Source organism: Clavelina lepadiformis, chromosome 5 (genome assembly GCF_947623445.1).
Source record: "Clavelina lepadiformis chromosome 5, kaClaLepa1.1, whole genome shotgun sequence".
In the NCBI taxonomy this organism is placed as follows: domain Eukaryota; kingdom Metazoa; phylum Chordata; class Ascidiacea; order Aplousobranchia; family Clavelinidae; genus Clavelina; species Clavelina lepadiformis.
In genome coordinates, this window is record NC_135244.1 from 15,959,323 (window position 1) to 16,199,395 (window position 240,073).

The window sequence follows — 240,073 nt, forward strand, 5'->3', positions numbered from 1 at the left end:
ACACTAAAATGAGGAAACCTTTTTTGATTTTTTGGAGGGTATCTTTACTTAATTTACCTGTTAAATTATTATCTGAATGTCTTTTTGCATGCTGTTAGAACACTCTAACCTTTGTCGGCCGGAAGGGTTTAGAATTATAACAGAAATAGTTTACAAGAAAAGATTTTTCTTATAGATGCTCTACACTTTCTCAATAATAAGATTAACGAATTACACAAGCAATACTACCGCTCATAAAATTTCTACGGGGTTGCAATCACCATATCTGGCTAAGACAACTCATCTGTTGGTTTAGTTTATTCACTTGACTAACTCTGCTCACTGAAAGAAGTACGAGCATGTGGAGCGTGAAAGTGATGAGAGTTAAAGACAATGGGTGATGCATATAGCTAAAGCTTACATAAGGAGACATGGACAAATAAAACAATGTTTATGTTAAGAAGCAGGCATTTCCAAAAGAACACTTCTTATCACAATAGATGCTGGAAAGCAACCTGGGAACATACTAAAAGGAGTGTTCGCACGAAGTTATTCAGAGCAAGTTTTGAAATATAAATCCACAATTTAAGTCTTTAACAAAAAACAAATTCATAAACTTCAATCAACAACCGAAAAACACTTTTGCAAGAAAGGATAAACTGGTATTAGAAAATACCACCCAGACCGCTGCAAAACACATATACATTGTGCAACATAAAGTTAAACAAAATTCTGACTAAATGGCGTTTTGCAACAACATCTCATGGTAAAGGAAATGTTGAAGGTTTGAGTGCAACCTGTAAGAGACGAATACGAGAAAAATTCAAGCTCACCAAATAAATCTTTCTAGGTCAAACATCAACATAGAATGAATTTCTATAACCTAATATCAACACGGCTCATTTAATGATCAGAAAACAAAATTAGGGACTCGTGGGGGGCGCTAAATACGAACGAACGGTGTAAAGAAAATGGTTCCCGATGCAAACTGGATAGACTGTAGAAAAAATTTTAATAAGGCTTACACATTGTTTCAAGAAAAAAAACATATCTTTAAAATTACAAAACTATGCTCAGTATGCAGATAAAACATGATGTCAGAGATGTGTTGTAGTGCTCAGGAATGATAATTAATTAATCAACAGTGGTCATCAACAAATTTGAGAAACATTCCTAAAATGGTGTTATATGAAAATATAAATTATTAGAGAATAGTAAATATCTCCTCTAAGTGTGAAAAAAAACAAACCTTAATCCAATACATTCGAAAACACACACTACAGTCAGAAAACAAAAGATTTTTGTGACACATCCCGCATGAAATTAGTATTAATCCACAATTATACTATGTGTGCTACTACAGCTATATAACTAAGTACACTACTGCATGTGACAACTGTACTATATGCAGTAGATTGAAAATTGTAATATTTTATAGACTACCCGGCATGTCCTCATACGAATGCGTGATATGAATTCGGATTAGGGATGAAACAACATCTGTTCAATCCATAGGCGCCGAAGTTTACAAAATGTAGGGCGGAAAAGTTAATGGGTTCATATGTTTGGGAATTCCCCGTGTCAAGGATTGTTGTAAAAACACAAAATAAGATAAAATGTACTTCTAATCAACGTTATTTGCGACAACAGCCATGCTACAAGTTTTTGCTTTTTATAAAAATTCTAGACTTGCTGGTTATGCTAACCTAACACTTATAGCTCAATTGTATTTATCGTCCGTGATTTTCTGCACCTGTTCTAGTTTTGCTCTCCCCATTCTCTTTAAACTCTTCGCATGCGTCGTCCCAAGGTTATTTTTGGTCATTATGTTTGTCTGTACAGACGTAACACCAGAGATGGGAAAACACTTCCAACAAAAGCATATCAGTCGAATCCGGTTAATTGCATAGTCAATTTGCCAAGCCTTTTTATGCGATTAAACGAATTATGCGTTTATGCAATAGTGCAAATTCCACTTATTTTCTTACTTGACGTGCGACGCTGGTCACGTGTAAAGACGTCAACACGTAAAACACTAACGTTTATTGTGTATAGCGATCATTCATTCATTCAAGCACGCAAAAGATGAAAACATGCTTTCTTGCATTTGTGTTTTTAAGCGCACAAATGTGGCCATGTCCGCCCCTTCAAACTGTAGTCGTTGGCGAATTGTATGAAGTACATGCAGAACTTCTTTATTTTTTGGTGTTGTCACAACGATTGCGTCAGCAGAGCTTTCTTTATTGTTGTCGTCTTTTTCAACTTGTTTGTTTCGTAAAACTTCTTCACATATTACGACATCATCTTAACGCAACGCTTAAATGAAACTAAAACAGTGCGAATGTTAATGTGAGCGTATTGACAGCCACGTGTTAATGCTTAAATTGAGCATTGTTGGTTTCATTGTTTCGTAACAAAGCGCAGTACAAGTCACAAAGCTTACGCATTGCGTGTGCGCTCCCAGTGCGCGTTGTTTTCAATTTTATCTTTTAAAAACTTTTGAATAATTAATCGAATAAATTATCTTCATTTTTATTCAATTAAGCGGATTATGCAATAAACCGTTATGCGATAAACCAAAGTATTGTCTTTACAAATGATAGACTACGCCTACGGTTTGGGACTTGTGCCCTTTATGCGATAAAACGAATTATGTGATTATCCAGAATGCAATTAACCGGATTTGACTGTATAACCTTTTGAACATAAAATCGCTATTATTTGTTAGAAAAATCCAGGGCGGAAAAATCCACCCTGTCCACCCAAGTTCGGCGCCCGTGGTTCAATCCCTCGAAACATCACTGTACGTATTGAACTGAAGCTACAGTAAACAAATATAAAATTTCTAAGAATGATTTCACAAAAGCTCGACATTTGCAAACGTGTTGATTCCAGGTCTAATTAATGGAGGAGACACAAACTGTTTCTCTACCACCAAGAAGCTCTTCCATCATTTTACCGGCGACTAGACAATAATTCACCTCCAGCAGACCAGGGGTTAGCAGTGGCCTTGAATAAGTTGCCGAATGTTGCAGTCACGGAAGCCTTATCTAGCTTTGCTAATTATTTGTACGATGAAATTGCATCGGTTTCTGACTTGGTGGAGGACGCAATATCTGTTGCAACTTATGACCTTTTGCCGACATTAGCTCCGTCGATAAGTTCGCTACATGTCTTCCCATCGGTTGCTGAGCATCCGGTGGAGGTTAAGGGTTGAAAGCCTGCAGATTTCGGCCCTTTTATCCCAAACGTCAATCTAAGATTGGCAAAGAGTTTCGACGGTCTTTCTCGGCAATCTGTGTTGGGAGAGTTCGCTCATTCCTCGTCACGTTCTAAATCCCTTTCGGATATTGCCTATATGAGTGGCGTTTGTTTGCAACCACTGCAAGCAAGCACCGCTGTATACGTTGACGTTTGGGAGGAAGAACGTACCGAGTCAATGAGTGGTGTGGACACTCCCAACGCACGTCATCAAGAGAGTGACTCGACGCTCTTGGATATTGCTGGCGGATCCACCAATTCACCACTGACCGAGGTGACTGGCTACACCCAGGTGAAGGACCTGATCCGTCTTCCAGTGACCAGTCTTAAACCGGCCTCGCCCAATCATGGGACAAATGAATTAAGCCTATTTATCTGTTGCGGCTTCTGACCTTTTGCCGACAGTAGTTCTGTCGATCAGTTCGCTACATGTCTCACTGTAGGTTGCTGGCATCTGGTGGAGGTGAAGTGCCCAGTGCCTGCATTATGTGGCCCTTTCATCCAAAACGCAAATCTATTGACAAAGAAGATCGATATTTTACTCTGCACTCTGGGTTGGAAGAGTTTGCTCGTTCTTCGGCACGTTCTAAATCCCTTTTCGATATTGCATATATGAGTTGAACTTATTCACTATATAACTCTGAATACAAGCAACACCATGTATGTTTTATATGGATATACCATGTTGACATTGTCAACACACATTGTCACGAGAGTGACACGACAATCTTGGATGTTGCTGGAAGATCAACAAATTCGTTGCTGTACAAGGTGACTGGCTGCGCCCATGTAAAAAACCCAATCATTGGATAATTGAAACCAGCATCACGCGTGTGGGGACATCTCCATGCTCACGGGCAAGGCGTCAATAAATATGGAAATTAATGATCCAAGGAAAAGAAAAACAAAATCCTCTTTATTTCATCGTTTGAAGATGAAACTTCGTAAAACTAGAACCAAAGTTGATCCGATGATGGATGTGAAAAGCAACTATTCATTATAGTGCAGAACTTCGTGCATGGTTGCTAGAGCTGGGCAACTGCTTTGTTTAAAAGAGTGTCTATCCAACAATTCAATGAAAACATAAGCGGTGCTTTTTTCGTTCTTCTATAACAAAGAAACTTGCTCATTTTACTAAGTCAAATATATTTTCACTTCTGTGCATTTCCGAAAATCAATCGCATTCAGATATTGCAAAGTTTCGTCGTAGAACTTGTATCTAACTGTAGCTTAATAAATGATATAAAATTTCAAGGAATCCAAGACTGAAAAGTTTTGTTTCAGTTACACCTGCCACAAAGAGGAATAGAGTATTAAGAACCTTCTAGAACTGCAATGACCCCTATAATAATAACTGCAACATAAATTTTTATCAGCTAGCAAAATATTGAGAATTATCAGCACTAGTAAAATGGCTAAATTATAAAATTAAGACTTTTTTATCTAACTACAGTACTCTTATTTATTTTGTACGTTTGCAGCATTGTTTGTGCAAAAAAAAGCATTAAGCGAATACACCTTACAAAAGAGTGCACTTATGTTTTCACTCTTAATTTGAAAAAAAATTGTAATGCCATTTGATATCGTACACTTACCTACTCCACGACTAGGTCTGGCCCAAGGAGTTTTTTTACATTTAAATATGAATGCGTTGCATATACTTTCAGACTAGTAGTCATACATAGAAATGAGTTGCTACAGATAACCTAGCTAGCAATGCCTTCATTTTACATTTTCACATAACGTCACGTTTTCTTCCTGTCATAACATCAGTGATGTCTTGAATATATGAAGTATAGCTTACGGTTTGTAAAGGCAGGGTTTTTTATAGAAGTTTTTACAGAGCAATGTAGTCTCTTGACAGAAACAAACAATAAGTTTTACAATAGAAATATTTTGACATATAAATACATTTATTGGCTACCTGACAAAGGTTAGACTGGGACAGTGGTCGGCAAACCGTGAGCCTTCAAGTAAAATATATTGGGCGGCATGTTATATCCAGTAATCAACTTACTGGGCTAAGTAATAGTTTCAGTGTTTTCTCTTAAAACAAAAAACCTCCCATTCACGTAGCTTTAACTCTCACGTCATATTGAGAAAGCAAGCCTATAAAAATTTATACCACTTATCATTTACTACCACTTATATTAATTGTGACTTGGACAGTTGTTGAATAGTTCACAGTGAGTGTACAAAAGATATCTAAGATACATTTCATTCAGTGAGCAGATATATACAGATGTTCAAACTTTATATTATCAGTAACGATAATTTCCAATAAATTGTGAAAACTGAATCTAAATTTAATATTTCACAATTAAGACGTTAAATTTAGGTTAGTCAGAACTGAATGCTATAGTCAGCTAGTGAAATTCCAACCCGCATTCGCTTAAACCAATGCACGTTTTAGTTTCAGGGCCACAATACATTTAAACATAAGTGAGGCAAGTGTATTTTCATTTGTTAACTGTCTGTTAATTGCTGGTTGTCTTTCCAAAACCTGTGGAAAACACTTGGTTAGGTTAAAAGTTAATTGAAAATATATCCTAAAAGCTTCAACAAATAATGTCTGCTGAAAAAAAAAGAAAGGCACATTACAGTAATTAGTTAGACCCAAGCTAGTAATATTTATTGCATTAGATTAAGTATTATAAATTTAGCATATGATGTTGGGCTTTCTCAACCACTGGACAAAGGTTTCTCAACCAGGGGAACAAGCAGAGGTCATATTAGTAAGCTACTGTAGTAGTAGGGGGAAGGCGAGGCAAAGTGGGTCACTTCAAGTTTCTCATTTTTTGGGTTCGTTGTGGAAAATTAGCAACGTGAAGGCTACTGCACACGCACAAGTGGAGTAAGAAGCATTTTGAAATCAACAATCTACATTTTTTATTGATGAGCAGGGGGCTACAAACTATGAAATGGTGACAACAACTAGCTTAAACTGATGCAAATATACAGTACAACTTCCATACAACGGATGCGTATATAACGGTTAACCGTATACTATAGGCCTATATCGAATAAAAATTTTAGTCCACATGGTTTCCTATTCTTTTTAGTGGATTTCAACTTGCTTATAACGGATACATTCTCTAGTAGTCTAGTCCCTTTGAGAAAAAACAATACCAAATAGCTCGGATTTAATCATACATTCATCAAATGCAACGAAAGTGATTGTTGACAGTACAATTGCTCTTATCACAGAAGCAAACGTGCCTTATTCTGACCCACTTGATTAAGCAGTATGCCAAGAATTTTATTTTCTCAGAGAAACAGTACACAGAAAAAATAGAGTACAGTAGGCTAGGCTATGTTGTTTCTGAGATGAAAATGTCTTGTAATTAACGCTGGAGTGTGAGATGCAATACATAGGCTAGTCTAGCTGGTTACGCAATCAGTAATTAAATTCGGTATCCGGCGGCTGGGGAATTTTCAACATCAAATAACATGACAAATGACTTCAAATAGCTACAACAGAATTTTCACAAAATCCGATTTTATTTAGAACTTGCTACAACTCTCAAATCTAGACTCTCACCTCTCAGGATTTCATGACTAACTTACAACGAAAATATAAATTTCAAACAACATCCAATCACATACTGTTTAAACGACAAACTAATGGAGAACAAATAAAATCGATAAAAATTTCAAAAGTTTGAAGGGGTTCAAAATATTGGACACTACAAGAGCAATGAGATTGCTGTGAGCTCTTTTCAGGTGTTCAGCATTTACAAACGAGTCACAATTGAGACACAAACAACGAGTTACCTACAAATGCTAAGTGACCATGGGTATGGTTTCTGTTGTTAAATATAGGTTCCTTAGGGCAGGAGAATGGTTATACAAAAAGTTGAATTTGGTTAATTAGGGTTTAATTAAAGTTGTTCGGTATGGAGTATATTCAGTGAGTAGAACAGCGTAAACATCATTGACTAGCAGCAAAGGAACGGCTACCTTCTTGCTTGGCGCAGGCAACAACTTAGATCAAAAGTATGGAATTTACGGAGTTGTAGAAATTGTGGCACCTGCAGAATCAAAATGTGCACACTCTACTGTTTTCATTTTACACCGTTATATAGTAAAAAAATAAGGCAAACATGTTGCTGAATGCCTAGTTGGTACACAATTCGTGTTCTTGCTCTCACAATTTCAGTAACAAACTGTCATAATTAATATAATATCGTAGAATCAACAAGGAATGTATGATGTTTGTATATCCACAATTTAATATTCTTTATATATCTCATCTTTTTTACCTTGACGAAAAATTGTACGTAAAAGCACAAATGTTGACGTACACTGCAACCTCAATTCTTTGTTTGTTTATTTTAAATTAGCATTCAAAAAACCAACTTCACCCGGTTTGTTCATTATAAATTAGTAAAATAACAGCAACGTGAAGCAAATTTGACACTATATGATGACGACTCTGCTCATTGTTGTCAGCTTAAAAACAAAGCGTTTATATCGAATCCGCCATAACATGGTTCTGACGTGCTTAGTCTTGCATTTTGTATTGTTTATTTTGCGCCATTATCTTTGCGGAGCAGAAATCATGCGTATAATTAGTGTTAAGCAGTCGTTTTTTATTCCCTACATAAAATTATAGTCTTACTGCAGTCCAAAACCTGAAAAAATTTTAACCTACCACGATTTTTAAGAGACTTCTGTATGCTGGTGATTCCACTTCGATGGCAGCAATTGTCTTAAAAACCTTATAAGATTTTTCCCTCTACACAATGTTTTCAAAGCTGATCGTCCCAATATCATAATCACATTATTTAAATGTTTTGTGTAGACTTGTTTTGAAACTTAACCAAAAGAGCACGTTTCTGCTTAAAATCATAAAAAGAAATTAATAATAATTATTTTGTAAATCGTAATGTGAGTCTACGTGAATGTACTACAGTTAGAATACAATTGCTTTACGACATGTGTCTTGACCTAGTCTAGTCACTACATAAAGTATTACGCAATTTCTATGAAGCACGTATCTGAAATCGAAGCTCAGATTTCATTCAAAAAACTCAGCTTCATAAGGAGGCGCAAGAAATAACAAACTTTCTATAAGTTATGAAGAAACGCGTTTTTACAACCAAGCTGCAAAGTCAATTGCTGTCGGTTGTCAAATGTTTGGTTTCCATAAAGCAATAGGCTACATCCCTCCCATTGATGAAAGTTATATGACTATATGCAAATAAATTGTTGTTCTGTGGAATATTTTTTGATTTTGCAATAGGGTGGGGCGCGAGTATTTTGGCATCGTCAAATGGAGGCGCGTCTCTAAACGTTTAAGAACCTCTGTTAAAGCTCTCAGGACTTTGCTACTTTTCCCCGATCATTGATGTTGTGAGTGGATTTCTCGTCTTACCGTCCCATGACAGCTTACTTTTCGCTCCCTACAGTCAAGGATCACTAGTGAACGGTATGAACAACAACAGAAAAACTAACCAGTACATTTGTATAACAATTTTGACATCTCAAAACGTTTGATGAAAAATTTCATTTTTAACTCATAATTGTTTTTCTATTTAATAACAAACAAATACGATGACTATGGTCTGTCGTCACAAAGCAAAGTTCAGTGTGAAACTAGCAAGAAAAAAAGATGTTATACTCTGGTTATTCCTACTGTCTGTTGGAAGTCAAAAGGAAAACTCTGTGGAATTTCATTTCGTCCACTAAGGTAAGGCATATATAATAATATTTTAAGGTTATAATGCGTTTGTTCTGATCAATATAGGTGGTATTATCAAATAATTTAATGCATACCTAGTAAGGATACAAACAAGACATGGAAAAGTTGGTAGTCCTACCGTCCCAGTAGCTATGCATAGCATGGTAGGGTAGTAACTTGCCGTTACACTGTATTATAATAATGGTAACCGTTACAATGCTGTATTCTGATGATAACCATAGCTGTTACAATCCATGTTAAATTCTAGTTTACTTACTTTCCTTTGCGAATTTTCATTATCAGTATAACCTTAATTGCTAGTCATGTACGCCTAAACCTTGATCTCGTTCATTGGAAAAATTCTTGTCATTAGGGTTTATTTGCGTTGTCTATTGAGTCACACTTGCATCAATAAACGCGAAATAAAACGAAACTTTATGTCGTATGTTGCACATACCAACCAAGATCCGTGATTAACTTCATATGATAATGATTATATCATACCATTGTTGTTATAGTATGGTATTATTATTACTTTAGCAGTTACTGGTATAACATTTACTGCATAACCTGTGGCTTACAAACTAGTTACCGGTCAACGTGTTGATTTCGATTTCAGATTACATTTTCGATAACGGTTTGAAGTTTTATTTGCTGTTACTATTGATAGTCAGGTAAGCATATTCCGTCTTACAGGTGATTATCGTCTTACCGGTGTAGCCTACACTTTTAATAAATTCCGTCCTTGCAATACCTTCACAACAATCAACAAAATACAAACCGTTTTCCATCTCAGGTTTAATTATGGTGACTTGTGGAAGCAAATCTGCTATTTTACCTGTTTCATTGCCAACTGAATCGAAGCCATTTGTTCGGAGGAACGGTTGGCATGCGCCTCGACACCATTATCAGGTAACAGTACTCTGACTTTTCAGATTTTGTTACAAATTTACGGCTAATTTTGCACGGGAAATTTTTTTATAAAAAGCTATACAAAGCGCGTTTAATAAAACTTCTGTTGTACTTGTGTGTGAATTGTAAATTACTGCAAGTACATGTGGCCAAACTTACATAGTAAACTTTTGACGGTAACTACTCGGTAAGTTTTTGGAGGCTCGAAACCCAACGTTTTACATAAAACTGAGTGCGCTCGAGTAGAGTAAGTTAAGCATAACTTGAAATAAAACTGATAGTTTAGCGTACCATTGAATATGAATTTTGTAAGACCGAGATTTTGAAAACCTTGGTACCGGTAACTGGTTTGTTTACAGGTCATCGCCTGGTTTATCATAATCCTTTTCGCTGGAATATTTTTTGGTATCGAAGTGCCAGCTATGCCTAGTGTCTGGCAACTGCTAGCGTACGCTGTAAGTATAGATATAGTAACCAAACATTTCTGGTAGTTATATAAACAAAACCACAAAGTTTAGTTTAATCGATTTCACCCGCAGATTATTTCACCGCTGTACCTGGCCTTGGTCACAATAATAATCATTGCCACCACAAGTGATCCGGCAGATGACCATGTTATTGGACACATATATCAGCCCTTAAGAATATTTAGGAAATTCGACCGCTCTGCAAGACCACATGTAATCGTGGATCATATTTGCTGGCTGTGCGAAGTGCCCGTGTAAGTGAAACGTTATTGTCTTAGATTGATTTCCATAATTTATACAATTTGTACAACCTTTCTCAACGATCGTGCAACAATTTCCTAACAAGATCAACAATTTTTAGTGGAAACAAAAGCAAGCATTGCGGCTCTTGTAACAAGTGTGTTGAAAACTTTGATCACCACTGCCGATGGTTGAATAACTGTGTTGGAGGAAAAAACTATCGGTGAAGTTAATTATGACTAATTTCGGATACTTACGATGCTTTTCTCGTAATATTCGACTGTTTTGCGCCAGTGCTAACACCTTTGTGTTTTTTTTAGTTACTTCATCGGTGTAGTCGTTTGTGCGCTATGCGGCCTTAGTGCGATGGGCGTTTTCTCAAGTTTTGTGTTTGTGAACGCCATCAACTTCGAACACCTGAATCCTAGTAGGTGTTAAAACAGTTTCATTTTCATTCATGCAACGCATGCAATATGGATAGTGCATCGGCACATTCACCCACGAATGGGGGAAATGTTTTCCAAAATTTTCCCTTTTCTGTAGATGTTTGGTGGAAAAACTCATCAGTCCCATGGTTGGTGTTTGAAGTAGTTTTAGGAATAAAGCTGGTCCTCATGTTGGTCGGCCTGCTCCTATGGGGACACTTGCTATGTAGTCACATACATCTGTGTAAGTGTTTTAAATGAGGTATTTTATTACGTGTAGTAGATGTGACAGTCGCGAACTAAATGATACATTTAGTAGCTACAATTGCAACCAAACAGTACCTCACATCTGAAATAGGCTTTTTTAAAGTTATGCTGTACGTAGTAGATTGCAAGTTGTGTTATATTTTAGACTACATCGGCATGTCCTCATACGAGTACATGATTTGGAAGCGGACGAGGGATGAAACCACATCTGTTCAATCCCTCGAAACATCGGGTACATATTGAATTGAAACAATACAAATATAAAATGTCTGAGCGTAATTTTACATAAAATTTACAATTTGCAAATGTGTTGATTTCAGGTCCAGATGTCCAGCTGGTGGAGGAGACACAAACTGCTTCTCCACCTCCCAGAAGCCCTTCCATCGCTTCTGGGCGACTGGACACTAGTTCACCTCCGGCAGACCAGGGTGTAGCAGTGGCCTTGAATCAGTTGTCGAATGTGGCAATTACGGAGGCATTGTCTAGCTTTGCTAATTATTTATACGATGAAAATGCCTCCGTTTCTGACTTGGTGGAGGACGCAATATTTGTTGCGGCTTCTGACCTTTTGCCGACAGTAGCTCCGTCGATAAGTTCGCTACATGTCTCGCCATCGGTTGCTGAGCATCCGGTGGAGGTAAAGGGTTCAGATCCTGCATATTTCGGCCCTTTCATTCCAAACGTCAATCTAAGATTGGCAAAGAGTTTCGACGATCTTTCTCGGCAATCTGTGTTGGGAGAGTTCGCTCATTCCTCGTCGCGTTCTAAATCCCTTTCGGATATTGCCTATATGAGTGGCGTTTGTTTGCAACCACTGCAAGCAAGCACCGCTGTATACGTTGACGTTTGGGAGGAAGAACGGACCGAGGTAATGAGTGGTGTGGACACTCCTAACGCACGTCGTCAAGAGAGTGACTCGACGCTTTCGGATATTGCTGGCGGATCCACCAATTCGCCAATGACCGAGGTGACTGGCTACACCCAGGTGAAGGACCTGATCCGTCTTCCAGTCACCAGTCTTAAACCGGCCTCGCCCAACCATGGGACAAATGAATTAAGCCAGCACATACATGGGGATGGTCCCAAATATGTTTCCATTAATATGGAAGACATAGAAACTAAGAAAAGAAAAACGAAATCTATATTTGATCGTTTAAGGATGACACTTCTTAAAAAAAGAGGCAAAGTTCATCCGATCGCGGACGTGTGAAGCAAGTCTATCGCCAAACTTAGTTTATGATTACACTCTACGTTGTTTCATCGTCTTTTGTGATTAAACTTTTTATGCTGAAAAATCATGTGCTGTTTTAAACTATAGCCTATGTAGCTTATAACTAGATGGGCACTGGGAGTAAATCTGATTCCCTTTGAAATGATGAAAGTAAGCGGCTTTTACTACAATTAGTGACTCAGCATATTCGTTAATACCTGCTGTACTATTTGTCCTTGAATACTGCTCATCATCTTTAGGTCTTGCAAGCGGACAATTGTGTTGCATCGGTTCCCAATTGTCAAGCTGGATTAGCATTTGCTTGATATATTTATAAACTTTTTCTTTAAAACAATAAAAAAATTCCTTGACATCACATCAGTTGGTAAATGTTTTGGATGGGTTGCCAAACCCAAACAAGGTCACCCTTTTTATCCCATCATTGCCTGTGTAAGACTGCTTACGTAGGTTACTATTTTTTATGTTTGTCATTATAGTTGACAACACCCAACTATACATGTTGCCGCTAACATACCGGAAAAATTTGTCTGTTCAAATCTTTTTTTTCCAATTTTTTTTTAACCTAACTTTATTGTTATAATATAGTAACATAACCTAATCTTAAAATTTCTTACAGTCTAAATTCCAATTAAAGCCTAATAAAATCAACTTTTTGTAAACCAATTCCCCTTCTGCCTATATTTCACTATGGGCTGCGTGACCTATACTAAATATAGTATACTTTCGGTGAAAAAGCCACTAACAAGCAAAAACGTGATCTAGCTTGCATTTCTCAAATGTTACTTAATCCATAATGGCTAAACTCAAGCTCCAAATTATGATTATGCCTATATCAGGTAAGTACAATAGCATTTCTTGACGTATGACTCTCACACATATTATAGTTACGGTATATACCGTACATAAAGTAGGATTGGTAGAGTTTTCTACTCAATACTCTGAATACTGCAGTGTCTATTGTAAAATACTGCTATTATAAGTTCGCACTTGTCACCTAAGTTCGTATAAACTGATCCGATTCATTGTGCAAACTTAACCGGGATGTTATTTCAGAACAGTTTTCAAAAAGGCGAAACTAGGAGTAGGTCTTCTTTCGAATGATGAAAAAAGCTTTACCAAGCTTGCCGGCCTAAATCGGTTTGAAGTAATTCGAGGACTCTTTCGTCATTCATTCTTTCGCAGTGTGAATAGTAAAGAGATCTATCTATATTCTATTAACCTATATGTATACTGCACTGTACAGTTTTTTTGGTTTCATTTGCGTCGGAACTAAAAGTTAACTGATTGATTACGATAAGTTAAATATAAACACAGTTTTATAGACAAATACATGTTAATTTTTTATTGTTCAATTTGACTTTTGTCTTAAATAATATTTGACTGTTGTTCAAAATTGCCGAAGTTGTAATGAAATTTCTTTATAAAAACAGCTATAGGCTATGCGGTAATACATTTATCACACTTTTTACAGAATCAAATCAATAAAACACATTCGTATATAAACTATATATACAGTAGCTACATCCATAAGTTTTTTCAAGTATACATGAGCCTATCTGCAAAACAAATACACTATAAATTTTATAAGCTTAGCCAAAAATTATTAAAATTGGGGCAAAATTAACGCAATAAAAAATTTTAACAGAGCTTTTATCGGTCAAAGTATATATTTTCGCTTCTATTACTTCACGGTATTAATTTCTCTGAGAAAAGCATTTAGTTAATTACAACGTTCAGCCGAAGGAAGGCAAAATTAAGCAAGACTTGCATGCTAAATGTTTTACGAAAATCTTGCAGGTTATGAATTGCACGTTTAAAACAGGCAAATTAGAAGACAGAAGGTGGTCGATTTTGTAAATCATTAATAGTGTATGTGAGTACATTTGTATAACGGGAATACCCACTTCCTTTTAGCTTCATCTTCTCTTGCTTAAAACATCCCTTTCCTTTCAGGACGTGCCGTTATATTATGAAACTACAGAGATTCTGCAAACATTGCGCAATAACTAGCAAACGTGTCGCAACCTAATAATTTCCGACGATTTTTTAGTAGACTTCACAGATAACATGCAAGTGTACATATAGTTATAGTAAAGTTAATTATTCCAAGCGGTGTGACCATTAATCACGTCACCGATTTTAGCGTACGATCTCCATGCATGCTCATCAGTACAATATGATATCCAAGTAAAGTAATCTCTGATGTCATCATCCGGAAACGCTTCCAATATTAATTCAACGCATTGATACAAGTTGGATACTTCACCATCGACAATGGCAAGAAGACCATACACACATGTCAACGTTTGTTCTGGTTTTAATGGACTAGTTTCTATTGTAAAATGGATTTTCTTTATCTGGTGAGTTTCGTTGATATTTTCCAGTGTTTTTAAAAGTGCAACGTTTTTTTCATCGAAGCTTTTCGCGCGAAGGGTAAAAGCCATTTGACCGCCGCATACTGTAGGAAACGGCTTGTCGCATCTCACTTGTTTCATAACATCTTCCACTCCAGTAAAGTTTCCTTTTATGGCAGCTCTGGCTTCGACCCAAATCGATTTTTGAGTTTCTCCATCTACCAACTTTTCAACAAATCCTTTAATTAAGTTGCTGTGCGAAGGATATACAGAAATCTTCCAAACAATTCCCTCCATTGAACTTTTGTTAAGTGAATAGAGGAATATATTTCCATTTTCAAGTAACTTTTTTTTACTCAGTAGAACAGCTGTGAAAAAATGTACTCTATCGATATTTTCCTGAGACATTTCTTACGGCAGGTCTTTTGAAAAAAACTTTGCTTGCTCTTCAAAAAACAGTTTAGTCTTTGCTTGCTACAGGTAAATAATCACTGCAATACGCGTTTGAGAGTAATGGACCGAAAAGATATGCAAGGCTCCTAAACATACATACGCGATCACAAGGAAATCTAAAAGCGGGGAAATCCCGAAAGGTGTCGCAAGCAGTTGCTGTCTGAACATGATCAAAGCTGTCCAATGCTGCCCTTGACAAGTTGCGTCATGTGCTTGTCAGCAGTTCTCTTTGGAATTGTTGTATTCAACTGAACTAATTTTTAAAAGTATGCTGGCCTACGCAGACAAAATTTCACGTTCGAAGTTTTTTTTGCCGTTACTGATAAAACTTACTGAAATGTCGTAACATAGTAACCTAAACCAAACCTAAATCTACCTTCTACGAATCTAACTTAACTATCTATGTTTAACTACGATTTAGCCCTACAGCTATGATTAAAATCAACATAATGCATAACCTTTCTTTTAACCTTACCGCCTATTCTTAATAATGGGCCATTTTACCTACTTAAGGTGAAATGTCACTTTCTTAAAATTAATGTTAAAGCGACATCCTGGGATCAATTTTGAAAACACAGTTGATGTACATATTATATATGTTGAGATATTAAATGGCATTACATTTCTTCATAATTAAATACAAAAAACGGTGATTGAAATGCCCTTACTCTTAGTCCTTTATAATATGTCTTAGTCTCAGTTGCGCTATGTGGGTCAACAATAGTGGATTCGACGTAAAGTGAACACATACACATTCACTGCAGTAATTTTCTTGTCTTTGCGGTTGACTTCTGTAATGACAAAATGGTCTTATGCCCCAAGCGTTACCGCTATTGCGGCCAACCGATTGCAGAGTACGATCTCCAAATGTCCTCGTCAGCACAATATGATATCCAAGTAAAGCAATCTTCGATGCCATCATACCGAAAGGCTTCCAACGGCAATTTAACGTATTGGTACGAGTTGGACACTTCATCACTGCCAATGGTAAGAAGACCGTACACACACTTTGGAGTAGGTTCTTCGGTTCGGTTTCTATCATAAAGTTGACTCCGTTTATCTTGTGTTCTCTTTAATGTTTTTCAGTGTTTTCAAAGATGCTGCGTTTCTTTGATCGAGGCCTTTCACCAATAAGATAAATGCCATTTGGCTGCCCCATACTGAAGAAAATAAATTGTCCTCACTAGACTCTTTGCTTAAGATATTTTTCACTACATTAAACTTTCCGTTTATGAAGTCTTTGGCATTGAACAACGTTGATTTTTCAGGTGTCCCATCTACCAACTTTTCAATAAATCCTTCAATGAAGTTGCTGTTCGTGGGATATACAGAAATATTCCAAAGAATTCCATGCATTGAACACTTGTTAAGTAAAACAAAAAAAGTTATTTCCAGACCTCAGTGACTTTCTTTCCATAGGTAAAACAGTTGTGAAAACGTGTACTTTCTCAAATGCAGTTTCTTGAAAACATGCCATTTTCTACCCCTTGAGAGGTAGCCTACACATTAATGATGTCAAAACAATAAACGTCCAATTACAAACCTCAAGTGGTATTTTTTGTCTCGGGAAAAATCATACAAGTGCTCACAATCCACCGAAGTACAATAACCAACAGTATCAAGCCAGATACAATAAATTTAATTAATCGATCAAGAATGTGGTGGTCGTTAGTGCGTTACACGTAGTTCATTACCTTTCTATAGTATATGTCTTATATAGTTTACGTTGTTTTTATTGCAAACCATTTCAAAACAAAACTTTTATAAATGACCAAAAGCACATAGCCTACGCCTACAAGGAAGTGAATTCATTGATCATTTGGTATATTTAGCAATGATTCAACGCAACAAAATAAATCAAAATACTAAAATTCTATGAAATTTACTGGGACAAGCGAAATTTTTGATTTTAATAGATAGGCTTTAATAATATGACTTATGGTGATAATATAATTACTAAGTAAATGATATGATGTCTTTCAACTTAAACTTCGTCCATGTCGCAGCGTATAGAACATTTCTAGTTAACTTTATAACGTCATTAGCTATCTGTAGATAGGCTATAGCCTACCAATAAAGCCAAGTAAATTAGAAATTCATTCACAACATAAAATAGGTAAAGGGTGTTAGGAAATAGGAAGAACGCAAAATTTACCATGTGTTTTTGGTTTGCAGAAAAGGATATTTAGGCCTACACTTTTAACCGTATATATGCGGTAGTGTACTCGTATAAGGCAATATACAACGACATTTATTCACAAGTAGGCCTATACGAAGATGCAGAAGCATGAAATCGTTTTGGTTAAAATCCTAAATTAACATGTCAAGTACTCGAGACGCAGTGCGATGTAATTGTTCCAGGTTTGCACGATGATTCGAAAATATCTAGCCACGACCGGAGACGGGAAGTAGTTTGTCACGTGACTACTATGATCAGGATTGCCTTGAAAGACCTGGCAAAAATGGAAAGTACAACAGGTCAGAAAACCAAATAACCAAATTATATTTGATGTCGCCACATATGAAATTAATCACAAAACTCTCTTAGCAGAAAAACAACAAACAACATAGCAAATGCCATAGGCCTATAGATTATATACCAAATCACTTCCATTTTGAGTCTGGATCACTTGAAACTGAAAGTGGTCTGTGTTATTGCCATAAGCCACTTTGTAGCTTGTCACCCAATAAGCTAGGTCAGGTCTTCCGGGAGTTGCAGGTCTTCCTTGGGTCACAACCCCAGTGATCAAAGTCGGTCGTCTTAAATCAACTTGTACCCAATGGGCTGGACTCGCTGTTCTAGAAACGTAATTGCACCAATTACCATCACCTGCGGTCGTGTAGTTTACCAACAACCCTTTTATGTGATTGAACGTGTATTCTCTCTATTGCCACTGTCATGCTCTTAGGTAAGCGGCCAGCAAGAGCACTCGGCTACCTTGGTTCCCAAGCTCCAACATGTGAATTGGGGCAGTTTAAGCATCCTTGTATGGCGTTGTCCAGTCGCGCTAATTTTACGTGATAAGCTGCAGAGTATATGGAGGAGGCTGTCATGTCACTGTCTTGTACTTTTCCGCTTTTCAGTCCAACCGAACAGTATTCAACTTCAAAAATAATTTGGCTGCGATTAAAGAACATGAACTGCAATGTTACTTTATCATAGTCTATACGTCAAATTTCATATTTTAGCGTCGCCAATACCGAACCGATACCTTTGTCGAAATTGCTGAAGAATGTTCTGAATTTTGAAGACACGCCACTCACACTTACTGCAACAGATAATAATAGATAAAAGGAATTAACCAAATGTTGTCCTGTTTCATCTATTTCATCACCAGCATATTATGGTGTTATTCATAGTTGCTGTAGTAAAGTTTAGTCTACAACTCTCACTAACCGTAGCTGGCAACCTAACGCTTTACCTCTGAGATCGTCAATCTCCTGCTGTAATTTCGCCAGTTTGTTTTCAGGACAAGCGCAATGACCAAGCTCCCCTTTAGCACCTTTTGGTCCAGGAGGGCCTCTTTTACCTTGAGAGGTATCCATTGATACAGAGGGATGCGTTGTCGACGAAGGGACAAACAAATTTCATCATCTTGCGATCTTGCAGGGTAACTCGCAAACCACACCACAGTAACAAGTGCAGCGCAAAACCTGACCATTATTTCAAGCAACTTTTTGGTTTATCTTAGCGCTGAGAAAAACAGTAGGCTATATTATAATATTCCTGCCATTTGATAAATGTTTAGTAGTCTACAATTTCAAATAAAGTCTCAGTTGCTTTGCTGCTTAAACCCACGTGTAGGATTCAAAGTTGTGAGTCGGGCTTGGCTTTTCGGGTCGGGTTCGGATTTAAGTTTGTGAAAAATTCGGGCCCGAATTCTTGCTTATCCTCTCGCAGAAAGCGTTAAAAAGGATGACAGTCGAAGGATATGACATCAAAAGACGACTTTGTTTTATTCAGTAAATCTAACTTTCGGGCTTCACATAAATTTTCGGGTTCAGAATAAAATATAATCCCATTACTATTGGTCTGCTAGGATTGTAATCGGTCATAAATAGAGTTGGAAAGAATAACCAAGTTTTGAAGCAAATCGAAGTAATTTTACCTAGAGTCCTAAGATCACATTTCAAAGCATTATCACAAAACAAAATGTTCAATGCATAATGCAATGATAGATATGCTGTTTGTAAATTTCTAGCTACTTCGAGAAACTTCATCAAAGAATCTTATCCAAACATAAATACAGTGAGGCAAATTTACGCAGCGATGCTACTGGTCAACACTAAAATGAGGAAACCTTTTTTGATTTTTTTGAGGGTATCTTTACTTAATTTACCTGTTAAATTATTATCTGAATGTATTTTTGCATGCTGTTAGAACACTCTAACCTTTGTCGGCCGGAAGGGTTTAGAATTATAACAGAAATAGTTTACAAGAAAAGGTTTTTCTTATAGATGCTCTACACTTTCTCAATAATAAGATTAACGAATTACACAAGCAATACTACCGCTTATAAAATTTCTACGGGGTTGCAATCACCATATCTGGCTAAGACAACTCATCTGTTGGTTTAGTTTATTCACTTGACTAACTCTGCTCACTGAAAGAAGTACGAGCATGTGGAGCGTGAAAGTGATGAGAGTTAAAGACAATGGGTGATGCATATAGCTAAAGCTTACATAAGGAGACATGGACAAATAAAACAATGTTTATGTTAAGAAGCAGGCATTTCCAAAAGAACACTTCTTATCACAATAGATGCTGGAAAGCAACCTGGGAACATACTAAAAGGAGTGTTCGCACGAAGTTATTCAGAGCAAGTTTTGAAATATAAATCCACAATTTAAGTCTTTAACAAAAAACAAATTCATAAACTTCAATCAACAACCGAAAAACACTTTTGCAAGAAAGGATAAACTGGTATTAGAAAATACCACCCAGACCGCTGCAAAACACATATACATTGTGCAACATAAAGTTAAACAAAATTCTGACTAAATGGCGTTTTGCAACAACATCTCATGGTAAAGGAAATGTTGAAGGTTTGAGTGCAACCTGTAAGAGACGAATACGAGAAAAATTCAAGCTCACCAAATAAATCTTTCTAGGTCAAACATCAACATAGAATGAATTTCTATAACCTAATATCAACACGGCTCATTTAATGATCAGAAAACAAAATTAGGGACTCGTGGGGGGCGCTAAATACGAACGAACGGTGTAAAGAAAATGGTTCCCGATGCAAACTGGATAGACTGTAGAAAAAATTTTAATAAGGCTTACACATTGTTTCAAGAAAAAAAACATATCTTTAAAATTACAAAACTATGCTCAGTATGCAGATAAAACATGATGTCAGAGATGTGTTGTAGTGCACAGGAATGATAACACTGGCCAACAAAAAAAACATTTTTTTTGAGTGCCAAGGATATTTTGATGGTTTCTGGGTAATTTTGGGCTGCTGAGTCCGAAAATAACATTCGTTTCTTTGAATTGGCTCTATTTTTTGAGATATCGATGTTTTTTATTTTTGACAAGAGAAAAATCGTTAACTTTAGTATCTGCCAATTGTGAACACAAGCATCAGTAAAATGCATATTGGAAATGTCTCTTAGGCAGTATGCATTACTTATTTTGGACCAGATACTCCACTATGTCTATTTGTGATTGTAGCATCCTATTACTTCAGAAACAAGGCATTGAAAACCCTCAATTTTCGGCATCATTCTGATAAGCTACAGTTTCTTTGTATTGTTCACCGCATGTACAGTGTAGAGTACTCCCTTCAGTTATCACATCATATCAATATCTCATTTTATAGCTATATTGTTGTAGACTAAAGATGTTGTAATTAGAGTTTAAAAGTTCTGTAGCCAGAGAAAGAAATACCACGAGTCAAGTTCAAGCTATTGCTCACATAACTAAGTTTGGAAAACGTGGAGGTTTTTTGTAATTCAAGTGAGAATTGAGTTCATTAGTGGAAGTTTGACAATATGCTTAGGCCTTGTCACTGGGAGGATGCATTTTCCTGTGACTGAATTGACAACCTGTCACATTTTCGTTCAGTATATATATGCTCTGCAAGTGAGAGCAGTGGAAGTGTGTTCGAAAGCAGTCCATTCATTCCAGAGCCATTCAAGCAGGAGGAGCTGAGCGATCTTATCAGGGATCTCAACTTATCCAAAGAAGCAGCAGAAATTTTGGCATCCTGACTCAAAGACAAAAACTGCCTTGGAAACGGAGCTTCAATAACATTCTACTGTACAAGAGAGAAAGAATTACTTCCGTATTTTAGCCAACAAGATGAACTTGTTTACTGCAAAGACATCGAAGGGCTTCTGCTGAAAATGGGAGTGCCACAATATAGACCTCAAGAGTGGCGCTTATTCATAGACAGTTCGAAAAGGAGTTTGAAATGTGTATTGCTACATAATGGTAACAGATATGCATCTCTCCCAATTGGCCACTCAACAAAACTAAAAGAAGACTACAACAACATTAAAACGGTATTACAGAAACTGGATTATGACTCTCACCAATGGTTAATCTGTGTAGACTTGAAGATGGTAAATTTTTTGCTTGGCCAGCAAAGCGGCTATACAAAATACCCATGTTTTATCTGCTTGTGGGATAGCCGAGCGCGCACTGATCACTGGGTGAAGAAAGGGTGGCCACTTAGAGATTCCATGAGAGTAGGTGAAGGTAACATCATAAATGAACCTTTAGTTGCTAGTGAGAAGATCATCATTCCACCGCTGCACATAAGACTTGGTTTGATGAAGCAATTTGTGAAAGCCTTGCCTGCTACTGGGGATTGCTTCAACTATATTTGCAGAACATTTCCTGCTTTGACCATCGAAAAGCTTAAAGCAGGCATTTTTGATGGCCCTCAGATCCGCAAACTCATAAAGGATGTGTGTTTTGTGCAGTCCATGACAGACACAGAGTCTGCTGCTTGGCAATCGTTTGTTTTAGTCACACAGAACTTTCTTGGTAACCGAAAAGCTGAAAATTACCAAGAATTGGTGGAAGATATGCTTTCCAAGTTGAAAGATTTGGGTGTGAAGATGAGTATCAAGGTTCACTATCTCTTCAGCCACTTAGATCGTTTTCCTGCAAACCTTGGTGATCTAAGTGAAGAGCAGGGAGAAAGGTTCCACCAGGACATTAAGGTCATGGAAGAGAGGTATCAGGGCAGGTGGGATGCCCATGATGGCCGACTACTGTTGAAGTCTCCAACGTGACTGCTTGGCTGCATCACATTCCAGAAAGTCGTACAAAAGAAAATTTACAAGCATCGACTAATTTTTTTGTATTACAGTACCGATATATGATTGATTACCGTGCTTTGACAGCTTACTAAATGTACTTTGAGCGTTTCTAAAAGTAGTGTTTTTGCTTTGACGTCGCCTGTTTTGCGTTACAAAAATCTGTTTTTTACTGCTAACATCGCCTAAGTTTTATAATTTTTGCTTGATTTTCACATGAAACATGATTCGCGTAAAGAAGGCTCTCTGTGTTAACGATTGCGTCTTTAACAATATCGCATCAGAAATAGAAGAATACTGTATGCACATGATCGAAAAGACAGATGTAGACTCATCAAAGTTGTAGTATAAAGAGAATTTTACCTATGTCAAAATTTGCGTATTTTTAGCACTTTTTGAAACAAAAATATGGAATATCTCAAAAACTAGAGCCAATTCGGAAAAACTAATGCCATTTTTGGATTCAGCGACATAAAAATACCCTAAAACCGTTGAAACTTTCTTGGCACCAAAATGTGTGTTGACCAGTGTAATTAATTAATCAACAGTGTTCATCAACAAATTTGAGAAACATTCCTAAAATGGTGTTATATGAAAATATAAATTATTAGAGAATAGTAAATATCTCCTCTAAGTGTGAAAAAAAACAAACCTTAATCCAATACATTCGAAAACACACACTACAGTCAGAAAACAAAAGATTTTTGTGACACATCCCGCATGAAATTAGTATTAATCCACAATTATACTATGTGTGCTACTACAGCTATATAACTAAGTACACTACTGCATGTGACAACTGTACTATATGCAGTAGATTGAAAATTGTAATATTTTATAGACTACCCGGCATGTCCTCATACGAATGCGTGATATGAATTCGGATTAGGAATGAAACAACATCTGTTCAATCCATAGGCGCCGAAGTTTACAAAATGTAGGGCGGAAAAGTTAATGGGTTCATATGTTTGGGAATTCCCCGTGTCAAGGATTGTTGTAAAAACACAAAATAAGATAAAATGTACTTCTAATCAACGTTATTTGCGACAACAGCCATGCTACAAGTTTTTGCTTTTTATAAAAATTCTAGACTTGTTGGTTATGCTAACCTAACACTTATAGCTCAATTGTATTTATCGTCCGTGATTTTCTGCACCTCTTCTAGTTTTGCTCTCCCTATTCTCTTTAAACTCTTCACATGCGTCGTCCCAAGGTTATTTTTGGTCATTATGTTTGTCTGTATAGACGTAACACCAGAGATGGGAAAACACTTCCAACAAAAGCATATCAGTCGAATCCGGTTAATTGCATAGTCAATTTGCCAAGCCTTTTTATGCGATTAAACGAATTATGCGTTTATGCAATAGTGCAAATTCCACTTATTTTCTTACTTGACGTGCGACGCTGGTCACGTGTAAAGACGTCAACACGTAAAACACTAACGTTTATTGTGTATAGCGATCATTCATTCATTCAAGCACGCAAAAGATGAAAACAAGCTTTCTTGCATTTGTGTTTTTAAGCGCACAAATGTGGCCATGTCCGCCCCTTCAAACTGTAGTCGTTGGCGAATTGTATGAAGTACATGCAGAACTTCTTTATTTTTTGGTGTTGTCACAACGATTGCGTCAGCAGAGCTTTCTTTATTGTTGTCGTCTTTTTCAACTTGTTTGTTTCGTAAAACTTCTTCACATATTACGACATCATCTTAACGCAACGCTTAAATGAAACTAAAACAGTGCGAATGTTAATGTGAGCGTATTGACAGCCACGTGTTAATGCTTAAATTGAGCATTGTTTCGTAACAAAGCGCAGTACAAGTCACAAAGCTTACGCATTGCGTGTGCGCTCCCAGTGCGCGTTGTTTTCAATTTTATCTTTTAAAAACTTTTGAATAATTAATCGAATGAATTATCTTCATTTTTATTCAATTAAGCGGATTATGCAATAAACCGTTATGCGATAAACCGAAGTATTGTCTTTACAAATGATAGACTACGCCTACGGTTTGGGACTTGTGCCCTTTATGCGATAAAACGAATTATGTGATTATCCAGAATGCAATTAACCGGATTTGACTGTATAACCTTTTGAACATAAAATCGCTATTATTTGTTAGAAAAATCCAGGGCGGAAAAATCCACCCTGTCCACCCAAGTTCGGCGCCCGTGGTTCAATCCCTCGAAACATCACTGTACGTATTGAACTGAAGCTACAGTAAACAAATATAAAATTTCTAAGAATGATTTCACAAAAGCTCGACCATTTGCAAACGTGTTGATTCCAGGTCTAATTAATGGAGGAGACACAAACTGTTTCTCTACCACCAAGAAGCTCTTCCATCATTTTACCGGCGACTAGACAATAATTCACCTCCAGCAGACCAGGGGTTAGCAGTGGCCTTGAATAAGTTGCCGAATGTTGCAGTCACGGAAGCCTTATCTAGCTTTGCTAATTATTTGAACGATGAAATTGCATCGGTTTCTGACTTGGTGGAGGACGCAATATCTGTTGCAACTTATGACCTTTTGCCGACATTAGCTCCGTCGATAAGTTCGCTACATGTCTTCCCATCGGTTGCTGAGCATCCGGTGGAGGTTAAGGGTTAAAAGCCTGCAGATTTCGGCCCTTTTATCCCAAACGTCAATCTAAGATTGGCAAAGAGTTTCGACGGTCTTTCTCGGCAATCTGTGTTGGGAGAGTTCGCTCATTCCTCGTCACGTTCTAAATCCCTTTCGGATATTGCCTATATGAGTGGCGTTTGTTTGCAACCACTGCAAGCAAGCACCGCTGTATACGTTGACGTTTGGGAGGAAGAACAGACCGAGTCAATGAGTGGTGTGGACACTCCCAACGCACGTCATCAAGAGAGTGACTCGACGCTCTTGGATATTGCTGGCGGATCCACCAATTCACCACTGACCGAGGTGACTGGCTACACCCAGGTGAAGGACCTGATCCGTCTTCCAGTGACCAGTCTTAAACCGGCCTCGCCCAATCATGGGACAAATGAATTAAGCCTATTTATCTGTTGCGGCTTCTGACCTTTTGCCGACAGTAGTTCTGTCGATCAGTTCGCTACATGTCTCACTGTAGGTTGCTGGCATCTGGTGGAGGTGAAGTGCCCAGTGCCTGCATTATGTGGCCCTTTCATCCAAAACGTAAATCTATTGACAAAGAAGATCGATATTTTACTCTGCACTCTGGGTTGGAAGAGTTTGCTCGTTCTTCGGCACGTTCTAAATCCCTTTTCGATATTGCATATATGAGTTGAACTTATTCACTATATAACTCTGAATACAAGCAACACCATGTATATTTTATATGGATATACCATGTTGACATTGTCAACACACATTGTCACGAGAGTGACACGACAATCTTGGATGTTGCTGGAAGATCAACAAATTCGTTGCTGTACGAGGTGACTGGCTGCGCCCATGTAAAAAACCCAATCATTGGATAATTGAAACCAGCATCACGCGTGTGGGGACATCTCCATGCTCACGTGCAAGGCGTCAATAAATATGGAAATTAATGACCCAAGGAAAAGAAAAACAAAATCCTCTTTATTTCATCGTTTGAAGATGAAACTTCGTAAAACTAGAACCAAAGTTGATCCGATGATGGATGTAAAAAGCAACTATTCATTATAGTGCAGAACTTCGTGCATGGTTGCTAGAGCTGGGCAACTGCTTTGTTTAAAAGAGTGCCTATCCAACAAATCAATGAAAACATAAGCGGTGCTTTTTTCGTTCTTCTGTAACAAAGAAGCTTGCTCATTTTACTAAGTCAAATATATTTTCACTTCTGAGCATTTCCGAAAATCAATCGCATTCAGATATTGCAAAGTTTCGTCGTAGAACTTGTATCTAACTGTAGCTTAATAAATGATATAAAATTTCAAGGAATCCAAGACTGAAAAGTTTTGTTTCAGTTACACCTGCCACAAAGAGGAATAGAGTATTAAGAACCTTCTAGAACAGTAATGACCCCTATAATAATAACTGCAACATAAATTTTTATCAGCTAGCAAAATATTGATAATTATCAGCACTAGTAAAATGGCTAAATTACAAAATTAAGATTTTTTATCTAACTACTCTTATTTATTTTGTACGTTTGCAGCATTGTTTGTGCAAAAAAAAGCATTAAGCGAATACACCTTACAAAAGAGTGCACTTATGTTTTCACTCTTAATTTGAAAAAAATTTGTACTTGACAATCCTCTCTACCAAAAGAAAAATTGTAATGCCATTTGATATCGTACACTTACCTACTCCACGACTAGGTCTGGCCCAACGAGTTTTTTTACATTTAAATATGAATGCGTTGCATATACTTTCAGACTAGTAGTCATACATACAAATGAGTTGCTACAGATAACCTAGCTAGCAATGCCTTCATTTTACATTTTCACATAACGTCACGTTTTCTTCATGTCATAACATCAGTGATGTCTTGAATATATGAAGTATAGCTTACGGTTTGTAAAGGCAGGGTTTTTTATAGAAGTTTTTACAGAGCAATGTAGTCTCTTGACAGAAACAAACAACAACTTTTACAATAGAAATTTTTGACATATAATTACATTTATTGGCTACCTGACAAAGGTTAGACTGGGACAGTGGTCGGCAAATCGTGAGCCTTCAAGTAAAATATATTGGGCGGCATGTTATATCCAGTAATCAACTTACTGGGCTAAGTAATAGTTTCAGTGTTTTCTCTTAAAACAAAAAACCTCCCATTCACGTAGCTTTAACTCTCACGTCATATTGAGAATGCAACCCTATAAAAATTTATACCACTTATCATTTACTACCACTTATATTAATTGTGACTTGGACAGTTGTTGAATAGTTCACAGTGAGTGTACAAAAGATATCTAAGTGACATTTCATTCAGTGGGCAGATATATAGATGTTCAAACTTTATATTATCAGTAACGATAATTTCCAATAAATTGTGAAAACTGAATCTAAATTTAATATTTCACAATTAAGACGTTTAATTTAGGTTAGTCAGAACTATAGTCAGCTAGTGAAATTCCAACCCGCATTCGCTCAAACCAATGCACGTTTTAGTTTCAGGGCCACAATACATTTAAACATAAGTGAGGTGAGTGTATTTTCATTTGTTAACTGTCTGTTAATTGCTGGTTGTCTTTCCAAAACCTGTGGAAAACACTTGGTTAGGTTAAAAGTTAATTGAAATTATATCCTAAAAGCTTCAACAAATAATGTCTTCTGAAAAAAAAAGGCACATTACAGTAATTAGTTAGGCCCAAGCTAGTAATATTTATTGCATTAGATTAAGTATTATAAATTTAGCATATGATGTTGGGCTTTCTCAACCACTGGACAAAGGTTTCTCAACCAGGGGAACAAGCAGAGGTCATATTAGTAAGCTACTGTAGTAGTAGGGGGAAGGCGAGGCAAAGTGGGTCACTTGAAGTTTCTCATGTTTTTGTGTTCGTTGTGGAAAATTAGCAACGTGAAGGCTACTGCACACGCACAAGTGGAGTAAGAAGCATTTTGAAATCAACAATCTACATTTTTTATTGATGAGCAGGGGGCTACAAACTATGAAATGGTGACAACAACTAGCTTAAACTGATGCAAATATACAGTAGAACTTCCATACAACGGATGCGTATATAACGGTTAACCGTATACTATAGGCTATAGGCCTATATCGAATAAAAATTTTAGTCCAGATGGTTTCCTATTCTTTTTAGTGCATTTCAACTTGCTTATAACGGATACATTCTCTAGTCCCTTTGAGAAAAAACAATACCAAATAGCTCGGATTTAATCATACATTCATCAAATGCAACGAAAGTGATTGTTGACAGTACAATTGCTCTTATCACAGAAGCAAACGTGCCTTATTCTGACCCACTTGATTAAGCAGTATGCCAAAAATTTTATTTTCTCAGAGAAACAGTACACAGAAAAAATAGAGTACAGTATGTTGTTTCTGAGATGAAAATGTCTTGTAATTAACGCTGGAGTGTGAGACGCAATACATAGGCTAGTCTAGCTGGTTACGCAATCAGTAATTAAATTCGGTATCCGGCGGCTGGGGAATTTTCAACATCAAATAACATGACAAATGACTTCAAATGGCTACAACAGAATTTTCACAAAATCCGATTTTATTTAGAACTTGCTACAACTATATCTATATATACAAATCTAGACTCTCACCTCTCAGGCTTTCATGACTAACTTACAACGAAAATATAAATTTCAAACAACATCCAATCACATACTGTTGAAACGACAAACTAATGGAGAACAAATAAAATCGATAAAAATTTCAAAAGTTTGAAGGGGTTCAAAATATTGGACACTACAAGAGCAATGAGATTGCTGTGAGCTCTTTTCAGGTGTTCAGCATTTACAAACGAGTCACAATTGAGACACAAACAACGAGTTACCTACAAATGCTAAGTGACCATGGGTATGGTTTCTGTTGTTAAATATAGGTTCCTTAGGGCAGGAGAATGGTTATACAAAAAGTTGAATTTGGTTAATTAGGGTTTAATTAAAGTTAGATTCAGATTAGATGCAAAGTCAGAGTTTTCTAATCTAACACGTTTGGGTCCAACGTATTCTTCGTTTTCTCCTCTTAAGACACTCACATTTGGATTGTACGACACGAGTTTGCGCCCTGAATAACACAAAGACATCTATGGAATCGATGTCTTTTTGTTGAAACTGAGTTGAAAGGAAATCTTTCATTTCTTGCTAATTTGAAAGAGTTCAAATTTTCAACAAAAACCCGATAGATTGAGCAAGCTTTTTTTACATTCATGCTTTCATTGACCGGTTAGAAATTGAAATTTTTTCACTGACTGGCCTTCAAAAAAACAGAACTCTGAATACACGCAACCTCTTCCAACCTCAAACTATTGTGGTAGCGGTTACACATTATAATGCAGCAAATACGTTCAATATTATGTCCTATAGACGGGATAAATCAACTAACATGGATTTCCAATACATTTTTGGTGACATAATACCACAACCTTATTGCACTACAGACATGAAAATGTAATGCAGCCCGGTAACGATCTTCTAATGGACCGGTACCCGGCCGGGGCCCGGTGGTTGCCGAACACTGCATTACATCATGTGATTTGAACTGGAATCTTACATTTACCATATCCTTTATATATGGCATTCTTTATGCTTTTCGTTTTATTTAATACAATTGGTTGTAGTGGCATCCAGGCAGGATAGCGACTGTCAAAACAGCGACTGTCATAATGGCGACTTCATAATAGCGACGTAATCAAGTGAGCGACATTCCAAACAGCGATTGTCTAAATGCCGACCGCATTAAAACAGCGACTGTTATGATAGCGACTTAACTAGGCTTTCCATTTTTCCAAATTTTTTTGTTGTTTATCATTGCTTTTTGAAATAGGCTTGAACATTTGCTTAATTGCCTATTGTGATGGGACAATACAAAAGCTTATTGAAATTTATCACCCGCAGGGAAGGCCTATTGTGATACACTAGATTGCGGATTATACGAGAAGACAGCTGGATACAGTGAAAATGTAACATATGATTTTATCATATAAATTTATTAGCGTGTTTTTGTAAAAGAAATAAAAACAAAAATTACATTTAAAACTTCTAATATCTCTCTGACTTGGGTAAATAAATAAACGTACCCAAAGTTACATCGAAGTGCAAGAGTGTTCATAAAAGAGTGAAAAAAATATAATACTGTACATACAAGGATCGTGAAAGCGAGATAAATTTACAATTTGCAAAAAAAATAATGTTTAGTAAAATGCAGAGCTGTAATGGGGCCTTATATTTTTAACCCAAAACCGGCCCAAAAGTAAAAATACAAGTCCGAACTGGAAAAGTTAATTTTAAGTCCGAGTTAGGCCCGAAAATTAAGTTTACCGATTGAATCAACGTCGTCTTATGATGTCATCCTTTTCTAAGTCGCGCTTTACTCTCTGCGGGTTTTTTAGCATCTAATCTCATCTAAAGTCCGTCATTTACTGTCAAATTGCAACAGAATTTTTTCACGGGATACAGCAAAATCGAGGCCAGTATGATCTGCGGCAGTTCCTTCGAGCCCTTGCTCGCAATTTAGAAATAAACGTGTCTTGATTTTTATTGCATTTTTATTTTATTTTATTGCTTTTTAAATCATGTGACTTCATGTGACTATGGATAGTCTAAATAAAATGTTGTTTTAAAGTCCCTTTTGGTTTCAATCTTTCACTACGCAGTATTTGCCTGTTTCTGCGTGCATACGTGTGTAGAGAGGTGTGGGGGATGGAAGTGCGTGTGCGCGTAAGCCTTGGATTTAATAAAAGAAGTGAGGTCGCTGTTGTGGCAGTCGCTGTTTTAAATGAATCGCTGTCGTGTGGTCGCTCTATTGATAGTCGCTGTTCTGACAGTCGCTATTTGGAACCCGAGCCGGTTGTAGTAAATGGCTAAAGAGGTTGGTATTTCAAAAGTTGAACAAAACTTTTCGATTTGGGTCATGGAGATCGGTTGACTGCGACCAGGATTCCACCACATGAAAACGGAAAAAGGCTTGGAATTTTTTGATCACACCTTCACTGAACTTTGCGATTGGGTTAACAACAAACTATCGTAACCAAAATGATTAAAGTAGATCCATCAATTCAACTCGTGTTAATCGGTCGTGACTGCGCTACCGGAATGGTATCGACCGAAAATATCACCAACAGCCGCAAAATCATTGTAATTTTTAGGAGCGATTTTTGAGAGACTTCTGTACGCTGGTGATTCCACTTCGATGGCAGCAATTGTCTTAAAAACCTTATAAGATTTTTCCCTCTACACAATGTTTCTTTAATGTTTTCAAAGCTGATCGTCCCAATATCATAATCACATTATTTATATGTTTTGTGTAGACTTGTTTTGAAACTTAACCAAAAGAGCACGTTTCTGCTTAAAATCATAAAAAGAAATTAATAATAATTATTTTGTAAATCGTAATGTGAGTCTACGTGAATGTACTACAGTTAGAATACAATTGCTTTACGATATGTGTCTTGGCCTAGTCTAGTCACTACATAAAGTATTACGCAATTTCTATGAAGCACGTATCTGAAATCGAAGCTCAGATTTCATTCAAAAAACTCAGCTTCATAAGGAGGCGCAAGAAATAACAAACTTTCTATAAGTTATGACTAAACGTGTTTTTACAACCAAGCTGCAAAGTGAATTGCTGTCGGTTGTCAAATATTTGGTTTCCATAAAGCAATATATCCCTCCCATTGATGAAAGTTATATGACTATATGCAAATAAATTGTTGTTCTGTGTAATATTTTTTGATTTTGCAATAGGGTGGGGCGCGAGTTTTTTGGCATCGTCAAATGGAGGCGCGTCTCTAAACGTTTAAGAACCCCTGTTAAAGCTCCCAGGACTTTGCTACTTTTTCCCGATCATTGATGTTGTGAGCGGATTTCTCGTCTTACCGTCCCATGACAGCTTACTTTTCGCTCCCTACAGTCAAGGATCACTAGTGAACGGTACGAACAACAACAGAAAAAATAACCAGTACATTTGTATAAAAATTTTGACATCTCAAAACGTTTGATGAAAAATTTCATTTTTAACTCATAATTGTTTTTGTATTTAATAACAAACAAATACAATGACTATGGTCTGTCGTCACAAAGCAAAGTTCAGTGTGAAACTAGCAAGAAAAAAAGATGTTATACTCTGGTTATTCCTACTGTCTGTCGGAAGTCAAAGAGAAAGCTCTGAAGAACTCTGTGGAATTTCATTTCGTCCACTAAGGTAAGGCATATATAATAACATTTTAAGGTTATAGTGCGTTTGTTCTGATGAATATAGGTGGTATTATCAAATAATTTAATGCATTCCTAGTAAGAGTACAAACAAGACATGGAAAAGTTGGTAGGCCTACCGTTCCAGTAGCTATGCATAGCATGGTAGGGTAGTAACTTGCCGTTACACTGTATTATAATAATGGTAACCGTTACAATGCTGTATTCTGATGATAACCATAGCTGTTACAATCCATGTTAAATTCTAGTTTACTTACTTTCCTTTGCGAATTTTCATTATCAGTATAACGTTAATTGCTAGTCATGTACGCCTAAACCTTGATCTCGTTCATTGGAAAAATTCTTGTCATTAGGGTTTATTTGCGTTGTCTATTGAGTCACACTTGCATCAATAAACGCGAAATAAAACGAAACTTTATGTCGTATGTTGCACATACCAACCAAGATCCGTGATTAACTTCATATGATAATGATTATCATACCATTGTTGTTACAGTATGGTTTTATTATTACTTTAGCAGTTACTGGTATAACATTTACTGCATAACCTGTGGCTTACAAACTAGTTACCGGTCAACGTGTTGATTTCGATTTCAGATTACATTTTCGATAACGGTTTGAAGTTTTATTTGCTGTTACTATTGATAGTCAGGTAAGCATATTCCATCTTACAGGTGATTATCGTCTTACCGGTGTAGCCTACACTTTTAATAAATTCCGTCCTTGCAATACCTTCACAACAATCAACAAAATACAAACCGTTTTCTATCTCAGGTTTAAATATGGTGACTTGTGGAAGCAAATCTGCTATTTTACCTGTTTCATTGCCAACTGAATCGAAGCCATTTGTTCGGAGGAACGGTTGGCATGCGCCTCGACACCATTATCAGGTAACAGTACTCTGACTTTTCAGATTTTGTTACAAATTTACGGCTAATTTTGCACGGGAAATTTTTTTATAAAAAGCTATACAAAGCGCGTTTAATAAAACTTCTGTAGTACTTGTGTGTAAATTGTAAATTACTGCAAGTACATGTGGCCAAACTTACATAGTAAACTTTTCACGGTAACTACTCGATAAGTTTTTGGAGGCTCGAAACCCAACGTTTTACATAAAACTGAGGGCGCTCGAGTAGAGTAAGTTAAGCATAACTTGAAATAAAACTGATAGTTTAGCGTACCATTGAATATGAATTTTGTAAGACCGAGATTTTGAAAACCTTGGTACCGGTAACTGGTTTGTTTACAGGTCATCGCCTGGTTTATCATATTCCTTTTCGCTGGAATATTTTTTGGTGTCGAAGTGCCAGCTATGCCTAGTGTCTGGCAACTGCTAGCGTACGCTGTAAGTATAGATATTGTAACCAAACATTTCTGGTAGTTATATAAACAAAACCACAAAGTTTAGTTTAATCGATTTCACGCGCAGATTATTTCACCGCTGTACCTGGCCTTGGTCACAATAATAATCATTGCCACCACAAGTGATCCGGCAGATGACCATGTTATTGGACACATATATCAGCCCTTAAGAATATTTAGGAAATTCGACCGCTCTGCAAGACCACATGTAATCGTGGATCATATTTGCTGGCTGTGCGAAGTGCCCGTGTAAGTGAAACGTTATTGTCTTAGATTGATTTCCATAATTTATACAATTTGTACAACCTTTCTCAACGATCGTGCAACAATTTCCTAACAAGATCAACAATTTTTAGTGGAAACAAAAGCAAGCATTGCGGCTCTTGTAACAAGTGTGTTGAAAACTTTGATCACCACTGCCGATGGTTGAATAACTGTGTTGGAGGAAAAAACTATCGGTGAAGTTAATTATGACTAATTTCGGATACTTACGATGCTTTTCTCGTAATATTCGACTGTTTTGCGCCAGTGCTAACACCTTTGTGTTTTTTTTTAGTTACTTCATCGGTGTAGTCGTTTGTGCGCTATGCGGCCTTAGTGCGATGGGCGTTTTCTCAAGTTTTGTGTTTGTGAACGCCATCAACTTCGAACACCTGAATCAGAGTAGGTGTTAAAACAGTTTCATTTTCATTCATGCAACGCATGCAATATGGATAGTGCATCGGCACATTCACCCACGAATGGGGGAAATGTTTTCCAAAATTTTCCCTTTTCTGTAGATGTTTGGTGGAAAAACTCATCAGTCCCATGGTTGGTGTTTGAAGTAGTTTTAGGAATAAAGCTGGTCCTCATGTTGGTCGGCCTGCTCCTATGGGGACACTTGCTATGTAGTCACATACATCTGTGTAAGTGTTTTAAATGAGGTATTTTATTACGTGTAGTAGATGTGACAGTCGCGAACTAAATGATACATTTAGTAGCTACAATTGCAACCAAATAGTACCTCACATCTGAAATAGGCTTTTTTAAAGTTATGCTGTACGTAGTAGATTGCAAGTTGTGTTATATTTTAGACTACATCGGCATGTCCTCATACGAGTACATGATTTGGAAGCGGACGAGGGATGAAACCACATCTGTTCAATCCCTCGAAACATCGGGTACATATTGAATTGAAACAATACAAATATAAAATGTCTGAGCGTAATTTCACATAAAATTTACAATTTGCAAATGTGTTGATTTCAGGTCCAGATGTCCAGCTGGTGGAGGAGACACAAACTGCTTCTCCATCTCCCAGAAGCCCTTCCATCGCTTCTGGGCGACTGGACACTAGTTCACCTCCGGCAGACCAGGGTGTAGCAGTGGCGTTGCATCAGTTGTCGAACGTGGCAATTACGGAGGCATTATCTAGCGTTGCTAATTATTTGTACGATAATGCCTCCGTTTCTGACTTGGTGGTGGAGGACGCAATATCTGTTGCGGCTTCTGACCTTTTGCCGACAGTAGCTCCGTCGATAAGTTCGCTACATGTCTCGCCATCGGTTGCTGAGCATCCGGTGGAAATAAAGGGTTCAGATCCTGCAGATTTCGGCCCTTTTATCCCAAACGTCAATCTAAGATTGGCAAAGAGTTTCGACGATCTTTCTCGGCAATCTGTGTTGGGAGAGTTCGCTCATTCCTCGTCGCGTTCTAAATCCCTTTCGGATATTGCCTATATGAGTGGCGTTTGTTTGCAACCACTGCAAGCAAGCACCGCTGTATACGTTGACGTTTGGGAGGAAGAACGTACCGAGACAATGAGTGGTGTGGACACTTCCAACGCACGTCGTCAAGAGAGTGACTCGACGCTTTCGGATATTGCTGGCGGATCCACCAATTCTCCACTGAACGAGGTGACTGGCTACATCCAGGTGAAGGACCTGATCCGTCTTCCAGTGACCAGTCTTAAACCGGCCTCGCCCAACCATGGGACAAATGAATTAAGCCAGCACATACGTGGGGATGGTCCCAAATATGTTTCCATTAATATGGAAGACATAGAAACTAAGAAAAGAAAAACGAAATCTATATTTGATCGTTTAAGGATGACACTTCTTAAAAAAAGAGGCAAAGTTCATCCGATCGCGGACGTGTGAAGCAAGTCTATCGCCAAACTTAGATTGCACTCTACGTTGTTTCATCGTCTTTTGTGATTAAACTTTTTATGCTGAATTATCATGTGCTGTTTTAAACTATAGCCTATATAGTTTATAAGTAGATGGGCCATGGAATAAAATCTGATTCCCTTTGAAATGATGAAAGTAAGCGGCTTTTACTACAATTAGTGACTCAGCATATTCGTTAATACCTGCTGTACTATTTGTCCTTGAATACTGCTCATCATCTTTAGGTCTTGTAAGCGGGCAATTGTGTTGCATCGGTTCCCAATTGTCAAGCTGGATTAGCATTTGCTTGATATATTTATAAACTTTTTCTTTGAAACAATAAAAAAATTCCTTGACATCACATCAGTTGGTAAATGTTTTGGATGGGTTGCCGAACCCAAACAAGGTCACCCTTTTTATCCCGTCATTGCCTGTGTATAAGACTGCTTACGTACTATTTTTTATATTTGTCATTATAGTTGACAACACCCAACTATACATGTTGCCGCTAACATACCGGAAAAATTTGTCTGTTCAAATCTTTTCTTTCCAATTTTTTTTTAACCTAACTTTATTGTTATAATATAGTAACATAACCTAATCTTAAAATTTCTTACAGTCTAAATTCCAATTAAAGCCTAATAAAATCAACTTTTTGTAAACCAATTCCCCTTCCGCCTATATTTCACTATGGGCTGCGTGACCTATACTAAATATAGTATACTTTCGGTGAAAAAGCCACTAACAAGCAAAAACGTGATCTAGCTTGCATTTCTCAAATGTTACTTAATCCATAATGGCTAAACTCAAGCTCCAAATTATGATTATGCCTATATCAAGTAAGTACAATAGCATTTCTTGACGTATGACTCTCACACATATTATAGTTACGGTATATACCGTACATAAAGTAGGATTGGTAGAGTTTTCTACTCAATACTCTGAATACTGCAGTGTCTATTGTAAAATACTGCTATTATAAGTTCGCACTTGTCACCTAAGTTCGAATAAACTGATCCGATTCATTGTGCAAACTTAACCGGGATGTTATTTCAGAACAGTTTTCAAAAAGGCGAAACTAGGAGTAGGTCTTCTTTCGAATGATGAAAAAAGCTGAAAAAATGATGAAAAAAGCGGAAATATTATATTTAATATGTTACTTCATACGTTTTGCTCTCATACGGCACTGCCATACTCATACTGACTCATACAGACATACTCATACTGGCACTGCCCAATGCCCCCTTTATAGGCTACGCTAGCGCAATCAGTATTACGCAATATGACGGTTTACTCTTTACTGATAGGCTTAAACTGCAACAGATGTGGACAGAAAAAATAAAAACAAATCATAATGAATTCGTAATCAACATCAAACTTAAATGTAACTTTTGCAAGGTTGTAATTAATTTTGTTGAAAAACTCTGACCTACTTGGCCCTCCATTTACTCCAGCTACACCTCTGGTCCTGTAATGAAAAAAGCTGGTCCTCATACTACAATAGCGACACTGTAGTTATTCACACCTGTACCTAAAATGAGACTTTTTCTATTATGTTATAATTGCTGAATCACAACTAGAATCGGTACGTTTAGTCGCAACTGCATATGTCACGCTCAGTCTTTTGACTCAGGTAATCTTATCCCTACTAATGAAATCAATAGACCTACCATGCAACAAGACCATCTCTATTTCTACTAGATACAGGGTTGTAAAATGATGCTTTTATTCTGTGTTTTTGTATAATATTCAGAAACATTGACAAACAACAAAAAATAGCTGAACGAACTAAAGCTTTCGAGATGTGGGTTTCCCGTAAATGCAAAAGATAACGAGGACTGTCAGAAAAACTAATGAAAAAGTCTTACACCACATTAATCAAACAGGAAGTTTACAAAAAATATTAAGTTAAGACAGCTAGCCATTCACAGGAAATCTGCTTCGTAAAGAGAAACTGAAACACCTCTCCTTCAGCAGAAAGATCAACAGAAAACATGCTCCAGGAAAACAGAGGTAGTGGACAGTTAAAATATGGATACCGCAGTGGGTTATTCCCACGTCTAATAGGAATTTCATGTGAATTTTCAAACTTCAACAAATGTTTATAATGCACATGACATGATAGCTGGTTGGTATAACCATAATAATTTCGCAAAAACCGTTTCTTTTATGCTACCATTCCATTTGATTTATGAAATAATAGCCTAAGCCCTAAGGCATAATAAAGTGACATACAAAATTTCAAGGAGCTCCGAGCAGGAATTTTCGATTAATTGGATTTTCAGTAATTTTACTTTATAATAAAATTAACAAAGAAATTTGACCTTTTTACAAGCATATACCAGGTCTTAATAGAGTAGAATTTCTAGACCAGTGATGTCCAACCTTTTATTATAGTGGGCCGCATTGTCACTTGAAATAATTCATTGGGCCGCAGAACCTATTAAATTTCAAGAAAAATGGGTACACAAAGAGCTGACTGGTACATTTTAATTAGGCTAAGGTTCACAGTTCAAAATACTACTTGGAGTGAAAATGAATAGCGGGCTGCACAAAAATCTCAGGTGGGCCGCACTGTGGCCCGCGGGCCGCAGGTTGGACATCCCTGTTCTAGACTATAGGGAAAATTCAAAAAAGTGCATAGTATTTATTAGAGGGCAAAAAACCATTTCCAATGATACAAAAAATAGCTTAAACTAATCGTTAAAGAAAAAAAAACACTTTTACACTTTTAAATCTTGCCTTAATGAAATTCATTACATGAACAATGATAGATATGCTGTTTGTAAATTTCTAGCTATTTCAAAAAACTCCATCAAAGAATCTTATCCAAACATAAATACAGTGAAGCAAATTTACGTAGCGATGCTACTGGTCAACACTAAAATGAAGAAACTTTTTGAGGGTATCTTTACTTAATTTACCTGTTAAATTATCTGAATGTCTTTTTGCATGCTGTAAGAACACTCTAACCTTTGTCGGCCGAAAGGTTTTAGAATTATAACAGAAATAGCTTACAAGAAAAGGTTTTTATCATAGATGCTCTACACTTTCTCAATAATATGATTAACGAATTACATAAGCAATACCACCGCTCATAAAATCTCTATTGAGTGGCAATCACCATATCTGGCTAAGACAACTCATCTGTTGGTTTAGTTGATTCACTTTACTAACTCTGCTCACTGAAAGAAGTACGAGCATGTGGAGCGTGAAAGTGATGGGAGTTAAAGACAATGGGTGATGCATATAGCTAAAGCTTACATAAGGAGACATGGACAAATAAACAGTGTTAATGTTAAGAAGCAGGCATTTCAAAAAGAGCACTTATCACAATAGATGCTGGAAAGCAACCTGGGAACATACTAAAAGGAGTGTTCACACGAAGTTATTCAGAGCAAGTTTTGAAATATAAATCCACAGATTCCACAAATTTTAACAAATTCTTGATTTGTTAAAGAAAGATATAAATCCACAATTTAAGTCTTTAACAAAAAATAAATTCATAAACTTCAATCAACAACCGAAAAACACTTTTACAAGAAATGATGTACTGGTATTAGAAAATACCACCCAGGCCGCTGCAAAACACATATATACATTGTACAGCAAAAAGTTAAACAAAATTCTGACTAAATGGCGTTTTGCAACAACATCTCATGGTAAAGGAAATGTTGAAGGTTTGGGTGCAACCTGTAAGAGACGAATACGAGAAAAATTCAAGCTCACCAAATAGATCTTTCTAGGTCAAGCATCAACATAGAACGAATTTCTATAACCTAATATCAACACGGCTCATTTAATTAGGGACTCAGCACTCAGGGGGGTGCTACATGCAAACGAACGGTGTAAAGAAAATGGTTCCCGATGCAAACTGGGTAGACTGTAGAAAAGAATTAAATAAGGCTTACACGTTGTTTCAAGAAAAAAACATATCTTTAAAATTACAGAACTATGCTCAGTATGCAGATAAAACATGATGTCAGAGATGTGTGGTGGTGCCCAGGAGTGATAATTATCAACAGTGTTCATCCACAAATTTGAGAAACATTCCTAAAATGGTGCTATATAAAAATATTAATTATTAGAGAATAGTCAAAATCTTCTCTAAGTGTGAAACAAAATAAACCTTGATCCAATACATTTGAAAACACACACTACAGTCAGAAAACATAAGATTTTTGTGACACATCCCGCATGGAATTTGTATTAATCCACAATTGTACTATGTGTTCTACTATGCACACTACTGCTAGTGCTACTACGTACACTACTACAACTGTACTATATGCAGTAGATTGCAAATTGTAATATTTTATAGACTACATCGGCATGTCCTCATACCAATGCGTGATATGGATCCGGAATAGGGATGAAACCACATCTGTTCAGTCTCTTGAAACATCAGGTATATATTGAATTGAAACTATACAAATATAAAATTTCTAAGAATGATTTCAAAAAAGCTCGACCATTTGCAAATGTGTTGATTCCAGGTCCAATTAATGGAGGAGACACAAACTGTTTCTCTACCACCAAGAAGCCCTTCCATCATTTTACCGGCGACTGGACACTAGTTCACCTCCGGCAGACCAGGGGGTAACAGTGGCCTTGAATCAGTTGTCGAATGTTGCAGTCACGGAGCCCTAATCTAGCTTTCCTAATTATTTGTACGATGATAATGCCTCTGTTTCTGACTTGGCGGAGGACGCAATATCTACTGTATTGTGGCTTCTGACCTTTTGCCGATAGTAGCTCCGTCGATAAGTTCGCTACATGTCTCGCTATCAGTTGCTGAGCATCCGGTGGAAGTAAAGGGTTCAGAGACTGCAGATTTCGGCCCTTTCATCGCAAACTTCAATCTAAGATTGGCAAAGAGTTTCGACGATCTTTCTCGACAATCTGTGTTGGGAGAGTTCGCTCATTCCTCGTTGCGTTCTAAATCCCTTTCGGATATTGCCTATATGAGTGGCGGTTGTTTACAACCACTGCAAGCAAGCACCGCTGTATACGTTGACGTTTGGGAGGAAGAACGTACCGAGTCAATGAGTGGTGTGGACACTCCCAACGCACATCGTCAAGAGAGTGACTCGACGCTCTTGGATATTGCTGGCGGATTCACCAATTCGCCACTGACCGAGGTGACTGGCTACACCCAGGTGAAGGACCTGATCCGTCTTCCAGTGACCAGTCTTAAACCGGCCTCGCCCAATCATGGGACAAATGAATTAAGCCTATTTATCTGTTGCAGCTTCTGACCTTTTGCCGACAGTAGCTTTGTCGATCAGTCCGCTACATGTCTCACTGTAGGTTGCTGAGCATCTGGTGGAGGTGAAGTGTTCAGTGCCTGCAGTATGTGGCCCTTTCATCCAAAACGTAAATCTAATGACAAAGAACATCAATATTTTACTCGGCAATCTGGGTTGAAAGAGTTCGCTCGTTCCTCGCCACGTTCTAAATCCCTTTTCGATGTTGCATTTATGAGTTGCACTTATTCACTATATAACTCTGAAGGCAAGCAACACCATATATATGTTATATGGATATACCATGTTGACATTGTCAACACACATTGTCACGAGAGTGACACGACACTCTTGGATGTTGCTGGAAGATCAACAAATTCGTCGCTGTCCGAGGTGACTGGCTGTAAAAAACCTGATCCACTTTAAAGTGACCTTCGGTTTCAAACCAACCTCAACCAATTATTGGATAATTGAACTTATCATCCTGCTTGTGGGGACATCTCCATGCTCACGCGCAAGGCGTCAATAAATATGGAAATTAATGAACCAAGGAAAAGAAAAACAAAATCCTCTTTATTTCATCGTTTGAAGTTTTGTAAAACCCGAACCAAAGTTGATCCGATGATGGATGTAAAAAGCAACTATTCATTATAGTGCAGAACTTGGTGCATGGTTGCTAGAGCTGGGCAACTGCTTTGTTTAAAAGAGTGCCCATCCAAAAATTCAATGAAAACATAAGCGGTGCTTTTTTTGTTCTTCTATAACAAAGAAGCTTGCTCGTTTTACTAAGTCAAATATATTTTCACTTCTGTGCATTTCCGATAACCAATCGCATTCAGATATTGCAAAGTTTTGTTGTAGAACTTGAATATAACTGTAATTTAATAAATGACATAAAATTTCAAGGAATCCAAGACTGAAAAGTTTTGTTACAGTTACACCTGCCACAAAGAGGAATAGAGTATTAAGAACCTTCTAGAACTGCAATGACCCCTATAATAATAACTGCAACATAAATTTTTATCAGCTAATTTGATAATTATCAGCACCAGTAAAATGGCTAAATTATGTAATTAAGATTTCTTTATCTAACTACTCTTATTTATTTTGTACGTTTGCAGCATTGTTGGTGCAAAAAAAAGCATTAAGCGAATACATCTTACAAAAGAGTGCACTTATGTTTTCACGCTTAATTTGAAAAAAAACATCGTACTTGACAATCCTCTCTACCAAAAGAAAAATTGTAATGCCATTTGATATCGTACACTTACTTAGTCCACGATTAGGTCTGACCCAAGGAACAAACCTTTTTCTTTCCTGGAAAACTTAGTAATTCAAAGTTGTAAAAAGGACACATTTGTGCAAGCCTAGTGCTTACTCATATCAAAGTTTTATTGCCCAAATGGCATGGTATGCAATGTCACACTAATTACAGCAACTTTCTTGTCCGCAGTCACAAAAATTAATTAGATCCATTTTTCAGTCAACTAATAAACAGCACATGCAAACACAACTAAATCCGGTCAACGAAAACTTTTACTTCATTGCTATTCCTGGCAAATAGTCAGGGTTGCCATACCGTCCTTATTTCTAAGATTTGTCCTCATTTTGAAGGTCCGTGTCTTAGAAAATATTTTTGTCCCTTTTTCTAAGAAATGTCCTTATTTTCACTTGCGTCCTTATTTTTAGGGCAGAGTTTCGTATTTTGCGCATTTTGACACCTTTAGTATACCATTTTGTACCAAACAGATACAAAAATTGAGAACATGCAAATAGTGTCTCGTTTTTTCATTTTTGGAACATTGATTGCCTTCTGTTGTGCACTGCTTAAGGTAGTATTCTTCTTTTGCTTCCTGTTCGTACTTATTTTTGAGTCCAGACCGATGGCAACCCTGCAAATAGTGATATCTGGCAATGAACCTGTCATTATGATAAATGCTCTTTGGCAAGGAATCCGCTGCACCAATTATTTATCAACTCCTAAAAGAGCGTACCTTTGCTATAGGAATAATTGTTTGCAATTTCTTAAATTGTTTTAAGTAAATCTTTTGGCAAAAAATTTTCTCTTTGGGAAGTTACTGTCTCAAAAAGGAGTTTATGCCATTTTGAGCTAGTGTTTAAGATTAGTAGAGTAAACTTGAATATTATATGCATAGGGCTGCATATTATATCCTGTAATCAACTTACTGGGCTGAACAATAGTTTCAGTGTTTTCTCCTAAAACAAAAAACCTCCCATTCACATAGCTTTAACTCTCACGTCAGATTGATGATGCGAGCCTATAGTATTCATAACATTAATCATTTATTTTCACTTATCTTAATTGTGACTTGGACAGTAGTTAAATAGTTCACAGTGAGTGTACAAAAGATATCTAAGTGACATTTCATTCAGTGGGCAGATATATAGATGTTCAAACTTTATATTATCAGTAACGATAATTTCCATTAAATTGAGAAAGCTGAATCTAAATTTAATATTTCACAATTAAGACGTTAAACTTAGGTTAGTCAGAACTGACTGCTATAGTCAGCTAGTGAAATTTCAACCCGCGCTCGCTCAAACCAATGCACGTTTTAGTTTCAGGGCCACAATACAATTATAACTAAGTGATGCGAGTGTATTTTCATTTGTTAACTGTCTGTTAATTGCTGGTTGTTTTGCAAAAACCTGTGGAAAACACTTGGTTAGGTTAAAAGTTAATTGAAAATATATTCTAAAAGCTTCAACAAATAATGTCTGCTGAAAAAAGTGAAAGGCACATTACAGTTATTAGTTAGGCCCAAGCTAGTGATATTTATTGCATTAGATTAAGTATTATAAATTTGGCATATGATGTTGGGCTTTCTCAACCACTGGACAAAGGTTTCTCAACCAGGGGAACAAGTAGAGGTCATGCTAGTAAGCTAGTGTAGTAGTAGGGGGAAGACGAGGCAAAGTGGGACACTTAAGTTTCTCATGTTTTTGTGTTTGCTGTGGAAAATTAGCAACGTGAAGGCTACTGCACAAGCACAAGTGGAGTAAGAAGTATTTTGAAATAAACAATCTACATTTTTTATTGATGAACAGTGGCCAAACACCATGAAATGTTGAGAACGACTAGCTTAGACTGATGCAAATAGGTAGTAGTGTAGCGGCCGTTGGGTGTTTTGTTTGTTTGTCGCTGGCTGGCGCCCTCGCGGTGCTCCCAGCACATGTTTATTTAAGCACTGTTAGTTCGTTTTACTGCCTCTTTTCCGTTTTGCACTGTCTGAGCGCAGGACATCAGTTCGATAAAAGACTTGAAGTAAGAAGGTCGTACTTGTTTTTCCTTTAATATATGAGCGAAGGTAACAAACAACTGAGTAGCAACCTTCTGAGCAAAGGAGTCAGCATCGTAACAACGCAGCATCGCAACAGCAACGTACAAGCTCTACCTTCGCCATAGTAGAACTCCAATACAACGGATGCCTATATAACGGTTAACCGTATATATCGAATGAAAATTCTAGTCCAGATGGTTTCCTATTCTTTTTAGTGGATTTCAACTCGCTTATAACGATACATTCTCTAGTCCCTTTGAGAAAAAAACAATGCAAAATACCTCGGATATAACACTGTGCTGCGTTTGAAAATTTTTTTTCATAGGTCAAAGATGTTTTAACTGTTTCTGAATCGATTTTTTGCGCTGAACTCAAAAATGCAACCAGTTTTTTTCAATCAGGTCAAGTTTTTTTTCTATCACATATTTAATTATGCTAGCTTTGGTCGTTATTGTGCACAAAGAAACTAATTTCTGGGGTAGCTTAATTGGTCATGCATGTTGTCAATTTTCGCAAGATGGTATTTTTATTTGAATGTAAGGTTTTTGCAATGACAGCCATTTTAAATACTACAAAAATATAATGACACAGTTGAAATAAAGGCACTTACAACTAACCAAGAAAGCTTCCTAACACATAAATTTGTTCAACGGCGCTCAACCTAAAAGTAGAAGTTAATATGTTACATTATAGACACGTAAACACTTAACATCACAAATGTGTTTTAAATGTGAAATACTTGCAAACATCAATGTGTGAAATAAAAACGAAGTGTTCAAAATAGCTTAACACAGAAAGCGTTGTGCGGCACATGATGATATTACGACATTAAATGCAATAACAATATAAATACAAATGATTTATGCTGACAAAAAGTGTTGCTTCAAAGATTTTCTTCTATGTGTGGTGTTGGGAAGATCTCTTTTTAAGCACCAACAGTAATCTGCAAGCATGTTTACATCCCAGCATCCTTGGTACCTTTCTTCCATATGGCGAAGGTCTTGGTGGAATCTCTCTCCCTGTTCTTCGCTGTAGTCACCACAGTTGTCAGGAAAGTAATCTAAATGCGAACTCAGAAAGTGCATTTTCACAGACATCCGGGCTCCAAGGGATTGAAAACTTTCAAGCAGCTCTTTAACCTGTGCTTCATAATCAGGGATTCTATGCTTTCCAAGGAAGTTTGAAATTACTGCTCGAAATCCTGTCCATGCTCTTTTTTCTACTGCACTCATGTGTGCAGTAAAACCTTCGTCTTTCATCAGCTCACGGATCTATAGCCCATCAAAGACTCCTGCTCGTAGCTTCGCTTCAGAGATGCGGGGAAATTTCATTTGTAAGAACTTGAAGGTTGGGCCATCTTTATCAAGTGCTTTGGTATAGTTTTTCATGAGACCAAGTTTAATGTGGAGAGGTGGCAAAAGAATATTTTGTGGATCAACTAAGTAAGCAAATTTGACATTTTTAAAACCAGGTGTAAAACTTGTTCTGGGTAGCCAGCTAATTTGTGTGTAGTGGCGATCATCAGCCCTCGAGTCCCACAGACACAAAAAACATGGATGTTTAGTGTAACCGGCCTGTAACCCAAGAAGTATTGAAATCATTTTTAAGTCACCACATATTTTCCATTTGTGTTGGCTATACTGAAGAGATTTCAAAAGGTATTTCATGTCTTCATAGCATTCAGTGAGCTTCACTGAATGTCCAACAGGAACAGAACCAATCTTATTGCCATTGTGTAGTAATACTACCTTCAAACTCTTTACAGATGAGTCCAAAAACAATCGCCATTCTGCCGAACTGTATACTATGCCCAAAGCTGATATTAATCCTGAAACATCTTGACATCATCTAGGGAATGGTCTTCGTCATAATTGAAATATTTTCTAAACTATTTATCTTCATACCGATACCAGAAATATGTGGTGCATGGAGCTAGCAAGTTGTTCTCACGTAGTCGTGATCCTAGGAGCTGAGCGGATTCTTTGGTGAGATTTAAATCTCGGGTTAGGTCATTCAGCTCAAGCTGTGTAAGAGGCTTCGGTTGACTTGTACTTTGCTCTGCATCCCATGTGTCTTGTTCACTTGCTTTGCTCGCTGCAGATGAACAACACTCCATTTCACTTATTTCTCCAGGTGGTTCTGGAACAGGAATACCAGGGCCATGTGGTACTGGTTTCATGGCTGAAGGAACATCAGGGTACTTCACATGTTGTTTGTTCTTCCGGTTTATTCCTAAAATGAAAAAGAACACTTTTACTCTTAAATCAAGCAATTAATGAAAATGCCTCCATACAGTGCAAGTATCAGCATACCTTGTAAGTTGGTCATGCAAAAATAACAATCAGTGACATGGTCTTTTCCTTCTCTCCATATCATAGGAATACCGAAAGGAAGGCTCTTTATTTTCTTTAGGCTCCATAATCTCAAGTTTTCAACGCATGCTCTACAACATATGTGCGGAGCAAATGCCTTGTCCTGATCGCCTAGTTTTACTCCAAAATACGCATAATATGCTTTTTTAACAAACTGCGTAATTTTTGCTTGGCGACTGCGCAGGGTGACCTTGCCACATATGTAACAGAACCTGTCTGGATCATTTTTGCACTTTCTCATTGTACTGTAAAAACAAATCATCTAAACTGCACACTAAACTAGCCTGTAAAAACAAGTTCAGATGTTTAACTTTTCAAGCACCAGGTGTATTCGTTATGTTCTTCTCATTGTGATGTCACTGAAGTTTCATCAAAACTTAATTCAAAAACTAAATCATTTTTATGACACCACAAATCTCAATCGCAAACGCTGAAAGCTGAAGTTGTCAAAAATTTCAAACGCAATTTGCCAAAAAACTAGACCTGATTGAAGAAAACGGATAACAGTTTTGGATTCAGCATCAAAAAGTACACTAAGAACCGTCAATACTTTATTAACCTAAAAATTAACGCAGCACAGTGATAATCATACATTCATCAAATGCAACGAAAGTGATTGTTGACAGCACACTTGCTATTATCACAGAAGCAAACGTGCCTTATTCTGACCCACTTGATTAACCAGTATGTCAAAAACTTCATTTTCACAGTAAAATAGTGCAAAGAAAAAATAGAGTTGAGTACGTTGTTTCTGAGTTGAAAATGTCTTGTAATTAACGCTAGAGCGTGAGACGTAATAGGCCCCACATAGGCTAGCCTAGCTGGTTACGCAATCGGTAATTACCCATTTCGGTAACCGGCGGCTGGTGACATTTCAACTTCAAATGGCTACTACAGCAATTTTTACAAATTCCGATTTTATTTAGAACTTGCTACAACTCTCACCTCTCAGGCTTTCATGACTAACCAAAGAGATTTAAACACATGAGTAGAAACTTCTCTTTTGCGCATGACGTCATTTTTGTTTCTTTTATTCTCTTGGAGCATATTCTACTTTCGACACGGTCACGGTTCACTACATAACAATAAACATGCAGACGACGACAATGATTTTCAGATCTGTTTGCTGCTGGAAGAGATTAGTCTTATTATTACGGTGCAGTTGTTGGGATCCAACAGGTGTTAATTTTAATTGAAATTAATTAATGAAATCAGGTGATAGTTTTAGGTTCAGCAATTAACTTAGTTTCAGTTCCTTGAACTGATAATGCTGCTGTTTTGTATCAAGGCATGGATTAGCCTAGCCCAGGGATGGCGAACCTTTTTTAGTGCATGGGTCACAAAAGAGACCTTAATCCTTGAAAAAGCAAAAGTGGGTCATACATTAAAAACTTAGGCCTACTTGCAGGCATTAAATGTTTGCAGCTTACCAGACCACACTAATCCTGAACAGCCAAGAGGCATGCAGTCACTAAAGGGTACAAAAATGTAACATGATTTGCTAACAATCAAGAGCACAATAGCTTTATTACGTTATAAGCACCCAGTAACTTGCCGTGATACTGATAACGCACTACTACGGCTTTAGTTGTGTCAGACTGCTATATGGCAATTCGATACGGTACTAGCTTAAAATAGGTTGGGGCCTTATTACAAATATTTAGTGAAACATTTATTCTTTGCTTAAATATTTGTTTAAATTTCATTATTTTAAAAAAGACAAGTGGGTCACTTCGTGACCCGCGGGTCAGTGGTTCGCCATCCCTGGCCTAGCCTATACTTGAGTTGCGCGGGCAGATTTTTTCGTTCCCCACATTTAAGGTGAAAAATGAAATGAATGCATGAAAAATTTAGATAGACCGAGTCATATTGTATTGTTTCATCTGCGCATAAAATTACGCTCCACGCGCAGAATAAAAACTTTACAGATTAAGACTCATTAGTACAGGTCTTATGTTGCAGGTTTTGAGTTATTGAAATAAGCTAAATAGTCTGAAATAATGGCAAACTTGTGCTGTTTACCAATGTGTAACAACAGGTCACCTGCCGTGACTCTCTTTAAGATACCTTCGAGAAAATTTGTAAAAAAAGAGAAGGAAAGCTGGGCAGAAAGGTTGGAGTGTATCGTGCTGGCTTGCAGAAGCGACGAGCACATAAAAAATCTATTTGCTCGAGATGCTGTGAAAATGTATGAAGTGCATTTTGAAAGATCTGACATTGTTTTAAGTAAAATTTGTTTTACATACACTTACATGTAGTGTAGCTAGTGTATTGAGGAAAGATATGTAATGTAATGCCATGTCTAGCGTTTGATGCAGTGTTTGTTTTCCATGAGATGGTTTGATGCAGAACTTCATAAAATTTACTAGCGAGTGAGCACAGCATAACACTGCATCTGTAACAAGCTATTAGTGCAAACCTTCACTGTGGTTTCAGATTAATATATGTACGATTACAAGTATCAAAATTGAAAATGTTCATGTATGCACAAATAAGAGTTTTTTAGCAGAGGGTTCCCCTAAAGAATTATGTGAAGGAGCAGTACCCACTTTGTCTTTGCCTAAGCTGACTTTGGCACAGGTACATTCAAGAAAGCCGCCGAAGAAGCGTATCTTTGAAACAAAAATACATTTCAAATCTGTTGCGTCCTTGAAATCTGCTCGCTTGCCAGAAGGTTGGTAGAGGTCATTTGAAAACAAAAATGTTGTTTTTTCTTTTTATGATGGCTGTGATCAACCTAAATACTCAATTGGAGTATTATATGACATGTCATTAAGGATATGCTATTATGGCTGGAAAGCACCTCGCTCAAGTTGTATTTACTGCCTGGACATAACTACTCAAACACTACACGGCACCATAAAAGATATTGAATCGTTTTCAATATGTTCTGGATTGTATAATTCCGGAAGTGGCCTGCCACACATGACTACCAGATCTATGACACCATTCAGTTCTGAAAATGCACCAACAGTAAGGAAACTTGCATACAGGTGAAACTAGTTTTTCAATTGTGCCTATTGCATTTGTTACATAAAGAAATGGGGAAAGATATCACCCTGAGTTAATAAAGTAGGTTTAGGTCTCCTTGAGTACTAAACTACTGAAGTAATTGGTGTAAAGATATCAACATGTTTTAAGTTCAGTTGACCTCAATTTTTTGTTTATTTCGTAAAAGCGTGCTAAAATCAACCCTTGCAATTTTCTTTATAGGTTCTGTTTGAGTCTAGCTGCTAAAAGTAAAAATTCCTATGAAGAATTACGACAAAGTGGCATTTTACGACTACCAAGCTCACGCACCCTAAATGACTATCGGTAGCGTATGGGTTCAGTTCTCTGCAATTTGGCTACCTACGAGCAATTGTTTCACTTGCTCACTTTTGTACTGTTTTCAGAAACGTTTACTGCACTGCACCTGGCATTCAAGATAATGTTTTAGAAGAACTGAAATCCGAAAGTCTCAGTCTAGCATCACATGAACGATTTCTCGTTATATCAATCGATGAAATGAAAGGTGAAACTTTTCTTGGTATTTTTAACACTATTAATCACACTGTGTAAGATTCTTATTCATGCTTTTTTTGTTTACAGTGAAAGAAAATATTGTGTATAATGCAGCAACAGACCGAATAATAGGATTTGTTGATCTGGGTGTCGACAGACAATACAATAATGAAGCTCCTGCCACACATGCCCTACAATTTTATGGTAGGAGTATCCTTAGCAATTTTCCCCGGCCTATTGTCTTTTATGCCACCAAGAATACAAAGGCATTTCACTTGGTTAGCATGTTCTGGGAAGTGGTTGAATCCTTGGGCGGATGTGGTTTTACAGTCTTAGCACTTGTTGCTGATGGTGCATCCTGCAATCGAAAATTGTTCCAATTGCTCAACAATTCCAATTTGACCGTCCCCTATAAGTGCATTAATATTTATCAGCCAGAAATGCCTATTTATTTGATTAGTGACCCTCCACACTTGCTGAAGACAGCCTGTAACTGTGTGAGATCCAGCCGTCCAGGTGGAGCTAGAATGATGAAGTACAATCAACATTTCATTTTGTGGGAACATTTTTGCAAAGTTCCCTACCTATTTGAAAGTTCAGAGTTGAGAAGTTGCAAGTTGACTGATGGCCATTTTTCCCATAAGAGTTACGCAAAAATGCGGGTTTGCTATGCCGCACAATTGCTCTCTGGTGTAGCGGCTGTTTATTATAAATTGGCGAGAACGTACACTCTGGTTGACCGCCATACAGGACAAGCTCAACAGCAGTTGGCTAATTGATTAATAGGCATATCGTATCTTACATGAAGTTTGCTGCATCGTCTTCTGGGTCACAATCTATTTCAATAACTAACTTCAAATTGACATCCATTAGATCCCAACAACTGCACCACAATAACAAGATCTGAAATCAGACTTTCAGTAGCCTATTTTAATGACACAACACCTGCAACATAAGGCCTATGCTAATGAGTTTAGTTGCTAATTGCCTGGTCGAAGAGAAATGTGGGGAACGAAAAAATCTGCCCGCGCAACTCAAGTAGGCTAGGCTAATCCATGCCTTGATACAAAACAGCAGCATTATCAGTTCAAGGAACTGAAACTAAGTTAATTGCTGAACCTAAAACTATCACCTGATTTCATTAATTAATTTCAATTAAAATTAACACCTGTTGGATCCCAACAACTGCACCGTAATAATAAGACTAATCTCTTCCAGCAGCAAACAGATCTGAAAATCATTGTCGTCGTCTGCATGTTTATTGTTATGTAGTGAACCGTGACCGTGTCGAAAGTAGAATATGCTCCAAGAGAATAAAAGAAACAAAAATGACGTCATGCGCAAAAGAGAAGTTTCTACTCATGTGTTTCAATCTCTTTGGACTAACTTACAACGAAAAGATGAATTTCAAACAACATCCAATCACATACCTTTGAAACGACAAACTAATGGAGAACACATAAAATCGATAATAAATTTGAATAGTTTGAAAGGGTTCAAAATATTGGACACTAGAAGAGCAACGAGATTGCTGTGAGCTCTTGTGACGATTACGTCACGAATAACGAGTTGTTTTCGAGATGTTTGAAATTTAATTTAGAATCCTGTAATTCGGTTGTTTACCAGACTTGAGTTTTCCTTAATGACGTCAGATAAATTACCTTATGACAAAGATTATATTTCGCTTGTGCACTACTCGTGTGAAGTATTACACAAGGAACATATCCGTCATAAAGACCGCATATGCTGGCGGTAATTGTTTGAATATGAGCGAGGACGATTGATGGTTGGTGACTTGTTTTGCTTCTGTTTCGATTGATGAGTTCTCATTTCTCAAATTTGCGTGACTATGCTGTTAGTTGCTTGATCCTGTCTATACAAATTACTAACTTATAAAGTTCCCATTTTATTTATTATCAGACACGAAGGCTTTCACCTTCTGGCAAATCTTGCTGAATGTTACATCGCGCTCAGTAACACGTGAGACGGTAAAAGGGAAAAGGGAAAATCGTAAACATTACAACAGTATATATATGTGGCAAGCTAGTTCAAGCGAGGAAATTATCTGACGTCATTAAGGAGAACGCAAATTTGGTCAACAACTGAATTACGGGATTCTAAATTAAATTCCAAACATTTCAAAAACAACTCGTGAGTCGTGACGTAATCGTCACATAGCCTTCCTACCCAGAGTAAAGCTTGCCTGAAATGAAATTGAAGGCAACCTTTACTCGACAAAATTATGTCTTTGATGAAAATATTTATCACGGTCATTAAAACAAGAATTTAGTACAGTACAATGACAGAGTTCGGTAAATATAACAAATATCGATACACCGTTTCACTTGAAATACAAAACATGAGACATAAGCTTACAGAAGTGTCGCATTTCCTTGCGTGTCGAAGGTAAAAAAATGAGCGATCACGTCTGCGTGTGTCGTTCCGCGGCTGTAGCAAGCCTTGTTCGCGGTAGAGAGATGCAGTTTGTTGCGATGTCCAGTGGACTTTGTTTCTTGATGCGTAAAAAATATATACAATAGTTTGCTCATGCTCTTGGAGATGTATAACACGTTAGTTAGGCGATCAAAACTTCATCACATCAACCAGGTATCAATGCCATTAGTTCTGTTGCTTCCGAATTAGTCTGGTTGCTGATATTGTAGATGGAATGTCTTGAAAACTTCCTCGTTGACTAGCGTTCGTAGTTGGCTGATCTTGCTGTTGAAACTTGGTCATCAAAACTTCATAAATAGCTGGTGACATTCTTTCTCGCTCAATATGCAACTAACTCAGCAATTTCGAACTGTTCGGGGCACCAATTTATGACAAAAAATCATTCGTTGAATTGATAGATGTTTTCTTCTGGCTCAATGAGATGGTTGTCATTTCTTGAACGGTTTGATAATGCTGTTTGCTTCTTAAATTCTGTCTATATATATTGCTAAATTATAAAGTCTCATTTTATTTATTATAACACAAAGGCTTTTGCCTTTGGGCAAATCTTACTGAATGTTACATAGCGCTGTAGTAACCAGTGAAATCGATCACGTAAAAAGGAAAGATTGAAAACATTACATCAGTATTTATATGTGACACACCAGTTCAAGCGAGGAAATTATCTGACGTCATTAAGGAAAACTCAAGTCTGGTAAACACTGAATTCCAAGATCCCAAATTAAATTCCAAACATCTCAAAACAACTCGTGACTCGTGACGTAATCGTCACAACCTCGCTTGAACTGGTGTGCCATATATATATCGATGCAATTTTTACATCTTCCTTTTCATGTGATCGATTTCACTGGTTACTACAGCGCTATGTAACATTCAGTAAGCTTTGCCCGAAGGCAAAAGCCTTTGTGTTATAATAAATAAAATGGGAACTTTATAATTTAGTAATTTGTATAGACAGAATCAAGCAACTAACAGCATAGTCACGCAAATTTGAGAAATGAGAACTCATCCATCGAAGCAGAAGTAAAACAAGTTATCAACCATCTATCGTCCTCGCTCATATTCGAACAATTACCGCCAGCATATGCGGTCTTTATGGCAGATGAGTTTGTTGTGTAATACTTCACACAAGTAGTGCACAAACGAACTATAATATTTGTCATACTCTTTTCAGGTGTTCAGCATTTACAAACTAGTCACAATTGAGACACAAACAACGAGTCACCTACAAATGCTACGTGACCAAAGTCATGCAGTCCGTTGTCAAAGATAGGTTCCTTAGGTCAGGAGAATGTTTAAACAAAAAGTTAAATTTAGTTATTTAGAGTTTAATTAAAGTTATATTCAGATTAGAGAAAGTGAGATTCTTCTAGCCTAAAACGTTTGGGTTCAACGTTGTTGTTCAATGTTCAAATGTCATTCTTCGTTGACATCTCTTAAGACTCTCACATTTAAATTGTACGACACGAGTTTGCGCCCTGAATAACACAAAGACATCTATGGACTCGATGTCTTTTTGTTGAAACCGAGTTGAAAGGAAATCTTTCATTCCTTGCTAATTTGAAATAGCTCGAATTATCAACAAAAATCCGATAGATTGAGCAAGCTTTTTTCACATACAAGCTTTCTCAGGCTCGATTTCATTCACAATTGTATATCAAGTTTAGATGCACTTATTTTGAACAAAATGTTGTTGAAATCGCTTTTTACGCATACTTGAAATAGAACGAACTTGATTGTTTCTGTTATATATGGAAGCAATTTTATGTACGGTATATGTAACAGATGTATTAAGAAGCTTATTGTTAGATTGTTGCTGACTGTAAATAGCGCCAGTTGTGGCTAAACGCTACCCATAATGCCTCAGCTTGCTTGCCAATGTGCTAACATGCCAGTACGCATGCATTCCAGATTATGCGCCATACACGTGTGCTCACTTTTGACTTTCGTATTAAAATATGCTGTTAAAGGCCTCAAAGCCTGAGTCACTCAAAGCAGAACATTACAGTATATGTCAGACGAGAGTGGAAAAACTACATTCCTGGCTTTGGGCCAGAATGCACAATTGTGATCGATCAATATTTTGGCGGTTGCGTTTTACAAGCCATTCGCTGTTAAGTTTGCGAGGACGCCCAGTGTCTCGATACGGATTCAATAAAAATTCAGGGGTCGGCAACTTTTGTGCACAACGGACCGGTTTAAAACGGAAATTTTTTCACGAAATTGCCTTCAAAAAAACACAACTCTGAATACACGCAACCTCTTCGAACCTCAAACTATTGTGGCAGCCGTTACACATTATGATGCAGCAAATACGATCATTATCATGTCCGATAATCCTATAATCGCGGATTTCCAATACATTTTTGGTGACAAAATGCGACAAGGTTATTGCACTACAGACATGAAAAAGTAATGCAGCCCGGTAACGATCTTCTAATGGACCGGTACCCGGCCGGGGCCCGGTGGTTGCCGACCACTGCAATACATCGCATGTGATTTGAACTGGAATCTTACATTTACCATATCCTTTATATATGGCATTTTTTATGCCTTTCGTTTTATTTGATACAACTGGTTGTAGTAAATGGCTAAAGAGGTTGGTATTTCAAAAGTTTAACAAAACTTTTCGAGTTGCGTCATGGAGATCGGTTGACTGCTACCAGGATTCCACCACATGAAAACGGAAAAAGGCTTTGAATTTTTTGATCATACCTTCCCTGCACTTCGCGACTAGGTTAACAACAAACTATCGTAACGAAAATGATTAAAGGAGATCCATCAATTTAACTTGTGTTAATCAGTCGTGACTGCGCTACCGGAATGGTATCGACCGAAAATATCACCAACAGCCGCAAAATCATTGTAATTTTTAGGAGCGATATTTGGGAGACTTCTGTATGCTGGTGATTCCACTTTCATGGCAGCAATTGTCTTAAATACCTTATAAAATTATACCCTATATACAATTTTTCTTTAATGTTTTCAAAGCTGATCGTCCCAATATCATAATCACATTATTTATATGTTTTGTGTAGACTTGTTTTGAAACTTAACCAAAAGAGCACGTTTCCGCTTAAAACTTAAAAAAAGAAACTGACAATAATTATTTTGTAAATCGTGATGCTAGTCTACGTGAATGTACAACAGTTAGAATACAATTGCTTTACGATATGTGTCTTGGTCTAGTCTAGTCACTACATAAGCTGTTACGCAATTTTTTATGAAGCACGTATCTGAAATCGAAGCTTAAATTTCATTCACAAAACTCAGCTTCATAAGGAGGCGCAAGAAATAACAAACTTTCTATAAGTTATGAAGAAACGCGTTTTTACAACCAAGCTGCAAAGTCAATTGCTGTCGGTTGTCAAATGTTTGGTTTCCATAAAGCAATACATCCCTCCCATTGATGAAAGTTATATGACTATATCCAAATAAATTGTTGTTCTGTGGAATATTTTTTGATTTTGCAATAGGGTGGGCGCGAGTGTTTTGGCATCGTCAAATGGAGGCGCGTCTCTAAACGTTTAAGAACCTCTGTTAAAGCTCTCAGGACTTTGCTACTTTTCCCCGATCATTGATGTTGTGAGCGGATTTCTCGTCTTACCGTCCCATGACAGCTTACTTTTCGCTCCCTACAGTCAAGGATCACTAGTGAACGGTACGAACAACAACAGAAAAAATAACCAGTACATTTGTATAACAATTTTGACATCTCAAAACGTTTGATGAAAAATTTCATTTTTAACTCATAATTGTTTTTCTATTTAATAACAAACAAATACGATGACTATGGTCTGTCGTCACAAAGCAAAGTTCAGTGTGAAACTAGCAAGAAAAAAAGATGTTATACTCTGGTTATTCCTACTGTCTGTTGGAAGTCAAAAGGAAAACTCTGTGGAAGTTCATTTCGTCCACTAAGGTAAGGCATATATAATAATATTTTAAGGTTATAATGCGTTTGTTCTGATCAATATAGGTGGTATTATCAAATAATTTAATGCATACCTAGTAAGGATACAAACAAGACATGGAAAAGTTGGTAGTCCTACCGTTCCAGTAACTATGCATAGCATGGTAGGGTAGTAACTTGCCGTTACACTGTATTATAATTAGGGCCATTTTTATATGACCTTAAAAAATCAATAATATGACTTTATTTTTTGGAAAATATGACTTTATATGACTTTATGTGAAAATCGTGTATTTTTACATGCGAACAACGTCACTCACAGAACTAAAGAGTAAAACATACGCAACATAACAGCAATACACATCCATTTCTATTTTAAACCACTGTTGTAGTACAGTTTCATGTAGTTTGGAATGTTAGAGTCTTTGAAGTTACGATTTGGACGTAAAAATGACTTTAGTAATGAAAATGAGCGCTCCACAGACGCTGATGTGGGTTGACACTTCTGCAGTTTTGCATAAAGCGCTGGTGAAATGTCTTGTCTTTGTAGCTCCATAATTTGTTTCACATCGTTTTTGTCCAATCGCTTCTTAATGTAATTTTTGAGCTCAAGCGGATCTTTTCCGAAATCAAGGGCATTTAGATCAGCATGGGCCTCTTTGATGGTGTACGTACAACTTTCCATTTTGAGTACAGTATTAAGTTTGAAATATTGTTGTAGTTGAGGCATATTTCTGTTAACTGACTAGTCAACTTTGGATCGTTGACTGAATTTTTGACGCTCTTTACAATAACTCCTTAACCTTCCCATGCATTGTATATATTTAACTGTTATATTGTTCAGTTTGCTACTAGTTGTACTGTATTTGTATATAACTAGACCAAGGTTGAGCTTTTTAGCTTGCCTACCCACTGACTGAACTTCACATGACGTCCCACTTCAATGCACAGAAGTAGAACAGATTGTGTTGCAATACAATGCAATGTGTGACTGTGACCCCATAATGCAATTTGTGACCTCATAAAATATAGGTCTGTGACTGTAAGTGTTATGTTCAATCAGAAATTGCCTTACTTTCTTAGTGCTTCATACTTCTTCTTACTTTATAACTCAAAAATATGACTATATAACTTAAAAAGCTGATTTATGACCTAACCAGGTAAATATGACTTTATATGACTTCATAACTTTTTTAATATACCTCATAGGGATGCGCTTTGATGCGGATGCGCGGATAAAGTTGATTTTACGACTTACTGATGCATAGAAAAAAATATGACTTGAATGACTTTAAATGGCCCTAATTATAATAATGGTAACCGTTACAATGCTGTATTCTGATGATAACCATAGCTGTTACAATCCATGTTAAATTCTAGTTTACTTACTTTCCTTTGCGAATTTTCATTATCAGTATAACGTTAATTGCTAGTCATGTACGCCTAAACCTTGATCTCGTTCATTGGAAAAATTCTTGTCATTAGGGCTTATTTGCGTTGTCTATTGAGTCACACTTGCATCAATAAACGCGAAATAAAACGAAACTTTATGTCGTATGTTGCACATACCAACCAAGATCCGTGATTAACTTCATATGATAATGATTATCATACCATTGTTGTTACAGTATGGTTTTATTATTACTTTAGCAGTTACTGGTATAACATTTACTGCATAACCTGTGGCTTACAAACTAGTTACCGGTCAACGTGTTGATTTCGATTTCAGATTACATTTTCGATAACGGTTTGAAGTTTTATTTGCTGTTACTATTGATAGTCAGGTAAGCATATTCCGTCTTACAGGTGATTATCGTCTTACCGGTGTAGCCTACACTTTTAATAAATTCCGTCCTTGCAATACCTTCACAACAATCAACAAAATACAAACCGTTTTCTATCTCAGGTTTAAATATGGTGACTTGTGGAAGCAAATCTGCTATTTTACCTGTTTCATTGCCAACTGAATCGAAGCCATTTGTTCGGAGGAACGGTTGGCATGCGCCTCGACACCATTATCAGGTAGCAGTACTCTGACTTTTCAGATTTTGTTACAAATTTACGGCTAATTTTGCACGGGAAATTTTTTTATAAAAAGCTATACAAAGCGCGTTTAATAAAACTTCTGTAGTACTTGTGTGTAAATTGTAAATTACTGCAAGTACATGTGGCCAAACTTACATAGTAAACTTTTCACGGTAACTACTCGATAAGTTTTTGGAGGCTTGAAACCCAACGTTTTACATAAAACTGAGTGCGCTCGAGTAGAGTAAGTTAAGCATAACTTGAAATAAAACTGATAGTTTAGCGTACCATTGAATATGAATTTTGTAAGACCGAGATTTTGAAAACCTTGGTACCGGTAACTGGTTTGTTTACAGGTCCTCGCCTGGTTTATCATAATCCTTTTCGCTGGAATATTTTTTGGTATCGAAGTGCCAGCTATGCCTAGTGTCTGGCAACTGCTAGCGTACGCTGTAAGTATAGATATAGTAACCAAACATTTCTGGTAGTTATATAAACAAAACCACAAAGTTTAGTTTAATCGATTTCACCCGCAGATTATTTCACCGCTGTACCTGGCCTTGGTCACAATAATAATCATTGCCACCACAAGTGATCCGGCAGATGACCATGTTATTGGACACATATATCAGCCCTTAAGAATATTTAGGAAATTCGACCGCTCTGCAAGACCACATGTAATCGTGGATCATATTTGCTGGCTGTGCGAAGTGCCCGTGTAAGTGAAACGTTATTGTCTTAGATTGATTTCAATAATTTATACAATTTGTACAACCTTTCTCAACGATCGTGCAACAATTTCCTAACAAGATCAACAATTTTTAGTGGAAACAAAAGCAAGCATTGCGGCTCTTGTAACAAGTGTGTTGAAAACTTTGATCACCACTGCCGATGGTTGAATAACTGTGTTGGAGGAAAAAACTATCGGTGAAGTTAATTATGACTAATTTCAGATATACTTACGATGCTTTTCTCGTAATATTCGACTGTTTTGCGCCAGTGCTAACACCTTTGTGTTTTTTTTTAGTTACTTCATCGGTGTAGTCGTTTGTGCGCTATGCGGCCTTAGTGCGATGGGCGTTTTCTCAAGTTTTGTGTTTGTGAACGCCATCAACTTCGAACACCTGAATCAGAGTAGGTGTTAAAACAGTTTCATTTTCATTCATGCAACGCATGCAATATGGATAGTGCATCGGCACATTCACCCACGAATAGAGAAATGTTTTCCAAAATTTTCCCTTTTATGTAGATGTTTGGTGGAAAAACTCATCAGTCCCATGGTTGGTGTTTGAAGTAGTTTTAGGAATAAAGCTGGTCCTCATGTTGGTCGGCCTGCTCCTATGGGGACACTTGCTATGTAGTCACATACATCTGTGTAAGTGTTTTAAATGAGGTATTTTATTACGTGTAGTAGATGTGACAGTCGCGAACTAAATGATACATTTAGTAGCTACAATTGCAACCAAATAGTACCTCACATCTGAAATAGGCCTTTTTAAAGTTATGCTGTACGTAGTAGATTGCAAGTTGTGTTATATTTTAGACTACATCGGCATGTCCTCATACGAGTACATGATTTGGAAGCGGACGAGGGATGAAACCACATCTGTTCAATCCCTCGAAACATCGGGTACATATTGAATTGAAACTATACAAATGTAAAATGTCTGAGCGTAATTTCACATAAAATTTACAATTTGCAAATGTGTTGATTTCAGGTCCAGATTTCCAGCTGGTGGAGGAGACACAAACTGCTTCTCCACCTCCCAGAAGCCCTTCCATCACTTCTGGGCGACTGGACACTAGTTCACCTCTGGCAGACCAGGGTATAGCAGTGGCGTTGCATCAGTTGTCGAACGTGGCAATTACGGAGGCATTATCAAGCTTTTCTAATTATTTATACGATGATAATGCCTCCGTTTCTGACTTGGTGGAGGACGCAATATTTGTTGCGGCTTCTGACCTTTTGCCGACAGTAGCTCCGTCGATAAGTTCGCTACATGTCTCGCCATCGGTTGCTGAGCATCCGGTGGAGGTAAAGGGTTCAGAGCCTGCAGATTTCGGCCCTTTCATTCCAAACGTCAATCTAAGATTGGCAAAGAGTTTCGACGATCTTTCTCGGCAATCTGTGTTGGGAGAGTTCGCTCATTCCTCGTCGCGTTCTAAATCCCTTTCGGATATTGCCTATATGAGCGGCGGTTGTTTGCAACCACTGCAAGCAAGAACCGCTGTATACGTTGACGTTTGGGAGGAAGAACGTACCGAGGCAATGAGTGTTGTGGACACTCTCAACGCACATCGTCAAGAGAGTGACTCGACGCTTTCGGATATTGCTGGCGGATCCACCAATTCACCACTGACCGAGGTGACTGGCTACACCCAGGTGAAGGACCTGATCCGTCTTCCAGTGACCAGTCTTAAACCGGCCTCGCCCAACCATGGGACAAATGAATTAAGCCAGCACATACATGGGGATGGTCCCAAATCTATCTCCATTAATATGGAAGACATAGAAACTAAGAAAAGAAAAACGAAATCTATATTTGATCGTTTAAGGATGACACTTCTTAAAAAAAGAGGCAAAGTTCATCCGATCGCGGACGTGTGAAGCAAGTATATCGCCAAACTTAGTTTATGATTGCACTCTACGTTGTTTTATCGTCTTTTGTGATTAAACTTTTTATGCTGAAAAATCATGTGCTGTTTTAAACTATAGCCTATATAGTTTATAAGTAGATGGGCCCTGGGAGTAAATCTGATTCCCTTTGAAATGATGAAAGTAAGCGGCTTTTACTACAATTAGTGACTCAGCATATTCGTTAATACCTGCTGTACTATTTGTCCTTGAATACTGCTCATAATCTTTAGGTCTTGCAAGAGGGAAATTGTGTTGCATCGGGTCCCAATTGTCAAGCTGGATTAGCATTTGCTTGATATATTTATAAACTTTTTCTTTAAAACAATAAAAAAATTCCTTGACATCACATCAGTTGGTAAATGTTTTGGATGGGTTACCGAACCCAAACAAGGTCACCCTTTTTATCCCGTCATTGCCTTCGTAAGACTGCTTACGTACTATTTTTTATATTTGTCATTATAGTTGACAACACCCAACTATACATGTTGCCGCTAACATACCGGAAAAATTTGTCTGTTCAAATCTTTTCTTTCCAATTTTTTTTAAACCTAACTTTATTGTTATAATATAGTAACATAACCTAATCTTAAAATTTCTTACAGTCTAAATTCCAATCAAAGCCTAATAAAATCAACTTTTTGTAAACCAATTCCCCTTCCGCCTATATTTCACTATGGGCTGCGTGACCTATACTAAATATAGCCTAGTATACTTTCGGTGAAAAAGCCACTAACAAGCAAAAACGTGATCTAGCTTGCATTTCTCAAATGTTACTTAATCCATAATGGCTAAACTCAAGCTCCAAATTATGATTATGCCTATATCAAGTAAGTACAATAGCATTTCTTGACGTATGACTCTCACACATATTATAGTTACGGAATATACCGTACATAAAGTAGGATTGGTAGAGTTTTCTACTCAATACTCTGAATACTGCACTGTCTATTGTAAAATACTGCTATTATAAGTTCGCACTTGTCACCTAAGTTCGAATAAACTGATCCGATTCATTGTGCAAACTTAACCGGGATGTTATTTCAGAACAGTTTTCAAAAAGGCGAAACTAGGAGTAGGTCTTCTTTCGAATGATGAAAAAAGCTTTACCAAGCTTGCCGGCCTAAATCGGTTTGAAGTAATTCGAGGACTCTTTCGTCATTCATTCTTTCGCAGTGTGAATAGTAAAGAGATCTATCTATATTCTATTAACCTACAGTATATGTATACTGCACTGTACAGTTTTTTTGGTTTCATTTGCGTCGGAACTAAAAGTTAACTGATTGATTACGATAAGTTAAATATAAACACAGTTTTATAGACAAATACATGTTAACTTTTTATTTTTCAATTTGACTTTTGTCTTAAATAATATTTGACTGTTGTTCAACATTGCCGAAGTTGTAATGAAATTTCTTTATAGAAACAGCTATAGGCTATTCGGTAATACATTTATCACACTTTTTACAGAATCAAATCAATAAAACACATTCGTATATATACAGTAGCTACATCCATAAGTTTTTTCAAGTATACATTATCCTATCTGCAAAACAAATACACTATAAATTTTATAAGCTTAGCCAGAAATTATTAAAATTGGGGCAAAATTAACGCAATAAAAAATTTTAACAGAGCTTTTATTGGTCAAAGTATATATTTTCGCTTCTATTACTTCACGGTATTAATTTCTCTGAGAAAAGCATTTAGTTAATTACAACGTTCAGCCGAAGGAAGGTAAAATTAAGCAAGACTTGCATGCTAAATGTTTTACGAAAATCTTCCAGGTTATGAATTGCACGTTTAAAACAGGCAAATTAGAAGACAGAAGGTGGTCGATTTTGTAAATCATTAATAGTGTATGTGAGTACATTTGCGTAACGGGAATACCCATTTCCTTTTAGCTTCATCTTCTCTTGCTTAAACTATCCCTTTCCTTTCAGTACGTGTCGTTATACAGTATTATGAAACTACAGAGATTCTGCAAACATTGCGCAATAACTAGCAAACGTGTCGCAACCTAATAATTTCCGACGATTTTTTAGTAGACTTCACAGGTAACATGCAAGTGTACATATAGTTATAGTAAAGTTAATTATTCCAAGCGGTGTGACCAATAATCACGTCACCGATTTTAGCGTACGATCTCCATGCATGCTCATCAGTACAATATGACATCCAAGCAAAGTAATCTTTGATGTCATCATCCGGAAACGCTTCCAATATTAATTCAACGCATTGATACAAGTTGGATACTTCACCATCGACAATGGTAAGAAGACCATACACACATGTCAACGTTTGTTCTGGTTTTAATGGACTAGTTTCTACTGCAAAATGGATTTTCTTTATCTGGTGAGTTTTGTTGATATTTTGCAGTGTTTTTAAAAGTGCAACGTTTTTTTCATCGAAGCTTTTCGCGCGAAGGGTAAACGCCGTTTGACCGCCGCATACTGCAGGAAACGGCTTGTCGCATCTCACTTGTTTCAGAACATCTTCCACTCCAGTAAAGTTTCCTTTTATGGTAGCTCTGGCTTCGACCCAAATCGATTTTTGAGTTTCTCCATCTACCAACTTTTCAACAAATCCTTTAATTAAGTTGCTGTGCGAAGGATATACAGAAATCTTCCAAACAATTCCCTCCATTGAACTTTTGTTAAGTGAATAGAGGAATATATTTCCATTTTCAAGTAACTTTTTTTACTCGGTAGAACAGCTGTGAAAAAATGTACTCTATCGATATTTTCCTGAGACATTTCTTACGGTAGGTCTTTTGAAAAAAACTTTGCTTGCTCTTCAAAAAACAGTTTAATCTTTGCTTGCTATAGGTAAATAATCACTGCAATACGCGTTTGAGAGTAATGGGCCGAAAAAATATGCAAGGCTCCTAAATATATGCTATCACAGGGAAATCTAAAAGCGGGGAAATCCCGAAAGGTGTCCCAAGCAATTGCTGTCTGAACCTGATCAAAGCTGTCCAGTGCTGCCCTTGACAAGTTGCGTCATGTGCTTGTCAGCTATTCTCTTTGGAATTGTTGTATTCAACTGAACTAATTTTTAAAAGTATGCTGGCCTACGCAGACAAAATTTCACGTTCGATGTTTTTTTGCCGTTACTGATAAAACTTACTGAAATGTTGTAACATAGTAACCTAAACCAAACCTAAATCTACCTTCTACGAATCTAACTTAACTATCTATGTTTAACTACGATTTAGCCCTATAGCTATGATTAAAATCAACATAATGCATAACCTTTCTTTTAACCTTACCGCCTATTCTTAATAATGGGCCATTTTACCTACTTAAGGTGAAATGTCACTTTCTTAAAATTAATGTTAAAGCGACATCCTGGGATCAATTTTGAAAACACAGTTGATGTACATATTATATATGTTGAGATATCAAATGGCATTACATTTCTTCATAATTAAATACAAAAAACGGTGATTGAAATGCCCTTACTCTTAGTCCTTTATAATATGTCTTAGTCTCAGTTGCGTTATGTGGGTCAACAATAGTGGATTCGACGTAAAGTGTACACATACACATTCACTGCAGTAATTTTCTTGTCTTTGCGGTTGACTTCTGTAATGACAAAATGGTCTTATGCCCCAAGCGTTACCGCTATTGCGGCCAACCGATTGCAGAGTACGATCTTCAAATGTCCTCGTCAGCACAATATGATATCCAAGTAAAGCAATCTTCGATGCCATCATACCGAAAGGCTTCCAACGGCAATTTAACGTATTGGTACGAGTTGGACACTTCATCACTGCCAATGGTAAGAAGACCGTACACACACTTTGGAGTAGGTTCTTCGGTTCGGTTTCTATCATAAAGTTGACTCCGTTTATCTTGTGTTCTCTTTAATGTTTTTCAGTGTTTTCAAAGATGCTGCGTTTCTTTGATCGAGGCCTTTCACCAATAAGATAAATGCCATTTGGCTGCCCCATACTGAAGAAAAGAAATTGTCCTCACTAGGCTCTTTGCTTAAGATATTTTTCACTACATTAAACTTTCCGTTTATGAAGTCTTTGGCATTGAACAACGTTGATTTTTCAGGTGTCCCATCTACCAACTTTTCAATAAATCTTTCAATGAAGTTGCTGTTCGTGGGATATACAGAAATATTCCAAAGAATTCCATGCATTGAACACTTGTTAAGTAAAACAAAAAAAGTTATTTCCAGACCTTAGTGACTTTCTTTCCATAGGTAAAACAGTTGTGAAAACGTGTACTTTCTCCATTGCAGTTTCTTGAAAACATGCCATTTTCTACCCCTTGAGAGGTAGCCTACACATTAATGATGTCAAAACAATAAACGTCCAATTACAAACCTCAAGTGGTATTTTTTGTCTCGGGAAAAATCATACAAGTGCTCACAATCCACCGAAGTACAATAACCAACAGTATCAAGCCAGATACAATAAATTTAATTAATCGATCAAGAATGTGGTGGTCGTTAGTGCGTTACACGTAGTTCATTACCTTTCTATAGTATATGTCTTATATAGTTTACGTTGTTTTTATTGCAAACCATTTCAAAACAAAACTTTTATAAATGACCAAAAGCACATAGCCTACGTCTACAAGGAAGTGATTACATTGATCATTTGGTATATTTAGAAATGATTCAACGCAACAAAATAAATCAAAATACTAAAATTCTATGAAATTTACTGGGACAAGCGAAATTTTTGATTTTAATAGATAGGCTTTGAAAATATGACTTATGGTGATAATATAATTACTAAGTAAATGATATGATGTTTTTCAACTTAAATTTGTCGCATGTCGCATGTCCATGTCGCAGCGTATAGAACATTTCTAGTTAACTTTATAACGTCATTAGCTATCTGTAGATAGGCTATAGCCTACCAATAAAGCCAAGTAAATTAGAAATTCATTCACAACATAAAATAGGTAAAGGGTGTTAGGAAGAACGCAAAATTTACCATGTGTTTTTGGTTTGCAGAAAAGCATATTTAGGCCTACACTTTTAACCGTATATATGCGGTAGTGTACTCGTATAAGGCAATATACAACGACATTTATTCACAAGTAGGCCTATACGAAGATGCAGAAGCATGAAATCGTTTTGGTTATAATCCTAAATTAACATGTCAAGTACTCGAGACGCAGTGCGATGTAATTGTTCCAGGTCTGCACGATGATTCGAAAATATCTAGCCACGACCGGAGACGAGAAGTAGTTTGTCACGTGACTACTATGATCATGATTGCCTTGAAAGACCTGGCAAAAATGGAAAGTACAACAGGTCAGAAAACCAAATAACCAAATTATATTTGATGTCGCCACATATGAAATTAATCACAAAACTCTCTTAGCAGAAAAACAACAAACAACATAGCAAATGCCATAGGCCTATAGATTATATACCAAATCACTTCCATTTTGAGTCTGGATCACTTGAAAGTGGTCTGTGTTATTGCCATAAGCCACTTTGTAGCTTGTCACCCAATAAGCTAGGTCAGGTCTTCCGGGAGTTGCAGGTCTTCCTTGGGTCACAACCCCAGTGATCAAAGTCGGTCGTCTTAAATCAACTTGTACCCAATGGGCTGGACTCGCTGTTCTAGAAACGTAATTGCACCAATTACCATCACCTGCGGTCGTGTAGTTTACCAACAACCCTTTTATGTGATTGAACGTGTATTCTCTCTATTGCCACTGTCATGCTCTTAGGTAAGCGGCGAGCAAGAGCACTAGGCTACCTTGGTTCCCAAGCTCCAACATGTGAATTGGGACAGTTTAAGCATCCTTGTATGGCGTTGTCCAGTCGCGCTAATTTTACGTGATAAGCTGCAGAGTATATGGAGGAGGCTGTCATGTCACTGTCTTGTACTTTTCCGCTTTTCAGTCCAACCGAACAGTATTCAACTTCAAAAATAATTTGGCTGCGATTAAAGAACATGAACTGCAATGTTACTTTATCATAGCCTATACGTCAAATTTCATATTTTAGCGTCGCCAATACCGAACCGATACCTTTGTCGAAATTGCTGAAGAATGTTCTGAATTTTGAAGACACGCCACTCACACTTACTGCAACAGATAATAATAGATAAAAGGAATTAACCAAATGTTGTCCTGTTTCATCTATTTCATCACCAGCATATTATGGTGTTATTCATAGTTGCTGTAGTACAGTTTAGTCTACAACTCTCACTAACCGTAGCTGACAACCTAACGCTTTACCTCTGAGATCGTCAATCTCCTGCTGTAATTTCGCCAGTTTGTTTTCAGGACAAGCGCAATGACCAAGCTCCCCTTTAGCACCTTTTGGTCCAGGAGGGCCTCTTTTACCTTGAGAGGTATCCATTGATACAGAGGGATGCGTTGGTCGACGAAGGGACAAACAAATTTCATCATCTTGCGATCTTGCAGGGTAACTCGCAAACCACACCACAGCAACAAGTGCAGCGCAAAACCTGACCATTATTTCAAGCAACTTTTTGGTTTGTCTTAGCGCTGAGAAAAACAGTAGGCTATATTATAATATTCCTGCTATTTGATCAATGTTTAGCAGTCTACAATTTCCAACAAAGTTTCAGTTGCTTTGCTGCGTAACCCACGTGTAGGTTTCAAAGTTGTGAGTCGGGCTTGGCTTTTCGGGTCGGGTTCGGATTTAAGTTTGTGAAAAATTCGGGCCCGAATTCTTGCTTACACTTTGCCACGTTTGCGTCGTAATTTCATTTTCTTTACACGAATATATGTAAAACGTCGAGCAGGGTGCTAAAATCCTCTCGCAGAAAACGTTAAAAAGATGACAGTCGAAGGATATGACATCAAAAGACGACTTTGTTTTATTCAGTAAATCTAACTTTCAGGCTTCACATAAATTTTCGGGTTCGGAATAAAATATAATCCCATTACTACTGGTCTGCTAGGATTGTAATCGGTCATAATTATGGTATGTATAATATATGACCGGTATAAATAATTATATGACCGGTGTGTATTTAAATAGAGTTGGAAGGAATAACCAAGTTTTGAAGCAAATCGAAGTAATTTTACGTAGATCACATTTCAAAGCATTATCACAAAACAAAATGTTCAATGCATACATTTTGTACAGTACATTTGACTATGGTGACTATCTTTTTAAAGAATTCAATAATTTAACAAAGAATACTACAATTAGTCCTAGATCAAACATTTTTGTAAGATTAAGGATTAACTAACATCTTACGTATTTTGAAAGTCTTTGCAAAAGCAGTATCCTTAATTTTGCAAGGCAAAACTTTTTATTATTGTTTAGCTGTTTGCAAATTCTAATTTTCCAATGCTTCGGGTGCGGCGCTTTTAGATCTAAATTATATAGCTCTACACTACATGAACACCTCGTCTCTTTTTTTAAGATAAAATATCATGATGCAGCTCATTTATTTTAAAACTTTGGAGCATTATTCACAGCATAATTTAGGTGGTTTGCAAAGTTCCTGGTATTACTCATAACTTTTAGTAGGCTGCTGCAGAATACCAGCAATAACAATCCCTTCGAATCATTGCTTGACAACACCATGTACCAGCCAACTATTAATTTAAGCGCGAAAAGTTTGCCAAAATAAATGCCTTGTTAATTTGTTTCATCCGCGATTACTAGCTCGATTTGCTACACAAGGCAATAGTCTAGAAAACGGTTCCACGTCAACTTAACTTCAGTTGATCGACAGCTAGCAAAATTTCTTTGAATGTTAAGCTTATCAGACTATTACCTTTAGAAAATAACTCGGACATTTTTAAGCTCAGCAATGTTTGATAAGCGGCAAATTGGATGTAAGTTTATTTAAAAACACAATTCATAAAATAAGTTCACGCAAGTTTAGATATAAACGTGATAAAAGTATTGTTATTGTTTTTGCAATATACCACAAAAGCATCATCAAAAGTCATTCCATGCACACTTGCTACGTGATAACTGCAACGCTGGTTTATCCAAACTGCTCGCTGGACGATGATTCGCACCGAAAAAAAAATAACAGAATTTTCAACAAAACTTGTAAAATATGCCATCTCCGCAGGTAGCAAATCATTGAAAGTTCGCCGTTCCTTGCGCATTCTATCAAGAACGCAGTTAATCCACAGTCAAGGTTTTGAGGTATCAGGTAATCTCCATTGTTGGTCTGAATCATCGTCAGAAGATGACTGCTGGTCATTCTGCGTTTTCTGGGAATATTGGGACATGTTAAGAACAGAAGAACAATGTAAATATACAGTCGAATCCGCTTAATTCGGACACCGGATAACCCGGACAACCGCTTTATTCGGCCAAAATGCTCGGGAACGGAGCAAAAGTAAAAATTGAACGTAAAAAACTCCTGTTAATTCGGACAATTCTCCGCTTAATTCGGACACAGGTTCGCAATTCCATCGTTAGGTTATGGCACAATAAACAGTACTTCGTTCGTTTTAAGACAAGATTCAATTGCATTATGAGTGATTATGGTGAAACAATGACGATCCATGCAGTAACAATTGACAATGAACTCATATAACGCCGTGCCAGCTTCATAGTCGCTTTTACTTCGGTACAATTGCGTCCATCTTGTAGGACAAAATTGTACAGAAAAGTTTAGCACAAAAAGTGAAATTGCTCACTAAAGTAAACGAAGACGTTTTATGCGATCAGTGCCAGTTACTGCAGTATAGCGCAGCTGCAATTCATTTTTTACGCAACACTACAGTATTTTAAATGCGTTTTTTGCCTTTATGCATGACCATGAAACAAACAATTGATTTTCCGCTTAATTCGGACAAAGCCGTTTCTCCGCTTAATTCGGCCAAAAGTGAGCGGAACCAAAGTGTCCGAATTAAGCGGAGTCGACTGTATATGAAAGTAATCTTTTTGCACGTATTAGTTACAAAACTACCCCCACCAACAAAACTACATGCAACACATGTTACAACATGACCTAGATTAAGACCGCCGTAGTTTTATAGATTTCGGGTATTTGTTGACCGACTCACCATCCTCAGAAAATCAACGAATTTCGTAGCATCTGCCCCGGTGCTCAAATGCACAAAATCAACTGGCATCCTATAACTTAAAAATTCACTTGGTTGAAGCGTTGATGTTGAACTTGCAAAACGGAACTGCCCATTAGTGTCACCTGTGCCACCAAAGAAACGGTTAGACAAAGAGGGACATGAACAACGTATTGTGTTCTTTGAACTTATAACATAATGCAGTAAAATACAACGCAATTTGAATATGTTTCTTCATCATTTTGGCTTGTGTTCGATGCTATGTATACAATTAATACTTTTAACGCGTCAAACCTAATATCCCTTTGGAAGCAATAAAAATTTGGAACCATACAAAAAGCAAACAAGCATTTTTGCAATAATTAAGTTCATCAGACAATAATTTTAACAGTTGTTTCCAATGGTATTATGTACCAGCAAATTTAAAGTCGACACTGTCTTCGCAGCTATTAAGTTTTCCATCCTGCAGCTCATTCCATGTAAACAACAGGGCATCCGTCATTTCACCAAACGGATTGAAATCGATTATCCAATATTCACCCTAGACAAAAGGGAAATAATCAAAAAACACAAAATGGTGCATTTCAACAGGGTGTTTAAGGTTTTCGAAATGTGGACGAATGAAAATTCCACATAGTTGAAATTACTAGAATGCATATACCAGCCTTCATGCAAAAATGTTTTATTGACAGTGTGTATTAGATCAAAGTTTACTATACTTGTTGCTTACTTACATTCCGTTTTTTGTATAGATCAATAACATCTGAAAAAAACAAACAAACACAGTTTACTTCATTAAGTTAAATAGAATTGTTTCTGCAATGCCTTCATCTATTTAAATCATGCTGAGCAGTCGTTGTAAACTTGTAAGTTTATACGAATACTATAGCGTAGACAAAATTTCATTTCCTAAAAGTATGTATACAATATACATGGATGGTCTAAACTAGGTGAAATTGTTCTTACAATTTTGACTGGAAAATTTCTCTGCGACAACTTGCTCAATAAAATTGCAAAGTTCAACAGCAAGTTGTTCTTTCTCTCTGTCGATGTAATCATAATATTGTTTGTGATCTCTTTGGCTTATTCCTAACAATTTCTTGTTTTTGATAAAGCATCTGAATTCCATTCCAGGGAAAAGGTTAGCCCATTTGCGCAAAACAAGCTAGAAAAGAAAATGAGCAAATACTAACACCGAAACATTATTAAAGTAACATAAGATTCACATTACAGTTATGCAATGATAAATACAATACTTTATTATAACATGCAGATATTGATGTGTTACTAATAAAAACATATTTGCAACATTTCAAACACATATTATAATACAAAATATGTTGTACTAAGCTTTTCCAGCAAAAGTAAATCGTAAAAATGATACAACACACAACAAAACACAGCATTGGATATTGATTGTATTAATTGATCACAATTCATTGAATAGTATGGGTTAAAACTTTTTAAAGTAGAAAAATATATTGAATACCTCTTGTTTTATATCGGAAACACCACCAGAAGATGATTGATTATCACACAGTTTAAATGCAGATGTCAAGTCATGTGAAATAAAGTCAGAACTTTTCAGCAGTAGAATGACTTCACCTGCAACTTTCTAATGAGAGTAACTCATATTATTACTATACCTTATATAGCAATAGATTTGTTCAAAAAGCACAAACCAGGTGAACAGCACTTCAATGAATTGTTGTTTATCCAGATTGCATCCTTGGGGGAACTCCACCCCATCTTTGGGAAAACTGACCCACCCAAGTTCGCAATTGCTTCAGTTATTTGGGAAATAAGTTTCGAAAATTCTGGAGAGCCTGACTACACAATTAAATTTTTTGCAATTAATATTTACATTGCACACTTTCAAGAGATGGAGTGATGAACAAAAATTAAGTTGAAAGAAAATACTTTTGTATTATTTATGCTAGATTTTTATGTAGCCCTTATTGAAATGCATCGGTAAGTTCTGCCTGTTATTATAGTTCTTTTCTATTTCCATAAACGCTGCAACCCTATGGCTTGACAGCACGCATACTTTCATTGTCAATACCGATGCTGATTTCATATTCTGATACAATTAGTGGTATGATTTGTACGCACATCATAAAACAATACACACATTTTCAGTTTCTTTTTCATCTTCCCAAACATCTTCTTCTTGTTCTTCCTCCTCAGAGCTGTTTCCTTTCCAAAGATTTATGTTTACTTGCACACCTCGTGGGAGCATTAAGGTGCCAAGTTCTTGCAGGTAGGACACAAAGTCATTTTCTAGTGGAATCACCACACTGAAAATATAGTGATAACGCATGTGATGTCTGTGACTATAAACATATATATTGTATATTCTACCCCAACAAATTTACTAGAAAAAGCCTATAAATTAACATCATTAAAGAAAATCAAGTAGTAAAGTCTAGTAACGTAGCATGTTTGCACTGCATATAATACACACCATACCTTTTGATAGTGTACTGCTTGAAAATAGGATACCAATTGGAAAACCTGCAGTTCAACACATCTTGCTTTTTCATGGAGTGAGCTGTAAACATGGAACTGTAAAACCGTTATTTCTTATTAAACAGCATATAATGCTGAATGACGATTCTGCAACAAAGGTAGTCGCATGATGTTTTTAAGTAATACAAATATAATTAACGTACTGATGTACATGTAATACGTAACCAAATTTATACAATATACAGATTTTGATAAGAACAGATGATTTTTTAATGAGAAAACCAACTGCTGCAATAGATTTGAGAGACTTAACAAAACATTTAACTTTAGATAAGATGCGTAAAAGAAATGATTTATGTTGCATCAAGCATACATTTGAAACGTAGAATCTGTTATAAGATATTTTACCAAAACCAGAAACGGAACTACCAGACAGCAAGATATGTGCTTTAAACCTAAATGTGACTGGGCAAATCCTAAAAGCAATGATTGGTTGGGCTGCTGTATATTGCTACAAAGTAGACGGTCTGCTTGAGCTAATTCAATTGTAAATAAAAAATAGCTAATTCAATTATAAATATCTAGATAAGGTTAGTGTTCCTTCTTTCTTTGTCCAAAAAAGTTTCTTTTAGAGAAAAGAAAGATAATAATTTACTCCAAAGGTGGCCACCAAGCTGTTTTGCCAGGAACAACAGTTGCACCATTAATTGTGTTAAGAACTTTGCACTGACTGTCAAGTCTAATTAATGCTAGTCCAACAGTTCCACAGAGCGTTGCAAGAACTTTGCCAACAGATTTCCCTTTTGAGTCAAACAATTTCGTATCCTTACTAAGGTCTTTGTGGTTTAAGATACTAAATGGCATTAAACGCTTTCTAATTACACCTGTATAATGTGTTCTTGCAGTGAGCTCTTGTCCAATATAACAACCCTTGTTAAAGCTTATGCCATTCATAAATTCAATATTTGCTTCAAGTGGAAAACACCTTCCTGGAGGCAAATCGGTTGATCCCTCTGGTATGCCCAGTTTATAACGCAACATGTGATAACCATCCGGTTCACCAAGTAAATCATCTGTACAAGGCTGAGAGGTTGCGATAACTCTCCACCCAAGCCAAGTGAGACGTGGATCTGGTGAAATTTGTACAACTTTATCTCTGTGAAGTAAAATACTTGGATCTGATGCAAGATGTTGACTTTGTATTTTATCATCATCAATACCTTTCAACCTTGAGTCCAGATGCACTTGATAAAGTTTATAGTCCTGTTTTGGTGAAAAGCTTACTTTTTTTCGGAGCTTATATGCTTTTAGAGCTTTTAAAATGCTTTCAGTGTCTTCTGATTGACATTCCAGCAAAATTTCAGACCCTGTTGTACTCATTGAGCGATATAACAAAACATCGTGAAGAACTCTTCCATTCCTATTGAGCATCATTGCATACATACTTTTTTGCTTAGCGAGCAATGTTACATCATTCGTTAAAAGACCTTGAAGGAACTCAATCGATTGTTGGCCATCTATCTGAATGATTGCCCGATGGTTTAATGGTGTAACAAGTTTGAAATTTTCTTGTTTAATGGACAATGACTGTCTAAGTGTCTTATGTGCAGACAAAAATAAATTGTTCTTTAGTAAGCAAAAATTTACAAGTTTTGTCATACTTGGCTACTTGCAATTTAAAAAACACTGCTATATAATTTCTACAAACTAATAATAGACAGGTGGCAGTTCAAAACCATTCTACAAAAAAAACAAAAATATTTATTTTAGGTAAGTAAGTACAAAAAGAAGATACTAACTATCATGCTTATGGCAACGGAAATACTCTAAGTATGCAAAATTATTGAATATTTAATGTGCAATTTAGAATTGTGTAGAACAGCGCAGCAGACTAGGCCTATAGCCTACGGTCCACGTTCGTGTGATGTCCTGGAAAGTAAGTCAGTTTTTGTTTATTTATTACAAATTTGTTAATTAATTGATTAATCTCCTGCCAAACTCTTCACTATAGTGTGTATATATATAGCGGACTAGTATACAAGTGCGCCGTATACAGACTTCTTTTTTTTTTTTTTTTTTTTTTTTTGCGTATTTTTTTATTGGACAAAAACACGGAAAAACAGACTTCTTACAAACTTTGACTCTTTGGTTCATATGATTCTATGAACCACACTTGTGCTCAACACTGATCTATATTTATAGAGATCAGTCCTTGCTCAATTGCACTTGTTGTGGCTCAAAAATAAAGATACTTTAAAATTCTAGAATGCGTGCTAACTGGCGAACTGAAGGTGAAGACCAAGGTAAAGTCAGCTCGACTTCTTCGTTTGTGACTGGCGTGTTACAAAATCACTTCAAACAAAATTGATAATGAAAAAAAACGGCTAAATATGCATTATTTGGTTACAAAACATCCTAAATCCAAAAATATATGGCTTATTTTGTCAGTTTATCTTTTAATTTAATGACTGTAGTCAGATTTTACTTATAAACACAAGTGAGCAGTCCCGCTTACTATAGTACCGCGGTACTTTTTCAGTACCGATACCTGGAATCTCTGCACCGAATTATTTTTTACAAGAAATTTCAGACGGTCTCGGTACTTTTCACATAAAAATTTCAAAATTTTAACAAACATGTTGTCAAAAATATATTTTAATCAATCCTTTATACTAATTTTAGCATCTGTTGATTGTCTGTACTTTCAAAGTACCGACTTCTAACTTCTGCTTATAAATATTCACGTTCTCAGATGTCTATTAACTTGCATTTTTTCCCAATTTTGTTCACACTGCTGTGAGTATGCTGTTCTACACAAATGTTTTTGCTGTCTATTGCACGTTGTGTAACTATGACATAATTTGTTTTGCGTAAGGGCTAGCCTGTTTTACGTTAAGTCCCCTTTTAATGCAGTTTTAAAATTTTACATTTTATGTTTGTTACATATGACGTCAAAGTTGCAAAAAAATGACGAGATCAGTTTTCCGTGAGATGCACAATAAACTATGTGAATATTTCATAGTAGTCTATTGATGCACCTAGTGTGCATCTAGGACCAGTGTGCCATCATTAGGTGCATTGTATGAAATTTATGAAGTTTAAGCTTGACCGTTTCTTCAGCAAAAATGTTTAAAAGCCACTTTATCAGGCCTAGCCCAGTTAAATCGGAGTTAACTGTGTGAAAACAGTTTGGGGTCGGTTCCACATGTTGAGTTGAATGGTTACTCAAGCTGATTTTAAACTTGGTAAAGAATTCTTATCGTAAAAACTTTCGGCCTATTTGCAGTTTACACAACTGCAAAACCCATAGTTTGTTCAAGGTTCTCAGGCTATAGGCCTAGCACTATTTATTGCTAGTACTGGGTCCTATTGCCCTATTTCTGTATTTACAGTGTACACTCAGGATGCTTTATTTGCATTTCGAGCAGTTTGAGTACAGTGCAAATAGAACAAAGAAAATCTATGTAAAACACCTACCGTCTATACACAGTCAGACACTAGGCAGTGCACATCCTGCACTGCAAAAAAAAATGCCTTATTGTTAGGTTGAAAAAAAAGTGGCTATTTTGTCCTCGTTTTTCGGCTGCATGTTATCCACAATCGAGGCTAGTTATAAGCCGTTAAAAGATTGCTAATAGTAAGCGCCTTTCGTTTGCCTAACAGTTAGTTTAAAAACTGGCTGACCCGTAGTTCTGCTAATGCTATCCTTAAGCCAAAAATACCCTAATAGCAATCCATAATTTTCTTTTCTTAGCGCTTAGGTAAATACACTTTTTAATAATAAGCCAGTTTTATTTTGCAGCACGTTTTCAAAATGAGAATATGCAATGGCCAGGAACAACTTTTAAACAAACATCAATCAAAAAGATTTTGATACACTTTCTGAGTTGGCCGTTTTCCAAAGCCAAAAACGTGAAACTCAAGCAAACGATACAAAGATGAAGCTTGTGTTGGATACTCATAATCAAATACAAAGTACACAGAAAGCAACATCAAAATACATTCAAAGCATGAAACTTTACCGATTGGAATGTACGATTGATTAATTATTGATCATTAAACAACAGTTACCAGGAAATTCTGGAACACCCATACACATTATAAATGGTTGTTGACGAGATTTATCTTTTATGTCTAATAAACATCCATTACTGTCAAACACAATGACATACTTTGAGCCTGCAGAACAGCCTTTGTCTGCCAGCCTTTGAAAAACGACATAGCTCCCCTTTTCTGAGCCTTCTTCTACAAACGAGACGCCAAGAGATGATAGAAAGCTGGACCATCGAAAGGAACAGTTGGAACGGAACTCTTCGTAGCCCTGACTAACTAAAGCAGCGTATTCCTTGATACACTGCAGAGTAAAATAAAGCAATCAATGAGTAAGATATAAAATTCTTCAACACCTTACTGCCACGTGTAACACATCTTATGCCAATTTACCTCAATCGGATGAACGCAATATTGCGAGTATTTTTGAAAGATAACATCAACGTCATTTCTCTTCGCCAGATGACGAATTTCCATCAGTCGATGTTCACGATTGGATTCCCAATCATCGGCAGCTCTCTTTCTCTTTCTGCTCTTGCCAAGTTGTACTTGCAGTACCCGATTCATCATCGCTTTTTGATTGTCCGCTCTTTTGCGGACGGCTAAATCAAGAGCTACCCACGGCTTCTCTCCACCGCATCCCAAAACCGGATACTCCTTTACAATGTTTTTTGATATTAATTTTCGCTCAGCCCTCTCTGATTTGCGGCCCAAAGTAACAGATATTATTTCTTCAATACGTCTCACAAGGTATATAAATTGAGAGGCCTGGAGGTTATTTTTGGTTACAGTGTTAAGAAATTCTATTTCCATGCCTGAGAACGGAAATTCAATTCCTAGCCCTCCTGGATAAGGTACCAATTGATAGGGTGGAATGGAACAGCAGCTTGAAGACACCTTGTTAAACGCATGGGAGCCAGTCGGTGCATGAGAGATGGATTGGTTGGAAGACACGTCGTCGCTATTGGTGGATACATTCAAGCTTATATCACTATCGTTTGCTGACGCGAACGAAAAGGATGTGGACGGCCCATCGGTGTCTTCTTCAAGAAGGGTAAGCATACCTTCAGAAATTGCACATGGTATGCTGTCAAGATCTTGAGTTTCGGTCTGGATAAAACAAACATTTAACCGTTATTAACCAGCTGTTTTAATACAAAAAACTATGTCACTGCATCGTAATACAATAATTAAAAATATTATACGCACCTCACGAAATAACACTTCAGCAAGGAAATTCATTAATCGTGTTCTTTCTCCAAAAGATAATGTGACAAACTCTTCTTTGACTATAGCATGTGTGAGTGGCAAGTCAGCAACTTGTAATCCACTCTCTAAACAATAGTCGCCATTTGTTAAAACACCTGACATACAGGAAACTAACAACATAGGCTAAATACATCGAAATAACCTTATCAAATTAGAAATAGTTCGCTAAAAATTGAAAATTGGCGAAATTCGGAAAAGTTTCAAAGTTTTATTTAATAAAAAAGAAACTATTACCAAAAATTTGTAATTGTAATTATATATTTCTATAGGAACTTTTGGCGTTGGGTTATGGCAAAGAAACGTAAATAATAAGCCGAAAGCCTATTCCAAAGCACGTAAGACACTACATTATGTTCTAAAATTAACACCACGGGAGGTGAAAGTATAGGTCTGTTTCCTTTCGGAACTAAGCAAAGGTTAGATAACTTGTAAAATGTAACATTTTATACCAAACGCGGGAAAAAGGTTTAAAATAAAAATGCACGTCATTGCATTGGAGTTGGGCACCGCCATTGATGTAACGCGCATTGAAAATAAGTCCAGATGCTTTCTTGTATCGTAACCTAACCGCGTGAAAGTTTACATCGTAGAACTGTTATAATACATAGTAGCTCGTTTTAAAAGTAAAATGTGGAATTTGCACAGTTGGCAGTATGCTATGCTTAAAAATCCTTAGAAATAGCCAAAGATGCCTTACTGGTAGTGCCACATGTTGATCTGATGCCAAGACATTGTCACGCAACGATATGAGGAAACCAGCGTTTTAGCGCGAAAATGACATTTTATAAAGCTGGCGTTAAAGGGCATCAATGCAATAGGAGTTATTTTACGCAATTACAAGGCTATAAATTATACAATTATTATAAATCGAAACAACCAACAAAAGCTAAATCAAAGTGGTTTGGATATACAGTACGTAACATTTCATTCAAGAACAGCCTATGTTTCATATCTATACTTTCTCATTTTGTTCCTAATAGCATACAGGAGGGTTTCAATTGCAGCATACCTTTCAACGCATCCACAATATTTTCAGATAAGCCATACTTGGCCGCTTCTTCTGCAAGATAACCCATCACCCGACTTGTACTGTGGCGAAGATAAAAAGACAGAGACAAGTGCGGACATGACAAATAATACCACAATCTTTTTTCTTAGCCATTATGACGTTTGAATGCATAAGTCTCGGTTCTCTTTTTCCTGCAATAACTGAAATGAGCTTTGGTAAAAAAGAAAAGAAAATGAACCGTGCTAGCGTTGCTAAACTGAAAGGTATTGGACCTTAGACCACTCTGTAGTAAAGTGTAGAAAGAATTATAGTAAAATATGTTCTTGTGCCATGTTTGTCGCGGCAAAGGTTCTTGCGAATTCGCTTTTGAAAGTAGCACCCTATACATGCGACACATAAGAAGAGCACATAAAGACATCACTGATAGCTGTTTCAGGATTATTTGCCAAATTGACGGTTGTCCTAAAGAGTTTCACAGTTATGCTGGTTATGTGAAACACCGATGGCGCAATCACAAAAGTCAAAGTTCTGCTGCTGAGGAACCCATTTTGTCAGAAACAGATCCCTTGTTATTCCAGAGCACAAACAACTGCGAACCTAATGACCACAACTCTTTAGAAGAAGAGTTAGTGCAGCAGCATGTACCTGAAGCCACCAAGGAAAGTGACGACTTGGAAACATTACAGACTGAAAGTGAGCTTCAAGTATTCCATTTGCAATCGCGACACAATTTAACGCAGGTAAGGAAAATAATTTATACCAAACCTACCATATATGTATGTATATATATATATACATATATATACTGTATATAAATGCATATACTGTATAATATAAAAGCAAATTTAACTTCAAGTTCGTTCCTAGATGTATGTTTTTGGCAATTTTGTCAGGATTATTTTAGTGGTTGAAATTTCAATGCTAAGTACAGTACTTTCACATATTATGTGGCTTTGTTGTCACTTAATGCGATAAGTTGGAACGCAGTGGATTGTGGATTGCCATTGGGTAATTAGGCTGCTTTCTTCACTGAATGATGATTGAAAGCAAATTGCTGTCGACGTTAAGTTTCTGTTATTTAAGTTAACATTAACTCCAACCAAAATTTTCATATAAAAAGTGGTTAATAGCCTATTGGAGATTGCAGTAGTAGCCTATGTCCGAGACATTTACTAATGGTAATCACGTCACAGTTATTTAAAATCCACTATCGTAATTATAGTATCCTTTCTGCAAGCTTTACATCTTTTACTTTTTCGCAGGTAGCGGTGGATGATATTGTACAAATGATGAAAAGGCATGAAGAGGAAATGTGGACAAGGATAAAAACTCTAGTATCTGATTCGTCACTTCTTCACAATTTGTCCGCCAAAATTTATCCCTTTCAGCATCGTTTTGATAGACTGGGAAATGCATATAGCAGAAGGCAGGTTTTTGAACAAAATATAGATTTTTGTCAGCCTCAGGAAGTAATTGTTGGATTTACTACCAAAACCCAAGGATGTCGTGATAACCGAAGCCTTGAACGTCATCCAAGATCCATTCAATACATTTCTTTACGGAACACAATCAGACTTTTAATTAACAATATATCGTTCTGTAAAATGGTGAAAAACTATGACGACATGAAAACGTCAATGACACGAGATAACCGGGATCAATATTTAAGAGATTTCTGTGATGGCCAAGTTCTTCAAAATCACCCTTTGTTTACTTCTTCGCCCACAGCTTTGCAGCTGTTACTTTACTTTGACGATCTGGAATTGTGCAATCCACTTGGTAGCAAATCCCGAAAACATAAAATATCAGTTTTTTATGTTTCATTTGGAAATATAAATCCTATTTATCGCTCACGGTTGGCCAATATATTTTTGTTAGCAATAGCTCATACATCAGACGTGGTGAAGTTCGGAATAGACAAAGTTTTATCAACATTTTATGAAGAATTGGAAATTTTATCTGACAACGGTTTTGAAGTTCAATTAAAAAAAGGTGGAGTCATAAATGTGAAAGGATCGTTGCTTGCAGTTATCAGCGACACCCTCGCAGCGCACCAAATTACAGGTTTTAAAGAAGGTGTAGGGTTTGCAAAACAGAAATGTCGGCATTGTTTGTGCAATTTTGATGATATGCAGCGGATGTTTTTTGAAAGCAATTTTAAGTTACGGTCCTTGCAAACTCACGTAAATATTCACTGCAAAAATATCTGCAGAAAATCCTCCACTGAATTTGGAGTAAATAGATTGTCATCTTTGTTTAAGGTGCCGTATTTCAATCCGTTCCATTGCGTTCCACAAGATCCGATGCACGTAATTCTTGAGGGTTGCTTACCTTATGTCATGAAACATCTTCTGAATTATTACGTTAATATCAAAAAATATTTCACCATCGAACAGTTCAATGAAAAACTTGAGAAGTTTCCATACTCATACATGGACAGACGCAAGAAACCAAGCAATCTGGATAGTAGTCATCTCGAGAAAGATGGAAGTTTGAGACAATCTGCTTCTCAGATGTGGCTTCTCGGCCGCCTTCTTCCTTTTTTTGTTTATGAGTGGGTGGATATGACATCTGTGCATTGGGGGTGTTTTGTGACATTACTTGAAATCATGTCTACAGTTTTTTCACCATGCGTATCTCAATCTCAAATAGCTCTTCTGCGTTGGAAAATTGCTTATCACTTAGATTTATTTAGGCAAAGCTTCCCTGGGGTAAACATAATACCAAAGCAACACTATCTTCTTCATTTACCATCGGACATATCCAGGCTTGGACCAAGTATGCATTTTTGGTGCATGAGATATGAAGGAAAACATTCTTTTTTAAAACAATTAACCAAGATTGCTAATTTTAAAAACATATGTAAATACATGGCTACACGTTTTCAAAAGGCTTTATCTTTGGAGCTGCAAGATGGGTCTATGTTTAATGACCAGATTACGTATGGTGTTGCAAAGGAAGCTTCCAGCGATTTGAAACTACGTCTAGAGTTGCCCAATAACCATGCTGAAATTACCACATATTCTTGGGTGTGTATAAATGGTCAAACGTTTAAGCCCGGTTGCTTTATTTGTTGTGGAGTTGAAGTGGAGCTGCCAATTTTTTGGCGTGTGATTAATATATTGAGTATTCAAGGCAAGATCTTATTTGATGCTATGAGATATAAAACACTTGGGTTTAATTGTGGTTACTGTTCATTTGCAATTCAGGAATCTAGTGTCATAAAATTACTTTCGTTTAATAACCTGTTGCATTATGAGCCACTTTGCTGTTACTTGTGTGGACAAGAGTGCTTTTTAGCGTCTAAAATTGATTTTTATGCATTGATATAGATATGTAATTTAAGTGTGTACGTAACAATTGATTTCTTACGTATTGATTTGATTTGAAAGTGAAAAAATTAATGTTATAGATCCAATTCAATTAAAAACGAGTTTGCTGCAGAATTAATTAATGTAAGCACAAGTATGCGCTATACAGCGGCTGCGATTCAGACAAAATATACCTGTCCTATAGGTTCATATAAAATCATTTTTGTATATTGGAAGAATGACGATTTCAACAGAAAATTATGTTAACTTGTAACATTTTAGTGATGTAACACTAAGTACTGTAATAAATTGTTTCTCGCTTACAATTAGAAGCCGGTGCACACTTTGGATTACACTAGAATAAGTTTTGCGGCGAAAGGGCAGCGGCCAAACAGGAATCATAACGGCATGGTGTTAATCAGACAATATTACGTTGTTGGCTCTTGCAAACTGACTAAGTTTTCTTTCAACTAAATGTTAGCCAAGAAATTCAAAATGTCTAGTAATAAGGCCGCAATAACGGTAGGTTTCTAAATAATAGGTCATTAGTTAGCAATCCTACATATTAGGCTGAGAATTACTAACAACAAGGAAGGAAACTTGGAAATATACTAACAATGAGACATAATTGTTAAATGCACTAAGAATAAGCCAAAATTCGAGTTCATCAAACAACTGCACTAAATATAAGCCTTTTGAACTAACAATAAGGCATTATTTTTTGCAGTGTGCCAGTGTCATTCTGTGATTGCAGAATTCAGTACAATGCACAAGCAGAAATTGAATGTGCCACCTAAGGTACCCATGTACTGTATGTAGGCCGGATTATACAAACAATTAGGTTATTATTACCCCTCCACGCACTTACACTGCTTAGAGCAGCAAAGAAATCAGGAAATAGGCCTACGGATGTAATGGAAGAACGTGAAGAGTTCATAATATTACGTAGTATAATGTAATTATTTTAGTCGAAGTGACTATTTCACTGTAAATTATGTAAGTCATGCTGCTTGCTATTAAAGATTGGCGGTTAGGTTAGAAGAATGGGTATGTAAAAAGTTGATTTTAACTATTTAAGGTTTTATTGGAATTAGATTTACATAGCAGGAGATTTAGTTTTAGTTTAGGTTACTAAGTTACAAAACTTAAGTTAGGTTAACAAGAAACTAAAAAATAACTTAAAAAACACGTTTTTTTCCGGTGAAATAGTAGCAGCCTATCTGATTTCAACCTTTACGCTACTGCATTATAGCTTGCTTTAATAGGGATTGATGCTCAGAGATGGTGTACATATTTACCTATGTACCTCAGAGATGGGGATTCCCCAAGAAACGTGAATTTTGTCAAGTTTATTTTACTGCTGCTTTATTTGCTTTCAATCACCATCCATAGTGTATTGGTTAGTAGGCTAAAAATATTTGCTCATTTTTTCAGAAGAGTAAATCATTCTTAGCCTAGCTAATTCTACTGCTTGCTTTCCTTGTTAAATTAATTATTATCCCTGTTAAAGATTGCGTAATATGAGGTCAAAGGTCTACGTCGTTTATTGAAAGTAAAGCCAAATAACTATAACTGCAGTCAAGCTATACGTGGTATCGAGAACGATTATCCAGAAATAGGAGAAAATAAAGAAATAAAAAGATAAATGAGCATTTAAACCGCGAATTTGTAGTATGAATCAGGGACCTAATTTGCTGAAAAAATTTTGGGACGAAACAAACTATGTGTGATATGCAATGGCTGTCACAGGTGGACAGCACTGCGTTACTGTAGTACCGAATATCTGTATAGAATCACTTTTTTCAAGATATTTTAGTCGGTCGCGGTTCTTTTAAAGTGATTATTTCAAGGTTTTAAAAGGCATGCTTTTCTAAAGTTCATTTTAAGTATACGTTAATGCCAGGTTTTTAGGCCCCCCTTTTTTCAAAAGTTGAAAGACATATCCCCCTTGAAAATCTGTCCTTGGTATGAATACCCACAGAGATCTCGCTTGGACATTTTTTTTCCATTTGTTTAACTTAATTCAACAGGTTTTGATAGGAATTGTTTGGGTTAAGCAAAGATAAAATACTTTAGTCAAAAATATCTGTTTTATTTAGATGAATTTACTCTGATCATAGTGTATATTTCACAAACTTCCCCAAATTAACTATTCTCGGTCAAAAAAATGGACAACAGCAAGGATTTCATGAAAGAACCTCTCATACCAGATATTTGTGAAAAACAAGTGTAAATTTTATTGGTCTAGAACTGTTCAAAAATAGAGTTGGAAATGTGGAATAAAAAAAATACTTTAGAATATTAAATTGCTCTACTTTGCGCGATCCGATTTATGTGTAATAAAATCTAAACCACTGCTGAAATAGCATGCAATCTTGTTGTCATCCATTTCAACTTAAATTACAACAAAGGGTCACAGAAAATTTTGCCTGGAGAAAGTGAATTCCAAGTGAACAAAGTTTGATAAGCATTATGCTAGACCACCTACACAATAACATCTCTCATTCCTGTTTCAAAGCAGTACTCAGAACCAATTCACTTGGCTTAAAGTGTGGTTTCACCCTGGTAGCAGTTGTGTATGTGTAATCTACGACTCTAGTTACTTGGTTTAGCGAAAGTGTGCTTTTGTCTGTGTGCACAACAATGACTCATGGCAAAACTGATGAGGATATCAGTAACACTCATTTGTCAGACATAAGCCAAGAAAATCAAGAAACTCCGGAAACAAGAAGAAGATGCCGAACTGGTTCTTTGAAAAAGCAGCCGTTTCCTTGGTTCGGCTTGGATATTGGTGGGACCCTCGTAAAATTGGTTTATTTTGAACCTCTTTTTCTCACCCCGGATGAAGAAAAGAAAGAAGAAGAATCACTGAAGCAAATTCGGAAGTATCTAACGTCAAACACAGCTTATGGCACTACAGGAGTCAGAGATACACATTTGGAATTAAAAGTATGTTTTTTTTATATATATAGCATACAAAACTTTCTTTGAAATGCATTGCTTTTGCAAGTTAAATTTACAGATTTTCACTGACATGATAGTTTGTAGATCATATTTTTGTGTATAAATTTTTTTTGTATTTGTATTTATAATATGCAGAATATAGACCTGGAAGGATATAAGGGCAATCTTCATTTTATTCGATTTCCTACAGACCAGATGGAGGTTTTTATGAAAATGGTTATTGAGAAGCAATTTGCAACGTTAATTGACACGTTTCAAGCTACTGGTGGTGGTTCCTACAAGTTTGAAGAGAAGTTTCATTCAGAAATCAATGTTCATTTAAACAAACTTGATGAACTTGTATGTCTCATTAAAGGTATACTAATGACATGAAATTGCAAATGTTGCAATCTTTGCTGTTCAAAATTAGATTAATTGTGCAGTATTCATTTGGCAACTTTTGGATAGAATTTGGCAAGTGTTTTTATTCAGTAGTTTATTTTTCAGAATATGTGTTTGAGTACGTTTCTTATTATTATATTATGTATATATATATGTGTGCATATGAGTATATGTATCCGTATCATTTAAACTTTTTTACAACCTTAACTTATGCTTTTATTAAAAAGGTATTAATTTTGTGGATCGCCACAGTGACATGAATGGCGAGTCTGAATGCTTTTCCATCCAAAACCCATCATTGGGCAATGATCAAATTGTAAAAGAGCCGTTTGACTTTCGCAACCCTTATCCGTATGTAGCTGTCAATATTGGCTCTGGAGTCAGTATAATGCTTGTTAACTCAGAAAATGATTTCAGTCGCATTACAGGTAAGATAAAGCTGTTTAAAGAGACCTTATGAATTATGATAATAGTCCAGCATTAAGTTTTATTACCAACAGTTCTTATGGTCTTAGCGGATTAGTGGACTTTGTCCTGTGCTGTTGCATGTGCAATTGTGCATTTTAAATCTCTTTTGCCAATAGTATTTTTAAGACGATTTTGTTGTAAAAGTACAGTTGCCTTTACACACTGCTGTTGCAACTACATTGTATGCTGCACACTGTATCTAAGGTCTATAGTGTATATGTATATGTATACAGGCCTATAGTGTATTTCCAAGTAAATGACTGGAGATAATTGCAGTGCAGCACTAACCAAAATATGATAAATATCACCATCTGTGCACCACTTTACCCAACACTTCGTTTTGCAGGAACAAGTTTAGGTGGTGGAACATTTTTTGGCCTTTGTTGTTTGCTTACTAAATGTAAAACATTTGATGATGCTATTGAACTTGCAACTCACGGAGACAGCACGAAGGTTGACAAATTGGTTTCAGACATATACGGTGAATCAGGATACACCAAATTCGGTTTAGCTGGCTCCGTGGTGGCATCAAGGTAATAATTTAAAATGTCACTTGGGTTTATTATTGCTCAAAGGTGCGCTTTAAATTTGTTAATTGCACTGTGCCGCTTACCAGGTATATGTGTTTGCACCTTGTCTTCAATACGCCACGTTTTTTCTGTAATTTAGCTTTGTCTGCAAAGTGAAAATTCTTTTGAGTTTTTTCATTAGTTTCGGAAAGATGAACAGTGCAGAGCATCGTGAACAAGCGACAAGACAGGATATTGCAAAAGCTTTGCTTGTCACGATCACAAACAATATTGGCAGCCTGGCCATTAATGCTGCAATTCAACATGTAAATATCAGATGAAATTTTGTCACAAGGCGTGTTAATATCATATGACGTGATGAAACATTTCCTTCATAGCTGTAGCTTTCATCAAATTACGTAATGTCATTGTCAATACTTCTTTATATGTGTGGTGTGTTCAAAAAGTGTTTGCTACTTTTATGTGAGCTTGTTTTAATGTGAATCCAATTCCATCTTTTACAGGGAGTGGAAAGAATTGTGTTTGTTGGAAATTTCCTTCGTGTGAATCCAATATCTATGAGATTACTTGCATATGCAATGCACTATTGGTCCAATGGGTCACAAAAGGCTTTATTCCTTGAGCATGAAGGTTACTTTGGGGCCGTGGGTGCCTTGCTGGGAAATGTTTGTGGCAGCTGAAACTTACCACAGCATCAACAGCAACCTAACATGATACCAATTTGTAGGTTTTTGTTATAACAAACTAATCGAGGAGCAGATATTTATGCAATAATTTTGTGAAAGAATGGGCTGGTTGTAGAATATAGTTTTGTTGATTTCCCCAGTATATGCTACCACCTATTTTCAAAGAGGGTAAAATAGGTGAAAATTGCTGAAACCCAGTCACCTGACTGAAGCATCCGTCGTTCTCCAGCTAATTATTATCTATTCCCTATTTAATGAGAGTCACTGTTGCCATTCAATTTTGTATCATGTCAAGGTGTTTAAAACAATGGGCCAAATGAAGTTCTAAGTTTATGCTAAAATTACCTATTTGGAAAGACAATTATACCACACGCAAATATCGAGTTGCACGTGTATTTCTTGGTCTTTATTTTCTCACACGGGTGTTCTCTAACTGCATGTAGACGACTGACATGCCTTCAGTTTTATTTTGCCCAGCGTAAATATACCACAGTGAAAGGCTCAAAAAAGAGTTTTTCATGCGATAAATAGGTGACCAACAATTACTTCTGTCAATTCGCTTTATGTTAGTATCCTGGGCCTTTGTCAAACTTTGCTTGAGAACTGTGAGCAATGTTGTTAGTACTTCATGATCAAAGTTAATGATCGTTGATAATGAGGCATTTATCATTTGTGTGGTGCTGTACTTTTTGTGGCCTTCAGTAATCAAATGATTATATATAATACTTTAGCGAACACTCTTGTTTCAGTTTCTGTGAATAATTTTTAAGGCCTTTGAAAGACTAGATAATTTACGTTCCTATGTTTCAGGCTGTGCATACACCTACGTACCTGAAATTATATCTAATAACAGTTTTACCTCAAGCATATATAATTATATATATATGTATATAACTCCAAAAAACGAATTGTGCAGCACTTTAAATTTTTCATTAATTAGGTGCTTAAAAATGGTATGACGACTCATTTCAGTCTGAATCTAAAATGAAATGGTACCTTTGTTGGGTCATATGACAAAAATAGTCGCTGTTTCACGAAACCTTCTTGTATCTGTTTTTTGTCTATATATTAGAAGCAAGTGATCGGTAAAGCTGTTTATATGCGCATCATATTTATACTGTAAGAGTTCTAATTAGTGTTTACAACCTTTAGGTTGCTTGTTGTAATGTTTTCACACCGCATATCATTTGGCGAACGCTGAAACAGAATTGTTTCGAGTGGATTAGTTAATTGCACTGCACTGTAAATTCGTTCATCGTCCCATAGATTTCCATTTATTTGCATAAGAGCTCACCAAAGTATCTGCAATTATATATTGAAGTTAACCTTGCATGAAAATATGTTGTTTATTTTACTGTTCCGCGTTTGTTTTAATCTATTAGTGACTATTTGTGTCCACTTGAAGCCTTACCCATAGTACGTATTTTGTCAAAGTTTGTTATAATTAATCCTGGTTTCAAATATAAATCTTTTTCAAGGCATAGTCTTTTGTTGTGTGCAAAGTAGAATGGTTTTGCAGTGACGTAACGTTATGCATGTACAAGTAAAAATATGTCTATGCACTATTTCATTCTTGAAGTTTCCTTGTATTAATAAACAAACACGTTTGAATTGATGTGGTCCAGGACAAGGAAACACCAGAAAACAAAATTTCCAAAAACGGCAACGTATTCAAGACCCTGAATGCCAGCGAATTAGCACCAAATCAGTGTAGCATTGTACTTGCTCCTGTAGTACGTTTTATCCTACTTGGTTTAAAGTTCACTTATCTTCAGGATGGCTCCCGCACAAGTTGACTATAGCTTAGAAAATGTCACGTGACTGAAGAGCAGCGTATATTACACAGTACAACGCTATCCGATATGCCACTACCCTGGTATAGCAAACTAATTTAATGAAATTATGTTTTGCTGGACACGTAGGTTGAGGCGCGACGAAGGCACCTGAGTCTGATTAAACTGAACTTACTGCGATGAAGGCATTAACTTTATTTAAACAATTTTCTTTTGACTTTATCCGACTTCAGTGCGTGGGTGGTACTGTTTACCAGTTAACGTTCACACGTATACTTGCAGTAATAAGTTAAACTGAATCTTATTGCAATTTTCAGAGCAAACTTGCAATGAAAAGAAGACGACAATACCATCGTAAGTATTAAAAACTCAGGCAATTTTTTTTTCGATATATAACACAACAGCACAAAGGAAAATACGTATAAAATGGAAACTTAAGTCAGAAATAAGTACCAATGTTATCAAAACTCAGGAAAAGGCAGGCAAGCAGGCATCCTACTTCTTGTGGTGATCTTTGATTCCGTTTAATCTATTCGCTTTTAATTTTTCAGATGTTTCAACAATATTCACCACCTATTACAACAGCTCCATACAAGATTTACATTATCCAAGCAATACTATTTTGAGAGTGATTATCTTATTGCAAAAAGGAGAGCGTCAGTTAGCGACGAGAGGAATTTTCTTCAACAGCCGCTACAATGGTGCTTATCTAAAATTTAATCCAGTGGTTCTCACCTCTTTTTCTGTTTTCCTCCCTTGCTGTAACCAAACGTTTTTAAATTCTCCCCCAAAAAAATTTGCAGTAACTCGTTATATAGAATTCATTGTGATGTTAGATAATGAAAGGAAAGTTGAAAGAGTGACAATGCGCCCAAATCCTTAACGCAAAACTTTAAATGAATAATAATATATACATTGAGCCTATTAGAGAATGTAATCAAACTTTTGACTTTTTAACTGGCAGATAATATTTATCAGGAAGCTACAGCAACAAACCCAAAATTTTCCCCAGTTCCTCCCCCAAACATTTAAGTTCTTCCCTTAGTGAGCCAAGCGGCCCCTATTGAAAACCACTGGTTTAGTTTAAGTCAGAATTGTTTTTGATCTAACACTTTTTAAAGCTTTAAAACAAATATCAGTAACTTTGTACGATTCACCTTTTGCTTCCAAGGAGGATTTTGAAAACAATGCGGCGAGTGGCGCCAGGCCGAGTTTTAAACATTACAATTCCACGCGGACTAATTATGAAGTCACACGAATGTTAAGTCTCACGCTGTGCAGTAAACAGACCGCGACGGCAGTTAAAGTGAGTCGCTTCACTGGAAGGAGCATGATTTGGAGTGGAATCGATCTATTTTACTTAAGTAGTGTTTGCGTGCGTTTATTAATCTGTGCACGTGGAACAGCCATTAAACAAAAATTGTTTTATTATTAGGAGTTTTCTGGTGTCTAATACCGGCCTGACTCAGTTAACTGGGAAGGACACGCCTTCTCAACGTAAGATGTGGAGTCAGGTTTTATGATATTCAGGCCACGTAGCCCTGCTAACTTACGTTAGCAGTCTATAGGCTACTCATTACCCGGAAACTCCATATTTGAGACCAGACTCCACAAACGCACGATGATACCATAAAGCAAACAAAATGTGGTACTAGCTATGTTTTCCTATTCCAAAAATCTTGTTTCAATTTATGAATAACACATGCTCGCTCGTTTCTAGAAAAATAATATTTTCTAGAGGCAGAGTGTAAAATACCTGACATCGTGCTACAGCGCTAAAAGTAATGCAATTTAACACTGTAAAAATGCTCATATTTCTAAGCTGTACACTAGCATCTATAGCACATCTCAACTTAATAGTTGCAAACCATGTCAAAAATTTAAGAACTATCAAGATTGAAAGTAGACTTTCGTCAACATATTAACAAAGCAAGCACCAATGCATCTTGTATGACCAGTTCATCATAGAATAAGTCAGTTCATTTATCTCATTATTCAAAAAGTGTAGTAACAGTGAAATTCAACGGTAAATATGCCAACTTAAGCGTAGCCTGGTTAAGGTTCTATTTGTAGCATAAAAGCAGATTATCTTCGCATTGTCAAATTCTATAATTAATCAATTCTTCATAAACAAGCTTCACATTAGCCTACTATCTATTATATTATATTTCAGCATTCAGAGAGCCTTCAGTCACATACATCATTGTTACAATCAACAAAGAAAGTTTAAATGGGCTTAGTCTGTCTCACGAAAGAAAAAATGTGATCTGTACACATAACTTTTGGCAAATATAAATGCTCAGAAAAGTATAGCAGCACAGACACAGTTCTAAATGCGCCAACAGATTGAATCTGCTAAATCATGCTAATGAGCTACATAAAATCAGTCAAATATATGAAACACATCAAATTATCTTAAGCAATACTTGACAAAAGGTGATAATGGAACGGCATTGTTTTGAAAAGAGGAATCAATCAATGTTGGCAGTGTCGCTATGAGTTTTTCGCTGTGCTGAAGTGTCAATTTTTATCCATTGCAAAAACACAGCTCTGTTTTCCAGTTATCATCATTGGAGACTTACGCTGTTCTACATATGTTCAACAAGAGAAACTTTTCAACCTATGTTATTAATCTTTTTCCCAATCCTCTTCCTTTTTAGAATCGCGATTCTTTCATGGATGCTGGTCGCATTCAAACTTTGCAATGAATAATACGTACTCTTCATGTGTAAAGTCTTCATCCATTTTCGGAGCTATCTAGGTTCTGTGAAGAACTTTTTCCTTCATCCATCATCACTGAAAAAGCATCGGGAGTAATAGGTGGACTCATGTCTGGAGTTGTTGGAGGAGAAAAAAGGTGAGGATGAGGATCCAGACCTCTCTGAGAATAGAAGAGGATGTAAGCTTGCGCTGACATGACGTCATCAATTGAACAGAGCTCAAGGTTGGAGTCGTTACAATGCACCCAGAATTCTGGAAAAATATAAAACTATTCAGTTCTCGTGAAATCATTCCTAAAAAATAGTCTGGTGATTTGGTTGATGGCGATCGTAGAAAAAAATTCCACCAAAATACATACGATTAGTAATCGCAGACTCACTTCCTATATCATTCCAACAATATGCTGTATAGTGACCTGATCCAAAACCTCTTCCATGATGTATAACAACGGCACTTAGATCGTAAATAAAATTTCCATCTGTGATAGGGCTACATCCAGAAAAAGAATCCTGCAGCAACAAGTGACATGTGAAAAATTCTAAAAGCTTCATTTAATGCTTGCATAATTACAGCTAATCTTTGTTGAAACTCAAGTTGTTTCAAGTCATACATCAATGTAAACGGCAACATTCCACAATCATTAAAGTTAAACTGTAAACAGCCTTGGAAATTAATGTTTGAGTTTATGTATTTAAGCTAATTTAAAACATTATTCTCGCTAGACCCTTTCCTTCAGCTTACCTGGACAGAGGACCAACAGTGAGGTCTCATATCTAGCTCAGCTGGAAAGCTGACAGGTACAGAGATTTTTTCTCTGTGATTGCGGCCACTCCAGCGAAATCGCTTCAAGTGAAATCGCAGTATCTTGAAAATTGTAAAATGCATCCTAATACAACTCTAAGCTATACAGTATATAATGAATTGATGCATTTTGCAGCAAGAAATACAATTGATCAATAAACTGTACGTCAAGTTCTTTGCTTTCAGTAAGACAGATTCAATTGTCAAAATCAGTGATAGGCTACCTTTTACAGGTTATGAAAATTTTCAGAAAATTACTTACAAGGTTAAAATTTCTTCATTTATCATTCCACATGCAAATAAACTAGTAGATTTACCTGTGGAAGTTCGATGATCTTTATTTGCTTTTGAGCTTCGGAGAGTTTTTGAGTATAAATTCGACTTGACAGTCGTCGCCTCCTATTTGTGCCTGTCACAAAATCAGTCACAACAGTAATAACAATGGTCTATCTCATAACATGTAAAGAGGTAACATACCTTTTATTGGTTGGCTTTGGAAGCTATTGCAATAACTGCAACTATATACACGGCCACCATCAAGCTGTTCAGCTTCAGTAAATTTATGCAACATTTCAATCAAACTGCAAGCTTGGTTGTTATTTTTCCTGTGTGAAACGAATAGCAAAAATTGCTCATTTTCCTGATGATGACCCAAAAATGTTATAACAAGAATGTTACTTGACGTACCAACTACTATTGGAGACCCTGTGATATCGTTCAGGAAATTCCAGTGACAGATCCCAAAATGCTTCGTATGTACTGGAAATATTATTACATTCCAAACACATAACTTGGCTGTGCAACTGACCTTCAAATACAGTGTGGACAACCTAAACAGTGGATGCACAAATGGATGAATATTGAAAAATGAAACCTCAGCCTGTTTTAAAGTAGAGTAACCTTCGAGATTCTGGCAGCCAGCCTATCTTTTTTGGCTGTAGGTGAACGGCGTCTTCTTTCAAGTTCTGATACAATTTTATCAAGGAGTTCACAAAGGAATTCTTGGGCGTCTTGCTGGGAATAGCCCTAAAATCAAAGTCAGAAGCTGTTAAAAAATTTTAAGCCAAACATTTCCTATTGCCAAACCACACATTTGTGTATTTAGGGATATAAAGTCAAGGTTGGAGGGTACATAAAATTACCCGAAACGAAGGAATTAGCTGCCAAACGGAACTGAGGAAATGACAAGGAGATACAAGCTTCCACTTCCCAGACCACATTATATGGTACAGATCATGTAACTCGTGACAGAGTGAAAGGGAGTTAGGGGTGCCAACATGCTTCTGAGGGCTGTAGGCAGACTGGTCTTTATTCTGTTCATCAGTTTCACTCTCCCTTCCTCCATTCAAACCTTTATAGGTTTAAATTATTTTATGTAGAAAATTTAAAACGGTACCAAGTTCAAAATTATATTAATAGTTTAGCTATATTTGCTTGTTTGGAATATACACATTAGATTTAATTGATGCTATTATTGTGCACCTGCTTGTATTCGAAGAAATCGTCTCGAAACACTCGTCTGGTTTTCATACATTTCAATAGTTGACCTTCGACCAGCACAATGCAGCCGTTTGGGCAAGGTTTGGATGTCGTCAAATGGGTTAGTGGTATCTTCAATTTCAAGATCACGAACCGCTAACAAACACCTTCGAAACTTTTGAAGATGGCCAAGAACCTAGAAAACATTGTCAACCACAAATCAATGAAATGTTACACATACTCAAAATGTTTAATGATGATTACAAAAAGCTTATTTTAACCTTTTAACATTTACTCAACCCGTCTCAAATCAGCACAAAAATTTAACAGTTCCGATGGCTATTTTTACCTGTATAATTGAATTAAGATAGCATGTGTTCCCAAGATTACGCAACCCAGTGACTCCAGGTATTAAAGAAGTAACAGCTTTATTCGGAACATTGTCATAAAATGATTGTGGTGTAGCATTATGTATACGCGTTCGATTGCTCGGCAAAGGTCTTGCAGGAACTTTTTTTCTTGGCTTTGGTTTACTGCCTTGATTTGTCCTCTTTGACACAGTGGCTTTTCTGCTACATTTCCTACAGATTAAAAAGTGCATTATGTATGTGTCGGTAAAATTTTCAACAATTTCAACAAAGCGGCTAATCCACAATACAAGAAACTAAATATTGGAGTAATTCAACTCACTTTTACGCTTAACCTTGAAATTCACACACAATCAAACTTACCTGGATTTCCTTCTTTGTTTAGCTTCTGCAGCTAATTTTGCCTTTTTAACTTCAATCAACCTAAGACTTCTCCTTGTCACCGGTTGAATATTTTCATGAACAAGTGTCGGCTTCTTTTCAACAGTACTACTAGATGAAACAAGACATACTCTCTTCTTTGATGGTTCTACTGTAGTCGATGGTGAAGCAAAAAAGGTCATAATAGCTTTATAGCGGCTTGCTGCGTTTGCTCTTCTTGGTCTCATTTGCACACTGTTACCTGAATTTACTCGTTCAGGTTCCACTTGAAGTAATATTTTACTGTTTTCCTTTTTAACATCTTCAGGCAAGAGTTTTACATCAGGGGCGAGTTCACTTACTTCAATTCTGGACTCGGTCTGTGTGTTATCAATATTTGAAGATTTGGTCACGTCAGCTTCAGGAGAGAGTTTGTCTGGAGACAAGGTAACTGATGATGTTTCAGTAACATGGTGATTATGACCATCAAAAGAGACACTTGCTGATGCAGCAACTTCAATGTACTCTTCTTTGCTTACTTTTCGTGTACTTGATACCAATTCCGATTTTTCAGTAATGGGTAAACACGTGTCCACTTTCTCAGGAATAGCTTTCTCACCCAAAGGGGGGATTGGTTTCTCACCATATTCTACAACAGGGACATCGTTTATTGAAGTGCAGTCCAATATGTCCTTGCTACCATTTCCGGAAAAGGCAGGTGAGGTATTTGAAACTGATATGTCACCAGCAACAGTCGTTTGTGTCACCGTGGATTGCTTCTTAGTCTCTAACAGGTTGCTGTATGAACCAGTTACTTTTAGTTCCTGCTTGCTTACAGTGGAGTGTATTAACAAATCATTAGAAGTATCCGGCAAGGATTCTGTAGCACTTTCAGATACTGCAAAGTTTTCCGACATCTTATCCTGATCTTCTTTAATTTCATAGTCTTTTTTGTGCTTAACATAATGAAGCCAACGTCGAAATGATTTTCGTTGACGAACAAACCTTTAAAAAAATTTTTGCTTGAGTAATTTCCAAGTGACGTACAGAGTTAGATAAAAAAACATATCCATAATGAATGGTGTGACATTTCAACTTCTTCAAAACCAATGAAAAAAAATAATTGCATGTATTAAAATAAAAATATAACTCAGGTGTCTGAATGACCACAGGTAACAAAAAAGCAGTTAGTGAACTGCTTCAAAAATTGTATAAATTCATAAACTTTTCTCCTTGCATTGAATTAGAACCGTTACATTATCACACTCATCAATCAGAACAATGATAAGGAACCTAATATTAAGCTTAACATGAAAATCATGATCAATTATGTACCTGGAATGCCATATTGCGGTGAATGTGCGATCATCACGATCCAACTGTTGCTGCTGAAGCCTGCGCCTCATTTGCACATCTTCATCTGCAGTGATAGATGCAGTACGAAGCGTGTGTCCACTACGAGTTGTACCAGTAAAGTTTTGATATCGAATTGCCTGATGAATAGATACAAATTCCATGAAAATGTTACACACTTGAAGGCATTAAAAGAGTTGAAAGTAAAAAATATTTATATTGCTGAAATGGTGTCAAATGTAATACCTGCAGAGTTTCTCGCAGAACTTTAATATCGCCAGATTTATTGTCATTAAGCACATATTCTTCACATTCATAACAGTAAACATATAGTTCGTTAACATCAATGACAAGTGGGTGGTGAGAGTCCTCATAATGGTCGAGTGCATGTTCGTGAATATACCTACGAAGATAAAAACAACCATAAAATCGACAAGATTTGGGAAGGTTTTTTGCATTATTATATAGTCAGCCTACTTACCTGCCACATGCTACATTTGGACAACTCAAACATGCCCACACTGATTCTGTGGTAAAGCAAATATTACAGAGCCATCGCTGAGGATTGACTACTGAGTGTCTCTCACCAATTGTCATTCGCATGATATGCTTGCAATTGCATATGCTTAACTAAATAAAATCGACAATATAAAAAAAATGTCATGACTCATGAAGTAGCAGAGTAAACACACCATTATCTTCAATGTGGTAAAAATAAAACTCATTGCATTTGATGTAAAATCTGAGATAGTTGTATATGTATATAGATTATTAACCTCATATTCTGTTGATAAACGAAACCGAGTGCACCTTGTGAGGTATTGCACTTCATGATGAGAAAGCTCATCCTGCAGAACAAAACGTTTATTGTCTTTCACATTGAAGTTATATGTATAACATACATATATTCATATCGGAAAAAACACGCACGAGTGAAATACAACATATGATATTACAGTACTTATCATTCAGTTACCCAAATATCATTGCAATACAAATTTTATACTGATATGGTTTTGCTGCTGAAGACAAATTATACATTTTGTCAATCATTACACCATGTCCAATTTTGAACGTAACTACTAATGCAATAAAGGAGACACCTTGTGGGAAAATTATGTTGCTACAGATTTAATGTTAAAAAAAAAACAAACACATATATAAAATCTTAAAACTATTTTCATCATTTAGTTTAAGTATATAGCACTATATAAATTATAAACATAAAGAAAAATACAAACATTCATCAACCAAATTATAGGATTTTTACCTGAGAAAATTCAGATTTAGGTTTTACTTTTGCTTCCCTTTTTTTATCAGAATCTGGGCTTTTCTTCATTTTATCCATAACAAAATTGCTCATATGTGTAAATGTGAAACTTAAAAGTGAAGCATCTTCTCACACTTGTACCCAACTGTATATAGCATTATGCAAATACCCCTATGCATTCGCCTTCACATACTAACATGACCAAAACAACAGAAAACGTGAGCAAGTTCAAATATAAAACTTAACTATATGTACACAATGAAATTTAATGCAGGTATATCAATATACCATAAATTCTAACACAAAACGCTAAAATATAATCTGGCAATGAGTCAAGAAAATATAAGATAATTTTGAAGCAGAAACACCTTTCTACTATAAGTTTGGTTATTTCATTTATTGGTATAAAAAGCATAGTTCATTATTGGATTGTACTTCTGCTCATGTTCACGTGCAATAAATATCTCACAGTTCCACAAATGGAAAACCTTATTCTTATGGTATTCTAAAATGAATTTGATAGACTTGCCCTTGAAAAGAGTAGAAATAACATTGTAAAAGATAGAAATCTTGTGGATTCGGTTGCCTGGTTATTTTATGTGAAAAAAAAACGTGAATTTTACCTCTAACATGTGCACCGTCTGTACAATTTGCCTGTTATATGTGATTTGAAATGTACGCCTATACTTACTGTGGAACGTAGAATGAAAAGCTATCACGACTCTATCTGTTGTTACTTTTCGTAGTTTGTCTTTTTATGATATGCATACGCCTCTTAAACCGAGAAATATTTTGCCACAATGTGTTGTATGTTAAATGCAAAAACATGACCAATGTATTTGATTTAATTTAAATATTTTTTTATTCGCGTGCAAAATCTTTTAATCGTGAATAAAGCAAAAACACAAAAAAAAACATGAATTTTAATGAAGTTTTCAAAAACCTTACAATCTTTTTGTCATTTGTGTAAAATTACTCTTGTATGAAGTCATACCAAAATTAGTAAAGTTCAAACATTAGAACAAAAGATGAAGCTCGGTGGCAGAGCGGTTAGCGTGTGTGGCTCGTAAATATGAAAGCATGGTTCGATTCCTTGTTGAGCTACCCTTGAGCAGCATATGAATGACGCTTGCTTCTGTCCATATTTTCAGTGGTCCCAGTGACCAGTTTCAAGCTTGGGCAATATAAAAAAACATAACAAGCGTATCCATCGGAGTTCTAGGAGTCGCACAGTACTAAGACAAGCTCAGTAAACAGGGGTCAAGTGGTAAAAAATCATTGCCGAGTTTAAGTCATGCAAAGACTTTCCGAGTTTAGTATACAAGTGCACAACCACAGGATGCGTTTGTATACTAGACCCCAGCTACTCAAATTGTGACGTCATCTGGTTGTGCACTTGTATATAAGACCCGACTTTCCTCAATGAGTTCGAGGATAAAGAGTGTGATACCGGCACCATACCAAGCCCTTGGAAGCTCAAGTGAAATATTTTATAATTTACTACTGAAACACTTTCCGACATTGTGTCAATTAGTACAGTAGTATTGGCAAAATGAAATGCTGTCTGACCCGACTGGAAAGTACGGCAGTGTTCGACGAGAAATTGTGCGTGCAAAGATCTAAATTTTGGCGTGAACTAAAGCCTAAATATATATCAATCAATTAATAATTACCAATATGAATTAGCAAAACGCCAATATTACTTTTTAAAGTAAGAATCGACACTTTTGAAAAGTCACCTGCTGGCGCAGGATGTAGGTCTACAGTCATACGATTTAGCCTATTCCTATTTTCCATCAAACTATTTTCGAGGCGGGGTAGTAACCGAAAGAGCAGGTGCTGTAACCTGCTATTGGTTTCTGCTCAATGATTGCCAGGCTGCTGTTCGTGACGTAACACCAAGGCTGCTCACCGTGACGTAACCAACAGCAGCCCTCCCATTGCTGGAGTAGTAGTACTCTGCTACTCTTCTTAGAAAAAAAATGCACAAAAGAATTTATTATATTCATTTAAGTAACCAAAGTGTAATTTACATTAACAAAGTAGCCTACTGATATTGTAGCACATATTGATTTGCTGATAGTATCTTTATTTTGTAGTATTGTTTATTTTTGCCCCTTGATCGTAGGACATGTGCAGGTACGGACGGTAGGCCAACTTTGAAAGTAGGCTATGACAGTTGTTGACAACAAATCGTGCGTTCACTGAAGCCTTAATTCTTTGTTTGTTTATTATAACTTGCACCAGCTTTTCTTCTTTATTTATTGTAAATCGGGGTTCCCTTTCATGAACCTCTTGGGTGCGTATCTTTTCTTGGAATGATTTTGAATAAAGTTCTTAAAGGATTAGCATCAACTATGGAACATTTTATTTTTGCTGCGAAAACCGGCAATTTAAGCGTTCACCCCTCAGTGGCTGATAAATGCAGCAAAATTAAATGGAAGCGATTCATTGGGCAAAAGTTTAAAGGTACTGGATTGTTTAGTGCTTTTGTCGCACTGTGTTGTATTGAAATGTACCAAGTTTGTTTGCGGTCTTCCATTGGAACAACTATTTGTCAACTATGCAATTTCATTTTAATGGATTTTTCTGTTCAGTACGAGCACTTTACAAGCACAAACGGAATTTATACAGTTTTTTCTCCGATGCATGTAAAATATTTCAACTTTATTTCCTGTTTGCCTCGTATATAAACTGCTTATCTTAGGTTTCTGTGGATGATGTTTATTAAAAGTGATTTCGAAAAAGAATACAATCAATGAAATGTGCATACGAATCAACTTTTCTGTTAGTGATGCTGACATGTAAATGTGTTCTTTAAACAGCAACCTTTCGGACAAATCTCATGGCACCACCTTCTACATTCTTCACAGGACACCTTAGAAAACAATACATAGGATTACTTTTTTGCAATCACATCTCTCAATGTATTTATCCTCAAAAACCTGGAAATGCAAGAACTGTAATCTTTGCAGTAATTAATGTTCATAGCAAAATTGATCGCTCTTATAATTTACATGATATGATTAAGTAATTAATTGAATTTCACACTTTCATTAGCTTAGTGGATTCTTATCACTGTCACATTACACAACTTGTTCAAAAACAAATGCGCCAATGACACATTTCTGTCATACTTGATAGGAATCATACCCAATTTATTGTGTCTCCATGAAATGATTTTGGTGGTTTTGCATCATGACACATGAGACAGTAATTTTCCAAACAACTTACATCTAATAATGTAATTGAAACATGTCACATTAAGCAACAACCATGCTTTCCATATTATTGTTGTAATTCAGCACAGGTGTATCTAATTATCTACATTACAAGAATGTTCCATTATTGCGTTAGCATTTTGTCAAAATGGTCGACACTATGTACAATGATTTCTAATTCTATGTAAAATAGGAGAAAAGCACTGCATTAGCACCATTAAACCCTAGCTGTTTGAACTTGAAATAAAGCTTACCTGTCATATTGAGCAATAAGTTGCCAAAATTCTCTCTGTACAAAGTACACGATGTTGAATCCGCTTTGAAATCTGCGTCTTCAAACAAATTTTGGCACAAATAACGTTCTGCTTCCTACAACAACTTAATGGTTTAAAAATATTCTGGATCCAAAGTGGATTATAGAAAAGTAAAACAGTGTTTTAAAACTTTACCATTAATGCAAGAGGGCCACAATTCATAAAGTCCTTTTGTTCGTTATGCTTTCTGCAGCAGTATCTCCACTCAGATGTTGTTTTTCGATAATGTCGAAAAAATGATCTATTGTTTTACAAATAGAATTACTTATTGCATAAATTTATATTTATGAAACAGGCGCTAACATGACAACTACAGTGATACCCAAAGTGTTTTTTTATTCGATGAATATATTCCATTGGTTCTTTTCCAAACGAGTCATAAACGTAAATAGTTTTAGTGTCATTGCTTTTAACCTGAAAAGTAAAATTGTGATTGGTTAGCAGTCAGCCAGTAAGTTTCCTCATTTCAATATTTATTAAATTTTACTGACCATTAACAACCAGTGGTTTTCATGGACATTTACCACAGTGATAAATGACTGATCAATCATAGCATTGGCCTACAAAAATTAGATCATGATAGTTAAACTGTTAATGTGCAGTTTACAACAACTATTAACAACGTTCATGGCTATCATAACTGTTGTTGCATATAGATCAGGAAATGTCCGAAAAAAATTTATTACCACCTGCACATCACTTGCTAACTTTAAGTGGATATTACTGTAATAAATTTATTATTTTTGTTACTGTATGTGTGCCAAAGTTTAGCAGTTTGTTGTTTATTATTATTATTATTATAATAAGTTCCTTAAAAAAAGTTTTTTTCTTTATATATTCGATAAATTGCAGGCATATGTTAGGCTTCAAAATTACAGACGCTTAAGCATTCCCCTGATCCAAAAACTTCATAAGTTCAGCTTACCAGTTTGCTTGAGGTAGATTGCCGGAACCGCCCATTCCAAAACCACATTGTAGAATAGACGGGTGACAGTACAACAATCTTCTTCTTTGCCTGTAAAACCCAAAAAAGTTGACCACTATGTTTACCCTACAAGCAATGTAAGTTTATTCCAAACCCAGTAAAAATTACCTTTAAAATCAAGGCTTTCAAGTTTCAATACTCCTTCCATAACTTAAAAACAAAGTTGTCATAGCAATTTTGAAATTGAACAGAACAGCAATATGTTAAAGTTTTTCAGCAAAATTTACAAAAAAACCGCCAAACTAACATCGTCATCAAGCCAAGCAGATTGCAAGCGTTTCATTGAATCTGTTTTTATTGCCATATTTCCGATGACAACTTCAACTCTACCTGAGTGTTTGGATTCCCACAAATGTTTAATGTCTGCATCAAAAAAATCACAAAATTAAATTCTGGATATGTCCAGTGATGGACTGAATTACTTATTTAATTGTACTTATTCAAGCGTTTCATTCTAAGTATGTTTGCAGTAATAATGACGCACCAATAAATTGTGATGGAGTAAGTTTTCCAGATTTCAAAGATTTTTGCTGCTAACATATTCTTTTTCGATTTTACCGGACACATGCTGATTCTCAACAGTGGAAGTAAAATCTGAAGTGTCTGGAAAGTCAAGTAGTAGTCAAAGTTGTCGTCATTGCTGTAATAACTGGGACACCTGAACTAGGGTTTATCACATGCAAAGCTACGGAAAAGTGATTAGCAGATTTGCTTGAAAGATCAGGATCACTGATTATTTTTCGATCTAAAAGACAACTATTCTGTATGCCTATAACAACAACAACAAAGTAACTATACCCTTATGATACCTGTCAGCTGTCATTAATCTATGTCAGGAAAAGATGTCTTAATTTTTTTATGCAATTTGCATTAATTTCTTCATTGTAAAAAATGAGTGGATAAATAATCGGCTAATAAACATGAAATTAACCATATCCATGCCACAGAATGAATACCTTAAAAGAAATGATCACAGCTATTGCACCCCACCATTACAAACGTAATTATGGACATGACTAATTTTTGCCATGTTACTCCAAAAGTATTTTTTCACTTTATGTCACAATATTTATGTATCGAAAACAAATGTCAATAGCATTTACACTGTGTATTTAACAGCTATATTAAAGATACATGGTAGTGATTAATAACTTTAATACAGTATAATTTGGTTATTGAGACATGTCTGGGGATCACCAAAAATTGCAGTCCTAGGCGAATTGCACACGAGTATTAACACAAGGATGTCAGACATGCACAATACACACAACTAAAATGCAATCATAACTAAAGTTGCATTACGTCATGTTCATGTACATTGGGTATGCAGTATGTTCACATATTCACATTATGCACAGAATGAGCCATTTCCATATAGAAGTGGACTCTGTAATAGTTTGTAAGTATAAACCTAATAGAACCCTGTACAGTGTACATACTGCATATTCCGTAAGGAACATTTATAGTTGTATAGCGATAACAAATAAAATGGTTATCAACAGCAGACATACTTTTCAAAAGTTTTTTGCTTCTTGCATCATCTGATAGACTGATACCTTATCATCCCCTGAAAACAATCGTTTTCTAGCCATTGAGCATAATTCTGAAAAACGTTCAACATATATAAAATACACAAACAAATAGTTACAAAGCTATAAAATATACTACTTATAATTAAGTTAACACATTACTAGTGTTAGTAAAAAGTGTAATTATGTATGTTGTAATAAATAGAGTTAGCCTGAAAGAAATCAAAAACATTTAAATTTTTTCCAACCACTTTTGCATCCGATTCGTGCATTTAAATAGTGAAAACAGAATTAGTATTTACGAATAACAGTGAAACAGAAAGATGCAAATGACACAGGAAAACCTACCTAGATGACGTTTAAAATTGAAACGTCATGTTATGACAGCTGGACACATGCAGCAGTGAAAATGGCTTCGTTTCTCTGTGTTCGTGCAGTTCTGGTAACAAGGAAGACAACTAACTAAAAAACAAGAAAACTGTTAATAGCAATGGAAAAACATGTACATTGAAAATTCTTATATTATACACAACAATTACAGTCTGCAACTTAACACATTGGATTGAACAATGACTATGATGTTCAAAAAATAGAAGTGCTTTCATTAGTATGAAAAATAGCTACTAAAATGGTTGAGGCTTGGGAGCTTATTAACTCAATTCTTCGATAACTTGTAGTTTTTTTTTTCTCCTCAGGATGTTACACTTAGTTACACAAAATTACTATTTAATCAGAAAACCTCTCTGCCAATACATACCGGTATGTTTGACAAGTTAGCATGATTTTTTCCAAGGATATGAAATTAGTGGTATTTTGATTTTTCATCGCAATGTGTGAATGCTAACATACTTGGGAACAGTGACAGAGCCAGGTTGTTAAAGTAGGGAAAGCAAATTGTAAACGTAAAAAAGCTACCAATTCCGGGGATATTTTGGGTACAAAATGCCTAAATATTTGCTTCCTGAAATATACAAACACACATCGTACATCATTAAATCTCAATCACACCACAAATAACATAATTAAGCAATCACAAAGTTTGGAATATTTCTGCATTATGGTGAAGTTATATACTTAAAGAATTATATACCTGCTTTTCCCGAAACATTCATGTCTACTGCCCGATGAAAATGATTGGAAAGAAAGTGTTTCTGCAAGCTTTGCTTTATCAGAAAGGTCGGAGGACAAAGTGGACAGGATTGAAATTGCAATATAAACTGTAACACATTGTCCATGGAGGTTTCAATACAGCTTTCAGACAATTTAAATTTCACCATTTCTCTTAAATATTAAAGCATTTCACAAAGCAGAAAACCTATGTAACAAAACTTTAACGTACAGCAATTGAAAGCAAAAATATTCGGTAACAGGCGTACAAGATTATGTCACTATGACAATTACCAATGTTAGCAAAGACAACAATCACCTAGCCATGCTTGTCAATATGCAAACTAGTAAGGTCAATTTATTTGAAATGACTTGGCAAAGCTGAAATGTATAGGTGCAGCCTACATCTTACCTGAAATTTGAAATGCGATCCTACATTTCAATTTGACACCCTTGATCTAAACAAACATATCACATACAGTCATACAGACATACCGGTAGTTATGGTTGTTTGCACGACTGCTTCAATTGACTTGAGTTGTCAATGTACAACATCACAACTAATGAACTAAATGTGTCTCTGCATCACAGCTACATACCGGATTTTCCGAATCTTGCAGCCTCAGCAACAGCATAGCTGTATAGGCAGCTTCTAACAACATCCTCATTTCAGCCTAGGCCTAGCCTATATACATTTTTCGCTCCCAACAGTCAACGGCGAAAAACAAACAATATAAAAAATAAAGGCTGCCGACGTCACGAACAGCAGGGTGGTATACCGATAGGCAACCACGTGACGTCACGGATAGCAGGGTGCTGGCAACCATGTGACGTCACGGATAGCAGGTTGCTCATGAAAACCAGCAGGCTGCCATTCGTGACGTCACAAAGACATTTCAGCATGTGCTCAGTTAGCACTCCTATTGCTATTTTCCTTGCATTGCTTGTGACGTAATCTTAGGGCGTGCTTGGAGATCAGACCAGCGCTGTGAAAAGAACGCTCTGTGACGTCATAAAGAACGAGTAAACTATTGGCCCTCACAAACTCTTGGCCAGTTTCATTGGATGATTAAGAACTTCGGCAACCTTATTTGATTAATTATCTAAAGCTTTACAAACCTTTCAAAGTGAAGTAGTGAAATTCAAAATTCCGTCACGGTTGAAACAATTTTTTTCACAAAGAAGTGCCTTACGTATATGGTGAATATGAACGCGATAACCTCGCCTTAAGCGAGACTCTAGGAGTCTAGGAGTCTAGGAGAATGCCATTCTGTTTTGACGATTCAACGTTGTAGGTATATTTTTACCAAAAGTTTTTTCCTGCTCGTTAATTGTTCATGAGCATGTGTTTTCATTGTGATATAACTATAACGGTTAGCATCCTAACTTTCGCACCGCACATGCAGTTAATGGTGAAAAACTAAATAGTACAAAAAAATGAATAAACAAAGTCCCCGAATTATTTGACAAAATATGTCTCTACGTGTCAAGTCATATGATCAGCTTTATATAGTAAATGGTAAGTAATATAGTAAGGTGAAAATCTGCTTCAATATTTGTCAAAATTAATCATGATGAAAATCTATTTTAGTATTTATCAAAGTTGTTACTTCCCTTCAAATCACGCACACTAGTTTTCCACCGAAGTCGTTAAGTAAGTTTCACTGGGTAGCCTATAGTAGCACGTACTCTTTTTTACTTCCGCCCGAGGAAAGCTTTCCAAGATACCGAAAATTATACCAAATAAACTTGGACATTTAAAAAAAGAAGAGAGTGTTTTGCATAACCTTAAAAATACACTAATATAAACTTTTATCTCTCATAGACATAGTTATAAATTCATTTTGTAAATCACAATTTCATAGAAAACTTCTCCAGAAACTTTAAAGGCCAAGTTACCAACAACAGTTACCAACAATAAAAAAATGGATGTTGATCAGTAAATTATATTTTGCACATATGGTCATAGGATAAGCTAAAATAGTTATATATACTCTAACATCAGTTACAATTTACGAATACCATAAAAGCTGTCTATATTTCAGTTTTGTTGGCAAAGCAAATCTTTTTTTTGACGTCCAGCGCTGACCTTGCTGCCTTGTCAAGCGTGACCTTTCAAACATGACATCCTATGACCCAACAAACGTGCTTGTCTTTCACATATTTGTAAGCGAAGCGTAGGCTAGTTCTGTAGACTGCAGGTAGACCAGGCTCTTGTAGGATTGGGAAAGGATTCCATAGCTAAGGCGAGTCTGAATTATTTCACACGTTACCAAGTCAATAAACATTTTCCAGAACCTATCGGTTATACAAACACCATCGCCAAGTGCCACGGTAAAAGTGAGATGTCTTTTTGTCGAAAAGAAGGTGAGTTTGTATAAGTTAGGTTAAACTGATTACTTAATAATTTTAATCCTCCATTGGGTTCTCTGAAGTTTTGCATATCACTTTAGTATGCTTTGGACTAACATTTCATAAAATGCCATCACAACACATGATTTAGATTTTTTTTAACAGTGGCACAAAATCGCCACCAGAATCTTTGGAACCAAAAAAAGCAATTTTAGCTACTTTCATAACAATTTCTAGCCTGAATCTGCACAACCTAGGACATTCAAGCATGCCAACTGACAGACGGGTAGGGTATGTTCCAGGCTAAAAAACAACCCCAACCATACCACCCTCTGATTGGTCCAGCCAGGTATTTAAATGCTTTCGTAAGAATCCAACACAATCACAGAGATCTTTATTTTCCCCAGTTTGACTCAGAAATTGTATGAGCAAGGACAAGTTTCTACTTCAATTTAGTTCGGTAATCACCAGTCTGTAAAATAAGTAATTGCATCTCCAATGCCATGCTTTCCACAATGGTTAATAACCAATGTGGTAATATTTCACAGAGAGAATTATGCAAAAGAATTCAGGCCTAACAAAAATGGTCATAAAAAGCAACAGGTCATATTATTGGTGACTTAAGGTGGCGTCTACCGCAGTCCACATTCTAAGTTAAGTATTTAACATACATTCAGACATCTGAATGGAAAATTGCAAAAGACAGGACATCCTGAAACATGACAAATCGTTCAGGTCTAGACCACTGCTTGATCCACAACTGCTGACTTTGTACAAAAAGTATTCTTTAAGCTTTTTACATGAAAAAGTGTTGAGGCATTTTTCATCCTGGCCAAACTTTATAGATCGGACTGTTTTGGATAAATTAGTCCAATGCTCTAGCCCAGTGGTCGGCAACCCCTGGCACGTGTGCCAGTTGTGGCAATTCGAGAAGATTTGATGCGCACATTATATCACCTTAAGAAAATGTAAAAAATGCCTTATAAAAATGTTTGGCACAAGAGTAGTTGATATTTTGACATTATTCATAAACTGGCACACTGCATACGAAAGGTTGCCGACCCCTGCTCTAGTCATATTGTACAGTATTGTTGTTTGCATGCCAACCTTCATTTCTCTCCCTTCAGCTTTTTTGTGCAAAAAGAAGCGTATGAGGCATATTTGTTTGAAACTTCTGACCTTGTTATAAAAATAATTACGTTATAAAGAATTTATCTGAAATTTCCCACCTTTAGCTTGTTATGTTTATAGTGTAAGTATAAATTAGAGGATAAAGCAACACCTGCAGTTTGCAAGCATAGCAGTGTTGCCGCCAGCATCTGTGTCCAGATACTGTTTGCATGTTTGGTTTTGCTGTCTTCGCATTAGCCTTCAAATTTGTTCTGTTCTTTTAATTTTTAGTACGACATTTTACACTTTCCAGTATATTTTTATTAAAGCATGATTTCTGTTGCTTTGCTTTTTTGCAGGAAAAGACAAGATCATTTTTGTGACTGAAGAATATCTTGAAACTCCCAGCAATACAGTTCTGCTACCAGATAATCCCGATGAAGTAGATACAAGTAATGTGGGTGAGCATAATTGTTAGGCAGCAAAGTTTCACAAGAAAGCTGTATGCATTTGTATAAATGTTAGTGATAAACGAAACAATGGTCTCCATAATCGCCTCACACATCATGGCAGCTTTGAAACAGATGAAAAAGGTTTACAATGTATTAGACCTGATCATGAAATTACATTTTGGTAGTAGTAACCAACTTGTTCGAGCAGCAACCTACGTACTATTTATATAACAGACTGCCTACAAGAAACATGTGCGATTTGCATTAAATAATAACTGATACAATTTTTCTGTACTTTCTACATATCATGCATCTGCTTACAGTTTACCATGTATGTTTTTATGCTACCATATCATATGTAGAAATGGTTCATTAAAACATGTTAATGGCCCCAATCCTAATATGCTATTTGCCAATTAGCATTGCAGGATATCTATGCATCCTTATAAATATGAATATGCTGAATATATCAATATGAATATAATAACACATGCTGCATGCATTTTACAGGTGCAATTTTACCGAATGGAGAAATAAACTGGGATTGTCCATGTCTTGGTAACTTGCCCAATGGGCCTTGTGGTCAAAACTTTCGGGACGCATTTTCATGTTGGGTCGAAAATAGGAATGATGAAGCCACCTTTGCGGAAAAATGTTGGGATAATTTTACAAAATGGGAAGGTTGCATAAGCGAACATAGAGACATTTATCGACCATCCGGTGATGATGACACCAGTGTGTCGGCTACCGATCTATCCGAATCTACAGTGATTAAAGAAAACGAAGCTTTGCCATACAAAGACAATGAAGCAGTGAATAATAATATCGAAGAAAGTGAACCAAAGACATCTGGCCATAAAGAAGACTCAAATAGAGCTATTGCTGCCGCGTCTACTAGCAAGTAGCCTGAAGTTTGTTTGTTTCATTGTTTGATGTAATTGTTTAATAAATACAATCATGTTTTTGTATTAAGGCTAATACTCATTGTATACTTCAATAAGGGGAAGTGTAGTGAAAGACTCACGGAACAAAGGATAATATTCGCGAAAATTGTTTGAACCACACCTGCACTTATTAGTCGTATTAGTCGTATCCCTAAAATACTAGTCGTATCTGGTTGTAAGAATGATACAAAATTCTTAGAACCCACCCATTCAATATCGCGAATTGTTGCGTCAACAATTTTTCGCTCCCCAAACAATGGTGAAAAATAAACAGTACAATACAATAATGAGTAGTCATCTCCAGATGTGATGATTCGTCTACTAAAGTGCTTGAACAAACCGGTGTGTTAGTGTAGACTAAAAAACTTTTAACATTTCGGAAAAATCGGAATACATATTGCAGTAAAAACTCGTACTTTCACTCAAGCCATACTTCTTGCATTTCCGGTGTAGTTTTCGTCTTTTCGCACTCTTAGGACAAGAGTCACCAAACTACGGCTCGCATTTCGCTACAATTTAGTAATGAATAAATAATAATTGGTACCACAAAAAAAGTTATTTCCAATAGATCACTTCATAAACGTACGGCTACTTAAACCTTTGAGCCAGGAGTTGGTCACCATCCTGGTATAGGTGCCTATCATAGGCTGTGTCGATATTTGAAAGAAAAGGAAAAAGCTAGTAGGGAAACAAATTGAACATGGGAGCTTTCCTCATTAACGTTGTTTAGTAGTTATAAGTTTTATGAAGTGATATGTCCTCAGTGCCGTGTTATTATAACTTGTCCCCTCAATACATTATGTCTACTTTTGGTTGAACCGTAAACGTAAAACGAATTTCTTAGCACAGTTAAAGACTGAGGCTAAGCGTCCTTCACCAAAGAATTTAGCCATCAAATACGATTTGCGGGACAGATCTGAAAACAAGGCATTCACCTATTCATCGTGCAAAAAGCTTAAAAGCGAATCACGCTTTCGTTCCTCTCCCACTGAGTTGGTACCTTACATACACTTCGTAACTACGTATTGGAAACAAACATTTGACTTTATCCAATTAGTCTTTAAGTATAAACAGTTTATAAAAAAACAAAACTGAACAAAAATGAGCAGCCTTTTTGTATTAGTCTTCTGATAATCTGATTGCCCATCGTTAACACCAGGTTGATTGACATTCTGTTGGCAAAATAATACACCTCAAAAGCTTTCCTATTTATACGTTGAACAAATAGAGTACAAGAACTAAAACAGTAGAAAACATTTTATTAATCAGACGTTTCGGTACGATACGACAACAATCGAACATTTTTTGATTGATGTCTTTTAAAAGATGTGAACAATTTTTCAAATATCGCCAAAACTAATTTTATAATGTTGTTTTAATGCTACCTGTTCTTGTGAGTTTGTAACGGTTCAGTTCTCGGAAGGCTAACCACTTGATAGTTTCACGCATTATTGTTCGTCGTTTATTCGAGTTGACTAGGCTGGACACTTCGAAGTTTATTCGCAGTTGAAGACGAGAATTGAACCCTTTCTTGGGACTTGATGTTGCGCTTTTTGATCTCTTTTTACACTTTCGGCTTTTCTACCTTACTCCTGTTTGTCTGTCATAAATTATGCTTTCTGCTCGGGTCTTCGCTTCATCATATTTTCTTTCAAATGGCATATTGTGAAAATTTGCATGTTAGCAAGCTACTGCTGATAATATTGACCCAGTGACTAAACTCAATATTGTATTAGTAAAATTTACAATATTGAGAAATAATCTAAGTGATTGCTTCACCGGGATTCATACATGGAAAAAGGGGATTGCGTTGCATCCGACGTTGTCAGTCTGTTGGGAGAGTTGCCAACAAAAGTTTTGCCGTACTAAAAGTTTCCGCATAAACCACAAGCATTTCCCTAACCCTTTTAATGAAGAAAATGTATACATAATTTTATATTGCCACCATGTCATTAAAAATCAATTACAATATCAAGTGCATTAGCAATAAATATGGTATTGTGACACGGAAAGTTATCTGGTAAAGGCAGTCGGTACTTGGTAAAAAACGTATCAGCCCAACGGTACCAGTGTTTGATACTGTTTCAAAAAAGTAGTTCGGTGCTTTTTGTAAAACGCAAAAGCAATTGATAAACATTCATGCTGTATAATAAACCCATAACCACAGGTTACTCCAAGTGAAAACATACGTGACGTCACTCCTTAAGACTTTCAGACATCTGTATATTAAAAAACAAGGAGTGCTAAAAATGGCCACAAAATTTAATTTAAACAAACTTTTGAAACATACACTGTTCAAAGCCTTGAAATAGTCACTATAAATGTACCGAGATCGACAAAAACCTCTTGAAAAATAGTAAATTGGATCAGAAAATCGGTAATTTTGATAAAGATACCGACGAGACTGATACTGAAGAAGTACTGTGCTAGTGTAATACTCACTTCTGCATGTGCATAAGATTGTGAGTAAAAAGGTACAACGCACGAGAAGTAAACGAAGTAGAACATTTTTAATAATATATACGTCCTAATATATACAGAAATCTATGCGCCTTCAGCACACTGAAGTTTTTTAAGATAACATGGCGTTATACCCATATTAAAAAGCTGAATACGGGTCATATTACGTATGCGTGGGCGCGACTGTACTAATGTCAACCAACACATTATTTGTAACGATGGAATACGCAGCCATATGCGATAACAAGAGTCGGTACGAATGGTTGAATTGGAATTTAAACGTGAAGAAACACGTGAAACTCCTCCAAAGATGATCATACAGCCTTCCTGTGGTTCAACACATTTCGCAATTAAGTATATACCCTATTGGCTGAAGATTACAAAGTCGTTTACTTGTACCTAATGAATGCTTACCGTCGTTACAGCTGCAGAATGAAAGTACACTGGTTCTGGCATGATTGCAAGTTTAGTCCATTGCAGACTATCCAATTCAAATTGCCACAGGTCTTCCAATATCTTACGTCCATCATAACCACCACATATGAAAGCTTTATTTTCAAGTTGTACACAACTATGGCACCGCCGTGAGTTTGGAAACACTAAGTACAAGAAACAACTATTTCAAATGATACAAATATCAAAGATCTAAATACTTTCTGTTAACCGTTAAAAAAGCACTACTTCAGTAACTTCCTACATTCAACCCAGTAACATAGTAAAAGACATGAACATGTAGCAGACAAAATCCTTTATGGATGGTGATGAAGGAAAACTTACATTTAGATTTGGGATCAGGCTTGGTTTGCACTAGTCGCCACAAGTTCTTCTCAGTTGAATAAACGTGTATTTGATCCATCTGATAAACGGAGGATAATGTACCTCCACCAATCACAAATATATGATTATCATATTGCGCAATTTCATGACGATACCTGCATGATTAGTAACAAATATTGCATTGTAATGCGAGATCAGGGATGAAATTACTTACTGCGTTTACAAATTATATGTACATGCCTTTCAGGTGGCATGTCATTCCATGAGTTGGCGGGATTTAAATTCTCCCAAACAAATGTTTTCAGGTTAAGACGATGTAGGTCGGTATTGTATTCATAGCCAGTAGTACCGCCATAAATGTAAAGATATTGCCCAATAAATACCATTGCCTGTATGACATAAATGCATTAGTGGTACTATATGTAAATTTAACCTTTTAGATTGTATATGTATAAAACTTTGTAAATCTAAATCTAACCATGACTGTCATCTATAATTTGTATACCGGTATGTATCTTCTCAAAACCATAACTAGGGTATGATATGTAGTGCTGGCTCCTATTTTTTTATAACCACTAGTTGCTAACAACATACTGCTAGTATTTCTCAACCAAAATTTGTTATGAAACAAAATTGTATGCATTGTAATTCTAAATCAGTTTGACACAATGTCTTGTACCCAAACAATACATCTCATTTGGTAACTACAACAACAGTGGCTACTTACAAGCAAACTTGCCAACTTCCTTACCCATCAGAACAACCCAGATGACTACGGACCTAATACTACCAAGGCAACAATCAGTTACTAGTAGTTTTCTGTGACTTACCTGCCCATAAATTTTATCTGGTTTCACACCAGAACATTCAATCACATTCCATTTTCCAGTTTTGAGCTGACAAGCCGATAACTGGTTACTGGTTTTCTCTCCAAATGGTACACCTGTTCCTCCAAATATGACCATACAGCTTCCATTGGATATAGCTAATACAATGTAACGTAAGTTTTGCATGTTGCCCTAGCTTATTGCATGCACAATTTGTAGTTTTAGCACTGGCAAATATTATAGATTACCCTCAACCTGAATGAGATGCAAGTTCATGTGGCATGTTTTCATCTTTTTTATGCAGTTTCCATTTGTTAGTTGATATATTGTATTCCCACAACTCTCTGAAATATTCTGGCATCAGAAGGGTAATCTTTTAATTTTTACTACCATTATTTCCAAAAGTGGGTCGTTTCATTATAACTCAGTTAGAAATATCAGCTCTTGGAATCATGTGATCTGATGGAGTTTGTGAAAATGACACTGATTTTGCAAAAATTGCATGAATGAGGTAAACGAAGTGAAGTAAGGAAAAATTTTACTTAAAATTGGATTACAATATGTATGTGTCTTTAGTTATGATTTTGTCTTGAAGTTAATACTTTTGGGTGTATCTACAAGAAAAACCATTGAAAATTTATTTTCAATGAGCATCCATGCAGAACTGACCCAGCAATGAAGATAAGTCAAAACATAAATACCATGAAAAGTATATTGGTTTCAACCAGGGATGTGCCGTGAGCACGATTATTCAGGCAACTTGTGAATCTAAATATGTTAAAGGTTGACACGTACAAATCCTGAGTATATTCGTATCAGCGAAAAATGATAAAATTTTATCAAAATGTAGCCAAATCTTGCTCGTAATGTGACATAACTGCTGAAATTAAATGATCAAATGGCAATTTGAAAAGCAAAATCTTAAAGTAAATGACCTTCAGCAAGAAATGTTGACTCTAGTTTAGCGTAGCCACGAAAACAGATCATCATTTCTTACCAAAGTTAACAAATTTGTAAGTAATATTGTATTCGGGTTCGCCATTGTTAGTATTTGTGTTGGTCTGAATCTTCCACAATGGTGACATTCGACTAATCTATTCGGGTTTAGGTTCGTATCAGCCCATCCCTAGTGTCAGCCAAGTTTGAGCTGCATGTTTGAAAAGAACAACCTAAAAAGTACGGAAGTAGATACCACTTTTGTTAGGATTATACCAATAAATCTAGAGTTATACTCATAGTTGTGTTGTCCATGTATTGCCTGAATGCCACTTACTGTTACTCAATTTTTGAAAAATTGGTGTCATTTTTCTTAAAATTAACGGAAAACTTCAAAATGAGATATAGATAACATAGAAAACAAGCGGTACCATGGTCTGCTCCAATTATAATGAAATAAACCAAGCATTTTTTAAACAATATCAAGAAGTAATTTCTGTTGTTATAATAAAAACCTGAACAGTGGATATGAATCATTATCATCATCATTCGAACTATTTCTTTCAGAATTATAACCACCTATCAGCCATACATGATTATCATCAGCAACCGAACGATGTCCACTTCTCGCTGATGGTTTACGATTTCCTGAGGACAAACACAACATGTAGTTCACAAAAGAAGAATTTAGCGGTATTTCAAAAGTTAATAGCTAATAAAAATTCTGGCTTATATCCCAGTTATTCCGCAAATGCATTGTACTAAGTTTTCATAAATTAACATGTACACAAAAGTTGTGAGTCTTAGTCTGTTTTGATTTTTTTTAAGCGACTTATCTGTTTAGTGAATGAAACAAAAACAATTTAGAAAAAAACAAAACAAAACAATTTAGCTACTTTAGCATATAGCTTTGACAAACTTAAACTCTGACCAATCTGAAAAAGCATATTAAACAGGTGTCCATTAATATTTTTCAAAGAAACGAAGACACAATAGAAAGTTTTTGAAGTTGCAAAAGAGATATGCAAGGAAAATGGAAAAATCCATAACTGTGAAAACATAACAAGGAAACCTCAGCTGAAGAATGTACAGGTGGTTGCAAATAACATCTTTCAACACGGATAGATTATTATTATCAGTTTCAGTAACTGCTGCTTCCCAATGAGAAAACATTTCTAAGATGTCTTAAAGCTTCTATTCTTTTAAACCACAGTTTTAACTATAGCTGAAATGCGTTAAGCTTGTTTGTAAGACTGTAACGGTCAACATAAATTGACTTCTATCTTCATCTTGATATTACCGGTAACTATGCCCAAATACATCTGCTAAATATGTGAGCTTCCTCCATCAGGATCAGCAAGGAAAAGCATCAGTTGTTGTCTGAGCTCTTAAATACCAAATGATTACCACAGCTTAACCAACACACTTCAGTGTGAAGAAGCAAACCCTTGTGGTCTGCTGCCATGTCTTCACATATAATTTTAAACAAGATTACTTCAATGAGTTTTAATGAAGTTGATCAATTTCACTGATATATCAAGTACTTCTTTAAAATAATAATCAGAGCTTTACGATGCAAAAAGTAACGAGTAACACAAACTTCAGAATTCACCAGTGTAACTAGGCCAAAAACCTTTGATTTTTCTGGTCATAGAAGCAGCGGCACGGGTGCACACACTTACACAACTCTTCCACCGTAACTTTTCTATTTGGAAACATTTTGCTGTTATATTTCATAATTCTGCTGCAGAGTAATAACATTGCTTTCTAACAATTGGTCTCGTAGCTGTGCTAAAATGTTAACCCATGTTCTCAATGAGCCAGCTAGCAGAATTGTCAGCGAGTGGAACTTCATGAATTTCGTTATGACATTCATGTTTTCTGCAGCATAGTCCTGATAACTTCTTGCAGCAATTTTATGAGGTTGCTTGCATTGTGCAATTAGTTGAGAAACAACAAAGCTGGCTTTCAGGGTTTTATTTGAGTCGACTGCTGAGTTTCAAGATGCCTCTTAAACTTGCTGGGTACCGGTACCATCGCTTCGTTCGCTAATTTAGTGTCACTGTCAAGGTGTTATGGTAACGGATGAGTAGAATCTTCAAGTAAGAGTGAGACCATATTGCAAATAACTACCTTTGTATTGTTGTATGTTTATTTATTTAGTTTTTTTCGAAGGCATTTCCTTATCACACACCCTTGTTTTGTTTCACTTGCTAACGGTTCCAAAACATTGACCGTTACCTATCCACTGTTTTGTACAAGCTAAATGGTGATGTATAATGTTGCTGCATTAAAACAACACAGTGAATGCTCATGAAACAGAAAACTATTGTGATGTCACATACATAAGTTAGGCAAAACTTTGCTAAAGAAATTAAAAAAATCCTCCAGTTGTGTATGTTTACACAATTGTGATGTCACATACAAAAGTTTTACGATTCTATATAAGTAAACTTTTATGACAGTTCATATGTTTACCCTACATGACTTTTTTAGATGAGCTTTACTAAAGTGAATACATCATATTTTACACAAACACACACAAAGAAACTCTGCTCTACAACTTTATCCTGTAATAGTATTACCTGGGAATTCCATTTTCACAAATTGGTGCATTTTTAAGCAAAACCCGCCTGAGAGAGATGAAGTGGAACAGGATGGCCCCTCCATAAATAGCATTAAAATTAAACACAAACACAGAAGATCTGGAACTAAATATAACAAGTATTTGAAAAACTATTCCGGTTTAGTGAAATAGAACTAGCTTATACACAAAAAGCAGAGGCTGAATGATCGGCAGCCTTTCACACTAGAACTGTTAGTTAACATCTATCTAGGCTACCTTAGAGTTGAAGGTCGGGCTGCGATTTTCGGGTCGAGTTCAAGCCCGAATTTAGACACTATGTATACTGTACTCACACTTTGCCACATTTGCGTCGTAATTTCACTTTCTTTACACGAACGTGCATGTGCGCAGAGTTCTAAAAACCTCCCTCAGAGCACAAAGGTTAACTGAAAAAAAGATAAAAATCAAAGAATGGCATCAAAAGATGACTTTGGGTCTTTCAGTAAATTTAACTTTTGGGCCTAATTTGAGCTTCAAATAAATTTTCGGGTTCAGGTTTGTATTTTCAGGCTCAGGTTGACAATAAGGCTCGTCCACAACTTTTCCTTACCTAATAAAATAATCTGTATATATATAAGCAATCTGAAAAAGCACTCATAGTGCGTGGTGGACTTACCCTTAATCAAGGTAGCTCACCACACTCACATGGAATTGACAGAAACAGTAATTTCACTGAAGCTGGGAAAGCTAATACACCCAAAAATTTTAACAATAGTTTAAGATGCAGATTTTAGGGCCAGCAGAAAAAATGAAAATCAGACCATAACTTTCAAAAGTGAAAGCTGTTTATAATTTACACTTCTTAATCATGCCTCTGTTTGTTCATTCATGATAAAATCATTAACCAACTTTAAAACACTCTCAGGAAACAATTCTTAATAAATGTGCAATTTGAAGAGGTGCCCCAGTGCCATGGCACCCAAATTCAAATGAATGGTTGTTGTTGTTTTTATTGCAGTTATTGTAGTCACCTCAAAAACAGGCTCATTCCTTCAATGTTTGAACATGCAGTGCAACTGCAAAACAATGGCACAAAATGGCTGTCTAGATCTTGGCATTGTTAACAGCTGTCCAGATTTTGCTGTTTTCTTTACAGGATGCTCACACTTAAGAAAAAACACATATTGTGACACCATCACAGGAAATGGTGGCACTTATAGAAACCCGATAATTAATTGATTTAGAATGAAACAACAAGAATTTTATATGACAGGTAGTGTGAAGATAATCTCTATTTTTCATAGAGTTAGTGACCATGCTAGTTGTCACCAGCAAGTCTATATGTCATCATTTTTTTCATGCACATTTTAAGCTTCCTGCTAGGATTATTTGGTCTATTAACGCATATTATTATTAACTTGTGTGGTTTCTTACCTTTGCTGTGCCAATCATGAAAAAAAAAACAGAACAGCAGGTCTACAATATCAGTTTTTAGATGTCACACAAAGAGTTAATTATTATTAACTGTATAAATTATTCACATTGATCATAACCTCACTTTCTCAAAAACTTGGGCATCCAACAGACCTTGGATACCAGTGGCATCTACTTAAAAAAAGTTAAGGATAGTCCCTGTTTATTAACTTGTTTATTTTACTAATTTAAGAATGGTGCCATAGATTTTGCCTAATTTGGCTTCATTCAATTTGTCACATTTCTGTCAGTCCTTGCAGAATCAGTTTAATTTGGCCTTACGTCACTCGACTATAGTCCTTTCACACTTTTCTTTTATCCATGACCAACATTTTGTCATGCACTATGCATAAATGTAAGCATAAGTAATTTATGATGTAAGACAATTCTTGTTATCCCATTTTTATTGTATGAATCTGTAAGTTTCTGGTAAACACACTTTGAATGTATTAATGGGTGCATTGTTATACAAACGTCTACATGAACCCATTTTAATTACTTGATTGTGTATATGTCTACTGTATTGTGCGTGTCTACATGTTATTACCTCTTTGAGTATTTATAGGCAGTTCACCTATATAATTTAGTACTTTTTGTAAACCTCTGGAGCTGTAGAATTAGCCAACTTTATCGTATATATGTTCAATTGCCCCTTGCCCAAGGGCATTACAATGGTAGTGCCACTGGGCACTTTGGACAAGGAACACAGGCTGCGTTATTGCAAGTGCAGTGTTTTACCACTCAGCTATACCGAACCAACTACCGAGTTAAGTGTCACCTAACTTACAATTGGTGTAGGTTGATGCTAAGCCCCTAATGGAAATTTTGGTTTTAGTGCATCAGATAAATCTTACATTCGCATTAACTGTTGTTTGTATTACAACAGCAACCAATTTATTTACATTCGCATTTGCGAAAGTTCACGCCAAGCCAACATAATTCTTACAATATACAAAATAGAAAAAACAGCAATTCTGCGGCAGAAAAATGTCGCTAGTTGATGCATCATACCAACTCTCCATACGGGTGCTAAACTCTGTAGCTTGCAGCCTAGTCTTGGTGTTAGCTTCAGAGGCTATAGTTAGGAAGCCTAGGTAAAGAAGCTGTAAGAATACGAATGTTTTATGAGAACATTTAGACTACTGCCATGTGTGACAATTTTATGCTGAAAAAAAAAATCGCAAATGCTTGAGCCCCGATTATTGAGCTAGCCTTTGTCAAATTCCGATTGACGCAAATTTTTTATTTGCTTTTTTTTGTTATGATACCCAAATTTATAACTATTCACCAGGTCTATTGAACAGGAGCAATCCTGAGTCTGCTTGCAAATTTTTATACCCAAACCCCGTTAGCTAGCCCACAAATACGATACCTGGATAACTTTAAAATATACTTCACTCACTACTTTAAACCCATCGCCGACCGGTAGGTAGGCTCGTACATACTTGATTCCTCCACAACCACCAAACCAGAAGCAAATTCAAATGCCAGCTGTGATGTTAATTTTATAACATGACGTCATAATTCTCAGTATCTGGATCAAAAACAGCGGTTTGGGAAACATCGTTAGCAGAAACTACCAAAGAATTCTTTATCTCAAATATTTATTGTCAAATTTCTTTCTATATAGGGTTGACTTGATATAGCAATGTTTATTCATAAAACAATCAGATCTCAGGCTTTCAGAGCTTTCCTACTTTTGGGGGTTACCCGCAGTCGATAGCCTTGCAGCAATTTCTGTACTGGAACGCTGACAGGTTTGTTTGTTTGTATCCGGCTTTGTGGAAAGTTTGTATGATAGGCCGGACATTTCCGGCTTGGTGCAGGAGCAAATATCGTTACGCCACTGGCGTAAATATCAGCCTTTCTGACCTAGCGTCGCAAAATTGTGTCACAAGAAACCTGCATACAAAAATTGCAGATGCAGTGAAATTCCCTTTAGTTTCATCTTTTGGCAGTACAATGGCTGTGGTCCTGGGTATTCATACAATAATCGGTGCTCTAACCGCTAAATTATTGGATAGTATTAATAATTATTGGATTTTATTGCCTAAGTGTGTTCTATAATGTTTTATGCACCCTGTGATCAATTTTTTTCTTTTTATTGGCACATTTTTTCTTATTATTTTGAAGATGCATTGGTATTAGAGAGAAGTTGGAAATTTTGAGTGTTTGTTTGTTAAATCACTAATTTTTTATAATGTCTTTTACTGGACGTTTTTCTGTTATATCACAAATGCAATGGTGGACTGCCACACTGAAAAGCCAGCAATGTGCAGCTGATTTATCAACCGTTCATTTTAGTCCACATCAATAACCTCATGTTTTGGACATACATTAGACACCGGCACCAACACAATTTAGATCATAACCAACCCTTTTTTTAGCTTTTTTGCACATTTTCATGGGGGAAAGTGCATCTTAGCAACTCACTTTACTAAATTTCTATACTGCATGCAGCAGAGATACATAGGATGATTAGCAATTCACGGTTATAAGTAAACAGTATGATTGAAGGGTTTGGCGAAATTTTGACCAATTTTATACAATTTAATGTATTTAAAACACAATAAAAGAATAACTGGATGATAAAAGTGAATGATTTTATCCTTGAAGTGTGTTCAGAAGACCTATGCTACACTTTAAGTAAAACAGATATAAGAATCAACCATTGAGCTATTTGCAATCAGTGAAATTGTGTAATAAATATGCAGTTTTCAATTGTTAAATATAGATGATAGCTAGCATCATGTACTTTTTATTATTGCAGGCAGTATAAAGAGGTCTATTGGCTGCACTTTATCTCTTGTTGGTGAAAACACTCAGAAATGACAAAGTTGGAATAAACAAACCTACATTTGGTGCTAACCATATTTTAAAAACGTTTGAGTATAGCCAATCCAAGTTTTATATTCATCTTACTTTGTTCAATTTTTTTTATAGTGCTCTAGGTTATGTTAACATCACTATTCTAATTTTCCAAGAAACTGCTGAAGCTGATTTTTTGAAGATTTATTTATCATATTTGCATTGAAAAGTACATGTTTTTGTTTTTGTTCTCTCAGTCTCAGGAGTATAACATGGCAATTACAGTAGTCTGAAGTTACTGAATTTTGAGATAACAATAAGAAGCTTTAAACACAATGTGTTATGGCTTTTAAAAGTTTTCATATCCACTGTACTTTTAAATTAAGTTTTTCATAGTCAAGTGTAGATGATGATCCATGTTTGGAGATGCAAAAATAGTTCAGTGTATAAACCACGATAAACAGTTTTTTTGTAGGCTAAGTTGTTGGTAATGTTTCATTAGTAATTCTGCACAAATCCATACAGTGAATCCATACACAACACAACCATACACCATCCATACACCTTTATATATTGTCTTTGCTTAATATTGAAATATATATGAAACTACGTCGTAACAGAACTTTAAATTAATACCAGTAGCAATATGAGATTATTCTTATAAATAAGAACTAAAGGAGAAGTAAAACCTGTTTATGTTTATATGAAATGCTGGTGCCAAACTTGTCTACTGCTAGTTATTGTAGTACAGTATGGTAAACTGTTGAGTATATGTTGTATTTGTAACGATACACTTTGATGTTATACTCAACCAAAGTTATCTAATTAGAGATATATAGAAAGTAAGCTACCGAACAAGTACCAACCAATGGAGGCTCAAGAATACATTCAAAAGCATCCAATTGAATGTATGTTTTTCAGTGAATTTCACCATAAGCAGGGACCAAAAATTACACATCAGGTTAGTTTGTGAATTAATGAATAACATCAATTTTCTGTTGAATTTTAATAAAAACATAACAAGGATTGCAAGATTTACAGATGATTCTTTTGAAAAGTTGTTTTTTTCTATAAGTTTCCACCCAACTATGTGACAAACGAAAGGGAACTGCTACAAGCTGTTCAAGATTATCTTATTCCAAAGTCCGGGTTGAAACAAAAACTGATTACTGTGTATGTTTGGTGCTGGTTTAAAACTTACTTCAACTTGTATATAGTTCTTTATTTCCAGATGTAATATAAATTGATTATTTTTTGTGTACTGTTCAATGAGAAAATCGTTTTTTACTAGTTTTCCTTATTTAGGAATGCAATTGGCAAGAAAGTAATTGGGTGTCCTGTTTTCATTGATGATCCCCACTACCAGAGAAATGGTTATATTTTTAACTTTGGTTTGGTATTGGCTAATATCCACAAGAGTTCTCCATGCATACCATTGATTAAAAAGCTATCAAGTTATATGACAGAGTTAGAACGAGAAAGTTATTTTGTGTCAAATGAAACTACAAAGTCCCTTATCCCAGGTTTTTGTCTTAGTATTAAAGATTATACATTAATTTGTGGTGATATCTCCCACTGACTGTTGAAATAAAACCCACTGAGTTTAATTGTTGGCTATTTCTAAACTGTTTTGCAGAAATTCTCAAAAAGATGTTGACAGAGTTGAATGAGAAAGGAAGTTGTTCAATTCCAGTTAACAAATCTACGACCATATATTTGAAAGTTTTTCCTCCTTGTATATCTCCACCAGACGTGTATGATCATCATGTACCAATACTTACCATATCAAAAGATGATTTTGATTTAGAAGAATGGGACTTAACGACTCAGCTGGTATTTCCATTCATGTTTTTGTCAGTGTATGTTAATGTAATTTCTTCAACATTGAAATACAGTGTTTTGTAAACCTTGTTATGTTCTTTTGATGCAGGTATTACCATTTATAGATGGATTTCGTCACGTTAAAAAGATTGCCATGTTAGCTGATGCAGACCCCAATTTAATAAGGATATGCATTCAAAACTTGGCATTCTATAATCAAATAAAACTTATTTCCATATTTCAGTATTCAAACATGTACATCACTACTGCCAAATTAAATCAGTAAGAAGTTGTTTCAAAAATCGTGTGTATAATCTCATTATTATCTTGGTGCTATGAATTGCCTATTGTAGGATAATGGAAAATCCTAGACTACAGAGTGAATGTTTGAGGTTTATTGCCAAAAAAGGCCATCAACTACCCACATTACATGACGTCATGACATTGTATTGTGGACTCTCACCTGGTGTTAAAGTGCAAGATTTATGTTTGCGTCATCAAAATGAAATGACCAGAGTAAATGAGCAGTAAGTTGTTGCATACTAGACTACTTTTTTAATATACATGCCTTAAGTTTTCTTGGATTAATACAAAAAATGTTCATGCAGAAAACTTATCCAGTTTGGGCTCATTCATAACCTCATTCGAAGAATCCACATGTATCCAGTCAAAATATCAACAGATTTTTCATACTGTGGACAGGTACAAATTTCAGATTGACGGTCGTTCTTTGTTACAGTTGTAGCTTGTTCTGCATCGTTCTTTCAAGACTTATTTTCTTAGACTGAATTGCAACGATATACCACTGGGCAGCATAGTGCAGAAGAAGTATGTTGTCAGCTTGGAATAAGTCACAGTGAACTGTTAAGTCGAATAGAACGGGATCCAAACATAGCTATTTGTTGGAAATGACACACAAAAGAAGTTAAATTCCTTTAAAATGTTTTTGTAATTACTATGGTCGTCTTGCTGTTTCTGTTTGATTGTGCATTCAAAAATATGATAAACGTAACACTTAATAAATTTACACATCATACCTACAAATTGTCTATTGTTTAAATTTCAAAAAAGAGCACTTTATATTATCTACAGTTTTCTTATATTGATAAAATAGAACGGCATTTAAAACTAAATGGCAGTATACAAATATAAATGCGAATGTAGAAATGAAGTCTGCTATCTCTTTGTGTATTTCCCTTGTAAAAATACTCTGGGAACAGTTAATTCTTTCTTTTTGTTTACAGTTTCCCTCCTCACGTAATCATTACTAATAATGTTAAATCCTACCTCCTCCATTAAAGCTCTCATTTGCTCTATAAAGATATAAAATCGTATCAAGCACAATTCTAGCACATATCAGCACTCTTATGTAAATCATAACTAATGTGGCAACACACCTTTTTCAAAATAGTATGCCCTCGTTCCATCTTGCCTCACGTAAAAGTTTTCTGAAATTTTACTGCCAGGATTGAAACGCAGCATCGCCCAATCATACAAACCATAATCGCGAAATAAAAGATGACCACCAGGTTTTAACACCTATGATTTAGAAAAAAATAATAAGTATGACATTGATTATTATCAATCTGGGTTGAAATGGATGAAAATATTACACAAAAAGTTGATCTGTGTTGGTCGAACTACAAGCTAGCACTACATTCAGATGACGTAATTTCTATCAGACAGGGAAAGAAAGCTTTTCCCAATAACAGTAACTCTAGTAAAACAACACCTGTAATAAATTCACATACAAAACTCTAAACTAACTTTGTGAATGTTTTGCAAAACTAATAAAAACTTGTCTGGATGTATGGCAGACAATACAAATATCAAGGTAGCAATATCAATTGATGCTTCAGGAATGTCATTGTTCAGCTGATGGGCTGTAAGGTCACATTGAAAGGCAAAGCATTTATCTGGGTTATACTTGCGATTCTCCTAAAAAAACAATAAGGCATGGTTACATGAATAAACAAAACTACAGCTTTCACACACAAAAGTAGCTCACTGAACATACTAGATTATTGTCTACAGACCAACAAATAATAACCAAGTTTGTCACCTTAACAAACTCCACAGCCCTTGGTGAAAAATCACATGCATATACAAACAAGTTTTGCATCTCATCCAAAAGAGGAAATATGGCATTTCCAACCCCACAACCAGCTTCAAGTAAGGTTATTTTTTGTCCCTGGTGAATTGGCCAAAACTTTGATACATGTGTTAAGTAATTTCCAGAATAAATAGATGTATTGTTTATAATAAACTTTTATGGCTGAAAATAAAATTTTAAATGTACCTACAGCCTGAGCTTTCCTTTTAATTTCATCAAATTCACGAGAAGTCCAATGTCTGTCTTTAAAAAAGTTAGTGGAGTTCCTCTTATAAAACAAGTCCCACATCTTCTTAGCTTCATTCTCCAGCTTTATGCTCTTAAACTCACTGACAATCTTTTTGTCCTAAAAGTAAGACACAATACAGTTCAGGTATAATAAAAAAATTCTTAACCTGGTGAACAATTTTAAATTTGGGCAAACCAAGCAATCAAAACCAAGCTCAGTCGGTAATGAATTATTGTCCAGTTATGCAAGGATTTTTTCAGTCGAAGAGGACATATCCAATAAAAACGTCTAGTGTACAACCACAGGACGTTTTTCTACACTAGACCTCAGCTACTCAAATTGTGACGTCATCTGGTTGTACACTTGTATACTAGACCCGGACTGTTTATCTCATCTAGCTCACCTGGTTTTTCAACATATTTATTTCATCTTCGGTTAATATTCTTTCGTCACATGATCCTAACTGTTTGTCCATTTCTTAAGGAGCATCTACTTTATTCTGCGATAAATAAATAAAATATAAACTCGCTAGCCTAAAAACGCTATTATGTAACCAACCCTATTCTTAACCAAAGTAATTTATGGTTTAGTAAAAACCTACATATAAGAAGTTCTCACTGAAAAAATCGCTAAGTTTGGGGATTCCCCGACGTCGAAACAATTGAAAAACTTGATTTGATCAATGACATACGCGTATACCATGACAAGAAAATTGGTCACGTGCTCTCGTTTTCTTTCTCCACGGTCACGCTCGAGTGCATATATGGATCTAAACATAAATCGGTCGTCATTAACTTTTCACTTGGTAAACAATTTGTTGTCAAGTCTGTTTTGCAAAGTTTCGGTAATGATGCAATGAAAGAAATGGCTGTAAACTGTGCGATATTGCTATTACACTTGCAGGTTTGCGCTGACTGTGGCCTATGCACAGCTTTGTGTAAGTAGTCCTACGTGAAGGTAGCCCAGACCTGGTCCAGGCAGAAAAAGTATGCAAAATGGGCGCCTAATGCTGTAATGTATGGATGTTAATTTTTCGTTAGGAAAGGTGCAGATTACAGTTACCTTATCAACTGTGCTGATGCGGTCCACCTTTGTAAATTGGAGTCATTAAGTCTTAATGAATGTCATTAATGATCATATGTTATTTTTTCTATACAGAGAATTCCAATTGTGAATTAATTATTTGCTGCATGACCGATTTATATTCTGGTGGTTTGCGAAATAAGAAAAATAAACATTTTAATGGCTACATAATTAATGCCAGCTTGTAATCCTTCATGATTTTACATCGGGCTTTTTTATAGTCCTAGTAATGACGACTAATAATGACGCCTGCTATCATTAACCGTACAGTTTTTATGAACATTCTAATGTCTAATTCTCATTGGTTGTCAGAAATTGAAATTGTGATAGAGATGGCAATGCATGTGTTAATTCTGCTGTTAATCGAGTGAAAAATGCTTATATCTTTGAGCTGGGTCATAACTACGGATCAGCCAAATGTTAAAATAAATCCGGTAAGTTAACGTAAGGTCAAATTCTTAAAGAGAAATTTTCGAATTTGATAGTAATACACTGGCAGCTAATTTAACCGTTTTTGATTATTAACTGCCAAGTTGATTTTTATTTTGGCCTAGAATGTACTAAAATCTTACACAAAATGTACCAATAATTATGAAAATAGCGGTTTGTTTCAACTTTCCTTTCCATTGAATTTAGACCGCTTTGTAATCACTGGTAACAAACTTGAGATGAGATGAGATGAGATAGCTGTCCGTGAAACGTCAAATGCATATATATCCAAACAGATTTCGAGCACTTGTTAAAGGCGGAAAAATATTGCGATTGGTCGAATTTCCTGTAATTGTAAATTGTATTTATAAAATTAAATGATGCATGACTTTTGATACAATCTGTGATCTCAAAAAATTAACAACCGTGTGATGGCGCACGTAAAAAGCCAGAAATGTAAAACGACAGTTTGTTTGGGAAAAGGCAGCGTTAAAGTTTGTTTAGAAGAAAAATGTAGTCCAAGAGAAAAAGGTGAGTCTTTCAAGGAATACCGAATTTCGTTATTGATGGCTGCATTCGATGGTAGAATATGAGGTGGGATGAGTGGCTTTTAAACAAAACGCGATTTTCTCCAAATAATGTGGATATTAATGTGTTCCAGCTAGTCCATTTTATAGATAGGTTTGTTGGCTATGTTTCAAAATGGAAATAATGTTTGTTTTTATTAGTTGCTTACGCTACCATACTTATTTAATTTCCCTTGATCAACTTACCACAACTTATTTTTTCAAAAGTTAGTTGAGCAATAGAAGGAATAAATTAAAAAAAGACAGTACTGATTAAATTTAATGTTAATTTTACGCACCAATGATATTTGTAACAAGTTCTGAAGATTATATTTTCTTTCACACTATAATTGGGAATAGTGATATCTTTGCAGAAACGTGATTACCACTTCGGAAATATTTTTGCTCAGGCCTGCCTATACTTTACTGGAGTCCGAACTCTTGCTTAGGAAGAGAAAGCGGGATCAATCAGATCAACCATCAAACAAGCCTTGAACGTAATGAAGGATACGAAGAAAATGGATTGCTCTGTGGAAAGTGAGCACGTTACAGCTATATTAGTTTTAAAGAAAAACATTTCGCTGCACGATCTGTGTCTGTTTTATCCTATAGCAAGTTCATGATCTGTGTCTGTTTTATCCTATAGCCAGTGCTTCAACCAACGCTTTCTATTTTGAAATGTCATGATGAGGCTTTTACAGAAAGATAAACTCCGTTAACTATTGTTATTGAACACCTCTACTCTGTTGTATATTTTATTCAACCGTGTTACATTTAAATTGCAAAAACAACTTTTTCCACAAGCTTTGCCACAGAAGAGTTGAGTAAATCAAAGGATTTATAACGCTATTGATAGGTAGAAGAATTACCACAATATATGGAAACCATTGTCTTAGAGTTTGCCGCTTTTCCTGCAACTTGCATTCACTTTGACCAAAGCTGCTAAAGAAATACAAAAGAGAAGTCACAATAACTGGCATCCAACAACAAAAGTCTGTAGCAATTATCAAACACATTCTTCGGCGTATTTCTTTGTTTTCTCTGCTCTGCTGATGCGGTATATTTGTTTGAAATGATTGGGAAATACGTTTTCCGCGCATCTTGCTCGTCTTCCAAACAGTTATGAAATATATGCCTACGTGAGACACCAGAATACAGAAGAATGCAAGCAAATTGAATGCCAAGATGGGAATAGTGAAAACGTTTGCCTTGTCGTTTTCTCCAACTAAATATCTCATTGTACATATGCTTTGATGGTTATAATAGTCGTGCGTTTCGCTTAAATTGGAAAAGTTTTCATTTATCACTGTCTCGTTCCAGAGCTGATCAAAAGTGGCTGTCCGCTCTTGTCTGAAATTGCATCTCTTATTGATATTCAAACGAATTTGGTTGAATACACATTCCATTTGGTTTACAGCAAGGTCATTATCACAAAGTGGAATTTGGCGACCACGTGAAAAAATCGTTGCAGTGGAAGGCAAAATCGGAATTAAAGATATAGCAATCCATATGGTCCAAAACACTATTAAACTACCAGCTATAGCTTTAGAAGGGATTGTTTTAAAAGGATGACAGGCACAGAAAAGTCGAAAAAAGCTGATTACGACAAGGGTAGAGACCGACACTTGACTCGAAATAAAGTTAATCAGGCCTAAACTAATGCAAGTGCTACTGGCAAGCCATTTACTTTTGTCTGCGGCATCGTAAGGTTTTCTCACGAAATTTATACCTACTATGCCTAAAGTCAGACAATAAATTCCCATGCAGAAGTCAGCAATAGAGAGGCTTAGCACCATGGTTTGATAAGCCTTTTCTACTTTTGACAAGGTTTGCTTTTTGGCGTAAAGCGTTTTTAATTTCTCAAAAGTGACCACAACGTTTCCCACAATTGCAAGACAACCCAAGGCTAAGTAGAAGCCGCCAAACATGACAAAATTGCTGTCGTAAGTATCCAGTTTTCCTCTGCAAGAGCTTACTCCACAACGATTAACGCAGATGCTGTTATTTGCTGTCACGTTGCTGTCCATTGAGCAGACGTACCTGTTCACCGAAAACTCAGTTGATGGACATTTGAAGAATGAAAAATTTTGGTCGTTCGTTGTTTTTATTTCATCTGCAAACCTCAGCTGCAAGCGGGTGACCATATTTAGAAACATCTGCTCCCAAGTTTTGGTCGTTACCGAGTTAAGTTTGTCACAAATGTTTTCTTCCATCTGGATACAGGGATATTTGCCACAGAATGCTATGTTTCTTAGACTAAATTCCGACATTATCAAAAATCATGAAGCTTTCTGGTAGGCCTATACACTGTATTAGAAAAAAATACAATGCGAAACAGGATACATACAGGATACAGGAGAAATTCATTTTATACCTTATATGCTGAAAAATCATCAACAAGATTTGTATCGAGTCAAGTCAAGTTATTTATACAAATTCCTAGAAAGGGACAGCAAAAGTTGACTCGAGTCAAGTCATTGTCGACTCAAGTGATTACGACTCAGACTCACGGGTGCTACCGATTTAGATCTCTGGCAAATGAAGGCTCAGAATTAACTCCTTTTTGCTATTTATACTAAACAAAAGGTTATGGCCATCTTTTCTTCATACTGCAACTATACCATCTTTACTCATTTTTAAAATTGGAGGGACAGTGAGCAGAGTCGTATTGAATCGAGTCAGTGTAGTCACTTTTTTCAAAGACTTGACATGACTCGAGGCAATACTTGAAATAACTCGAGTCAGTTCTTTTTGATTTCGTATCAGGTTAGAGATAGGGAATATCTTATTCCTTGGTCCGAACACATGAAAGTGTGTAGTGGCCTGGGAGCCACTTTCAATACCAATATATCATTCGTGGGAAAGTATTCGCCAGTTATTTATTGAAGTATTGTTTAGCGATGAAACTGCAATTGTCGCTTAATATTTGGAAACTTTCTCTAAATAACTTTATGTGAAAGCGCCGTTTAGTACGTTACCAGGTGATTTCATAACATCCGAGTTTTAACTGTAAATAATCCCCATTGCCCAACGCTTATTTTATCGTTCACGCATTCTGAAATATTTGTGTATATTGTGTTTCCGTTCACATCGCTCCGCTTTATAAACTCGAGCTGATACGCGAGTAACCGCGCAGACAGAGATATAGAATCGTACGAACGTATTACGTTAGTCGTGTTAATTGTAATCTGTTAGACTTGTTTTAAATGGTGAATGCTAAGTTTGTGATTGTGTCATATTCGGAACCTGTACAGTTCCTACAATAAAGGACCGTTTCTGATAAACTGTATCTGTAAAACGTAAGAGCTTTCGGCTAGTAAAACGTTAGGTTAGAGAATTCTAACCGCACGCAACCACGGAGTCAGATCATTAATTCGGCAGGTAAATTAAGTCCGAATATCATAAGTTAAGACTGACAAGCAGTGCAACAACCTCTGCAAGTGTAACTTCAAATGAATTTATTTGTTTACGACCCCGTACGGTGCAGTTTTAAATAAAGCGAGTTTTGTAATAACCTTGTAAACGTTTCTGCTTGACAGAAATGGTACCTTTGCTTTCTGTTTGGCTTTGTTTCGAATATCAATTGACTTGACTTGACTCGACTCGACTCGACTCGACTCGACTCGACTCGACTCGACTCGACTCGACTCGACTCGACTCGACTTGACTCGACTTGACTCGACTTGACTCGACTTGACTCGACTTGACTCGACTTGACTCGACTTGACTCGACTTGACTCGACTTGCTTTAGTCTTAAACCGTATACAGTATGACTTGACTTGCAACTCGAGTTTGAAGACTTGGTTACGACTCTGAAAATTAGATACCCGAATCTAAATATGACGCAAAATATACTAAAAGTTTAAACTAAACCGCTGCAAACTAGAAATTCAATTAAAACTCTTGTATATGGTAGCCTCACCACAAAAATGGAACCATTACCATCAGCGACAACAGTGGCTCACTATTGTTTACAACAATACTGTTTCACTATAAGTCTTCCATGCATTGTTAAATGACTATATATAGAACGCTAATCGAAAGCAATTGAGGACTTTCCGGTTAGCCTACACAGCCCAAACACATCAGCGGTTTTCATTCAATCAACGCCGAGTTATCTATTCCCGAAGATTGAAGAATCTCTGACACACTTAAGTTTTGTTGTAAGGTCGAGCGTTTGCTCACAATGAGTTACAACATCTATTTCCTGTTGTAGGCTTTGCTGCTGTCTATCCGTGATAGGATAACTCAGCGTTAAATATACATGTAACAGTTACTCATAGTTCGGTTAAAAGGTCAAATATTAAAAATCATATAATGATAAATTTCGCAGAACTTACAAGTAATGATAGTACACAAATTAATTTTTCTAGAAAGGATATTACAACATATATTTTCTTAGTAATCAGCAGTTCGTTTAAAGTTTTGTTTGTTTCAAACCTGTTTCACTCGGAAAGAAACTGCAAGGAGTTGTGTTGAATCGCACTTTATAAAACCCAAATCTGCTGTTTATACTGATTCTAATAATACACGTTTGTTATAGTGGTACTGCATGGGCACTTTCAGTTTACTTAGTCGAAGACCAAAACTTCTGGAGAACTAAGACAGTAACTGCCAGCACTGAAAAGTGACCGCCTATTTACCGGGTTTCCAATAAGCACTATCATATTGAGCTTCGACCGTTGAAATCTGCAACAAAAATTTACAAAATATCTTATAAATTAACACATAGATTATATATACAGTACTTACAATGTGTCCCTATAAACAAAGCTTAGTGCACAACTAGATTGTATGTAATAGTTAACACTTACGTTGTTTGTGCGTAGGCAGGACAGAATGCGTCCCCATGTACGTTAGAGATTGCATTAAATTCCACAAAAATAGCCTGAAGGTTAATAGGCATGTTGCTTGGATAATGCAGAAGTTGGTTGTGCGCGAGATCCAAATACTGAGGAAGAACAAACACTGAGTTCAATCTGTAACAACTGTTTGAGTTTAGAAATAACAAAAATTCCCGAATATCCCGAAACAACATAAAAAATTTATTTGATCTAAGCTAAAATATTTTGCTAAACTTTAAGGTAACATCTCAATGTGCATGTCGAGTCAATAACAAGTCCACACCTAGCGTATGTACCTGTAAATTTTGAAGACTAGCAAAGGCAGCTGGGTCAATATGTCTGATGTTGTTAAAAGATAAGCGGATTTGGGTGATCTTTGGCACACTCGAGAAACTCCATTCCAAAATGTTCTGCATAAGAGCAAGAGCGCAATTGTTCTTCAATGTAACATTTGTCGACACCATGCGGTAAGTTGCGACAGGATTGCAACAAAATGTGACACGGCGCAAGCCAAAGAATTATTGGTTGTTATATTTGGTCGATTATTTGCGGCGATCTCAGACGTCTTAACAACTTAAAATTTTGAAGCCACACCAGGATATAGCCAACGCAATTGATAAATTTAAATAAAGCCGTCATCATATATGAGAAAGATTTGAGAAGACTAAAACAACTCAACTGAACTTCCTTAGTACGGTGCATTTAAAAACTAGCTTATTTTATACTTACCTCAATATTATTTGATTCCAGTAGGAGTATACTTAATGAACGCGGAAGAACTCCCGGAACAAACAGAAGATTGTTCTCTGACAGATCGAGGAAAATTAGTTTGTCCTGTAGAACCAAAAAACGTGTACTATAAGCTTTAAAAACATTTACATTTAAGCCGTAACATCCAGCAACAAAATGTAGACCTACACAGTTATTTACCTCAATATATAAATTTGTTGCGCTATGAACATTTAATCGACAAATGCTAACAAGGTCGCATAATGTTACGTTGTTTAGAAACCGACCATATTTGCCCACGACTGGTAGCTGAAACTCGTTTCCTTAAGTTTGTTTCCTCTCATGTTGAGGTGATGGATTTTGGCTGGAAATCTAAAAACTCCTGTAGTCACATATTTTATTCTGTTGTTGTTCAATCGGATGTCCTCAATGCTGCTTGATAGATCCTGCATGTACCACACGCGCAAGAAAATTAACTAACAAATTAGCAAGTTCCAAACATTGGTTGAGCATTTACCAATCAGCTGACTTAAAATTAAAACTCGGATTCCCGGCAGCTTTAGCAGGTATAAGTTTAATGTATTTATTTTAACAAATACAGGACAATAAGTACCTTTGGAAAAGATTCAAATTTGTTAAAACTCAGATCCAAATTCACTAAGGACCGAAAAGCTAAGAATGCACTATTTCTGATTCCGGCATTAGTTAGTTTATTTCGGCTGAGATCCATGCTAGTGACGTTTCCTAACGGCTGAATTGACTCACTTTGGATAACTGTTAAGGCATTAGCAGAATTGTTAGAAGCAGAACTAAGCAATGAAAACATTTACGCAGTAATAACAACGCAGGCGTTGGTTATAAGCTTATCTTAAATTATACCAAAAGTGTTATATAACTATAACACTGTGCACACAGCAGAAAGATGATTTCTATTGCTCTATGAGATTTCTTGTTTGATTTCAAACGGTTAACTTTCATACCGGAGGTGTTCAATTAATCCGATACCTGAAATTGAATTATTATCGAGCTTTAGTTCAACCACAGATGGAGGCAGAGAGCTGGGAAAGTGGGTAAACTTATTTCCGTTTAAGTGAAGTCACTTTAGCAAAGCGAGGTTAGCAAAACTTCGACGTTTGACGCCTTCTTGAGAAATAAAGTTGTCCGAGAGATCAATGGTATTGAGAGAAGGGTACATCCCAAGCTTGTCTCTAGGGATGATCTGACAGAAAATACAGCTGTTGAATCCGTGTTTGTTCCATGTCGTAAATGGTTAAAATGTGAAAAAAACACAATCTACTTACTTTTAACTTATTTTTACTCAAATGCAAATACTTGATACCGGGTGGAAATTTTGCAGGAAGTATTGTCAGCTGTTTCGAAGCGCAGTAAGCGACATTGAAGTAACACAAGCATCGACGAGGGCATCTTTGGACACTTCTTGGAAAGATTAGGATCAAATATAGATTAACGCCCGTTTTAAGATCACAATTATAGCAAGGTGAATAAATCACAATAAAATGTATTTCGAGAGGTAAATAATCAAATCAGGTAAACCAACGCGTTATAAAGCAATGCCTTCGAAAAACGTCCCCATGTATTAAAAAGCCTAAGCTTCGTAAAACATCAAGAACCCAACAAGCACTATAGGGGTTAGATGAAAAATACCAACTAGCCTATACCCATCCTGGGAATAACTTTGAATTTCCATAATGATTAAGATGCATAACGTTATCAAGCTGGAAATGAAATTATACGACAAGAAGTTATAATGACCAGATTCACTTTCATTTGTCTTGCTAGAATCGCCTGAATAAATTACTTTAAACGCAGCGTTGTTTTCCGATTGAAGTATATTTACTTACTTTTGTACTGGATTTTCATCATGTTTTGACCGCGAGTGATTTTCAACGATTCTTGGTCTAACTTGCGTTAAGATTCTTTCGGCACCTATTTGTAAAAAACAAGTATATTAAGTTCAAAGCAGTGGTTTTCTTTTTTTGCAGCAGATATATAGAATAGTTAAAACAGCAAACTGCTGCGTGCAGCACTGTTTGTAGCATCCAGAATCTAATTTTGCGTAAACACGGTTAAGCATTGACGCTGAACGTTGCTGGTTGTTCCACGAAACGACCTTGAAAGGAATTTGATATAAGGTGTTTTGACGGTGGTACTTGAAACTTTGAATTGGCTTAAGGTCGAAAACATAAGCTCTCGTATAATTGCTCACCCTCGGCAAAATGACGTCACTATAACAAGCAAGTAAGAGTTACCATGTGCAATAATTTTTACTCACCGCAAGAAACTTGCTCCACGGAACTATATAGCACGATAATTACATATAAACAAGCCACTACACTTAATTTTAGTTTACTCCTTCCAGTGCTATCCATTTAGCATAAAACTATTTGGTTTAGTTAGCAACAGAGTTCTTGTATACCTGTAATCAACGCTGTTAGTTGTTACCTTCTATAAATATACCTGCTATGCAAAGCTGTGCGTCGAAACATTCCCATTTTCTAAGTGTTCTTATAAACTTACTTGTTGTTGAACCTGCTTACAGCTTCTAGAATGGTAAACTAAGCAAAGCACACCTTTTGCATTCAAGCGTGAAAACGATAAGGTTTGTCCGTCTAAGAAAGACGGCTGATTTGTAAATGTAGAAAGAAAATTGTTACCCATACCTTAACAACAAGTTAGTTTCTTACAACACAAATTGTTGTCTTGTCACACCCGAGCATTACCGGCGAAGCAATTTTATTTCGTTGTGGAGCCAGGTTTTCGTAATGATCAAGCTCCTTTGGTTATATCCAGAAATAAACCCATCGAGAATTGCCGGCGAGAGACTAGCCTACATGGAGAACTTTATTAATATCGTGTAACGTTTCATTCACGACTCGGAGCTCGCGGCATGTTAACAAAAATTGTGTCATCGTTAAAAAATGATCTCATATGTTGTTATAGATTGGGTACTCTGAGTTTTAACAAGCCATCACAACGCAACAGTAAATAGCTAAAAATTTAATTTGTCCATAATTCGGAGATTTTTTGTCTGGTAAACTTTGAAATTTTGGGTTAGGTTGGGCAATGTAGTATAAAATAAAATCCAAAAAATTACCAAAATTAGGTAGTTAGGATTCTTATACACAATGTAGAATTGCAGACTATTAGGGCGTTTGAAGTTAAATATGTAGAGAATCGTCATTGAAATCATCGTGCTATCAGCAATGCTACAAATGTGCTGCTTCGGTTTTGAAATTGGACCTGGATAAGATATTGTCGTGCAGATACAAGTGCCAGCAGTCTGTCTGATAAATAACATGCGTGGGACTTTATCTCGAAAAGCTATGTGTATTATGCATGCTTGGTGTTGTTTTGTGTTCTTTATCAATGTCTCTTTGTCAAAACCGTCACTGTTGCAAGGAATGTTAATTGAAACAATTAACTAAAACTAAAACGTCCAATGACTTAATCGAAGCAACTAAACATTTGCTATGTCAAATAGATTAAATCAGTTGTGTTTATGAATTTAAATTTGTAAATTACCTTTAAAAAAAACTCTTTTGAACAAAAAGGAAATTCAACAATAAATCTTAAAATAGTTAAATAGTGGTGTTTTTTGTTTTACGTTTACTAATTTTTATCTATTCACCTTTCTTCATTTATATGACGCAGTGTTACATTTGACCCGACCAACGGGTCGACGGCATTGTTTGTTATTTACGCCGAAGAGTTTGAAAAGATGACGTAAAACGGCGACGCGTTCTGCCAAGTTCAAAGATTAGGGTCAAATCCTGCTTGCGGGTACTCGAGCGAGAAAAAAACATGTTAGTCGTCAGGGCAGCTAGTTTAACCGTAACCTGGAAATAATAATTTGTTGTTTGCATTCAGACGCAAATCGAACTAAGACTGCGTTTTTGTGCTGGTTGTGTTAAGGTGTAGCGCATGGTGAGGACAAAATATCATGCTTTTTTACTCTCAATCGTTAACGCGGTTGGACTTAAGCTTATCGTTTTTCAATACGTGTTATATTACCTTATCATTTGTGGCCGTGAATCATTTCGAAGTTATGCTTTCGTATGAGCTAGCATATCGTTTGCTGTAATTGTAAGCGATAAATCAATCTGAACTTTGCGCAAAAACCGAAAACTACAGTCTAGGTGAAAGTTATATAGTACAGATTTGTCATTGTTGATTTTTACTAGATTTTGCCAAAGGATCGCATCAGCTTTAATAATGTATCTTTGCCAGATAATGTACCTTATTTCACTACTGTATAGTTGTTTAACAGGCGTACGAGACACATTGTTGTGTACGGTTCAAACCACATATTTGTTGTGGCAGTAAAATATTTAGTAGACTACAACAGTGGAAACATAATTAGTTGCTGGGTGACCTCGCCACTAGTACCCGTCAACATCGTGGTAATAGGCAATAACAACCCCATTTTGCTAGGTTGGTGGCGATATCGCTGTCAAAATTAAAACCGCTGTTTGTCGGTTGTGCTCTAACACTGTATAAACCGTTAATCCTCTTTCCGTAGCGCTAGTCAGTTTACAGAAAATCCTTTCCGCCAATATGTTTGTGGACAGTGCCACTAAATGATAAACGTTGACCTGGATTACCTCTTTGACTGATGTAGGCGTTTGTTTGACTCAATTGCTGACCATATTTCAGAAGATTGCAAATTGTGCCGTGTGTCTATTATGTGTAGGTGGGGACTTTTTTACGAGGAAGGCATGCGCAATTACCAGCTGCTCAGATGTGTGAAGTAGCTATTTTGGTCAGTACGATGAGGTGTTGGCAACATAACCAAGCTTTTATCTTGGGAATTTTGGCTTTAATATAGACTGATGACAGACGTACAGCAAGTCTAAGCTTTACTCATGAATCGATGCAACCATAAATAATAGATCCTTAGGCATAAAAATAGGCTATTCAACGTATGCAATGATGTTGACCACCCTATATTGTAAGAAGCTAGCACGCGTAACGTCATTACGATTATGACAATAAACTTTTAACAAGTTGGTAATCAAAAAATGATTACAATTAGTCGCATGTTGCATGATTTCCCTCCGACCTGAACTTGTTACCGGGGAACTTGCGCAACGTTCTTACATGTTTCAAGCAATAATATATGGGTGTCTTGAACTTTCGTCCGAACTTGTTTGAATAACTACCGGTTTTGAAGCTTATATGGAGAAATTTTTTAGTTTACGTATGTCTCACATGAAAATTTATAACAACTGCTGCATTCTGCAGAAAGAAAAGAGAAAGAAAGACGGGGAACATTTGGAGAAGTGGAGAATAAGTTATCGACAGCCAAATGCTGTTAACATACCTTATATTGTACAATAGGTGCCTAGACGCAAAACCTCACTTTAGTTTAGCCGCGTTTCTTAGAGAAAAAGTAACTCCTTTCTGGTTTCTGGCTCTTGTTTCTGAAACTGTATTTTGCATTTAGAAAATACCTGGAAGAGCATTACATATTTTTTGTTGATGCTGTAATTTTAAGCGTTATTGAACGAAATTTCGAAAAAGCTCCTAAAAGTGCGGTATCGGTTGAGGTGCTGATTAATGCCGTCAGTTATTAATTCATATTATGAAGGAGTGCGCTTTTTTATCATCTTCTATTACACCATTTTGTCACGTGCATCGCATTCTTGGATGGTGATGTAACTATTCATCAAAGTAACTTCCAATTACTAGTTACGTCACTTTACCTCTATCGAGAGGTTGGAGATCAAGATCAGTTGAGTGGAAAATTTATCTAAAAATCCGTTTCATCTTTCCAAGCAGGTGCAAAGCTGCTTACTCTTTCGTGTGTTAGAGATGGGGCAGCTGCATTTGACAATGTCAATGATGCAGTCGAATTGTATGTTTTACGAAGTTGTCTTGTAAGCAACCTGTCTCTTTAAAGAGATTGAACATCTTGTAATGTATAGGGGTCAGAGTCAGAGCTGCATTTGTATTGTGCAAGAAATAGACAGGTGTTGTATGACAAAGTATTTTTGGCAGACGAAACGGGATAAATATAGACTCTTTTCTGTCATAAAGGTGGAGTTTTATTCAGTTAAATGCTTTAAAACGACGTACAGTGTTATTAACTGAGAAATGTATTTTAGAAGATAGTAAAAAATAATTAATTGAAGTATTGTTAGCGAATATAGGTCAACAATGAAACTGGCAAAACTGTCATTCTTGTTTGCGGTTGTTATATTGAATACAATCTTTTGCCTAACCGAGGTTTCATCGACAGCAGTAGACTGCGCTTTTGACAAAAAACGATCCTTCTGCCGATGGAAGAGAGAAAAGTACGGAATGAGGAGGGCTGGTTGGAGGAGCGGATCTAATTTGCGCGGAACCGAGATCGAAGACCACACCGGCCTCGACAGTGAGAAATCAGTTTTTAGAAAAAACAACTACAGTACAAAGTTCTAGCGATAATAACTCATTTCTGAAAACAAATTTAGCAATACGAGTTTCTGGTTACTTTTGTTATACACATTTGTAATAGGACGACTATATTACGCAAATCATGGAAAACTTAATTTTCCTTCTTGAAAAATTTCACTGTCTTGTAATAATAAGTTTTTCACTATTTTGTGTTGAGCTAAAACTGGTATTTTTATAGATGGAAAATTCATCTACTTCAAGGCTAGGAGCAGACCGGCCGGATTTCGGTCTCGCCTTCGAAGTGTGAGTGTGATACCTTCGCCTGAAACTTGCTTCGTTTTTTGGGTTGCAATGGGCGGTGCCAACAAGGCATTCCCAGACGGAAATTCGCTTCTAAGATGTAAGTTTAAGGTGATATCCGGTACTTCAATCTAATATTGTCATAATGTCGGCGGCTTGTACACAATACTCAGTAATTAAAACGTGCTCGAACATTTGAGCTTATGAGAATATCAGTAACGAAGACTGAAATTATAATATTGCAAAAAGCATTATCATTAATATAAAAAAGATGTAAAATGACGGTATTGGTTTTAGTGTATTTTGTGGGACAAGACGAACCTGTTGAAGAAAGCGAACCTGTCTGGACAAATGGTCATAAAACACCAAGAAACGGCCAATACACGCAAATCGTTGTCCCCTTGCGCGAACACTTGATGACCATGAACGTAAGTGAAACGAAAATGATACAGAGACTTTGTCATGTACGCAACCGTTTTCTTAGGCCTTACTAATATAATTAGGCATTTTTTCAAGTATGGCGATTAAGTATCCATTGGGAATCATTAAAGTTTTTGGAACACGTACAATCGCGTGTATAATACACTTGGTGGTTTGATATAAAAACGCACTGCATGTCGTGATACCACCCCTTTAGCTTCGAAAATGCACTTTGTAGCCGCAACGGATTTGTTTAACTGTATATATTGAGCCATGCTTTAACATACGCTTAGCCGTATGCTGCACGATGTGACCATAAACGGCTTTTCTTTCAAATAAAGTGTAAAAACATTCACTGAAATATGCTAATTGCCAGTAATAACGAAAGCGTTGTGGTCGTATACTTATATGAATGATCTGCTCTCATAACGACGCAACCCATAGTTTTTTTTTTACTTCATAGTTTTTTCTTGATGTGAAGCCCCTCGGTCACGAACCCTTGCAAACCAAATGATAAACAAATGACTTTTCACTTCGCCCTCTCAAAATGAGGAAATGTAAACACTTGACGACCGTTTAAGAAAAGCTCAAATTAATTTTCCCACCACTTTAACTCTTCCGGTCCCGCTTGAAACTCGATTTTCTTTCGCGTCGAATTGCTCAGGTCTGATTTTCCGTTTGCAAAAGGTCGCATTGACATCGTTTTGTACTGCTTTGTAACTCAACTGAAAGTCAGTTTTTTCACAGCAAAAAGATAATAAGGGAAAACAAAATAAAACATGGAGTAGCTTTGTGTTTAATGATTTAAATATATTTTACTTTAAATCTGCCTTCCATCATTATCATGGCTTTTTCTGTAAGATGTAATTGATTTTATGTGTAGCTGAACCAGGTTCCCAGCGCTTTATAGTGAAGGCCATTTAATCTTTGTGTGGTGGTGTCGAATTGTAAATGCATACGTCCAAGGTCACAGATTCTTAAGCGCGGCTTGTGTGAGCGTAACCTCTTCAGCTTATAGGGCTCAGTCGTTTTTTGAAGCCCAAGAAACCTGGCACCAAAGCGGGGATTCGATTTTGGTCTCAACGACAAAGTTGTTTGAGCCAAAGCACTTCAGATTCTTCGTTTTTGTCGTTAGGTAATAAGTTGTATTTTTATTGCCTTTGCCCGAGTTCACGAGCCCACCCCGAAGTTTGTTTAGCAACGACATAACAATTTGACATTTATGATTTTTTCTGCACGATTTGGTTTGCGACTTGTTAAGCGGTCGCCTTACGACAAAGGCACGTGCCTTAAAATTCCTTGCAAACGAAAATATGCATAGCAAGCACAATACGTTCTGCTTATCATTTTGCGTTTTACATGGTTTAAGTTTTATTTGTAAATCCGATACTTTTGCTGCAAAGATTTGCGATCTTTTGCTCGGATATAACCGCTATAGGAGCTGCCTATACTCCAAAGTGAGCAAAACGTATGTATAAAAATGAACTCTTAATCTTAGCCGAAAGCGCATGGTAGCAAGCGACTAATCGTTTGTTTTTATCTTTAACTGTGACCTTGTTACGCGCGCGTGACGAATTTGGATACTTGGGATATTTTCAAATACAGTTTTGTTTCTCGCTAGCTAGATCGACCTTCAACTTAACGTCTTATAATGTGACCTTTTCAGGTTGTGGTGAACCTTTTATTTCTGCTACCAGCTTAAATGGAAATTCTTTGTGTTCGAAAACAAGGAATACATGGTTTCAATACAACACAATTTAAAAGTTGTTTCTTTAAAGCTGCGTTTTGGTTTATGTTTGCATTAAAAGCAACAAACTCGTCAAATTTAAAACATTTATCACGTCATATTTCGTTTATGGTGAAGTATTTCTGCTGCTATAGGCTATTAAATTTAAGTTGTCACGATTTGGTATTATAAAACTACAAAAGCAGATGTAGCGCTATATGTGGTCGGTAGTAAATCACTGCTTTTCTTGAAAGATTCAAGTGTTACAGAAAATGGCGTCTCTAAATATAGCTTGTGTCTGTAGAAAAAGAATTTTTGTCGCTACTCGACTCAATAAATTATAACTGTAAGAAGCAAGAATCGTAAAATTTATGTTAGCTTTTGAGCGACGGAGGCCATCGCCAATTTAAAATACACATGTGTCATATTTCAGAAAACGTTTTTTCCTTTACGTTTGTGTAGCACTGTTGACGGTTAAAATGACGTCATTTGTTTTTTTGGGTACAACTCTACGACGAACGATAGGGTATATACTATACTATACTATATATAGGGTATATACTAGACGTTTAAAATTTAAGCCATCTGTGTTTCTATCCCGCACTGTTTGGAAACGAAGAATAGTCGCGTGCGAACGTGCCCATAAGGAAAAAAAACCGCAACTGTTAAAAGTACCGGTTTACGTTCGCAACTGACTTTCTTTGAAAAGCCTCTGAGACAAATCGAAAAATAGCAGCGACAAACGCCATTGTAACGAAGACACAAACAACATGTATAACGCTTCACAAACATACTAAAAGTTTTAAAGTGTAGGACCCAGCTTCATTGGCGAAATTTATTCAGTAAATATACTGCAATCATTTACCTTTAATCGACGGTAAGCGAAAGGTTATTGTAACAGCAGAAAGGATTACTTAAATTACTAAACTTCCAAATTATTTAGCTTATGAAGTGGTAGGCCTGCGCAGATATTGCACATATAGCTTGTGCGGTGGTTTAACAATATTGAACATATTTCCTGCAAATATTTTCTTGACCTAGCCCAGCGACCAGTATTTTGTCAACAAACGATGGCTGGTCAGGTTTGGGCAAAAACGGGCAACAGCTTAAAATGTTTCTTACATGTTCTGATGATTTGAAAGAGCCAATGCCATTAGACTTTCACGGACAATAAAATAAAGTAATGTTGTATATTGCTTTGTAACAACATATACTATGGATTTAACCAAACTTTATCAGTAACTGCTAGAAGTGACCGCCGTTGAAATTGAAACGTGGGCCTAATTTTTTTACATGATGCGCAAGAAACATGTTGTTTAAACCAACGATTTTGATGTAATCGTTGCCGTGACATGACTCGAAATACTTTTCATGTTGTGACTGTAAATGGCCACGCCAAGAAATGTTTTCGACCTTTTAGATCTAATTTTACTTGAACTTTTTTGGGGGGTGAGCAGGGGAGAAAGGCTCGGAAATAATTTCGCTTCGCTTCAAGCCTGTTTACTTCGATACAATACAATGCAGTTCACAAATTAAGCGAAAAGGTTTAGAAAACGGAAATCTAACTTTTGTCAGTAAGATAGGTTGTAGCTTATGTAGCTTATGTAGCATAACCAATACTATACGGTAAGCACAATTTCAATATTGAATGCTATGCCGCATATACAGCAACAAAAATGCATATAAAGTATTGCCACGCCAGTTCATTAAAACGTCGATGTTGGCGGTAAAAATTTCTGTCACGATAAACTTATTCTCAAAACCTTAAAGAAAAGGAAAATATATTAACCATATGACAAGAAAGTAAACAAAAGATTTTTCTTCAAAATGAAATTTGTTTTTCTTATACTTCAGAGCATTTCCTCACAGTTCGTCTTTGAGACCATGCGTGGAAACTCCAAACAGTCTTATGTCGTCATTGATGACGTGTCCCTACGTAGATGTGGTAAGTGCAAACTCGAATACAATTTGCAACTCTTATCTAGTTAGTACGGAGTTGACGCCAGTTTCGCAGCTAATTTTCTTAGCCCTATAGTAAGTCATCCTGACTGTGATGGAATGGTTGCTGCGACAGTAAACAACTTACAACGCAAAAGCAAACGTTTCAAGTCGTGCATGAAAATAACTAGATTCTTGTTAACGTTGACAATTTTGCGGTAAACAAGCTTAGATCAAACCACATTATTATCATAATAAAGCTTTATTTATCTGTTAATTATTGTTTTTTGTTTTTTGTTGATTTTTGTAAAAGGTTGTCCACAAACTTTGTATAAAAGATTAGAAAAGCTTTTGACTTAATACCAGGAACAAACAAATTTAAAGGCGGAGAGCTGCTGATTGAATGAATAATATAGTTATAACAGGCCCTCTTTTTTGTTAGATCGAATCCAACTTGAAACATCACACAAGAAAAGACCGAAGTCCGGTAGCCTGGATTTGAACGAAAAAGAAGCGATGGAGAAGATGAAAGATGTAAAGAAGAAGATGATTAGCCTTATGCTACCAGCACATCGGCCCGGTGCTCGGGTCTATGAGGTTAGCTTATACGCGGATGTTAACGTTACAGTGGCTAAGCTTGAAACGCAACTAAACCATGAAGCTTTCTCGATTCTGCGGTAAAGAAACGATTTGAGCAAACACGCTTTGTCCTAAACAACTACAATGATTCACAAAAAAACAGCAGTGTATTTTAAGTGTATTAGTTAATCGTAGTTTCATTCTACTACTACAGTTCGAAGAGGCGACCGCTCTGAGACCGATTGTAGCATCAAGATCTTCTAACCAGAGCACCACCACCCGTGCAATTCGCCTAACTTCTAATGGGGAGTTTTTTCCTCCGAAACGCATCACCGCAAGAGTTCCGTTGAGAAGAAACCAACGTAGACGCGGTGGCAAAAGAGGAAGGAAATCACGAAAAATATCTAAAGGAAGACGAAGAAAAAACCGCCGAAAAAATAAAGCGAAGTCAAACACAAGAGAACATGGTTTCGGGAACGTATACCTGGAGAGTAAGTCATAACAAAATTGTCAACTATGAGTGCAGTGAGTGCATGATATTGTATATAACATCAGAGATTTTGCCAACAAGTGCATCAGCATCGTTAAGCATGAAATGTGAGCAAAAAAAGCGATTAAAATGCCATACATGTTGACAACTCCTTTTATTTCTCTACAGAACCAACTAGCACAGTTCGTTACAATGGTCCTGTCTCACCGGCCACACCACCATCGATCATGTGCGATTTTATTGAATACACACAACGTCTACAAAGATGTTTCCGGACATTTTTTTCAATGTTGCGTCAGCACCCACACACTTGCCTGTAAGATTCTCAAAGTTATACTGTTGACAAAAATCTAGTCTAGACTCTAGACTAAAGTCAAATAAACTAAATAAGAAAAAATATTCAAAGCAATTGGAATAGTTCTTTGGCGCGACCTAGTGCTGACATAAACTACTCACGCAAGAGCTCCGACACCATGCGTTAACATTTTAACAAGAACAAGAAACTTATATATCTGTATATATACTTACTTGGTTTTAGTAATCGCTATACCGATTTGGAATCTTGTCTTAACTTGGCGGCTACGTCATGTGTTCCGACGCGCAACATGGAAACAATGAGAGTTCAGGAAATAGTTTTGGGAACGCTACGAAACAACTTTAAAACTAAACGGGTAAGAGATTGAATTTATTTCTGTAGATGCATACTTATACTTACTCAAATTACAGGTATTCGTGCAATATATCTATATATATATATATATTACTGTATATATATTGCATATATATATTTTATATTGTACAGTTATGTTTTATAAGGTACCTGTACCGAATAAGGCCCACCTAACACTTTTTTGAAAATAACTCAAGAACCATAAATGAGAATAGACTGAAAAATCGTATTCTATTAGTGAGGGTATATGACTACAACATATTAAAACCACAATACCTGACAACCCCCCAAAAAATTTTTATAAAGAAATTAAAAATTCCAAAAAATGGGCCTTATTAGGAGCATAGGCTCCTAATAAGGCCCACCAATTTTGTGAGTATTTTGATTTAAAACATAGTAATAGACAACATATAACATTATTAGAAATTTCACATTTTAAGTTGTACAAACATTTGAAAAGATTCCACTAGGCGCATCAAAGTAACTGCAACAATTTGCCAACTGATGACTGGAACCACTCTTGAAGTCTGGACATCAATTAGCCAAGCATCTTGTATGGGCCTTATTAGTTGGTTGTTACATGAAAACTTCAGCCGGCTGACAACAGTTCATTTAACCGGCCAAATTCTCACTTACTTTTTTTCTAAATTAACAAAACCACCTTAACTGCAAATATCAAATTTTTGTTGTACTCTAGCGAATCGGTTGATCACGTGACAACGATGAAATCTGGTAAACCATCATGAATTTATATTAGTTTTTATGTAGGGACAAAATCTTTCATTTATTTGCACGGGTTTGCGAAATATGAGCAATGGGCCTTATTAGGGACCGGGCCTTATTCGGTACAGGTACCTTATATAAAAGGGCTTACTAGGCAATTGTACAATAGACTAAGTTGGTATGAATTTGGCTGGTTAACTCGGCAAATGGTCGACATTCTTATTGGTAATTCTATAAGGTTTTCCAAGCTATACATTAGCAAATATTTATTTCTAGTTTAGTTGATGTAATAGGTATAAGATATTTCTATACCAGTTACGTCAATTAAAATACCATGATTCAAAGGTGACAAATAATTGTTAGGTGTTCTGTGAAGAGGAAGGCGCTTTTGTTTACCCAGAATTCGCTGTCGACAAAGTTCCAATCCAATGCGGAAGTCGATATTTTATCAAGCTGAGTGAATGCAGCGGATCATTCAGTAATATGTTCCAATTACGTCATGGCAACCCTAAGCTTTGCAGGTATTTACATGGCTCGAATATAACATAATTTGCATGCCGATTTATAAGTTAGTTTCTGTGCAACGAATGCCTATTCCATTATTATTTTTATTGTATGTGCGAAGGCTTATATACTCTAAAATCTAAACGTATTTTTGACTAGAAATAAAAAACTTTATATTTTACTTCTAACCACTACAGGAAATACGCTTTTAGAGTGTGATTTGTTATTCAAACAACATTATCTGATTACAATCCATTATAAGTGCATTTGATCTAGATCTAGCAAAAAAATTAAATATTAAAACTTCGTTATAAAGGGAATACTATCAAGCAAACGACTGTCAACGCCAAACAACAGCCGAAGAATGTAACTTCGATACCGAGACTATGCTTTTGTACGGTTTGAACCTACAATACCAATTCGCTCACAACCCTTTTTGCATTCACCTTCCGTTTAGTGCTTGGTGGCCAGATTCCTAGATGCCCGTTTTAACGGTTGCTGGTTATCATCAGGCAGCTTGTACAGCACAATGAGTCACAACTATCTAGTTGCACTTACCTATTTAAGGATGCCCGACAAGCGAGAACACATGATGACGCAGTTATACACGAAGAGAATAATTTTACCGTGTTCAGATGTTGTAACAACTTTTGGAAACTTGTTTTGATTCTTTCAGTGTAAATATTTCAGCGAGTTGCCTGGGCAAAAGTCGTAAGCTTCAAAGTGTGCATTACTACGGATAGAATTGTTGCGAACGCTTAATTTGGCGTTGTTGGCCATTTAAAGCAAATATTGCATTATTGGGTGAATATGATTACACGTGATCTTTCATGCTTTCCGTAGAGACGTATATTTGTTTAATTGGCGGACTACAGAAAATTGCAATATTCTATCTTCAACATTCTTATTGCTTTTTTTGTTTTTCATCCTTTTGTGTGAATATGATGATTATCAGTTTTTCCTTTTTCCATCAGTAGGTTTAAAAACAATAAACCAAAAAAGTTCCCCAATCGCCTCGTCGATTGAGGAGAAGCATTTACTGCTATATTTGTACACGCAGCTGCCAGAATTGTTTCGAGGGAACGTTTACTTGAATGCTTTCAACCCAGGATAACTACGTTTTCAGTAAGGGCAGGCAAGGTGGTGTAACCATAGCAAAGAAACCAATCAGTTAAGGGATTTTTGAAGTAACAAAATGTAGCTGCATGATTTAGAGGAAATCATGGCTATTTCCAGATATGTAAATATGCGGTTTAGCTGATACTTGAACCCTATATCTAAGGTAAGGTTTTAAAATTGTCGTTACAAATTAAATTAATGTAGAAGAATTGGGTGAAAGCTATATTAGTAATATTAGTGTGTTTCTTGGGATCACGAGAAGTGACCGTGAACAAACTCACCGGCGACAACTGGTAGTGGACAACTGACCGGCAACAAATTGGCCGGCGATCAAATTAACCGTGACGTAAATTGGCCGGCGATGAAATTAACCGTCGATAAATTGGCCGGCGATCAAATTAACCGGCGACAAATTGGCCGTCAAAAGGTCAAAGTTCTAATTCACTATCTAGTCGCTATCTAGTCACTATCCAATTTAGTATGTGTATTGCAGTCAAGGTTGCCACTCGTAGAGTTTTTTGGCCCCTTGTAGGGTGTAGGCCCTACACCCTACACTGTAGGGTGAGCCTACGGGTTTTTCACCTTTATTCATAGATTTCCTATTGTTACATGCATTTTCCCGGTCTAGACGAGTTGTTTGATGAGATTATGAAACAATGCGTTGTAGCCTATCTCATGTTGTAACAATGGACTCATTGCAATAACAATGGACACTTTAGTTAAGTAAATTGTCAGATTGAAGCTGTACGTCAGGACTCCCCTAGTTTTAAGTCTTGGTTATGGTTATGCTAATAATTGTAAATTGCAAAAAGAGTTGGAGAAGCCCAGCAGGTGGAGACTGGAGAGTGAGACAGGATGCGCGACTTCAAACCATCGTTGAAGATTTTGCAAACCGTGACATATTAGATTTTCTCAGAGGCATCGCCCACAACCTACAATTTGCGCAATAAACTTCCTTATTTGTCAAATAACAGTTTGTGTAAATTTTAGTGCCCTTATTATGTAGTGTCATATGTGTTTTGCAGTGAACGTCTTTTAATGTTGTTACTCGTATTTCTCGTATTTCCGGAAATATTTCTGTTTATTTCAATAAATGTTTCAATGTGTATTGAAATAAAAAAAAATTTTGTTAAAAACAAAGGAAATAGTTACAAACAAATATTTCCTTTACATATTATATACTACCATCAACTTAAACACAATAATTCAGCACTTGCACGGTCAATTTACCTCCCGGTCAATTTTCATTCCGGTAAGTCTGTTCCCGGTTAGTTTGTTCGCGGTCAATTTACATCACAGTCAGTTTGTTCGCGGTCAATTTACGTCACGTTCAGTTGTCCCCGGTGAGTTTGTTCGCGGTCATTTTCCCGCGGTCATATGTCGTGGAACCTGTTTTTTTACCACCGCACAATAACAACATATTACTCCATCGCTGCTGGTTCAAAGTATTCCTTCATTTTTAAACATTGTTGGTAGCATGACATCAAGATGCTTACACAAATAGTTAAGGTCGTACTATACATGCTAAAGATTCATATTGTAAAGATCTGGCGCTACCTTTTCTTCAAAGGCTTCGATTTAAATAAAAACGAACAATACTAATGTCAATATGACTTGTACGAAAACACGATTGTCAGCGCGACGAAACGCATTGCGTTAATGGCCTATACTTATTTTCAGATAACGAAAAAATTTTGTTTTGTTTACACAAAGGTAGTTTTAGGAAAGCTAAAATAAGCCTTTCAAGGCAATACTATATTGCTATGAGATCTAGAAATACAGCTTTAACTGAACTTTCGAAGACAAGCAAACAGCTTCGAACGTAGGCCGATAGCCTACATGTTTTTCATGAATTGGATACTTCCTGTTTTCAAACCTATGAGTAACCAGATGACACTTGAGGTTATTTTATACGACATTATGGCTGTTAAGTGCACGTTTCAAGTTATTTAAACCTACGGAATGACTATTTCATCGAAAGTATGTCACGCTGCCTGTTGTTAAAGATAGGGGGTTAGGTTAGGAGAATTGGTATGCAGAACTTAGAGAAGTTTAGAAAAGTTAGATTAACAAGAAATTGCGAACGATTTTTTCCAGTAAAATAGTGGCAGCCCTATATCTAACACACCCAGGTCATTAGGATTTCTTGTTAATACTAAAATACTTCATATTTTAGCAATCCGGTAATGCTCGCCAGACTGGTAGCAGTTTTCTTCAATTGCGTGCCGTTGTGCTGGTTTGTGCCAAACGGTTCCACGACATATGGCCGCGGGAAAGTGGCCGCGAACAAACTCACCGGGGTCAACTGAACGTGACGTAAATTGACCGCAGACAAACTGACTGTGACATAAACTGGCCGGCGATCAAATTAACCGTCGATAAATTGGCCGGCGATCAAATTAACCGACGACAAATTGGCCGTCAAAAGGTCAAAATTCTAATTCACTATCTAGTCACTTCTGTTTATTTCAATAAACGTTTCAATGTGTATTGAAATAAAAAACAATTTTGTTAAAAACAAAGGAAATAGTTACAAACAAATATTTACTTTACATATCATATACTACCGAGTTTAAAATTTTGACCTTTTGACGGCCAATTTGTCGCCGGTTAATTTGATCGCCGGCCAATTTATCGACGGTTAATTTGATCGCCGGCCAGTTTATGTCACAGTCAGTTTGTCTGCGGTCAATTTACGTCACGTTCAGTTGACCCCGGTGAGTTTGTTCGCGGCCACTTTCCCGCGGCCATATGTCATGCTCCCGTGCCAAACTACCAAAATCATCTTTCGTTAAGCGAGTGCCTCTCACTCAGTTGGTTTTGAAAGCACCAACGTTGCCTAATTAGTAATTACGCAGAAATTTCGGCTTTTTATAAACTCTAGGCTAAATGTGAAAAAAATCCCAGCTTTTTAGGAATGTGAAGGAAGAAAGTATACTTATATTTGTTCGTGTCTTAGAAATACAGAAATATACACAATGCAGTGCAAGTATAATCTGTGAGTTCGTTGCAACTAGTATATGCTGTACATCGAGTGAATTTAGAAGAGGAATATCAATGTTGAACATTGTGGTATGGAAGATTAAGACTACATTGTGACGCTTTTGCCTACAGTCAGTTCAATGAAAAAAGAATTTTAAATGAGTAGGTTTTGTGTAACGTATTGAGTCATTGAAAGAAAATCTTACAAACTGGTTGAACTCTGTTGCTTTCAGGTTATAGATCTTCAATGGATTAAGCAATGGTGTGTGAAGACAAAAACTCAAATGCGTCCAGTTTTCCATTTGGTAACAAAAGAAGCCTGATAAGAAAGTGACGCAAGACTTTCCTCAATTAACCACACTGATTGAAGATGTGGAATTAGCAGGCTAACTCAAAGCACAATTGCATGTAAGCTAAACGTCTGACGCATTCCCCGTGGAACTGAGAATGGTAATTGAGGTTTTGACTTCTCTCATATTACTTGCTGCATTCCTACAAGCCGGAGGCGCTGGTAAGTGCACGAGTTCACTTGCAGTGTAATATTGCTCGCGTCAATGAGTGTTTCGTTATTATGCAATGACATCATTTGTGATCAATAGGAAGCAATTACTTGGTGCTGTAATTAGTTGACAAGTTCAAGCGATAGCTGATTTGCCTTGTTGTTTGATAGATGTCTGTTTGTTGCTCGTTTAATTACGTACAATGTAGTTTGTTGTTGACATACCGAACATACAATGTATTCGACAAATGAGTATATTTTATTGATCCACTTCCGGCGCACAGGACAATTATTCAATTTTTGGTCTCAGTTCAAGTAGAAATGTGAACAAGACGCCTGGTGTTACGTAAAGCGCTAATCCGCTTTTCTGTACTGTATACAAAGTTTAAAATTGTTTTATCGTGCTGCCGCTAGCTTACAAGGCTAAAAGATTACATGCTTGCAAACATATACATTTACGTTCGTAACCGAAGGCTATATGCATACTTTATCGATGGTATAATAGCTGTCGTTTATTTCGATGTTTTGAAACCTTCCCATGATATTTTTATAGAGTATCTTTGCTCAAATGATGTGGGGATGTGCTCGAGAGCGTCGTGCCGCGATCGAACTGCAACGCCGACTTGCTGTTTGCCAACTGACAGTATTTGCAACGAAATTCAACGATGCGAAAACAATCATACTTGCAGCAGTCTAGGATGGCTTCGTTTATTTGAGTCATGCTTTCAGTCAGTCCCAGCAGCTCACGATGCCTCAATGGGAAAAGATTGCAGAATGGGGAAGAAACATAGCAAGGAGAACGTAACTTTCACCGGAGAATCCAACAGCACACAAGACCAGAAAATCATGAAAAATAAGACAATTTGTTTCAGTACATTAGATCTTGAAAAAACTTGTAAGCACGCCGAAAACACTTCGGAGCGCAATCCATTCAACAAATATTTCTGTATCTTTCGGTCTTTTCTTATTGGAGTTTTTGCAGTGATCGGTAACCTTTCAGTGATTATTATTAAGTGTTACAGCTACCGTAAAACGAAGAGTACGACCAAAGTAAAGACGGTATACTTTGCATTGGTTCTGAGCCTGTCGTTCGCTGACCTTTTAATGGGTATTTACTCATTGGTGATAGGATCAATTTGCATATGGTTGAATAACGTTCAACATAAGCAGGAAACCTTGAAAGTTGATGAATGGCTACAAAGTATTACTTGCGTGACGATGGGGATGATAAACTTTGTTTCAAGTCAAGTTTCTGTATCAACTCTTTGCATGATCAGCGCTGCACGTTTGTACAGTGTCTTGCGACCATACAGACTGATTAAAGTCAAGCCAGTTGTTTGTGCCATATCGCTGGTTTGGTTTTGCTGGACCGTCTTAGCAGTCATTCCGATTTTGCCTCCAGACCTTGTCGATTTCATGTTCACTACAATCTACAAATTTCATGGCTGTGAGGTAACCGGCAAGGATGTTACTCACGTTAGTAACACTGTTCTAGATTATACAGGGTCAGAATGCCACGCTTCACGCGGAATAATATCTATGAAGCGAGAACACGTTGCCCACTTTTTGGCGGAAGCATCGTCAAACGCAACATACGACAAGGAAGACGTGAAAAAATATGGTTATTTTAACGAGCAACATATTTGTGCTATGAAATATCTCGTGAGTAAATACGACGAAGACAAATACTTCACTTTATTTGTATTAATATTTAATCTCACATGTTTTGTTTTAATTTGTTGCTCACAAATCATTATTTACCACAACACATCATCGGTTAGAACTTCTGGTTGCCTTAACCCATGTTATCTCACTTCAAACGCGAAGAGATCTTCAAGCATTACGAGGCAAAGAGACAAAGAAATGCGTGATATGAATTGCACCATGTTTTGGATTGTTGCTACTGATTTTATTTGTTGGGTTCCGGTTGTAGTAACTTCACTTATACTCTTCTCTCTAAGCGAAAGCCGGAGTTGTTGTGAGAGCATGGACTTATTTGAACATGCGGAGGTTTGGTTCTCCACGATGGTCTCTGTACTTATTCCCATAAACAGCGGCTTCAATCCAATTTTATATTGGGGAAAAGCACAAAAATTCATAAGAACGTTTGCCTATAGATGCAGTAAAGCAAAAAATTTTGTTGAAGAAGATGAAAATTTCGGTAATAACGGAGCAACAGCTGAGGACGTTCTAGAACTCGAAAATATACAATTTACTGCCAACCCGTCCCAAGATGACTACGTTACGACGAAGAAGTAATAATTCAGCATTTTTGGGGAATTTTACCCGGAATATTGTTTAAATTTTAAGTATGTTGCCAATACAATCAACCGTTGTACAATCAACCCGTAAACATGTCTTAATTGCCACTTACAAGGAAGCGCTACTATCTTGCGGCGTCAATTGTAATTTTCAACTCAGCATATGTTTATACTGTACTTAGCCTACCATCCAGAGTCGTAGTAACTCGGGTCAGTTTTTTCAAAGACTTGTCTTGACTTTACTCACTTTCAATGAAATTGTATAAACGACTTGAATTCAAGACAATGTTTCAAATGAATCTACCTGACTCCAGTCTGGTCATTTTGATTACGTTTAAGCATTAGGTAAATAACTTTAAAATAACGCAACTTTGTAAATTTAATTTTGTGTAGAAACTCGTTTAACTTTTCTCCTTTCTTTGATGTTTTTATTTTACTTCTTTGGAAAAACGAGCTTTTAAAAAATACTATGACGTTAGTATTCAACGTTCTTAGATTCGGGGAATCCCCCGTTTAAATCTACTGGTCATTCACTGAAGTATTCATTTTATTTTTCGCCATCGGCTAGTTGATGCCGGTGGGAAGGAATGATTGTGCTGACACTGATGGTTGCGCACGTATTCGAAACTATGATAATACACCACAATTCAGGCAGGAAAATGCGGCAAGGCGTCGAGGGCAAAAACGTGCATCATAGTAGCCTAATATAGACTGAAATATACAAATTATAATAAATATACACCTTGCACTATCCAATATAGCTTACGCTTGACCCAATTAAACATGTCTAAATTAAAATTAGAGTTAAGCTAACAGATCGGCAGAACATTCACGTCTGTGCCGCAGTCTGGTTGAAAACAACCTATGTGCCAGGATGAACTGAAACGAACTTACGTTCTCTGTCAGACAGTTTATAATGTAGGCCCGATTTGAGACTTTGAAGGTAAAAGGCCTGTTTAAAAGCAAAGGTTAATTGTGGGAATCAGGTAGACTAGGTGGATATTACACTCAATGTTCTGCCTGGTAAGCTAGTTTGATCAGTGATTCAAGTGGCATAAATCAACCAAAATTCGGTCCAATACACAAGTGCACAACCACAGGATACCTTTTGTAGGCTAGACCTCAGCTACTCAAATTGTGACGTTATTCATCTGGTTGTGCACTTGTATACTAGACCCCCACGATCACCACCACATTTTTATTCTTGAAAGTTAAAACCTATCACGACTACCTATTTACTTCTTTCCTATCTCTCATACTGGAAAGTGAAGCACTTACGCACGAGACTCATCAATGTGTACTCCGAGTGTTTACTAGCCTAGCCAATTCATAATAAGTAGACAAACAAAAAAACTGATTGTTTGAATGCCAATTTTTAATAAATAAACTAAGACGTGAGGTTTCAGTGCATGCCGTCAGTGCGTCTTTGCACATGTGATTTCTTGTTAAAAACGCCTAAACTTTCCATTCGGACTTATCTCGGTAATGCCGAGTTGGTATACAAGAAGATTTGCCTAGCTTATTCTGTGAATACTTTTGTGTTCATGCTAGGTTACCAGTTTATTTCTCATTGATTTAAGTCTTTCAGTACAGTAGGCCTACCGTAAGTTTGCTGTAGAATTATGTTTTTTTTAGTATGTCTGTAACATTCAACGGAACTTTATAGCCAGCTTACCTGCAAATACTGTAACCTAGTTATAATTTTGTAAGTCCGTATGTTTTAAAGTGTTATTTTCTCAACCTTGATCAATTTCACCTTGAGGTATTTGTGGAAGTAAACTGGTGTTCATTGTTCATCTAATTCTGAGAATGCAGTCGCCTCAGTACACAAAAGTGGACATTATGTTTTGCAAATCTATTGTGTACGCCTTCGTTGCTTTTATTACTACTGCCCTTGATATATATATATTTTGCAATGTTATGAAAATGTTTTTGAAACATTTCATGAAACCTTACAAGATTTAAATTTCTTTTCCTTTTAAATTTTTTTAAATAAAATTTTTTGTAAGGATACAAGCTGAATACAATGATGTTCACAATACAATTATGATGATGTTACCTTTTAATAGGTGTACACAAAGTTTAGTAATAAAAGTGACATGCATAGTCATTACACTCAATGTGACATTACAGTTACATAATTATTGCATCACAATATATACAAACCAGCGACTATGAATTTTTAAGAATGTATTATTTTCAATATTTTATATGTTTTGGATTAAAATTTTACACTATTTATATTTCAAATAAATTGCAAACAAGACGAAACCTTTAAAGCTTAACCTTGCCTGAGAAGCTCGTTTCAAAACCAGGTCGTTTTGAAACTCTTGAGTAACATATTGGTACCGATTAAGTTTAATTTTTTTTTGTACTCACATCCCAAGAACCTCGTTTCCAGTATGTTCTGAATATTGTCGACAAACAGACTGAAACAGTGTTCAAACGAGTCGATCGTACTTTAAACTGTATACGCTTTATGGTCTGTGTGCGAAATTTGAAGGGTGGTCTGGATGGTGCAAAACCCTTAGCATGGCTTGCACTTTTATACTATGTATAATTGTTTTGCTTGAATTTGTCAAAGTACAAAACAGAGTGACTATTTCACTAAAGTAAGTCGCGCAGCCCATAGTTAAGTATAGGTGGTTAGATTAGGAGTATGGGGATGCAGAAATGCGATTTACACTGTTTAGGGTTTAATTGAAGTTAGATTTAGATTAGAAGGTAGATTTAGGTTACTGGTAGGTTTAGGTTACTATGTTATGACGTTTAAGTTAGGGTAACAAGAAACCATGAAAAATAGCTTTGAACGTATGATTTTTTATGGTGAAATAGTGGCAGCGTATATAGAAACAATTGGAAATTTTTACTATTAATGAGATCTTCAGAAAAAGAATTTGATCCGTGTTCAAGTTGGTCGGCCAACTATTGGTAATCCTTGTTAGTTGCTATTAAAATTTCAAAATATCAAGCTTGAAAATAAGCCAGGAGTGTTGGGACATGCATTTTGATATGTATTAAGAACTTTAATAGGCTAAAAAGCTACTTGTCCGACATACAAGTAATTGCTTTCAATTTACTTGCCCACCGTAAAATCTAGTCATTTCAATGGTCATTGGCTGATATTAAAAGTTGAACAAGACACCGGATAACTGTAAAAGTCAAACCCTGCGTTATAACCAGAGCTAGTTCCCAAGCTGAGAGTTTTCCAATTATAGGGAAGCCCACAGAGTTAAAATTGTAGCTAATTGGTCGCTGTGCTGTTGCATTCAATCAATCGAACAATTGTTGCCTAGTTACAAAAGATAACTGGTTTGACCTAAAATCATGATTAAAAAACCAGGACCGTTTAACAAAATTGTCGTCAATAACTGCGGTGCTTAAACTCATTTTGTTGTAAAAATTTCCTCCAGGTTACCAGGCAAGAAAACATGGCACATTTTGTTGAAATGGGTGCAAGACATCGTTATTTGGATGCAATGCACAAAATTTAAAAATATATCTAAGTTGCAGGTGCACAGACCTATGTTATTTTGGTTACCTCGTTTCTTATAATGACAACACATTCTTTTAAACTTACCTTAGCTTGTTTTTGTTTTTTGCAAATGAGTAAAGTAAAATAGACTTTTAAACTGCATTTTTGTATGTATGATTTGTGAAATTTTGGCTTTCTAGTTTATTTATCAGCATAGGGTAGTCAAGAAAAAATTAACTTTGGTCATGGGTGCCTATGATCCCACTTCTTACTCCGATCCAAGAGAGGCAAAGATCCAGCATATTGACATCAATTGGACTGTGGATTTTTCAAGAAAAGTCTTGTCTGGATATGTTGACTTAAAGTTTAAATCAAAGAAGGATAATCTCTCATCTCTTGTAAGTATGTGGGTTTTGAACATCATATGTTTAATGTGTAATTAAGTAATTAATGTTCATTTATAATCTACCCAATGGCCATGTAGATACTCAAGTGTACTTCAATGCAAATATATGTATATAATTTCTTTAACGTTTAATCTCCAGTTATATTTCCTGTTAATTAGGTACTTTATGAAAAGTTAAACGTGCTTTTGTTTTATGGTTTATAGATTTTAGACTCAAAGGACTTGGCAATCCATAAAATCACGGATGGAAAAGCTGATTTGAAGTTTAAGATAAAAGAAAGGCACGCTGCTTTTGGATCACCTTTGCAAATTGACTTTGTTGATTCAGTCAAGCAGTAAGTGTGTTAAGGCTTCCATGTTCGGTTATCTCAGAATGTTTTTCCAAGTTATTATTATCAATTACTGGGAACGTTGTAAATGCTATGATGGTATAATTGAATGTATTGTATCAAAAACCTTTGCCTTAAATTAAGTGCATTTAACTTACAAAGACCTTGGACAAATATTTGTCACAAGTGTGCTGCAAACTAACTTCTATATCTATACATTTTATTAACATTGTTTTTTTATTATGAAAATACAAACATGCAAGTTAGTTAATAATTGACTGCAGTCTGAAAATAACTGACAGACTTGACATGTTATGTTATAAATAGTAGGTCTTTAATCATTTATCGTTTATTAGTGGTTTTCAGGTTAATTGAAATCATTTTACAATGTAACCTATTTTAATGCTTTCATTTTTCATATACCTTAATAGTAATCCAAATCATGTATATACAATATATATACTATATAATACTTAGTTCTTGGGTGTGAAAGCTAAAACTATATTAGGCTCCAAAAACTTAGCATCTAATTGTTTGCAGCATGCTATGATAAGTGTGATAATAATCATAACATTTTGAATTATGTTTTTAGAGATGAAGAGTTTACATTGCACATTGAATATGAAACTTCTAGCAGTTGCAGTGCTCTTCAATGGCTTGATGCTGAACAAACTGCTGGTCAGAAATACCCATACCTGTTCAGCCAGTGTCAGGTTGATATGATGGCGCAATCAGTTAAAATGCAGTACTGTACAAATCTAAATGTACGACTAACTGATAAGTCATAACCCTGTATAAACCGTTATAGGCGATACATGCACGTTCTCTCCTGCCTTGTCAAGACAGTCCATCAGCCAAGGCCACCTACACTGCTAAGGTGGGACCAATTTTCTGGCTGCATTAAACAAAAAGTTTAAATATTTGATTTCATCTTTAGGTCTATTCTTTTTATGTTTTGTGAACATCACAATGAATGTTGCAGGTTACTGTCCAGCATCCACTGGTTGCCTTGATGAGTGCTGTTCAGTGTTGGGACAAAGCTGGAAAGGGTGAAAACGGAGAAAAACTGATGACATATAAATTTGAACAGAAGGTTATTTAATATTATTCGATTTTTCTTTTTATTAGTTGTAACAATTGCAGTTTGTATATTTCATATTTATGTACATGGTTTATTAATGCTATAAGTTACTAGCTAACTAACCAATGTTAACAGTACCATGATTCGTTGGTAATAATTAGTCCTTACATTTTAATATTACATGCATCACTGCAGTTGGTATTTATTCAAACTCAAAGCTATAGGTAACTACAGATTACAAATTGTATTATTGTGTATCAAAACTGTTACAGGTGCCAATGTCATCTTACTTAATCGCCATAGTGGTTGGCTTGCTGGAGAGTCGTGAAATTGGGCCAAGGTCTAAGGTTTGGTCTGAGAAGGAGCTGGTTGACAAAGCTGCATTGGAATTTTCTGAGGTGAGAGACATTGTCAAACCAAAATTTAATTGAGAAGCTTAACGGTTAATTACTTCTGAATAACGGCAACTAGGACATACCAAGCTCTGAATTACTTTGTTATTTTTTAGCTACTGTAGATAGCTTGATATAAACTTTATTCCATTTAGACAGAACAGATGATTGCTGCTGGTGAAAAATTAGTTGGTCCGTATGTGTGGGGCCAGTACGATCTCCTTGTTCTGCCACCTTCTTTTCCCTATGGTGGAATGGAAAACCCTTGTCTCACATTTGTTACTCCAACTTTGTTGGTAAGTTACAATAAGTGTTTAGATAGTTAATTTTTGAAAGCTGTTTGTTTCTAGTATCGTAATATTACTCACTAAAGTAAACATGCTTGAGTAAAATAATATTTTTATAGGTTAACACAAATTAACTTCATGGACGTTTATTTTGTTTTAGGCTGGAGACAAGTCACTTGCTAACGTGAGTAACTGAAAACTTGTTTTATGATAATTACTAGGTGGTGATGCTACACCACACATTGGTTATATATCCACATTTCACAAAGGTGTTTACTTTAGAAATTTATTTCGAGAGCTGTAGCTTAAACTGTGAGGCCATGTTTTATGTGACCTCATTCTAATTATGTATTGTTTTGAATAATTTTTGTATGTATGTTTCCACAGCAGACAATTTTTCTGGTAAAATGTTTCTGACTGGCATCAGAAACAGATTAATATGTCATAACATTAACAACGAAACTGCTTATCATAAACGCGTGCAGTGCAAAAACAATGATTTTGTATTAAGAGCAACACTTTGTATTAAGAGCTTGTGTCTCACAAAATTATTTCAAAAATTAATCTATTTTACGAATTATTGTTCCTTCTGAACATAAGCTTGAGCAATGGTCACATCTTCAGTGGGATGCTATGTCACTGCCCACCAGTAAACCTGTTGAAAATGCATGGTGATTTTCTATCATACAATTTTGCGACAGACTGCAAAAACCTTCGGCAAATTGCCATAGTAAATTGTCTGTACAGCGTAAGGATTGTTTTGAAGGTGAAAGCGCAGTTAAATTCAAACATTCTGACTGCCACATTCTTACATCATGTACACAACACATCACCCAGTTATTCTTTTGCTATTTCAAAAACTTATTAAAATACGAAACTGTTTGCGCTTTAATAGATCAATTGTGTCTATTTCGCACCACAAGCTTTGTTTTGGCCCATCAGGCCAACAAAACATAGCGAAGTGGCCTTTTTATGTTAGTATTAAATTAAAACCCATGTAATATCGCAATGACAAGCAATCATAAGTAAATTGAAAGGTTGTAAGCTTGGTGATGAAGTGAGTTGAAACCACAATGAAAATTGTATAAGAGTCTACAAAGGGGTAAAGTTAACTCATAAAAAATAGAGCTTTGAGTTTTAGAAGCATTTTGATAAATGCCAAAAATAACAACAATTTTCCCAGCTAGAAACCTAACAATATGTTACTAATTTTAATTAATATACAGTGCCAAAGAACAGCAAAGGTTATTGCAGAGATGCAGCGAAGCTTGGAGCTTGCTGTGCATAATCAGGCGAAAGTACTTGGCAAAAACACTGTGTAAAGAGCCCAGGGTAGAAAACAGATTGAAAATTTAAAATGATTTCATTAAAAACAAGTAAAAGTAATAACTAATAACCAATCACCAACATAAATTTCACTATTTGTAAACAAACCAATATCTCAAATATAAAAGCGATAAAGTCAAACACTACAATTAAAGTCATAAAGAATTGCTGCACTAGTATTAAGTATCTGTGCATATTCATTTACAAGCTCTTCATTAACTTATTAGATACAATGTGTTTTTTTGACAAGGCAATGTTCGTGTGCCTAAAAATAAAACAATGTTAGGGGTTCCTTTTGGCCACCAGATTTAAAGTTTTTAGCAGTAACATTGTTGCCTTGACACACCCCCTTGTTAAAGCTTCTTTGTTGAGAACTATTCATTGAAATGTATGGCTCTTTTCAGCTATTGCATTTTATGAGAACAACATTACTGAAAGAAACTTACTGCGCCAAGGAGCTTATGTTGTTAGAATCTGCTTTGAATGCAAATGTGGATTCTATTCTTTTATTTATTTGTTCCAACTTATTTACTGTTAAATTAATTTTGTATTTTAAGTTACTGATGTGATAATGGAATAACAACAACAGTGCCCTCACATATTGCACTAAAACGTTCGATTCCAATATGCCACAGCCTTAATGAGTTTTTAAGTGCACATAGATGAAAGCAATCATAATAGCATAAGCAATCATCACAGCTACTAAAATGTACAGATTTTACAAATATTTGCCCAGTCCCCTATATCAGGATCGAGTATCTGGCGGAAATATCGTATCATAACTTCTTTTTGGGCAGGCCTTCTTATTCAGATGACAGGTCAAGTATATGTGTGGTTGTATACTTCACCCGTTATCGGAAAGTAAGTCCACTTCAGTAAAGTAAATTCTTGTAAAATTTAACTTCTGCAGGTGGTTGCTCATGAAATTGCACACAGTTGGACCGGCAACCTTGTTACTAATCACACTTGGGAAGATTTTTGGTAGGTTTTTTTATATTTATTTTGTCCAACACAAATCAGCGTATCGTATTTTGCAATTACTAGCAAGTTCTGTTGCAGGTTAAATGAGGGCCACACAGTATTTTTGGAAAGAAAAATTATCTGTGAACTCTTTGATGATAAGTTCAGGCAATTTCAAGCCTTCAGTACGTGAACCTTTTTTGGATTATATGCATCATAGTATATTCTGTGTATTGTTCATGATTTTTCTGATGTTGTTGCAGATGGTTTAAAGAGACTGAAATATGCAGTAAGTTTTGTTTTGCATTGGCTATACTATTTGTTTATTTTTGTAGATGGCCTTAAGGACCTGCATCAGTATGTGAGTAATGGTTTCTGGAAATACGCATAATTTTTTCCATATCGTTTCTTCAGAGATGACATGGGCAATGGGCATACCAGATTCCATGGCCCTTGAAAATTTTTCTTTATTCCACTTCATTTGTGTAAAAAGGGACTTGTTTTGCCTTTTATTTACAATGCCATCAAAATCCCTTTGTAGCAATATATGCAAACTCATGACATCTTTTTGATATAATTGAAAAATGATCCCATCGAAGCAAAGGGTTTTGGCTCATGGCAAGAGTTGCCAACCAAAATTTTCCATGCTTTGCAAATACAAAAATTGGATTGTTAAAGTTAGAAAGTTAAAGAATGCTTCCCTACTTCATGAAATAATGATCTGTCTGAGTCATGACAAAAGTTGCATATCCTTCTCAGATAGTATGAGGTACAATGCAAGAAAGTAGCGTCTGATCATAACACGTGCAGGGTAAAACTGATTACAAATATTTAAAAAAATATTGAACGGTCATGCAGTTAAAAGGGAGTGTCCAACAGGACCATAGCAATCAACTAATTCCTGGGGCACTGGGAAATAATTTACCAAAAAATATAAAAGTTGCAAAAAATGACCTCACAAAAAGGTAATCGGAATGCGAACGGCTGTAAAGTTAGAAAAGCATGCGTTCACAAAGTGATTGCCCATTGCAGCTCTAGAGTCATCAAGCATCACCATAATTAATGCAATAACGGCTTTCAATACAGTTGATGTGTGGGGTGTATGTTACGTCTATACATAAATAGAAATGAAAATGAATTTGTATAATACATATCACATGTCATATCTATTTGATATTGCAAATAGGCATGCCATAATAATGACGTAATATATTCTCGTAAACCTAAACTTAAAGAGCAATGAGGTTATTTTGAAGTATATTTTGTAAATGTGCTAGAACAAAGATAGATAATAATATATCACTCTCCATTTTAATCTGAAGATAGAAACATTTGGAAAAGACAGTCCATTCACGCATCTTGTTGTGAACTTGGATGGAGTTGACCCAGATGATGCATTCTCCCCAATACCTTACGAGAAAGGTCATACCCTTCTGTTTCATCTGGAAACACTGCTTGGAGGACCAAGTAAGAAATTGAATAGTGATCAACTGATCATCATCAAGTCCATTAGTTGCAGAGTAGTTTTTGTTAGTGCAGGAATTTCTATTAAATTCAAAGATTTGTTTTTTATAAATGTTTATGCTGATCTTGCATTTAACTGTTCATATTTTTTTTGTTCATATTGTATGCCATAAAAACTTTTTTGAGCGCTAAAAGATTTTTTGTATTCTTTTGTTTATTTAAGGTGAGTTTGAGCCATTTTTAAGAAGCTACATTGATAAATATAAGTTTGAATCGGTCTCCACCAGCCAATGGAAGGATCACTTGTATGAATTTTTTTCAAGCAAGGTGTCTGACTGAAGTAACAGTTGTTCAGTGATGTTCACTGCAATTTTTATTACAGGTTAAATTTTACCTTACTTACGTTTACAATTAACTTACTTGGTATATACCATTAAAATCAGAAAGCTGTACTGGATAGTCTCGATTGGAATGCTTGGTTTCATACACCTGGAATGCCACCTGTGATACCAGAATATGATCAGACTTTGTCAACGGAATGCACTGCGTTAGCTGAAAAGTGGGCCAAGGTGAGTCCTTAGGTGTTGTGGGCGTTGTAATTACTGTAATACTATTGCCCTATTTACCATTAATGTTATTTTGTAGGGTTTTAGAAACTGTTTTATCTGCATTTAGCTTCTTGAATATTATGAGAAACTGTGTCAATCTTTTTTTGTTTGTTTATCTGACTGTGATGCATTACCCGTACTTGTTATTAGACAGCAACAAATGACCTGGGTGTCTTTAAAGCAAAGGACATTAAGCATTTCTCATCATGGCAAAAGATTGAATTTCTCGGCCAGCTTCTATTAAAAGTTAGTTTTTGTGCACTGATGCGAGTCAATATTGTAGGTGGTATCATAGCATTTTCTATTGAAAGCAGATGTCTACTTGCAAAATTTGTTTTTAAGTTTGTGGTGGTGATCAATCTGTTATGCTTTCAGGATCCCTTCACATCAAGTCATATATCTACCATGGACTCATGTTACCGATTCTCAAAGATTAACAACAGTGAGATTAAGTTCAGATGGCTCAGACTGGGAATTCGAGCCAGGTATGAACCTTCAATCAGACCTGCCTTACAGATGGCAACAGACCAGGGAAGAATGAAATTCACGAGGCCTCTTTTCAGGTAGAAAAGTTTTTCTTGTAAAGAGTTGAATAACTTAAATTTCATGTTTGTGTGAAGTTTATTAAACATATACATTTATACAACAGTTTTTAATGCTATTACATATATAATTAAAAGTAGACTCTGCTGTAATATATTGTATATATCAAGCTTTGTTCACAACAGAGATTTGGGAGGGTGGGATAAAAGCAGAGATGTGGCCATAGATCATTTTAAGAAGAACAAAGCGAAGATGCACAATACCACTGCTCAACATATCGAAAAGGACTTAAAACTATGATCAAATTATTTTGCAATTTTTTGATAAAAAACTGTTTTACTGTGTAATTTTGTGAAATGTGAAATAATTTATTAAAAATTTGTCTTTGAATGCCCTCCTGTAGGAGTATCGTTTCTTCACATTCCTTAGTTGTGATGTTTACGCTTACGAGAAGTTTCTGGTATGGTATTAACCAATTTTGGTAAATAATCACAACATAATGTTATTATTTGCAATTTAGTGTACTGTTATATACCTGTAATATGTTGCTTTTGATGTCAGTCGGTTGTGCTATTAATTACATTGTTAACTGAACAAATTCAAGAAATGTTGAATAGTCTGTTTGTTTTTGACTTGTAAAACCATCTCAGTGACCAAGCTAGTACCACGTTCGTTCTTATTCTTTCTATAAGTATTTGCAGACGAAAGCTAATCACCTGGACTGCAGAAGTGAAACAGTTATCAAACCTTCAATTTTGTTGCCTAATGGTACTATTGGTAACATTCAACCTAGTCACTTTCAACCATAACTACTGAAACAATTCATCAACGTCCATTGTTCTACCATTAAGACAAGCAAGACTGTAGAATTTTGAAGCAAACGTCAATGAAATAATAACTCAATTCTTTGTGTGATTATAAAAATTATTTCAGTCCTTCTGTAAGAAAAAACATGTTCACTATTGAGTTCAATTAAGCACTAAACTTGCTCTATTGATTTCCAGAAACCGGGTTTAAATCTACAAAACAGCTTGCGTCGCAGAACTTGGAGCAGATTGCTTGAACCCAGAACTGTCAACTTTGGCAGTTACTGAGCTAACCGTTGTGCTTATTCTGACGGACATACACATTTTACTTGTTTTTTGTTTGTTTTTTACATTGAATTGCCTGAGCTTGGAACTGTTCATCAGGACCACTTAATAGTGAACAGAAGCAAGCGTCGTTAATGCCTTGCCCTGGAGGTCCCAAGGGCCAGGACAGGACAGATAGCAGCGCCCTTGGGCATCAAACACAGGCCGCATTATTGCGAGCCCATGCTTTAACCGCTCGTCTACCGAATTGACTGCAATTTGCTTATTTGTTGGTTTCTTGCATTGGAATTGCTCCAATGCGAAACTTACATATTCTTTTGATAAACTTTTAAGTTTAATAGTAAATCATAATCAGCTTTTTAAGATTAAAGAGAATAACAGACATTGTTCGCCAGACACTGTTCGCTAGATTAACTCAGGTTCCGTATCAGGATCGGGAAGTATGACATCATAACATTTTGTGTGTTCCCCTTATATATTCAGGCCTTTCAGTTCCGCAGGACTTTTCATTCGGTTCCTGATGTGAAATTGATAAAGTGAAGGAGACATATGATTATGACTTCATGTAGCCTGCCCTATAGGCCAAGTCTAACTCTAAGTTGTATTAGTATGAAAAAAGTGATGAATATCACAATAATATATACAGTACAACAGATAGCCTAGCTTATAGAAAGTAGCCTAAAAAACTGAAGAACTATAAGTATTTAGAATTTCTGAGTTTGGACCAGAAAGCTACGCGTACTAGCAATAGGCCTAATCTATAACGGACGTTCGGAAGTAACAAACTTCACTAATCTTATTCTTTATAAGTGATAAAGTAGGTTAGCCTAAATCGAAAATATGTTTTCTTGTTTTTTTACGAATTGACTATTTCACGGTAAGTATTTCACGCAGCCGCAACCTGTTGTTAAAGATATAGCCTAGACAGTTATGTTTGGAAAATGAGAATGCATAAAGTTGATTTTAGCTATTTAAAGTTTTATTGGAGTTAGATTTATATTGGAAGGTAGATTTACGTTAGGTTTAGTTTATTATGTTATAACATTTAAGTTAAGTCAACTAAAAACTCTGAAAAATAGCTTTGAATGAACGATTTTTTTCTGGGAAAATAGTGGCAAGCTGAAGTAGAAACTTGATCTGATGTCATCAATTTATTCTGCGTTGTCATTGTTATTAAATATCTGCCGATTATTTAAAAAAGGATAAGCCATATTTAAGTCTTGTTGAAGATGTTGATGTAGTGATATCATTAGCCAAATCAAGATGGCACCATTTCTGCGAGTAAAAATTGTCAAGTATGAATTAGGTATTGAAAATGTTGTCAATGGTGATGGCAATGACCTTTATGTCGCAGTCAATATTAAAGAATGTGTAATGGAAGATGGTAAGTATACACTAGTAATGCTAAAATGTTATTATTAACACAACTGTGTATAATATTTATCGGCACAATTATATTATAAATTTATTATTAATGCACAGTTTACGATATCTTATACATATATATATATATATATATACCATAACCTTGATCTTTTGGTGCGTTTTGTAACCAAAAGAAATTCAAATCTGCTGATTTCCAGGTTTATAAACAGCATAAAATATGATTAATTCTCTTATATGTTTTATACTTTATTTTCACAATACATGCCTTTATATAGTATAAACCTCTATATTTATAGGAATATTTATCTCTTAAGAATTTTTAATTTTAAGTGGTAATTAATACCGGGGAATTTTGCAGGAATACGTGGCACACTTGTGCAAAAAAAGAAAACAATTTATCCCGAGTGGAATGGTTGTTTTGATTCCCACTTGAAAGACGGAAGAGTGGCCCAAGTAAAAACAAGTTGATGCATATATCGTAGTTAAAGTGTACAGTATAATATGGCATAATCTTACATTTTTATAAGTATTATTTTGTGCCGTAATAATGTTGTCCTGTGCTATAATATAAGCTGCTTTCTGGTACATTGGTTATTGCAGCTGAAAATTTTGCCCAATTGCTCTTTTTGAATAGCTGAATCCAAATTGAAAATTCAAAAGTTTCTGTTTTTGATAACCAATAGTTTGCTTTTTGCAGCTGGCTGTTAAAAGAAATGAAAACACGGTCAGTGAGTGTAACATTGGTTTACAATTGTTAGCAGACAAATGTCGAAATCAAACCATTGGCGGTACTGGAACCGATGTGTGGGTAAGACAATAGATATTTTCATTTTTACTATGTTAACAGATAAAGGGCATTTTAGCTATGTCCAACCAAACCATTGGCCACCTGTGACTCAGTTGAAGGTTCCAACTGTTTTGTATATGTTACAGTAAAATGACAACTGGTCTATGGGAATTAACAAAAACATTATGATTTTATCCTAGAAGAATGTGGCCTACTGACCTTCTTTGTCCAAAAATTTTTTGTTTGCAAGTACATTGTGCTTAACACTAGAAGGACGGCAATTTTCGTATACCTAGAAGGACGGAGTGCGTCAATTGACGCAAAAGGTCAAAACGGCGCAAATCTAAAGTTTTTTGTTGAGAAAACTGTGCTGTTGCTCCGAAAAAACTACTTCTATCGCATGTCCGCTTAGTGCATTTTAATTAACAAAAGCAATCGCATTGAAAATACAAGCCGTCGTGTCTAAACACTTCTGTTTCACGTAACTCCTTTTTCTTCTTGCACTCTTCCGGGACTTCTCTCCTGTTCTGGTGCATTGTTCCTACGAGGCTGCACTTCTTTTCCTCAAGTCGCAACGCCAGGTCAAGTGAGGTGAAAAAATTATCGCAAGTGACGTTGTAACCTCCTTGAAAAAGCGGAGCCATGAGTTTCAGTACAACGTCGGTGGGCACACTCACGTGGGGGCTCCTTGCGTCATCTTTTCCAACGTAAGGAAAACCGTTGAATAAATATTTGTTTTCAACGTCAACTGCCAGCCAGAACTTTAGACCAAACTTGTCTGGTTTATTGGCCATATATTGGATGAACTTGCAGCGCAATAGTATAGTTGTTCATCCGCAATAGTTGCTCATCCACAGTTATCTTCCACTGTGGAATGAATGCTTTTTGGCAGTTTGATATAAAACTGTTCCAAAGTTGTGAAGCGTGTGCAAATTTATCATGCAATAGAATCCTACGCCTTTCCGTCTTCAGATCGAAGTGAAGGAATCGTATGAGCTCCAGAAACCTGTCTCTTGCCATGGTTTGGGACAACATCGGACATCCCCACGACCTCCCCCACAAACACTTCACAGGGAAGTTGCGCCCTCCTATCATGCCACGAGCAACCACCAAGCCGGAGAATTGATCTAATTTATCTAACTAAGAAACTCTTACTACACTTACGCTTCGATAAACTTCAAAAATTCCGATATTAGGCTGCGCTTGTGACAAAACTACTCTGTTTTGCGAAAAAGTCGACTTGCATAGTTTGTCGACACGTTTGTCACACCTCTGTGCTGGCAGCTGTGACCTAATTCGATAAACCTGTAATTTATTATTTATCAGCAGAAAGAAAACAATGCTCTCTATTGCGAGAACTGGTTTTTGTACTGTGAAGTAACAATGCGTCAATTGACGCACCCCGTCCTTCTAGGTAGTGACCACGTTAATTATCGCTACCGGTAAAATAAAAACTTCATCTTCATGGGTTAGTTACCTAACACTAATGTAGGAAAAGTCAGGAAATATCACGTTTGTGCGATGCAAGACTTAAAAGTTATAGATGCACTTAGGTTGAAAATGCGTCAATTGATGCGACCCGTCCTTCTAGTGTTAGTGGTTAAATGTTGGTAAACTTGTCCATGCATAATAAGTCATTTAGTGTACGGCTCTCATTAACATGTCAACATCATTTTTTGCCTCGTAAGACGTTTTGATTGAACATAGCTCATGGCTGATGTAGTGAATTTACAAAAATGTCATCATAATCGAGCCATTCTTCTTTAGCACAATGTGCAAATGCAGGCATTATGATGTGATCTTTGCCATATTTTTTTAGCTTGATTTAATACCACAAGGAAAACTTCTGTTACAAGTGAAGTTGTTCGTCGAACAGCAAGGTAAGTAAATTGTTGGCCTTCCACCTGTTTGGTATCCTAGTTGCATATCTTGCTGTTACTATTTTATATAGAAACTATGATATTATAATTAGGTATGAGTTGGAGTGTTTGTCGACGGACCATTGACAAAGTTTAGGTATTTTGTCTAAGTATTTGTCACACGTTTTCAAGTATGCACTCATACATGCCAAATATGAAATAAGACCATCACCATTACTACAGTGATGCTTGTGTGCAATTAAGCATGCTTTCATTCATTAAATGTTAACAAAATCACATATCATACATTTTGTTTTGTGTATGTGTGCTCATATGTACAGTATGTTGAAAATATACATATATACATATTTATATAGGTGTATATATATACATATATATATATATCATAAAAATACCAGCTGTTTAAACTAATGATATGTGGAACATGCAAACAAACGTCATAACGTGTAGGTAACAACAACAGTAATCACGTCATCATGAACAGGAAAACACTTCAAGCTTCTATGCTCTATGCTACTACTCGCAAGTTTTGTTCCCTGAATCATATATATGTGACATAATTGCATTTACGTGTAGCCTACGTTGGAGTCACCTCGATTAGTTTCACATTTATGCATTATTTTTATACTCACACTCACAAGTCACATAGGTGTTTTATTCTTATAGTAATATCTGTGTATATATAACTACACGCAATGTTCTGATCAGTGTGTCATAGAATGGTAGATATTTATAAAACCAACTAATTTTAATTTGGAGCTTGGATTATTTCCAATATCCGTTAAATTCATTTATATAATTAGTGCTCACTGCTTTAACAAAATGTTAGAAATGGCAAGTCTGGCAGCAATTACATAATGTGTAAGAACATAAGTGCAAAATAAATATATATTATATATAGTGTTTATGGTATATTTATAAACACTATATGAAAATCATAAATTTCCATTTGTTTATTTTCTAAACATTATGCTAATTTGCATTTTGTCTCTCAGTCTTTGGTTGCACATAGTTCTTTTGTGCTAATTATATATATAGTATACACATATATATATGTCGTTTGTGTTTATATATAGTCTACTGTAGGTTGTGCTTCAATGGTTATTTAAAGTAATTGTTCACTATTCAATGATGCCGATAACTCCAGTGTCAAATATGTTTGGCTACACTTTTAATTTTCAATAGCTTTGGCTTGAGAATTTAAATTTAGATTTTTAAAATTTTTCAGGCACGAACAAACCAATACAGCCTAAGAAAATTTGATTGTATTAATTGTATGCCATTGTGAATGATGTCAATCCTTAAGATAGGAAACTTTAAATTTAAACTGTAGGACACTTTAAATTTTCCATCTACAGAAATTTCCTTCATTGTATCGTTTCATTAATAGTGCTGTGAAAATACCTTAGCAATTTTTCTGACATGTAACAATGCCAGTGGGTTTTAACAAATGTGTATCAACCACAACAATACGATCACTCTCTAGTCGACCTAGTGTCTGAAAAATTATTTCGTACATAACTTGACTAAAATTCACGAGTTCAGAATTAATGATAAAACAGATATTTTGGTGTTGATTCCTTTGTTAGCAAATCATTTTTTGTCACTAAGATCTAAAAGCCCAAGATGAACTTCCAAACCGAGGAATTGCTGCCCGGCGCGGTGCAATCAAGAAAGCAAAGGTTCATCTTGTCAAAGGCCATGAGCTTACAGCGAGGTTTTTCAAGCAACCAACATTTTGTTCTGTTTGCAAAGACTTTTTATGGGGTTTGAACAAGCAAGGTTACCAGTGCAAAGGTACGAATTGTTATTGTTATTATTTGCTTGTGAGTGAGTTTGTCTTGTGTATGTTGCTTTTACTATCATGGGTATTGTCATTGCTGCTTTATGGAAATATATGGCAATATGGTTTTTCATTTCGTAGTAAGGCTTCTATAATTTGTTGAACACCATGCTGTTTTGCTATGGATGTTATTTGGATAGTGTAACTCTGTTAGAATGTTCTTACGCACGATATGTGCATCATAATGTATGATGTTGAGTTATGGTAATGTTAATGTAATGTATACAACAAATGTATAAAATCTATAGATATGAATATATGTATAGAATTATGTAAACTTCTGTTGAATAATTAATTAGTTCAATTTGCCGATACAGCTGTACCCTATGTAAGAAAGATTTCATATTGTTGTTAATAGAATTACTCCTTTTGTTTAATGTGTGGTGGTAATGACTTTTGTTTGTATCTAGGGATGGCCAAAGTGTGATCTTAATAGTTTCTAGATTAGAGATAGCAAATCTAGAATTTCAAAACTAAACGTTTCATATCCAGTGAATTGCAACATTTTCAACAAAATGCAATTTAATTTTACTAAAATAATCCCAAGTTTTAAATGACCCAGCGCTCAGCAGCAGATGTTTTTAGATTTTGTTGTTTGAAAACCCCAAAAGTACTGCACAGTGTACACCTATAGCCTACTTACGCAAGCCCAAAAAAGCAGTTATTTCTACCGAGCAAAGTTATTACTAGGGCAACCAGTTTTTTGACCTAAAAATTTTAAATTTTGACCTTAAAATTTGCAAATTTTGACCTCATTTTGACCTAAAAAGTTTACATTTTGACCTTATTTTGACCTAAAAAGTTTACATTTTGACCTTATTTTGACCTAAAACGTTTAAATTTTTACCTTATTTTGAAAAACGCTATACTGATAGTCTCTACACTGTCTACAGCAACTTTCTAATCTAAAGCTGCATTTAAAAATGACAAAATGCTTTTCTAGTGTTGACTTTTTTTTCGTTTCTGCGTATTAAGATTGACAACTTGCAGTTTCAAATGCAATGCTGTCACATCGTGACGTCACCAAACGCGCTGAAAAGCCTTCCCTCTCTTTGTGTCTTTGGTTCTAAGTAAAATTTGCGGGACTGGAATTGTTTGCGGTACAAGAAAAGAGAAAAACGGAAGAATAATATTACAAAATGGTTACAAAATTACAAGTTTAATAGATTTTGACCTAAAAAAAAGACCTAACGAAACAATTTGACCGTATTTTGACCTAACGTAACATTTTGACTTTATCTGACTTAATAACTTCTATACCACACGTCGTAGAAAGCTGAAATTTGTTTTGTGCTTGTTTCATAGCATTCTGAGCAGGTAAAAAAAAATTGACCATATTGACTTTTGGTTGCCCTAGTTATTACATACTGTAGTACATTGAATGAATGAACTCAAGTTTGACAATTTTTTCAAGAAATTTAGCTACAGTCGGTATAATTAAAATGTATTATTGTAGATGTTATGCGTAATCGTTTAAAAACTGTAAATGTCCTGAATACTCAACATATATCTTTCTATAGTTATTGTTTTCACAAAATCATGACATATAATATTTTCTGGCACATCATCCTTTTTCCCTCTTTGCTTCTGGGCAAAGTGTGCACTTGACATATGTGGCATAAATGGTTGTTACGGGTGAAAAGGTTATGACAATACCCCAGTAACGATAACAAAACTTGGAGTTAGCCAAAAACTTTCTTGACATCATTGTCATCTTGATCATCATTTTTTACGAAAGTCAGTAAATTTATAAGTAATATTGTATTCGGGTTCGCCATTGTTGGTATTCGTGTTCGCCCGTATCTTCCATAAAGGCGATATTCGGCGAATCTATTCGGGTTTGGGTTCGTATCGGCCCATCCCTAGTTCATACATGTACATGCGTATATCGTTCGTTCATGAAAGAGAAAAACGTAATTGAGCTTATACGTACCAGAGGATTTTCGAATCCCAGGATTTGTTAAACTACCCAGTTTGGATTCGAATACCTTTGTGTTCGAAATTGTGCTTTGACCATCCCAATCTGTATCCTAGGAAATGTATTTCTTGCAAAAAGGATCAATTTATTTAAGTATAAATATAAGCACTTTGATTAAGGTTACACTATAATCTGGTTTATAGATCTTACTTAACAATCCATTTATTGCAGTCTGCAGCGCGACAATCCACAAGCGTTGTAAGGAACATGTGCTGGGTGTATGTGTGGGCAGTGACAATGACATTAATCTTGTAAATATTTCTACCATGTTCTTTGTTCGGATTTGTTTGCACTTTGTGATATTTTTGAGTTTTTGAAATTAGTAGCATTGAACTGATGCTTTACTGATTTCAACACAATGTGTGTGGGTGATATTAAGCTTTTTCTTTTAATGCAGTTTGTATTTGATTTTGGTATTCACTAACCCGGATCTGAATGCCTGTGATATGATCATGTGAATATATGTTAGCCTTCCGCTGTGTGATTGATTAACCCTTCAAAATATCTCGTTTTCCAGCTTTGAATTGTTCTATAAATAGCCTTATATTTCACTTTTTCAAAGCCATAAAATAAAACAAATATAAAAACAATGTCATACATAATATAAATGCATAATGTTATGTCCCGTTGGTGCCTGTTGAATGTGTTCCCACTCCTCCCTATCTATATACTTTTGTTTTGTGGCGCTAGGACCAGAATTGTTTGAGATCTTAGTTTTAAATACACAAGGCCATCATCACTGCTGGACATATGCTGTTGTGCTGTTAAATTATGTTATAGTAATAGAACTATTATGGTAACCTTGTGTTTTGGTTGAAGTATTTGCTGTTGCATGTTTGGTGTTTTCATTTCAGAATGTGGGATTGCCCTACATAAGAAATGCATGACATTTGTTCTCAATACTTGCAGTAAATCAGCCCACAGAACAAGCACAACAACGGTAAAGACCATGTTGAATTTTTAAGGTTTTTAATATTATCGAAGTTTATAATTGTACTTACCAAAATCATATGTTTTCTCATTTATGTTGAATATTGCGCAGCAGAAATGTAAGACAATTACAATTTGACAAAGTTAACCCACAATGCTGCACTTTTTATCTGGCAGAAGATCGATACATTAGTGTTGATTATTAATTAAACAGCTCTGTAATTTTGTAATTTTGGCCGCTGTTTTTTTACATTTCCAGTCGGTTATTGGTGTGCTGGTTGATATATTCACTGCTTATTATATCCAACATCAATTAGTTCCAGGGAAGATCCATTTATTTTAATCGCAGTTTTTCTGGTATAAAATATAATAAAGATGCTACGTGTCAGAAATATTACAATTATATAAGCTGTTGATTATTAATTTTTGGCAAAGAAGGCTCTTTTTTACAAGATGAACTTTAGATATATATGATCATAAATTTAAAGTTAGAGGAACGAAAGAAGGTACTTGTGAATGAAACATTTTTACATTTTTGAGAGATATTGTTTGTGCATTACGTGGAGTTTTACTGCAGTGTGTTAGTTAAAGTTCGTTCTCTTTCTGTTTTCATCAAACACCATGTGCACAAAACACCAAACATTATGTCATGAGCTTGATCACAAAAAATAATATGTACACCAAATTTGACATAATTTATCATATATAGGCAACAAACATACATACACGAATTACATTATATTAACGGTTTGTTCTCTGTTGATATAGTTTAGTTTTCCCAGTACACTTATTGTGCTTGAGTATGTATTTATTTATTGTGCTAGATCTTTCAACAAATGGTAGCTATTGTGAAATTTTCTGTTATGAAAAAAGGTTGTTGTGGTCCAACCTTAACAAAAAAATAATTGTTAGATAAAAATGCATTGACACTGCTAACACCAAATTTCACCACCATATGCTTCCTTTAGCTTTAATGGCAAGCGTCTAGCACATGACAGCATGTAAATAAATGATTCATTACCATATATGATGCAAAAACGTATCTGCTACATATGCAAGAAGTACTCCGCTTTTTTTTAGCTCATGTCACATTGCGCTGATTAATTCAGGGTTTTCTCACACATAAGAATGGAAATAAGGGTTTTTGTGTGAAACAACTTGTCATGTACCATACTAATCACACCTTATATTATGCCGGTATGCTATGAACCCCTACACTCCAATGATATCCGACTAAGGTTTATCCCATGTTTATAGTTAATCTGTTTACTGAATATTTTCTTATGGGGATGGGTAAAGCAAAAAGACAAACACATCTCCTGGGGAGCAGAGTTTATCAAATTACAAGCTAAAATCCCCTCTCTTTGTCACTTCATGTTTGTCAGCATGGTTTGACTTACACCAAAGGTAAAGAGAGATCAATACACAATGAAGTTCCAAGAACTGACTTGAAACATTCACTTGATTGTTTGACATACCAAGTAAATTTCATAAAATACAACTAAGCTTTTCGAAAATTTAGAAATTTTACAGTAGATATATATTTACATTTCTAAGTATAATGACATATTGCTATTCAATCCGACTTTCACTTTCCCCCAGTTAAAAATAGGTTTACTGCTATATCCAAACATGTCACTATCAATAAATGTATAAATAGCTCTCAACGTTTACTTTTCATCACTCTGGTAAATTCCTACAGTCCTTGGACTACAATAACCTGTTTTAAATAATATAGCTGTTGGCACAGAATTAATACAATTTGTCTTTTACATGCCTGTAATCTTGATTTATGTTTCATTTTATATGAAGTAATGTGTTTTTTATTAATTTGTTTTTTTGGTGTGATTTGTTGGTAGACATAATTTTTATAGATTTTCTTGATTGTTGATTTCATCTTAAGAAAAAAATAATTTTGCTAATTACGATAAGCTGGTAGCCTTGATGATTAAAATCAGTTATGCTAACTGATGTACAGCCAACACAGTGTCATCTGAGATAATGGTACTAATATTATGGTACCATTTATCTACAGTACCTAAAGGAGCGGTTCAAGATCAACATGCCACATCGATTCAAAGTTTACAATTATAAGAAGTTTACATTTTGTGATCACTGTGGCTCAATGTTGTACGGCCTCTTGAGACAGGGCCTTCGTTGCGAGGGTAAGTGCACTCGTACACTTGTGTTAATTTGTTTCCAGTGCATGTTAGATTCTAAAATTCTTTTCAAAACACTGTGCCACTTACACTCTGCCGTTCGAATCCATCAAAAAACAGTTTCACTTTGTGAATAAAACCTGGAACAATGTTGATCAGGACAGTGAACTTATAAGCTAAAGACTTCCATTTTTCTTTTCCGTTCAGCGGTTTCTTTTGGATCGATTAGTTGGCATTATTATTAGAACAAGTGAGCACAAATATTTGCATTACAAAGTCAATATTGATGCTTGCTATCTTTGCGTAGTGCTTTTTTTTAACAACAAGGGGCATTGTTGCTTTTTCATATTTGAATGAAATTCCTAACATCTCACACAGCTATACTAAAAAATAGAATGTAACATTTTGTAAATATCAAGTGCATTTAAGGTCTTTGGTCAATCATTTGTTTTTCAATCTCTTTTTGGCTTAGTTTAAGCTTACAAATTTGTTTTAATTGTTATGATAGACAAATATTTGACACAAGAGTATTCACAACACCTTTGTATGTTTGATTGTATCAAACAACTCATAGCTGCTGCTTCATGTCTATTTTTGTATCTATAAAAGACACCTTTTTCTGCATTAAATGTAGCATTTTGAAACAATATAATACTGCATTTCATTCAGCAGTTTTGCTTAATTTTATTTCACAGAGTGCGGAACAAACGCACATCACAAATGCTATAAAAAAATGGCCCATACTTGTGGTGTGAACCAGGCATTGCTTGCTGCTGCCCTGGAGAAGCTTGACAAACTCCCTTCAGTTGAGGTGACCTATCTTTATTCTGGTTTTTGTTTTTCAGTTTTATTCAATACAGTAGAAAGCCTCATTTGGAAGGTGCAAACATAACAATAATATGTGTAACGGGCAAGTTTTTGCATTGCCTGTTTACAGGAAATGACTTTTACTTGTCGTTTGTATCAGATTGCAACATACTGTCCAATATTTCTGTATATTCTTTTTCGTTGATTTAAATACATTATTATTGTTTTCTAACTACGAGTTTGTGAAGTTATTATAAGTCTTATTGATTGCTTAACTTACTACCTTCAGGATAAATCAGAACCTCATCTTCCTCATGCTCAAGAGTCAGCTGTATATGAAGATGTTCCACGCCTGCACGCTCCTCCTAAACCAAGGCCCGTCTCCACCCCTGGTCCCGGCCCAACAGGTGTAATTTTATTCACTTTGGTTTGCAGTTTTATTTTCATCATGAATTTGTTGTCAAAATAAATTTCCATAGCTTGAGTAAGATTTGAAAAAAAGGCAGGTAAGGCCACATCGTCTTTTAAACTTAATTTTTTTTAGATCTGTCGTATGAAACATTGTGGTCGATGAACAGTGGTGAACCAGTAAGTCAGGCATCCAAAGAAGCTCCTCCTGCTCTCGTCACTTCCTCATCATCCAGACCTCCTCCCCAACCTCCAAAACCTAAGCCTCGAATGACAAAAAAAGTTTTTGAAGCTAACTTTAAAAATGATAATTTTCGTTTTCTTAAAGTTCTTGGAAAAGGAAGTTTTGGAAAGGTCAGTCTTAGTGCTTTTTGGGCCCTTTCCCTACAAAAAAATGTTTGTTCAACTTCCGGTACTTGTAAAATGAATTGCCAATAGTGTAACTGTGTGCTACAGAATTACAAACTGTACCCAGGAATTTGATGAGTTTTTTTTTACCTTTTAACTTAGGTCATGTTGGCTGAGTTGAAAGGTCACAACAAGTTTTATGCAATTAAAGCTCTCAAGAAAGAAGTTGTTGTTGAAGATGATGACATTGAATGCACGATGGTAGAGAGAAGGGTACTTGCACTTTCCTGTGAGCACCCCTATCTTACTCACTTGTTTTGCACTTACCAGACTAAGGTGAGAATTACTGTACGTTTGTACGTTAAGGCTATCTCTTTGTCAAAGATGTTTCTTAATGACTCACCGTTAACTTCCTGCTGCATCGTCACTGGGATAAACCAGGGATGTTGTTGTTTTAATGAGAGAACTAATAAGCAAAATATTAGCCACTTTAGAAACTTCATTTTTTTACAGGAGCATTTGTTTTTTGTCATGGAGTATCTCAATGGTGGTGACTTGATGTTCCATATTCAAGCAAGCGGCAGATTCACTGAACAACGAGCAAGGTTTTATGCCGCCGAAATCACCTTAGGATTAGAGTACTTACATGGCAAGGGTAAGCTGAAGTGTAGATCCAGATTACGTTCATTTTTCTGTAACACGCCACCTGTAATGTAACCAAGGTTCACCGGGTAACAAACCAGCTTTAATATATGCATTGAAGTCATGCTTGTAATTGTAATAATCAGAATGTAATCAGCCCTACATAAATTGTACAAAAATTCGTTTTTAAAGGCATCGTGTACAGAGATCTAAAATTAGACAACGTTTTGCTCGATTCGGATGGCCATACTAAGATTGCAGATTTTGGGATGTGCAGGGAACATACATCGGAACAGAACAAAGCCTCGACATTCTGTGGCACACCAGACTACATCGCACCAGAAGTGAGCTTGCACTTTCACACAGCTTACACTTTCTACTTTGTGACTAAATGTTGATTTTGAAATTTTAAATTCTATACATTGTTATTACACTATATTAATTTAATATAGTCAACCCTTTTTAAGTTAAAACTTAAGAAAACTAAGATAATTAGATTTTATTCTTGGAACCGTAAAGTAATTGATAAAGCAATGTATAAACTAGATTTTGAAAGGCCAAAAGTACAGCTTTGGAGTGGATTGGTGGTCTAGTGGTGTACTCCTCTATGAAATGCTTCTCGGACAGTCTCCTTTTCATGGGGAGGAAGAAGAAGATCTTTTCCATGCGATTCAGCATAAGCAGCCCATTTATCCTCGCTGGATGCCAAGAGATGCAATTGACTGCGTGCAAAAGGTAAATTTAGTCTCGAGTCAGTCACACTTGACACTTCATGCCTGAAATTTACATGTTGTTGGAAACAACGTATTACCTATCCTGCACATCACTGTTAATTTTTTATTTTTCTTCTGATTTTTTGCAGCTCTTAGAGAAGGACTTCAGCAAGAGGCTGGGTGTCATTAGTGATGTAAAGAAACACAAGTTCTTCAATTCTATTGACTTTGCGTTGCTTGCAAAGCGGCAGATGGAACCTCCCTTTAAACCGAAAGTCGTATGTCTTCACTATTTATCCTATCATGAATTAATAGCACTGTAATATAATATCTTCTGTGGGGTTGATTTGCAACAGTGAGTGGTGTGCAAATTAAGAATATGTTTGGAGACTAATTCTCTCTCATGTTTAAAAATTGTCGGTGCTTACTCACAGTAACTGTTGCGAATGTTATTCCCAATTTCTGCCTCAACAGAGATCAGCGAGTGATTACAGCAATTTCGATAAAGAATTCCTGTCTGCACGTCCAAGGCTTACTCAGGTAAAAACGAAATTTTCGTAATATATATTTCAGTAATAATCCAAAGTACCGCGTTTTCGTGTCTGCAAGTTAACATCGCTTTTTTTAACTTCACATATCAGGCGGACAAGGATGTGATCGCGAGCATCGACCAGAATCTTTTTCGTGAATTTAGCTTTGTGAACCCAGAGAGTAGAAAATTACTCACGACAAAAGCTACGTGAGAACAGATGAAAGCGTGATTTTGTGCTTCGTTGGATGCCCACCGGCGCGTGACTCAAAAGCAGTTTGGTTTTCTGTTCCGTCGCGAAATTGTATTGTAGCCGAAATTTTAGAACATTCCTACCAAGTGTATTTTACTGCCAAACTTGACGTTTTTAAAACATTGACCAATCTGTAAATTGAATGCATGGTAATACATAAGGTAAAGGAATACGTTTATGAGAAAAACAATTAAATCTTTGAAGAGTACCAACGTTACATGGTTGTTCCAAACGTGCTGTAAATGGTGTTCCAGTTTGTTTTACTTCTGTGTACGTGGTTAAAACGAATCCACGAGCTGATGGAGATTATAACCAGAAGTGTGTAGATTCCGCGTTTCAGTCGGTCACATAATATTGTGCTCGTTGTTTAAGTGTTTGTAAAGTTGATATTATATCGTAAGCTTTGATTTTTTTACTAATAACATATTAATTGTTTTCGTGTTTAATGTTTGAAATATCACTGATTTATTGAAATAAGCCAAGCGTAATTAATGTTGACCCGGTATAAGCAATAAGATGCACTTCCGTTTTGGTACGCGTGTCCTATGCAAGTCAAAACTCTAGTCGTGACTTAGCACTTAGCAGCGCTAAAAACGAGCACTTAATCATTTTATTTTGATTTACTGACCAAGCAATGCCTTATCCATGTATATACGCATTGATTTTTTTCATTACGGTATGAGAGATAATTCCAGTTATAAGAAAGTTCGGGTACTTCTTACCACCGTTCTTCATCGTACATTTATCCTGTATCTTCATTGTACGTGTGAAATCGATTTTAGAAGAGAGCTTTGTTCATATTTTTTTAACGCTGAAACGCCTTTATTGGTGTTTTCGATTTTGGTTGTTCTTTAAATAGATGAATTTCCACTAAACGATGCTTTATAAGAAGCAACACTCTTTGCCTCATTGAAATTTTGTTGTTTTACGCCCTGTTCTTCATGTTTGTTATAGTTAATGTGTTGGAAATCTATTAGCATTCTTATTAGTAGGCACGCGCAAGGTAGAATGTTAGATGTCTTTATGTAAGTTATACCAAATTAATTGCTGCCAATATGGAAGTAACTCGTTCAAACATTTTCCACTTCCATTTGAAATATCTTGGCAAACTCTCATGATTCGAGATATTTAAAATTTCATTTTTACAATTATTCTAAGATTATGTTTTACACATCTCTTCCTGTAACGCTTCTGTGTTTCAGTGCGGATTATATCTTTGTTAACTTGATGACCAACGGTAATTTGTTTTCTATTTAATATTAATATTTGGACTTTTTTCACACAATTTTAAATATAGTCATTTTTAATATGTATGATTTGTGTCATTGTTTCAGAAAGTGATATTTTATAACAAATCTAGTCGTTCTGTCATAAATCATGTGCTATTATTATTGAAGTCGACAACGTTTTTAACAGGTATATTGTTTTAAGCCTGCTAGAGTGATCGTGTTAAGCTGAGGTGCGTGCAGAACAAACTGAGGTATATGTACGTGGAAGATAAGATACGGGCCCAGCTGACTGAGATAGCCTAGTGACCTAGTCCTTTTGCGATATGGTCACTTAAATTGGTTTTACATCGTGATGTCGAAATAACCGCTAGCTGCTCATTATTTGGAAATTTCCCATTGATTTTGGCAATAGTTACTTAACTATGAAGTTTTACTGGGAAGTTTCTTATCCGGTACAAATACTGACAACTTTTTTTTGGGTTTGTTGACTTGTCTTAGCACTTGCCCATTAATTTTGTTGGAAACCAGGGTTAGATGTACCAATTTTCATGTTTCGGCGAATTAAAGTCAAGGTACTAAACTTTTTGATGGTTCTCCTAAAAGTAGGACTATCCTGCCTTTCCAAGGGCTTTGTTTTATCATTTTTCTGGCTTTTTTGATATAATTTACTGGGATTAAAAAAAGCTTTCTCCAGTTTGAAAACCTACTCCATTGTTGTCCCGGTTGTCATACATTGTGGGGGAAACAGTCACAGAGGCATCGTTATAACCAAGGGCGCCCACAGTGTGAAAAAGTTTTAGCCAAGGCAATTGCTGTCCAGTGTGGACACTTGATAACGCTGTGTAGAAAACAGTCATCGCAATACTTGATAAAATAGTTTATTTCACAAACTTTGCAGAAAATGAGAGCAATGACATTTGCATGTTAAATATTTCAAAATGAACGATGAATTACCAAAAAACATAACAATAAATTGAATATCAATGTTGTACATGTCATGAATGTTAATCAAGAAATATCCAAAACTCCTGGCGAAACGCATTATGTTCCAAAGGTTTAAAAAATACGTTAACCTTAGTACCAGATGTTTTCGCTACTTGCACAGTGACATACGTAAAAGCAGACATAATGCTTACCCTTTGCAACATATTTTGGCAATATCGATGCAACATCATGTTGTGGCTTGAAGAAATATTGGAAATAGTACTTGAAAGATTTCCATTATTGTCAGATTGACCTAAGACCACAGTAAGTACGAGTAAACACTTTCTCATTGGTTATTGGTTCATAGAAAACTTGACAAAACTTATAGGCACAAACGGAACTGGAAGAAAATCGACAAAAGTAGAAAGTCCAATGGTAGAAAAGCATAAACGAGATCGCTTTAGTTCGTTCAAGTCTTGCTTGCACAAGTTTGTGCTACATACCGTTCATTCGTAATGGGGCTCACATTCTGTGCAGTAAAAATAAAACAACAATACTATCAAAAAGTCACACAAACCTACCATTTCAACATATTCTATACTCATCTGATAAGAAAATACAATAATAGAAATCTACAAAAGCAAACGGCGACACTGCATCTGAGATGTTAGAAAGCTCTGATAAAATCATCTATGCTCCAGAGAAACTTGTCCAAAGCGTTTATTTTCTCAAAAATTCACAAAACGAAGATTCATCTCCATGCCCGCCTTGAACTGATGCCTGTTGCAACCGAACTCGCTTTACTCGTATTTGTATGACGGGACGTGTTGGTTAACCTGCTCAGTCGACCTACAGAGATAAAATAAAACTCATTATTTGCTACGTATCACTCTGGATTTTACCCATTGCTATAGCTCCTTGTTCTAGATGGCATGCACGTACGGTTAAAAGTGAAGGTCTATTGAATTTGCTAATTCATTTGTCACAGTAATTTTTACCAGAAAATTCCGCTACTAATTATAACTATAATCAAAACCGTGTTAAGTGTGACGTGTACTGACTCTTCTGATCTTACTTCCGGTATCTTGAGGAACGAGGCTTTCATCGAGGTAATGGTTGATTTTGTCCAAATCTTCCGAAGAGAACCTCAGTTTCCGAGGATCGGCCGGCAAACCTAGAGAAGCACTCTGCTGGTAGTCACGAGGCTTACGTGTTGAGGCTGCAATGCAGCAATTGACAGGGTATGTCCCTGTGACGATACCATCGGGAAACTTCTGACCCAATACTTTCAAACCTGTCATCAACACAATTAATTTATTTGGGGGTTATGAGAACATAGAAAGCGTGTAGAGAACATGTAGGTATTCAAAGGCAGCGCTGTATGTACCTCCAGAAAGAATAAAGATGTTGTCAAATCCACGTTCCACCATTGTTGTAGCTGCAACCGTTGCCAATCTTTCATCTTCATCGTATAATATAATAATTCGGCCAACTACATTTTTCTGATAAAAGTTCAGTTAAGGATAGCACAAACCTAACATTGGTCCGTTTAATATTATGTCAAGTCGTTTAAGAGTAGTATTTGGCCAGCAATAAAAATATGCACTTAAATAAATACTTTGCAATAACTTAGGATACATATTCAAGAATTTCTTTAGTGAAGTTGTTCATTGTTCTTGACAGCATCGCAATGGGAAAGTTTTTGGCTACAAATAAATGTTAATAAATTTACTAACAATCTTTTGACAAATTACAGTATATGGTGTTCATTGACAAAATAAGTTGACGAAGCTTTGTACATTTTGCAAACATAGACATAATATAATAGATTTCATGATTCATTTTACCTCCAACTATGTGACAAGCTTCAAATTCATACTGATCTCGAACATCAAGAAGAATATAAGGACAATCCGGATATGGTTTCTCTAGGAATGGAGTCTCAGGACGAAAATCTCTTGGTTTATTTTTGTCAATCACGTCGACTTCACCCATGCCCCGAATGACACTGAAAGTGATTATAACGTTACCATTACATCGTTAATGAAGGAAATGTTTGAATGTTTGTGTGACTATTTGTTTTAACTATCAACCAGCAGACAAATTGAAGAATAAGTTGAATAGAAAGTGAAGGTGAGATCACTACCTCTGAAGAGATGATCGAGGAGAAGATAACTCCATGTCATCATGCAAACCATTCCTGGTGTCGGGAATTGAGCCCCTATCATCTCCGTTAAGTGAAGCAGTTGTGGCTTGAGACCGAGCTGATGCTAGAATATGTAATAACATTTAGAAAGGAAAGCTTTACTTTAAAATTTTCTGGTATTTATGATGGATCCAGCTGCTCAGCACAATTAATGTTATTATGTTTTCAAAGATTCTTCAATTGCAAAAAGCTGGGTTTTACTTGGTACTAACACTATCAGTGATAGCATTGAAATAACACAAAGCCACCTAAGCCTCACAAAATACCTAAGTCTGATATGGAAGCATCCTCTTCTTGCATTGAAACATTTGCAACTTGAAGAATCTACATGAAAAAACAGAAATTTGGCAATTTAAAACATTTACATTGTACATTTAATGTAAGAAATGTAATAATGTAATTGTACAATGTACATTTAAACCTAGCCATATACAGCTACTGTTCTATTGTCAAATTCTATAAAGTTTGGGGAAGTTTAAATGTGGAATCAATATAAAGCTTAATAAATAAAACAACATGTGCTCTGATAAGTTCAAATAATGTATGGCCTCTATTATGCTAAACATAGCTTAAATTTAAAGGATCATTAGCAGTACCAACCAATCACATTGCCATTTGTACTTACATGTGCTTGATGGATTAAGCACTGCTACAAGTGGTAAAACAAATTGAACAGCGTGCTGTGCTACTTGAGGCTACCGCCTATATTTGTTTAGCCCTGATTCAAACAACAACTTGAAACCAGTCTAGGGCTATTAAACTCCATGATTTACAAAGCATGGTAAAAGAAAGGTAACTTCATATACCACACCAGAGAAGGACGAAATATTATTTATAATAAAGGGTGAACAAATAGACCAGAACCAGAAAACTTTCCAATATATTTTACAGCAAATTAAACTAGATGAGTAATTGTGTGATATCTACATTAATAATTGCAAATTAAACTAGAATTCATACTAATCAGAAACTTCTACGAGTGACTTATCAATCCCATATATAATAACAGTGGGAAAGGATAATAATCAAACAATCATGATGTTTACAATCATAACACAGTTACTTAAATACAATCACATCCTTGTGCTGTATTTAAGGTTACTTAAATCCTTAGATTTCATTCATCTGATCTACACAAGCCATTATATGACATTTTCAAACATGGACAATAGCAGTTCACAAGACAAAGGGTTTTTCAAAATGAAAGTTGAATATGGCATAGAGTGGCCTTGAGCAGCTTGCGGAACTCAAGAGCCACCCTTTCTTTGAAAGCAGTCATGGTTTACAGTCTTACAGCTTTCCAAGTCTCCATAAAAGCAAAAATTTTAATACAAAAAATTAAGTTGTTTTCATTACGGGTTAACTTTCTTACTTTGCCAAACATAGGAATTTTCTTGTAAGGCCTCTGTTACACAACTTCAAATGTTTCTTTATCAACTATAAGTTTTGTAATTGTTTTATACTGGTATATTATGAAATATGAAAAATGCATACCAGTTGAGCTAGTGTGGTAGATTTTAACCTCCGAAACAGTTCATCTTTCTTGAATCTGTAATCTGAAAACAAACAAGAGAAATTGTTTTCCTGGTGTAACAAGTCATGTGGAATAATTATTTCTGGCAGTTACCTAATGTTAAGATATTGATCTATTTTCAAACAACCAATTGTGCTGTTGTTAATTAAATATAAATCGTAAAATGCATACAATAAGAACAGCAACGGAACATCTAGATTTTAGATAACAATGTAATAAAAATCAATATTTTAATTTTAAAAAATAAATAAAAACATCTCCTAAAATATGAATTAAGTGGGAATACTCAAATTTGAAAATTATAGCCAACAAAACAGGACTGAAAGAAAGGCAGGTGGTTGAAGATAATGTCAAGTAAATATTATGGTTAAAAAAACTCACCAAAGTGCTCAGACCAATTTACCCTAAATATAGCTTTTGTCTTAATTAAATGCTTTTCTTTTGCCATCTAAATTACTGTCATATAAATATTTATCCACTTTTCGGCATATAGTTGAAGTATTCAAGGCTTCTTTTATGGACTTTATTTATGAAAAATTCCTGAAAAACTTTTCTGCACAAATGACATAATCTGTTGAACATAATATAAAACATTGTTGTCAGAGAAAATGCAAGTTATTAAACCGATTTAGGCCTTTATACTAAGTATAAAGCCCAAAGCTCGATGATCCTACATATTTTGCTAGTCCAATACAGTGTGTGTATGACACCACTGTAACACAACTAGACTACAGAACAGTAAACTACTTTTGAAAAAACTTTTATCAGTCATACACTGCTTGGTCCGTGAATTGAAAGTTATCATAACCTCACAATGAGCACTTCTACCTATCTCTCATCAGACATCGTTATTCACTTATAATCCAGCTTCTCAATGTAACAACAATAACCTTTTAAATTGACCATGTTCACAACCGCAACTGTGCTTAAAACAACAATGAATGCCAACTATATAATGTAAATTTATAGGGCAAATAGCTTTACATTTCGTTTATTGAAAGAAAATAGCTTATATCTGATTTGGAGATTTAACTTACATTATGTGGTTATATCAAAAGATTCAGCAAACTTGATTGACAATCTCGCATCAGATATTTTCTCAGGAAAAATTCCAAATATGATAAGTCAAGATATATACGAAAAAGCAATTTTAGAATACATCATATTATAGATTCACATGTCTTTAATCTGTCAAACTGTCAGTAATTAACAGTTCTTCTAAATAATTCAGAAGAATCATTGTCAGGTTTCAGCTTCAACAACCTTAATTTATAATTTGTGTCTCTACCTTGACCCAGTGTCAGATTTTAGTGGGCGTCTCGGTGCGGTGGCAACCAAATTTGAATTGGGCATCCAACATTGAGCTGAATGGATGCCAAATGGACACACATTGTTTTTTAACGTTTGGCCTTCACTGCACAATGACACTGCCAATGTAACTTATATCACGATAATGCCATTCTTTAAGGAGTGATATGTGACAGACTATGCTATGCACACAGCATGAACAGATTGTATTAAGAGATGTATTTGCAAGAAATAACTCTGGCACTTGTGACCAGACCATTGGGGAGAAAAAGAGCAGAGCTTTTATGAAATCTTAGATCTAAAAAAACTGCATGGTTGATTGTGTCTGTTGGCGAATTAAGCTTAGTTTGCCAGAGTTGGGCATCCAACATTTTCGTGGGGCACCCATTGCGCCAGGATTTCCAAGGGCATCCAGTAAAAACAGTTAAGGGTATTCAGTGCTTGACGACATGGGCATGCTAACAGTGAAAAAGTATTAATAACCTAGTTGAAAAAATGATTTGTTAGTAACTAAACCAAAAATTTTAAAAATCAGGTAAAATTTTAATGAAAAGTTTTTCACAAGTCACAATGCACGAGAAGTGGTATAAGTGGCCACCTAAAGCACTGCCTACTTAACAATACAAGATCAAACATGGTACCATAACCTTTAAAGCCAGTTTAGTTTGTGCAAACCGAAAGTTTAACTGGTCATTATGATATAAGTTACATATAACATACCTACATATGTAAATTAAAATGCTTATGTAGCAAAAACTCATTAACTCAAAACTAAAGATATTCATTAAAATGGCTATTTCACCGGAAAACATTGCGCATTCAAAGCTAGTTTTCACAGTTTATGTTAATATAACTTAAATGTTATAACATACCAACCTATACTTAACCTAAATCTACCTTCTAATATGAATCTAACTTTAATTATACCCTAAATAACTAAAATCCACTTTTTGCATTTCCATTTTCCTAACCTAACGGCCTATCTTTAATAACGGACTGTTTGACCTACTTATGGTGAATAGTAGTTACTCTCCATTAAAATACTACCATTAAGATATTACCATCCTATTCGAAAAATTGAAAGCAGTTATCAGTGAAAATGGAACCAGACATTGTGTTGTGGTTTGCAGTATGAAAAAAACAATTAAATATCAAAACCTATCCATATTCACACCAGTATAACTTTGGAGACTTTGTTATAACATAATGAGTTATTGTTCTGCTAAGTTCAAGATACCGGTAGTTAGTGGTGTTTGCACCCTGGTGTAGACCAAGGTACGAGTTAACCAAATTTTCCTGCTGAGCTTTACGTAAAGAATATCATCAGTTGTTTATTTGAATTCAACAGAAATTTTGCTGAGACCACTTAAATTACCAATACTTTAACTTATCTAAGATTTTAGACTAAAAAGGGGAGAGTTAACAGGCAAACAAAATGTCACAAATGTTAGATTCAATTTATTTAAACTTTGCCAACATTACTACAAAAATTATATGTAGTGATAATAAAAAGGAGTACAATTACTTGTTTGCATATCTTCTATTCTCTTTTGATACCGAGTCATGCTTGAACCTAAAATAATACCAAGAAATTTCTTTTATTGCAGATACATAGATACATAAAGTGTATCTGTAATATTGTAATATTTGTAACATTTTCACCTTGAACTATATTCCACGATTAAAGCCAAAAAAAATTATATATGCTGTATTTGAGTTTAAATTAGTATAAACATCATAAATCAAAATCTTACATTAGAACCTACAACATATAACAAACTTTTAAGTCAAAATTTTAATTTCAATAGAAATTTTATGTGGCCATATGCAGCTAAAATAACTGAAAAATAAACTGATACAATCTAGTACTTAGGCAAACCTGTGTCAACACGTGGTCTTATGTCGTTGTATCTTGTTGTTCTTGCTGGTATTTTTCTTTGTAAAATCTACGAAGAAATTAGTTCAAATGACTAAATATATATATACATAGATGAATGTTGTGTAACATGTCCAGTTATTTGTTTTACTCACAGTAATATAAACTTATTATCTACTAATTATTTATATATCTCATCTAATCTTCTATGGTAATGATATTGAAATGATTTCAGATTTATGGTTATGGGTGTTGTGACCAATATGAATTGCATATATCATAATATTTAAGATCTTTGTAGGAGAGCATTTCTATTAAGCACTCACAAAAAAGTAATGTGTAGAAAATTTTCATGTGCGTTTCATAAATTTCTGTTTAAAGAATATACATTTAATATTTATTAATTAATCAATCAAAGTTTAGTGGAGCTTGATGTTAAAGGTTATTGTAATAGATTTGTTGGAAATAGTGCTGCAAAATTGTCAATATGCACTTTGCACAGTGCTATGATTACAGTACCGGAGTACTCTGTACTGTTACTATTGATATCCAACAGTGCAATATTACGATAATGCACATAGCAAGTATGGTTAACATCTCATGCATTAACGCACAGGCATTTCTGAGCCTAATTCTGAGAAGACGTTTTTCAAGAGATTGCTAGGCGTAGATGTATTCATAGGGTACAGCCTTTATACAGCATCAATTGTTTTTAACATCTCAACAGTTTTCTGAATGAATAATAATAATAACGTGAGATGAAAATAAATCCTACTCAAATTAAAAAAGCAGTGCCTATACTGCCTACTTTACTGCCAAAGTGTGACACCTGCACGAGGGAAGCTCATTAACGTGCACGCCGGAATTTTTTATCATCATGCCGGTTTATAACAAAGAAACAAGGCCAGTTGGCACATTTGAATGCTAAGTTATAATAAATAAAACTTCATTGCATGGTGTCATGCCAAACTTTGTTTCTTCGCACGCTGAATTTCATGTGAAAAGCTGCCGTACATTCCACTGGTTGCTGCATACCAGACTTGGATATAAAAAAAACACACAAGTTTCTTACTAGGTATCTAAACGAACATATACATACAACTAGTTTGTGGTTAGGCTACCATGTACCTTTTTATCTTTAACTTTTAGTGGACAGAGGCCGATGAAATAGTCACTTTGAATTAAAAGTGGCCAAATTGGGGGCCAAACTGCAGAGTATGGAAGTTTTCGCCAAGACCTCGGGTGTACAGAAGTAAAATTCCGGTGTGCAAGGAAGCAGCTGACATGCAACTCGTGGCCCAAGGGTGCCCAGCGTTTGTGATAAGCAAGGTGCGGCCACTTATGATAGAATTTGGGGCAGAAATTAGTGTTTCTCATTGATTTTTTTATAGAGACAGCACTTTTCAATACTACTTTTACAGCACAAAACAAAGCAAAAGTTAGTGTCTTCCTTTTTTGGAGACACCGATTTGTCTTGGTGAGTAATGCCGTTTTGCTAAAAAATATCGGGTGTGCTCTTGCCATACTATGCACTCTGGATTGGAGAGATGATTTTTTTCCTTTTTACCATTTACCAGTTTGGCTATTAAGTATTACCAGAACTTTATTTTATTCAGCCATAGGCTCATAGCCAACTGTAGTACTGTGCCATGCCGAGTAAAGCACATCGGCCTTTTACACAATTTAAGAAAAAATCGGGTCTAGTACAGAAGTGCACAGCCACAAGATGCCCAAGTATAGGCCTATACATACACCACTTGTACATAAGTTAGTCTAAATTACAGTTTATACCGTGCAGGTCTAAACATCGGAAACGCCTATCGGTCAATGGTCTGTACTCTATAGGCTTATAGTCTCTTAAAACTCTTACCTTTGAATCTCCAATCATTCCACGATTGTGATGAGACATCTCGTATTTTTGCTTCCACAAAGCGGTGTAACTGAATTTCCAAATAAATCTGTTTTATGCCAGCAAAGAATTCGTAAAAATTTGTTCGTCGAAAAGGTTTCTAAGCGTAGCCTATCGCAAAGAACAACAGCACACAATTTAAGTTTGCCGGTGTTTGAAACGTTGTTAAGAAACAAACGACTCTCACTTTTTCTTGGCTCTACCACTTGCGGCGTAAGTGCATATGGATTGTTCATTTTGTTGGGTTTTTCTTTCGAGTTACTGTATTCCAATTCAAACAAGAAGTAAAATAAATTTCACCGCTCTTTGAAACAACGCTCCAGTTTAGGAAAAATCTTTTGAAAAACTTTCTGATCTTCTGAGAGTGCATGAAGAAGATAAAGAAAAATATTGCTTTATGTTGTAGTTTGAGACCTAGACTTGTAGGCTAATAGCCTACTGCAAGCTGCGCTCGATTACGAGGTATTGTGCTGTTGCATATTGCTTCTGGGTTGCTTTTGGGGGAACGTTTAATTTCACATACAGTATGAGTTACATTTTTTGAAGGTAAGCTAGACAACGACGCCGAAAAATGTATAAACCACCCTTAAATTAACGGTCACTCTATTTCAGGTCAGTGACTATTTCACCGTAGGTACAGCTGTACTAGTCTAGCTGTGTACAGATCTACTAGTAGATCACGCAGCGTGTTTTTAGTGATATTAAGTGATATAGTGATGTTAAACTTGGGGACACTGTCTTACTTAAAAACATGTGCATGATAAATTATCTACTACATTCCATAAAAAACGTTTTGTTGTGATAGAAAAACATGGAAACATTGTTGTAGTTGATAATGCCGGAGTGCAGTATAAACGCAATGTGTCGCATGTAAAGCAATTTAATGCTGATAATGATGCAATTGATTGTGATAACGTGGAAACACCGGAAACTCAAACCAGTGTCGAGTTGACATTTGCAAATAAAGTCATTCTTTTTGGAACGTGTAAGCAAAGGAATGTTACAGGTTTAGTAGGCTTACCATACGTCCCGTTTTAGCCGGGACAGTCCCGCTTTTAAAGGCTTTGTCCCGGCGTCCCGGTCAGTCAACTAAAAGTCCCGCTTTGGCATTTACTGAGCCAGCATTGCCCTACACTACACGAATATTAGCATGATGTGATTGGTTTGTTTAGCCAATTTGCTGAAAAGCAATACTCGATGCGTGTTCTTGTTTCTTTGTGTTAAATGTGAAAGTAGTTGTTACATCATTGTAGCGGGTAATTGGTCCAGTAGTGAGTTGATTGTTAGCGCATTCGCTTGTTTACTGTTCAGTAATAGTAGGCTAGGAGGAGGAGATGATCTTTTTGCAGTTAGGTCATTGAAAGAACTTATTTCGTACGGTTCCGGTACTTGTTTGCATTTTCTTCTGCAAAAACCATTTGAATGTGAAAGCCCTTATCACCTGCAAAATTAAAACTGACTTTTCCTGCTGTGATTTTTATGAGAAAATAAAGTCGAATATAGACTTCTGGAAGAAAGTATTGTCTACAGAAAAGTATGATTGGACGATTATGTAAATTTACAAATGCTTGAACATTGTTTCGTTTCCTAGTAAAATCCATTATTTTAGTTTTTCTTGTTGTCTTACTACTTCAGTTGTCCCTGACGATAGGAATCCAAAATAGTCTCATACTTCTAGTAAAATATGAACCACATTTATCTGATAGGGCTCGTTGTTCTGAAGCGTCCCGCTTTTCAATCACAAAAATATGGTAAGCCTAAGGTTTAGCTTATTATGTAACAAAATTAAAGCTAGGTTAAAGGGAAACTGTGAAAACTAGCTCTAAAATTACGTTTTTTTTTGTTGAAATAGCTGCAGCTCTCTATTTTAAGCTTGTGAAAATTAGGACTAAGTTTTTTTCCATGAAGTTTTGTGTTTTATCCAATTGGTCCATGCATTTCAAAGCAATGTAGCTGTTGTTAGATTTCTATGAAATAAGTGACAACTGGTGGAGACTTAGAGAATCTGTTTGTTCTTGTTTGTCCTTGAATGACATGGACATTGCTGGTGCATGCTTGCCATTCGTATTAGGTAGGCTGCCTATCGCTAGCTTCGACTAAAATTGCATAATTTGAAACTTGATCATTACATAGTAGCCTACTGCTGTAGCTTACCGGTATGGCAGCTCGTCTAGGATCGGGTAGCCTCCCCGTAGCCCTATAGCTCCCTGATTGCAGATGGTGATGCGTGATGGTGTGAACTGGAGCCTCAATTATTTATTTATTTATTATAAATTGGCGATCAGACGACCATTTTTTCTTTAATTATTATAGGGTGGAGTAGCCAGCAGGCTATGTGTCCGAAAGTAGCCTACCGGTACCCAGTGTACAGATTTTACCAAAAATCAGTAATTTTGTCCCAATTTTATAGAGTTTTGCATGTAGTAACGACGATTCTTCTTACTGTATACTAAATTTCAAGTCCCTAAGTATAATCTTTTTCAAGTTGCATCACATTAAACTCACTAATCTTAGAAAGACTAATTTTCAAGCCTAAAATAAAATTGATGCTTAATACGAAAAATGTAATATCTCACGAAAGAAACAAGAGAGCCCCTTTTTTGCACAATTGCATATTAGTTCCTATTATAAGACTCTGCGTTTCTTTCAAATTTTCGTGGCGCTACCTTTTCTGTAATTTAACTTTGTAACCAATTTTCTCTACATAGGGTCCAATTTGTGTGGCAAAATCAGTTTACGAAAAAAGTCTGCTATTGCAAAATGCCTTGGTATTGATAGCAGAATTTATGTTACTCAATGTCTTTGCAAAAGTTGGCTATGATAAAGTACTGGTATACATTTAAAAATATATTTGTATATTACTTTACATTGCAAATATTCTTGGCTCAAATAAACATTTTATGCTTCTATTGAAATCAAGTTGAATTCTAGAAGCTACATAATAACTGTATTTTCTGAGTTATTCTAAATATCCTAGCTAAGCTTATTAGGTAGACGCATGTGATGTGCTGCACTTTGCAACATCCAAATTTTTTGTATATATACATGATTGTTGATTTTACATACATAAACCTGTTTTGATGTGATGTTTGAATGCAGGACCATTGTCTACTTGTAATAAAGATTTAATCAGAATCTTTATAGTTTACCTATTATGGGATCTGCACACAAGTTTTCATTAAAACTTCTTATACTTCCCAATTTTTAGAAAATTTTTTAGTTATATTTATATACCCTGCATCCATGTTTCTGTTTCACTATCCACCGAAAAATTTGTCTAGATTTGAAGTTATTTTTACCAGTTCCTTGTTCACTTTACATGAATTTTATAATGTAGTGACCTAAATGTTTTGTCAATCTATTTTTTAAACTTAAATCCATACTTAATTTATCCTTAACAATAATCAGACACTTTTGCATGTGTGCCCCCTTTTTATATGGAGTTATATCAATTGACAGAGTTATATGTATGGAGCTTGTATCAGTTTTTTTATGGATAACCTTTAATATAAAGCTGCTGGTGGCTGAACCGTGTTAATCTAGTGTATAGTAAAATATAATTAAAAAGGTGAATAGTATGTTGTTCCTCAATTCTGCGGTTTGCATAAGTTAAGAAGCAGATGTCAGATCGTATTTGAGCCAACTTCTTCTTTAAATGTGCATGTTAACCTAACATGAATGTTATAACTCAGTGACTTAAATGTTATGTCAGTCTATTTTTTAAATGTAAATCCATACTCAATTTATCCTTAACAAAAATCATATATATACTTTTTCATGTGTGCCCCCTTTTTCCAACATAATCAACCAAAATTAACAACAAGCTGCAAGTCCTTCTTATGGTAAAATACTCACTTCTGTTCGTTCATTGAGTTTCAGTTTTCTACATAATAAGGCTGACATAGCATTTTATGCACTGTATTGTGCTTTCATATCCAGCAAATATAGGTCTTCAAATACGTAATTTCGTGTATAAACAAAATCCTGATCATGGGTGGTGATGTTGAAGCTCCTTTTCCATTGACTGGCTGGAAGAAGCATTTTAATTCATATACAATCCTTGGTCGAAGAAATGTATAATTATGTTTTTACTAATTAATGAGAGATTTATTGTCTGATGGTGTTGGGCATGCTGTACCTTTCAAAGTACAGTAGTTAAAAGTAACTCTTGTAATCAGCTGCCTTATATAGATTTTTTACTATTTTAAGAATAATACCTTTGCAATATGCTTATATATGAAATTGCTAGTTTATAGCTTTTAACATATCATATAATTTTATTTTTTTGATTAGTTGGTCCTGTTGTGTTGGGGAATCGGTGGTGGTTTGATGTTTTGGGCAACAAGAGGAAAGAAAAAAGAACAACCCGCCATTAAATCGGAATAAATTATTTATTTTCAATGTCTTCTTGGAACCAGTTTGATGTAGATAAAATACATTTTCAAATAGAATAAATTCAAATTTGCCTGATTTCGCTTGCCTGGTGATCTTTGGATTATGTAAATAGCTTTTATAGTGTAAATAATCTTTTGACAAATGAGATAATATGAGCATGCAAGATTAATGCATTGTTGGTTTCTCGTTAAAGGGTTTAACTAGTCACCACTCTCACAGTAAAGGCCAGTATTTGGCAAATGACATCAGTGTAGCTTCATGTCATGGAAACTTGTTGCGCAAAACTTCCTGACGTTTTTTGGTTTGTATCGTCTTAGTAAAAGGCTAGGTGGCGCTGCTGGTACGCAAGTCGGTGTTTTCCAACTAGCTCACTACATTCCAAGTCCAAATTTAGATTTAACCCAGCAACAGATGCAACTTTGCGAGTTTAAATCTCGTCAAAGTCATTACGGTTGCAGTTTTAATCCCTGCAAAATATGGCGAAAAAGATGCCAAACCATGTAGTCGGCTCGGTTCAGTTTGTTGTGCAGAGGCTAGATCGCTGGGCGACCAGTTATGAAAATCAGGTTTGGCGCTACGCTATCATTGTAATGCACTTGAGAAAGTTGTAGGCCTACTAGTGTTTGTGAAAGATCTACAGAATTCTTTCGTTTTCAACTTTCACGATAAACGCTGTTTGAACTACAGTAGCATAATGACAACTAAACGTTTTCTTTAATAACTGTGAAAAGAGTAGACTTTGTTTTGACTAAAGTGAATAATTATTTATAACTAAGAAGAGACTGCAAGAAACCTTTGCCATTTTGAGTGCTGCAAGAAAAAAATTTCGAGTGTATATTGTTCGGTACGGCATTCAAATAATGCTCCTGCTGTTGTATGAAACCGTTTTTACATATTTCTTCTTAAGGAAAGTTTAAAGGTTAAGCTTAGGGGCGACTGTCGTGTGAGGTTGTCGGTGACATTCGATGAACTGTTGATAACTTTTGGTCTGCCAAAAACCTCTCTCGAGCAGATGAAAGCAAGTGGCTTTGGAGAAAAGCACTACACTTTTCGCTTTTAAATTGTTGGGGACGAAAAGTGTGTTGCATGTAAAAACACCATGACAAACATTTCCAATTTTAAGGTTTAAACCTAAAACATTTTAGTCACGACTGGGGACAAAACATTAACAATGGTTGCATAACGTGACTTGAATAACCCCTTTCATATGTTTGTCGAAACAACAGTAAAAAAGTTTAATATCGCTTAGATTTTGTATGAGATGCCAATATTTGCAAATTTTACCAATACTCACCATTCCTTATATGTGCTAATTAGCCAGTATACGATTTTATCTTCCATAAGATACGTTCAAGCTATATAAATACACTAATAAAAAATTCGAATTGAAACGTCCTTGCCCTTAAATGTATTTTTATTATTCCTAGGTTTTATTAAAGTTTCTTGCCACCGCTCAAGATAGGCTACACCACATTATATGTAGCTTTCAGAAACTTCAATTGGGCAACAGACTACCGTATCTTACTAGCATCCTCGTAATCATCGACCTCATCGTGGTTTAAATGCACTTCGTTGTAAAGGGCGAATAATGGATAGCCTTATTTCGCTGCATGAACCATGTTAGGGCAAATGTTTAAAAGCAAAGAAAATTATGGATGTCGATCTTTCGAACCTAATCTTCGCAAGTGGTTTGTTTTGACTGGGTGCCAACAAGCAATCATGTATGTTTAACCGAGACAATGAGGGCAAAGAGCAGTTTTATCTTCTAAACCAAATTCTCTTCAATGCAACATACTTTTATAACATCGCGTTGCACTACTGTATATCACTTCGAAAATTGAATTGATGTTATCGAAAACCTGAATTGCAATGTGCTTTTCTCCAATGATTTTCAACAAAGTGGTTCCGGCAACAAGGATTACAGCATGTTTACGCAACAGCGCTGAAATAAAAATTTTGTTCTCGATATTGGAGACAATTTACCCTAAATACGTTTGAAAAACAAGGCAAGCTGTTTAAAAGCAAATTTATTCACATACTTTCACCAGTGAAACAAAAACTTTAATGCATCTTGCCGTGTTTAAAACACATCATTATATAGATGGACCATTATTTAAAGGCTTTTCCCTTTTTATCATTCATTATGTGGGTTAGCCGCTTGCATGCCATTTCTATCGGGAATACAACCTACCTCGAGCTTCACTATGCAGCTTGCGTATAGTAAAATGATTTAAAAATTAAATGAGGATTATTTATACGGCGATAAAAATTGGCGCCTTTACTAATTTACCTGCTGAGGTATTAGCTTAAGTAAAAACAACGGTCAATAACTTATTTTAAAAATTGAAGAGTTTTAGTTTTTTTGTGCTTTTACTTATTTTAACAACAAATATGGCTAATTGGCTATACCTGCAGCTCTTGATCTATTTAAATCTTGACCCATATATTCAAATACAATCAACGATACACGTAGTCTACCTTTTAGCCACACATTTATTTCAATTTTTCAAGGGCTAACCTACTATCAATTCTAGCTTGCCTCGCCTACTTTAGAAATGCTGTATAAAGTAATATGCTGTATATAACTGTCACAGACAAAGCAAAATGCTTAGGTGAAAAGTGCTTAAAGCAGCAAATATATTTTACTTGTAGTAAAAGCAAAGCAAAAGACGCGTTCAGAAAAATAAATAATTAGTTGAATTAAAAATGTGGAACAAAAAATTTATGGAAATAAAACGTACAAATAACAAGCATAGAAAGGTCCAACACCGCCAAATCTACCTGCTGGCATTAGTGCTCGCCATTCGCATTAGAAAGCAGATTAGTGCACAATACGGCAAGCATTATGGCTTCTTTTATAAAAGTATGCGATCGGCGAACAACAGCTTTATATTGTTAAAAGATTTGATATATTTTTTATAGTGACACAAAATCTGTCAGTCACGAAAGTTACATTGGACCATAGCAAGAAAAAGCGTTCCACATTAAACTAAATATAAAATCATGCAGATTGTTTAACAAAACAGAACATTCAAAAATATAAGTGCAAATCAGAAAAACAACGCAATATGGCGGCTTAAACGTGAGTAATATCTGTATAACATATACAATACACCTTCGAATTATGTGAACTAGTTATAATTATTTAGATGTAATTGGAAAAGCAATACATGTTGCTAGTTTCAAGAAAAAGAATTTTTACGAACGCTCGAAGTCAGTTTCACGTCCGTTCTCGTCGAACTGACAAATTTTAACGCTGAAAGACACCTCCGCATTGTGTAAAAGTTAAAGCAGGGTACAGGTTTTGACTTTAACACCCAAAGAAACATCGCCAACCTTATTGTTAACTTTGTGGCAAAGATCTAAAACCCCTTTTAGCAAAAGCATATTTCGTCTAGCCTCCTGTTGATCTGTCAAATTAAGGCTGTGCTGAACGCGCATCTGAAAGCCATTTCCCAAGTCAATCGTGCTTTGTCTTCCCGGTAAGCCGTTTTGTTGCTCCTCACTAAGTCTTTCGATGCTGCTGCTGAAGTCAACTGGAGTTTTCATTCTCCTTCGATTGTGATACGGTGAGCCGTCCTTTCTGACATTGACATTCCAACTGCCTTCTTTATTGCGAAGTCTTCGCATTACGTTTCGGACAACGTCTGTTTCTGGATTGTTGAAGTGGATTTGCACTGGTGCCATAGACTCAGGATTTTCCTGTAAATTTATGAACTGGTATATTGCCAATAATTCGTCATACATTCGCTGTAAGTATCTTCGTCTTCTGTGCAATTGAATGTGTGGTGAAGATTGACGTTTTCTGAAAACAAAAATTAATTAAGTAAATTTATAAAACGAAAACCGATGATTGTGGAAGGTAGAACATGTTACAACTTTAACTTGACAATGATTATGGTGTTCAAACGTCGTATTATCTCACCTGATACTCCGAGCCTCGGTGGTAGACAAATACAAGCAAGTGAGTGCCAAGGTAAAAAGTAGAAGACTTATTTTTGTAAAAGTCGTCATCTGCAAAGAAATTGTTTCATTACTTTAGTTGAAAAAGAGTTCTGCCGGCACAAACTAATTTATGTTTTTAATTAAAATCAACGAAATGTATAAGAGCCTATTTATGACATTCAATTTCAATGGAAAAATGTTATAGTCTTCTTAATTTAAAATCTAAATTTTTTAGAATTCTTACCTTAACCTTGTGAATCTGCTTCCTCTCAAAATTATGTTTAAAATTGCCTATGGGTTATATGAGCTTAGAAATCGAAGCACTGGATGTCCTTCTTCGGTTGATGTTGATGATCCAAACACCGACGATGACTGAGTGAAGACAAATGAAGTTCTCAATTTATAGGGAGTAGAAGAAAAAAGATCTCTTGTCTATATTCTGACATTTTGTTCATTACGGTTTTACCTTAAAACGTTGCTGTGACGTTATTGGCTGGCCGAGTCGTGAATGACGTAAACGACTGACTGTGACAGACCTGTCTGTGTCTGCTCATAAATTCAAATGCATAATTTTTAAACGTACAAACGGCCAGAAAGTGACGACTTGTGCAAGTTGAAAGACACGTTTGTTAAACAGATTAGGGAAGGGTCGCAGGCCATGCATGGCGAAAAGTTACTTCCTTGTTAGATGTTCACGTAATCACCTATATCTTTGTTGGTGTTTGCGTGTGTGATTTAGAAAGCGGAGGTTACACCCTATGATGTCGTTGATGCTAAGGCACAACATCCCTTATATGGAATTTTTATTTTTCTTCTTTCTTTACTTTTTAATGTTTCCAATGTGACAAGTTCTCTTATCTTTTAAAAAACATAATCGTCTTTCATTTTTGCACAAATCAGCCGTTAGTCATCCTTTTCTTTCCAGCCCAATTTGATTAGAGTTGCGATTTTGAAGTTTGGTCATTCTAGTCTCTTTTCCACTTCACGAATCGCTTACTTCTGACTAACAGATGTATCGGTAACCTTCTTCCTGTTGTTTATCTACAAAATTCTTTCATACACATGTTGCTGCCTTTTCTCAAGTGTTTGAACATAGCGTTCTACATGCACAACATCACATACGTGACGTGTAGACAGTTTTAATCAACTTAATGTGTTGTTTTGATTTTTTTTTTCGTCAACGGCAATCAAATCACGATAATTGAAACGTGATAAAACTGTATTCTAATCTTCCGACATACAATAAAGTAATCTTAAATGTCATCTGCAGGAATCATATATGACGTACCTCATTCCCGGACACGTCAATAAGCTTTTGATGACGTATGTCACAACAGAAGACCACCAGTCAAAAAACGTATCTGCAGTATATTTTTTCACGCACGACATGCCCGCTAGTACACTTTATCCTTTTCTTGGAGCTTTTGTAACAGGAAAATATTCGTATTTCGGAAAGGAGAAAAGGTTTTTGTGAAAACAAAGACTTATTCGCCGGAAATGTTGATTGTGTTAATCTCAAAGAAAATGCTTTTTCGGCGAAAATTGTTTGATAGTTAATGGCAGTGCCATCCGCTATTGCGTCCGCCTTATAAGTTTCAAATTAGCTGGATTCTGGTTAAAGTGACCGCTTGTGACCACAAAAAAGTGAATTGAATGAACTGCTTTATTGGGCAAGAACTGACGGGTTCTAATCAATCACTAAAAATCATAAATAATTACTAATTAGCAATCATAGTATACCCTACTTGAAGTTTGAAGTGCAATGAATAGAAAGCTTTAATCGTTGCTTAACAAAAACTAACAGTATTGCTTTATTTCAGTAAAATAAAAAAAAAAAAACAGAAAATAGTCTGGCAGAACTAATTTTTCGACACGAAAGCTCGTGTCGAAAAATATAAAGTTAACCTTAAGAGTGCCAAACTATATCATTTTCCTTATTTTACTTTCAAATTTGGTTAACATGGTTTAGATTACATATGCTTTATTTCAATGAAAGTATTTAAGGTTTACGTTTATGAACCAACTATGCAGCTATTTGTTTTTGTTTAGACTAGAAAATGACTCACACGATCGAGATGAGCTAAATAAAGTACAAAATTAATGATGAACTTACGATCAACATAAATGTTTGAGTTTTCCTAAGTATGCCTAGACTTTGTTGGGAGAATGGTGCTTCATTATGCTGCCATATCACGACGGAAGGACTTTTAAACAATTTCTGATATTACTAGGAAAACTCTCAATGTGTTTATCTGTTTCAATTACAATCTCATTGTCAGGATGACCGAACGAATTTTAAATTTTCTAACATGAAACACTATCCGGTTTGTTGGGTGTTAACCGATAGCGTTATCAGTTTATTTTTGCTCCATGACCCTTGCGTGCGAACCAAGATTACCAAATATGTCAGGTAAGTGAGATTCAGACTTAAAAGTTCCTAGAATTTCCAACTGAAATCATCCTCGATTAAACAGAGAATGAAAATGCGGTAAGCCTTCTGGGATTGGATTTAGTTCTTACATTGAGAAAAATAGCAGTCAATGTTGTGAAAACCATTTAATTACAACAGGAATAAAAGCAAAACTGTGATAACGTCTAAATCTAATCTAAATCAGCCATTTATGATATGGAAACGAAATTTGGCCGAACGTATACATTTTTTTGTCAAAAAGTCTTTCTTACCAACAATGACCGTTTTATCGTGGTTTGATGAAGTACCGGATGTAACATACCCAAGCGATTTAAAGTAGTTTTGGCAACAAATAGCACTCAAAAAATGCGCGACCGATTACGGCTTCCACTGCAGACCGAAGGTCTGCCGCAAACTGTGAGTTATATTATCTATTGGATTATCTTTATCCCCTCAACTAACGACAAGCTCAATTTTTTTCCAATTTGTTTAATGTTGCCTTCCGTTTGATGGAGGTTGGGCATATGATTATCTTGAAAGTAATTCAAAGGTTTCACGCTTTTACTTAGAAAATTTCGATTTTAATCCGGTTTTAACAGACGGTTGGTATTTATCTTTTCTCGGCATAACATATGTATACGAAGCGCTTGGGTTTCTAATTATAGTGCTAGTCTTAAGGTTAAAACTGGTTGTAAATCGTCGTTGATAAACAACCGGATCAAAGCCCAGGCTTACGTGTAAGCGGCCATCAAATTTGCACGCTGTTTATATTAGACCTCTGTGTTTGACGCTGCTTTTACTTTTTAGACCTTGTTGAACTGTTATTACTTATTTCGCTGGGTTAAGGATCTTCTCGTGTTGTGATAATAAGGGAAATCTACAATTTTTTATTCCGGGAAGTTTTCTGAGTAATGGCAGACATCTCAGTGACAATTGTTTCAAAAATTTGTAGAGGATATCGAGGTACAAAATTATATAGGGTCAACTGATAACGGATAATATCCATTTTCCACACGAATAACAAGCTATTATACGCAGATCAAGTCATATTAAATTTGGCATTATGCGTAAGCAAATTTATCATCTGGCCGCCAGTGGTACACATAAAATAAGTTAGTAATTTCTTGAACAATGTGTGACTCAAAGAGTTTTCACAAACTTTTCACGTGAATCACCAATTTCTGTTACACACCTTTATCGTAGTCCGGACCATGCCGCTGGTATTGTTATGCAACTGCCGCTACGTTTTATCAAGGCAGCGATTTTGAGACGATTAGCGAAAGATCATATTCATACATGCGCGATAGCATATGACTACGATAGATAGTAACTATATATACGGTGTGATAAACTCGATAGCAATGTTGAAAATTGCGCGTTTCGAAAAGTGTATAAAATAAAACATGTTCTGTAGCAATATAATATTAGATTTTCTCTAACAAAACATGCTATTATTTGCATCATAAAATTTTTGGTATTATATTTTACACATAACGTTGAGTATAATTGTATTTGTCGATTATGTAATTATATTAATATATTATCGACCGAATTAAACGATATTTTTACGTTTGTAAACAGAAGTTTCGCATGACGTAAGAAGCTGAAAATATATAGTTTATCACCCAACCTGAAACAAGTAATACAATATAGAGAAGTTGAATTTAAAACGACGACCGTTTTCCGTCTGCAAATCACAACACCACTAATATAATACAAGAATAATATCGTATAAACAATAGGAGATTATTGAGCTTAGCGTTGCACACATGACAACAATTATATTTTTATCCTATAATAGGAGTATCGCGAGTGCAGTTTATCTTTGGTAAATGTCTTGTGTGACTCATCTCCATTCAAATAGAACGAAAATTTTCTTCTGAAGTTAAAAATTGGTCCAAAAATAGAGCAAAGCTTATTTCTGGTTAACATAAGCTTGCAAAATTATCCCGCTGTCCTCTTATTACAAGTTCAAATTTCGTTAACCGCTCTGCTAACGCGGCCAGCCAAGCGGTTGGAGAACAATGATTTCCTTTTAAAGGCCAGCACCGTAGGCTGGTTAGTATGGGCGACGCAAAAGCTGCTACCGCCAGCATTCAGAGCCGTCGCGCAAAGCCTTAGTTTTTTGCTAATTTGTCATATTTCGTCAATGCTTTTGCTTGGCTTTGATGCGGCCAGTAAAGGCTTTAATACAAAATTAATTTGAGCTTTCTTTCCAATTGGGCATTATCCACTAGTTGACAAGACAACCTGTGAGCCCATAGGCAACAAAGAAAGACGTTGGTGGTCCTTAAAGAATGAGATCAAACGGTCTTAAAAATTTGTTCTTTCATCGTAACTTTGTGTGGTTGTCACGTGCACCTCTTAATTTGGAGTTTTCGGCCGCGAGAATCTTCCGCAGTTTGCAACGAAAAGCGCGATCTTATCTTAAGCGACATTTTTGCATCGATTTTAACAGAAAATCATGATTCCAAGAACTGCAGCTTTATTTTTTTATTAAGCTTTAATTATTTTCAAGTCATGGCCTTTCGCGGTAGTTTCTGTAACATGACCTGGTACGATCCGGCGTTTGCATTGCAGCAGCTACGAATTTAAGTCAAGCATGCAGTGGGTACAAAAATGGGGCATGACCCAGTTTTCAGACAGGTAGCACTACAATGCAGCTGCAAAAACCTGCATTGCAACATCAGGGAATGTTGATAAGCACAATACAATATTTTCGGTGAACTTTCTCCAATTAAACGTCGCATTTTCGAAGATAAAAACGGTGTCTCTATAGTCTATATGAACAAACGGATTTTGCTATGTTTGTTTAATCTAAAATATATCTAACGCATTTTTAATGTGAATGCACGGAAACCGAAAATTGCTTGAAAGGAAATTACGTATAAGTGTTCACATTTAAAGACGGCGATAGCGGATGCCGCCCAATGTAATCATCAAAAATCTACAACCACGACAGGTTTGCTAAAAACCGTTTTCAAATGAGTCCCACAGCACTGGTTAAAAACACACAATTGGCAAAAACATCAGCTACTTAGAACGTGTGGATGTTTTTTCCAAAATTCGTCTCCGATAATATCGGTATTTAGTGCTGTTATTGGCTTGCAGAGTTTTCTTTTTTTCGAGTCGTTGAGATCTGCATCCATTGCTTCACTGATTGGCTCTTCGTCGTCATTTCCAGATGAATTGACATCGGCCTAAAATAATTAATTAGCTATGTTACGTCAAAACGAACTGAAATTTTCGGCCGATGCATAGTGCACATTGCATCACATGAAGCTACTACCTAATACTACATACGAAAATGTCGACAGGCGTTATCACAAGATTTAAATACTGTATAATCATGTACAGTCATCTCCCGGTTAAGTAACGCACCCGTTTAAGTTCGCATCCCAGATAAGTAAGCAAAAATTCTTCACAAATTCTGGGTTCAACTTTTTCAACAATTTATTTATTTTAAACAGCAAGCACATTAACTGGATGTCAGGAAAAGTTAAACGTCAACTTAACAATACTTCACTGCTTAAACATGTCGTGCAAAGTCATCTGATGCATATTTTGCATTCTTTTTTGCTTGGCTTCCAACGTCACCTGTCTCAGTTTTCGCTGAAAGCATTCAAAAGTGCTTTTGAGATTATCGTAAGCACCTCCTGCTTGATCTTGTAAGGCAGGACACAGCAACTGATCCTCAACTTCAAGCACTTTGTTGTAAAGTTGTTCAAAGCCATGAAAAACGATGCTGTTTTCGACAGGTGCACAATCGTTGCTTGAGCCAGCCTCATCGTCAGTGTCATCATTTTCAGTCTGCATCGTTTCCAACACCTCATTCACGTCACCCAAAATCGCCTGTGAAGCCAAAAGCTTTGGGTCTTCCTTGTCCACTTCAGCTCCTTCACCATGAAGAAGAACTTTCTGCAATCCTCGACGTGCTCTGAATCGGCTAAGCCACTGCCACGACGCTTGAAAATCATCTTCTGATATCGATAATTGTTGAGCGATTTGTTTTGCTTTTGCAATGACCAGTGAGGGGGGAACGGGAAGACTTGTACGGCGCATGCTATCAATCTAAAGATATCGAATATCTTCCAGCTCAGAAAACCGACCAACGGATGCTCGAAACGTTTTTGTCTTTGTCTCCTCACACATCACAGCAGAACGCTTTCGAATAACTTCCCGGTTTTTCAAAATCTTTCGGATAGCAGCTTCACTCACACCATACTCTCTTGCGAGACTTCTTTTACTCGGAGCGGACGGCACACACAACTTGGCGATGACTTCCAATCTTTGGGATTCACTTAAACGCTTCCCTTTACCTGACATCATGCGAACGAGAAAACTGTACCCAACAAATTACTTGTGCTGTACTGTACACTAGCAGAAAAGAATGGCATACAAAATCACACAACAGAAAACTTTTTACGAATGAATGAACATGGGCAACGCATCGTGAATGACGTAATGAATGCAAAACTTGTGTATTGGGTACACGCATTCACACACGCGTTGGCCACGCATGCAGGGTGCAAGGCTGTACGCATACCTTCACTAGGTGGCTGCATAACTGCTAAGTACGCACCTACCACATAAGTTCGCACAAACTACTCAGGATCAAGTTGCGTACTTAACCGGGAGATAACTGCACAAGAGTTAATTTGAACGGAAAAAGTCCAATGTGACATCACAATGTAAAGACAACAAGCTTGATGGTTGGCAATTAGTTGGCAGTGATGTTATTTCCAGCAAAAAAATGACCAGGACTGTACATGGACGGGCAATGCATTTGCGTCTGTACGGTAATTATGGATGACGTACAACGCTTGCACCAACAGACAAGACCGAACTCACTGAATAAAATATTATAGAAAAATTCTTTGTAAGCTATGCTTAATGACAATACTTTTTTGATGAAAAATCAACTTGTATTCGGACTTGCCCTCCACTTTTAGAAAATGTGGAAACCCTAAACCGAATTTATTCTTATACATTGTTCACGCAGCAACAGATGGTGGCCATGAAAAAAGCATAAAATTAATGAAAACAAATTTTTGGTATCTATACGTAAGATCCATATACATACACCAATACATGCAAAAACGTGTGCGTTCAACTAAGTTAATTCTGCAAACCGTGCAATAACTTTACGTACGAAGAACCGATGTAACAAAATGCGAACAAGACGTCGGTTCATACGTGAGCTGTTGGACTAATATACAACAACGCATAAGGAACAAATGTAACCGTAAGAAATAGGAAGTAAAACTTTGACTGAATAGTCCCATTTTCCGACCCCTAATCTAGCGATATTATCCAACTTTGAGAGGTTGTTGGCACAATATCGAGTCACAAACATTAGCCGCCTACGCCGTGCACGATAGTTTGTGGACAAAATGATTTATTTAGGGCAGGATGCAGCAAAAATCGTGACCAAAATTGCGATTTTCGTTTCCGTATAACACAAAACAATGGGCCATTGACGACCTGCGTTGAGCCCAAAAAAAGACAGCTAAACACTATATGGTCGACCTTACATAACCCGTTTGCTCTGATGTGGCTCCAAATCGGCTCGTGCATCGACCAAAATCAGATTAAAGCAATTATTGGTGAAGTTTGGGATTAATTCTCAACAAACCTTTTCTCGTATTAGGACTGTTCCTTTTCGATAAAGTTGCGGCAAGTTGTTGTAGTTGATGCCAAATTTGGAAAAAAGAATTTCGTTCTTATCCGAAGCAAGTGTGCCCTGGGCAAGAAAAAAGAACATTGTTTAACATTTCAAAAACTTTAAACTGGATGTTTTACAAAAGCACAGCGATTAAAGAAAACACACAAAAGAACTAATATGCGTTCTATTTGTATTTTTGTAACCAACCAGCCATAACGAGAAGCACATAAATCTGATGCAATAATTCGCCGCAAGCCGATTTATTTCAACCTTATATATCCTTCCAAAAAAAAATTCTTTTGAATGTGCACACAAATATTTTATTACCATCCGCCGCTAGCGGGTCTAGGGGAAATAAAGTCGCTATTGTTCTTTTGGGGTGATGAGAACTGTTTATGATGAAAAAATTGATACCGGTTGCAAAATGCAAACATGTTGCATCGTTTACATCCCGTTAATGGCATACACCAATGTATTTGTTCTCGACGACATGCTACGTACATATCAGATGCAGATAATACGACCCTTTATGCAAATTTACGAAATAAAACGAAAATCGTCACGCATAGACCAAGAATAATTACATACAAATACCGGAGTGTCAATAACCACGAGTAATAGTTTTTAAGAGTTATATGCACACCGAATTCGTCTTGACTGCCAAACCATTCTACAACCTTCGCGATTATTTGGCATCATCTAGCGACAACCAAACCACCGTTATTTATCGACGCAGCAATGCAAACAGATACCGATAGGTGCAAAAACGAAAAACTCGACATACTTTTAATTCATCTTGTGCAGTGAAAGGCGTCATTCCGGAATGAACCAACGACCAAAAGCAAGTATTGTAAAGATTGTTGATGTGACCTGTAGGCAATAATCAGATGTTCAACAAATTGAACACCAATTCACAGGTTAATAAATATGTTAGTTTGGATAACTAAAACCGTTACCATGGCATAATATTGGTAGTTAGTAACAGCTATATAATTTGTAAGTCTATATTCATTACTCAATACATGCCACATTAGGTTTCCTTGAACTTGATACCTACTGTACGGTGTACCTATACTAAAATAATCCCACAGCACAAAGGATAGCATATAGCAAAATTTGTAAAAAAATCCAATATTCAGAATAATTTAGGTTGGGTTAGTTTTGACAATAATATTAAACAGAATTCAGCAAAATGTGCAATTACAATTTTTATTGTCACGATTAGGGTATTTCCGAACTTCGTATAAACAGTGAATGGACATAATTTCTAATGAACTAATGAACCAATTTATGAAGTTATGTCTTAAAAGTTTGACTAATTCATACGTTAAAAGAATAATGTTTGGGGACTTACAATCAACTTGCCTCCAACTTAAATAGTCGCGCATATTTTTATCAGATGGATACAGAATCACACGACTGTCAAAGGCAGGAGGATAAAGCAGCTCCTGGTCTGGAAAAAAATCTTTCCAATGGAACACATATGCAGAAGAGAATTGTGAAACAACAACTGAAGATAATTTGCTGTAAATAACAATGTTGTAAATAAAGTATTTTATGTTAACTCCCATATATTTGGGTTTTGCAAACTATAATGGAAATCAGTTAACTTCCTCTTTAATGTGGATAATTTGCAATGGTTCCCTTGGTGTTGCACACACACGAAATTGCACCCATGTAAAATTTAAGTCATGTATACTCACTTGATAAACCATAATAATTCATAATCAGACTTATAAGATAATATTTATGACTAAACCAGTAAAAAAGAGTTACCTCACTGACAACAAATTATGCCCATGGGTGCAATACCGCGGTTATCATCACCTTCAATGTTGAGTTAATAACTTTGAACTCCAGTCTCCAGATATATACAAAATAGCATATATACCTTAACTACCTTGCCCGACGATTGTAAGTTGCAGTAGACTTTTTAAACACAAATGAGTATTCATCACTTTGACCATATGAGACGACAATGTCATGGCACATGTTCATGACACTTTCTGCCGATTTTGTCATCAAGTTCAAAGCACGGTCATCATTGGGCTTCTTAAATTTATGAAGTTTTGAAAATTTGTGAAAGTTTTTACCATCAATTCTGACAATAGGCCAACAGTTTAATAGGCACGGATCAGAAATTTCAAATTTCTTGACATACTCATAGTGGCTGTTTGCCATGTTTCGATAAAGTCTGTGTAGTGCTTGATCCAATTTGAGTATTTTTAAAGTAACACAACAATGAAAACTAAACATAACCAGATCTCTTCTGAAAGTAGACAAATGTAATATTTTTAACTAATGTCAAAACTTTCAGATTTTTATAAACTTTACTTTACATGTTGCGATGTATGAGTGCATGCAAAAAACTAGCAAGTGAAGTCTTATAAGCGAATTAAAAGAAGGAACCAAGGTAACACTTCCATGCCCAACAACAATGGTTTAACCACTAAAAACTAGTATAAATGTGAGAATTACTGTAATGCAAACACCTGATCAATAACAAACAGAAATGTGCCAAATTGAAAGAGACTGGGGTACATGATAATGTAAATTCCTGACTTTGAAATTTGTACGAATCCAAATTTGCAAATTACGCTTTAAAACTTTATTAACATATCTGACGAGCAAATGAATCATAATTAAACTTTGTCATATTGTTGATGAATAACAGAAATCAATTTGTTGTTTGCTCATAGTATACAAAAAATCTTTGCAACTATTTTGCTGTCTACTGTCCATTTCCTTGATCATTACCTGAGCAATTAATCATAAAATGATAAACTTGATTGTTTTGGGTATTGTTCCATTACTGTTCAAAGCAAAACAAGGATTTGGCATGCATCTGCCCACAAGATGTATCATCTTATGAATCACAAAATTTTTCAACATTGGCAGGTTACAAGTACAAATTTTATACTTATTTTATACTTTTGTACTTATTCAAATTTGTGCTCGATTTGGCACATCCCTACTAACTACTACATGTACATACATACATGTACTGTATGTGTTCACCGTTAAAAACACACAGAAACAGAAGTAGGTGAATGCATAAACCAGACACAATGCAATAACAACTGAGTGCGAAAAAACTTTTTAAGCTACCAAGAAATTTTTTGCATTATTTTACAACTAGCAATGGTCAAAGAAGTCCAACATTTTGTGGCACATGCGAATGCAATGAATATGAAAAATATGATCTCAAATAAAAATAAATACAGCTACTATAATTGAACTAACGGCAGATATTGACAGCTGTCATGTACCATGTACAGGTCAAGTGATGGCAGTGAATGGATATAAAAAATTATTTAGTATATAGAAAAACTATCACCAAGGCTCTACAAGTCTATAACGGCCTCTATTTCAGTTTTAACATATCCACCAGTTGCACAGTCACATAAAATTGGTATCTTTCTAACCTGACGCACCAACAGTACAAAAGTGGTTTACACAAGATCTTTAGACATGTAAGGACCATCGAGTTCATAACCAAGTTTGCGATAATAGTTTCTGGTACCTACACCAGAGATCACTGTAATTTTTTTGGAGCCGTGTTCTTCCCTTGCGATACGCTCGGCTTCTTCCATAAGCAGGGTTCCAAACCCTTGATGTTGGAATTTTCCTGGATCACGGGAACTAATAGGAACAACACTACCATAAACATGAAGTTCTCGGACGATTGATACACCCATGTTTTTCAATTCAGGCCTAAAAGCTTCTTGTGAACATTTTCTTAAACGCAACAAGCCAACAAGGATGTCTTGTTCTGGGTCTTCGTAAGACAGAAATGTCTCCCACCCTCCGTTAGCTGTATAATCCCTTCTAATCAGCTCAATTTCGAAAGGCCGCACTTTGTTATGGATCTGCTGTATACCAGCTTCACGTGTACGAACATCGCGACAAGTTGTGCCAAAATCCTTCATTCTTGCTAAGGCTAACTCTCTTAGATTACCATGCTCCACACCAGATGTTACCAGCGGCATTGGGATGTCTCTTTGAACTCTACAAAAGTAGTTAAAATGTATATATTTAAAAAAACCTGCTGTTGTCTTGCACAATTCATACAGAAAATACTACTAAATAGCTACCTGTACACCCTGGTCCAAGGTGGAACAAGAGCCAAAATCCTAGCCACCAAGTCAATTAAAGTAGAAGGAGGGTAACTTTTGTATCGACCAGTTTTCCAAAGCTCATACAGGCCAGTACCACGGATTACCAGAGTCGGATAAAGTTTCAAGCCATCAGCTCTGAATGCAGGATTTTCAAAAAACTCAACGAACTGATCGATGTCTCTTTCCAATGGCACATTTGGTAAGTTGGGCATCATGTGAACGACCACTTTGAAGCCTGAGTCCTTTGAGAGTTGGAATGACTCTGTAACTGCTCGAACAGTATGCCCCCTGTTTGTATCTCTGGCGACGTCCTCATAAACACTTTGGACACCTATTTCTAGGCGTGTGCATCCATAGCTGAGCATCTCACTGAGATGCTTTTTCAAGCAATAGTCTGGTCGAGTTTCAATTGTAATTCCAATACATTTTGTTCGACTTCTTTCTGAATATCTCACAGCTTCTTGCACACTATTACTGGTGTGTCCTGAAAGTGCATCATGCAAATTTCGAATAAAGTAATCTTTGTAAGAGTCTGGCAATGACATGAATGTCCCACCCATTACAATAAATTCCACCTTGTCCACAGAATGTCCAAGCTGTTTTAACTGTTCAACTCGATGACGTGTTTGCAGCAGTGGGTCGTATCGCGCTCTTATTGCCCTCATAGAAGTTGGTTCATAACCCGTATATGATTGTGTTGAATATTCAAAGTCAGAATCTGGTCCACCAGGACAATAAACACAAATGTTTCCAGTCATGTTTATGTGAGGACATCGATGTGGCTTACACATCACAGCAACCACAGCGATGCCACTTGCTGTACGCACTGGTTTTGCTTTAAGTTTAGGCAATAGTGCTTTCTTGTATTGGTGAGGAACTGCAGCTATGATGTCAGTGAGACGTGGCTGGGACTTTAAACCATGCTTGGATGAAATTTGGCCTTTAAGCTTGTTTAAGTTGATGTCTTTTCCACTGTCATGGGCTTCAATCAGTACACGGACTATTTCAGCAGTTGAAATTGCCAGAAGTTCTTGCTGGCTTACAAGCGGACCTGAACCTTTCCCCATTTTGCTCCAAGATAATTTTGAAAGCAGATTCTGAGATCCTCCAACTGAGAATAAAAATCACAAAACTAGCCTATGAAATGCCTCAGAAGTATATCCTAACAAAATCAGAAACTACAGATCTGTCAAATATATACAGCCTACCATAAAACTAACTGAGTACAGTTGCCCTAAGCCAGTTCAATTTTAGCAAGCAATATCTGCTCTAAAGTATTCCAATTAAGTTGCCTTAATGTGAAATAAAAGCAGATGTCGATGAATCTCACGCACACAAGTGCCACACTTTCAACTATGACTCACAAAAGCATAGAAGATATATGACAATGCAGGAACTATTTAGGAAAATGATGCTTTTCCAACCAGGAAGTTTTGAATTACAAAACATGATTTACCGGGAAAAGAGATTATTTTTGTCTAAATTAAACTGTTTACGCGAACACGAATTGGTATGATTTAAATCGATTTATTTCAAGTATAAATAAAGATAAGAGTTGGTAAACTGAGCGATTTCTATTTTCACTGTATTGCAACACAAACCGTCAAACCAAAAACTATACATAACATTAACATATACAGAATCTATGGTCAACTAATAGAGTGTTTTCTCCACTGGCTTCCAATCCTCCATCAATAAGATCGTGGGATGTCACATTTTATAATGTCATGATTGATTGGTGGTAGTGTGCTTTGTGTGGTCTAACCATAGATATGCTATAAAACACGTGTTTTATAGCATATCTATGGATCTAGCGCCAACATCCATATCAACTTAGTAGAAAGAAAACACGTGTATATTTTGTAACAAGATATGTATAACTGTAAGTAAGAATTTTCCCACTGTTTAACTTCCAGGTTATATCCAACCCTAAAAAACTCGGTACTTTATTGCAGATAAAAATGACCAGTTGAAGACAACATAAGAATCCAAGATATTGAAAACAAATCATGTACTGTAAAAACGACGCTTTAAAAATAATTTCTAACCCAATAGCCCACACTTCATATTGGTATAAAGTGCGAATGAAACATTAAGGAATTTCTTTAAAAGTAGTCCGTTTAATGAGGTTTCTGCACAACTGTTCTTAATGGATAATGGGAAGATCCATGCACGTCCTGTCGTCCAAAGAGATGTCGCAGTGAACTGGGAAAAATAAAACAAATAACTTAGATCAGCAAATGTCAAAGGTTGAACATACGTATAGACATAGCAACGGTTACAGTATAAAATAATGACCTTGGCCCAGTAAACACATAGGCTACCTTGACAAAACGCTATTTTCCTGTAATCCTAAAGTGAAAAGTAACATAAACTATTGGATCGTCCGGGAAATATACTAACGGTAGTGTAGTAGTGTTATAACATAAACCTTATTATTTCTTGCAAACCATCTCAATATGCTGTGAAACAAAACCATCAAACAAAACTAAAAAGACAGAACCGCGCACCAAATGATAAAGCGTTCGTATAGACCAGACGTGGGCAAACTGCGGCTCGCGAGCCGCATGCGGTTCTCCGACATGTTTTTTGTGGCTCTTCTAGTCGAATCGTAAAATTCCAAAAAATGTAAAGGCTACCAAGAGTACCGTTTATGAAAGTTTCTGTGTAGTTTTTCTTTATTTAGGCCAGCATTTCGTTTATGACGTAACACTAGACATCGATTCCGACATTGTTTTCAGGTATAGATTCTATACTCTATGGCAAAGGTTGTCAAAATGCACCTCACCAACATGTTTTTATGGGTCTTTTAGTTAAAAAGTAATATCCCAAAATGACTACTAATAGTATAATAACCAAATTGACAATCATTAGGCTACTGATTTTGCGGCTCGCTGGTGTTTATATTTTTCCGCAAGTGACTCTTTCATTGAACAAATTTGCCCACCCCTGGTATAGACGATATAAAGTTTGTAGGCTATTAGCGCCCATAACACGCAAGAAAGACAGGGGCTACAGTAGAAAAATTTTTGAACGCCGATTTGTTTTTATTTAGCGATTTGGCTATTAGCGCCCATAACACGCAAGAAAGACAGGGGCTACAGTAGAAAAATTTTTGAACGCCGATTTGTTTTTTATGAACGTTATTAAACCATAGTTCATTTGTATTGTCTTTGCATCTTCAAAGCAATGGCTTTCACAAAAACCACACAAGAGATATTTTTAAACAGAGGAACAAAATCTGCTCAGCATCAGCGTATAATAATGGAATACCACTGTGTATATTATACCTGTATGCATAATGGATTTATAAATAAGATATTTTGCGGTTGTAAACATTTCCTTTCGAGAACGTTTCCAATCGATAACATTTCTTTATGGTATAGCCAATTCTGTATATAGTGTGTCGTAGATGGCATTAGCGTGCAACACTAGAAGTTTAAAAAATAGGATTTAGCTACTTAGGCAAAACTGTCTTGTTTTCAAGCTGCTGTATTGTACTTAACTTTTCTTTTTTAATTTATTGTCCGTTAAGAAACTTTTAAGGAGCTCTTTCTACGAGTTTCGTTTTATGGCTACACTGTCTCTCGCTATTTTTGAAACACACTTTTTCCTCTCAGGAGAATTTTGGGAGCAGCAGCTCTAGGAGGTCCAGGAACAGTTCGCAATCTTTAGCCACGTCTGTCAGCTCGGTTAAAAGATACCCATAGGTTATGACCAGACTAGCTCGGTGATGTAATCGTACAACCTGGATCTTGTTTCCAAGTGTTAGTATTTGACAGATTCGTGACCGAATATGCGTAGGATCTCGAGGAGTACATGTATTTTGCGCTGTCCACAGTCGCCTCCCCAATCACGTAGCGAATGCATTGGTGGGTTTTCGTTTCCGGGAGACTTTTGGGGTAGAATATCGCTTACTTTTCAAACGAACCCTTCTGCCCAAAACTCGAATGTGTTTCTTATTAATCCGCGCTACAAAGGATTCGATATGACCGAGATTCTTGTGCTTATTCATGCTTTTTGTTTTGGACCACCTAGTTACCAAGGTAGTAGTCTGTAGAAGAGATGACTAAGCTTTAAAGACTCCAACCAAGTTGTAACTAAAACACCAAATATGAGTCACAGGTCGAATGAAATTGTTGTACTTTCCAATAGGAAGCAAAATCAGGTTCCTGATAAACGTGGCTAACATGCGCCTACAATATGCAACAAAAAGTTATGCCTTTGTACATACAAGTTTTATGCTATGTTCGTACAGTTGTTTTTCAGTTATTGCAATATATGGCGTTAGAACAGATCCTACCAAAACTAATATGCTGTTCCGAAATATTATTTTAACCTTTACCAGATTACTGAGATTACTTACAACTGTTATATATTTATTTCATTATAGTTTTGTTATAACCGTAGGCAAATATGAATCAAAAAACTTTTAGAATCTGTTGCAAAGCCACACATAAACAACAAGTTATTGCGTTAATGGAAAACAGGAACATCAACTGCAAGGTTCTAAAATCAGTAAAGGAGAAATGTTTAACTTATTCGAATTTTGAATTTGCGCTTCCTGAAGAGTCGATGGAAAGTTGACGGGCAGGTGATTGCAAAACCTTTTTGCCCGAAAACTGTAATAGGCTAAATTATACCGAAAAGATATTTCTCAGATCATTAATAAAAAATAACAAGCTAGTTTGTTTAAAAATAAGTTAGAAAATTACGATAATAATTAATCATTATGATTTCATTGTTACTTGCATTTGTCTTCTTGTGATCGGCTTCACTGCTATTTTAGGAAATGTTAAAGTATATATATTTAAAAATGCAGAACATTACATAACAGTTGCTGATTTTTATCTTAAGATGAGAGAACACATACGAGCATGGTTTTAAGTTTAATCTCTAAATCAAAATGAAAAGCTAACAAAAACTTGGGAACAAAAAATAAAAACAAGAAACACTTTAGCTGTGCAATGTCCATATACCTATATCAAATACTTTTTAAAGATGTAAATTGTATTTCATACTTGAGATTAGGGCTTTCTCTGTTTGCCTTTAAAATCACATACCCCAATCTACAGATATTTCTGCTTGTATATAGATATAGTAGGCCTATGTTCTAGTCCATAGTGCATATATTTATAGGTTTATGCATAACTCATTTGTATAGTATACAACAGGGGTGGGCAAATTTGTTCAATGAAAGAGTCACTTGCGGAAAAATATAAACACCAGCGAGCCGCAAAATCAGTAATGATTGTCAATTTGGTTATTATACTATTAGTAGTCATTTTGGGATATTACTTTTTAACTAAAAGACCCATAAAAACATGTTGGTGAGGTGCATTTTGACAACCTTTGCCATAGAGTATAGAATCTATACCTGAAAACAATGTCGGAATCGATGTCTAGTGTTACGTCATAAACGAAATGCTGGCCTAAATAAAGAAAAACTACACAGAAACTTTCATAAACGGTACTCTTGGTAGCCTTTACATTTTTTGGAATTTTACGATTCGACTAGAAGAGCCACAAAAAACATGTCGGAGAGCCGCAGTTTGCCCACGTCTGGTATACAATCTGACTTGGAGAGATAAAATAATAGACCTTGCTGTTGATGGCTTTTTTCCAGAGGGAGCTGCAATGCGCGGGATGATCTTTTCATTACGGTTTTCTGTACTGTTCATAAATACTCAACATGTCAAGCTAATTGTAGGAAGTATATTTAATTACACAATAATGCAATGGCCAATATGGACTTCACGTAGGTAGGCACTGTGCCCGTAATTTTGTAGAGAGCAGTTATCTAAAGTGTGAGGATGAAATGAATGAAATTTTGGATAACTGCTTTTCATACGAGAAACCTTTGGTTTAGTCAAGCAGCCTGTTCACTACTTTTGTTTTGAAATTAAGTAAACTAAAAACGATCAATAGTGTTTTCATGAAAGATATGGCTACTTGTGTATAATCGCCTATTGAACTCATGGTGGTGTAATTATTGTCTATTCAGGGTTTCTTTAAAGTGTGATAATAATGTCAAACATAATAAAAAATCTTCTTAACTGTAACGGTAATGTTACAGAATGTATTGTTTCTAAAAAAATGATTGTTTCGCAGAAATTATGTAGGTCATGCAACCCGTTGTTGAAGACCGGCAGTTTGGTTAGGAGAAAGGGTATGCAAAAATTTGGTTTAAGTTGTTTAGAGTTTAATTGAAGTTAGATTTAGATTGAAAACTAAATTTTAGGCGAAAGGATTACTGCGTTAAAACATTGAAGTTATAGGTTACCAATGAACTGAGAAAAACAGCTTTGAATATAAGATTTCTTCCGTTGGAATAGTGACAGCCTTTTTAAATTTGGAGTCGTGTAAACTTACTTTACTGTAGTTTAATAAATTGAAATACTTCCGTACAATTACGTCGCAATTCTAAGAAATACTGACATGCGCAAACGTCAAATTCAAACAAAAACATTGTTAAAGGAAGTATCGCTTTAACATCAGTCCTATAAAGATTAGCATCATAATGCAGTTATAAATATGTTTGTTATATTGATGTGTTGGGTATATTTGCAAATATTTGTGGTATATGTATGACTTCACCGCGGCAGTTTGGTTGCATATCTCTAAATCGTAACTATGTCTATACCATATGTCTAACTGCCAAGTTTTAATTCTAGAAGTAGATCTACAGTTATATTGGTATACTGATTAAATGCTGGACATGGATAGGCAAAATTACGAGACTTGTTGCAGTTGCAACTTACAAAATGGCAACATTTCTGTTGTGATAAAGGATGTTGTGAACCTCAATTGCGTTATTCTAAAATCGCTGATGAAGAAATGTCCGAATCATTTATATCGCAAATTTTCATCTTGTGAGAAAACAGGGGTAGTTTGGATACAAAATGCCACAAACAGATTCAAAGACTTTTCCTATCGTCTTAATGACTGTTGGAAAAACTATAATGAAACCACTTCTGCCAAATTACCAACAGAGAGGAACGAGTGTCTTTGTTCGCATCTAACCTTCATGGAAGAAAAAGATGCCAAATATGAAATAGAACATTACAACTTCAATAATATTTGCACGATTCTGTTCTTGATGGGTTTGATTGCTATAATAGGAAATGTTATAGTTATTGTTTCAAAATGTAAAAGTTTATTTAACAGTGGCCGAACTATGTCTAAAGTTGAGAAGATATATGCAAGCATGGTTTTAAGTTTGTCCATGGCAGATCTTTTAATGGGAGTTTATTGTTTTGCTTTAGGAATTGCGGGCATGTATAAAGTGTTTGACAGCAATGAAGACAAATGTGTTTGGAAATCAAGCTCCATTTGCACCGCTCTTGGTATAATTAATTTTATTTCCAGTCAGATATCGGTAACAACTCTTGTCATAATCAGTTCAGTCCGAGTTGTTAGTGTCTGGAATCCTTTTAAAATGATAAAAATAAAAACGGTTTATGCCGCCATCATTAACTCTTGGATTATATGGATATTTATATCACTTTTACCTGTTTTTCAAAACACAGGGAGCGGTTTAATAGGGTTTTACAAACACCAAATTGTATGTACCATGTCCTACATTGCTTTCAGAAATAATGATTCCATGCCATTAACAGTATTTGTATTGGTTTATAACTTAACTGCATTTCTTTTAATATTTTTGTTTCAACTTGCCATTTATTACAAAACACTGCCCGATATTTCCTCATTCCCGTGTAATTGCTGTGGATCTCAACCTGCTGTGGCGATGCACCCCCGTAGACGAAATGAAGATGTAAAAATGCATCGTAGATTGTTCTTCATCGTTGTATCAGACTTTCTATGTTGGGTTCCAGTCATAACAATATCTCTTTATGTATGGACAGAAAGCTATGTTAAATCAAAGTGTGAATGGCATGAAGAGGTGCGCGGAATGATGGATTGGTTTTCTTATGTGTTAGTCATCTTTATCCCTATTAACAGTGCATTGAATCCAGTGCTGTATTCATCACGTTTGTTTGGCCTAATGTTTCGTAACTTATGCAAGTTACCATGCACTAAGCAAAAGCGTACAGTAAAGGTACCTGAGATTTACGCCGTTTCCAACCAGAAGGCCACTTGTTCAACAGCTGACGCATTAGATGCTAATTTTGATGAAGAGTCAACCACCTTTTAAAGATAGAAATAGAGTTACTTTTGAAGAACTGATGTTGATTAACTTCACATCTGTGGCTTCTCGAATTTGCATGATGGGGCTGTTTTTGCTCTATTTCTTATGGTTGTTTTGCGTTTTGTCATTTTTGCGTTTGCTTAATTTTAAAAAGTTGTGAAAGGTCTGAAAAAAATAAATCCCTCCAAAATTTTGTACATTGCAAATTCTTTCGTAGTTTTACTTTTCAATCTTTTTGCCCTACCTTGATATTTTGAAAATAATGATCATCTAACAGAAAATAGCGCAGCGAATATTGTAGGATTGTAGACAAGTCTTGATAATACGGTCAATGTAAAAAAAAGGCCTGTGAACTAACAAGGAGAGGGTAGGATCGACGCGTCATTGACGTCAAAGAAATTCGCATTAGACCATGATGAAATTAACTAACTTAACTTCAGCATATATTGAATGGATTAGAAATGTTTGTAATTCAAGTGTGGTAAGCTTTATCTCTGTAGAATTAATGTTTTTGGTCAAACGCAAACGCGTGCAAAAACTATTGTAAAAGCCCGAATGAAACTTATTTTACAGAACAAAACGGAAGTACGTGCAAACAATCATGCCATAGTGGCGCAATAAAGTTAAGCACAGTTGCATTGTTATAGAGTATAGACTATTCTTATACAAACAGGTAGGCTATAGCAGTTAATGTATAAAGAAGATTGATTTGTAATCTACTTTGCCAAAAGTTTTGAGCTTATATTTACTTACTACTTGCGCACCATATGTTGCAAAGAGAATAAAGAGAACAAAGAGAATAGGTTTACGAAACGATGGAGCATGCAAGAGCTACAAGCACTTATCTATAAGCCTAATAACTTCTAATATTTCCAATCCAAATTATAAAATTTCTTCATAAGTATACACCTCTGCTCAGATTCTTGTTTTTGTGGTTCATTACTCCTGAGCTCATAGAATTGTCTGACCAGAGAGTTTACCGGGATTAGTTAATTTGTGCTGTGTAGTTTTTCAAAAATTATCTGTAATAGTGATTATTTTGCTGATAACTGTTTCACAGCAGCATGTACAATAATGATGAAAAGATCCTGTGGTTACAAATTCCGGTGGTGGAATGTGTAAATGTTTGAAACATTCCTGAAAATGTTCTGCATGCATAGCCTATAACCACTAGGCCCTATGTTTTCAATTAGGCTTATATTAAATGTTTGTGGAAAATATTTGTACATACAACAGTATATCAAAATTATGTTCATGAAAATAATGTCAGCCATCTATTAAGTTATTTTTTATGTTGTAACTCTTTTTTATTCACTATCCTCTATTCAGTTGCTTCGATTTTGAACCTATTTTTTCGGAGTGATACAAATTTTAAAAACTAAAATCCTTGGAGATCCTTCCAATCATAAAACCCTTCAAAAATTTATTCACAAGGTTTAAAGTGGACTCTAATTGGAATTTAATTAAACTCTTCATGGTTTAATTAAATTAAACTGCTGCATAAAAGTGCAAATCTGCTTGTTATATTTAAATATGCGTTGTTAAAAATTTTGGTTGATAATAATCCATGGCTTACAACTTTGAAATGGTGTATACATTAGTATCGTAACGACGTGTACAACCGTCGTATGACCCATCGTGTGATCTATTTGTGCAATTTTACGTGACTTGAGTTCTGCAGTGTTGGTTCGTTAACCACTCCGCTGATATGTAGTCAGTTTGCGTATGCTTATTATACAGTACATGGTTTGCAAGGATCAGTTAAGTTTTCTGTTAAGTAAAACCTCTACGGTACAGTATTATGATCACGTAATCTAGTTTCATTGTAGAATGTTAACGGCTTTGTAGTAGCATGTGGTAAAACAAGTTAGCGCCTACTAAAATACCATAAGAGAAGCTTACTACGGTTCTTGTTATTTTATTGATAACAACCTGCTCTAGATGCCATTGCACATATTCTTATAGCTTCATGAATAATGGATTTTTGCATAATACAATGCGACAATTAAATACGAAAGTATATATCAGTTCTGCGGTTTGGAAGATTCAATTTAGAAACAGGAAAAATAAGTCAGCCATATCTAGGAATTTCAGGGGCTATATTTCATACAGAGGTTATAGCATATTGGAGGTCCAATATATTGGAAGTGACTTTGTTACAAACAAAAATTTATCTGATTAAGAAACGGAGGAAATGTGTAACTGCAGGATATTTATTCTGGGCTTTGATAAAGTGCTGAACAGGCTGTATCTAACATATATTTTATGTATGATGGATGTGGATGTTAACCCAACTTGTTGATTTTACGTAATACAGGTCACGAGTTAGCTATAGGCTTTAGTACTGAGTATAAAATCTTACAGATTTATTTTTGCAGCTATACCTTTTAAATATCATGAAGAAAACCAAAGAACAAGCGTTTATAAGTTGTTGTGACTCTAAAAATGGTAGGTCTGCTGTTGTGTTGAATAAACCAATAGAAAATATTACTTGCGGTATCCTAAACTCGCTCAAAGACACATGTTCAAATCAGTCGGATGTGGATTTTTTACCTTTGGAAAGTTCATGGTTATTTAGGCCAGGAAATGTTACTTATAATTGCGACTCGACATGTACTCCGATATGTTGCCAACCAAACTCAACAAGAATTGATGTGTTTAAGTATGACGGAAGAATCTGGAACAAAAGTCCTTTTTGTTTGGAGCTCCACGGCACGGAAGGAGATGAAGATGACCTAAACAACAAAAAATATATTGGTATAATTATCTTTGTGGTGGGCCTAATTGCTTTCATAGGGAATGTTGTAGTACTTGTTTCGAAAAGCAAAGTTTTGAATCGCAGTCGTCGAACCATGTCTAAAGTTGAGAAGATATATGCAAGCATGGTTTTAAGTTTGTCGATGGCTGATCTTTTGATGGGAGTTTATTGTATTATTTTGGAAACCGCGCGAATGAGTAAAGATTTCAAAAATTATTGCGACAAACTTGAATGGAAATTAAGTTCTATTTGTACTGCTCTTGGTGTAATCAATTTTATTTCCAGTCAAGTATCGGTAACTACTCTCGTCATAATCAGTTCAGTTCGAATCATCAGTTTTGCTGAACCTTTCAAAAGGATAAAATTGAAAGTGATTTTGTACACTCTAATTTTTACGTGGATTGTATGGGTAGTTATATCGTTCTTACCCGTGTTAACTGCTAACGAAGAAAAGAAAAATCCATTTTACGGTAGCCAAACGGTCTGTACAATGGCATATATTGTCGGCAAGAATGACGATCACATGCCTTTAACATTATTTGTACTATTTTATAACTTAATTGCGTTTCTTTTCATACTTCTACTCCAGCTTGGAATTTATTACAAAACATTGTCAGGACCTTCGTCTTTTCTATGTAATTGCTGTACTGCTCATCACCTTGCTGTACCAGCAGCACAAAGTCATAGACAGAAAGAAGATGCCAACATGCACCGCCGATTGTTCTTTATTGTTTTGACGGATTTTCTCTGTTGGATTCCACTCACTGCAATATCTCTTTATATTTGGAGCCAAAGCTATGTCCAATTAGGCTATGAATGGCGTAAAAGGGCGAAGGAAATGAAGCATTGGTTTTCCGACCTCTTAATAATCTTTATTCCTATAAACAGCGCATTGAATCCAGTGTTATATTCATCAAAATTTTTCTGTAAAAACTGTCATCATGTGTGCAAGATACCAACATGCAGACATCTGAAACCTTCTAAAAACTGAAAGATTCATCCATCACAAACTATAAAGCCTCAACTAGAGCAAATCCAGTGGGGGGGCAGAGACGACCATGCTTCGACAAGAAAAATGACTGCTGACAAAATTTATTAATTACTGTTTGCTAAGCACATGTATTACGGTGGTTCTTAACAGAGAGCCCGTAAAGCATTTGGAGGGATCCGAAAAAGTAATTTCTCCAAGGGTATCGGCTGATATTTACCAAGCGAAACATGATTTTCGCCCTCTTACATTCCATTGCAAGTGCCAAGCAAGCACACAGCGTGATTTTATTCTATGACGTCACAATTTTGTTTGTAGGCTATTTGTTAGAATGACCGTTAAATTTGCATTATACTTCTATAAAAACCTGCATAACCGCAAAGAGTTTTTTTTCAATTTTTCCATTTGTTTGTTCAGTTTGTTGTGGTCCTTGACTTGACCCCCTATTGTACTAGATGCTCTTTTTTTGCTTTATAAAAAGCTGTAAAACAACTTGTAGATCAGAAAACTGCAGTAATTTTGCTAACATATGAAAACTGCAGCCGTCCATGAATACGTTGTTGGTACTATAAACGGTCTGCCAAGACAAAAAGGTGAAGTGAGAACCACTGTTAGACCAATCACGTATTCATTGTTCTCGTAATAATACAAAACGTGACAAATGTAATTTTATTAAATAAAATGTTGTGTGACTCGGCAGTTGTTTGGCGGAGCATGAGACAAACAATACCATCGTGGGAGTCTGAGCTCTGAGGCTAGGGAAACGTTTTGCATTGCAGCAAGAAAACGGAGTAAAAATATAAAGACTATCAGATATGAAGAACGTACTCAGCAAACGTGCGTTGATAAATTGTATGGAAATAATAAAAGAACCTTTTCCTGCTGCTACCGACTTACTGCAGTCGGTAGCCTGTATAGTATAGAATTTGAATAATGAATATTGTGGGTGGTAAAAATGACAAACCTTATACCTCACAGGGGCGCCCGTAGAATATTTTCAAGCGATACGCTCTAATTAATTAATTTATGCCAGCAATGATAGCCTACAATAGCTTTATATATATCAACTTTGTATTCTTCAGGATCGTATCTAGGATTGCGTTTGAGGGGGTTGGGCATGCGGATGTTACAATTTTTTGAAAGCTTGTTCTGAAATTCAAGCGTTTGCTAATGTCAACCCCGCCGAAAAAACGCAAACATTTTACCCCTTTATACGCCTAAAAAAACACCTTGAAATGACTTGTGTTTTCAAATTCATAAGAACGGGAACTGGCACTTTATTGCGGACAACTTCAAAGCGCCGCATACAATAATTTTGTAACGCCAATAACACATCTACTTTACGTTTCGCAAGGATTACCCAAGTATTTTAATGGACAATCTATCCGTTAAGTTTAAATAATGACTTGCTAAATGACCATTTTGCTTAATCAACTTCCTTGCTTGCATCGTTTACCGACATCTTATTTCTCAGCTGCTGCAGTTGCTGTAAGTATTGTAATCGCGAATACACGACGCAAAATAGTTATGACTGGGTTTTGTGTTCTTAATATTATTCAACACAAACACTAATTTTGTTTGATAAAAAGTGTTTACTTATTAAGCATTGCTTAGTTACTACGTAAATTGTGTACGTTAGGGTGCCTGATAAGAAGAAGGTTTCAGAAAAAGACTCCTAAGCGATTGGGCACGTAACAAACGAAAAGAGATTCTTAGCATCGTGCTGGCTCACTTCAAGAGTTGCATAATTAATTTTCCGAATAAAAATCCCCAACAATTTTTACCAAAAATGTGTGTAGGCTAATCTTCTTTAAAGCTCTCTTTGATCAGATAGTTTGCAGTGATCAATGATGAATGTTAAAATCGTTTTTTTAATACGATCTAAAAGTGGTATCTAATAAATTTTTAATATCATACAGTTTAATATGTACCACGCATACAAATTATAAAAGGTTGTATTCAAGATAAAAGGTCTTTGATTAGTCAACTGTTTACCACAAGCAATATAATGCATGGCGGTACGTAACATTGCGTTATTCTAATGTACACCGTAATAGCTGTTGTAGATAAAAACTGGATTTTGTATGGGAAGATTCTCCATTATAGGCCTACTACTATAATTTGATGACCGAATGTATGAAGGGGCCATTTGTCAAATGTTCACATTATCATAGTTTTAGTTCTATATTTTCTTGTTTTTTTACGACGCCTAAATAAAGTATTAGTGTATATCAATGGTAGGGTATAGGGCATAGGCTATTATCAGAATATTTATCCTCGATTGAGAAAATTCTTTGCACAAATTAAATCAGCTACATATGATGCCTCACGATAAGAGTCCGGTTACCTGGCAAGTGTACATATTCCAATAGATAATTTTTTTTGATTTTTTATTGTTTTGTAGCTTTTCCCAAATTTAGCAAAAGGAGCACGTGTCAATAATACCTCGCCCGAAAGTAGTTCTTTTACTGCGCCGCTAGTTCGCGCACACGAGTTTGCATTGCAAGCCGACAAGCACCGACACCGACATCTGATAGCCAACGAACAGAATTATATCGATTTGATGGAATTGGATAGAATTGTTTCCACTCGAAAGATTTTGAATAGCATTTCATTATTAAAACCCCATGTGGTGTGAATTCAGCAAGTAACGACATAAATTAACCTTTCATAGGGAAATATAAAACAATTAATACCAGATATCATTAAGACTCTAAGAGGCTTGCTATTTTGCTACTGACTGCCATAAAAACAACATCTAGGAATACCCTGTCTTACACCCTTATTAGGCTGCTCTTTCGTTTTTCTCATTTGAGTGGTTTTTTATCTTCTCTTTTTCTGTTGCAGTAGGAGATGCAATCGTAACCGACATCAGGTGTGAACAAGGGCCATGATGTTCCATAGGTAGATCTAATCATAGACTACTATAAACTACAGACTTTTATTTTAGTCTACGTATCTAATCTAGCCTACATATGCGCATGCGGAAAGAAAGCCTGGTAGTGATAGATAGCAAATTTTACATGGCAATAGAATTCTTTACGCTGCTTTTCAAAAGATTTTTCTCGCAACATTAAAAGGCTAATTGTTTCTTCAGACGAAAAAGCAAACGTTGGTGTAAATCCGGAAGTGAAGCTTGAGCACTGTCGATTGTTTATGTTGAAACTAATGTAAGCCATTAATATATGCACTAAACAAATCTTAGTAGAATTTGAATAAGCTACAGAACAAGTTATTTTGTTACTTGGAATTTCCAGGCAATTCCAGGGTAAATGATTTTGGAATGCTATTTGAACTGTATGTTTTAAAACGTGGCTAAATAAACTATACGTTTCCAAAAGCTCCTGCAGTCATAGGCCAAGCTGCAACACTTATAGATCACCATCGAAAACCAGCTATTTTTATGAAAATAACAGCCAATGATTTGGCGACGGCGTTTTATGATTTTGCAGTTGTCGTGTTAATAGCAAAGGGATAGTCTTCTGAATAAGCAAAGGCAACGGCAGCGTAAATTTCAAATTGCAAATATACGTAAAGGTTTTGTGAAGACATGACTAACCGCAAGCACTCTGCGTTAGTCTATTAGTTTAGATTATAGAAACATTAAAATCTCGATTTATCTACAGTTCTTTGAAACAATTGAAAACAAGAGCATGAGATTTCTCAACATATGTTCTAGTTCTAGCTATTTATTTAGCTATCATCAACATCTCGGTCCATTTTTGACAACCTTCTTACGTTACACATTTACCGAATTCAAAATAAACGAAATTACCAAATAAAATATTTTGTGTGTGTACCTTGGTAGGCTATAGTGTATGTTTTAGAAGGTTACTAATAAATCTTATACTATCGCAAGATATCAGGTGTAAGACTGTAATCCAATAATTGTAAAAAGTTACTGTGCTATTACATGGCTAATCACCAATATTAAACAACCTAACTTGGTTAATATAACGTTAACATAAATAAGTTATCATTTAGCCTTTTTTCACTTGTATACATGAAACCTACACTATCATACACTCAGTCTATAGATACTATAAAGGTAGAAAGAAACATTTTTTGCCATACTGCAGCCAAAACACTACTCAACAATTGATGAAAATTTCTGGAGTTCTTCATGCGCACACAAATGCACCTTTCTTTGCGTTTCCTTATCTGCATTCTAACATAAATACTAGTAGTGGTGCGTGTATTTTTTGTGCTTTTTCTGTTTTGAATTTTATTTCCGGTTTTAAATTAAATTTATTTGTGTTTTTTAGCTATGCTGGCCTTTCGCCGTTATAGTACCACAGTAGGCCTATATACAGTACTATAGTTAACATCTTGCACGTTTTAGGGCCAACGAGGCTTTGCCGTTTTTTCTCGTTTGATGTTTGTGTGTGATCATATTTTCGTTATAGTATGCTGTGCAGGTTAGCACCGTATCTTTCTCACTGCACACAGACAGTGGCGAAAAATATACGATACGATGAATATTAATAGGCGCAATAATTTTGCTTATTAGTATTGACGCAAAGTGATTGAAATGTGGTTGTAATTTGTAAATTGTTGTAAAACTTCTAAATTTACAACACACATTACACAATTATTTGGGATATTTACTGCAATTACTGCAGATCGCTTTTACATATTTTCAAGTTAAAAGACTGGAACCAGTTACTGAATTGAGACGTCACCACCAGCGCCACTCAAGTCTTCAGCTCCGGATTAAGAAGAGTTTTTCTTTCAACGCTACCATCTATTGGACAGCATTGGCATATTTTTCCGTACATCACTATCGATGTACCAGAAAAACAAGCAAGTATTTTCAAGTATCTTGCAACAAGCAGTATTTTCACCACATCTTCCAAAGATTATTTATTATTGATGTAGGCCTACATTCTTGCTGTACAAACTCGGGCTAACCAACAACGCCATTCTTTAGTGCTATGGCCACCAGAAACTGGATTCTTGCCCGGGATGGGGTTTCCTTTAAGGTGGGTTTCTTCATTTACTGATGTACAGCATTGAAGCATTTTTCAATCATCAGTTGCTTGAACACACCACCTGCTCATCTGTCTAATTTTTCGCTTTTTTAACTTATGTTTTATGGATTTAACTAATTATAGATTTAATTGCCGTGCTAATTGTTACCAGCAATTATTAACGTTATTTTTCTTGAGCACGTTTTAAGCCTTATCGGCTTTGTCTCTTTTTTCTGTTCATTGGCGCGTGTTAATAACAACTGGCTTGATTTTTCTTCCCCACCGCGCTTTTGACGAAAAATAAATGAATGAATGAACGGTTGCTGGACTTCTTACGTAAATCTTAACCAAACAACCAAATTTCATGGCAGTGTTGGCAGTTGTTCTTTTGCAATGCCCTGATTAGAGTATTGTGCGTTAGGTTAGATTCTTAGTTATCGTATGCAAAGACTTGTCACTGTTTCATTATTGTTTATCTTTCGACAGAGGATAACATACCATGCAAGTGTGCTAGACCTTTGATCTGTGTTTAGTAAACCGTTGGACTTAGCTTGTAAAGTTTAAAAATCCTCTACAGTGTTATAAGTCCAGTGTTGTTTTATGGCTACATGGTATCTGACTACCTGCACCCTGCATGCACGTACCGGAAGGCCGCTAGGGCATTACCACATTGGCGCCCAATAGGGCTACTTTCATACCTTGTTGTACGCGTTTTTGGCTTTGGGCGCTAAATGGACTATTGTTGCAAGCCGTGTACCAGGTTGTTAATAATAATAATTAATTAATAGACTTTGATGTAGCCCTCGCCGGATAGCAATGTATAGTAGATCTAATAGGCATATAGGCCTAACATGAATGAAGCAAATGCAATGAAAGTTAGACTAATTACTGTTAGCCTATTGAAAATTTCTACAGTTCTATGCCCACCATAGGCCTACATCAGCTTATCTTACTGACTTACTTTTACCCTACTGTAGGCTTACTATACGTCCCGTTTTAGCCAGGACAGATTGGTTTGTTTATTGCCTAATTGCTGAAGAGTGATGCCTGATGTGTGTTCTTGTTTCATTGTGTTAAATGTGAAAGAAACTGTTACGTCATTTTAGCGGGTAATTGGTCCAGTATTGAGTTGATTGTTAGCGCATTCGCTAGTTCAGTAATAGCCTAGTAGTCTAAGTGGAGGAGGTGTTCTATTTGCTGTTAGGTTATTGAAAGAACTTATTTCGTACTGGTACTTGTTTGCATATCCTTCTGCAAAAACCATTGTCTGATTAAGCTCGTTCTTTTAAAGCGTCCCGGTTTTCAATCACAGAATTATGGTATGCCTTATTGCCTGCCCTTCTCCAGTACTAACACTTAGGCCTAACACAAATTAAGTAGTGCAAAGACTTTTATCTATCCGAGGATAAAGATTATCATAGCCTACTGTCATATCATACCATACAATAGTGCTCCAGACTACCACATATACCAATTTTTGAATATTGTATGTGGTTATTTTAGCTATAGCCTATACATAGGCTAACATTGAAACTTTTCCAAGATTTTGTGAGGATTTGTTTCAGTGTTTATGTCGCTTTTGGGCTATTTTGTGACGGAGTTTTGGCTTAAAGTTTTATTTTTATCTATGGCATTCAGGCAATCATGAATATCAGACAATTACAAAAAATAAACAATTCAAACCGGTATACAAAACAAAAATCCTATTGAATTGTTGGAACAGTGCTAGCTGCTAGGTTGTTAAACTGCCTTTCCTAGGCTTACCCTATAATAAATGTAAAATAGTTTGTTTGGTTTTAGGCCAGGCAATAGGCTAAAAGCCTTGTAATAATTGCACAGTCAATACGAGTGAAATAATTTACTAGGCTATACTGACAGAGTTAAGTGCAGCTTAATATAGTGGAAAGTATGGCACTTGCATGAGTGAGATTCATGAATGTGTACTTCATATAATTTGCTCATCATGCCGGCTTATTATAAATGAACAAAAAATCTTGTTCTTTGAAAGCTTTTTGTAATAAGTAAAGAAAGAATTGAGGCTTCAGTGCACGCCATCACGATAAAATTTCTCATCCAAAACTGCTGCACTTTGCAACTCGACGGGAAAGTAAGTTTGGTGGCCACGTTGATAAATCTCGTGCGTGCTTTCAACCATAATTTTCCAGTCGAGCATTTTTTGTGATTATAATACCAGTAGCCATAGTGCCCACGGTCTGACAGCCAGACTGGAGCCGAGAGCCTTTCCGCCGAATATCTATCTAAACTTTGCAGTTTGGTTCACCTTTGGCACTATTCAATAGTGCTTTTCATCAGCTTCAGTTGTGCATTTAAGGTACGTTATTTTGTAGTTAATAACTTTGACAGGACTTCTGTGCACTCAATTTTCAATTGATATAAAGATTGAATAAGTCAAACTGTATACATTTTTGTGTTATTGTGCACCGAAGTGCGTACTTCGATTGTGTCCAAGTATTTTTGGTTGTTTGGCGCATCCAAGATCTTGCTGAAAATGGCCATACTCTGCAGTCTGGCTACAGGGTGGATCATCTGTGCATCACAGTTCACAACGTCAATGTATCTTTCAGATAGGCGTAGGCTAGATTGTGGTTTTAATAAGTTGAAAATTGATTTATTGCACTTAACTTGGGACAACATGAAGGAAAACGCTTTGACAGATGCAGATCTGCGACGAGAGTTGAAGATGTTGGGTCAAAATGTCGGCCCCATAACTTCCAGCACAAGGGCTATTTATTTAAAAAAACTTGCTAAATTGAAAGAGGTATATACATATTTGTCTGATATATTAATATTTTTAGACTTAGTACGGTATGTTCCTTACATAAGATGATTTGCCAGCTGTAAAAGAATTAAGGTTTCCCCTTCAATAGCACCTTTTCTGTAATAGTCACTTCATCATGCTTAAACACTGAGATAGCATCCATGAAAAGTAATAGTTTGCAGAGAGTGCCTGGAACCGTACTTACTATGAAATGACAATAAACTATTTTATAAACAAACTTCCACTACAACATTAATGCATAAAGAGGTGCTTTTCAAGTGGTTAGAAAGCCAATTTACATATTTGAAGTGACTATTTCACTGGCTTCGATTTTCTAAAAGTGGAAAACCCCAATATGAAAACCGTCGAACAATTGCTTGATTTATAGTGCTCACTTTTGTCGGTCAACAGTTTAAGTATTGATTTAGTTACGAAAGGTAACTTTTTTGTGAATCAAAATCCTCGTTGGAGAAAAGCTGACAATTTTTGTCAAATGTGCATCGTTTCTTGTAAAAGTATATGCCATCTCACCCTCTTGAAAAGAGGGACTACGTCCGCTTAAGGGCAGCAGTTCATTGCTCATCTCAAATGGCCCGCCTGGGATTTTACTGTATATACTGTATTTCTATGACATGATAAATTTATTTGTAGTATTGGTGTCAAACTTCATAAATATGTGTTTACCAACATTTAAGCAATCAAAAGAACGTGACAAAACCATGTCAGCCAACAACGACTTCCAAAGAAATGGAAATAGATCTGGAAATTCATCTTCAAACAGTCATTCCATGAAACAAACAACAGTTACCCGACATACTTTTGGATTTAGTTCAGATGAAAGTGACAACAATGATGGTAAACTTTTCTTTCATTTTGATCATAATCCATAGGTTGTAGGAGTGTAAATAAGCAGTAGTTGCATTTGTATAAACCATATACGAAGATACAAGTACAGGAGTAATGATGTATAAAATGATACATGTAGAAGTTATGTCAAATATCAGTTATTTCTATTCTTATACGAATACAATCAATTAAAATCTTGTGCTAATCGAATGTACTTGATATTATGTTTTTGTTCAATGTTCAGATATATGCTCTTTGTAACATGAAAAAAACTTTACATAAAATGCTTTGTTGTGAGATGAATATTTAGCTGTGACATGTAAACATTTGTTGGTTCAGATTTGATGAAGCTAAAGAGAACATCATCACGTGGTCGAGGTAAACAAGTGAAGCAAAAGCCTACCACTGGCACCACGGAGAAACCAGCTCATCCACGAGTTAGAGGTTTGTCAGGACGTTCAGGGCAAGTTAAAAGGACACCAAACACCTCACCTTTGCACATAACCAATGGATATTCCGATGACTCTGATGAAGAAAAGTTATCAAGCAGTGGCAGCTGGATAGAAGTGACTAGTGTTGACACCAGCACAGGTACATCACCACACTCAGCTTCCAAATCAGGGACACAAAAAATGCTATCACGAAGGTCGTTACGCAAACAATCTACTTGTGGAAATGTCTCAACAGCTTTCAATTTTTCACCGGGCGCACCCGGTCAAAGCAGTGCGTTCAACTTTAGCACACCAGGATCTATGGATAATAGCACAGCTGCGGATGCTATTTTTGCAAATTCCCCACAAAATACCACCAGTAGCAGGAATTTTATGCTTGGTCATGGAGAACCGGCTAATGGTGGCAGTGAAATACTTCGTCGGCGTGTTTTAAAACGACCTTTCACACAAGCAACAATAAGTGACGAGGAAACGATGGCAGACGAGCATATTCTACAAAACAATGCTGAGATAAAAACTGAACAGTGTCGTCAGCCTTCTAAGGGGAACATATTTGTCAGATTTTTTTCATATATCAGATCTACACGACAAGCAGAAAATTTTCAAGTCCCAGATTCAAATAACTCATTCGCGCCATCAGAACAACCTACCTCCAGCTCGTGGTCTTTACATTGCTCGATGCTCCTGCCCATTTGTACAATAATTTTCTTCATTGTTCTGGGACTTCTTTATGTCACAATGCGATCTGATGATGCCATGGCCAGAAGAGCACTTGAATACACAACAGAAGAAGTTAGTGCATCAATCTTTATTTACACTATTAAATGGCCTATTAAATAGTTATATGCCCGAGCATGTGTTTGTTACCAGTATATAGGCTATAATTTTTACAACTATTGTATGGTAAATTGTACTGCTATATTTACACATTAACACAACACATTCAATATGACCTTATAATGTTATTCCTACGTTTATCTACATGTAGTAATTTGTGGTTTAAACCCTATTTTGGTATAGTACATATTCTTCTAATTTTGTTTTTGGAATTTTTTATATTGACCAAGTTCAATTTTTATTCTATAGCGCGAAGCGAACAAGACCATGTTTGTCGTTAACAGTATTTATGAGGTGTTAGCAAAAGCAGCAGGTAAATGAAGCAGATTGTTTTGCTATGTTTTTCTGTACTACTATTTGTGCTCTGTGCAATAACTTTGAATAGAGTCTGCTACAATATATATCTATAGCTTATTAAAATATATTCCAGTGCTTAGTAGTGCTACTCATGATATTACAAGATCAGTGGACAGTTCGTATCTTTAAATTTGAAAACTGTACACTGCTTTTAAAGTATGAGGTCAACATGGTTTTGCAGCATCCATACAAAAATTTTTATTTCTTAGTCTTATCAAATTTTTTGTATTTATTAATCATTTCTATGCCTTGGCATATATTTTGTCGAAACAGGGGATAGAGTTTGCAATTACACCAATGCTCCCTCGATTCTTTCAGTGGATGAAGTAAAGTTGTCAGTAAAGGTCTTTTATTGTTTTTATACTGACACTCTTGGAAGTATTGTTAGGTTTAAATTGTGTCCAGTAGTTAAGTATTGCATAGTATATTTTGATTTATGCATTCTCTGGGGAAAATAACTTTTTAGATATTCTATATAATTATTTTAAGATATTGTTTACTTACATGTTAGTCACAATAACAATGATAATGGCGTAGTTGCTATTGCCACAGTTGAATTCGAATTTTTCTGAACACCTTCTGTGACCATATGTGAACTGTGGTTTTGGGAAATATATATGTTTAACAATAACTTTTATACCAGTATAACCAGAAAGGCATAGGTGCTATTGTTAAGGTTTTTGCTGTCTTCTAAATAATACCTTTGCTATCTCCATAAAAAATAGATTTTGCCGTTACATTTAATAGTCTAATGTGTTTTTCTATTATTAGTACCAAAAATTGTACAGTATATTTATAATCTTTTTCTGCATGTTTTATGAATTTTGTGGCTCTGACTGCGTGTATGGTTGGCTGTACGGTGTATGGCGTGTATGGTTGGCTGCGTGTATTGTTAAAAATTCATGTTTTGCAAGCCTGTCTATACAGGAAATTTGCCTGACATGTTTTCTATTTTGGCTTCTCATTCTCAGTCACTTAAATAATATATAATCCTTGTCTGTCTGACTTTTGTAAATGTGAACTATTCTCCGTAAATTTATACCTGCTGCAGATTTGATCATTTACAATTATTCAAATATTTTACGAATCCATTTTCCACATTTTTAAATACAATATTTCACACAACGCTATACACCATGTACCATCATCCATCTTCATAATAAACAACACTTAACGTTTTCTTGTCAGTATTAAGGTGCTAAACAGGATTGATTCATGTACTCTTCTTAGTCATTTATGTTCTTTGTTGTTGTTGTTGTTTGTGTCAGTGTTTTCTATATATGCCATGTGTTAGATCGTCTGTTTTACTGTTTGTTTTGGTGTTGTTTGCTATTTTTACCACTTACATACGAATTCTGGTTTGCATAAATGCAGTGTGTGTGTTTGTATATATGAGTTATTGTATTTGTGGTTGTATTAGCATATGCATGTATTAGTTACTTATTGGAACATGCCAAAACTTTTATTTATTTATGTATTTCGTGGATCACATTTTTCATGCGTTCTTGCAGCATGATGAAGGGTATTGGCAAAAAGCTCTAAAAATGATCCATGAACATCCAGAGTGGAAGCTTCTCCTCTATAAGAATGAAGATGGAATGCTAGTTGAGAAAGATGATGGGTAATTTTTCCATGTTTTAATTATGCTGTCGGCATGTAATTTATTTGTTCTATTTAGTATCTCTGTCATTTTACTTCCATAAGACATGTATTTGTAATTATTGTTGCATCAAGTATATACATTGTTTGTAATAATTCATTTAACATTATAAATTATTCACTGGGTTACAAATCCAAATGGAACTCACATTGTACATCAACTGGCCATTTACTATGAATGTTATTGATCTTGTTCTTAAGCTTTATGCACAAATTATTTATGTACATAATATCCATTTTTTCTGATAATATGTTGACACCTTTCTAACTTAACTTGAATCAAAATTTATATATCCCAGAAAATGCGTGGCTAGAGATATGTTATTTCCCATTATCACGTGTTATACCTCCAACACTCGTAACTAATTTCTGTTTATGAAATTTTTAACCATGTATTGTTTAAGGTTATATAATGTTCAATATATGGAATCGGAACAACCCATGCTACCAACACTCTGTCGATTCTATCGCGCTGTGGAAAAAGTTATATTTCGTGTTGGAATCATTCTATCAGGTTAGTAGTAGTAAGTTACAGTAGAAAATATTTAATGGCACCTTGATTTATAACATTCCAAATTGTACCAACATTTGCTATGTAGAAGTAATTTAATGCTCTAGCATGTTCAGTAAAAGATTTTTTTATTATGCAACTTATCCAGTGTTTCAAAATATTTTCGTTCTTATCCAGGTGGGTTATGTGTTTGGTTGTTGATATTATGTCGACAGTATCAAACAAGAAAGCAGGAAGAAGAGAAGCAGATGATGTACACACTTGTGGAAAAGATTTTAGGTTGAAAGAAAACTTCTGCTATCTTATTTGTAAACGAGGATTAGCTGCAAAACTTTACACTTTTACATTGTTTTTGGTTTGTAGACGTGTTGAAAAATCACTATGAATCCAGTAGAAACGATGACGAAATTGAACCATATTTACCGATCATTCACGCTCGTGATACGATCATACCACCACAGGAAAGGTTTGTTTCTACACAAATAACTACTTTGGTGTTTATTGCAAAGATTTAGCAAAACATGTAATTGTTAAATTTTAATTATACACTGCAGTTTATTTGTTTTAAGTGCCAAGGGCCACTAAATGAAACATTGAAAGAAAAATAGACGCTTAAAGTATGGAATGATATAATAGACAATATCGGAAAAATTTTCCTACACACTTGTAAGTTGTTATTTCGCACAACTGCTTATGATCACATATTCGTCCTAATATTCTATAATATTTTTATTGCAGGAGCAAGAAGGCCCGCGCATGGGAAAAAGCTGTCCAGTTTCTATCAGCGAGCGAATCAAGGATACGCGTCGAGACACAAAGAATGGCTGGAGAAGATTTCAGAGTCTGGAGATGGATACAGGTCTCATTATCTCACCCCAACACGAATAAACACATCAACTGGCAAATGCTATTGAACCTCGATCTTCGATTTCAGGTAATAAGCCCCGATAGAAGGCATCAAGCCCCAGGAAGGGTATGGCAGGGGGAAGCATTCGATACAAGCCGTTCCATCAACACCGTCACTGTCAGCCCAACACCATGTCTGAAAATAAGGAACATGTTCGATCCTGAATCGTAAGAAATAGCTTAATTATATTACAAACTATTCAATTTACTACGCCACAAAGGTTTTCAACGGCAGAGTGAGTAATCCTAATTAAGGTTTATCAAAACATATTTAATCTAAAAAATTAATAAAGCATGATCAAACTAATTTTTTGACCTCATCAACAGCAGACTTTTCCGAATTGTAGCGTGGGAAACGCACCCGATATTATTCTGTAAAAATATTTGCTGCGTTACCTTTTGTCAAAGCGTTATCCGAATCATCCGCATGTTGAAATGATGCGATAAACCATTTGCTTTCGTAACGGCCTTGGCTATTTGAAGTGCTTTGGACAAGTATGACCTGCGTCACGTAGTCTTGCACCGTTGCGTATTGTGTAGCGTTTTGTTAGGCTATGTCAGTAGGCAAAATGTGTGGGACCTTTGGACTTGTGCTTGTAATGATCTTCTGGTAATTAACCGGGTGACTGTATAGGTGCACAGTCCATTCTTCCACTTCACCACAAACGATTTCCGCCTTTCGTTATGTTCGAGCTTGTGGCCGGTGGCCGAGTTAACGACGAGCAGTTTTTAACCAAATAGGTTCTTCTCATTTTTCATTCATAATTCATCATCAACTGGCATCATCGCACTGCCTGTAGTATGTAGTGTTCAGCCATTAAAACAAATTTATGCCAGGGACTCGGTCGAAATTCGTATTTCTATGTGGACCGCTGACTGAAACAAATTAGCCACTCGGTTATTCCGTTGTCGGATTGTCATATTATTCTGCGAATCTTATAAAGTTGTAACTACATTTTACAGAGAAAAAGACGAGGATTGGCACATTCAGGTGCAGGACTCTATACTGGAGAAATGCGCAGACAACAACGAAATCCTCAGCATTGTGGTCGAAAAGTCGTCCAAGGAGGTGTGTCACCGTTCAATACCTAATCTGTAAAATGTATGTTTAGTAAGTCGATGCATAAAAGTATTAACGCGATCAGTTCCGCTGTTCAAGATACTTAATAAGCTCTTATTACCCTCCCAGGGCGTCGTTTACGTCAAATGTGGATCGTGTGCGGCAGCAGGTTGCGCTTTCCGCGCTTTACACGGCTCTTGGTTCGACGGTCGTTTGGTGACGGTCAAGTTCATTAAATTACAGCGATACCACACCAGGTATCCGGACACGGTCAACTGCACGACCCCTATGAAACCCAGCTCAAAAAAACCTGTCTCCACTTTCTCGCCCCCACCCCCAGTGCCCGCTGCGTTCACAACATCGACCCCTCTCCGGTCATAATCGTGAACTAGTTAAGGTTGTGATTATGACTTACGACTTTTTGACTGTGCCTCAACGAACACATTAACATTATTTTCTCCAGTTTCGACTCATATCTCCGACCCGCCGCTCAAAACAGTGTCTTGCCAGGCTTACGTCATCGTATAATCGCGTCATCGAAAGGTGTATTGCAGTTCGTTGATTTATCGCCAATTGTGCGTGTACTGGGCACTGCAGACAGTTTTAGCACCGATGGATATTACGTGCATGATGTGGTCAATTTCCTACTGAGCAACTTCTTTGTACCCTTTTAAGCCTAGTAGTGGCGAGCCCTGTAAAGTTTTTTGCTGACGAGTTTGTTTATCAGGTACTTACTGCCAAAGCATTCAGAAATCTAAAGTGGATTTTGCAAGAAACACATCTGACCAAGCTGTTGTTTTCAATGGCCTCATTCAGACCTGGTTTCCTATACTTAATTATACACCACTCTAATACAAACCTAGCTTTGGAATACTTTTTATACGTAGTTTGATGCTTTTAACCTTAGATTCAATGAACTTCTGTTATAATGACATTCATATTATTTACGTTAATTTACCGTACTGGATTGAACCCTGTACGCAAGCGTAAGCCTTTTTTGGCCGTACACAGCATATCTCTCGAGTTAGTTGCTTATATTTGTCTCCATTAATGGGTGTCCCTGACCACCACATATCGACAATCTGTAGCCAGTTATTGAAGTTCAGCTTTTTAAAACTTTGCGCGTGTCGAAAACATTCGTTAACCTTCGAAAATCGATATTTTGAGAAACCGTCTGTTACGCCACCGGTATAGTTAGCTTGCTATTTCTCTGACGTAATCTGGCTCATCATTGTACGAGTCTCTTCTTGTATATGTTGTAAATTGACCTCCGCGTATCGCATTGTTTACAATTGAGCGTACGGTGACCGCTTACCTGCTGCGATCAGCCGTTTAAGGTTGGTCGCGTGACGTCATAGCTTTGCGGTTTCTCCGTCAGATTTTTGTCACATTTGCTTTGCATGCCGATACCTAAATTTTTGTAACTTCTTGCTAGCGTGTATATTTGCAGTTGTATGATGCAATTAATTGCAAAATAAAACAATTTACAGTAATTTTGCGGTTTTCGCTTGTTGTGAAAGGCTAAAGCTAGTTTCGTTATTGCCTAAGTTTACCCAAGACAGAGAAAAAGTTGGTGCCTAAGGTTTTTCACCCAAGTTGAGAATATTTGCTCTTTTTCGCCATCTTGTGACAATTGAGAGATCTTCATAACTTCTGGTTCATGGGTGACGCTCAATTTTTAGTGAAACATCTATTTTTCTAATGTAGCGCTTGCCGCATTGCGTCCATTTGCAGAAGGTTTATAATGACTTTGCGC

General features: G+C 35.9%; 28 protein-coding genes and 3 long non-coding RNA genes across 55 annotated transcripts; 15 read left to right on the forward strand and 16 right to left on the reverse strand.

Annotated features, from left to right (window-relative positions):
• Positions 1-8,767: 8,767 nt before the first annotated feature.
• LOC143460045 (uncharacterized) lies at positions 8,768-9,255 on the reverse strand. Its single transcript, XR_013117822.1, has 3 exons — positions 9,201-9,255; positions 9,019-9,111; positions 8,768-8,838 (listed from the first exon to the last, which is right to left on the reverse strand). It is a non-coding gene; the product is annotated as an uncharacterized LOC143460045 (long non-coding RNA).
• LOC143460043 (uncharacterized) lies at positions 8,873-12,529 on the forward strand. The gene is made up of 10 exons (XM_076957399.1): positions 8,873-8,932; positions 9,543-9,597; positions 9,720-9,835; positions 10,195-10,290; positions 10,375-10,556; positions 10,664-10,765; positions 10,863-10,969; positions 11,086-11,211; positions 11,380-11,466; positions 11,555-12,529. The coding sequence occupies exons 3-10, from the start codon at positions 9,728-9,730 to the stop codon at positions 12,442-12,444; spliced, it is 1,698 nt and encodes a 565-aa protein (XP_076813514.1). The 5' UTR covers positions 8,873-8,932; positions 9,543-9,597; positions 9,720-9,727; the 3' UTR covers positions 12,445-12,529.
• Positions 12,530-17,587: 5,058 nt separating this feature from the next.
• LOC143459572 (lactadherin-like) lies at positions 17,588-18,920 on the reverse strand. Its single transcript, XM_076956786.1, has 5 exons — positions 18,695-18,920; positions 18,485-18,541; positions 18,211-18,376; positions 17,873-18,071; positions 17,588-17,725 (listed from the first exon to the last, which is right to left on the reverse strand). Exons 1-5 carry the CDS (start codon positions 18,816-18,818, stop codon positions 17,588-17,590), a joined length of 684 nt encoding a protein of 227 aa, XP_076812901.1. The 5' UTR covers positions 18,819-18,920.
• A 13,365-nt stretch (positions 18,921-32,285) lies between these two features.
• On the forward strand, positions 32,286-35,865 carry LOC143459573 (uncharacterized). Its single transcript, XM_076956787.1, has 10 exons — positions 32,286-32,354; positions 32,963-33,017; positions 33,140-33,255; positions 33,615-33,710; positions 33,795-33,976; positions 34,084-34,185; positions 34,284-34,390; positions 34,507-34,632; positions 34,801-34,887; positions 34,976-35,865. The coding sequence occupies exons 3-10, from the start codon at positions 33,148-33,150 to the stop codon at positions 35,863-35,865; spliced, it is 1,698 nt and encodes a 565-aa protein (XP_076812902.1). The 5' UTR covers positions 32,286-32,354; positions 32,963-33,017; positions 33,140-33,147.
• A 1,491-nt stretch (positions 35,866-37,356) lies between these two features.
• Positions 37,357-42,172, forward strand: LOC143460993 (uncharacterized). 2 transcript variants are annotated; one of them, XR_013117977.1, is made up of 3 exons: positions 37,357-37,887; positions 40,196-40,282; positions 40,371-42,172. It is a non-coding gene; the product is annotated as an uncharacterized LOC143460993 (long non-coding RNA). The 2 variants fall into 2 exon arrangements; XR_013117978.1 differs by lacking the exon at positions 37,357-37,887 and adding an exon at positions 38,096-39,114.
• A 2,545-nt stretch (positions 42,173-44,717) lies between these two features.
• On the reverse strand, positions 44,718-47,395 carry LOC143460774 (uncharacterized). The gene is made up of 2 exons (XM_076958398.1): positions 46,735-47,395; positions 44,718-46,654 (listed from the first exon to the last, which is right to left on the reverse strand). The coding sequence occupies exons 1-2, from the start codon at positions 47,054-47,056 to the stop codon at positions 46,311-46,313; spliced, it is 666 nt and encodes a 221-aa protein (XP_076814513.1). The 5' UTR covers positions 47,057-47,395; the 3' UTR covers positions 44,718-46,310.
• Positions 47,396-49,719: 2,324 nt separating this feature from the next.
• Positions 49,720-51,754, forward strand: LOC143459574 (uncharacterized). Its single transcript, XM_076956788.1, has 4 exons — positions 49,720-49,787; positions 50,008-50,109; positions 50,190-50,308; positions 50,759-51,754. Exons 1-4 carry the CDS (start codon positions 49,720-49,722, stop codon positions 50,776-50,778), a joined length of 309 nt encoding a protein of 102 aa, XP_076812903.1. The 3' UTR covers positions 50,779-51,754.
• A 4,780-nt stretch (positions 51,755-56,534) lies between these two features.
• Positions 56,535-61,346, forward strand: LOC143459905 (uncharacterized). Its single transcript, XM_076957220.1, has 10 exons — positions 56,535-56,674; positions 58,395-58,449; positions 58,572-58,687; positions 59,047-59,142; positions 59,227-59,408; positions 59,516-59,617; positions 59,718-59,824; positions 59,940-60,065; positions 60,234-60,320; positions 60,409-61,346. Exons 3-10 carry the CDS (start codon positions 58,580-58,582, stop codon positions 61,296-61,298), a joined length of 1,698 nt encoding a protein of 565 aa, XP_076813335.1. The 5' UTR covers positions 56,535-56,674; positions 58,395-58,449; positions 58,572-58,579; the 3' UTR covers positions 61,299-61,346.
• Positions 61,347-65,676: 4,330 nt separating this feature from the next.
• On the reverse strand, positions 65,677-67,812 carry LOC143460815 (lactadherin-like). The gene is made up of 5 exons (XM_076958449.1): positions 67,544-67,812; positions 67,334-67,390; positions 67,060-67,225; positions 66,728-66,920; positions 65,677-66,580 (listed from the first exon to the last, which is right to left on the reverse strand). The coding sequence occupies exons 1-5, from the start codon at positions 67,782-67,784 to the stop codon at positions 66,443-66,445; spliced, it is 795 nt and encodes a 264-aa protein (XP_076814564.1). The 5' UTR covers positions 67,785-67,812; the 3' UTR covers positions 65,677-66,442.
• A 1,302-nt stretch (positions 67,813-69,114) lies between these two features.
• Positions 69,115-73,419, reverse strand: LOC143458572 (translation initiation factor eIF2 assembly protein-like). Its single transcript, XM_076955352.1, has 9 exons — positions 72,803-73,419; positions 72,465-72,630; positions 72,016-72,163; positions 71,823-71,938; positions 71,300-71,498; positions 71,068-71,096; positions 70,748-70,874; positions 70,316-70,458; positions 69,115-69,514 (listed from the first exon to the last, which is right to left on the reverse strand). The coding sequence occupies exons 1-9, from the start codon at positions 72,892-72,894 to the stop codon at positions 69,434-69,436; spliced, it is 1,101 nt and encodes a 366-aa protein (XP_076811467.1). The 5' UTR covers positions 72,895-73,419; the 3' UTR covers positions 69,115-69,433.
• On the reverse strand, positions 72,948-74,563 carry LOC143458574 (iron-sulfur cluster assembly factor IBA57, mitochondrial-like). The gene is made up of 2 exons (XM_076955353.1): positions 74,023-74,563; positions 72,948-73,932 (listed from the first exon to the last, which is right to left on the reverse strand). Exons 1-2 carry the CDS (start codon positions 74,459-74,461, stop codon positions 73,454-73,456), a joined length of 918 nt encoding a protein of 305 aa, XP_076811468.1. The 5' UTR covers positions 74,462-74,563; the 3' UTR covers positions 72,948-73,453.
• A 1,760-nt stretch (positions 74,564-76,323) lies between these two features.
• LOC143458575 (uncharacterized) lies at positions 76,324-79,581 on the reverse strand. Of its 3 annotated transcripts, none has more exons than XM_076955357.1 (5): positions 79,131-79,581; positions 78,062-78,186; positions 77,750-77,962; positions 77,246-77,509; positions 76,324-77,156 (listed from the first exon to the last, which is right to left on the reverse strand). In XM_076955357.1, exons 1-5 carry the CDS (start codon positions 79,195-79,197, stop codon positions 76,845-76,847), a joined length of 981 nt encoding a protein of 326 aa, XP_076811472.1. In that variant the 5' UTR covers positions 79,198-79,581; the 3' UTR covers positions 76,324-76,844. The 3 variants fall into 3 exon arrangements, with proteins under 3 accessions (XP_076811472.1, XP_076811470.1, XP_076811469.1); XM_076955355.1 differs by having other exon boundaries at positions 76,325-77,156; positions 77,711-77,962; XM_076955354.1 differs by having other exon boundaries at positions 76,326-77,156; positions 77,246-77,962.
• Positions 79,582-83,176: 3,595 nt separating this feature from the next.
• On the forward strand, positions 83,177-89,081 carry LOC143458576 (pantothenate kinase 3-like). Its single transcript, XM_076955358.1, has 6 exons — positions 83,177-85,390; positions 85,541-85,760; positions 86,014-86,214; positions 86,601-86,787; positions 86,966-87,089; positions 87,288-89,081. The coding sequence occupies exons 1-6, from the start codon at positions 85,085-85,087 to the stop codon at positions 87,462-87,464; spliced, it is 1,215 nt and encodes a 404-aa protein (XP_076811473.1). The 5' UTR covers positions 83,177-85,084; the 3' UTR covers positions 87,465-89,081.
• Positions 89,082-90,907: 1,826 nt separating this feature from the next.
• LOC143459145 (ubiquitin carboxyl-terminal hydrolase 44-like) lies at positions 90,908-99,386 on the reverse strand. The gene is made up of 16 exons (XM_076956138.1): positions 97,616-99,386; positions 97,122-97,193; positions 96,827-96,975; positions 96,592-96,748; positions 96,328-96,485; positions 94,996-95,997; positions 94,614-94,845; positions 94,268-94,460; positions 93,928-94,136; positions 93,686-93,811; positions 93,473-93,615; positions 93,263-93,390; positions 93,103-93,194; positions 92,726-92,848; positions 92,364-92,493; positions 90,908-92,236 (listed from the first exon to the last, which is right to left on the reverse strand). Exons 1-16 carry the CDS (start codon positions 97,706-97,708, stop codon positions 92,001-92,003), a joined length of 3,243 nt encoding a protein of 1,080 aa, XP_076812253.1. The 5' UTR covers positions 97,709-99,386; the 3' UTR covers positions 90,908-92,000.
• A 713-nt stretch (positions 99,387-100,099) lies between these two features.
• LOC143459146 (uncharacterized) lies at positions 100,100-105,541 on the reverse strand. Of its 7 annotated transcripts, none has more exons than XM_076956144.1 (13): positions 105,371-105,541; positions 105,184-105,229; positions 104,755-104,881; positions 104,013-104,126; positions 102,620-103,738; positions 102,244-102,498; positions 102,076-102,165; positions 101,642-101,710; positions 101,473-101,564; positions 101,286-101,391; positions 101,091-101,205; positions 100,769-100,851; positions 100,100-100,493 (listed from the first exon to the last, which is right to left on the reverse strand). In XM_076956144.1, exons 7-13 carry the CDS (start codon positions 102,121-102,123, stop codon positions 100,404-100,406), a joined length of 603 nt encoding a protein of 200 aa, XP_076812259.1. In that variant the 5' UTR covers positions 102,124-102,165; positions 102,244-102,498; positions 102,620-103,738; positions 104,013-104,126; positions 104,755-104,881; positions 105,184-105,229; positions 105,371-105,541; the 3' UTR covers positions 100,100-100,403. The 7 variants fall into 7 exon arrangements, with proteins under 7 accessions (XP_076812259.1, XP_076812254.1, XP_076812257.1 ...); XM_076956139.1 differs by having other exon boundaries at positions 104,755-104,979; XM_076956142.1 differs by lacking the exon at positions 105,184-105,229 and having other exon boundaries at positions 105,267-105,541.
• Positions 105,542-106,899: 1,358 nt separating this feature from the next.
• LOC143460786 (mitochondrial intermembrane space import and assembly protein 40-like) lies at positions 106,900-109,663 on the forward strand. Its single transcript, XM_076958414.1, has 3 exons — positions 106,900-107,138; positions 108,593-108,694; positions 109,196-109,663. Exons 1-3 carry the CDS (start codon positions 107,117-107,119, stop codon positions 109,588-109,590), a joined length of 519 nt encoding a protein of 172 aa, XP_076814529.1. The 5' UTR covers positions 106,900-107,116; the 3' UTR covers positions 109,591-109,663.
• A 1,859-nt stretch (positions 109,664-111,522) lies between these two features.
• Positions 111,523-120,118, reverse strand: LOC143459487 (kelch domain-containing protein 10-like). 2 transcript variants are annotated; one of them, XM_076956673.1, is made up of 10 exons: positions 117,872-120,118; positions 117,549-117,641; positions 117,215-117,340; positions 115,145-115,277; positions 113,949-114,037; positions 113,697-113,851; positions 113,107-113,255; positions 112,867-113,021; positions 112,504-112,688; positions 111,523-112,416 (listed from the first exon to the last, which is right to left on the reverse strand). In XM_076956673.1, exons 3-10 carry the CDS (start codon positions 117,306-117,308, stop codon positions 112,174-112,176), a joined length of 1,203 nt encoding a protein of 400 aa, XP_076812788.1. In that variant the 5' UTR covers positions 117,309-117,340; positions 117,549-117,641; positions 117,872-120,118; the 3' UTR covers positions 111,523-112,173. The 2 variants fall into 2 exon arrangements, with proteins under 2 accessions (XP_076812788.1, XP_076812787.1); XM_076956672.1 differs by having other exon boundaries at positions 117,549-120,118.
• A 322-nt stretch (positions 120,119-120,440) lies between these two features.
• Positions 120,441-124,333, forward strand: LOC143459489 (GATOR1 complex protein NPRL2-like). Its single transcript, XM_076956674.1, has 8 exons — positions 120,441-122,437; positions 122,552-122,649; positions 122,782-122,999; positions 123,113-123,309; positions 123,407-123,579; positions 123,651-123,824; positions 123,906-123,999; positions 124,081-124,333. Exons 1-8 carry the CDS (start codon positions 122,345-122,347, stop codon positions 124,207-124,209), a joined length of 1,176 nt encoding a protein of 391 aa, XP_076812789.1. The 5' UTR covers positions 120,441-122,344; the 3' UTR covers positions 124,210-124,333.
• Positions 124,334-124,467: 134 nt separating this feature from the next.
• LOC143459490 (tRNA N(3)-cytidine methyltransferase METTL6-like) lies at positions 124,468-126,208 on the reverse strand. The gene is made up of 6 exons (XM_076956675.1): positions 126,043-126,208; positions 125,601-125,756; positions 125,360-125,488; positions 125,065-125,235; positions 124,695-124,836; positions 124,468-124,610 (listed from the first exon to the last, which is right to left on the reverse strand). Exons 1-6 carry the CDS (start codon positions 126,112-126,114, stop codon positions 124,474-124,476), a joined length of 807 nt encoding a protein of 268 aa, XP_076812790.1. The 5' UTR covers positions 126,115-126,208; the 3' UTR covers positions 124,468-124,473.
• Positions 126,209-130,616: 4,408 nt separating this feature from the next.
• On the reverse strand, positions 130,617-136,136 carry LOC143460528 (osteomodulin-like). Of its 8 annotated transcripts, none has more exons than XM_076958074.1 (11): positions 135,997-136,130; positions 135,729-135,921; positions 135,154-135,537; positions 134,593-134,728; positions 134,297-134,510; positions 133,905-134,065; positions 133,579-133,737; positions 133,292-133,396; positions 132,859-132,972; positions 132,533-132,669; positions 130,617-132,407 (listed from the first exon to the last, which is right to left on the reverse strand). In XM_076958074.1, exons 6-11 carry the CDS (start codon positions 134,019-134,021, stop codon positions 132,290-132,292), a joined length of 750 nt encoding a protein of 249 aa, XP_076814189.1. In that variant the 5' UTR covers positions 134,022-134,065; positions 134,297-134,510; positions 134,593-134,728; positions 135,154-135,537; positions 135,729-135,921; positions 135,997-136,130; the 3' UTR covers positions 130,617-132,289. The 8 variants fall into 8 exon arrangements, with proteins under 8 accessions (XP_076814189.1, XP_076814192.1, XP_076814188.1 ...); XM_076958077.1 differs by having other exon boundaries at positions 134,593-134,725; positions 135,154-135,238; positions 135,585-135,921; XM_076958073.1 differs by having other exon boundaries at positions 135,154-135,238; positions 135,585-135,921.
• Positions 136,137-139,387: 3,251 nt separating this feature from the next.
• On the forward strand, positions 139,388-148,076 carry LOC143460427 (uncharacterized). Its single transcript, XM_076957927.1, has 10 exons — positions 139,388-139,685; positions 139,926-140,087; positions 140,285-140,415; positions 143,988-144,078; positions 144,514-144,668; positions 144,865-145,141; positions 145,309-145,456; positions 145,679-145,811; positions 146,897-147,054; positions 147,354-148,076. The coding sequence occupies exons 1-10, from the start codon at positions 139,469-139,471 to the stop codon at positions 147,514-147,516; spliced, it is 1,635 nt and encodes a 544-aa protein (XP_076814042.1). The 5' UTR covers positions 139,388-139,468; the 3' UTR covers positions 147,517-148,076.
• A 3,016-nt stretch (positions 148,077-151,092) lies between these two features.
• On the forward strand, positions 151,093-165,390 carry LOC143459296 (leukotriene A-4 hydrolase-like). Of its 4 annotated transcripts, none has more exons than XM_076956382.1 (19): positions 151,145-151,300; positions 151,372-151,649; positions 152,191-157,771; positions 157,984-158,114; positions 158,701-158,821; positions 158,917-158,985; positions 159,091-159,201; positions 159,462-159,587; positions 159,737-159,877; positions 160,029-160,052; positions 162,105-162,175; positions 162,254-162,339; positions 162,418-162,443; positions 163,477-163,621; positions 163,842-163,945; positions 164,062-164,187; positions 164,377-164,472; positions 164,602-164,789; positions 164,955-165,390. In XM_076956382.1, the coding sequence occupies exons 3-19, from the start codon at positions 157,619-157,621 to the stop codon at positions 165,067-165,069; spliced, it is 1,833 nt and encodes a 610-aa protein (XP_076812497.1). In that variant the 5' UTR covers positions 151,145-151,300; positions 151,372-151,649; positions 152,191-157,618; the 3' UTR covers positions 165,070-165,390. The 4 variants fall into 4 exon arrangements, with proteins under 4 accessions (XP_076812498.1, XP_076812497.1, XP_076812495.1 ...); XM_076956380.1 differs by lacking the exon at positions 162,418-162,443 and adding an exon at positions 162,490-162,515 and having other exon boundaries at positions 151,146-151,300; XM_076956381.1 differs by lacking the exon at positions 162,418-162,443 and adding an exon at positions 162,490-162,515 and having other exon boundaries at positions 151,146-151,300; positions 151,372-151,546.
• Positions 165,391-166,944: 1,554 nt separating this feature from the next.
• LOC143459140 (protein kinase C delta type-like) lies at positions 166,945-181,836 on the forward strand. Of its 2 annotated transcripts, none has more exons than XM_076956133.1 (17): positions 166,945-167,244; positions 167,605-167,699; positions 167,944-168,054; positions 169,853-169,913; positions 171,525-171,710; positions 173,906-173,985; positions 176,700-176,829; positions 177,519-177,634; positions 177,920-178,037; positions 178,175-178,392; positions 178,549-178,722; positions 178,900-179,041; positions 179,221-179,372; positions 179,575-179,763; positions 179,891-180,019; positions 180,216-180,281; positions 180,383-181,836. In XM_076956133.1, exons 1-17 carry the CDS (start codon positions 167,124-167,126, stop codon positions 180,482-180,484), a joined length of 2,190 nt encoding a protein of 729 aa, XP_076812248.1. In that variant the 5' UTR covers positions 166,945-167,123; the 3' UTR covers positions 180,485-181,836. The 2 variants fall into 2 exon arrangements, with proteins under 2 accessions (XP_076812248.1, XP_076812247.1); XM_076956132.1 differs by lacking the exon at positions 173,906-173,985 and adding an exon at positions 174,589-174,674 and having other exon boundaries at positions 166,947-167,244.
• Positions 181,837-182,614: 778 nt separating this feature from the next.
• LOC143460472 (centrosomal protein of 41 kDa-like) lies at positions 182,615-191,664 on the reverse strand. Of its 2 annotated transcripts, XM_076957967.1 has the most exons (11): positions 191,471-191,664; positions 189,604-189,670; positions 189,250-189,297; positions 186,377-186,438; positions 185,149-185,206; positions 184,823-184,946; positions 184,524-184,684; positions 184,315-184,382; positions 184,064-184,178; positions 183,752-183,970; positions 182,615-183,525 (listed from the first exon to the last, which is right to left on the reverse strand). In XM_076957967.1, the coding sequence occupies exons 1-11, from the start codon at positions 191,507-191,509 to the stop codon at positions 183,428-183,430; spliced, it is 1,059 nt and encodes a 352-aa protein (XP_076814082.1). In that variant the 5' UTR covers positions 191,510-191,664; the 3' UTR covers positions 182,615-183,427. The 2 variants fall into 2 exon arrangements, with proteins under 2 accessions (XP_076814082.1, XP_076814083.1); XM_076957968.1 differs by lacking the exons at positions 189,250-189,297; positions 189,604-189,670; positions 191,471-191,664 and adding an exon at positions 186,798-189,198.
• Positions 191,665-192,526: 862 nt separating this feature from the next.
• LOC143460896 (uncharacterized) lies at positions 192,527-195,979 on the forward strand. Its single transcript, XR_013117971.1, has 2 exons — positions 192,527-195,583; positions 195,803-195,979. It is a non-coding gene; the product is annotated as an uncharacterized LOC143460896 (long non-coding RNA).
• Positions 195,980-198,517: 2,538 nt separating this feature from the next.
• On the reverse strand, positions 198,518-200,927 carry LOC143459139 (uncharacterized). Its single transcript, XM_076956131.1, has 4 exons — positions 200,316-200,927; positions 200,094-200,221; positions 199,830-199,918; positions 198,518-199,709 (listed from the first exon to the last, which is right to left on the reverse strand). Exons 3-4 carry the CDS (start codon positions 199,916-199,918, stop codon positions 199,190-199,192), a joined length of 609 nt encoding a protein of 202 aa, XP_076812246.1. The 5' UTR covers positions 200,094-200,221; positions 200,316-200,927; the 3' UTR covers positions 198,518-199,189.
• A 3,800-nt stretch (positions 200,928-204,727) lies between these two features.
• Positions 204,728-210,193, reverse strand: LOC143459138 (putative tRNA(His) guanylyltransferase). 2 transcript variants are annotated; one of them, XM_076956130.1, is made up of 6 exons: positions 210,086-210,193; positions 209,825-209,976; positions 209,279-209,448; positions 208,709-208,794; positions 207,895-208,002; positions 204,728-205,459 (listed from the first exon to the last, which is right to left on the reverse strand). In XM_076956130.1, the coding sequence occupies exons 2-6, from the start codon at positions 209,944-209,946 to the stop codon at positions 205,289-205,291; spliced, it is 657 nt and encodes a 218-aa protein (XP_076812245.1). In that variant the 5' UTR covers positions 209,947-209,976; positions 210,086-210,193; the 3' UTR covers positions 204,728-205,288. The 2 variants fall into 2 exon arrangements, with proteins under 2 accessions (XP_076812245.1, XP_076812244.1); XM_076956129.1 differs by having other exon boundaries at positions 209,825-210,180.
• Positions 210,194-210,703: 510 nt separating this feature from the next.
• Positions 210,704-213,731, reverse strand: LOC143459137 (elongator complex protein 3). Its single transcript, XM_076956128.1, has 2 exons — positions 212,019-213,731; positions 210,704-211,932 (listed from the first exon to the last, which is right to left on the reverse strand). Exons 1-2 carry the CDS (start codon positions 213,107-213,109, stop codon positions 211,377-211,379), a joined length of 1,647 nt encoding a protein of 548 aa, XP_076812243.1. The 5' UTR covers positions 213,110-213,731; the 3' UTR covers positions 210,704-211,376.
• Positions 213,732-219,056: 5,325 nt separating this feature from the next.
• Positions 219,057-220,264, forward strand: LOC143460784 (G-protein coupled receptor GRL101-like). Its single transcript, XM_076958412.1, has one exon. It carries the CDS (start codon positions 219,070-219,072, stop codon positions 220,198-220,200), a length of 1,131 nt encoding a protein of 376 aa, XP_076814527.1. The 5' UTR covers positions 219,057-219,069; the 3' UTR covers positions 220,201-220,264.
• A 2,010-nt stretch (positions 220,265-222,274) lies between these two features.
• LOC143459787 (relaxin receptor 1-like) lies at positions 222,275-224,637 on the forward strand. The gene is made up of 2 exons (XM_076957064.1): positions 222,275-222,642; positions 222,858-224,637. Exons 1-2 carry the CDS (start codon positions 222,640-222,642, stop codon positions 223,941-223,943), a joined length of 1,089 nt encoding a protein of 362 aa, XP_076813179.1. The 5' UTR covers positions 222,275-222,639; the 3' UTR covers positions 223,944-224,637.
• A 6,839-nt stretch (positions 224,638-231,476) lies between these two features.
• On the forward strand, positions 231,477-239,810 carry LOC143459443 (inner nuclear membrane protein Man1-like). 2 transcript variants are annotated; one of them, XM_076956611.1, is made up of 13 exons: positions 231,477-231,689; positions 232,385-232,544; positions 232,875-233,779; positions 234,074-234,137; positions 234,455-234,525; positions 235,693-235,802; positions 236,245-236,354; positions 236,529-236,630; positions 236,715-236,817; positions 237,090-237,210; positions 237,286-237,425; positions 238,221-238,359; positions 238,447-238,587. In XM_076956611.1, exons 1-12 carry the CDS (start codon positions 231,483-231,485, stop codon positions 238,354-238,356), a joined length of 2,229 nt encoding a protein of 742 aa, XP_076812726.1. In that variant the 5' UTR covers positions 231,477-231,482; the 3' UTR covers positions 238,357-238,359; positions 238,447-238,587. The 2 variants fall into 2 exon arrangements, with proteins under 2 accessions (XP_076812726.1, XP_076812725.1); XM_076956610.1 differs by having other exon boundaries at positions 231,478-231,689; positions 238,221-238,326; positions 238,447-239,810.
• Positions 239,811-240,073: the final 263 nt, after the last annotated feature.

Bases quoted from the DNA above. Each gene is read 5' to 3' on its own strand.
- LOC143459573 (XM_076956787.1), top strand. From the start codon at position 33,148: ATGGTGACTTGTGGAAGCAAATCTGCTATTTTACCTGTTTCATTGCCA. The intron at 33,711-33,794 runs GTAAGTATAGAT...TTTCACGCGCAG, and splicing joins GGCAACTGCTAGCGTACGCT to ATTATTTCACCGCTGTACCT. The intron at 34,186-34,283 runs GTGAAGTTAATT...GTTTTTTTTTAG, and splicing joins GTTGGAGGAAAAAACTATCG to TTACTTCATCGGTGTAGTCG.
- LOC143460784 (XM_076958412.1), top strand. From the start codon at position 219,070: ATGGAAGAAAAAGATGCCAAATATGAAATAGAACATTACAACTTCAAT.
- LOC143459489 (XM_076956674.1), top strand. From the start codon at position 122,345: ATGGAGGCTCAAGAATACATTCAAAAGCATCCAATTGAATGTATGTTT. The intron at 123,580-123,650 runs GTAAGAAGTTGT...TGCCTATTGTAG, and splicing joins ACTACTGCCAAATTAAATCA to GATAATGGAAAATCCTAGAC. The intron at 124,000-124,080 runs GTACAAATTTCA...TTATTTTCTTAG, and splicing joins ATTTTTCATACTGTGGACAG to ACTGAATTGCAACGATATAC.
- LOC143460786 (XM_076958414.1), top strand. From the start codon at position 107,117: ATGTCTTTTTGTCGAAAAGAAG. The intron at 107,139-108,592 runs GTGAGTTTGTAT...GCTTTTTTGCAG, and splicing joins GTCTTTTTGTCGAAAAGAAG to GAAAAGACAAGATCATTTTT. The intron at 108,695-109,195 runs GTGAGCATAATT...TGCATTTTACAG, and splicing joins AGTAGATACAAGTAATGTGG to GTGCAATTTTACCGAATGGA.
- LOC143459443 (XM_076956610.1), top strand. From the start codon at position 231,483: ATGTATCTTTCAGATAGGCGTAGGCTAGATTGTGGTTTTAATAAGTTG. The intron at 231,690-232,384 runs GTATATACATAT...CCAACATTTAAG, and splicing joins AACTTGCTAAATTGAAAGAG to CAATCAAAAGAACGTGACAA. The intron at 232,545-232,874 runs GTAAACTTTTCT...TTGTTGGTTCAG, and splicing joins TGAAAGTGACAACAATGATG to ATTTGATGAAGCTAAAGAGA.
- LOC143460427 (XM_076957927.1), top strand. From the start codon at position 139,469: ATGAAACTGGCAAAACTGTCATTCTTGTTTGCGGTTGTTATATTGAAT. The intron at 139,686-139,925 runs GTGAGAAATCAG...GTATTTTTATAG, and splicing joins AGACCACACCGGCCTCGACA to ATGGAAAATTCATCTACTTC. The intron at 145,457-145,678 runs GTAAGATTCTCA...ACTTGGTTTTAG, and splicing joins CAGCACCCACACACTTGCCT to TAATCGCTATACCGATTTGG.
- LOC143459905 (XM_076957220.1), top strand. From the start codon at position 58,580: ATGGTGACTTGTGGAAGCAAATCTGCTATTTTACCTGTTTCATTGCCA. The intron at 59,825-59,939 runs GTAGGTGTTAAA...CCTTTTATGTAG, and splicing joins CTTCGAACACCTGAATCAGA to ATGTTTGGTGGAAAAACTCA. The intron at 60,321-60,408 runs GTACATATTGAA...TGTTGATTTCAG, and splicing joins TCAATCCCTCGAAACATCGG to GTCCAGATTTCCAGCTGGTG.
- LOC143458572 (XM_076955352.1), bottom strand. From the start codon at position 72,894: ATGTTTACAGCTCACTCCATGAAAAAGCAAGATGTGTTGAACTGCAGG. The intron at 72,631-72,802 runs GTATGGTGTGTA...CTATATTTTCAG, and splicing joins AAGCAGTACACTATCAAAAG to TGTGGTGATTCCACTAGAAA. The intron at 70,875-71,067 runs GTAAGTAAGCAA...CCTTTTGTCTAG, and splicing joins ATCTATACAAAAAACGGAAT to GGTGAATATTGGATAATCGA.
- LOC143459146 (XM_076956144.1), bottom strand. From the start codon at position 102,123: ATGTGGTTTTGGAATGGGCGGTTCCGGCAATCTACCTCAAGCAAACTG. The intron at 101,392-101,472 runs GTATCACTGTAG...GTAAAACAATAG, and splicing joins CGAATAAAAAAACACTTTGG to ATCATTTTTTCGACATTATC. The intron at 100,852-101,090 runs GTAAGCTTTATT...TTACATTATTAG, and splicing joins CTTATTGCTCAATATGACAG to ATGTAAGTTGTTTGGAAAAT.
- LOC143460774 (XM_076958398.1), bottom strand. From the start codon at position 47,056: ATGATTTGTTTTTACAGTACAATGAGAAAGTGCAAAAATGATCCAGAC. The intron at 46,655-46,734 runs GTATGCTGATAC...TTTTCATTTTAG, and splicing joins TTGCATGACCAACTTACAAG to GAATAAACCGGAAGAACAAA.
- LOC143459139 (XM_076956131.1), bottom strand. From the start codon at position 199,918: ATGACGACTTTTACAAAAATAAGTCTTCTACTTTTTACCTTGGCACTC. The intron at 199,710-199,829 runs GTGAGATAATAC...TTTTGTTTTCAG, and splicing joins ACCGAGGCTCGGAGTATCAG to AAAACGTCAATCTTCACCAC.
- LOC143459487 (XM_076956673.1), bottom strand. From the start codon at position 117,308: ATGCTATTTATGGAGGGGCCATCCTGTTCCACTTCATCTCTCTCAGGC. The intron at 114,038-115,144 runs GTTTTTATTATA...AGAATATTTCAG, and splicing joins GATTCATATCCACTGTTCAG to AGAGTTGTGGGAATACAATA. The intron at 112,417-112,503 runs GTAAGCATTCAT...GTTGAACCACAG, and splicing joins ATTCTGCAGCTGTAACGACG to GAAGGCTGTATGATCATCTT.
- LOC143459140 (XM_076956132.1), top strand. From the start codon at position 167,124: ATGGCACCATTTCTGCGAGTAAAAATTGTCAAGTATGAATTAGGTATT. The intron at 174,675-176,699 runs GTAAAGACCATG...ATTTATCTACAG, and splicing joins ACAGAACAAGCACAACAACG to TACCTAAAGGAGCGGTTCAA. The intron at 180,020-180,215 runs GTATGTCTTCAC...CTGCCTCAACAG, and splicing joins CTCCCTTTAAACCGAAAGTC to AGATCAGCGAGTGATTACAG.
- LOC143460472 (XM_076957967.1), bottom strand. From the start codon at position 191,509: ATGTCTCATCACAATCGTGGAATGATTGGAGATTCAAAG. The intron at 185,207-186,376 runs GTATGCATTTTT...TTTTTCATGTAG, and splicing joins CTACCACACTAGCTCAACTG to ATTCTTCAAGTTGCAAATGT. The intron at 184,685-184,822 runs GTAGTGATCTCA...AATCACTTTCAG, and splicing joins CCTCGATCATCTCTTCAGAG to TGTCATTCGGGGCATGGGTG.
- LOC143460528 (XM_076958072.1), bottom strand. From the start codon at position 134,021: ATGGATCTCAGCCGAAATAAACTAACTAATGCCGGAATCAGAAATAGT. The intron at 133,397-133,578 runs GTCGGTTTCTAA...TTGGTTCTACAG, and splicing joins ACCAGTCGTGGGCAAATATG to GACAAACTAATTTTCCTCGA. The intron at 132,408-132,532 runs GTAAGTGTTAAC...TTTTTGTTGCAG, and splicing joins CCTGCCTACGCACAAACAAC to ATTTCAACGGTCGAAGCTCA.
- LOC143458574 (XM_076955353.1), bottom strand. From the start codon at position 74,461: ATGACAAAACTTGTAAATTTTTGCTTACTAAAGAACAATTTATTTTTG. The intron at 73,933-74,022 runs GTATTGATGATG...AAATTTCACCAG, and splicing joins TCTGGACTCAAGGTTGAAAG to ATCCACGTCTCACTTGGCTT.
- LOC143458576 (XM_076955358.1), top strand. From the start codon at position 85,085: ATGACTCATGGCAAAACTGATGAGGATATCAGTAACACTCATTTGTCA. The intron at 85,761-86,013 runs GTATACTAATGA...TTTATTAAAAAG, and splicing joins ACTTGTATGTCTCATTAAAG to GTATTAATTTTGTGGATCGC. The intron at 86,215-86,600 runs GTAAGATAAAGC...TTCGTTTTGCAG, and splicing joins TGATTTCAGTCGCATTACAG to GAACAAGTTTAGGTGGTGGA.
- LOC143459145 (XM_076956138.1), bottom strand. From the start codon at position 97,708: ATGAGCAATTTTGTTATGGATAAAATGAAGAAAAGCCCAGATTCTGAT. The intron at 93,812-93,927 runs GTAATTTTATGT...CTTTGATTTTAG, and splicing joins AGCTAATTCCTTCGTTTCGG to GGCTATTCCCAGCAAGACGC. The intron at 92,494-92,725 runs GTAAGCTGAAGG...TTGTTGCTGCAG, and splicing joins ACTGTTGGTCCTCTGTCCAG to GATTCTTTTTCTGGATGTAG.
- LOC143459490 (XM_076956675.1), bottom strand. From the start codon at position 126,114: ATGGACAAACAGTTAGGATCATGTGACGAAAGAATATTAACCGAAGAT. The intron at 125,236-125,359 runs GTGACAAACTTG...TTGTTTTTTTAG, and splicing joins GGGCTGTGGAGTTTGTTAAG to GAGAATCGCAAGTATAACCC. The intron at 124,837-125,064 runs GTTAGTTTAGAG...TCTAAATCATAG, and splicing joins TTTTGCAAAACATTCACAAA to GTGTTAAAACCTGGTGGTCA.
- LOC143459296 (XM_076956382.1), top strand. From the start codon at position 157,619: ATGGGTGCCTATGATCCCACTTCTTACTCCGATCCAAGAGAGGCAAAG. The intron at 159,202-159,461 runs GTTATTTAATAT...AAACTGTTACAG, and splicing joins CATATAAATTTGAACAGAAG to GTGCCAATGTCATCTTACTT. The intron at 163,622-163,841 runs GTAAGAAATTGA...TGTTTATTTAAG, and splicing joins AACACTGCTTGGAGGACCAA to GTGAGTTTGAGCCATTTTTA.
- LOC143459138 (XM_076956129.1), bottom strand. From the start codon at position 210,180: ATGTTTAGTTTTCATTGTTGTGTTACTTTAAAAATACTCAAATTGGAT. The intron at 208,795-209,278 runs GTAAGTCCCCAA...TATTGCCTACAG, and splicing joins AAGTTGGAGGCAAGTTGATT to GTCACATCAACAATCTTTAC. The intron at 205,460-207,894 runs GTTTGTTGAGAA...TAATTATTTTAG, and splicing joins CAGTCCTAATACGAGAAAAG to GCCGATGTCAATTCATCTGG.
- LOC143460815 (XM_076958449.1), bottom strand. From the start codon at position 67,784: ATGGTCAGGTTTTGCGCTGCACTTGTTGCTGTGGTGTGGTTTGCGAGT. The intron at 67,391-67,543 runs GTAAAGCGTTAG...TATCTGTTGCAG, and splicing joins GGAGATTGACGATCTCAGAG to TAAGTGTGAGTGGCGTGTCT. The intron at 67,226-67,333 runs GTATCGGTTCGG...TTATTTTTGAAG, and splicing joins CTTCAGCAATTTCGACAAAG to TTGAATACTGTTCGGTTGGA.
- LOC143459572 (XM_076956786.1), bottom strand. From the start codon at position 18,818: ATGGATACCTCTCAAGGTAAAAGAGGCCCTCCTGGACCAAAAGGTGCT. The intron at 18,542-18,694 runs GTAAAGCGTTAG...TATCTGTTGCAG, and splicing joins GGAGATTGACGATCTCAGAG to TAAGTGTGAGTGGCGTGTCT. The intron at 18,377-18,484 runs GTATCGGTTCGG...TTATTTTTGAAG, and splicing joins CTTCAGCAATTTCGACAAAG to TTGAATACTGTTCGGTTGGA.
- LOC143459574 (XM_076956788.1), top strand. From the start codon at position 49,720: ATGACTACCAGATCTATGACACCATTCAGTTCTGAAAATGCACCAACA. The intron at 49,788-50,007 runs GTGAAACTAGTT...TTTTCTTTATAG, and splicing joins GTAAGGAAACTTGCATACAG to GTTCTGTTTGAGTCTAGCTG. The intron at 50,309-50,758 runs GTGAAACTTTTC...TTATTTGATTAG, and splicing joins ATCAATCGATGAAATGAAAG to TGACCCTCCACACTTGCTGA.
- LOC143459137 (XM_076956128.1), bottom strand. From the start codon at position 213,109: ATGGGGAAAGGTTCAGGTCCGCTTGTAAGCCAGCAAGAACTTCTGGCA. The intron at 211,933-212,018 runs GTAGCTATTTAG...CTACTTTTGTAG, and splicing joins CCTTGGACCAGGGTGTACAG to AGTTCAAAGAGACATCCCAA.
- LOC143458575 (XM_076955354.1), bottom strand. From the start codon at position 79,197: ATGGGTTATCTTGCAGAAGAAGCGGCCAAGTATGGCTTATCTGAAAAT. The intron at 77,963-78,061 runs GTGCGTATAATA...TGTTTTATCCAG, and splicing joins CTGAAGTGTTATTTCGTGAG to ACCGAAACTCAAGATCTTGA. The intron at 77,157-77,245 runs GTAAATTGGCAT...TTTACTCTGCAG, and splicing joins ATTGCGTTCATCCGATTGAG to TGTATCAAGGAATACGCTGC.
- LOC143460043 (XM_076957399.1), top strand. From the start codon at position 9,728: ATGGTGACTTGTGGAAGCAAATCTGCTATTTTACCTGTTTCATTGCCA. The intron at 9,836-10,194 runs GTAACAGTACTC...GTTTGTTTACAG, and splicing joins CGCCTCGACACCATTATCAG to GTCATCGCCTGGTTTATCAT. The intron at 11,467-11,554 runs GTACATATTGAA...TGTTGATTTCAG, and splicing joins TCAATCCCTCGAAACATCGG to GTCCAGATGTCCAGCTGGTG.